Below are 285,961 nucleotides of genomic sequence, written 5' to 3'. Positions count from 1 at the left end.
ATCAGACCTAGCAAAAGTAAATGGACCTGATCTGGAACTTCCAGCTCCAGTGTAGACGCACCCTGTGTCTGTCGGTGCATCAATTCCCCAGGCTAATAGAATAGCACAGTCCTGTGTGGTGCCCAGCCACTGCATTAACAGTGGCTATGGAGGTATTGAGAGAGCTGAAGACTAGAGTATTATTATTATATTTATCATACAGTTGCGGCCAGAGACCGCAGCCAAGATCAGGACCCCACTGAGCACTGCACAGACACAGTGAGAGACAGTCCCTGCCCCAAAAAGCAGACAAGATATACAGGGAGGACAGAGAGATGAAGTAACTTGTCCAGGGTCACACAGAAAGCCTGAGATGGAGCAAGGACTGGAAACCAAATCTCTCCTGTCCCAGGCAACTGCCCCACCCTTCTTTTCTAAGGGAACCAACACTTTCTGAAAATCAGGTCCCTTTAAGGCATCTCGGACTCGACCCCACAATCACCAGTCACTGTGGAAAATCACACCCAAGCAAACTTTCAAGCCTCTAAAACTAGACAGATTTGGCATTTGCTATGAATTTGAGCTTAAAAGCCACGAGATTCTCATTCATTCTGGGCCAGATTCTGCTCTCTTCCACCGGCGCTCAGATGAGACAGGGAGGGACTGTTAGGCTATAGATATTTAGGTCTGTTTGCAAAGGCCTATACTTTAAGAATGTAGGTGTATTTTGATTACTTAGCTACTTATAGAGGTATAAAAAAAAGAATTAACATTACTGTTTGCCAGCGTAAGGGCCTTTTTTAAGCCCCCTACCAGGGACAGCAGTAGAAAACCCCACAATCAGTGTCAATCTGGAGTCACTCCACTGAAGTCAGCGGACTCCAGTTTGGCACCATTGTAACCGGGAGCAAGATCTGTGTATAGGGGGCTATTACAGAGCTGCTGTCAGCTTAACAGTCATGGGCAGAGCGGGGCGGGGGGAATAACCTTACCTGGCCAGAACCTAAGCCATGCTTAAAGAAATGATTAGAGAAATAAGTACTTTATAAGCACAGACGGATAAAGAGAGAGAGGCAGTGAGCTGCGTTCCTTGGACACTTTAGGATGATTCATATGGAAAGAATCTTTAAAAGCTTTTCCCGGCCCGTGCTGTTTTCTTTGACCAGGAACAGGACTCGTCAGTTTCAATTTTCTTCCTAGTCAATTTCATAGCCAGGCTGGGATGCTCTCCCCAGAAGCTGCAGTGTCTGGCTCACAAATTCTATTTATTTGTCGGTTGTTTCCATGGAGATTTTTCTTTTTAATCATCATTGTTCCGATCGGTCTCCGCCTTTGGAAAAGCTGTTTTTTTTTTAAAAAAACCAACTACAACAAATGTGTGTGGTGGTCTTGTTTAAGATGCCGGCACCGCTGTGATTCCCCAGATCAGGTGCATAAGAAGCTGGCCAGGGGAGTCAGGACTCCTAGGTCCTATTTCCTGTTCTGACACCGATTTGCTGTATGACCTTGGGCAAGTCACTCAGGCCAAAATTTTCACCGATGAGTGCCTCCGTCTCGGAGGTGCCCAAGAGGAGACCCCAAATCCCAGCCCCTTTGAAAATGGGGCTGTTACCAACTCAGTCGCCCCCTCTGAGACGCAAGGACAATGTTCCTGCCTCAGCCCCTCGTAAAGTGCGTTGAGATCTAAGGAAGAACAGGACTAGAGGGGAGCGAAGTGTAGGAAGGAGTGAGCAGCGAGGGGCTGATTAAGCTGAACGCCATCACAGCCCCCCTTCTTGGTTCAGGGCTGGCCATGCACCATGCACCATGCACCATGCACCAAGGGGGGAGGGATAGCTTAGTGGTTTGAGCCTCCCAATCTTTAGTGTATTTATCCTCACAATCCCCTGTGAGGCAGGGCGGGGCTATCAGCCCATTGCACAGATAGGGCACTGAGGCACGGAGAAACAAAGCTATTTGCTCTCTCAGTAGCACAGCAGGGAATCGGTAGCAGAGCAGGGATCTAAACCCAGGTCCCCGGCTAGCACCTTAACCACTGGGCCATCCTAAGTATCATCTCTCCCTTTAGTTAAACAAGTGCAGCATCTGTGTGTAGCCAGAGGGAATCATCCCAGAGGAACAGCCACAAGCCCTGTCATTTGGGACCACAGAACCATCCTGGGCAGAACCCTAGATCTTTGCCTTGCAAGGATCAGTCCTGAGCTGGGCAGGGAGAGGGTTAACAGGGTTTCTCCTTCTCTAGTTTCTGTTCTTCTGCCAGCCCCTGGCTTGGTGCTTCAGGCAACTGCAAGCTGCTGCAGAGGAGGCTTCTCACCAGGGCATGTCTGAATTGAGGACACTGAAGCAGGGACCGCAAAACCCCCGAGTCCCACAGTTCCCAAAGGGGTGGAGTTTCCACCCTGCCCCCTCCCACGTGGGCTCAGAGTAGGGATTCTCACCTCTCCCCAGGAGAAAGAGCAACTCCCCTCCTCCAAGAAACCCTGTGGAAGGCAGGATTGTGCCCAGCCTGATGCCTGCAGCACCGGGCCACCCCAACAAAGCCCAGGTCTTGCCAAAAGATACCCGGCCTCAAGTGAAAGACCCCAAGGCCTGGTTCACACACAAAGTGGATTTAAACAGTTGTGGTCATTGGCACTGACTTCTGCTCCCGCCCGTGGGGGGCTCGACTCCCTTCTGCCCCCAGTCCTGCCCCCACTCCACCCCTTCCACAAGACCCCGCCCCTCCCACCCCTGCCCTGCCTTGCCCCAACTCCGCCCCCTCCCTGCCCCTATTCCAACTCCTTCCCCAAATCCCTGCCCCAGCCCTGCCTCCTCCCCTGAGTGCACCATGGTCCCACTCCTCCCCCTCCCTCCCAGCATGCTGCCAAACAGCTGTTCGGTGGCAGCTGGCCGGGAAACACTGGGAGGTAGGCGGAGGAGCGGGGATGTGGTGCCCTGGGGGTGAGGGGAGCTCGGCGGCCAGTGGGTGCAGAGCACCCACTAATTTTTCCCCATGGCTGCTCCAGCCCCGGAGCACCCACGGAGTCAACGCCTATGGTTGTGGTTTGAATCCAGTTTCATCCAACTAGTGCCAAACCTGGGGACACTCTGACCTGTGGGTGTCAGCCTGGTTCATATCAGCTTAGCTCCCATTGGTAAATTTCCAGGCGGTGGCTAAGCCAACCCAATAGGAGGGCCACGGGGTTTAGATTCATGGATCTGAAGACCAGCAGGGACCGGGGTTCAGTGAACTGGTTTTTGAAGCAATATTCATTCAATCAGAGCATCTGGTCCAAGGGATGGAGAATCCAGCACCTCCCTCCTCCATGAGTGCAGCCCTCCCGTCTGTATCTCATTGCCGCTTGGAACCTGCAGCTCCCAGCCCCTGGGATCCCGCCCTGCCTTTGCCTGATGGTTGAAAAGCCCCCGAAGCAGCCGCTTTCTCTGCTCACGCAGGGACTTACAGCCCACGTGCCACCCAACGGCCCCTAGGAGAGACCCTCATCTCCTCCTAATAAGCTCTAGCAAGGGCTTTGGGTGCTGGAGAAATACAGGCAGCATCTTGTCTCACAACCCCAGGGAGGTGCCTGGTGGCAGGAGGCTCTGCCAAGGGTCTAGCGGCATTTAAGGAGACTTCTGGCCTAAGGCTCTGCACTCCCGACGATGGGCCACCAGGTGGCAGTAGGTTGCCCACTTTTGCCTTCCCAGGCCTTGGGTGCTCAGCTGTTCGGCTTCAGGGCTCATGGCAAAGAGCAGCAGGCACCAATCCCCAGGCCTGCGGGCTGGATGTGGGGCTGGGGGGAGCCGTTATTGCTGCTGCCCCTAATGCCCAGGCCGGACCCGGGGAGGGAGGCAGGGAGAGCCAAGGATGGGGGAGGAAGAGGGGCCAGATGGGGGGGTGGGGCGGGGGAGTGCCTGGGCCACGTGGATCTGGCTGGGATGGAGCACAGGGGACCCCAGGGTTGGGACCGGCTCATGGAATTGGGGGCAGAGCCGGGGGCTGCACTGAACGGGGGGTGGATCTAGGGGGCAGCCGTGGAATTGGCAGGGGAGGGGAGCCGTTACCCGCAAACTCTCGGTGCAGTGAATGGCACCAGCCCAGCCTGGAGGCCAGTGGGAAACCATTGGCTCCCCTTTGTAAGGTGCTCTGCGATCCCCGAAGGACGGGCCAAGCACTGATCCCTCAGGCAAGGGACAGCTCCAGAGGGGCCCTTCCCCCCAGGCCCAGGAGAAGGCAGAGCCCGGTGTGGAGAGAGCTTGTGTCTGATTGGGCCAGTTTCAGGCAGGGGCCCAGGGTTTGCTCAAGTGAGCCAGCCCAGCAGATCAGGGTTCTGGTTCTGACCCGGATCTCACCCACCCTGAGAATGTCGAGAACACGATGTCAAGCCCATCAGCCGATACTCTGAGGACCCAGAGCCCAGGAGAGCGCCAGCAGGACTGCAGCCTGCCCAGGGATGGCTTAGTAATTGGGCTCTCAGGCTAGGGCTCCCTCCCCTCCTTGGCATTGTGGGTTTGAATCCCCGCTCTGGTTTTCCTGATCCCAGGCAGGTGGTGTCAGAGATCTCAGAGCCCTCCTCATTCTCCATCCCTGACTCCCCGCAGTGCCCCCGAGGTGGCTGCATTTCAGGCCTCGGCTTCAGAATGCCAGGGGCTCTCGTGCCTTAGAAGTTGTTCAAACCCCACGGCAGACCCTGGGGCCCTCCACGCTGGGTTCAGCTGACATCGCTCATGGAGAGCGCGTGGCTGGCAGGCAGGGTTAGGGGGAGGCCACGGCTGGCTGATAAGCCAGGTTGGAGCAGTGATATATGGCCCGGCTGATAAGAAGCGCTGTCCTTAATTGGCCTCGATTGCCTGTATCATCGCTTCACAAGATGAGTGTTGCCGTGTTTTTACACGGCATTGTAACACGCTGTCTGCTCCAGGCCAGGCGCCCTTAAATCAACTCAGAAATGGCTGCGCAGGCGAGCGGCTGTCACACTCTGGCCAGCGGAGCTGGGGGGGGGGGGGATAAGGCATCACACCCACTGCTACCCCCCAGCCCAGCACAGACAGGAGTGGGACCCTCTCTGGAGCCTCCAAGAGGGGAAGTGAGATCCTAGAGCATATTCGCAGCAGGGCTGGGAGGAGAACCCGGCAGGCCTGATTCACGGCCCCTGTTCTAGCTACACACCCTGTCAGCGCCAGGAATAGAACCCAGGGGTCCTGGTGCCCGTCCCATTCCAGTCATGCTCCTGTCAGCACCGGGAGCCCTGGCTCCCAATCCCCCGTTCTCACCGCGCTCCCGGTCAGCGCCGGGGATAGACCCCGGGAGCCCTGGCTCCCAATCCCCCGTTCTCACCGCGCTCCCGGTCAGCGCCGGGGATAGACCCCGGGAGCCCTGGCTCCCAATCCCCCGTTCTCACCACGCTCCCTATTCCCGCCTCTAAGGCCAGGCATCACAATTACACAGGTGCTAAAAACACCCACCCCAACGTTCAAACCATCAGTCAAAGTTCCCTGAATGACGCAGACTTTGCTTGCTCTGGCCACGATCCAGCCAGCGGCCCACTTTGCCCCGCAAGCTTATGCCCAAATAAATCTGTTAGTCCTTAAGGTGCCACCGGACTCCTTGTCCCTTTACCATAGACTGTCCTGGTGGGTGGGGGATGAGTCCAGGAGTTTCTCAAGTGACAGACAACCAAGGCCTGATTTCAGCTTCTCCCCAGATGCCTCTAACCCTGCTGTTTCTCTTGCAGGGCACCTTTCCAAGAGGTGGGTTTCGGGCAGCTTGTGATGCCAGGCTAGAAACTACTGACTCCTCCTGGCGAAAAGGCAGGAGCGTAGGTGCAAGAGTCAGGTACGACCTGCATAAGCCAGCAGCCCGGCCAGCCTCCCGGGTTGAAAATTGTGCGGCTGGGGTAAAAGATCAGGAGACCGGCATAAGAATCGGGAGACTGGCTTTAACGTGGTGAGCTGGGGGTAAACATGATGCCACTGGCATGAAAAGATCGGCCTGGCAACCGTGAGATCGTTCTAGAATCGTGAGATTTGAAAATATGGTGGGGTTTTCTTGGCCCCCTGGTCTCTGAGCCTTTCAGGGTCCCGTTACTCCCATTTTCTGCCTTTTGGTGACTTCAGTGACGGCCGAGGTTCGCCTGTCACGCCGGGACTCCAGAAGCTGGCGCCTGATGGAACAACCCTGGGGACGCAGCGTGCTGCCGAGGGAGGAGGGGCATTGTGCTTTTCTTTACCCGTCACCTACGCAGCGCTTCGCAAAATCTGGGAGGAGGATCTCACCATCCGCAAGACACAAGGCTCCCCTCTCCCTGGGCTTGGCTGGCTGGGGGTGGGGGGTGGGAGGGGAAAAGGCATTGGGGGTGGAGGCTAAGGTCCCTGTTCAGCCCCATCTCTTGTCTGGATTGAGGACTGGGTCCCCCCAGTCTAATAGTCTCTTGCAGGGGGCTAAATCTGAGCTGTCCGCATGGTCCATGCTGTGCGGGGGGATGACCCCTCCTCCCCAGAAGCAACATGCCAGAGCCCAGGTGCACATGTGTAGCAGAGATGCCTGGCTCCTCTGCTTAATTGACAGCTAATTGGTGGGGGGGCAGGCATCGCTCTTCCTGAAGAGCAGCTTGGGGAGCCAGCAGCTTGCCCTGTACGGATCAGGGCCGGGGGGGAGGATCTGATTCCCCCCACCCCCAGTGCCTAGGGAGATGGGGGCATTGGCTGGAAACGGGGGTCTCGGGAGAGCACTGGGCCCCGTGTGCTGCGTAGCTGACTCAGTGACCCACAGCCCTGGAGTCGGGGGGAAAGGGGGTGTCTGCTTTACAACCAGGGCGGTGAGAGAGTCGCCCTCTCCGATCCGGTCCAGGACTCTGACACAGCCACACGAGAGAGGGCGCCGCCCTGGAGATGGGCCCCAGCCCCAAAGCCTGGATCTGATTCCAAACTGCCCCATCCTTGGGGGCTTCAGGCTCTGGCCTGTTTGAGGGAGGGGCCCTGAGCTGCCGTCTGCGCTATAGGGAGGTGCCGGGTGAGCGGTGCTGGAGGCTGGCGTCTTCTCTCCATCCGCAGAACAGGGCTGGTGCCGGCAGTGCCAGAGCACCCTCCCCCGCGATGCCAGAGGGGACCCCCCCCCACCCGAGGGGACATGAGGGGGACTCAGGCTACATGCCTCAGCCCGTCCTTGGCAGACGCCCATGTTGTGCCTTTTGAGATGTGGGCCCTAGGTGCTGGGCTGAGCCCCCCCGACTCATTACACACAGAGGTGGAAGGGATGGTTAAATGCAAAGGCTGCCAATCCCTGAGGGTCACGTGGATCCCAGTCCGTCCCTCCCACCCCACCCCGGGGCACATGGCGAAGTCGGCCATCCAGTCCATGGCTGCGCAGGCTACGATCTGGGGCGCCCTGTGTGGCAGCACCAGGCAGCACATGGCCATAGCCGGGGAGAACCCCAGGGTCTGTCACCGTCCAGCAGCCTCAGTTATGAACCCCCCTTTCTGCCCATCACAGCCCTGCCCCAGCCATCCTCTGCCATGAGGGTCACCGACCCCTGGCCCCACCATCGCACGCAGGAGGGGTGATGTCTGGGGCACCCCAGGCCACACTTGTGCAGCCTCCCAGCTGGAAGAGGGGAGAGACCGCAGCAGCCACAGTCCTGTCTCCTGCCGCTAGATGGCTCCTCCCCGTGCGGCCCTCGAACCGGCAGGGCTCTGCGTGGAGCCGGGAGCCGCCAGGCTTTGCTGGTGCAGACATGCTCATCACTCAGCATCTCCTCGAACTAACCTTCCCTTGGTGCTGCTAGGCTGGGCCACCCCTGCTGTCTATCACTGCCTCTCTCCTACCATCACTTTGCCTAGGAACCCAAACCACTCCCCTGCTGCGCCACCAGGGGGCAGTGTTGACTCACCTGGGCGGGGCTTGTTTTGTGGGTGGAGCTTAGAGAGCACCTCCCCTTTTCCCCTTCCCTACCCCAAATTCGACCGGTGAGTGCTGCTGTCCTTCCCCTCCAGATCAAGGGGGCAGAGATGTGTTCCCGCAGGTGCCACCCTGCCGCGGAGCCGCAGGATGGGAGATCAAAGAACCCTGATCTGTCCATATGGCCTGTGGGCACCATGCCCACCTCACATGGCGTTGCCCTCCTGGACCGACCTGGTCTCGACTTCCAAACGTCCGCCTGCCCTTGCCCTGCCAACCTGCCCCCCTCCCACCAAGAGACTCCAACCCACAGCCACCCCCATCCCTTTGGATCTCAGCCGAGAGGGTGGGCGGGCAAGGACCGAGATCTATCCACGCCCGCGCAGAAACCCTCCCGAGGCTGGGAACGGGGTGGGGGAGTGATCCGATTGCCAAATACAACCCCCCCCCTCCCTGAGGCGGACCCCTGGTCAATTTCACCCCCCGGAAACGGGGAAGGGAGGCGCTTTTTGCTGAAACTTTGCTTCGCGAGTTTGTTCCCCAGCTCCCCTCCTCCCCTTCCCCCCCCCGCGCCTGCCGGCTCTGTCTTTCTGCGGCCCATAATGCAGCGCTAGCTTTTCAGGTCATGTTTTTAGTAATAACCTTTAATGCAGCTGGCCGGGGTCCAAATTGTTGCTATGGAGCTGTGTATAACTGATCAGATGGACTATGAAGTGTTAAGGCTCCTCCAGGGTCCAATCCCACATAAAGCTATCATTAATTTCTCTGAATTACACCAATTCCGGGACATTCTTTATGGACAGATAGTAAGGGAGACAGTTATATGACAGGACTTGCTGTGCTAAGCAGATGTGCCTGGTTCTCTGCTATTCTATGCATACTAAATGGCTGCTCCGGAGAGTCCCCCCATCGCCGCCTCTTTTAGCGGGAGCCAGGAAAATGGCCACGGGGAGCGGGGGTGGGGGGGGCGTGTTGGGGCCGGGCCCCCAGCTCCGGGCTTGGGGGAGGGCCGGCGGTTTGGACCGTGCAGTGTCGGATTCACCGCCCCGCCGGCTCTGTCTCGTTCCCCCTTTCCCCTCTGCCGGATTTCTCTCCCATCCCCCATTCCCCCTTCCCTTGCCCCTTCACCCCCCTTTCAGCACTGACCCCCCCCCCTCCGCCCTCCCCCATGGTAAAGGCCACTTCCGACTGGGAGCTAGCAGCTTCCAAGGGGAGGGAGAGGCATGCTGGGGTGGGGGCTTAGGGAAGCAATGGTTGGGATCCCCAACAGGGCCCGATCCTGGAGATCGTGGGCACCTCTGAACCCCGGGAGGGGAGGGGGGACCTGACCAGCCGTGGCAGAAGCTTTCAAGGGTTCAGCCGCTGGGGTCAGATCAGCACCCGGAATCTGCTGGGAGGGGGCAGATCCCCCAAACTTCTGGCCCAGCCAGGATGCCATGGGGTTTGGCTGGGCCAAGAGGGACACTTTCTGGGCGTTCCCACTGACTTCTGGAGAGACATTGCCACTGGGCCCTGACCGCTAGGGGCTCCGAGGTGACCGAATGGCAGCCGGGCCAGTGTGGCAGGATAGAGTTAGCCAGTGGGGGCTAGTGGGGCTGCCTGCCCTGACCACCGGCCCCTGAGTCTGGGAGCCACCAGGGTCTCCAGAGCATCATCCCGGTGCTGCCCCAAGTCCAGTATCATAGCAATGGGATCCTGTCACCATGACAACGTGGCTCAGCACCCAATTCTAAAGTAGCCAAGGGGGTCCCTGATGGGATACGGTGCTGGCCGGCCAACCCCCATCCCAGCGCAGGGGGCAGAAGCCAGGGGAGCAAGGGAGATCACGCTGGGCCAATCATGGGGAACTGGGGGTCAGATCCTGGTTCTTCTTCAGACAGGGAATGATCCTGTTTCGAGGTCGAAGGGACCAGACCAATCTCCGGCATTGCCGATGACTTTGAAATCTGAAGCCCAGCCCTGCGGGGCAGAGAGTACGTGGGGCATCCTCTGGGCACCCTATGCAGCTGCCGGGGGAAGGGGGAGAGGGCTTGTGACCCTAGCAGGCGTTTCTCCATTTGGGAAAGGAAGTGTGAGGCTTTGAGCAAAGGTGTGAGAGTCAGGACTCCTGGGTCCCATCCCCAGATCTGGGAGGGCGTGGAGGGCATCTAATGGGATGGAAGGTGGCTGGCTTCCATCACTGGTTCTCTGTGAGCATCGAGTGAATCAACATTCAGTGCCTCAGTTTCCCCAGCCACAAAACAAGGCCATCAAACACCCGCCCTTATTGAAAGCCTGGCTGTGCATCTCCCTCCGCTCCTGTCCACAAAACACCTTGAGCTCCCCCGAGGGGCTGCGGAAAGGTTACTGTGATACCGGCCCCACCCCACCCCCCTCATACCAACGGCTTTAAAATGAGCAGGTGAGGGGGGAATCTTGCATCACCCCCACTCCCCCCGAAAGGCAAAGGGATTTTTTTTTAAGTAATTAAAAGAGTCCAATGGTTCCCCAGGCCCCATTAAAAGTCATCGGGTCTTCTCCGACTCAAAGATGCTATACACAGAGGCTTATATATGACTGGTAATTTACGTAAAACAAGCCAGCAGATGGCTCAGCAATTTAGCAATTACCGGGTGTTAGAACATGTATATCTCGGCTTTATGAAGAATTTTATTATTCCTAATTGTGTCACCTTTTTTTTTCTTTTCGGAACAATTCCTGCCCATTTCGCTTCGCTCTCTCCTGCTGTCAGGCCAATTCTCCTTGGCCTGGATCAAATCCATCCAGGGGGGATTGTCCGTTTGTCCCAGTGGGCGACCGGGACTGTTGGAATTTGGGGGCTGTGGGACTCAGTTATGAGGCTGTGGGGGGGGGGGTTCTCCTTCCCTTTGCAATTTGTCCTTAAGGATAAGTCACGTTAAAGGTGTAATCGTAAAAAATAATTGCCGAGCATAAAGCTTTCTCCAAAATGTTGTGCCCATTACAAATCGGCGGCACTTTCGTGGGGGGGGAGGGGAACGCAAGCCACTAGCTGTCTCAGGAAAAGTGGGTTCAGATCCTCGGGAAGGTCACTCATGGAATGAGTCTGCTGGGTCTCAGCTTAACTCCTGCAGTGGGGGTTGGGGGGGCACAGCACTGTCTGCTGCTTGTATGGAGCCCAGGACCGGCCTAGCAGGGGGCTGCGGGTCGGGATTGAGGGGCACTAGGAGAGCTGTGGGGGTGCCCAGGGCTGGATTTCCAGGGGGGCTGCGGGTGGGGGTTGAGCATTGCAGAGTTTCACTCTCGTTAGACAAGGAACCAGGTTTCCAAGGCACGGCAGAGAGCAAAGCAGCCATTGCTTCTCTCCCGCCCCCACGTCACGGGAGGCAGCCAGAACCACTTGCCTTTTACCAGTTCTTAGGCACTTCTGTCCCGTCCGGGACAGGCCTCGGGGCCAGATTTCCAAGGGCTCAGCTCCCCAAATCAGAGGCTGGATTCTCTGAAGGGATCAGCTCGTGGGCGGATTGGACAATCTGATTATCACTGTCCCCATGGGAGATGCTGGGGGCTGACCACCTGGCAGTCCGGCCTCCGCTTTATTTCAGTCTGTGCCTCACTGGGAGTGGAGCCCCCGTTATCGGTGCCCATCACGCCCCGGCTAGACACCGGCTGGCCCGGCCACCCATAAGGCTTTGTGCTAAGCACAGGTCCAACCAGGAAGGCAGCGCTGCGAACCCTGGAGTCCTGGTGCCCCCACCCTACCTTCCAGCAGGACACATCAGACCTGGCTCATTTTCCAAGTCTCCAGGGGGATGTCTTAGGTGCAAGGTGGGGAAAAAGGCATCAGTTTGGGGGAGATTCCTGAGGGGCTATTCGGGTCAATCCGCCCCTCCTGTTTCTGGTTCCGGATGCTGCAAAGCCTTGTCCAGGAACATGGAGGGGGATGTCCTCAGGCCGGCGGCCTCACAAGAGCCTTGATGCATCGGGAAGAGGTTAAACGTGGGGCACTGGGGGTGTAAAGGAAGACAAAACCCACAGCCGAACTCCAGCTGATGCCGCTAGCCCAGGACATGCCCCATACTCAGGAACGAAAGGCACTAGACAGTGATGGGCCTGTGCAGAAGCAGAGGGGGTGGGGGCTGCTTAGCCCAAGGCCAGGGGTTCTCACAACAAGCATTTTGGTGGCCTCGAAGTGCAGCCACCAACCATTGCTGGTGGCCCCACTGACAATTTTTCCAAAAATACTTAATCAACGTGAGGAAAAACAAATAAATATGCACATGGACACACCCACATCACTGTCATCCATTTATGTGGGGCGGGGGGAGGGGTTCAAACTCAGTCATAAAAATAATGTACAGTTGTCTCTATTCTTTACCGGACCACAAATAAGGCGCTTTGTATGTTCTTGTCTTTTTGCTGTTGTTTCTTTCGCTTTTTTGACTGCGCTTTTCTTTCTCTTTTTTTTTCCCTAAGACTTGCGAGCTGGCACGTCTTCCGCTGCGAAAAGGGATGTTTGTATGTTTGCTCAGATCACTTTTCACAGCAGACTGACTCAAGCCCTGACACAAATGAAGCCCTGGAAGGGGAGGTGGGCAGGGAGGCCGCGGAGCCTGGAACCAGAGCCTGCCCCCAGAGGGACTGAGGCCGAAGCCTGCCTCCCCTACCCCCGGGAAAGTGCAGAGTTCACCCGCTGCCTGCACCTCCAGCGTTTGTGTCTCCGGAGGGGGCTAGGGCCCAACCGCTGCTGTGGGACCTGGGAGAGGGGCTACTGCTTTGAGTCCCCCCCCCCCATCACAGCCCACAAGAAAAGGTGGCCACATTTGAGAAACACTTGCCCTAGGCTATGGGCTTCTGGTAATTTTGCACCCCTCCTCCTATGCCAAACACCTGGGGAGCCCTCAGGCGCTCACAGATCCCCGTTCTCCAGTGAGAAATTACTCCCCCTCTCGGGGCCTGCACTGGGCGTGGCGCAGGCCTGAGAAAGGGCTGATCGTTTTGCTTTTTCAGCAGGCTGCAAAAAAGGCAGCGTGGCCCCACGTCGAGGGCAGCAACCGTCGCACTGGGTTCTCGCCCGGCCTGTGCCGCTGCTTTGCAGTTTGATATGCTTGAAGTCTCTATGAGCGGGATGGTGGTAGAAGGACCAAAAACTTTGCTGGTTCTCCAGGGTGGATTTTTTCTCACCAGCCTCTGCCTCGTGCTGGCCATCCATCAAACCCGGAGGAGGCTTCTCTGTGTCTGTGGGACCTGAGCGTGGTTATCTCCCGTGTGTGGGCAGAGCTCCTCTGGGCGGCGGGCACCAACACCTGGGACTTGCTCAGGCAGCAACGGGCGCTGCCAGGGTGCACTGATCACCAGGCCTCCCAGCAAGTCCTCGATGAGCGGATGGGCCCAGGGTGGAGGAAGCCCAGGGCCTGAAATATGTCTTCCAGCCCTCGTAAAACCCTGCCGACAACAGACCCTCCCTGCCCCATTGCAGCAGCCCCAAGGGGCTGGAAATCCCATGCAGAGCTGGGGAGGTTGAACTGAGTGGTGGGGGCTGTGCAGTGGGCCGGGGGCGGGGGCTGCTTGCTCTCTGTCCAGCCCCAGACACATCTGTCTGTCTGTCACAGCCACTAACACCGGCTCTCCCGTTCTCGGCCCCCCCTGCCCCGCCGCACTGTCCTCCAGGGCTGTCCCTCCAGCCCCTCTGCCCAGGGCTGGTGCTCTCCGCAGCCCAGCACCCTGCCAGCACTTGGAGCCGAGCTGGGCTGGCTCCGCCCAGGTGCCCCCCTTGCCGGTGACGAGCTCTAATTAATTAGTGCGCTCAGTCAGGCGGCGGGCAGAGTCGTTTTCCGCCGTGGGGACTTTGCAATAACACTCCAGACCCCAGCTGCAGCAGCCAGCGCACACGCTCAGCAATTATCCAGCCAGTGGCTCGCCTAATCGCCGGCTGCCGGGGCAGCGCCGGGGACACCACCACCGTCCCCTGCCATCGCAGCGCGGGGCCGCTAGCCATCAGTGTGTCCCCAAGGGAGGCTGGGGTGACAATGGCAGGGGAAGGGTGGGTGAAACTCGCCCCCGTTCATGCTACTTGGGCTAGGGGCACTGGCCAGGGAGCTGGCCCTATAGCTAAGCAGCAAGCATCAGTAACCAGGAGCTCTGCTGTGGGACCTTGGGTGAGTCCCCCTGTGACTCAGTTTCCTCTCCCACCCTTGTTTGGTCAGACTATGGGCTGGGGCTGTGTTTGTGCAGCACCCGGCACGATGACGCCTTGATCTGGATTGGAACCATGCAGCCCCGCTGAGCTACTTCTGACCTGGGGGGGTATATCTCTGGAGCCTTTCCTCCCCCCACCTCCCGGAGAAACAAGGAAAAGCTCTTGCAGGCTGCTGAGCTATGGGTATAATATGGGGGCTAGAGTGGGTGTGTACCACTGCCCTCCTGTGGATGGAATCGGAACTATTCAGCTGGGTGACATAGACCCTATATCGCCAGCTCCGATGGGGATTCCCCACCAGCTCTTGTGGATCTTGGAGAGTGGATGTTTGGCCCTGGAGGAGATGAGTCCTATCCCCACTGTCTCGGTTGCCAGCTGGCCAGCCGAGACTCTACTGGGGTGTTGGGGGGAATGTGGGTCCTGGGGTGTGTGGGGGGCGCTCGTCCCCGAAGGCAGCACAGCTCATGTGCGCAGGGACAGGTTTTCTCCGGCACTAGTGCCTGTTTGGAGCCCTGTAACTCGGGACACAGGTGGTGCCCAGCACACGCGGCACAGAGATGCAGCCTCTGGGACACTCTGCAAGGACACAGAACTGCTACAGCCCTGCCCGCGCCTCCCTCCCTCCTCCAGCCCCTCAACTCTGCACCAGGGGCAGCATTGGTTGGAAGGAGCCGGCTGGGCGCAGGGGCCCCGTGCTAGGGGGATTCCACCTGCTCTGTGCCCGCCTAGGGTGCTGAGAGGCTGGTGCATGGGTCTTAGCGACAGCCCCTCTCAGTGGCCTCGTGCCTAAGGATGTAGGGGGGCCTAGGCTCAGTTCATGGCTCTGGCACTGACTCCCTGCGTGTCCCCGGGCTCCCTTTCCTGAGCGATCGGCACCCGCCAGCTCCCCGTACATACTGCGGGCAAAAGGCGCAGTGGAGGCAGGAGCAGGGATGGCAGAGAAAGCGTGTGGCAGGGAAGAGCAGCAGCGCCAGGCCCACCGCAGCCAGATGGAGCCGGGCTTGGAGCGAGCAGAACGGACCCCCTAATAAGGGGAAGCTGAGAGCCGTGACCCCAGCACCTGCCGTGGTCTGAGGGCCTGGCAGCTCCTGGCAGGGGCTGCGCAAGCCAATCCGAGCCCGTGGCACCGTCCCCATCTGGCAGGGCCTCGGGGCTGGGAAATAGACCCAGGCATGCCGGGATGCGGAGCCGTCTGCTCGGCCCAGCTGCCGCGGGTGGACCCGGCGCCAGCACCAGCCGGGAACGGGCCAGCAAATCGCGCTGCCTAATGAAAGCCTTTGAATTCGCAGCTGCCTCCAGACAGATGGACGTGCATGGAACGGCAGCACCACGGAGTCCGGGCGGGGCGGCGAGGTGGCAGGACTTGCAGGGGGGGATGGCTGGGGTGCACAGGGACCTGGCCTGGGGTCACGGGTGTCAAGCCGTCCTGCAGCGGCTCGAGAGGGCGAGTGCCAACCTCAGGGCAGAGTGTGCGAAACCAGGGCACAAACCCCATATTGGCTGTGAGCGTGATACTTACATTTCACCAGCCAGTTACCCAGTGTGAACTTCTCGGGCACTAGACCAACCTTCACCTGGAGTCACCGACAGCCCCCTTGGGTGCTCGGATCTGTCTTGCCACCTAGGCAATCCGGCCTTTGTGATAGCTGGTCCCTTCCACCAAGGATCACAGCAATATTCAGGTTATTCCCAGCCCCAAAGGACCAGTCACTTACCCCGGTCCATTGTAACTTGGCTCTCGCACCCAAGGCAACGCTTGGAGTCCGTCCTCTACTGAACTAGCTCAAGATTTATTCTCTAGGAAACGGAAGCAAGAGAGTTAGTTACAAGGTTAAAGCCGGTGAACGTACCCACACAAATGAGTTACAGTCTGACGCTTCACAAGGGGATCGACGCTGCTATAATCAGCGAGCTCCATGTGTCCTTGAGGACTAATCCAGCCTCAGCACTGGGGATCTCTTGCTTATCCCGAGCAAACCTGCCCTCGAGCGTCCAAGAGGCACAAAGCTACAGTTTGTCCTTGTCGAGGGTTTTTATTCCCTTTCCTCCTCCTCTGAGCTGCCAGTGAGCTGAGGCAGGCGCTTACGAGCGTTCAGTGAAGTCAACCCACGAAGCACGTGACACGGGTCTAACCCTGAGACCTATTTTAACAACACGAACAGCCAGACTGGCTCCAGCCGGGTATTCGTCAGTACCCAAGTGAGGCCTGAGCAACTTGGCATAAGCTGGCACATCAGGGACGTGGCCAGGGCTCATGAGGACGTGGCCAGGCGGACGTGGACTCACGAGGACATGGCTGGGGGGGGCAGGAGCTCATGAGGAGGTGGCCAGGGACATAGGGGCTCACAAGGACGTGGCCAGGTGGATGTGGACTCACGTGGACATGGCTGGGGGGGCAGGAGCTCATGAGGAGGTGGCCAGGGGCATAGGGGCTCATGGGGATGCGGCCGGGCAGACGTGGACTCACGAGGACATGGCTGGGGGGGGCAGGAGCTCATGAGGAGGTGGCCAGGGACATAGGGGCTCACGAGGACGTGGCCAGGCGGACGTGGACTCACGTGGACATGGCTGGGGTGGGCAGGAGCTCATAAGGAGGTGGTCAGGGGCATAGGGGCTCACGAGGACGTGGCCAGGCGGACGTGGACTCACGTGGACATGGCTGGGGGGGCAGGAGCTCATGAGGAGGTGGTCAGGGGCATAGGGGCTCATGAGGACGTGGCCAGGCGGACGTGGACTCACGTGGACATGGCTGTGGGGGGGGGCAGGAGCTCATGAGGAGGTGGCCAGGGGCATAGGGGCTCACGGGGACGTGGCCAGGCAGACGTGGACTCACGTGGACATGGCTGGGGGGGGCAGGAGCTCATGAGGAGGTGGCCAGGGGCATAGGGGCTCACGGGGATGTGTCCGGGGGCTCGTTGGGATGTGTCTGGGGTAGGAGGCTGGGGCCTCATGGGGACGTGGTTGGGGAGGACTTCGGCTCATGGGGATGTGACCAGGAGGGGGGCAAGAGGGCGGGGGGTCACAGTACTGAAAAATGCAGGGAGCTGGTCCCCATCTCTCTCCGAGACCAGACCTGGGGTCCGGGCAGCTGGTCGTCATCCTTATGGTGGGATGGACACACGCACACAGATCTAGGATCCAGCATGGTCCCTGGGCAGCCGCGTGGTTCTGGTGGGCCTGGCCCCATAACAGCCACTGACAGGAAGCCTGAGCCCCGGTGCAAGATGCTCTGGGTTTGCGGGGGGAGAGGGGGAGGGTTGCCCTGCTGCCCTCAGGAGACCAAGGCAGAGCCCTGGGGAAGGCAGGAGCCCCCCAACCAGCGTCATGAGGGACAGAGGGGGGCCAATCCCTGGGGAGCAGGGGGGAGGGGATGGAGCAGGGGAGGGGCGGCAGGAGGGGCACGGGGAAGGGTGGAATAGGCAGGACAGTGTGGGGGCAGCGGGGAAAGGAGTGGTGGGGAGATGGAGCAGTGGGGGGGGCCAGAGGAGCGAACTGGGGAGGTGGGGAGAGGAAGCAGCGAGACGAGGGGGGAGCACAGAAAGTTAATCCCAGCCCAGGAGCCCAGAGCCCCCCATTGCTGCTGGGAGGTTCCCCTGCTCCTAGCCCTGGGGCTCTCTGGGGGGGGCCGATGAAGCGATCCGGCGCACAGTGGCGCCCCATTGATTTTGCCATTGAGCTGTCAGCACCTGGCCTGCTCGTATTTAACATATTGACCAGCGGGGCAGCGTTAAATTGAATATGCTTCATTACCAGACAGATCCTGGCTTGTAAATTCTGGCTTCTTGTCCCCCGCGCAGAGCTCTCGGGCCTAGCCAGGAGAAGGGCTTTCCGGGTGGAAGGGAAACTGAGGCACAGGCAGCAGGCGATGGAGCCATGGGGCTGCTGTGTAGGGGTCCCAGCCCCAAACTCCCACCCCCACCAGCTGCTCTGAGCTCTGCCCTGTACCCACGCAGGGGGTAGGAGGTGGGTATAAGATGCCCCACCCTGTTGAGCTGGGTTAGATCAACACACCACACCACCATTTTGCCAATGCATCTCTGCTCCGTGCTACCACCCCCCACCCCGGGGGAACCCCAGTCTCTGTGCCCTATCCAGTCCTGGGTCTCCCTGCCCAGGGGGGCAGATAGCGCCAGTCCTGGGGCCACAGGGTGGATGCCTCTCCCAGAAAGAACAGGTCTGGGATTTCTCCTGCCTGGCTGGGAATCGCTGCTGCCCTGGGCTGGATTTGAAAAGATTGGAAATGCTTCTCCGCCCCCTTCCCGAGCCCCGGGGCCACCTGCAGATAAAGGAGGCCTATGGGAAAGCAGAGACCTGCCTGGCACAGGGCCTCGCCAGGAGCTCCGTGGGCCATCCATGGCAAGGTCCAGGGGAGAGAAGGGGGTGCAGCAGGCAGGGAGCAGGTGGGCCCAAGGAGGCATCTGTGGTAGGGGTGCTGTGGAGGCAGCCCCCCTGGAGAGGAAGGGCCCCTCTCCCATGGCTTGTTACCATGCTACAGCACCGCACCCCCACTCTGCTAAAGACTGGGGGGATCCCAATCCACATCCCAGAGCCATCCAAGGAGACCTCCATCTAACTCAGGGGCTTGACACTCCGGATATTTCCAAGATAAAGTTCTATGGGGCACGACTGCCTTTTTGGTCTGTGTCTGTACAGCACCTAGCACCATGGGGTCCAGGTCCATGACCAGCGCTCCTAGGAGCTACCGTAATGCACCTAATAAACAACATACAGCACCTAGCACCATGGGGTCCAGGTCCGTGACCAGGGCACCTAGGAGCTATCGTAATATACCTAATAAATAGCATACAGCACATAGCACCATGGAGTCCTGCTTCATAACCAGGGCTAGTTGGCACTACCATAATACACCTAATAAATAATGTACAGCACCTAGCACCATGAGGTCCTGGTCCACGAATGGGGCTCCTAGGCGCAACCGTAATACACCTAATAAATAATCATAAGGAAAGAAAGAGCATCAAAACCAGATGTTCCCCATTCGGGTGTCCACAGCTGGAACTGAAGGGGCCAGAAAGGCCTGGCTCCCTGTTCTCTCTCCCCTCCAGCGGAGGGCTGCGAAGGACTGCTACCCCCAGTGCAGGGTGCACCCCGATCGGCGAGAGGGGGGCTGAGAGTGGAACAGGGCTGGCACGGCGAGCCAGGCTGGCACACAGTGCCGCGAATGTTGGCCAGCGATTGCTGATACAACAGCTCCTTCTGTTCACTTTAATGCCAGGGCCCGGCATCTGATGTGCTAATGAAAGGCAGACGCGTCGGGCTTAATTAGGTCCCTCTCAAGCGGTGGTCTGTGATTTTTAGCACCCCGTGGCGGATGCGGCATCGCAGCCACCAACCACCCTCCAAACTGCAGCACAAGCCGCCGCGCCTGGCCTGCCAGGGGCCCAGAGACTTTTATGCCGAGCTAACGATGTCCTCCCTCTCCCCTGTTCCCCGCTCTCACGCACACACGCCCCCCCAGGCTAATAAAAATCCTGCTGACGCTAGACAATGCTGGATCTTGAAAGGACGCTCTCAAGGTATTTTATATCACGATTCAAACAAGCCTCACATTGTTCTTTACTATCGAACACCCCTGGTAGCTTTAAAGCCAATGCTGTCATCACAGGCCATTTCCCGTCCCGCGTCCCCTGCAGACGCTGCTTCGTTATTGTTGGGTTCGTCTGGAGCCCTTGGCCTGCCCCGGTGGGTTTGGTTAAAACTCAGGAGCTCTGGTGGCTTACTGCAGCCTCACTCCGCAGCAGGGTCCAAGCCTGCTGGGTTGTTTATTGTAGGGTTACTTGCAAGCTCTGACCTGCGGAGGCTGGTGAGTTGTTGAAGGGTTATGTGTTTTGCAGATGGGTTTGTTATTGTAGGGTTGCTGGGCTGTGCACACGGTTTGTTATTATCGGGTAGCTGGGCTGTGCGCACAGTTTGTTATTGTAGGGTAGCTGGGCTGTGCACACAGTTTGTTATTGTAGGGTTGCTGGGCTGTGCACACAGTTTGTTATTGTAGGGTTGCTGAGCTGTGCACACGGTTTGTTATTGTAGGGTTGCTGGGCTGTGCACACGGTTTGTTATTGTAGGGTTGCTGGGCTGTGCACACGGTTTGTTATTATAGGGTTGCTGGGCTGTGCACACAGTTTGTTATTATTGGGTAGCTGGGCTGTGCACACGGTTTGTTATCGTAGGGTAGCTGGGCTGTGCACACGGTTTGTTATTATAGGGTAGCTGGGCTGTGCACACGGTTTGTTATTGTAGGGTAGCTGGGCTGTGCACACGGTTTGTTATTATAGGGACGCTGGGCTGTGCACACAGTTTGTTATTGTAGGGTTGCTGAGCTGTGCACATGGTTTGTTACTGTAGGGTCGCTGGGCTGTGCACACGGTTTGTTATTGTAGGGTTGCTGGGCTGTGCACACGGTTTGTTATTGTAGGGTTGCTGGGCTGTGCGTTTGGCTGTGAGTATCAGACAGTATTCTTATTGTAGGGTCCTTTGCCAGTGTCTGGCTGCCCATGCTGGTTTGTTATCGTAGGGTCACACTCCCACCCACACACCAACATGCCCTAGGGAACAAACAGGCAGGCTTACAAGAGCCCACCCTCATGAGCACATGCCCCCTCCCTCCCTTTACCAGCCCTCTCCCGGGCACAGCGAGATGAGCTGCCAGGCCCTGGCGGCTCATGACCTGGCATCCCCCTGCCTCCCAGCTCTGCCCTCTGCTCCTGCTTGTCAGACCAGTTATCCCTGCTCAGAGGCGGGTGCTTGGAAGGTCGAAAACCCCCAGGACAGAGAGGAGACCAGCAGGGAAACCTCCCCAGCAGTGAAATCGCGGGCGGTGGACCCAGTTCCCACAGGAAGTGCTGAAAGGTCCTCAGAGCCTGTCACAGAATCATAGAGAAGTAGGGACCTCGAAGGTCATCGCTTTGTCTGGTGTTTGTCCAACCTGTCCCTAAAAACCTCCAGTGACGGGGACTCCAGAGCCACCCCAGGGCACCTGCTCCAGACCTTCGCTTAGAGTCAGAAAGTTCCCCCCGATGTCCCGATTAAACCTAACTAAGCCGAGTCCTTCTTGCCTGACCCTCGGTGGCTACAAAGAACAGCTGATCCCTCTCCTCTTTATAACAACATATTCCATATGTGCAGGCTGCTCTCGTCCCCCTGCAGCCTTCTCTTGATTGAACACGTCCAATCCTTTCAACGTATAGGTCAGGTTTTCCGCCCCGCCAATCGCGGGTGTTGCTCTCCTCTGGACTAGCTCCAGTTTGTCCACATCTCGGCACAAAATGCCTCGTTCAGTCCATCTAAGAGCGCTCACAACCCCCCTGCGAGGCAGAGGAATTACCTCCGTTGGGGAACTGACGCACAGAGAGACGAAGTGACTTGCCCAAAGCAAATCTGTGGTACTCGAACCCAGCTCTGCCCCGTCAGAGGGCCCTCCTGCCTGGAGCTGGCTGAAATTTTTCACTCGAAATTCTTTTTTGCCAAAAAATAAAGATTCGGGGCAACTGAAAGATTTTGCCATTTCACGCCAGTTTCACCGAATTGTTTCTCTGGGGGAAAAAAAACCTATTAAAAAATTCCCCAAAAATCTAAAACGTCTCAATTTTCGTTTCAAAGGCTGCGTGGATTTCACGACTGAAAACAACCACCAAAGGGTTTTAAAAGTTCCAAATCAAAACGAAACGTTTAGTTCGACCCGAGAGTAATTTTTTTTCGTTGACTTTTTGTCAATGTTGTGATGTGGGGAGAGCTTCACTGGGGGTGGTGGGGAGGAGAGGGGATCGTGCATCAGGGAGCCATCACACCCACCTGTTGCCATAGCAGCAATATGCTGCCAGAGGCAGGGCAGGAGGGAGGGAGGAATCAGAGCATCCTAGATCCCACCAGCCCATCTTTCAAGGGCCACATCCGGATGTCGCTGAGTGTGGTGGCCCCAGAGCCAGAGGGGAGCTGCCCTCACCCTGCGGGAGAGGCCTCTTCTCTCTGAGGTCTGTGGCCCCATGGTGGATGGAAAGGGGGAGGGGCACAAAGGAACTGGCAGGTTGGGTATCTGCGGCTCCAAGCTACGGATTCAAAATCATGAAGGAGACTCATTTTCCAACATCAGCTGCTCAGCAATTGCTGCAGAAATGCCCCAAAACGCAGCACAGCCACTCATTCAGCATGACCGCGCTTACCTATCCATCCATCCACACCTGTCCAGCTCCATGCACACCCATCTATCCATCCATCCCCATATACACCCATCTATCCATCCATCCACACCTGTCTGTCCAGCCCCATGCACATCCATCCCCATCTGTCTGTCCAGCCCCATGCACACCTATCCATCCATCCATCCACACCTGTCTGTCCAGCCCCATGCACATCCAGCCCCATCTGTCTGTCCAGCCCCATGCACACCTATCCATCCATCCATCCACACCTGTCTGTCCAGCCCCATGCACATCCAGCCCCATCTGTCTGTCCAGCCCCATGCACACCCATCCACCCCCATGCACACCCATCCACCCCAATGCACACCTGTCTATCCATCCATCCCCATGCACATTTATCTACCTGTCCATCCAGCTCAATGCACGCCTATCTATCCATCCATCCACACCAGTCTGTCCAGCCCCATGCACATCCAGCCCCATCTATCTGTCCAGCCCCATGCACACCCATCCACCCCCATGCACGCCTATCTATCCATCCATCCCCATCTGTCTGTCAATCCCCATGCACACCCATCTATCCATCCATCCACATATACACCCATCTATCCATCCACCCACATGCACACCTATTTATCTATCCATCCATGCATCCCCATGCACATCTATCTATCTATCTATCTATCCCCATACCCACCCATCTACCTAACTATCCATCCATGCATCCCCATGCACATCTATCCACCCATCCTCATGCACACCTATTTATCTGTCCATCCCCATACATACCCATCTATCCATCCATCCCCATCCGTCTGTCTGTCCATCCCCATGCACACTCATCTACCCCCATGCACACCTATTTATCTGTCCAACCCCATACACACCCATCTACCCATCCACCCCCATGCACATCTATCTATCCATCCACCCATCCCCATGCACACCCCTCTATCCAACCTGCTAGGTTCTTAACATTCATCTCTTCAGCTCCTGGGGCCACTGCCCCCGCCCCAACAACTCTCCCCCCGCCCCCATCCCTTTCTGCCTTCCGTAGCCTCATGTGGCTCTGTCAGTCACTCCCAACACTGGGCCAGCCCAGCGAGCCCTGCACTGGGAGCTGCTACCCCGCAATCTAGGCAGCAGGGAGATGAGGATGGAGACAAACGGGCTGGCAGGGCTCCCCCGCCTCCTGCCGGGATCCCTGAGAAATCCCTGGCAAAGAGGGTTAATGATTGATCTGTTTGGTGCTTGTCCCAAGGCGAGGGGAGAGTGACACCATTATGGACAAGTGGGAGTTATTGCTACAGTAACCTGTAATTAACAGCCAATAGTTCATTAGCGAGAGAGATTGCGAGGGGCTCTATAGAAATGCAACGACGGAGCGCTAGATAGTTAGGTTTGCACAGCATAGATTTCTGGCTCTGATCTTGAACCAAACGTTTTACAAAGATGCGCAGGGCTTGGCACTTCGGGCGCACGCCGGGAGCTGAGTGCTTTTGGAAATCTGTGCCCGGTCGTGGGTCCCGAGCCCCTCTGACACCAATGGAGTCACCAGCTACAGATCTGGCCCATGAAGTGACTGCGAAAGGTGCTGGTGGTGCTGAGAGCTAGGTAAATCAGGAGCAGTCGCCTTCATTTAACCTGACCCGACCCCTGTTAGGAGGGAGGTTCGGTAGATAGCAGTGCCAGAGACAGCTGAGGACAAGCAGGTGGCAGCCAGGTTCCCAAGAAGGCCGGCTCTTGAAACCTCTGAAGACTAAATTTGTGAGACAAGAGATCTGGGATCTATTGACCTTGGGAAACGCCCTTCCCTTCGCAGTGTCTCACTTCCCCCCATGGCACTGATTCATTTTACATTGCATTAAACCTCGCTATCATTTTTATTATTGGCCTCGGCCAAGATCAGGGCCCCATCGTGCCGGGTGCTGCACAGACACAGAGCGAGAGCTAATCCCTGCCCTGAAGAGCTCACTCAGAATAGATCAGAAGGGGAAACTGAGGCACGGGAGGGAGCAGGGGACTGACTTGCCCAAGGACAGTAGCAGAGTCTGGAGTAGAACTAGGTGTCCACAGTCCCACTCACTGGCCCTGGATGCCTTTCATGTAACTGCAAAGTACTCGCGAGTTCAGTGACGAATTGCTATCCTGAAATTTGCCTCCAGTATGTTCCTGGTTCTGAAGTTTCTTTGCCTGGGGTTTGCTTAGAGTTAAATAACATCCTTGGAGTTATTCTTGCTGCCAGATTGGCAACCCTCCTTGGGTTATATCTTGGTTCAGGGCCCAATCCTGCATCCGCTGTTCATACCATTAGCCCTGTAGACTAGTCTAACTTCTACATGCAGTTTTTATACGGCTCTATTGGTTTGAAACTGTTTTTTTATATATATATATTAATAATCCCCAGCTCTTATGGAGTGTTTTTCATCCCCAGATCTCAAAGCACTTTACAAAGGGGATAAGTATCATTATCTCTGTTTCACTGATGGGGAACCAGGCACAGAGAGCAAAAGAGATTCGCTTAAGGTCAGCCAGTGAAGCAGGGAATAAAATCCAGATTTTCTATGTATCAGTCACATAGTCTTCCCCAGGGGTCAGCAACCTTTCAGAAGTGCTGTGCCGAGTCTTCATTTATTCACTCTGATTTAAGGTTTCACGTGCCGGTCATACATTTTAACGTTTTTAGACAGTCTCTTTCTCTAAGTCTATAACATATAACTAAACGACTGTTGTATGTAAAGTAAATAAGGTTTTTAAAATGTTTAAGAAGCGTCATTTAAAATTAAATTCAAATGCAGAACCCCCCAGACCGGTGGCCAGGACCCACAGTGTGAGTGCCACTGAAAATCATCTCACGTGCCGCCTTCGGCACGCGTGCCATAGGTTAACTACTCATGGTCTAGCCACTAGGCTATACTGCCTCTGAAATCACTTCGCTCCCGGGGGATAATCTATAATGGCATAAGACACAGTTCTACAGTACAACTGCTATGGGTTGCAGAGATTCCCTCATCACCACCGTTAAACCATTACCAAACTTGTAGATAGATCTGGCCTTTGATGGGGTTAAAAGATCAGACCCGGAGTTGTTTTTTATTTGCATTTAAAGTGGCAGGCACGTTTACAGCACTGTAGAAATAATAAATAATCGGATCCAATCAAACCGGCTTCCTCTTGGCCTGCCTTTTATTAAGAGAGGAGAAAATCCCAGCCAAGCAAACAGGGATTGCTCGGCCCAGCCAGATGTGTTCAGGAAGGATGCTAAAAATAGCAGGCAGTCCCTGGAGGAAGGATGATGGCTCTGATTCACAAGTGGGTAGGTGGGTTAGGGGTGGCGACCATAAACCCAACATTGCGGGGATGATGCAAATGAGCTCATTTGCCTAGCAAACCAGGGGTCAGGCTTTTACAGCATCACCAGCTCTAATGCTTTCATCATGAGTTCTGCGATGCTCATTGCTTTTTTCCGAAGCCCCAGCAGCCTGGAGTCAGGGGAATTCCTGAGAATCTCAGCATTTGCTTAAAAAAGAAAGGCCAGTTCTAAGCCTGATGGCGGCAGAGAAAAGCTCAAAAACGTGGCATGAGGTTCAAAAGGTGAATAAAAAGAGCCCTAAATGGCTTTTTAAAAAAAATCTCATGTGGTTAAAGCCAATCTCGGGGCTTTTTTGAAGGCTGACTCACAGGTTTTGAACACTGCTTAGGCCTGGCAATGCTGCTTTCAGCCCCCATTTTGGGGTCTGGATTCTGATGCCCCGACACCTGGCATAGATAATAATAATAGCACTTCCCATGATGGGAGCACCATGCAGCGATTACCTAATTAAGCCTGACCTGCAAGGTAGCTGGGTGAGTAGCATCGTTCCTGTTTTACAGATGGGGAAACTGAGGCACAGAGCTGGGAAGTGACTCATCCAAGTTCCCACGGTGACTCAGAAGCACACCCAGGACAGGAACTCAAGTTGGGCAACGGCCCAAGCTGCCACTCTTCCCTCAAGGTCAATCAAAGGCCTCTCTTACAGCCCCTCCGTCAGTAGTGACTCCCCTGCATGGTCCCTGAGGCAAGCTCAGCACCCAGCCTCATTTCAAGGCCATTTAAAATGGGGCAAAAGATCATTGCAACGGGAGTGCCAGTGAAGCAACAGCGTGGCCTAGTGGATGGTGCATTAAGCTGGGCCTCAGGAGCTCTAGGCTCTGTTGACATTTCTACCACTGGGTAGCCTTGGGCAAGTCACGTCACTGCTCCGTGCCTCAGTTTCCCCACCTGGGGCTAACAATACTAACCTCCTTTGAAAGGGCGCATTATTAGTACGGTATTCCCACTCGCGTATTGGGAGTGTTCCCTCATGTCATCTCAGCGCTGACTTCCTCTGGGCTGAAACCCTCAGCCATCATCAGTTCTTCCCTCCATGCCTATGCCAGCCTCTCTGCCCTGCCTGGATCCTCACTCTCTGCTTCATTAGCAACAAGGGATGCAGCAGACGGGCAGAACTGTAGGAAAGGGATCTTTACTGCACCGGCAGAGAGACCAGTATTGGTCTGGTAGCAGCCTGGCTCCCGGCTTGCTCCCCAGAGATTCCTGCTGACACACAGAACGAGGCATCTCCTGAAACGGGATCCTCTTTCGCCATTCTCACCCACCCTACTACACTCACCAGCCTTCAGCTCGGGCAGAATTGTGCAGACACAAAATCACATCAGCCCCAGCCATAGCTCCAGCCCCTCCTCTGGGTCCCCTTCATTGCAAGGTCCAGGGACTTTGTGAGCCGTTTGGGCCAGGGAATACATCTTTCCTGCATGTCTGTAAAGCACCATTTACATGCGGGTCGGTACGGCCAAGTGTGTTTGATTTGGTGTTGCACTGTGTACGTGTTGCGGTGTTGCATTGTGTGCTTGGTTTGTGTTACACTGTGCATACAGCTTTTGTTTGGTGTTGCATTGTGTACTCAGGATGGTGTTGCATTGTGTGTTTGTTTGGTGGTGTATGTTCAGTTTGGTGTTGCATTGTCTACTCCATTTGGTGTTGCATTCTGTGTTTGTTTGATGTTGTATTGTGTGCTCAGTTTGGTGTATTGTGTGCTCAGTTTGGTGCTGCGTTGTGTACTGCTGCAGACTAGGGACCGAATGGCTGGGCAGCAGTTCCGCAGAAAAGGACCTAGGGGTTACGGTGGACGAAAAGCTGGATATGAGTCAACAGTGTGCCCTTGTTGCCAAGAAGGCTAATGGTATAAGTAGGAGCACTGCTAGCAGATCAAGGGACGTGATCATTCCCCTCTATTCAGCATTGGTGAGGCCTCATCTGTGTCCAGTTTTGGGCCCCACGCTACAAGAAGGATGTGGAAAAATTGGAAAGAGTCCAACAGTGTTTACGGGTCTGGAGCACATGACTTATGAGGAGAGGCGGAGGGAACTGGGATTGTTTAGTCTGCAGAAGAGAAGAATGAGGGGGGATTTGATAGCTGCTTTCAACTACCTGAAAGGGGGTTCCAAAGAGGATGGATCTAGACTGTGCTCAGTGGTACCAGATGACAGAACAAGGAGTAATTATCTCAAGTTGCAGTGGGGGAGGTTTAGGTTGGATATTAGGAAAAACTTTTTCACTAGGAGGGTGGTGAAGCACTGGAATGGGTTACCTAGGGAGGTGGTGGAATCTCCTTCCTTAGAGGTTTTTAAGGTCAGGCTTGACAAAGCCCTGGCTGGGTGATTTAGTTGGGGATTAGGTCCTGCTTTGAGCAGGGGGGTGGGACTAGATGACCTCCTGAGGTCCCTTCCAACCCTGATATTCTGATTCTTTGGTGTTGTACTGTGTGTTTGGTGTTACATTGCGTGCACTGTTTAGTGTTACATTGTGTGTGCTGTTTGGCATTGCATTGTGTACGCAGGGTGGTGTTGCAATTGCATGTTTGTTGGTGTCGCATCGTGTGTGCTCAGTTTGTGTTGCATTGTGTACAGCCTGAAGCTGCTGTGTGTGTAGTCTGAGGTTGCTGTGCTGTTTGCTGTTTCATTGAGTATGTGGTTTGCAGTATTGCCAGCCCCTCAAAATCATGAGATTGGCTTAAAAATCATGAAACTTAAAAATGACAACTTTGGGATTTTTATTTGCCTTCTGCAGGGACTTGTGCCCCCCCCTTCCCCTTTTTCCCTCCACAGCATGGCAGGGGCTCTATGTGCCCCCACACTTTCTCCCGCCCATGCCATGGCCAATCCATTGGGTGTCCCCCATTTCCCCCTTCCAGTTTTCCTGGTTTTTACCAATCTCACTAGGGTTCTCCCCATTGATACCTAGAACATTCCCTGCAATTGTGGAACGGCTCCGATGTGGCATTCAAAAGTTCCGACAGAGAAACGTTGTCAGCCTGCGTGTTAGACCTCAGTTGGCTCAGACAAGAACAATGGCAGATTCCCCTTCTTATTTGCACAACCCTCTGCGCACGAAGGTCCAGATCTGGTCACGGGCAGGGGCGGCTCTAGAAATTCCGCCGCCCCAAGCAGGGCGGCGCACCGCGCTGCTCGCACCGCTCTTCCCCGGTCCCGCAGCCGGGGCAGAAGTGACTGCGGATGGTCCCGTGGTCCCGCGGCTCCGGTGGACCTCCTGCAGGCATGACTGCGGAAGGTCCGCCGGAGCCAAATGCCGCCCTGCCAGGACAATGCCGCCCCACGCGCCTGCTTGGCGCGCTGGGGTCTGGAGCCGGCCCTGGTCACGGGCCATGTTTGTCTCTAACTCTCCCCTATCTCTCTGCTTGTTGCCACTTGTACAATCTCACCACTGTCTTCTCTGCAACCCGGAACAACCTCCCTCTGCGTCTCAGCCTCTCCACCTCATTGGCAATCGGAAAACACTTCTTGGCTCCCTTGCCTGCGCTGTTTTCATTTCACACTCCCTCTGCTATGATCTCCGTCACAGCTTTGTTTAACTCCGTAGAGCTAGGCATGGACGCCACACCTTATCTGAACTGGTGTGACTCCAGATCTACTCCGGAGTCACCCTTGACCCCCTCTGATTGGCTACCTGACCCGCTTACCTGCCTCTTGGGGCGGAGCAACCAATCAGAGTTGCTGTAGGAAGAGCGCGCTCTCTCTCTCTTACATCAGCAGCCCAAAGTCATCCTCCCAGAAGGGGAGAAACTGGGGGGAGGTGAGAGGGGGAGCAGCTAAAGAGCCCAGCAGCTCAGGGCAGATCCATTGTCTCCTCCCCTCTGAGCAACAAGATGGCTCTCCTGTCCTTCCACTTTGATAGCAGCCTTCAACTACCTGAAGGGGGGTTCCAAAGAGGATGGAGCTCGGCTGTTCTCAGTGGTGGCAGATTTAATTGGGGTTGGTCCTGCTTTGAGCAGGGAGTTGGACTAGATGACCTCCTGAGGTCTCTTCCAACCCTAATCTTCTATGATTCCCTTGCAACACCCAGCCTGGAAAAGGAGACCCTGCTTCCACCATGGCCCCAGCTAGGGAGAGTGGGGGTAAAGACCCATAGGAGGAACAGCCGGGAGGCTGGATGGGGGCTGGGTAGATGTGGGGGTGAGGGACAGGATTGATCTGGAGGTTGGGCCAGAATTAATTGCTGGGCAGGGGAGGGGCAGAGAGCATCTGCAGCAGGGGCCAAAATCTCCTGACCTGATAAATTGGAGAGAGTGAATGACACTAATTGTCACACACACACGCACACACACACACACACACGCACGTCCACGCACATGCGGGGGATGGCCACAGAGAGTTCAACAATCAAAAAAGAGAGACCAGAAAAACACAGTAGGTTTTTTTTTAAATCTCATTATTGTTGGGCCCCACTCATGATTTTTGATCTCTTGAGGTTAGCAATACCGGGGACTGTGGTTTCTCTGGGGCTGTCTAGTTTGTTTCAGGGCCGCCCAGAGGATTCCGGAGGCCCGGGGTCTTTGGCGGCGGGGGGCCCTTCCGTTCCGGGACCCACCGCCGAAGTGCCCCGAAGACCCGCGGCGGGGGCCCCCCCCCCGCCGCCAAATTACCGCCGAAGACCGAGCTGAACTTCGGCGGCGGGTCCTGCTCCGTCTTCGGCGGTAATTCGCCAGCGGGGGTCCTTCCGCCCGCCGGCGAAGACCGGGAGCAGAAGAAGCTCCTGCGCCCGGCCCCGCAAGAGTTTTCCGGGTCCCCCGGAGCGAGTGAAGGACCCCGCTCCAGGGGCCCCGAAAAACTCTGGTGGGGGCCCCTGTGGGGCTCGGAGCCTGGGGAAAATTGCCCCTCTTGCCCCCCCCTCTGGGCGGCCCTGGTTTGTTTGTTGAATCTGGTAGAGAAAATACCCATATTAGCTCTGCGATTCATTGGCGAAATACAGTTACTAAACTGCTAGACAACTGTTGTGCTGCATTGTGATGTTCACATGTGTGCACCTTGTGTACGTAGCTTTTGCTTGCTGTTGCATTGTGGGTCCAACTTTTCTTTGGTGTTGCGTCTGTTCAATTTGCGTCTACAGCTCGTTTGATGTTGCATTGTGTTCAGTTTGTATTGCATTGCATTTTGTGGGTTCAGTTTTTGTTGCATGATGTGTGCAGCTTTTGTTTGGTGTTGCAATGTGTGTGTACATTTCATTTGGTGTTGTGTTGTCTGCACAGCTGTTGTTCAGTGTTGCCTTTTGCATATTGACTGCATTGCCTGGTGCATGCCACTTTGTGTTGCCTCGTGCGGGCAACTTTTTGTTTGGTGTTGGCTGTTGCAATGGGTGTGCATTTTGCTTAGATTTGCAAGGTGTGTGCATTTCGTTTGCGGGTGCACTGTGCGTGCTGAGTTTGTTTTGCACTGTGTGTGTGTGCGCAGCTTTTGTTTGCTCTTGCATCACACTAGGGCAGGGACAGCGTGTCGGGCAATAACCTGCAGGGCCCATCCCAGCTGGACAGGGGCCGCTCGATCTCCCAGCCGAGTATGGCTCTACCCTGAACAACTTGAAACCTTACTCCTCTCTGAATAATACCCAATGCCTCCATGGCCCCTGGGAGCCCGGTGCACCCTGGGAGTTGAAGTCCCCTTGCCCCATACTCTGCCTGGACTTCCCACCTGCGCAAACTACACTCCCCAGACTCCCCGGCCAGGAGGCTCTTTGTCTCCCTCGCCCCAGGGCTCTCTGGGAGCTGCAGTCTCCTCTCCTACTCCACCCTAGCGCCAGGCAGCCAGAGGGAACTACAACTCCCAGCATCCCCCGGGGCTCCCCTTCCCCCCGCCCCCTGCTGGGCTGAGTGGTGTTTTTGTTGTTGGTAAAAGGTTAGTGGAACAGCTGATTGCTCTGTAGGGTAAGAGACCTTCTTTATCTAATGGGGCGCCTCTGCTTTTCTCCTCCCCTCAGGCCCCTGCCCCCTGCCTCCTTCCTCTGCTGCTGCCTGGGGGAGCGGGTGGGTCTGGGCTTTTGGAGAGGGGTTTCTGCACCGTGCAGCCTCGTGCCAGGGGCTCCCTGGGGGCGATCCGTGCTCCCCCTCCCCGCAGTACTCCCCTCTCGAGAGGGCTGTGCCTGTAGCCAGGGTACCCCGGAGTCCAGCAGCCCCCTGATCTCAGGCTTGCCTGGTCTGTGCTTCGAGGCCTTGGGAGGCTGGGCTCCCTGCTGCAGGGGGGGTGCAGTGGGGCCATCCCTCTCCTCTGGCAGGGGACAGCCCAGGAGATGGAACCCCCGCCCCAGCTGTCAGCCTCTTTTCCTCCCCCCCCCTTCCACTGCTTTACCCCCATCTCCCCTGGCTGCTGGGTCAGGCCTGCGACCTGCCCGGCTGTGCTGTTTGCCTGGTTGGAGCTGACCCCCTCCCCGGATACCCCTGGCCCGGGCAACCCAGAGATTAGCCACCCCCGTGGCATTAAAGAGCGAGGAATCTCTCCCATGCTTGTATTTGCACCTGGGGCTGGTGCATCAGGGCAAGCTTCACCACCCCCGCACAAGTCCCCCCCCGCCCCCCGGGCAGCTTCCTTCCCCAGCACGCTTGTGGCTTTGGGTTTCCGAACACGAGTTTCCTTTGTCGCTTTGGTTTGGAGCCGTTTGATTTTTTTAAAGCCTTTTATTCTGGGCGAGAAGGGCAGGGGTCAGGGACGGGGGGAGAGAAGTGGGTAGAGTTTCCCCCGAAACCCGCTGGGGATGTAAGTCTTTTCTTCTCTTGCCAAGCTGGGAGGTGGTTTTTTCCTTGTCTCTTCCTGGAACCGGCCTTGCATAAGGCTGGTGCGCCCTGCTTGCCTAGTGCAAGCTTCAAGGAATCCTCCCCCTGTCCCTGGCAGCCAGGTGAGCGGAGAGGATGGATGGCAGCTGCTGGGATTTGTTTTGCACATGGCTGCACCTTGGCTGGCTCGGCACAACTGGAGCAGCAGACTCCTGGGAGGGGAAAGGAATGTAGCTTCAGGCACTTGGCTGGATGATGGCCAGGAGGTCCCACGCCAGCCGTGCGCTGTCTGGGCTTGTGGGGCCGATCAGGAGGTGTCTCGCCCAGGCCACGAGCGCTTTTTAGCGGTGATTGTGCAGGATTCCCAGGAGAGCAAGGCCGAGAGGCTCCAAGCCAAATCAGAGCCCTGTTGTAGTCACAAAGAGATGGTCCCTGCCCCAAAGAGCTCAGCGTCTCCATAGGCAAAGGGTGGGAGTGGAAACAGAGGCACTGGGTGGGGAAGTGACTTGCCCCAGGTCACACAGCAGAGCTAGGAGTAGAAGCCAGGTGTCCTGCCTTAATTCCATGCTCTAGCCACAGCGCCACCCTACCAACCTCAAGATGCTCAGAGATTCATTTTATGTCAGAGGAAGTTAGTAATAGCAGGACTCTATAGAGGAGCTAATGTTAATACCTAGCTCTTATCATCAGTGGGTCTTACAGTGCTTTACAAAGGAGGTCAGCCTCATTATCCCCATTTTACGGATGCGAAAACTGAGGCACAGCGAGGACGTGACTAACACAAGGTCACCCAGCAGAGCAGGGTGTGAGCTGGCACTAGAGCCCAGATCCCCAGAGTGCTAATCCTGTCCTGTATCCACTAGGCCACGCTGCTTCCCAGCAGATCTTCCGCCCAGGCGTGGCTGCACCGGGGATTATAATTGGTGCAGGCGCACTTTGGGGATCTCATTCAGATGTACTGGGACACTCACCACGTATGATCACTGCACGTGGGCGCCAGTGTGCGGGAGAGTCTAATGATGGCAGGGAAGGCACCAAGTTACAGGGCGCCTCTGTCGCATGGGATCATTGAGCGAGGATTTTGACTCGTCCAGAGAGGAAATGGGGGTGCCTGGTCACCCCCCTGTGCTCTGCCTTTGCCGTGAACCCCTTTGAAGATGTCTACAGCCCCATCAGTGCTGTGTGTGAGTCTCTTGGCTGTTACCACATTGTTAACTTGTAGTGTAGACGCAACCTCACCCTGGCCATGAAGCTTACTAGACAATTTGCGTTCTAGCTGCTGAGTTAATTGCAGCTGCTGTGTAGACAGGACCAGCAGGTCTCTCTCCCTGTGCCTAACTTGCTGCCCTGACGTGGTGTTCTGTCCCTGCTGTGTTTTGCAAGCTAAGCAGTATTGGGCCTGTACAGTGCTTGGAGGGGAGACCCTCCAGAAAAACCCAGGCTTCTGAGGGAAATGATGCCAGTGATAAAGCAAGGGGTGCTGTTCTTATCTCTGTGATGTGGTAGCACTAGGGTGACCAGACAGCAAATGTGAAAAATTGGGACAGGGGGTGGGAGGTAATAGAAGCCTATATAAGAAAAAGACCCCAAAATCGGGACATCTGGTCACCCTAGGAGGCCCAGTCATGGACCAAGAGCCTGTTGCACTAGCATACAAAGACCCCAAAGTACTCTAAGCTGTCCTGAACCGATGCCCCAGCCAGGTGCTGGAGCTTCCAGCTGAGATGTGAAATCAAGGGCCTGGCTCTTTTGCTGTCGCTAAGCATCCTGCGGCCATAGGCACCGACGTCCCCTCTTTCCCTTGGGTGCTTGACACCCCCCCGGCCCCATCCCCACTCCACCCCTTCCCCAAAGCCCCCGCCCCAGCTCTCCCCCGCCGCCCCTATTCCAATTCCTTCCCCAAATCCCCACCTGCGTGCCACATTCCCACTCCTGCCTCCCGCCCCCTCCAGAGCATGCTAACGTTTGGCGGCAGCCAGGCGGGAAGCGTTGGGAGGTAGGCGGAGGAGCGGGGACGCAGCACGCTCGGGGGGAGGAAGAGGGGCAGACGGGGGGGGGGGGAAGGGAGCTTGGCTGCCAGTGGGTGCAGAGCACCCACTAATTTTTGCCCCGGAGCACCCACGGAGTCGTCACCTATGCCTGCAGCCACTTTCACAAGAGCCGGGGCTTTCAACGTGCGTCTGTGCATCCCCCCTCCCTGTGTTCCCCAGCTGGGTACGAGCCTCAGTATCGCCAACCCCAAATGTTCAAACATCATGAGTCAGGCTTACCAAAAATCATGAGATTTATGTACAAATAATAGCTTTGGGGTTCTTTTCATTTGCCTTCTGCTTTTTGAACCTTTAGGGTGCACTGGGGTCACATTTTGAAGCTTTCTCCACTGCCACGAGGGCTGAAAACGTTCTTTTTCTTTAAGAAAGGCTGAAATCAGCATGTATCCCCTTCACTCCAGGAGCTGGGGCTTTAAGGAAAGCAGTCATTATCATGACAAAACCATGAGAGTGGGTAACACTGGAGACTCCACTTCTCTATTGCCATGTGGGGTGGCCGTTGTGGGCTCTGCACCCGGGCAGCAATCAGAGCGATGCTGGTATACGCCGCTTGTAAAGCACTTTGGGATCTGATGCTGGAGAGGCAGGATGAGACCCAGATACTGCTGGTAGGCCAGCTGGTGGGGGAGGTGGGGGGTCGTGTTTGTCCTCTCACTGCACAGCAGCGTTTCTTAAAGCCAGTGCGGTTCCCCTTGTGCCAGAGCATCCGTGCCGAGGGCAGTAGACCCATCTGCTCCCCCAGTGCAGCGGCAAACGTCACCTGGGTCCGTAGGGCCACATTTTCTGGGGCCTAGTGGCTAGAGCCGGACTGGGACTCGGAGACCCGGCCAACTAGATGACCTTGGGCAAGTCCCGTCCCGGCTCTGTGCCTCAGTTTCCCCATCTGTAACATGAAGAGGCTGATGCTGACCTCCTTTGTAAAGAGCTTTGAGATTCATGGGTGAAGAGCTGGCTCCTGTGGTTAAAGTTGAGAACCCCTGTGGTTAAAGGTCGACTGTTCTAAGTCAAATGCTCTCTTGGATTCTCTTGAAATGTGACGTGCAGAAAGACGGTTTCCAGCCATAGTGATTGCGCGGGACTTGGTGGGTCGAGGGGACAGGTTGTGACCCTGAGCGACCCTCCAGGTATTGCAGCTTTGAAAGCTGCCCTTGGCAGATATCTGAGGACGAATTACCGGCCACGTGCAACTGTCTGCCTCTGTCGAAGGGTTTCTGTTACGGCTGGGAACTTAATCCGAGGCCAGCAGAGACCTGAGAAGGGGCCCAAACTCTTTTTGAAAGGAAAAGGAATGACACGTGAATGCTTGCTGCGCCAGGCCAGGGGTTGGGAGAGTGCTGGGGAAGGGGAATCATGGGATATATGGGGATGGAGAGCGGAGAGGGGTTGGGGGCTCCGGGGAGGGGGAGGGGTGGGACATGGGGAGGGGAGACGTGGGGGAGTGGTAGGGTAAATGGAATGACTAGGGATCTGGGAGCATGTGAGCCCCACCTTCTCCCCCCTATGTGTGTACCAGGATCTTGGGAGGGGGATGTCAGCTTGCTCCTCTGAGTGGGTCTGAGTCCCTCTTTCTACCCCTCTGTGTGCTGGGTTCTTGGGGGTCCTGCTCTTCTAAGGGATCTGAGCCCCTCCCGTGCCCCCCATGTGTGGGCCGGGATCCAGTAACCCTGTCACTCTGGGATGAGGGGACCGAGCCCCTTTCCTTGCCCTCCCCCCATGTGTGTGTGCCAGGATCTTGGGGGCCCTGCTGTACTAAGGGGTCTGAGCCCCTCTCCCTGCTCCCCCCCCAAATGTGAGTCAGGTTCTGGAGGGGTCCTGACTACGCCACACATTGAAATCTCTGAAAATCGGACAATTCAAAGTTAAGGTGACAGCACCCTTGTGTGGGGCAGGTCAGGGGGCCAGCGTGGAGGCTGGGCGAGCCAGGAGCCTCGTCAGAGCAGGGGGAGCAGCTGGAGGGGCGGCTGGCAGGGGCCCAGTTTGGTGTCCCGCGCAGCCGCTGTAACTGAGAAATGTGTGGCCCTCCCATAAGCAGCTGCTTGTGACACATGTAGAACAAATGTCTTACATGCTCGTGGCTTCTCACATGCTAAGGAATGATCCTGAATGGCTTCGTGGGGCGGGACGGGGAGGGAAAGCTGGAAATGAGGGTGGGGGCGCTACCTGATGTGAGGAGGAGAATGACTGCACTGCATAAAGCTACTGTAACTAAACCACCACGGAATAAAATGGTCAGTTTTGGGGCCAGGGATGAGATTTCTCTCACTGCCCTGTTAGCAGCTCCCACCTCCAGACATTTCACAATACAACCCATGGTTCTGTGCCAAAGGGGACAGGAGCTCTTAGGATCACATAGCCTCCTTGCTAGCTGGCTGCAAATTTAAGGGACAGCTATAATGACCTGCCTGACCACTGACTCCTACCAAAAATGTTTCTCTTTCTGGTTGGGAAACAAGGAAATTCATGGACAAAAAATTGGTTAACCCAGAGCTGAGGTTGCCTGTTGGGTCTCGTGCCCGTCCAGCAGAACTCAAACCTCGGACAACCAGAAAAGGCAGTGTGAAGGGACGCCCCAACGCGGCCTTAACTCTGCCCCTCCAAAGCTGGCGGTAGCCAGTAGGAATTATCTGTGTGCGCTCCAGCTGTGCTCACTGTTGTTAGGTGGAACTATATGGACTGGTGGAGGAATTAGCCAGAGAAGCTGAGCAGAGCTGTGATTGTGATGGGGGGCGATATGGGGGTGCCCTTTCCCTCAGAGATTCTGAGCCCCTCTGTCCATGCCTCGCCCCACGTGTGTGAGGATGGGAAAACGGTGCACAGGCATCCTGAGAGATACCGTTTGTCTCACTCCAGTGCTGAGCTGGGAAGCATGTGTCAGCAGCAGGGCACGGGGGTCTTCTAGCCATGGGGGGCGACAGCAGCGAGGTGAGGTACGAGGGTGGGGTGGGCATGGCCTGATGGGTGAGTGACAGTGTTGTGTTTGAGGGGGTCCTGTGTGCAATGGTGAAAGGTTGTAAAATACAGCGGGTGTGGGGTTGGTTTTGCGGTGGAGGCTCCGTATCCGGGCATGGAGTGGGCATAGGCAGCACCCGTTCAGTCCAGTTCACCTGGACACAAGTTTCACCTTGGCTAAGAGACGGCATTGGACTCTGTGCTGCAGCTGGTGCATGCTTCTTCCCTGAGCGATGGGCACGAGCTGCAACGGCAGAGTGCAAGTACGTGTCTTGTGGGCACCCTGGGCCATCACTTAGAAAGGGCAGAGTTAAGGTTACATTGGTGTGTACCTTGACTCCGGGTTTCCTGGCTGTCAGAAGTCTGCGTTTTGCTGGATGAGCATGGGGCACCACGGGGCAATCTGAACTGTTTTTGTCAATGGATTTGCGTTAATTCCTAGAGACCCCAGCCAAGATTACTAGTCTAGGTGCAAGCCACCATCCTTGCACCAAAGATTTCGCAGGATGGAAGGAGAAACTGAGGCACAGAGGGAGGGAGTTGCCCACGGTCACACAGCAGATCAGTGGCAGAGCTGGGAACAGAACCCAAGTGCCCTGAGACCAAGTTTAGTGGCACACTAACCAGAGTTAAAAGACTAGACAAAGGTCTCTTTCTGTCTGAAATGTGTGGGGTCTTGGGGGGTCCAGCCCGAAAGATGCCTGAGTGTCCGGACTCCTGGGTTCAATTCCCGGCTCTGAAATGGACTCGCTGTGTGCCCAAGAACCTCTGTAAAATAGAGACAGTGGCACTGCCCTGCCTCCTGCAGGCTGGAAAGCTAAATGCATCCATGCCCATGAGGTGTCCACAGTGCTGAGTTCTGTGGATGTACCCGTGGCATGGAGGGAAGCAGTGACTTTCAGGGCATCCCAGGCTGGTCCAGGGTGGGATTTTCCCATCCTGCCCCTTCCCCATCACTTTTCTCGCTCCCACCTGTGACATTCCCCAGGGTACAATCTGGACTGTTGAGCAGCTGTCCCCCCTCAATTCTCCAATCTGAGGTGCCTTTTACACGGCTTCGCTGTGAGAGCAACCGCTCCTCGTCTGCTCACACACATGTAAATCACTCACAGCTACATTGCAAGGGTACAGCCAACCACCCGTGAACTACACTGCAGAGCAACACCAACAAACTCCCAGTCCCAGACTTTCCCCCAGAAATGTGCGTCCTGTAGTGCCCAGCTCTCTCCTGGACACCACGAACTCATATAAAGTCCATCATTTTATTAATAGAAAACGGTATGCAGAAACCCTGGTATCGCAAATGGAGTTTCCCAAATACTTCAATCCAAGCACCCTGGTCTAGATAAAACAATGAAACAAGTTTATTAACTACAGAAGGATAGATTTTAAGTGATTACAAGTAACGAGGCATAAAAGTCAGAATTGGTTACAAAGAAATTAAAGATAAAACACGACTAACGTCTAACTTAACAAGCTAAGTGATTTCAAAGCAAAAGTCTCTGTCCCTACACGTTCCAGCAGCCTCACTGGCTGAATTCCTTTCTGCCAGGATCCCTTCCTTTGTCCTTCAAGTGTTGTCGATGCTGTGAGTAGAGACGAAAGGAGAAATCTTTTGGGGAGTTTCTTCCCCTTTCTGACAGTTCTCTTTTTCCCTGAGAATCATCTCCAGCTGAGGTTCAGGAGACAGCAGGAGATGGGAACCTCCAGCGCTTTCTTTGCCAAAATGTAGATTTCTCACTCGCACCCTTTTTCCTGCCAAAGAATGGCCACTTAACCAGATGATGATCCATTTGATTTTGTTGACACCTAGCTGAGGCGTCAGTTTGCCTGTTGTCTTTCTGGAACTGGTCTGTGGCTGACTTTCTAAACTTGGAGCATGTCTCTGCAATGTCATACAGTAGAATTGTATAACTTTACATACAGTGTTGTCACACACTTTTTACCAGGACAATAATGGTCAGCAAATTACGAGTTTTTGAGTGATACCGCACAAGGCATACTTTGTACAGAATTTATCATAGTCTTGTAGAAAGGGTGAACATTGGGTTACAGACTATCACACTGTCCTTCTTCCTTCTTCACCTTCCACCCTGATGAAGAGGATGGAGGAGGTGTCTCCTAGCAAGTCGCAGGCACAGCCCCACCCTACCATGGCCTTCCTCAACGTAGCCCGCACCTACGTGCCCAACACCAAGGTCGAGTGCCACTACACCCTGCCTCCCAGCATGAAACCATCAGCCCGTGACTGGATCGGGATATTCAAGGTACTGGGAAGAGAGAGGCGGGTGGGAGCTGGATGCGTTAGCTAGGATCTCCCCTGTAGCTTTGCCCCGGGGGGAGGGGGGCAGCATGGCAAGTGTTCTGATCAGACAGTGAATTAGGCTGAGATGGAGAGGCGCAGGGTGTCTGACTGGCCTCATCACCTGGGATAGAGGCTTCCCCTCCTATTGCATTCACTGCTGTCCCATTGCGCTGAGCCCGCAGCGTGCACATGAGAGGAGGGGCCTACTTCTGCAGGCCACCTTGAAATTCACCCACAAGCCTCCTGCTTTTCCCTGCATGCAAAAGCAAAATGAGGCAGCGTGGCCTAATGGCTAGAGCGCTGGCCTGGACTGGTGAGACCAGGGTTCTATTCCTGATGGCCAGCCTTGGGCAAGTCACTTCCCCACCATGCGCCTCAGTTTCCCCATCTGTAAAACAGAGGCGGGCAGGGGAATGATACTGCCCTCCTGTGCTGTGTAACAGCCAGGCAGTATTATCATCGTGGGGTGAGTTGCGCTGCAGACCCAGGCTCGAGGCTTCAGCAGTTCCAAGCCCACACTTGAGCATCCATGCTGCATGGTAACCCTGGACTTACAATTGCCAGATCTGGGTCTCGCTGTGGACCTTTGACTCGGGTCTGCCGCTTTCTGCTGCCTCCCCACTGCAAAATGGCAAGCCTGGGCTCTGACCCACCCCCACCCCAGCAGGGTCGTAGGAGTCCTGAGTGCTTGCTGCCCCGAGTTGGACAGATCTGTGTGTGGACGGAAGCAGGGCTTTGGCTCAAACCTGGGTCAGAGCCCGGGCTTAGTGGGTAGCTTAGTGTTGCTGATAGCCCCTCCCAACCCCCCTCCCCGAGTGACACTGGCACTTGATGAGCGCTAGAGAAACGCTCAGCTAATGCCAGGGGTTCCTCAGACACCTTCTTGCCTGCGTCTGTCTGTCCAGGTGGAGGCCTCGTCCGTGCGGGATTACTACACCTTCGTGTGGTGCGTGGTGCCCGATGGAGGTGTGGAAGGGGCGCCCGTCCATTCCAGTGTCCAGTTCCATGGTAGGTGGGGAAGCTCCAGGGGTTGGGGGGGGAGCTCCAGGGGGGTAGGGGGGGGCGCGGTGCGTCGATTACGTGCGTGGGGGTTGCAGGAGGGTGAGATCAGAGTGGGGGTGTCCGTCAGTGAGTCGCCGGAGCAACGGTCTGAAGGGATGGCAGCCCTGGGTGAGGGTTTGGGTTACGGAGGCTTTGCCGTGGCTTGTCGGACCAAGGGCCCCTCTAGCCCGGTATCCCGGCCTCCCTGATAGACATGGTCATGCCAGCAGGCCCATCTAGCCCAATATCGCCTTGCATTGCTGGATCAGACCCACTGGCCGATCCAGTCTAGTATCCCCACCCTCTGCACCAGATCAGGCCCCTGGGCCCATCTCGCGTGACGTCCGGCCTCCAGGTAGGGCCATGACCTTATGCCACAGCAGCTGCAGTGCTCCCTGACGCCCCCTGGTGCTGTTACTACAGGGGGCATTGAGGAGGCAGCAGTGGGTGGGGAGGGACTGCTCACGCCGCTTGGCCCTGACATCTCGTGTGGGGCTGAGGACTGGGACAGGGGCTTCCCATGGGACCCCAGGGTCAGCAGCTTGGGACGGGAGGGGGTAAAGCAGAGAGGATCCTAGGAAGGGGTGCAGGAGGCAGCCGGGGGGTAGGAGCGAGGCTGGGACTGGAATGGGATGGCAGGTTTCCGAGCAGCCCGTGATGGAACGGGCATCCAGGCCACCGTCAGCCTTTGGCGCTACCCGCTGGTTGTCAGAGAGGCCAGGCCAGAGCAGGCCACACAGACTAGGCTCAAGGCCAGGGGGCGACACACTGGCTGTGGGGCAGCACCTCTGTGACCAACGTGGTCTGCTGACAAGGCACTTGGTACCATGGCCATGGTACCAACCACACTGGGCCATGGTACCAACCACGCTGGTGCCGGGACTCAGGAGTTCGGGGCGGTAGCTGGGGGCAAGACGGGTCAGGGGAGAGCCAGGGATCAGACCGAGCCCCAGACTATGGGGCATCCGAGCCCCGACCTGGAGGCAGTCAGCTTCCTGGCAAGGCCGTAGCAGTGGTGGGGCAGAGTCATCTGATGCTGGGCCCTGTCTGTCCTGCTGCAGCCAGCTACCTGCCCAAGCCAGGGGCCCAGCAGTACCAGTTCCGCTACGTGGACCGCCGTGGCGAGGTGCGCGGCCAGAGCAGCCCCTTCCAGTTCAGCGAGCCCCGGCCCATGGACGAGCTCGTCACGCTGGAGGAGGATGACGAGGGCAACATGGATATGTTGCTGGTGGTGCCCAAGGCCACCCTGCTGCAGGTAATGAGGGGGCAGCATTGCCTAGTGGGTAGAGCACCAGATTGGGTGCCCGGAGACCTGGCTTCTGGTCCCAGCTCTGCCAGTGGCCTTGGGCAAGTCACGTCACAGATTTGTGCCTCCGTTTCCCCTGGCCCCGGTTAGGCTGTGAGCTCACCCAATGCACAAGATGGAGGGCAACAGGCGGGATCAGCTGTTGCTTTGCCCAAGAGGGCACCTGGCCATGTCCCAGTCAACTCAAACCCCTCCCCTCCTGCCAGGCTTTTCTCCCTGCAGGGCAGGCAGTAACAACTGTCTTGGGAAATGGGGCGGAGCTTAGCCCTGGCCCCGCCCTCCAGCAGCTCTGCCCCTTCAGAACACCTCCCTATTGTGATAAGAGCCCCCACTAACCGTCTCTTGCTCTGCCCAGCTGAGTTAACCCCTTGCCTGCCTGTGCGCCCTGCAATGTCCTGGGGGCCTGGGGTGAGCGCAGTGCCTGCCCCCTCGGTCCGTACTAACGGCGCCGGTCCCTGTGGGTCCCATCCCCCCCCCAGAACCAGCTGGAGGAGAGCCAGCAGGAGCACAGCAGGCTGCTGCGAGAGAAGCTGCGGCTGGAGGAGGAGGTGAAGGAGCTGCAGGCCCGGATCGAGCAGCTGGAGGAGGCTCTGGGCACCATGCGGGATGAGCACACCAAGCTGGCGGAGCAGTACAAGGTGCGTGGGGTGCCTCCTGCAGGCACCGGGCCCTATGGGGCAGCAGCCACTGGGTTGAGTCCCCCACCACCCCGCTTCCTGGGTTGATAAGGATCCAGTGCCATCCCCATGGACTGGGCCGTTGCCCATCACACTGGGGGCAAACTGAGGCACGCGGGCAGGTGAATGAGGCCTCCTAGCTCCTTGCTCAGGCCACTGTGCTGGGCTGCCTCCCTGGAGATGCCCACCTAGGAGGGGACCCCCATATTCCTCCTTGTGTTCCCTGCTACCCACTGTCTTACCCCAGATTCCAAAGGGGCTCTCCGATTTGGGGGGCCCCTGGGCTACCCTGCCCCTTGCCAGAGCACCCAGACTCTGTGCTGATCCCAGGCGGGAGACGGGTCGGGGCTTCCCATGTCCCCGATCCCGGCTCACCCCTCCCCTCCCCGCCTGGCGGTGCCTCTCCCAGGATCTCTCAAGCTCCCATGCAGCCGTGATGGAGGAGCGGGACGCGCTGAGCCGGCAGCAGGCGGGACAGCTGGCCCGCATCCAGGAGCTGGAGGAGGACGTTCAGGCCCTGAGCGAGAAGGTGCTGCAGAAGGAGGTGGAGTTGGACAGGTGAGCAGCAGTGGGCGGGGGGTCAGCAGGCTTGGGGAGGGGGATGGGAGTGAGGGTCAGTGCTGTGACCCGGCTGGACTGGCGGGTGTGGGGGAGGCGGCGGCAGGGCTCTGGCTTGGCCCAGTGGGAAGGACGGTGGCCTCATCCCCCCATGGCTCGTTGGGATGGGTCCGGGCCTGTGATCACATCCAGCCGGCTAAGCAGGGTTGGATCTGGTCAGCGCTCGGATGGGTGACCGCCAAGGCCGAACCCAGGGTCCTGTGGGAAGGGGGTGAGGCCAGCTGTTCGGGGGGCTCTCGCCCTGAGTGAGAATGGGCTAGTGCCATAGGGGGCGCTGTGCTGGGCTCTGGGGAGCAGGGTGGTAGACGCCCTGGGGTGCTGGCCCGGCAGCGTCGCGGAAGGGCTGGCGGGCTGCAGTGGGTCTGCCCGGCCCCCCCGCTGCGCCTCACCCGCTGTAGCTGTGCCCTGAGCCGAGCCGGGGCTCACCTTGCCTGTCTCTCGTCCCCCCGCCCACCCCCAGGATGAAGGACACGGTGAAGTCCCTGGTGCGGGAGCAGGAGCAGATCCACCACCAGCTCAAGGAGGAGAACGCCGAGAAGGAGCATTACCAGGTGAGCCCTGCGGAGCCCCGGGGCGGGGCTTGTAGGGGTGACTTGCTGGTGGTGGAGCTAGCTGGGGTGAGCAGAGGAGCGGGGGTCCCTCCCCTCCCCCTCAGACACACACAGGAGTGGGGGTCCCACCCCGTACATACGGAGAGCGGCAGGATTCCCCCATCCCCAGGGGGCACCCAGAGGGAAGGGAGGTGGGTCCCATCCCCGCCCCCCCAGGAGTCTCTGGGCCGGCACGTGAGGATCATGTCCCCCACCCCCACCCCCCCAGGTCAAGCTGCAGGCCTCGGAGCAGGAGAGCCGGAACCTGGCCTGCGACCTGCTGCTGGCCAAGACCCGGCACAGCGAGAAGGTGTCGCAGGCCCTGGTGCTGCAGGAGGACATCAGCAAGCTGCAGCAGAAGCTGGCGGCCGCGCAGCAGAGGACGGTGAGTGCCCGGGGTGGGGGGCCCCCCCCTCGGTGCCATGGCGCAGCCTCCGCTCCCCCCTCCCCCTGCTTGGGTGTGTGCGTTCACCAGCCCTTTCCCTGGAAAAGAGGGGATTAGGGCGGTGTCGCTGCTAGAGCAGGGGGATGGGAGCCAGGACTCCTGGGTTCTCTTTCCCTGCCGCGGGTGCCTGTGTGTGTTCTAGGGGTGAGGACAGGGAGCCAGGACTCCTGGGTTCTTTTCCCACCGACTCCTGAAAGGCAGCCACTTCTGGGGCATGGAGAGTTAACAGGATAGTATTTTACCAAGAAGCAGCAGCCCAAACCCCACTCTCGTGAAAAACGCCACAGGATCTTTGGCACCCTCCTAGAGCAGGATTTCGAAGATCTCTGCCGGGAGGGAAATCTCCCGGCTCCTCAGAAGGCCTGCATCAGCCCTAATGGGATTTGACCCTGGCTTATTTCCAGCTTGGCTTTGGCGCACAGACCTCAGAGCTACCCTGCACCTCACAGAGCTCACTGAGCAGTCTGCCTTGATAACATCCTGTTGCAGGGAGTTCCACATGCTAATAGCAAAGAATTTTAACAGTCTTTTAAATGCCATCAGCTGCTCCCTTGTCGCTGTGTTTGGGGCTGGGATGCAGGGGCAGAGCCCAGCTGGCCTCTTCCATCCCATTCATTATTTCCGACCTTCCCCCCCTCCCATTGCCTTCCCCCCCAGGCCCAGCTGGAAGCGCTGTGTGAGCAGCTCCGCTCCACCCAGGACCTCCTCGCTGCCAGCCAGCAGAAAGTGGTGCTGCTTGGGGAGGAGCTGGCCAGCGCCTCCTCCATCCGGGACCGGACCATCTCGGACCTGCACAAGAGCCGGCTGGAGTCAGCCGAAACCAACATCAAGCTGGCGGACATGACCCTGAAATGGAAGGAGGGGAAAGGCCAGTGGTGGAAGGAGAAAAGCAACCTGCTGCACAGCATAGAGGTGCCAACCCCCACCCCGCTGAGCCTCTCACTGGAATGGCTGCATCCGCTGCCGGGGTGCAGCCACCTCTGGGGTGGGGTACTGCCAGTGCTCAACAGTTTAGGATAGGAAATGAAGGCGCATCCCCTAGCTGGGTTTGTCTCAGGGACCGGTGGACAGGGAGCTGGGACGAGCATGTCCAGGCCTTGGGAAAAGTCCCCCTGTCGTGACCCACACAAGGCTCAGAACTTGGTTTATGTCTCAGCACAGTGCCCCCTAGAGCTGCACTGGGGTGGGCACTGGCTGAGGGGAGAGCGCCCTCTACTGAGCTCCTTGAAGCACAGCATATGGGGAGAATACCCTGTACTAATCCCCCTGCTCCCAGAACCCCCTAAACCTCTTATCAGAGAGGAGAGCGCCCCCTACTGAGTCCCCTGCCCCATTCCCTGCAGCACAGCGCCCCCTAGCACCACATTGGGGCCAGCACTAGCTGTGAGGTGAGGGCGCCCCCTGTTGGGCCTCTCACCCTGCTCCCTGCCTCGCAGCGCCCCCTAGCACCGCACTAGGTATTTGTAGTCCTGCCATCCCAGCCTAGCTAGGGAGATGTGCTGGGCTCCCCACGGCAGGCGAGGGCCGGCCCCCATGAGCGCCCCTTGTGCCGTTTGCAGGCGGAGAAGGACAAGATCCTGAAGCTGAGTGCCGAGGTGCTGAAGCTGGAGAAGAACCTGCAGGAGGAGCGAGCCCAGAAGCAGGCGCTGAAATCTGAACTGTCCCACGAGAGGGACTCCAGCCTGGTAAGGCCAGTAGGGGGGTGGGCACTGCCCCTGGGACAGAGGGGAGCCCCACTCTCTGCCCTCTAAGGGGGAGGAATCAGAGCTGGGATGGGAGGCCCTGCCCCGAAAGCCGCACATGGGTGCTAGGGGGAGCCCTGCCTCATAGGAGGAGGGATTGGGGCACTCGTGGGTTGTGGGGGATCAGGTGCCTGGGGTATGGAGGTTGGCTCCCGAGGCTGGTGCAGGGGGCAGTTCTCACGCTCCTGTGCCCCCTTCCCCCCCACCCCAGGTGCAGCTGTCAGAGAGCAGGCGGGAGCTCAAGGAGCTGCGCGCGGCCCTGAAGGTGGCTGAGAAGGAGAAGGAGCAGCTCCAGGAGGAGAAACAGGTTGGTGCCAGCTGGGGTCAGAGGTCAAAGGGGGCTGAACCCCGGAGCCAGGCGGGTAACAGCTCTTGACCCAGGCTCCAGCGGGGGCCAAGGAACTGCCAGGAGGGGGCGACATGAGCCACATTCCCTGCCCCCATCAGGGCCTTCCTTGCATAGGGGCTGGGCGGTGCCCTGGGGTCAGGCAGGGGCCCTGCAGCCTGGGCAGTGGGTGGGGGCAGGCAAAGACCCTGCCCCCCCGGATCCCCACCCAGTCTCCCCATGGCCTGGTGCCCGGGGCGCAGGTGGGGTCGATCCTGACCCCGGCGGCTTCCCCTCCCCAGGAGCTGCTGGAGTACGCCCGCAAGCTGGAGGAGCGGCTGGAGAAGGTGGCTGACGAGAAGTGGAGCGAGGTGACGGCGGCCGAGGAGGAGGAGGCAGCGGCAACGGTGCTGAGTGCGTAACACCCCATCCCCTCAGCCCTGTCACCACAACCATTACCTCCCCAACCCCATCCCCCTGTCCTCCCACCCCTGTAACCTCCCCAACCCCATCCCCCCGTCCTCCCACCCCTGTTACCTCCCCAACCCCATCCCCCCGTCCTCCCACCCCTGTTACCTCCTCAACCCCATCCCCCCGTCCTCCCACCCCTGTAACCTCCCCAACCCCATCCCCCCGTCCTCCCACCCCTGTTACCTCCTCAACCCCATCCCCGTCCTCCCACCCCTGTTACCTCCCCACCCCAGCCCTGTTACCTCCACAACTCCATCCCCGTCCTCCCACCCCGTTACCTCCCACCCCACCCCTGTTACCTCCCAACCCCATCCCCCCTGTTACCTTCCCACCCCATCCCTCCATCCTCCCACCCTTGCTACCTCCCCAGCCACTCCTGTTACCCCCGTCCAGAGGTGAAAGTAAGCCGATCCGGTCCGGCATACCAGTAAGAACCAGTACGCCATGCCGGACCGGACCGGCTTCCGCGGCGGTGATTTAAAGGGCCCGGTGCTCCTGCCACTGCAGGGATCCCCAGGCCCTTTAAAGCGCCGATGGAGCTCTGGCAGCCGGGCTCAGGCGGGAATTTAAAGGGCCCAGAGTTTCGCGGCGGCCGGAGCCCCAGGCCCTTTAATTCGCCCCTTTGCCCTGGGGCTCCCAGCCACCTCTGCAGCTGGGAGCTCTGGGATGATTTAAAGGCCCTGGGGCTCCCAGCCACAGCCGGAGCCCCAGGGCCTTTAAATCTTGAAAAGCCCCGCCTCTTCTGGTTGAGGCCCCACCCCTTCTGGTTGAGGCCCCACCCCTTCCGGTTGAGGCCATGCTTACCGGTAAGTCCTTTAAGTTACTTTGACCCCTGTCCCTGCCCCATCCTCCCACCCATTACCCCCGTCCTCCCCACCCCCTCCCCCCCCCCTGTTACACCCCCGCCCCAATTACCCCAGTCCCCACCCCATCACCTCCATCCCCGCATCCCTGTTACCCCATCCTCCCACCTCTGTTACCTCCCACCCCACCCCTGTTTCCCCATCACCTCTCCCCAGCCCCCAGCCCGTTACCTCCATCCCCACCCCTCCTCCCACCTGTTACCTCCCACCCCACCCCTGTTACGCCCGTTGCCTCCACCTCATCTCCCCACCCATGTTACCTCCCCACCCCCATCCCGCCCATCTTCCCACCCCGTTACCTCCCTATCCCTTCACTGCCTCACCCCGTGCCCCGGCACCCCAGATGGTTACCCCTTCACTGTAACCCTTGTTCATCCCCTGCTCTGCCCCCAACTACCTCCTCTCTGCCCAGGGACCCCCACCCCGCTCTGACTCCTATGTGCACTCTCCACTCGCCCCCTCCTTCCCGACACTGCCCTGTGCTCCCCCGCACCCAGAAGAGTAGTGCTGCCCCCCGGAGTTACCAACACTCTGCCAGTGCCAGTTGTCCCTCAGCCCCTCCCCCAAGAACTCCCCCCCACCTCCACCCCCCCTGGGCTGGCTGTTCCCAGGCTCCTCTCCCCAGCAGGGTTCCCCCCCTTTGCCCTTCCCTGCTCAGCGGGGGGCACCGGCTGCCCAAGTGACCCTGTGGCCTCCCCTCCCCCCAGGCTCCCTGGACTCCCCACTCTCGGACTCGGAGGACGAGTCCCCTGAGGACATGAGGATCCACACCCAGCTCAGCCCCTACAGCCTGTGCGACAACCGGGCAGGCACCAAGACCCCGCCGTGCCTGCGGGAGCCCATGCACAAGGTGGTGATCAGCCAGCCCGCCCCCATCACCACCCAGATCAAGCAGCCCACCGAGGACAACAGCTCCGACTCAGTGAGTCCCCGGGGGGCGAGGACCCCCAAGCACCGTGCTGCGTGGAGAGGGAAACTGAGGCACAGGGACTTGCCCTCGGTCACACAGCGAGCAGGGGCGGGGTGGAAATAGAACCCTGGCGTCCTGGCTGCCAGCTGCGTCCTCTACCCCGCTATTCCACACGCCCTCCCGGAGCTAAGGATCGAACCCAGGAGTCCTGACTTTCAGCCCCATCTTGTGACCATTTCTTTCTTGCCAGCAGTGACCCCCTGGCCCACGCAGAACATCCACCCTAGATTGAGGCAGGGAGCCCAGAACGATGCAGCCCTCCCCCCCCCCCCCGCCCCAGTCCACTCAGTTCACCCTCCTGTGAGCAGTAGCCCCCCGCGGCATCTCATGCCGAGCCCCTGAATCGAGCCCAGTTATTGTCCATCCCGTTTCTCGTGGCCGTGCCCAGGGACCCACCACGCGTGGTACTGCACACTACTTCAAGCTGCTGATCCCTGGAACCTTAAAGCCCGGAGGTGGATGGGGTGGGGTTTGGGTTGGCAGGAGGGGCTGGGCCCCCCACCTTCCTGGGGAACAGAAAGCCCAAGTTTGAGGGTGCCTCTGAGCCTGCTTCACCCGGGAGGAGGGGTTATCTGCCAGCCCCCCAAACCCTCCTGCATTCCCCTCTACCACATCCCTGACAGGAGTAGCTGGAAGGTCCCTGGAGCTGCAGGACCGAGGACGGCTACCCCCCACCCCCCATCCATTCTCAGCAGTGTAGGGCCTATGACACATAGTGGAGCTGTTCTTCCGGGGCGCCCGATTGCTTGGGGGAGGCACAATCACTATGCCTATGCGCAGGGGGAACCCCAGTGCTGGGGGATGGGGGCTGGACTCTGGCCCCCAGTGCGCTCTCACCCCCACTTTCGCTGCAGGAGGCGGAGGACGAGAAGGCCGTGCTGATGGCGGCTGTGCGGAGCGGAGGGGAAGAGGCCAGTCTGCTGCTGCCCGAGCTGGGCAGCGTCTTCTATGAGATGGCCAGGTGAGGGGGGCATTGGCCGCGCTGGGGCCGGTCAGCAGAGCAGGGGGCTGTTCCTTCGCCCTGCCCATAAGGAGGAGGATGGAGAAGAGAATGGAGGGGAGCAGAGTGGGGGAGATGGGGAGGAGGATGGAGGGGAGCAGAGTGGGGAGATGGGGAGGAGGATGGAGGGGAGCAGTGGGGGATGGGGAGGAGGATGAAGGGGACCAGGGCTGGGGAGGGGATGGAGGGAGCAGGGAGGGGAGGGGAGGAGGATGCAGGGGAGCAGAGTGGTGGGAGGGGAGCAGAGTTGGGGGCTGGAGAGGAGGATGGAGGGGAGCAGGTGGGGAGGGATGGAGGGGAGCAGGGTAGGGGAGGGCAGCAGAGTAGGGGATGGGGAGGAGGATGCAGGGGAGCAGAGTGGGGAGCTGGGGAGGAGGATGGAGGGAGCAGAGTGGGAGGGGATGGAGGAGCAGGCAGCAGAGTAGGGGATGGGGAGGAGGATGCAGGGGACCAGAGTGGGAGCTGGGAGGAGGATGCAGGGGACCAGAGTGGGGAGATGGGGAGGAGGATGCAGGGGAGCAGAGTGGGGGAGGGGATGGAGGGGAGCAGGGTAGGGGGAGGGGAGCAGAGTTGGGGTCTGGGGAGGAGGATGGAGGGGGGGAGGGGAGGAGGATGCAGGGGAGCAGAGTGCGGGGAGGGGAGCAGAGTTGGGGGCTGGGGAGGAGGATGGAGGGGAGCAGTGGGGAGCTGGGGAGGAGGATGGAGGGGACCAGAGTGGGGGGCTGGGGAGGAGGATGGAGGGGACCAGGGCTGGGGGAGTAGGGGAAGTGGGGGATGGGGGCAGCTTTCCAAGCCTCCTCTTAGTTAGTAAAAATATATAAATTTCCCTGTGGGCGCGGGGAGCCGATGACTTTTACAGCCAGTGGCCATAAAAGTGGCAGGTGCGGAGCCAGGAGATGTACGGCCGTGTCAGGGCATTTCTGAATCAATTTTCAGCATCATTAGATTCCTTTCTCCTGCAGACAGAGGCGGGCGGGGGAGGAGGGGGGCTATTTGCAAGTGAAATAGATAGAATCACCCAGCTGCAAGGCAAGGTGGGGTCTGTGCACCCAGCCCCCCGTGCGGGGGGGACGGGCTGCAATGGGGGTGTCAGGAGTAGGAAAGGCAGGTTGGGTGCAGGGTGCTGAGTGCAGAGAGGTGGAAGGGGGGCGGCAGGGGAGGGCAGAGTGGTTGCAGGTGGGATGGGATGGGGACATTGGGGAAGGGTGGGGTGGGATGGAGACATCGTGGGAAGGGTGGGGTGGGATGGGGTGGTGGCGGAAGGAGGGCAGGGGGCTGGGACGGCGTGTTGGGGAGGGCAGGTGGATACAGAGGATGGGATTGAGGTATGGTGGGAGGGTGGGAGGGAAGCCAGTGTTGGGGATTGGCAGAGTGGGTGCGGGGGAATGGGATGGGGTGTCGGGGAGGGCAGAGGGGTTGGGATGGGGGTGTGGGGCGAGGGTAGGGGAATGGGATGGGGTGTCGGGGGAGGGCAGAGGCATTGGGATGGGGGTGTCGGGAGGGCAGGGGAATGGGATGGGGTGTCAGGGGAGGGCAGAGGGGATGCGATGAGGTGTCAGAGGAGGGCAGGGGGATAAAAAAAAATTATTTTTTGGGGGTGGAATGGGATGGGGGTGTCGGGGGAGGGCAGAGGGGATGCGATGAGGTGTCAGAGGAGGGCAGGGGGATGCAGAAGGGAAGGGATGGCAGCGTCAGGGAAGGGCAGGGTGGGCGCAGGGTGCCGTGTGTAGAGGCGATGAGCCGGGGGTGTCAGGAATAAAAGGAATTCTGGGTTGAGGGGGCCACTGCTCCCCTTTGAGAAGGGAGGGGGGCTGCTGCGCTGTGGGGGTGCGGGGCCGGTCCTGTGCAGGGTCCTCTGCTCTGTTTTCTGCAGAGTCTAACGGGGAAGGAGCAAAAAGAGAGACGGGGGGAATCAGGAGCGGGGAGAACTGGAATAGCGGGAGACGGGGAACCCACAATAACCCTGGCCCCCAGCCCGGCTGCGCCCTCAGTGCAGGGCCGGTGGCGGGGGGCACGGTGCCAGGGCCCCGCTCATGGGGGCGGCGAGCTCTAGGGGTGCCGACCCTCTGTCTCTGTCGCCCCCGTGCAGCGGCATCACAGGCCGCCAGCCGTCAGATCTGGGCCCTTGCGGGATGGGCGCCTCCCCGCTGGACCTGCCCGCGTCCCCCGGCCTGTGGAAGGAGTGCCCCATCTGCAAGGAGCGCTTCCCCCTGGAGTGCGACAAGGAGGCGCTGGAGGAGCACGTCGACAGCCACTTCTTCTTCAGCGCCCAGGACCCCTTCGCCTTCGAGTGACACCCCCGTCGCCCCCACCTCGCCCTGAGCCTCGGGTCACGCCCCCCCTGCCTCTCCCCGGACCCTCCTGTCAGGCACTGCCAGCCCGGCACACCCCCTAGGAGCTCCCCCGATCCTCAGGGGGCGATTTACCCCCCCCCTCCTGCCCTCCATGGCATCCGAGAGCAGGGAGTGAATGGGGGGGCTGGGCGCTAGCGTCCCCTAGTGGCTATTCCCAGGCAGGTCTCCAGCCCTGAGGTCTCCAGCCCCCACCCTGCTGCCTTAGGGTGAAATAGGGCGAGTTGCTCCCACCCCCCAAATATGGGGTTCAGCCAGTGCAGATGCTGAGCGCTTATCAGGTGGGGGGGGCGGCTCACACACCCCTTGGCTAGGGGGCTCTGTGTCAGGGCAGTAGGAATCCCCGGAGGGGGTGCCCCAACTCCCATCTGCCTCCTGGTACCTGGGACTATGGCTTAGAGCTGGGGAAGGCTCACTGGGGTGGGAGGTTGGAGCTGGGGGGCTGCCGTAGGGACACAGTGTCTTCCCGTCTCCCCCCAATGTTTCCCCTTGGGCTCCAGACACATGGTGTTGGGAACTGCTGGGCACCAGATTTTTGGAAGGTCCAGGGGGTGGAGGGGCAGTTCAGAGAAGGTGAGGCCAGGTGGTCCCCTCTCACCTCCCCAGGGGAGGGGAGGCAGATTTCCTGGGTCCCTCAGGGCTCTGGGGAGGGGGCTGAGTGGGGTTAGGCTGCCCCATAGTTCGGGCTAAAAGGGGCCTGGATCTCCCACCCCCCGTGGACTCCCCAAGACCCCCTCCCAGATCCCAAAGGCAGCTGCCCTGTGCTGCTCCCTGCCTATGTGCCGGGGTCCTGGCCCCACCCCCAGCTCCACTCCCCTGGGCCCAGTCAACTAACCTTTGGGCCTCTGGCTGGGCTACTGGTTTCCATGCTGGGTTAGGGAATTTCGCCGCTGTCATAAGGGTCTGTTCCCCCACGGGACTCAGTTTCCCTGACTGCGAGGCAAGGAGACCCAGCCCCCCCATCCACGGGCACCAGGCAGCGCCTGCCGCTGCTCAGCCCTGCAGGACGCCGGCATGCACCAAGAGCCAGCCGGTAATGCTGGGAACGCGCCGCCAACAACCACCGATTTTTTTAGAATGTCAACTGCAGAAGTAATTGGCACAACGGGCCTTCCGTCGGCTCCTGCCGTGCGCCACCACTGCCTCCCCCGCGGGTTAACGGCCCAAGAGGGCCCCCCGGATCCAGAGCCCCATGCACCGAAACCCTTTCCTTCCCGGCGATCTCAGGTAGGGGGTGGAAATGGGGAAGGGTCATGGGGAGGTGGGGCTGAGCCGGGCACTGGGTGGAGGGCACAGGGCAGCGCCCAGGGTATGGGGGTGCGCAGGGCACTGAGCCCAGAGCTCTGTGTGTGGATACCCATGACCTGGGGGGAAAGGTGTGTCCATGGGGGTGAGCGGTGTACACCAGGGTATCAGTCCAGTCCCAGCCCAGGTTGGGGGCTGGGTTTCACTAGCTGCCTTTTCTGCCAAGCGGCCTCCTGGCCCCAGCATCCCCTTAGCCTGGAACTGAGCCGCTCCCAGCCCCAGGCCTGATCCCAATCTCATCTGCCCTGTGGGGCGCCCCAGGGATCCCAGCCACGTGGGTGTCACTCAGGAATGACTGCCATGGCATCCTCCAACCTCTGTGCCAGCATTTCCCGGGGCAGAACCCAGGCCTGGCTCTCTGCTGCAATCTGCCTCCCCCTCCCCGCAACTTCTGGGCACCTGGTGCCGTGTGACGGGATGGGGAGGAGAAGTCCAAAGACCCACCTGGCCAACTTGAGAGCTGACAGGGTCCCTGGAGCATTGGGGGGTGGGGGGGGAGAGATGCACAGACTTCACATGATCCCTAGGAGCAGCAGGGAGGGAACACTAGCCTGACTGGGGAGACAACGCCGGGAGGGTCACCAGCCCTGGCATGACCCCTGGATGGGGCAGCAGGCAGGGCAGAGCCCTGACACTACCCCTGAAATGGTTTTATTTTCACTTTTTTTTTTTAAACTGACTCGTCCATTATTACTGTTCTAATTCTCATGATTCAGGGTGCCCCTCCGCCGGGTCTCTGCGTCTCATAGCCGCTTGCTGTAGCATGCTCAGTAATTAGTGTTGATTTGCGGTTGGTTTGCTTGATTTCGGGGGGAGGGGGACAGTTCAACCCCCTTGTACATAAGCCCCCCCCCTTGGATTATTCTCATGCACTTGCTTTTTGTATTCACGGTTGCAATTCCTTTTAATTTTTTTTTTTTTTTTTGGAAAATATAATACTGTTGTGACTTGTCTATTTGCCCCCTCCTCTTCTTGAGGGGGAGGGAGAAAGAAGCCAGGCTTTCGGCTGGCCCCCGAATTCTCGGTCAGTCGGCTGGGTGGGATGAGAGTTCATGATTGTGCCTTTTGAATGCAGGAGATGAGGCTGCTGCTCTGATCACTGGTTTATAGACGCTCTTCATTTTGTAACTAACCGTGGTTGGTGATTCTGATGTGTCCAGCTGGTCCCTGCTTCTCCCCAACCTCATCCCTGGCCTGTTTTTAATGTCCCCCCCCCCAAAAAAAAGACAGCTAAGGTCCCCCGAACGTCAGAGCAATAAAAACCAGTGCGTGCACACACACACACACTCACACACACATACACACACACACGGCCCATGTATAGTGTGTATATATATTTATATTACATGTCTTGGCTATTCTAATAAAATCCGGTCTCTTCAAAGCTTTGCCTGATTTATGGTTTATTGGGCACTATAAAACCTTGCGCCGCTCCGCCGGGCTCAGGGAGATCGCTGCCCTCCCACGCTCTGCCAGGATAGTCGGGCTGATTTTTACTCATGGGAGTAAAAGCCACCAGAACTGCAGCGGGGTAAGGCTGATGGCTGGGCAGAGATCGAGGCCGGATAGGCAGCCAAAGCACCTGGGTTTGGAAACGTTCCTCTTGCCGCGATGGCGGATGCTGCTGGGTGCTGTGGTGGAGCCGGGCAGGGCGGGATAAACACGACGGCGAGTATTAGAAACAAAGATCTGTCCCCCTCCCTTGGCTGGTGCAGGCTTTGCCTCCGGAGCTCTCCTTCCATATTCCCCCTGGCCCCCATGGGGAGGCCGGTCTGCAGGCAACTGGGCAGAATCGTTGCCTGCAGTAGATTGCCAATCTGCACACTGCAGTGTAAGAATGCAGTTCTGCTGACCACAGGGAGGGAATCAATACTCAGATGGTGCCAACGGCCCAGCGGCTACAGACTCTGTTGTGGAGTGAACTTGGGGCAGAGACTCGGGATGTCTGGGGTCTGCAGCTGCATGACCCCAGGCATTTCTCGTTGGCGCCAGCTCTAACCAGTGACTCCATGCTTGTGTCTCCGTGACCGGCCAAGACCAGATGCATGAGAGGAACTGCAAGGACTGATCCTCAGGAGACGGGTCTGAAGGCCAGGAGTTGTGACTCCCAGCCTCATAGATCCCAGCCTGCCTAGCATGGATTTATTACTATTATGGAAACGTGTAGAGGTCCCAGCTAAGATCAGGGTCCCATTGTGCTAACCCGGTACAGACACAGAGCAAGAGACAGTCCCTGCCCCAGAGAGCTTGCAATCTAAACAGATGTGGGTGAGTGGGGAAACTGAGGCACACAGTGGGGAAGTGACTTGCCCAGTTCATCCAGCCAGTTAGTGGCAGAGCTAGGAGTAGAACCCAAAAGTCCTGAGCGACCTCGCCGCTGGGCCAAGCTGCCTCCTTGTGGGTTTGTGGACAAGGTCAAAATGGACTTTAAAATCTCAGTGGGTGGCTAGATCTTCCTGGTCTACACCGGTGCTGCAGGAAGACACGCTAGTAATTCAGAGGGTGGGCAGAGCCAGCACAGACCTAGGGGGCGCTGTGCTGCCTGGAGGTGTCCTCTCCGGGGTGAAACATAAAGCTGAGGTCTTGACACTTGGTAATGGCGGTCCCAGAAAATCCCCCAGGAGCAGGAAAGTTAATCCTGAGCCCAAGTCCAATGCGGGATTCCTGTCTGCCTCCGAGCCACCTCCCCAGCAAGCTTCTCCACTCCAGGCCCTAAGCTGCTGTTTAAAGCCATTGCATCCCACCCCAGGGGTGGCCGCATCCTAGTGGTGGATGAGTCAATGTCTGCAGGCCAGCCTACCGGCCATAGTATACAGGAGAGCCGCTCACAACGTCCCCTTCTGGCCTGAAATATCACTGGGGCTGCAGGGCTGACAGCTTCTGCCTGGCGTGCCTGGGCCCACTTGGTACCAAGTGCCACCTGTGCCCATCTGGGCAGGCTGGCAGCCTGAGCTGGTGCGGTTTGGGTTTGTTGTCATTGGGTAAGTGTCTGCAATGAGCCGGTACTAAGTGCCCCCCCATCACTGAGAGCAGAATGGGCCATGGAGACAGCTCTAGCCCCTCTCTCCAGCAGCGGGTCTCTCCAGGGCAGGGCTGGTCGGCATCACCCCGGCTCCGTGCAGAATTGCCAGACCCAGGTTCCATCTAGTCGAGCATCCTGCCTCTGACTGCGGCCAGTGCCAGGTGCTGCAGAGGAAGATATAAGCAGGCTACAGTAGCAGATGTGGGATAATCGCCCCCCCCACACACACACGTTACACCTGATCTTGGTCACTGATCGACTTAGGCTTTAACCCCAAAGCCCAAGGTTTAATATCCCTGCCCATGTCAGTGTTCACTCTTCCTAACTCTGTCTAGTCCTGTTATCCCTCTTTGGGAATGCTTGCCCTCAGTGACTTCCTGTGGCAGGGAGTTCCACAGGCCAATTGCCCTTTGTGCCTCATATCCCCTTTGAAATCCCCACTGTTCACTTTCATTGAATGTGCTGTCGTTCTTGGGCGGGTGAAAGGCAGGATGAGGCTCCAGGGGCTGCCAGCTCCTAGTGCGAATTCCCCTTTGTACTGGATGGACAATGAAGGGAATTTGGCTCCCGTGGGAGAAGGGGGGAGTGCCTGGAATAGACCCTTTGCAGCCCAGTCAGTGTGTGGCCTCCAGGCTCCCCATGAACTCATACACTGGGCTAGTGAAGCTGGAGGTAAGACTGGCCCCTTTGAGAGCTGAGCTGAGCTGGCCACGACTGGGAAGCTGCTGTTGCAGGCGCCCCAAGGAGCTGGGGGAGCTCCGTGGGTTGTCCGTGGGTCAGGACGCAGATGGGGACCCTCCAAGGGGACAAACTCCAGGGAGCTGGAGAGGGCGGAGTTTGCAGGAGGCACCGTGCCCAATTCTGCCCGTCCCATGGCACAGGAAAATACCAATGCCTGGAGAGGGGCCATGCTTCAGCACTTGAGCTGGGCCCAGGCTCTGCTTCCCGTCTCATGCTGCTTTCCCCAGGCACCCATGATTACTGAGTCTTCATATTCAGTGTTATTTTATTACGGTAGCTCCTCAGAGCCCCAGGATCCAATTGTGCTAGGCACTGTACATTGTTTATTAGGTGTATTACGGTAGCACCTAGCAGCCCCAATCCTGGCCAAGGACCCCTCTGCGCTAGGCCCTGTACAAACACCCAACAAAAGGGACGGTCCCTGCCCCAAAGAGCTTCCAGTCGAAATGAGCCAAGAAACGCAAGGTGCTGACGGAGGGGGGAGCATGAGCTGATGGGACCGTGCTGGGTGGGGCAATGGGCAGTGGTTTCAGCCCCCCACGCGTCTGCAAGCCTTTCGGAGGCAGAGTTGCAAGGGGAACTCGGGGGGTCGGGGAAAGTTGGCTAGGGTGCTCGTCTGGGGTCTGAGGAGAGCTGGGGCCAAGGCCATGCTCTGCCACGGATTTCCCCTGTGACCTTGAATTCAATGGAACTTAGGAACCCAAAGACCTTGCACCTGGGCTGTAGCCTCTCCAGGCCTCAGTTTCCCATCTGTACAATGGGGCTGCCTCAGGAGACTGAATACACCCAAGATTGTGAGATGCTCTCATCCTAGGGAGACGGCGGCCAAATAAGTACTACAGATAGAGGAGGGATATGATGAGGGGCAGCATGGGAGACAGCCCAAAGCTGCTTCATCCCCAGGGGTGCTTCCTGGATAGGGGGGAGCCCCAATCCTGCCCAGAACCTTCCTCGGGGCTTAGGGGGCAACTTTGGTTTGCTCCTTCTGCCGATTCACCCCCTACGTTTGAACCCAGCTGTTCCTCGGACCCCTCCCCACCCCCACCAATACCAAAAGGGGATGCGGCGGGTGCAGGGCCGGCGAGCGTCTTCCGTAGGGCTCGGCTCTCCCGGCGCTGGTGCGGATAACGACAAAATCCATTTTTATCATCCCTTGGCTTTTATGGTCCCTTTAAAATATAACAGCAAATCATTGAGGAATTCATTAGCCCCACACACACCCCTCCCCCGGCCCCTGCTTTTCTTTTCTTCGCGCTGTGTGTGTGTGTGTGTGTGTGTGTGTGTGTGTGTAATTTTATTTAATTAGAAATGTAAAATACAAAGGCCCGGCTGGCAGGTGAGGCGGGACCCGGGTAGTGGGGAGAGGGCAGCAGCGGCGGGCGGGGGTCAGCAGCGGCCTGGGGGCTGAGTAATAGCCCAACAAGGGCCTGATTTACAGTGGCGCAGATGGAGGGTTTGCCCTTGTATAACCAATAGTAATGGAGTGTTACAATCCGAGTCTTAAGCACAATGGCTGACCTGGGATATATAGATCATTAATACTCCCTGAGCCGCGGCTGCAGAAATTATCCAGCGGGAGGGAGATGGAAAACACGGCAACGACGGCGCCAGCGGGACGGAGGAGACACGGCCAGCTTAAATGGTACCCGGTGCAAAGGCCAAGGGGTAAGAGGACTCAGCCCTGGGGAGATTGGCTGGTGCTAGGATGCCATGGGGGGGGACACAGGAAATGAGGGACAATGGCAGAAGCAAAGGGATTTTTAAAGCCGAGCAATCACTGAATCAGGGAAAGTACCAAGGGCCCCAGATCTCCATGGCCTCAGGCCCCCTGCAGCGACCCATCCAGAGCCCAGGAGACAGAGCTTGGCTCATCTCCAGACCTGGCAGCACCTGGTAGGGAGCATGGCCTGCCCCGCCCCCATGAGAAACAGCTGCTGCCCATTCTTAGCATAGTGTCCCAAACCCTGCTGTACTTGGGTAGGGGTGCGGGGGGTCTCCTGTTTCGGGGAGTCTGCACACGTCTACGGTGTTGCCAACACTCCCGTTTTGCTGTGTGTCTCATGGTATTTGGTGGTTTTTCTTCAGGTACCAGCTCCTGGAGCCAGGTGATGACAGTAGAACTGCAGAAAAGAACCCAACACTTGTGTGTGTGTGTATATATATATATAGATAGATAGATCTCCTGATTTTTCAGCAGGTCTCATGATTTTTGAAGGCCTGAGTCACTCATGCATTTGAAATGCTTGAGGTCACTTAAGCTGCATGTTTCTGGAGATAGATAGATAGATAGATAGATAGATGGGGTCAGGTGTATTCTAGAAAATCGTATTCTGTGACCCTACCCTTCCCCCAACTCCACCCCAGAACTCCCTCCCATAGCCCCCCACACACTTCCCCAATTTCACACAGTGCCCCCTGCCATAACCCAGCCCCCACTGCCACCCCAGGACAGCACCCGGTGCCCTAACCCCACCATCACCTCCCCCAATTCCACCCCAGCACCCCTGCCCTAACCCCGCCCCCACTTCCCCCAACTCCACCCCTAGCACCTCCTGCCCTAACCCCACCCCCACCTCCCCCAACTCCACCCCAGCACCCCTGCTGCTGTAACCCCACCTCCCCAACTCCACCCCTAGCACCTTTGCCATAACCCCACCCCCACCTCCCCAACTCCACCCCAGCACTCCAGACCAATACCATAGCCTTGCCCCCAACTCCACCCCAGCACCCCCTGCCATAACTCAAACTGTGCCCCCCGGCATCACCCCTTCCCCCTGAGGCCTCGCCCCTGCCCCACCCATTTCCCCAAGGCCCCGCCATTGCACCACCCATCCCCCGCAACCTCACCCTTGCATCACCCCTTCCTCCAAGACCCCATCACCCACTCACGCCTCTCTGCCCCCGTCCTCCCCATCACTCGCCCTTACAGCTGGTAAAAAGTGGGGGGTGGAGGCATGGCTTCTGCCTCAGTAGAAGGGCGACCAATCTTCTCCGGGACAGGCTGGCTAGAGTAGCCAGGAGGCATTAAACTGGTAACAAAAGTCAAGGGTAAAAAGAGGGAGAATCCGAGCCCTCAGGACAAAATCGAGATGTTGTGAACAAAACTAATCAAGGACCCAAAGGAGACGACTGGAAGAAATTCTTTCACTGCCTGTACACCAGTGCTAGGAGCCTGACTGACAAACAAGAGGAACTGGAATTGGTAATTGATGAGCATAAATTTGATCTAGTCGGTATTAGTGAACCTGGTGGGATGATTGCCGTGAGTGCAGTGTTCAAATCAATGGTTTATAACCTATTTAAGAAGGCTCGAGTGGACAAAAGAGGTGAGGGGAGTGGCACTCTCTGTCATAAATGGTATTACCTGTTTCCGAGTCATTGATAACTTGGAAGAAAATGATCTTGAATGTGGATGTATCAATGTCCTAACTGATAAAGCACAGAATGGGGTATAGTTGGTGTCTGCTACAGGCTATCAAATCACACTGGGGAACAGGCTGAACACCTCCTTATGCACCTATCTGTAACATGTAGGGGGAAAAGCCGCCTGTTTATGGGGGGACTTCAATCTGAGTGACATATGTTGGAGGTCTCATGCTGCCAGTACTAAAACATCCTTGGAATTTCTAAATATTCTAGATGGCAATTTCCTAACTCAAAAAGGTTTACAGCCAACACAGGGGGATTCTATATTAAACCTTCTTCTAACAGATAAAGAGGAACTGATCACAGAATCAAAAATTATGAGAGCTTAGCTACAGATGATCATGATGTGACCACATCATGATCATCTGTAGCTAAGCTCTCATAATTCATCTATAGCGTGCAAACATAATTCATCTATAGCGTGCAAACAGAATAAAGTCCAGACCAGTGATATAGCTATTTGGTGCTTTAAAGGAACTAGTTTCACAAAGCCAAAAACAATTATGAGCCGAATCAGCTGGGAGGAAGTATGTAATCAGAAAAAATGATAATTGAGAATTGGTTAAGAACACTTTACTAGATGACCAAAAAGCCACAATCCCACAATAAAGGAAGAAGGTCATATTGGTTAAAAAATGACCTAGTTTAGAGGGGAAGTAAAGGCAGCTATTACATTTTATATATATTACAAATGGAAGAAAGGGGAAGTTGATAGTAGTGAATATAAATCAGAAGTTAGGAATTGTAGAAAATTGATAAGAGAAGCAAAGGGACACAAGGAGAAATCTGTGGCCAGCAGAGTTAAGGACAAGAAGGAGTTTTTAAAATATATTAGGAACAAAAAGAATCCTAACAATGGTATTGGTGCATTACTAGATGGAAATGGTTGCATTATCCATAACAACGCAGAAAAAGCTGAAGAGTTCAATACATATTTTTGTTCTGTATTTGGGGGAAAACAGATGATGTCGTCATGTCATATAACATGCTTTACAGTCCACTAGTGTCTCAGGAGGATGTTAAACAGCAGCTAGTAAAGTTACACATTTTTAAATCAGCAGGTCCAGGAAACTTGCATCCAAGAGATTTAAGAGACCTGGCTGAGGAGCTTGCTGGACCGTTAATGTTGCTTTTCAATAAGTCTTGGAACACCAGAAAAGTTCCAGAAAACTGGGAAAAAAGCTAATGGTGTGCCAATATTTAAAAGGGTAAATGGGATGACCCAGGTAATTATAGGTGTATCAGTCTGACATTGATCCTGAGTAAGACAATGGAGTGACTATTACGAGATTCAATTAATTAAAAATTAAAGGAAGGTAATGTAATTAATGCCAATCAGCATGGGCTAAACTTTGTGGGAAATGGATCCTGTCAAACTAACTTGATATCTTTTTTGGATGAGATCGCAAGTTTGGCTGATAAAGGTAATAGCGTTGATTTAATATATTTAGACTTCTGTAAGACATTTGACTAGGTACCCCCATGCCACTTTGTTTAAAAAAACAAAAAGATATAAAATTAACATGGCACACATTAAATGGATTAAAAACTGGCTAACTGATAGATCTCCAAATGTAAAAGTAACTAGGAATCATCATCGAGCGGATATGCTTCCAGTGGAGTCCGGCAGAGATGAGTTCATGGCTCTACACTATATAACATTTTTATTAATGCCCTGGAAGAAAACATAAAATCATTACTGGAGACGACACAAAAACTGGGGGAATGGTAAATAATGAAGAAGACAGGTCACCAATACAGAGCGACCTGACTCGCTTGGTAAGCTGGGTGCATACAAACAATATGCATATTAATGTGGCTAAATAGAAATGTATTTATCTAGAAACACTTACACAATGGGGGACTCTATCCTGGGAAGCAATGAAAAAGATTTGGGGATTGTGGTTTTAATCAGCTAAACATGATCTCCCAGTGCAACATTGTGGCTAAAAGGGCTAATGCGATCCTTGGATGCATAAAGAAGGGACTATGGTGTGGGAGTAGAGAGGTTATTTGACTTCTATATTTGACACTGATGTGCTGGCTACTGGAATATTGTGTCCAGTTCTGGTGCCCACAATTCAAGAAGGATGTTGATAAATTGGAGAGGGTTCAGAGCAGAGCCCGGCAGCAGCACTGGAATCCCATGGGTCCCGCAGGACTGGCTGCCATAAGAGCAGGTGTCAGGGCTTAAATTCAGCCAGAGCCATCTGGAGCAGAGCTCCGGTGACTATTTTCCAACCTGTGGGAGCCCCGGCGCCTCCCGTGGGGCTGAAACCCCGAGCCCTGGCGCATCCCACAGGGCTAAAGTCCTGAGCCCTGGTGGCCCACCAAGACCCCCCTGCCCCACAGCTCAAGCCTGGAGCCCCGAATCGGGGAGCAGGCATGGGGGGCTCTGGGAAATACTCTCTGAGAATTTAAGCCCTGGCGGGAGTGAGTGGAATGTACTTGGTTGCAGGTGGGATTGGGTGAGCAAAAAAATCAGACTGCAGTAATTTGAGGGAAACCACTAAATCTTTTTATTTTAAACAAAGGTTTTAATTCTTAAATGTAAGCGAGGGAGCGAAAGAGATTTGATGTCTATTATAACTGGAGTTAAAATATGTTATGTGCTGTAAGCGAGATTTGTTTTCTTCTTTCAGTGGTGAAAATTGTGTCTGTTCCATTTATATATATAATATATTAACCGACCATTTTTTGTGGGGGGGGGGGTTCGGTAGCACAGGGGAATCTGTCTCTCTTGTGGGATTTGCGGGATCTAAGGTTTTTGCAGCTGGTGGAAGTATAATAATGCACAAAACAATGCCGGAGCGGGTGAGAATGGGAGTGGGTTTTGCGGGGTTAAAAAAACAGTCCCGTGCAGGGCTCTAGTTCAGGGAAGAGCCATGAGAATGATTAAAGGATTAGATGCTTTATAGCGATAGACTCAAGGAGCTCAATCTAGTTTAACAAAGAGAAGATTAAGAGGTGACTTGATTACTGCCTACAGGTACCTACAAGGGGGAACAAATATTTGATAATGGGCTCTTCAATCTGGCAGATAGGGCCGGCCCCAGGTTTTCTGCCACCCCAAGCGGCAAAAAAAAAAAAAAAAGCCGATCGGCGGCACTTCGGCGGCAGCTCAATCACGTTGCTCCATTCTTCGGCGGCAGTTCAGCGGTGGGTCCTTCACTCCCTCTCTTCCTCTTCGGCGGCACTTCGGCAGCAGCTCAAAGAGGAAGAGAGGGACTGAGGGACCCTCCGCCGAATTCCCGCAGAAGACCCAGACGTGCCGCCCCAATAGTGGACAGAGCGCCGTCCCTTTGTATTGGCCGCTCCAAGCACCTGCTTCCTTCGCTGGTGCCTGGAGCCGGCCCTGCTTGCAGAGAAAGGCCTAACACGGTCCAGTGCCTGGAAGTGGAAGCTAGACAGATCCAGACTGGAAATAAGGCGTATATTTTTAACGGTGAGAGTAGCTTTGGAACAGCTACTGAGAGTCGTGGTGGATTCTCCCTCACTGGCTGTCTTTAAATCCAGGGGGATGTTTCTCCAGGAGATCTGCCCTAGGAATTATTTGGGGGCAGTTCTCTGGCCTACGTTGTCCAGAAGGTCAGACTAGATGATTACATTGGGTCCCTTTGGGTCTTGGAACCTATGAATCTCTGACATTCCACCCCCCCAGCCCCCACTGCCATAACCCCATCCCCCACCTCCACCCCTAGCACCCCCTGCCATAACCCCATCCCCACCTCCCCAACTCCACCCCTGCCATGACTCCACCCCACCTCCCCAGCTCCACCTCCTGACATGACTCCACCCCACCTCCCCAACTCCACCCCTAGCATCCCACTGCCATAACCCCAACCCCACCTCCCCAACTCCACCCCTGCCATGACTCCACCCCCACCTCCCCCAGCTCCACCTCCTGACATGACTCCACCCCCACCTCCCCAACTCCACCCCTAGCACCCCTTCCATAACCCCATCCCCACCTCCCCCAACTCCACCCCCTGCCATGATTCCACCCCCACCTCCCTCAGCCCCACCCCCAGCCATGACTCCACCCCCCTAACCCCCCATCGAGGTGCCCACATTCGAATTGCACACAACCGAACACCCATGCCCCGCCCCCCATGCCTTCCCCAAGGCCGTGCCCTTGCTCACGCCATCCCCCCTCCCTCCGTTGCTCACTCTCCCCCACCCACACTTACTTTAACCAAGGGGTTGGGGTGGGGGCGGGGGGGTGAGGGCTCCGGCTGGGGGGTGGGCTCTGGGGTGGGGCTAGGGTTGAGGGGTTTGGGATGTGGGAGAGGGCTCCGGGCTGGGGTAGGGGGTTGGAGTGAGGGGGGGTATGGATGCTGGGCTGGGGGGGCAGGCTCTAAGTGGGGCCAGAAATGAGGGGTTCAGGGTGTGGGGGAGGGCTCCAAACTAGGGAAGGATGTTGGAGTGGTGCTGGGTGCGAGCTGCAGGAGGGAGTTTGGGTGTGGGAGGGGACTCCTGGGGTTGGGGTGCCAGAGGGAGTTCAGGGGGCAGGGTCCCGGTGGTGCTTACCATGGCTCCCACCCCTAGACACATGGGCAGTCAGGGAGGCTCCGCACGCTGCCCTCATGCCTGCAGGCGCCACCCCCACAGTTCCCATTGGTCACGGTTCCCAGCCAATGGGAGCTGCGGAGCCAGCCCGCAGGGTGGGGGCAGCACGCAGAGCCTCCTGGCCGCCCATGCATCTAGGGGTTGCAGGGACCTGGCAGCTGCTTCCAGGAGTCACGCGGAGCTAGGGCAGGCAAGGAGCTACCAGGGTCCCTTTTCGACTAGGCATTCTGGTCGAAAACTGGACACCTGGCAACCCTAGCCCCCAACTTCACCCCCTGCCATAACCCCACCCCTATCTCCCCCGAATTCCACCCCTAGCACCCCCTGCCATGACTCCACCCCACCTCCCCCAACTCTACCCCAGTACCGCTCCTCTAACTTTGCCCAACGCTGCTAGCTCTCTCCCCTTCCTGCACATACATTAACACCCCCTCACCCAGCCCCCACCCCAACGTCCCTCCCCACCCCTCAGGCGCATCTCTGGAAACCCCTCTCCTCTCCCCATCAGGAGAAGAAAAATTGCAGGCACCCCAAGTGCCAGGATTTGAGGATGCAGGGGGCAGGTTCCGTCTCCTCACCCCAGCAGGTCTGGCTCCTTAGCCCTCCAGCCGGTAGACAACCCGTGTGTTCTTTTGTCACATCCCCAATAATTGCATCAGGGCGGGGAGGTGGATCCAGCAGGAAATGGGATCTAAACAGCAAAATATATGATGTCGTCAAGCCCTCGTGACACCCCTGTTTGTCAGGGGAGCCGAGAAATATTTTGCCCAGGCAACGGAAAAGCTTTTCTAATGAGGGCCGATCGATATCGCTTACGCCGAGACATCCATCAGGGGCCTTTTTGTGCCGGTGCGTCCTTAGAAACACCTGCTCGGGGGAGGCGGTGTGGGGGATTCATGCATACTTCCTCCTGGGTGCGTCGGGAGAAAACCCCAATAAGATCATCACCCCGAAGGAGAAGGGGCACGAGATTGATGTGCCCAGAGCCCATGCCGGCGCTGGTTCCATTAGGGACAGAGCCTCTGCTCTTGGCTTAAATAAACAGGCCCGTAAATCAGTGCTCCAAGGAGCTGGGGAAATATGGCAGGAGTCTGCAGTCGTTTAACCTCGGGAGGACGGCACAGCTCCCTTCTCCGAGGACCCCTCTCCTCTCCCTGTCTCTCCTGCGCCAGCGAGGAGCTGCGGGCGGGAGATTGGCAAGGGATGGGCTGCGGGTCCAGTCAGGGATGTCCAGCTCAAGGCTGCTCCTGGCACCAATCAGGCTAGGGCAGAGGTCCCCAAACTGTGGGGTGCACCCCTCTGGGAGGGGAAGTGGGGAGGACCATTCAGAGGGGTGTAGCAGGGCCTGCTCTGCTCTGGCCCCAACCACAGCCCTGGCTCCCGGCCCCGGCTCAATCCCCAAGCCCCAGCCTCAGCCCCCCAGCCACGGCTCTGCTCCTGGCACTGGCCCCACACCCACCTTGGCCCCCAACCATGGCTCTGTTCCCGCCTCCCAGCCACGGTCGCTGGCCGCAGCTCCATTCCTGGCCACAGGCCCACCCCCAGTTGCAGCCCCAGCCTCATCCCCCTGACCCCAGGCCGTGCCCCCCACCCCCAGCCATGGCCCCGCTCCCAGCCCCAGCTCCCGGGGGGGCACGGACAGGGGTAAGCGGGGGCGCAACCATGAAAAGTTTGGTGACGACTGGGCTGGGGAAGACACGCTGCTAGCTTGAGCCCTTCGCTTCGTGCAGGCCTGGTCTCAGGCAGCGATGGAGCCCCAGAACGGGGTAGGGAGTGGGGTCAGGGTCCCACCACCCATGGAATGGGACTCAGCTCCCCGTGTGGTGACCAGGTGCCTCGCCCCTCTGGTCCTGCTGCCAGAGGGGAGAGATTGGGCTCCTAGTGGGACAGTCCCATTGCTGGAGGCGAAGATTGCGCCGGTCCACAAGGACCAGAGCCTGTGGGGGAACCACTAGGCCCGAGGGAAGCTTCCCTCCACCCCCACCCCCAGACACTCCAAACAGCAGCGGTGACAGTCAGGCAGCTCACTGCAGAGGGCTCACTTCTCGGTGGGTGATGGAGGGTGGAAGTCGGAGTCCTAATGGGCATCTGCTAATGCCTTTGTGTGAGTTACTCCGCCGCTCTGTGCCTCAGTTTCCCCTCCCACCCTTTGTCGATTAGCCTGTGAGCTCCTTGGGGCAGGGACTGTCTCTCGCGCTGTGTCTGTGCAGCGCCTGGCCCAAGGGGGCCCTGGCCTCGGTTGGCGTCTGCAGGCCCTACTGGAATATAAATGATAATCAAGCAGAGGAGCTTTGATTAAATTCTGACACTGTCAGGCCCTCCCCCAGGTGAGCCCCCAGCACAACTTCCTGCAGCACCACTGGTCTCCCAGCAAGCCCAGCACTGATTAGCATATGGTCCCTGGTTTCCTGGATTCCACCACTGTGGCAGGCTCCCACCCTAGCCACAGGGCTGTCCCACCAGTGCACTGCTGGCTGAGGGTCGTGCCCTGCCCCTCTGGGTACAGCCCCGTCTCATTTGCTAGGCCCTGCACTCCTGGGGCCCAGCTTTCTTCCTCCCCTTTAACAGCTGGAGTTTGGCATCAGAGTGGTTTCCCCGCATGCAGCTCTCTGTGGCCTCCAAGGCCATCGCATCTGAGTGCCTCACACACATGCCACCAAGAGTAGGGGACTGAATCCCCACTTGGCCAAGAGCCAGACCAGCAATCTAACCGCTCATCCATGCTTGATCCCTGCAGCTTTCCTGTGCAGCAAGGCTACCTACCCACCCAGCGCACACACAAACGTGCGTGAGGATAACCAGGGTTTAAAGGGAACAGTTAAGGAAGATGAGGACACTGTGAGAACCTCAATGGCTTCTTTGCGTCAGTCCTCACCATGGAGAATGTTGGGGGGATTCCTCCCTCAGGCGCGGCGGAAGCACCCTAAAAATGGGGAGGGGGGCCCAGGCGCCCAAACCGTGGCCCTATCCGCCCGGCCCCACCCCTTCTCCATGAGGCCCTGCCCTCACGCCACCCATTCCCCCCGACTCCCACCCTCACACCACCCCTTCCCCAAGACCCTGCCCCTGCACTGCCCATTCCCCTCAGGTACCACCCCTTCACTGCCTCTTCCCCGCATGACCCCGCCCCACACTCGCTCATCTCCGCCCCCTCCCCTGTCACTAGCCCTTATGGCTGGTAAAAATGGGGGGGGGGGGCATGGCCTCCCCTGTTCCGGTGCCACTGTCCATCCCAGGATCTGCTCCTTCGAGCTCATGAAGGTAAGGGGCCCTCAGAGAGGGAGGTGTCAGAAGAGGAGGTGCTGAGGCCATTTAAAACGTGGTACGTCGTCAGACCCAGAGGATCCAGCCCCGGGTCCTGACGGAGCTCGAGTTCGAAGTCGCTGAGCTGCTCCCACGCAAGCGCTCGTTAAAAGCAGTCGCCGTTCGAGAGTCTGCGAGGGTTGCGAATGTCGCGCCTGTATTCAAGAAAACTTCTAGAGCGGATCCGGGTGATTACAGAGCCGTGAGCTGTACATCTGTGCCTGGCAATAGCTTGGAATGATCCTTAAAAATAAAACAACAAAGCAACTGGAAGATGAGCAGCAGGGATTCTGCTAAGGATTCTTGCCGATCTCTTCAAGCCGTCGTATGTGTCAGTAAAGAAGTGGACAAACTTAACGTGATGTCATTTATTTAGACTTCCAAAAGGCTTTCGACCAGGTCCCACATGAGAGGCTGATGATGAGGCTCAGGCATCAATGGGGTGAGAGGCAAAGTGTCCTGGATGGAAGCCCAGCCAGAATTTCACTAAGGAAGGCCCTCGGGTCAAGTGTTTCTCCGGATTCCCTGACACCATGGCGGCCATTCCAGCCCCTCTGTGTCCCATTCTCACCTCCTTGCTCCCCTCCCCAGCTTCCAGGGTGACAGAAACATCGATCGACTCCCGCGATATTTCCTCGGCCCGGCGGCACGCAGAGAGCAGGCCCAGCTATCCAGGGCCGCCCAGAGGATTCCGGGGGCCCGGGGTCTTCGGTGGCGGGGGGCCCTTCCGTTCCGGGACCCGCCGCTGAAGTGCCCCGAAGACCGGCGGGCCCCTCCGCGAATTACGGCGGGATCCGCGCGCAGCCCGGTCTTCGGCGGTAATTCCAAAGACCGGGCTGAACTGGCGGCGGGTCCTTCGCCAGCGGGGTCCTTCCGCCCGAGCGGAAGGACCCCCAGGCGGCAGAGCTCCTGCGCCCCGCCCCACAACAGTTTGCCGGGCACCCAGGAGCAAGTGAGGACCCCGCCCAGGGGCTCTGGTGGGGCCCCTTGGGGCCTGGGGCAAATTGCCCCTCTTGCCCCCCCCTCTGGGCGGCCCTGCAGCTATCGGTGCAGAGCACAGGCCTCCCTCATGGTCCTGAGCCCGGCTCGGGTTGCCACTCATCTGTGTTTTACCTGGACACTCCACTTTTTGGCTTCTGGGTCCGGGTGCCATTTAAGATTGCCGGGTGCCCGGTTTTTGACCGGAAAGTCAGCTCAGAAAGGGGACCTGACAACCCTCAATGGCACCTGGAACCAAAACTCCGGTTACCATTAACCCACACCAGCCCCTGCTCAGCTGGGGCTGCATCAGGATCCTTGAGATGATCCGGTGAACTATGGCAGGGCGGAGGGGAAGAGGAGTGAGTGATGGGGGCAGGACAGGGGCGGGACCTTGCAGGTAAGAGGCAGGGCAGGGGCGGGGTGGGAACCCTAAGCCCAGCAGCAGCCACTCTAGAGCCCAGCAGCCCCCACCCTGCCTGGGCAGCCATAGCCGGAGCTGCCCAGCTCCCAGAACCACAGCTCTGGGGCTTCCTTAGGGTGACCAGGTGTCTGGTTTTCGACTGGCACCCCTGGTCAGAAAGGGACCCTGGTGGCTCTGGTCAGCACTGCCGACCGGGCCATTAAAAGTCCAGTTGGCAGTTCTGCAGAGCTAAGGCAGGCTAGTCCCTATCTATCCTGGATCCTTGCTGCACCCCAGAAGCAGCCAGCAGGTCTGGCTCCTACGTGGGGGGGCCACGGGGCTCTGTGCACTGCCCCCACCCTGAGCTGTGGGAACCGCAGCCAATGGGAGCTGCAGGGGTGGTGCCTGCGGGCGAGAGCAGTGCGCAGAGCTGCCTGTGGTGCTTCAGCCTAGGAACTGGACCTGTTGGCTGCTTCTGGGGCACAGCGCAGAGTCAGGACAGGCAGGAAGCCTGCTTTAGCCCACCCACTGTGCCACTGATCGGGAGTCACTGGAGGAAGCCCACGCCCCATCCCAGAGCCCCAACCCCCTGCCCCAGCCCTGAGCCCCCCCCAAACCCAGAGCCCCCTCCTGAACCCCAAACCCCTCATCCCTTGCCCCACCACAGAGCCTGCATCCCCAGACAGAGCCCTCACCCCTCCTGCACCCCAACCCCCTGCCCCAGTCCAGAGCCCCCTCCCACACCCTGAACCCCTCTGCCCCACCCCACCTTGGAACCCCTCCTGCACCCCAAACCTCTCATCCCAGGCCCTCCCCAGAACCCACACCCCCAGAGCCCTCACCCCAACCCCCTGCCCCAGCCTGGAGCCCCCTCCCGCACCCTGAAACTCTCATTTCTGGCCCCACCCCAGAGCCCGCACCCCCAGTTAGAGCCCTCACTCCCTCCCGCACCCCAGCCCCCTGCCCCAGCCTAGTGAAAGTGAGTGAGGGTGGGGGAGAGCGAGCCACTGAGGGAGGGGGGATGTAGTGAGCAGGGGGTGGGGCCTCAGGGAAGGGGCGGAGCTAGGGTGTTTCGGTCCATTTCCATCACGGCCAAAGGCTAACAGTAGGGGCTCAAGATCCTGTACTAGGTCCCGTGTTCTTTAGCAGATTTATGAATGAGCAGGGAAGGTGGGTGATCAGCGCAATTTACAGATTTGCAGACTCCGGCCAGGGAGGATTTCAGAAAGCCAGAACCCAGCCCAGGGAACCGGCAACACAACCGCAAAGGAAATTCAATGTCACGAAATGCAAAGTAATGCCCATTGGAGGGGAACATTTACACTACCCTTGTGCCTTCCAGGGTGGTAGATTAACTGTATCAACCCAAGATAGGGACCGGGCATCCCCGTGAAGCAGCTCAATTGAGGCTGCAGCTTCGTGTGCAGCTGTGATCCGAAAAGCAAAGGAAATGTGAGCAGGCATCAGGAATGGGATGGTGACTAATAGCGAAAAGAGGATAATGCCTCTATTTATGTGAAGGGGTGTGACACCCCCCCCTCCCCAGGAAACCTGGCAAGTGGAACCAGGCCTAGGGTCTTCCTCCAGCTGTTTGATCGGTGCTGAGTTGGGGAGACGCGGCTTCTCCCTGGGTGACTCTGCTAGAGGGGCCTGGCCAATGGCTCCGGGGTGATCGCTTGACATCCCAGGGTTTAGTCAATGACATGGGAGACATGCTGGGACTCCTGGCCACCAGGCCCAGCTCAAGTCTCAGGGAGAGCTGGGAGGACCGGCTTCCCCACCTCCTGCCACTCTGCCGTGCCCTAGACAGGGAGGGAATGGCTGTCACCCCACTTTGCACTGGTTTGGGTAAATGGCCACAGAGGAAGCAGGCTCCTTTGCGCCCTGTGGAAACTACAAGAGGTACAGGGGATGCAGGGAGGCAGAACAGCTCCCCCCCAGCATGAGAGCAGCTGGGAACCGCCCTGGCTTTAATCACAAATGCCAAGACCCTCCAATTCAGCCTGCAGCTCCACCCCTAGTAACATGCAGAGCCCCAGCCATTGGGCTGGGACTCAGAACACCTGGCTCTCAGTCCCAGCTCGGGGCAACCCTTCCTCTCCCTGTATCTCTGTTTCTCTCCCCACTCCCTGTCTATTTAGTCCGTGCTGGCTTCGAGTCAAAGACCGCCCCGCCACCTCCCCAGGTCTGTGCAGCCCCAAACACAACAGGGCCCTGAGCTCGGCTGGGGCGGTTGCTTTATGACTAGTTTGGGGTGCACTCTGCACTTGCTGCTAAGAAGAGGTTCGTTCTTGGGCAGCTGCTCGGAGACCGATTCTGGAGAAGACGACCGGTGAGTTTTATTCACACCCACACTCAATATAAAGCAAAAATCACAGCACTAGAAAAAGAGGCTTGGGATGACAACAGCATCCGCATCATGGATATGGATCAGCGAGGGCACAGCAGGGCTGTGGGTTCCCCGTAAGGTGAGAGAAGCATTAGGGTTGCCCCCATCCTGCCATCCCAGGATCCCGCTAAGGGTCAGGTTTGATTCTCTTTCATGTACCTATTCCTTAGGCCTGCCTATCTCAGAGACCCTCTTTGATAACGTCCTGGCCTCTTGTCCATCTCTGTCATTCCTGCTGCCCGTTCCGGGGAATCCAGCTGTTGGCTGCATTCGCAACAGATTGCATGTTACCGTGCACTGTGGGTAGAGAAGTCCCAAAATCGGGCTAAATTAAGCCTAAGCTAGTTGCTAACAGTCTATTGCAAGATACGTATTGCCACATCTTCCTACCCAAGGTTACTAATTTATATTGAGCCTAATGTTGCTTTATGCTAATGACTATTACCGCTAAACCTCAGGCTAAATACTTAGTCTCAGACTCCCTGCAAAGCCCACTTTAAAGTAATCTTGAAGTTTCTTCGCTTATTCCTGTTTGCATTGTAGCTTTAGTTTCATTTGCACCCATTTAACAAACGTTGTGACTCTATCTAAGATATAAATGATTCTTTACCCTGCACTCAGGTCATGGGTCAAAGGTTAACCGGGCCTTTCGCTGTCCCTGGACTAGAAATAAGAATCACAATGCTGCTGGCCGCCTGCTCCTTGCGCGGGCAAAGATCAGATGGAGCTTCATCTGCATCTTAAAGGGAAATGGTGCCCTGAGCCTGGCAGATTGGGGACACGGCAGACACCATGCTCCCTCACCTGAATGAGCCATTGACCATCAGAATGTCTTAAAGACAAGTTCCAGGGATTCTGAGCTGAGAGACAGAGACGCCCTTGGATTTCGAAGGCTCCTTCCACACACACACAGGTTCTGAGTTCAAGCCCCCCAGTACAGCCTTAAATCAATAGAGCATCAGGGGGTATATCAGTCCCTCTGGCAGGGCATTATGGATCTCCAACCAGGTGCAGGGTGACAGTCCATTGACCAGGCTGGTGAGTTGCAGCTGAGCGTGTTCTGGCCACAACCTGCTGGGAGGGCTCCCAGCTCGCAAATGTCACCCATAACATGGGAATAGGGCCAGGAGCTGTCTGCCTGCATTTTAGCTGGGGGAGGGGGGGGCGTCCGAGAGCTGCCCCCCATCAGCCCCAGTGCCAGGTGGAGCCTCTTGGGGGGGAGCAAGGGGGGAGCGTCCGAGAGCTGCCTTCCCCATCAGCCCCAGTGCCAGGTGGAGATGGACTGGTTCTGGGCATTTGATTTACCACCCCTTCCATTTTACCTGAACATTTAGATTTGGAAATGATGCTGCGGTGCATCATGGCAAGCACCCTCATGCTCCCATTCTCCTCTATGGGCCTGGCTCCCTGGCCAGATTACATCTCCCATGATGCTCGTGACCTCATTCTCATCTATGGTTACACTCAGGTCACATTTCTGAGATTATGTCAAGCAGCCAGGCTCGTGACTGAGTGGGGCTTTCTTCAAATGCAGCAGGAGAAGGTTCTGTATGAGCTACCAGACTCATTGATACCAATCCTGGTCATGTGGCTGTGTCGTCCTGATCACATGATGGGCTCCCACCAATAAAGCCCAGTCCCCTGGTGCTCCAGACCCTGGTTACCTGGGGCCTGCAGGATCCCACTGGGCCCTTGTGTTTTGTTGCATGAAACCAGTTTAGCCAGATCCCAGGCCCCTCCCCTTGCCTGGTAAAAGGGAGGGAGTATGATCGAGTGGCCACAGAATAGGCCTGGGAGCCAGGACTCCTGGGTTCGACTCTTGGCTCTGCTATTTACTGCTTGAACGATTCACCTCCTCTCTCTGTGCCTCAATTTCACCATCAGTAAAACGGGAGTAATGATATCGGCCCACCAAGCTGGGCATGAGGCTCCATGAATAGTTGTGAAGCACTGTGAGCTCAGTTGTGATCTCGGGCACACACCCGTGAAGGGACGAAAGGAGGCCTCTGTGTGGGGTACTTGCATTTAGATCCTCTGCAGCTGTGAGGATCAGCTACCATGGGGCTGCTATAGCCCCCTGCCCAGCCCCCCATGCACACAGGTGGTCAGGCAGAGTGGGCTGGTGCAGAGGGGGACTCAACCCCGGCTGATATAAAGGGCTGGTGGAGGTGCCTTCCCCCATGGAGGAAGGGGGAAGCGGGGATGGTCAGTGTCTCCTGCCCTGCTCCTGAGGCCGTACAGCACGGCTGGATCCAGCCCTTTAGAGCAGGGGTGGCCAACCTGTGGCTCCGGAGCCACATGCGACTCTTCAGAAGTTAATATGCGGCTCCTTGTACAGGCACCGACTCCGGGGCTGGAGCTACAGGCGCCAACTTTCCAATGTGCCGAGGGTAGGGGGGCTCGCTGCTCAACCCCTGGCTCTGCCCCAGGCCCTGCCCCCACTCCACCCCTTCCCGCCCCCTCCCGAGCCTGCCGTGCTCTCGCTCCCCCCGCCCTGCCAGAGCCTCCTGCACACCACGAAACAGCTGATTAGGAGGTGTGGGGAGGAGGGGGAGGCGCTGATTGGTGGGGCTGCCGGTGGGCGGGAGGCGCTGGGAGCGGGGCGGGGGAGCTGATGGGGGGCTGCTGATGTATTACAGTGGCTCTTTGGCAATGTACATTGGTAAATTCTGGCTCCTTCTCAGGCTCATGTTGGCCACCCCTGCTTTAGAGTCTGAACCCAAAGATGCTAGGAATCGGGAGGGAAACAGAGCTAAACGGCCCGATGCACAACTTCCAAACCCCGGGGCCACCCACTCCTGGCACTTACAGAGAGGCCAGTGGGGGTGCATGGGGCCCATCCTGGCCTGTTGATCCTGGAGGGATGTGAGGAGAATGGGGGGGGGAGGGGGCAGTGCTGCGGCTTTACCCCAAGAGCCAGCAAAATGGCAAGCAAGAGCCCAACGAAAGAACGACACAAACGAGCCCCCCGTTAACGAGGGGAACTTTATTTGCTCCTGAGATGGAGCATCCAAGAGTTACCGACCTGACGTTTACGAGGAGCCGAGCGATAATAAGGCCAGGTTGTTCTCCCGCCCCGCCACCGGTGGTTCTCTATGCCTGCAGAGTGTATTTATTTATTTCCTTCTTAAGGAAAGGTTTTATTTCTCAGCAGGGCTGGATCGAAGCAGAGCTACCTCTTCCCCGGCACAGATTCCCTCCCCCTCCCCCCGCTTTCTTCTCTGCCCCCATATAGCCTGGTCCGGCACACACACCCCACCCCCAGCGTTATCACCTTCCTGCAAAGTGGAGCGCGTGCCCCCTCTCCATAGCGCCGGGTGAACTTTTTGTGCCTTGCCAGCGGCTGCAATCTGAGCACATTTGTCTTGTGTCTTATAGGCTGCCGCTGCCTCCTTTTTATTGCAAGCTTGGTAGAGTCCTCCTTGTTAGATTGAATTACATGATTCACTGTTTGATGGTGCTTTTCTATTGCCTTATAAATTTTGTTTATTCCTTCTCTGACCCTTTATTTACAGCCTGGGATTTCTCACCAGATACAAAATAAATTTATAAACAAATCAATTAAATATTTCTTCACACTTTGTCAGCCCCCTCCACAAAAGACACACAATATTTCCAAGAGTTATGGCTGCGGGAAGCGCGGCGTGCGCTGCAGCCGGCGCCAGCCAGCCCCACGGCGAAGCCCAGTGCCTCCCAGGCGGCGCTTTCCGCTGACTCAGCTCGGGCGGCAAAGAGCCGGAGGTGGGCTCGGAGTCGCGTCGGTTGGCAGTGGGATGGGGGGCAGGCGGAGGGAGGTTTCTTCATTTCAGAGTAAGGGCCGAGGGTTGAGAATTTTGGAAGATTTAAGGACGTGGGTGAATGTGACGGAGGGGGTGGGGGCAGTCGGTTGTGGGGTCAGGAATGAAATTTGGAAGACTTTGCCCAGGGCAGGAGTAGCCAAAGGGCCTTCCTGTCGGATGGTTGCTTGGTAGTCGGCATGCAGTGAGCTTGGGGAAGGTCTCTGTCAGTTGGGCCTGGGCCGCAACTCTTGAGCCCAACTGGATCCAATCTGCATCCCCTCTCTGCACGAAAGGTAGATAGGCAGAGGGCTCAGGATGGGGCTGGATAGATGGATTGAGGGGTCTGTATGGGGACGGGTGGATGGATGGACTGAGAGGTTTGTATGAGGATGTCTGGATGGATTGAGGAGTCTGTATGGGGACGGGTGGATGGATGGATGGATGGATGGATGGATTGAGGGGGTCTGTATGGGGATGGGTGGATGGATGGATTGAGGGGTCTGTATGGGGACGGGTGGATGGATGGATGGATGGATGAATGGATGGATGGATGGATGGATTGAGGGGTCTGTATGGGGACGGGTGGATGGATGGATTGAGGGGGTCTGTATGGGGACAGGTGGATGGATGTGGATGGATGAATTGAAGGGGTCTGTATGGAGATGGATGGAGGGATGGATTGAGGGGGTCTTTAGGATGATGGAGGGAAGGAGGGAGAGATTGGAGGGTCTATATGGGGAGGGATGGACTGAGAGGTCTGTATGGGGTGAGAAAGATGGATGGATGGAATGGATTGAGGGGTCTGTATGGGGACGGGTGGATGGATGGATGGACTGAGAGGTTTGTATGAGGATGTCTGGATGTGGATGGATGGATGGATTGAGGGGGTCTGTATGGGGATGGGTGGATGGATGGATTGAGGGGTCTGTATGGGGACGGGTGGATGGATGGATGGATGGATGAATGGATGGATGGATTGAGGGGTCTGTATGGGGACGGGTGGATGGATGGATTGAGGGGGTCTGTATGGGGACAGGTGGATGGATGTGGATGGATGAATTGAAGGGGTCTGTATGGAGATGGATGGAGGGGATTGAGGGGTCTTCTAGGGATGGAGGGGAGGGAGAGATTGGGAGGTCTATATGGGGAGGGATGGACTGAGAGGTCTGTATGGGGTGAGAAAGATGGATGGATGGAATGGATTGAGGGGTCTGTATGGTGATGGATGGATGGGTGGATAGATGGATGTGTGGATGGATTGAGAGGTCTCTGTGAGGACAGATGGATGGATTGAAGGTGTGAATGAGGATAGATAGATAGATAGATAGATAGATAGATAGATAGATAGATAGATAGATAGATAGATAGATAGATAAGCCTTGGAGGCTCAAAATCTGGATCTCAGTTTCTCCTTCTCAGAGTTTCTGGATTGGGTCTATCAAAGGCTGGGTTTCTAGCTGCAACCACAGATGCAGAGTGTTGCTTTGGGGTAGCCCTCCAACCGGTGGGGGAACACATTTTATCCACTCATTGATTCCAAGGTCAGAGGGGACCAGAGTGATGACCTAGTCTGACCTCCTGTATCGCACAGGCCAGAGACCTTCCCCAAAAGAATTCCTAGGGCAGAAGTTTTAGAAAAAGATCTTGTCTTGATTTAAAAATTGTGAATGATGGAGAATCCCCCAGGACCCTTGATAAGTTAATTACTCTCACTGTTAAAAATGTGCCCCTTATTTCCAGGCTGAATTTGACTAGCTTCAAATTCCAGCCACTGGCTCTTGTTAGACCTGTGCCTGCTAAACTGAAGAGCCAATTATCCAACAGTTGTTTGTATAGGTCAGGGGTCGGCAACCTTTCAGAGGTGATGGGCCGAGTCTTCATTTATTCACTCTGATTTAAGGTTTCGTGTGCCAGTCATACATTTTAACGTTTTCAGAAGGTCTCTTTCTATAAGTCTATAATATGTAACTAAACTATTGTTGTATGTAGTGTAAATAAGGTTTTTAAAATGTTTAAGAAGCTTCATTTAAAATTAAATTAAAATGCAGAGCCCCCCCAGACCGGTGGCCAGGACCCGGGCAGTGTGAGTGCCACTCGTGCCGCCTTTGGCACGCGTTGCCTACTCCTGGTATAGGTACTTACAGACTGTGATCAAGGTGCCCTTTCACCCTTGACCTCCTTGAGTCTATCGCTGTAAGGCAGGTTTACTAATCCTTTCCTTCTTCTCCTGCCTCTTCTCTGAACCCTCTGCAGTCTATCAACATCTGCCTTGAACTGGGAGCCCCAGAACTGGACACAGGATTCCAGCAGCCGCCGCACCGTGCCAACTACAGTTGTAAAATAACCTCTCTGCTCCTATTCGAGATTCCCCGGTTTATGCATCCCAGGATCCCATTAGCCTTTTGGCCACAGCTGAGCTCATATTCAGCTGATTATCCACTATGACCCCTAATTATTTTTTTAGCATTACTGCATCCCAGGGTATAGTCCCCCATCACTATATTCTGTGTTCCTAGATGTACACATTTACATTTAGCCGTATTAAAATGCATGTTGTTTGCATGCAACCAGTTTACCAAGCGATCCTGGGAGAAGAGGCAGGGCAGGGGAGGTTCCAACACTCCTCCTGGAGTGTCCGGTTTTTAAATACACCTCGACCTCAATATAACGCTGTCCTCGAGAGCCAAAAAATCTTACCGCGTTATAGGTGAAACCGCGTTATATCGAACTTGCTTTGATCCACCAGAGGGTGCAGCCCCGCCCCCCCTCCCCCGGAGCACTGCTTTACTGCGTTATAGCTGCATTCGTGTTATATCAGGTCACGTTATATCGAGGTAGAGGTGTATTACCAAGTTGGCAACCCTATCTGTGGGGCTCACACAGCAACATTGCTTCAGCTGCTCCTGCACCCAGCACCCCTTCCGCCAATGCACTCTGGTGCACCTACCCCAGAGTGCTTAGCGCTGCTTGAAGCAGGGGCTTATGGGTAACTTCCTCATATGCTGCCTTTGGGGCTGAAATTAGCTGGGAGGGGATTAGGCAGGCAGCCCTCCATGGCAGCAGCCCACAACCAATTTTCAGCTTTTTAGTTTGCACATTTTTTGAGATTTCAACTTTTTGTCCCAATTTCAATATGTTTACAGGCCAGGGAAATGGTCTCCTGCCCGGCTCTTGTCCTGAGCCTTCAGGGGTCAGGTTTGCAAGCTTTTCTCCACAACTATGAGGGTTAGAAACGCCTTTTGTTTTCTGAAGGAAAGCTGAGCTTCTCCCCTGATCTCAGGATGGCAGTTGCTGGGGCCACAAGGAAAACACGGAGTGTCATGAGATCCATGGTACAATAGTGACCGTTGGTCACTAGACAGGTTGGAAATTTGTCAGTGGAAAAATGTTCCACCGGAAAATGCTGAGTCAATGAAATTGGAACATTTTGCTGGAATATTTCAATTTTGTCCAAATTGTTGATGGAAATTATCTAAATGTTTCATTATTATATTATATTATATTATATTATATTATATTATATTATAAAGTCTGAATGAACTATTTCCACCTTGGTGAAAGGAAAACGAAATATTTCATTTCACAAAATATTCCACGTTCTCAACTTTTCATCCTGATTCGGGATGAAACCAAACTGAGAACTCACAGACCCGCCCATGGAACCGAAATTCCATTCCATTCCATTTTCTCACCCTCTCTATTGGCAACACCAGAGGTTGAAATGCACAAGGCACAGACAGCAAAGGCCACCTCCATTCAGGGCAGCTGCACCCCTCTAGGATCCAGCTATTAGCTCAGAACAAGCACCCCTACATGAATCAGAGAATCGCTCCTTTGTACAGGTTGGGCCTCTGATCAGCAGACAAAGGGCCCCTCCTCAGGGCGTACCCTGAGGGGGTACATTTTTCATCCCCTCCCCTTAGAGATTTCCTGGGGAAACCCCCTTACCTTTGAAAGTTCATTCCTACTTGATTCACAGAGTCCTTTGAAGCTCATGTCCCTTCCCTGGGTTTAGTCATGTGTTCCCCAGCCCCCAGAGATGTTACCTACAGTGCCACAATAATATGTGAACATTTGCATTTGTCATACAATGGACTCCTATTATCCATAAACTTAATTCAGTGAGGCTATTACAGGAAATTGCCAGATCTGTCACAAAGGCAATGCAGGGACCAAATCAAAGCTCCCGCTCCGAAAATCTCTAGACTTCTTTGGAGCTAGACTTTCAGATTGGGCCCGTTCTTCATGATTTGTATTCCAGTAGAGCCCAGAGAAGCCTGACTGAGATCTGGGCTGCAGTGTGCTAGGTGCTGTACCAACGCACCCTGCTCCCCAAAGAGCTCAAAACTAAGGAGACAAAAGGATGGGAGGGGAAACTGAGGCACGGAAAGGGAACATGACTTTCCCAAAGTCATGCAGCAGAGCTAGGGATAGAGCGTAAGTGCCCCTCCAGCACCTTCACACCTCGGCCACGCTCCCTCCACAGCCTGAGTGTGGCTGATTGAAGCAGGACATGGTGACTTCTGCGTGACTTTGTCAAAAATCGCCTTCTGTTTGGTTTATATTTAGCAGGGTTATTTTTTCCTGTGGATCCCCCAGCACAGCCAGTTCGCCCTGGGGCACACACAAATCATTCTTGCGTTGGGTTCTTTCTGAACACGCCATCCCCACCTGCCAGAGAAAGCCAGCGGCTTTCCAGATTCGCTGTTATTCCCACGGCAAGACAAATGAGGCCGCGGAAAGACCAGTTTACACTGTGTATTATTTCCAATGATTTATATGCTGGGCCGAGTTCTGTGCTCAGAACTGCACGGCAGAGCCTGTCTCCCGTTTTCTGACCTCTCTCTGGTGTCACACAATGCAAGGGACTGGCAGTCAGGACTCAGGTCTGCAACTATGTGCTGCCTAGTGGTTACAGCAGAGGACGGGGAGTCAGGATGCCTGGGCTGAAAGGCAATGCCTTCTCTTACCCGTTATTTGTATTATCGTAGCAATTAGAGGCACCAGCCCAGATCAGGCCCCCACCATGCAAGGCCCTGTACAGATACAGAGAGACAGTCCCTGTCCCCATAGAGCTCACAGCCTGAATGGACAAAAGGGGGAGGGGAAACTGAGGCACAGGGAGGGGCTGTGAGTGACTTGACCCAGGCTTAACAACAGATCAGTGGTAGCGTTCAGAAAAGAACCCAGGAGTCCTGAGTCCCCGGCTGGTCTTCTGGCCACTAGGCCGCACTCCCCCATGTGCTAACTCATCTTTAGCCACTAGCCTAGTGGCCAGGGTACTGGGCTAGGAGTCAGGAGATTTGGGCTCTATTCCAAGGTCCCATCTCTGGATTTTGCTTTCCACATCTCTGCATGCAGGGCCGATGCCAACTGACTGGTGTCACATGCACACCACAGCTCCTGGGGCCAGGCCAAGCCCCCCAGGCGAAGGAAGCTGCTGGCTCACTGGGGTTGAAACCCTCACCATGCACCAGTTGAGTCCCACCCCCACCAATCTCCCCACGAGCAGCGGATTATTGTGTGAACGTGAACGGTGAACGGGGGCAGCTCTCCAGCGGCACAGAAAGCTAGCACTTGGTACGTGGGCCCAGAGTGATTTAGGTGCTGGGAGTCAGGCTAAAGCACCTAAATCCCTTGAAATATTGGGCCCTGACTCCCATGAAAAGCCAGTAGGAGGTGAGGGCATAACGCCGCTTGTCCCTCAGAGGCAGGGAGGCTGGGGGGATCACCCATGCCCGGGGGTGGGGGGACCTTTCTTACTGAAGATGTGTGTAATAGTAATAACGATCCCTAGCGCTTTTCATGCACAGATAGCAAAGTGCTTCACCAAGGACCATTTTTACAAATGGGGAAACCGAGGCACAGAGCATTGACGTGACTTGCCCAAGGTCACCCAGCAGCAGAGCCAGGAACAGAACCCAGGTGTCCTGCAGCCCGGCCTGGTGCTCTGCCCATTAGGCTATACTGCAAAAGGGCTGAGAGATCCTCAGAGAAAGGCAATGAGTCACGCAAAGTGCTCTCCCATGGCGCCCAGGAAGTGCACAAAGCTCACCTGGCATAATGTAGGACTGGATTTCAAAGGGCTGGGCCCCCTACCATGCATCAACCCCCAGGCCATGCAGCCAGGGGCCGAGTGACAGCACATGCTAAGGAAACTGCCTGCCTAAGGGGTTTCAGCAGCTGGACAAGCTGCCCACCATCTGAGCAGGGCTCTTAGCCGTTGTTAGATTGGGCCACCGGGGTGGATCCTAGACTGTTATATAGGACACTGGCATTCTATTCCCGGCTCTGCAACTGAGCGACCTTAGGTCAATCACTCCCTGCTCCGTGCCTCAGTTTCCCCAGCTGTCCACCCAGGGTAAGGCTACTTGCTCCCTTTGGAAAGATCTAGGCCTTGTTACGGGATGGGCTTTGAACCCTTGGCAGGGAGATGCAGCACTATTGGCCTGGCAGTAGCCAGTGAGGTTAGCAGGGGAAAGGACAACGCTGGAAGCCTCTGGCTAGGTGAGGCAGTTGAGAGCAGCACAGACACGCTCCGCAGCCAGGGGAAGGAGCCCCTGACACTTTGATGGGGCTCTGGTGAAATACTGTATTTTTTAAAATTTACCTGAGTGCAACCTGGGGCCCTTGGAGTGATTTGCAGCGGCTGTAAAACCGCCTTCCGCCCGCCCCTGCTGCCACAAGAGATCCCCGCTGGCATGCGCTCTGCCAGGGGGTGCATGACACATGTAGCACCTGAGACCGCTTACAATGCCTGAGTCAGGCCGTACCCTCACTGCCTACTGGGCATCTTAAATCTTCGCCACCTGCTGCTCCACTGTCGGGTTTCCTAGCGTGCCGAGGCAAGGCAAGGTGCCGAGTGGGGCACTCGGAAATGCTCCATCATTAACAGATTATCAGAACAGCGTAAAAACGGACAGCTGGGAAACGTCCCAAAGCACTTGACCCTGCTTCACCCGCCCTGGAATGCAGCCACCTCTGGGGTGAAGCACGGTGGCTGGATAACAACATGAAGCGAGGCCACACGACGGTATGAGACAGAAAGGGAAGGCGATTCCCAGCTCTAAGCACCTACCACAATGGGGGCCTGACCCCCTGGCCTGTGCCCCCTTAGCACTGCCACCATATCCACGAATATGATTCACAACTACAGGTTCAAATGGATAATAACAAACAATAGGAATAATTAGCAAAACTATTTGTGATATAATCGTATTGATTCTCATCATTAATGAGACGGGTATTATTGATACACTCGAATAACAGCAGTAACCTGCAGTTCTCTAGCTGCGGAGTCTCAAAGAGAGAGAGACAGCGGGTGAGGTAATATGCTAAATCATAACAGTCAGCAATAAGGCCGGGGTTTTCAAAGGGGCAAAGGTTGGCAGAGGCCCACTGGAATTCAGCGGGAGCTGGAGCTCTATCGCTTTTCGGCTGCTCCGCAGAATCCCAGTCGCCATGACTACCGCCCTCCAGGTTGCTATGGTACCGCTCATCCCTGGGTCGGGAAACGGTTTGCAAACAGCAGAGGCTGGACTCAGGGCCAGCCCTGCAGCCTAGGTCGACTCCCCAGTGAGGCACTTAAACAGCCGAATTTACAAACGGAGCCTCCGGACAACTGGGGCTGACAGGTTTGGAAAATCCAGTCCTTATTCGGGTGCCTGACGGCAGCGCTCCCCAGGCATCAGAATCAGGAGCCAGGCTCCTCAAAAAACAAGAGAGGAGCTTAAAAATCACCAGATTTGCTTTAATATCATGGGTTGGGTATTTTTTACGAAAATAAATAATCAGTGATGGGGGGGGGAGTTATTCGCCTTTTGCTCTGGAGCCATTGGAGTCACATTTCCAAGCTTTTCTCTGGAACCACGAGGGTTGGGAACTTAGGCCCAGATCCTCCAAGGTACCCATGGGAATTAGGCATCTACTCCCTTTGCAGATCTGGCCCTTATTTCCTTTCTTTCAATGGGCGCTAAGGTTCTCATGGAATCACGTGACTCCAGGAGCTGGGACTTGGTGACAACTAAATAGTGCGATCCAATGGAGAGCAATGGGGCTGCTCTTTGGAAAACCCAGCCTCGATTGTCTATTGAGGGCAAGTGACATGTTCCCTTGGCCCTTTGCACAGAGTGTAGGAGACTGCACAATGGTCAGGGTCATGGACAATCAGGCCATGGATCAGCCAGTCCCCGCGCCAAAGATCTTACCATCTAAGAGGAGGCAGGACCAGAGCAGGGAGGTTCGGAGGGAGGTGGGGAATGGTGCGGCAGCAGGAGGGGGCATCATGGGGACCGGAGAGCTCAATGCAGAGGGGAGAGGATGGGGGCATGAGAGAGCTTCCCCTGCAGGGACTCCTTCCCCAGTCTGGCCCTGTCCCCTTAATTAGAGCAGCTGGGCTGGGTAATTACAGCCTCTTCATGGGCCTGGTTCCCATGCACTGCGGGGGAGGGAGGGAGGCAGTTTGAGCCACCTTTGCTCTGTCCATCTTCTGGCTCTGCTTGGCCCAGGGCATAAGTTAGAGCAGCCCCAAGGCTGCTGCAACTTACACTCTGCTCCCTTGGAACACAGAGAATCACCATAGCACAAGACACTCCGGTCATACCCCCCGCCCCCGCCACGCTTAGTGGAGGAGCTGGATGGTGACAGGACCCCTACAGAGCATTACAGGACCCTGCACAGGGATAGGGAGGGATCTTTTCATGGGGAGAGATTCTCCTTGACTCTAGGAACCACAAATCTACACCTCAGGGGTCTCGGCGTCCCCAGGGTGCTACCCCCAAAGCTACAGACTATGAGTCCATCAGTCGTGCCACAGCAACCTTTGCCCATGGGATGAGGGAAGCCTGGAGTGGGACAATGGCCGGCTGGTGCCCCAGACGGGCGGGCTCTTGCAGCTCTGGCATTCTGTCCGGCCTGTGTGCATAGGGCAGAGAAGGGGGCTGTGAAACTGATGTGACAAATGCGTGGGTGCCCTGACAGCAGGGTGAGAGGGGACATGGGGCACTGTGGCAACATAGGCCAGTGACTAGGGCTGAGGACTGGGAGTCAGGAATCCTGGGTTCTCTCACCCTTGCTGGGTGACACTGGGCAAGTCTTTCAGTGCTCTGTGCCTCAGTTTCCCCTCCTACCTTTTGTCTGTTTAGACTGTGAGCTCTTTGGGGCAGGGGCTGTCTGTGCAGCACCTGACCCAAGGAGGCCTTGGAGCTACCGTAATACACTGTGTTCCCAGGTCCGCTCCTCTCTGACCTGAGAGGGGACTCAAGCTCCCCTCGGCCGCTGTCCGGAGAATGCATGAGACGGTGTAGGAGTCTGGCCTGTGGGCCACTGGTGTCAGCATCATAGACTGAGCCCCACGTATGCACAACAACCAACCCTGCCTGGGAACCTGGCAGAGCTAGACGCCTGCTAAAGGGTTAACTCCCCCAGCTGGCAGCTGTTGCAGACTCTTGACCCCCAGCCTTTCCTGGCATGGGATGAAGCTACACACACACTGACACGGGAACACGCATGTTCCTATGCCAGGACGCATGCGTGATTACATATACCCATCCATGATTGCACCCCCATTCACAATCCTACCTTCAATGCCCACGGGCTGGTATACAAACACTGACACCCAGGCGTAAAGGTGCACTCCGACACACACCAACATCCACCACACACAGCCACCCCCCTCCTCAGGGAGACACCTGCCTGCGTCACCAAATACTCCAGCAAAGCTATACAACACATGCCCATGTGATGCAGACCCACATTCACACCTCTCATACACCCAGGTGAGCACACACAAATACACACACACACACGGCCCAATACACAGCCACCCTTTAATGCACACACACACACACACACACACAAATACACACACACACACGGCCACCCTTTAATGCACACACACACACCCTTTAATGCACACACACACACACCCTTTAATGCACGTGCACACACACACACACACATACACACACACGGCCCAATACACAGCCACCCTTTAATGCACACACACACACACACACAGCCTTTAATGCACACACACACACACACACACACACACACATACACACACACGGCCCAATACACAGCCACCCTTTAATGCACACACACACACACACACCCTTTAATGCACACACACACACACACACACACACACACATACACGGCGTGGGGCCTTTAAATCAGGTTGGTCTGACGCGCTGGCGCTCTCGGAACCCTTTCGGGTGCAGTTCCCTTCCCTCCCGGCTCCTCAGCTGTAATATATAGAGAATCCTGACTGCATTCCAGTAAAATCCAAGGTAATGGATGGCCACTATTTCAATCGTGGCTCCTCTTTATTGATTTTCCTTTAATGAAAGTTAATTATAACAATGATTTAATTAATAGAATCTCTCTCTTCCTTTATTGCTTCCCGCATTAGGACTATTAATAAATATGACCCAGACTGACAGCAGAATTAATCATAAACTTGGAATCCCATCCGACGGGCGCGTCTCATCCCAGACTCAATACCAGCACAGCGCCAAGCCCATAAAATTTACAAGGGTGGGAGGGTTAATAATACAGGAATTATTATCAAACTTTTACATTCTTAAGTAGGTTTATGAAATCGTCTGTTGAGTTATGGCTAATGGCATCAGGGCCAGGGAAACGGCAAGGCCAGAGTTGTGTGTGTGTGTGTGTGTGTGTGTGTGTGTGTGTAAGCACTACCTGCCTGAAAAGAACATACACACATAAAGAGATTGGCACTGAGAAAGATGGGAGATTCCAGTGCTAAATAGCTAGAGGGTGTGTGTGTGTGTGTGTGTGTGTGTGTGTGTAGAAGCTTGAATACACACACAGAGACTGACACTGAGAAAATATCGGAGATTCCAATGCTAGATAGCCAGAGGGTGGGAGTGCATGTGTGTATAAAGAGGCTCTACCTGCCTGCAAAGCCCACACACAGAGATATGTGTGTGTGTGTGTGTGTGTGTGTGTGTGTGTGTGTGTGTGTGTGTAGACGCTTGAATACACACACAGAGATTGATACTGAGAAAATATCGGAGATTCCAATGCTAGATAGCCAGAGGGTGGGGGTGCGTGTGGGTGCATGTGTGTGTAAAGAGGCTCTACCTGCCTGCAAAGCCCATACACAGAGATAGGGGTGTGTGTGTGTGTGTGTGTGTGTGTTTTCTGCCTGCAAAGCGCAAAACACACTTAGATTGGCACAGAGCTTTCTGCATCCCACAGAGAAACATGAGATGCCATCCCTAGCTACGTTTCTCCCATCACAGCGGCTGGGCTTCCCCCACCCCACCCCATACATCTCCCCAGGAGGCACACGATGGGAAGCCTGGCTTTTTGCGGTGTTTTTTAAGCAGGGGCGGCTCCAGACCCCAGCACACCAAGCGCGTGCTTGGGGTGGCATGCCGCGGGAGGCGCACTTCCGGTCGCCGCAAGGGCGGCAGGCAGACAGCCTTCGGCGGCATGCCTGCGGAGGGTCCACTGGTCCCGCGGCTCCGGTGGACCGGCGACCGGCAGAGCGCCCCCCGCAGCATGCCTCCGTGCTTGGGACTGCGAAATGTCTAGAGCCGCCCCTGTTTTTAAGAGCCAAAGTGTCCGCACTGGTACCAGCCCACTGCTGAGCTGGTGTGAGCCTTTGGGGATTAGAATTCCAGGCCCAGACTTTTCGCTGTGGCCTCTGATTTTGGGTGCCAGTGTTTTTCGGTGCCCAGCCTGAGGCCTGATCACAACAGCCTAGCCCCTGGACTCCTGTGGGGACAGGGTCCCCCGCAGATCAGCATCTGGGGATCCAGAGTCTCTGAAGAGCTCAGAACCCAGTTTAACCCCCAAAATAAGTGGCCAGCTTTTCCCAAGAGCTCAGCACGTCGAGGCATGAGTTCTTGGGCAAATCTAGTCCCCGATGGGAGGTGCTGGGAGCTGAGGACTACCTGAACGCTTGGCCAGTCGGGTGGGCAATATTCCACACACCCGTTGGAAACCATATCTCGGCTGAAGCACGGTTTGGGATCTTCCCATCGCTGGCAAATAGGATCATCCATTAGTGGGAACCCCCACACTCCGGTGAATTTCAGTCAGAGCTGAGGGCAAATGCAGGAGCGGCACCAGGGTTTCTGGCGCCCTAGGCAGAATTCGGGGGGCGGCATTTTGTGTGCTCCCCATGGGGCGCGCGGGAGCTTCCGGTTCCATTCCCATCGCACCGCCGAAGAAGGACCCTCTGCCGAAATACCGCAGGCGACAGCGGCAATCATTGAGCTGCTCAATTGCCTGCTGCTGTTTTCCACGGCACGTCAGCAGAAGGTCCTTCTTCGGCGGCGAGACGGGAGCAGAACCGGAAGCTCCCATGCGCCCCATGGGGAGCGCACAAAATGCCTCCCCCCGAATCCTGGCGCCCTAGGCGACCGCCTAGTGTCGCCTAATGAAAGCGCCGGCCCTGGGCAAACGCCCTTGGAAATCCCAGCCTGTGTTATCACATGGCACAGTGCAGTGCCTGCTGGGTGCTCTTCAGAGCGTGTTCTGGGTTTGTACTGCAGCGAGTACAATGGAGTCTGGGTCCATGTTTGGGGGTCTTAGGTGATACCGTAAAATACCTAATAAATAATGTATAGAACCTAGCACAAAGGGTTCCTTCCTGGTTCATGCCTGGGATTCCTAGGCACTACCGTAATACACCGAATAAAAGCAAAGCTCCCTGTCCTAAGGCGTGAGTTTGTGATCTGCATTCTTTGTCAGACAGTAGCACCTAGAGACCCCACGGCCCCGTTGGGTGAGGTGCTGCACAGACACAGCATGAGAGACAGTCCCTGAGCCAAAGAGCTTCCAGTTTGAATGGCTGTGGGAGAAGAAACTGAGGCACAGAGAGAGATGCAATGACTTGCCCAAGGTCACCCAGTGGCAAAGTTAGGAAGGGAACCCTGGTCTTCCAAATCCCGGTGCTGGGCTCTAACCACTAGGCAACACCCCCTTCCCCACTTCATGCTTTGGGGGATGAACCCCCCCACCCTGCCAGTTGCCTCCTCTCTGGGCAGGGTGGGTGGTTGCTATGGCAGAGTTTCCATTTGAAGCCCTTGTCTGCCCATTCCCTGCTGCACTGGCCCTCCCCATCCTCTGCCTGCTTTCCAACAGGCCAGACTCTGTTCTCTGGCCCCGCTGCCCTCTGCTGGAGACCAGTGGGGAAGGGGAGATGGGAGTGGGCTGCATCCGTGACCGTAACAGATCTGCACTGCTCCAGTCCCTAAGAGCCAGAATTTTAGCATTAAGACAGGGAGGCAGCATGGTGACTCCCTGTGTGGGGCTTTGGATCACTCCCATCCCCCTCTGTGCCTCAGTTTCCCCTCTGTCAAACTGGAGCAATCATACCGCCACACCTCCCCCTGGGGAGAGATTTGAGAGGAGTGTAGGGTTCGTATTTGACAAGCAAAGGAATCAATTACTCCGAGCACAGGGCACCTTCCAGCTGAAGTGTTTGCAACTTTCATGATGTCCTCGTGGCATTTGTTGATTTTTGAAAATCCCCAGCTCCCGGAGTCATAGGATCAGCCTGAGTCCCAGCCAAAAATAAATGACATTTCTAGCCCTTATGTTGGTGGAGAAAATGTGACCCCCCTCAAGGCTCAAAAAGCAGAAGGCAAATGATGACAGCCCCGCCTGGCTTATTTAAAAAAAAATCATGATTTTTAAGCCAATCTCATTATTCGTGGCAAGGCCCCTGGCTCACGGTTGATGAACTCTTGGGTTTGGCCATGCTACCTCTGCAAATATTCAGCACTTGGAACCAACCTGGCAGAAAATCACTTTGGCCAAGCTGCAGCTCAAGGCGGTGTGTTTCTGCAGGGTTCTGCAGCGTGCTGCACTATCACTGCAATCTGCACCACAATGCAGTCTGTTCCCGCAGTGTCCCGCACCGTGTTCCAAATCAATGCAGCTTGCAAAGTAATGCAGTGTGTTCCTGCAGGGTTCTGCACTGAGCTGTAATGGCAATGCAACCTGTACTGCAATGCAGTGTATTCCTGCAGAGTTCTGCATTGTGCTGCAATGGCAATGCAACCTGTACTGCAATGCAGTGTATTCCTGCAGAGTTCTGCATTATGCTGCAATGGCAATGCAACCTACACTGCAATGCAGTGTGTTCCTGCAGGGTTCTGCACTGTGCTGCAAAGGCAATGCAACCCACACCACAATTCCTGCAGGATTCTCCACCATGCGAACCCCATTGTAATATAATCTGTCTCTCTACATCCTGCTCTTAGTGTTGCTACTGCAGCCCACCCTGCTGTGTGGAAAACGCAGCTGTTGGGGGACAACAGTTTGCTGGCTGTTCAGGGAAGAGCTGAAAGATGAGCCATTCCGTGCAATTACCCTAGCATCCCGGTTGGTTCTGCAGGGAAATTTGTATCCCTTCACACTCCACCAACGATCAATGGTGCAATGAAGTGAGTCAGTGAATAGGGGTAACATGGACCACCCAAGCTGCCTACATTTCAGCTCCAGAGCAGAGACAGGAGCCGAGTCGACCGCGCTGGCCCCACGTCTTCAGGCAGAACCAACTGCACCATCTAAGGGCCAAGGTTCCCAAACTACCGAGGAATTTTGGGGGTCCCAGTTTGAGCCCCCTGATTTTCGGCATGTTCCAAAAAGCCAGGCCCCCCCTGGACAGTGTATTATGTGCACAGGGCGGCACCCGGAAATCATGACCCAAGTCTTTAGCCCAGTTTGGAGATAAGGCTGTGCCCAGACCCTGCTGCGGTGACAGGCACGTTAGAAATGCTTAAAGTAGCTAGATTTATATATTGGAACTGGCCAGGCTCCCTCTGTCTACACTTGAGCTTGGCTAGCCACCCTGGGGTAAAACACCAGTCCCCCCCGCCCGGGCTACCCCAAGCAGCTGTCTGTACGGTCACAGACACGCGGCTAATTTTAGGCACTGGCGCCAACAGAGCTAGAGTGGGTAAGTCTATGCGAGCTGGGAATCACACCTCCGAGCTCAAATGGCGATGTCTCCTAGGACAGAGGTGTGTTGGTGTTCAAGCTACAACGCTCGTGTTAAAGCTTGTGTACACTAGGGAGTCACCATGCGTTAACACCGCCCCTTTGCTCCCACGGCTTGGGATCTAACAGCTCCCCGTGCATATGGTGCTAGTAATAATTGGAGATATACCAATCTCCTAGAACTGGAAGGGACCTTGAAAGGTCATTGAGTCCAGCCCCCTGCCTTCACTAGCAGGACCAATTTTTGCCCCAGATCCTTAAGTGGCCTCCTCAAGGATTGAACTCACAACCCTGGGTTTAGCAGGCCAATGCTCAAACCACTGAGCTATCCCTCCCCCCGAAGGCATGCCCTGGGCATGCCTGCACTTGGACTTGGAGCTTGGGGGGGAGCGCGAGGAGATATTCTCCTACCTAGTTCGCTTATGTTCACGCCTCCCGCTGCCGCGGCTACACTCCACGTTTAGAGCACTAGCTGCACCGAGCTGGTGTAAGGACGTCTCCTCGCACTGGGAATCACCCCCGTTCCCCCAGCTCGAAGCGTAGATGCTGGAGCCGAAGTAACCTGCACCGGGGGACAATACGGCTCATCTGCACGGGCTGCCCGTTCTCTAGACCCGTCCCAGATTGGGAGCACCCAGGCCTGGTGCAGGGCGCTTGCATTGCCATGCGAGCGCCTGCCGTGAAGGCCTGTACGAGAGATAAGTGGCTCATGACTCTTTCCTCCAGGTTTTTTGCCATGTTCCAGCAGCACCCGGAGGCTCCCGTCATGCCAGGCGCAGTCCCTGCCCAAAGAGCCCACAGTCTGAATAGATACCGGGTGGGAGGGGAAACTGAGGCACAGAGCATGGGCGGGGGGAGTGCTTTGCCCACTCCCTTGCCAACACGGAGATCTGTCCCATAGAGCTGTGGGAGGGAGGGGAGCAATCCCCCGCCCAGAGCCCCCATCAGACAGCGGCTGCACCATCTCGGCTGAGCGCTTCCCAGGAAGAGGGGATGCCTCTCAGGGGAGAGGCAAGGGCAGATAGTTTTGCCATGAAGCCCTGGGAGCTGTCCGCCCACCCCCTGCCAGGCTCAGGCCTGCATCTGTTCATTTAGCCCCGCTCGAGAGCTGAGCCTCTATCTCCATAGGAACCTGGGGGTGCCCACCCAGGACTATTCCCTCTGTGCCCTGCAGCCACGGTCTCCAAGCTCCCTGATTTGTCAGGGGCTGTGCCCCCAGGGCTGCATGAGAGACCCCTAATGAGACCGACCCCCTCCCTCCCCACACACACACACACTGCAATGCACCCACGGGACAGACTCAGGACCCAGAGCCCAGAGCGGGTCCAGCAACACCAAGACCGTGAGTGCCGGTGTCCCAGCTGGGCTGGGTCAGATTGCCAATGGAGTGTTCCCCCCAGTGCCCCCTTGGCAGGCTCGGGGGCTTCTGGGCTGGATGCCCCAGGGTCCCTGCTCTGTGGGGCCTGGGAATGTTGGAGCAGCTGAGAAATCTGGCAGGGGCAGATTTCAGAAGGAAACCGGTCCCATCGCCCCACTGAGAACAACTGAGTATTCCCTCCCCCCCCCCCGAGAACAACAAAGAACCCCCACACACTGAGAACAATAGATTATCTCCTCCCCACCAGCTGAGAACAATGGAGCATCCCCTCCCCCTGAGAACAACAGAGAACCCCCCTACATTGAGAACAATAGATGATCTCCTCCCACCAGCTGAGAACAATGGAGTATCCCCTCCCCCCCGATAACAATAGAGAACCCCCCGAGAACAACAGATGATCTCCTCCCCACCAGCCGAGAACAATGGAATATTCCCTCCCCCCAAGAACAACAGAGAACCTGCCACTGAGAACAATAGATGTTCTCCTCCCCCACAGCAAACAATGGCGTATCCCCTCCCCCTGATAACAATAGAGAACCCCGAGAACAATGGATTATCCCCTTCTCCCCCAGAATAATAGCAAAACCCCGCACTGAGAACAGTAGATAATCTCTTCCCCCCACAGTGAGAACAATGGCAACTGCCCTTCCCCTTGGAGAACAACCGGAGCAGGTAGGAGAGGAGCTTTTCTGTGAGCCCGGCGTTTTTATCTCCAAGTGCTTCACAAGCGAGACCCAGACAAAGCTCCCTGTGCCCATCTCTGAACTGCTGCCACCTCAGGTGGGGGGGGAGGATATTTAGCCAAGGACAATGGGGCACGGGGTTCTTCTCTGAAGGCAAGCGTCCCTGCGGGCTCTGTAATGGAGCAGACAGGACCTGAAGGGTTACGGTCTCAGAGCAGGGGTGAGCATGGAGTTTGCTGTATCCCTGGAGGGAGGGCGCATGGGCGTGGCAGGGATTTGAACCCATGGCTAGGAGGAGAACAGAAGCCTGATTCCCCAATAGGGTGACCAGACAGCAAATGTGAAAAACCAGGACAGGGAGTGGGGGGTAATAGGAGCCTATATAAGAAAAAGACCCCAAAATCGGGACTGTCCCTATAAAATCAGGACATCCGGGCACCCTAGTCCCCAAGGCCTGGTTCTTCGTGTGGCCACTTCCACCAGCGGAGTCCCGCGTTTCACACTCGCTTTGCACTAGTGTTAACAGCCGTGCTAGGCCATGGAGAACAGACCCGCCGCGATCTTCCGGAGCTGCCACAGGGACACGGGCACTGATGGCCCCACGGCCCCGCCGGCACTGCCTGCCCTCCCCGGTGGGACCCCCGGGGGGGGGGGGAGCCTCATGGCACCTTTGCATGGGGGGGGCCGTGGAACCCAGTGACTCCATGACAGAGTCCAGGGGGAAAGGGGTAGGGGGCTGCACTAACTCGGGGACAACAGGGGGTTTTGGGGGGCTGTTGGACATAGAAGGGAGGACGCTGTGCTTCTTGCTCAGATGCTAAGTCTGGCAAGGTGGAATGGAGAGGGGGAACCATTCCCCACATGCCTGGAGCGGGGAAATAAGGGGAATTTTGCTGCGGTCTTGCTTGGCCACTCTCCTCGGCAATTCCTGATGTGCTAGAGACCCCTGCTGGCTGCTCATCAGACACCCGGAGCAGGCTGCTTCCTCCGGTCCCCCCCACCCCCACCCCCCGGCCTGCCAGCTTCCCCAAGCCCCTCTCTGCCCATCTCCCCGCAGAGGGAACTGGGCACGGGGGCGGGGGGGGCTTTGCATAGGGCTGGGTTTGGCTGCCCCTAGGGGGCGGGGGGCCACAGGGCTGTAAATAGATCACAGCAGATGGGGAAGGGGTGTGGGGAGATGTCCATGGACAGGAGGCTGCGGGGTAACTGGCAGCTAGCAATGAGGATCGGGGGGGCTCAGGGAGCCCCAAGCTCCAGGAGGGGCATCAGGAGCCTCTGGCCTGGATGGCATCCAGAATGCACCTAGCACCTTCCATCCCAGCTCCCCTGAAAACCCAGCTGGTCGGCTGCCTTGCTGGTGGGAGCCCAAGCCAGCTAAAACCCTCTGTGGGGTCCGACCAATGTCCCAGTTCAGGGGCTTTCAAACTGAGTCTGTAACAGCTGGGACCTCCACAGAAGCTGTGGGGATAGAACCCAGCTCCCCTTCCTCCTGAGGCTAACGGAGGATCTCCCTTGGCTAGTAGCAGTATAGGGACTATGGCTCTTGGGTGAATGGTTCCAGTGCCACCCCATGGAGAGCAGTGGTGCTCTCTCCTGCTCGCTCTGTCTACACACACTACCCAGTTGACTGCATTATTATTGTGTTTTTAGCCAGCCTCTTTCCCAGCCCCCACCAGGACACCGGGGTTCGCTGTATAACATCCTCCAAAGTCTAACGACAAAGCAATAAACCTTCCTAATAAAAACCCTCGGAAAATGTGAAATGAATCAAACAAACAGCAGGGAGCGATTCCAGGAGAAGGGAGCTCATGCCTGGGCCAGCGTAACACTCCGCCTCTCCCTGGGGGCGTGAAGATCGAGCCCTGGGGGAGAAATCTCCCAGCAAGACCAGGCAGTTCTCAGGGACCAGGGTCCAGGAAGCCCCATCCTGCTGTCATTGAAATTGCTGGGAGATTTGCCATCGAGCTTCATGGGAGCAGGAGCAGGTCCTCGGGGAGCTTGACCCCTGGGAAGGGTGGGCCAGGCCTTGCCAGGGCACTGGGGCAGCACCAGTTGGGAAATGGTTTTTAGGGAGGAGGGGGGGTGTCTGTCCGTCTGTCTGTCCTGGTGTACCTGCCTGGGGTGAGTCTCTCTATGTGTGGGTGGTGTATGCGTTGTGTTTTTGTGTGTGTGAGGAACGGGTGCGTGTCTCTGGGGAGTGTATCTGCATGTGGAGGGGGGGTGGAGTGTGGTTTGTGTGTACGTGGTATGTGTGTCTGCATGGTGTGTCTCTCTGGGTGCTTGGGGGGGGGCATTGTGCTCCTCTGCACAATGTGTGGTGTGTGTGTGCACCTGTAGTCTGTGAGTGCCTGGTGTGTGTGTCTGTGTGGTGTATGTCTGTGGGGGGAGGAGTTTGGTGTGTCTGCCTGGTGTGGGGGTGTCTTTGTGGTGTGGAGGAAGAGGGAGGAGGGTTTTTGTGTGTGTCTGTGTGGTGTGTGTCTCAGCAGGCACTGGAGGGCAGTTGTGTTCTCCCCAGCACAGCACCGACAATGCAGGTGCGTTCCCAGCCCCCACCCCATGCACTGGCTCCCAGGTTCCCCTGTAGGAGGCGATCACGCTGCCCTTTGCATCCAGTGCACCTGCTCCCGATTCCCACAGTGACGGGAGCCGAGGGCACATCTGCATGAGCTGAGCTTCCTCCCCCACTCCCCGGGCCTGCTCCCACCAGCTGTCTCTGCCGGGCCCTGGGAAACGTGCCCCATGCAGGCTGCAGCTGTCTGGGCCTGCCCATCCCAACCCCGCCCCATCCTAATCCCCGGAGAGCTGTCTACCCCGGGGCAAGGATGCTGGAAAGACCCCCCCTTGTGTGGCACGGCCTTCGGGGCGGTGCCTGCGCGTGGGAACCAGAGACTGAATCAACCCAGGGATCCCCCAAGGCCTTGTTCCCCCAACGCTGATACGAGAGACCCCCGCTGGTGGCAGAACCAGCCCCCGGGTGATGTCCTGCTTTGGGCAGCTCGGCCCATGGAGGCTCGGCTCTCCTTGCCAGATGCAGGTTAGCACCGGGGTGGGAGCCAGAGCGCAGGTGATGGGGTCAGACACAGTAACCACGGGGGGTAGAGCCCTGCTGTTAGCTGGCGGTGGGGTCCGGCTAAGCAAGCATTGTCCCCTCTCACTGCTTGTCTGGGCCCCCAACACACACACACACACACACACACACACACGTCATTGCCCTGGCATCCTCCCTCCAGGCCAGCTCTGCTTCTCCCTACACCCAGTCCTGGGGGTCCATGACCCATGGCCCCTGTCTTTGGGGGGCCTGGAGGGCGTGGCATCTTTTCAGCCCCCCCAGCAGGGGTGAGTCTGGGTTTCACTTCCCCGTGCGAGGCAGCAGGGAACACATCTGCCTCAGCCCCTGGGGACAGCCACCCACTGGGCTTCCTCCCCCCGCAGACAGAGAAGCAAATTGCTTGGGGACGGCTGCGGGGAGCAGCTGGGTGAGCAGCAGAGGAGGCGAATGTGCCACTTCCCAGCTATTGTAAGGGGTGGGGGCTTCACTGAATGTCCCTGTGAATTAAAATTAACACAGAAATTCCCCCACACCAACCCACTCCAACTCATACACCACACACTAACACACATTCGCAACACAAATCCAGGCAGCCACAACACACACCCACACACTAACACACACTCGCAACACAAACTCACACAGCCACAAAACACACAGTCATCCACCACACACTAACACATATTCACAACACAAATCCACAGCCACAACACACAGTCATACACCACACACGAATACAATGCCCACATGCTCACACAAAGTCAAAACATACACCACACACTAACACACAATACACACCAAGTCAGAACACACACACACACCACACACTAACCCGCCACTCACACAGTCAGAACCCAAACACAACCTCTGACCCAACACACTAACACACAATGCACACACACATCCAGTCGAACACACACACTTTTACCCCACACACTAATACACAATACACACACCCTCACCCAATCAGAACACACACACACCCTCTTACCCCACACACTAACACACAACAAACACACCCTCACCCAGTCAGAACACACACACGCTCCCCCAGGCAGAACACACACACACTCCCCACAGGCTAACACACACTTACAGTCCACTCCTTTACACCTCGCCTCCGATGGCTGGCTCCAGAGACCACCCACCTGCCACACACACACACACACCCTGTACCCACCCGCCACACACACTGCATCTCACCAGACACACAGAGAAAGCCTCCCACCCAGCCTCTTCCTGGGGCATGAGAGCCCCAACCCCTCATGGGGGGAAATGGAAGGGGGGTTGGAGGGACCATCAGCCTGGAGGGTCCAGCCCCCTCCCCAAGCCCAGCGAACTCCTGAAGCCTTTTCCTTTCTCAGAGGCGTTTGCAGCCTGGGCTGCATTAGGCAGGCCTGGGAGCACCTCCCAGCACTATTAACTGTCCCCTCGGCAGCCATTAAACACAGGCCCAGGCTCCTTCCACTATCACCAGGCCCATAAATTATAAAGGACCCTCAGACCCGTCGCCTAATTGTTTAAAGACTTGGAATGAATGTAAAGAATGTCCCGCAGGCCGGGAGCGTGAAAACTAATCCGGGCCTGGAAAATTCGGGAAGGTGGGGGGGAGGGCGGGAACCCCACCCCCAGACAACGGGGCTACAGTGTGCTGGAGTGGAGAGAAGGTTTTTTGGGGAGGTGGGGGGATCCAGGTGGGGTGCACTGGGGAGGAATTGCTCTGCTCCTGGTGGAAGTGGGGGGAGGGACTGGGCACTTGAGGGGGTGGGGAGGTCCTGAGACCCCCCCCCCACACACACACACATCCCCTTGGATATGGGTACAAGCCAAAGAAAAGCCTGTAGAGCAGTGGCAGAAGTGCAAGGAGGCCCACAGGGCAGCAGAACAGCCCTCCCAGGCTCCATCCGCAGGAGAGGGTTCTCTGGGCAAGGATGCTCCCTGCAAGGCAGTGCCTCTTGGAAAGGGCAGATGCCAAGGAGAGGGGCGGCCTGGGGTCCTGGAGCTCAAATGGCCCACATCTGACCCAGGGGGCACCGAGCCCAAAGGCCGGGGTGCTCACAACGTTCTTTTCCCTCGTCCGTGGGTTGTTTTCAGCTCGGAGGAGGAAGCCAGCCACCTTGGTGCGCCTCAGAACTCTGCCTCTACTTCCCCTCCTGGCTCTGCTTCCCGCAGCCTCTCGCCAGCAGCTGCCCCTCGCTCTCTGCCCTGGAGCCGGCTCAGCCCAACCCCGCCGGCTAAGTTCTGCTTCCCGCACCTTGCTGAGCGACGCACGGCGCTGCCAATGCCGGCTGGACCTCGCAGCACCGACCACTCCAGCCTCCCAGCGCAGCCAATATCAGGGCTAGGAGCAAGTTTCTCTGGCCCCCGACGCAGGCAGAACCCCCTCAATACAACACACCAGCCTCAGACCCCGTCACTTTGACAACCTTGGAGGCTCCAAATGAGATGAAGCCCCCACTGTGCCGGGCGCTGCACACACACGCCTGGAGAAATGGCCCCTGCCCCAAAGAGCTCATGGGCCGAATGGACAAAGGGTGTCGGGGGAAAGAGAGGTCCAGGGAGGAGACGTGACTTGCCCCAGGTCACCCAGCAGGTCAGTGGCAGAGCTGAGACCAGAACCCAGGTGTCCTGAGTCCCACGCCAGTGGCTGATCCACTAGGCCATATTGCCTCCTATGAGGGAGCAGCTAAAAATTACACCTCCCTCAAGCCAGCCCATGGAAATTATCTTGCTCCGCTCATCCCCCCACAGCCTCCAGCACCATCCTGTCACACCATCTCACACAGCAGGAACAAGAGCCTTCCTCTCTGCAGCACCTGGCACCCAGAGCAGCTTCTGCCTGAGTCCTTCCTCCTTCTCCTCTGGAGGGCTGCCTGCCCCTCCTAGCTCGGGCAGGGTGATATCTGGCAGCAACTGCTCCCCTCCAGGGCTGTTCTTTCAAACACTTTGGACTCTGTAACAACACACGCTGCATTGCCGCTTGCACAGCACCTGCTCCTGAGCTCCAATTCTACTGAGACAAGGTGCTCCCATACTCCCCCCCCCCCCATCCCCAGCCAGGGGATGGGAGCCCCTCCCACTGGATTTAACCCCAGGCCGCGCTATTATCCCCAATGTACAGCAGGGGAAACTGAGTCTCAGCGCGACTAAGTGACTTGCCCAAGGTCACACAGAAAGCTCAGTGCTAGGTAGGAATTGAACCCAGTCTAGTCCCCTGCAATAAATCCCTGGGAGAGCCTTTAGCACCCACCCATAACCTGGTTCACCAACAGCTGGAAAACCCAGCTGACCTCCGAGCCACCCCACCCAGCTCCGTAGGCCCAGGCTCAGCTCCAGTTCTGATCCAAACCCCCAGAAGGGCTCGGTTCCTACCCAGCTACCTTTCCTTTAAGAGCCTGCTGATGGCACAGCCACCATTCTAGCCAGCAGCAGGGATCGAACCAGCCACCTCCAGAGCTAACAGCACTGAGGAGCCAGCCCTCCAGAGCAGGGACTGTAACAGACTCCTCTCGCGTGCAGATGGGGTATAGTGGGGGGACACCTAAGACACGGGGTCACACCTACTCCCCCAGCCCTGCTTGCTTGCTGTGGGAGATCTGAGCAAGGAATAGGACAGGTCTCCTTTAAACACTTTGTGGGCCCTCACCGTGTTTTTAGAAGCCTCCAGAGCAACACGGGCCTGTCCTGTACATGGATTTGGACTCCATCATGCCAGGGCACTTCCTTCATCTTACATTTGTTGTGCCACGGCCAAACGACACAACGCTTGGCAGTGGGCTGGCGAGCATCCCACTTGCTGGTCCCCTCCCCCCACCAGATGATCAGTAGAGGGGCCAGATATCTGTTGGTGAGGGTGGGAATGGTGAAAACACTGCAGAGGGAGGGGACCTGCAAGGGGGAATAACTTGGGGCGGTGGGGCCAAATTGAGAAGTGGGGACGCCTGGGTGGGATACTGAGCAGCATTTCCTAAGGGCTGGTCTGCACTAGCAAGGGATCATGCATTATTACCCGTTAACTTGCCCCCCGGCCGCATGCTCAGATCGCGCGGGCTGGGGTCACAGATCAGCTGGCGCGACTGGGGGCATAGGGCAGAACTCAAGGGATCGTCCCTCATCAGCTGTTATTACGGTGTAGCCTAGTGGGTAGTGCACGGGCGTGGGAGTCTGGAGACCTGCCATCTGCCACGGGCCCGCCGGGTGACCTTGGGCAAGTCATGCCCCCACCCTGTGCCTCAGTTTCCCCATTTGTAAGACAGGGATCATGATACCGACCTGCTTTGTAAAGCGCTTTGAGGGCTACTGATGAAAGAGCTGGGAATGGTTATTGTTACTAACGCAACCGCACTGTAGTGTGGAGACGAGCTAGCGCCGCGACACAACAGCTAACACAACAGCTGACACAACTCCTGATGCCTTCCCACAATTCCCTTAGGTTTTGCCTTGCCATCTACCTATTGCCTGCTGGGAGGTCACCTACCACTAAAGAGACCTGCTCAGCATTGGTGCTCCACATTCGCATGCTGCCATCAGCAACTGGAGTCGTCCATCCCCAGTAGAGGGCTTGGGGGGGCTTGTTAGGAATGGAATCCCAGGAGATCTGGGTTCAAATCCTGCTGATGACCTGCTGGGTGACCTTGGGCAAGTCACTTCCCTGCTCTGTGCCTCAGTTTCCCCATATGCAAAAGGGAGATAGTGATTCTGACCTCCATCGTGAAGTGCTTTGCGTTTGCCTGGGCTGTGAGAATGGTGGGAGTGAGACCAAAGTCCTGGAAAGTAGAAGACAATCCCACCCTAGGCCTGGACTAGAATATCTGAGACCCCCTGGGTGGGGTCATCCCAGTGGTCATGGTGCTTTTGGGGCCAAGTGTGTCCCACCAGCTAAGGAGGGGATCTTACAAAGACGAATTCCCATCATTACTCCTGCGCCAGCCAATTACCTGCCTGAAGAAGCTCTCTCCCCCGCAACATAAAACCCCTGGCAGCTGCATAATTTTTCTCCCCGTTTTTATGCCTACGTACAGTATGTATATTTTCTTGGTTTGAGCTGATGGCCTTTTTTATGAGGGAGACCATAAAAAAAGCTGGAGACCCTACTGGCAGCCTCCTGCGCCCTCCGTACATCCACCGGAGGGGGAGGAGGAAAGGGGCTGTGGATTGAACAGGATTACCTGGGGACCATACAGTCTCTGACACACACACCCCAAACTAGAAGGTGCTGCCAGGGTCCCAGCGGAGAGGAAGTGCAGTGCAAAGGCTGGGACTCAGCGTAGGGAGCCAGGACTCTGGGGTTCTATTCTCAGTTTCACCCCGACTTCCTTAGGTGACCCATTCTACTGCCACCACCCTTCACCAAGGCTACACAAATGGGTGGCATGATGGCTAAAGGACTCAGGACACCTGGGTTCTATTCCCAGCTCTGCCACTGACTGTGGGCAAGTCCCTTCCCTGCTCCATGCCTCAGTTTCCCCTCCCACCCTTTGTCTATTCAGCCTGTGAGCTCCATGGGGCAGAGGCAATTTCTCACTGTGTGAGACAGGTTCTCCTGATCTCAGCTGACACCTCTAGGCTCTGCTGCCATTCAAACAGCCATAAGGATCTGTAAATAGCTTTAACCAAAAAAAAACCAACCCCAAGGCCAGTGACTCCCTGGACATGTTTCGAGACCAAAGGGAAACAGGGATGGCTGGGGCCCAATCGCAGGGCCGGAGCCTTCCTTGCAATGTTCCTGGAGGTCAGAACGGAGAAGCTGGGATGAACTCCCCACCAGAACCAGAAAGCTCTTGATCCCGTAAAGGGACTGGACTCCCGCTCTGGAGCCAGCGTCACGCCACTGCTGGGGAAACCAATCAGGGCAGCCTGGCAGCGTTTTCACCCCATGGGAGAGAAGATTCCAGCTCATGGGTATTCTGGGCACATCGAGAGACCCATATTCTATCTACATACACCTCTGTCAGTCTGTCCCCATGCACACCCATCTATCCAGCTATCCCCATGCACACCCATCTATCCCCTTACATACCCATCTATCCAGCTATCCCCATGCACACCCATCAATCCCCATGCACACCCATCTACCCATCGGTCCCCATGCACACCCATCTATCCATCGATCCCCTGCACACCCATCGATCCCCTTACATACCCATCCATCTATCCCCATGCACACCCATCTATCCATCTATCCTTATGCACACTCATCTATCCCCTTGCACACCCATCTATCCATCGATCCCCATGCACACCCATCTATCCCCTTGCACACCCATCTATCCATCGATCCCCATGCACACCCATTTATCCCCTTGCACACCCATCTATCCATCGATCCCCATGCACACCCATCTATTGATCCCCATGCACACCCATCTATCCATCGATCCCCATGCACACCCATCTATTGATCCCCATGCACACCCATCTATCCATCTATCCCCATGCACACCCATCTGTATCTATCTAGCCCTCCCTCTCAGCAGGCTCGTGGAGCAGGCTGCTATCTTCTTATTTGTGTCCATTTTAACGACGGGAGACGGGTATGTCAGGAGGGCTGGCACTTGTGCCAGGAACCCCCACCCCAGGCAGGAGGCATCTCTCTGCTCAGCAAACTCCGGTGGCTCTGCAGGGGCAAGGGTGAGGAGGCTGAGGCATGCTCCCACTAATTGCCCTGCGGGTTAGTCCGGCTCAGAGGGCAGCGTGGGGCCTGGAGATCAGATGGCAGCTGGCAGCACCGCTACGCAGTGACGGCAGCTGGACCTGGCAAGTGCCAGGTTTACAAGGGGCACCCAGGCACATGCCTGCCTGATAAGGGTCCCATAACAGGGCAGAGGTTGTGCGGGGGGGGAAGGTGGGGACTAGGATGCAGCAGCACTTTACCCATCAGGGACAAGTGCCAGGAGTCTGCTGGGCATCACAGCCTCCTGCAGGCGTTTCACACAGCGGCCTGGCCCCGGGGGGATCCCACCTCTGTGATCCTGAGACGTGTCCCCAGATTTGCTCCGGGCCCCGGTGGCTCCCCTCCATTTCTCAATGCCCTAATGGCCCTTTACACTCGGCGCATAGGCTCCCCCTCTGCTGGGGCTCTGCCCTTGTACCTTGCCAGGCAAATCCCAAATTGAGTGTGTCCATGGGGGGTGAGGGTGTGTACAGTGGACGGCCTCTCCAGCTGCGAGGGTTACAGTGTCTTTCCCCAGCCGTCGGGAGCGTCCCGCGTCACTGGCTGCCAGGCCTCATCCGTCCCCGGCCCCCGGTGGTTTCAGTGCCAGCAGAGATCTCATTACACAGAAATTAGTGGCTAGAAGAATCATTTCTTGTTATTGCGCCAGGGCCGGGCTCACTGTAAATCCGGGCGAGATTCAGGAAATGTGCAGCTCCCTGCCGGAAAGGAGCCTAGTGCAGCCCCCGTCTCCGGCCCCAGCCCCACCTCCCAGTCTGGGCGGGGGCAGCAAGAGTCCCTGGCACGTCGCGCCCAGACAGTAACTCCTGGCAGAGGGGAGGGAGCGCCAAACAGCCCCACCTGCCACCAGATCCACCCCGCCTGGGTTTTCCCCAGCGCTGGATTCTCCCAGAGAACACCATCTGCAGCCGGTAGCGCCCCAGCCAGCTGGCCTGGCACCCCACACCGCACCCACTGCAGGAAAGGAGCAGCACCCTGAGTGCTGGGCACAGGCCGCTCCTCCCTCCCTGGTTCCTGCCAGCTGGCATAGGTCAGGGTGCACAATGCACTCAGGCCAGGGGTTACTGCTGCACGCACTTCAACACAGCCAATACCCCCCCACCGTCCTCCTCCCATCCCCCACCCACACAGCACCCCACCCTAGCCTCACCCAGCCCCCGCACCTCCCACCCGATCCCGCTACCTCTAGGAGAGGGCTTGATACAGATGTGCAGGGGACATGGCATAGCAGGGGCAGCTACATAGCAAGGGGTGGGCTCCTGGGCTTCCCCCCAGAAGGTGCCCCACCCATGTCACCCCCTCACCCACCCACAGAGAGGCTGCTTTTAACCCCTTCGCTGCCACGCGCCAATGCGCGCCCACACACTGTCCCAAGAGAGGCTGACTCTCGGGGCGATCCGCCCGGGCGTGTGCCGCTGGCTGGCCCTGCATCTGGACGCGTGGCCAGGGGGTTACACAACCCATCACGGGGGCAGCGGAATGGGTGCCGGGGCAGGATTCAGATCCACCCCAAAGTCATCCCAAGCCTGTGTGACCCCGGAGGGGTCCACAAACCGCCACCCCCAGCCCAGAGGGTGCTATTGGGCTCCCCCCTGGGCACACAGGCCCCGGATCAATACCCACCCCCCCAGGCAGCATCACTCTCTCATCCTGCTCCAGGACAGCCAGAGGCCTGTCAATCCAGCCCTGCCAGGCCCCATGACTCCCAGGAGCCTCCACATTCCTCCCAGAAGCCCCCCCCCCCTGCTCCCAGTCCAGCCCCCAGGCTGCCCCACGCCAGGCCCAGGCCCACCCCGGTGGTGTTTACACTCGGTGCTTCCCGTGATATAGTGCAGGGCTCAGCACCCAGCCGCGCCCCAACAGAGATGCAATAAACAAAGCGCTAATTACAGGGGCCTGGAAGGGCTGGGAGGAAATTCCCTTCCCAGGGAGACGGAGCCCCTCGTTCTGGGGGGGGGGGCCCGGCCCGGTGGCTCCGCTAAGCCGTGCAGTAAGGAAAGGCATGACCAGGGGATTAAGGAACAGCGCACGGGGTGGGTGGGGTGGGGAAATCCGGGGCAGTGGGTGGATTCCAAGGGAGTAGAGGTGATAGCTGGGCAGCCAGGGCAGGAGGAGCTGTGATCCATGGAGGAGAGGGGGCTGTGGTTCCAGGGGCGCTGTGGATCCAGGAAGACTGGGGGCTGTGGATCCGGGGGCTATGGTTAGGGAGGGCTGTGGATCCAGGGGGCTATGATTAGGGAGGGGTGGCTGGGGGCTGTGGTTCCAGGGGGCTATGGTTAGGGAGGGCTGTGGATCCAGGGGCTATGATTAGGGAGGGGTGGCTGGGGGCGCTGTGGATCCAGGGAGGCTGGGGGGGCTGTGGTTCCAGGGGGGGCTATGGTTAGGGAGGGGGGGCTGTGGATCCAGGGGGGCTATGATTAGGGAGAGGTGGCTGGGGGGGGGCTGTGGATCCAGGGAGGCTGGGGGGGAGGGGCTGTGGTCCCGAGGGCGCAGTGAATCCAGTGACAATCTTACACAGTCTATGCAACCCTTCCCCCCCCACCCCCCAAGCACACAGCGCCTCTCCCCAAATCTCGCTCAGGCCTCAGGGGCTGGACCTGATGCCAGGCTAACTACAGCCTGCGGGGTGGGGAATATGAGTGGGGGGAGGGGCTCAACTTTTCCCCATTGCAGATGCAGGACTCCTGGGTCCCTCGAGCATCTCCCTCCCCCTCTGTTTCCACGGGCCTTCCCGCCCCCCCCCCCCTCAACATACCCTGACCAGCATCTGGGAGCAAGGGGCTGCACCCGCCCCGCTCTGGGCCTTAGGGGAAATATCAGCTCCGCAATGCCCCCCTTCCTCTGTATAGCGCCTCCCTGTGGCGGATGGGGGTGGAATTGTACCTGATGTGGGATCTGTCCAGGAAGGTGCGGTGGCCACTGGGCGGCTGGGGGATGCCTGAGGCTCACCTGCCCTCTGGAGCTGGGCGTGTGGAGCCTGGCACGTCTCTGCCAGCCTGGCAGTGGCACAGGGCGCTGCACGGACACCTGACCCCCCCTACTTGGCCCCTGCCGCCCAACCCACACCCCCTCCATGGAAGCCTGGCCCCCACCCCCTTGGATTCATGTCCCCTCCTTGGGGCCCGTCCCCGAGCCCTCCTTGCCCTTCATGCAGTCCTGTGGCACGTAATGGGTTCCCAGGCAGGCGCGGGGCTCTCCCCCGTCTCCGGCTCGCCCTTCACGGCGTCCTTGAGGCCAATCACCTGGCCCCCTCGGGTGCATTTTCCTCAGCTCACTAGGCTATAAAGAATCCTTTCAGGTTGTCTCGCCTCCCGCTGCGCTTGGAGCTGGAGGAGCCGCAGCCCCCGATGCTGGTAAAGGGGGAGGGTGCAACGCTGGCCTTGGCACAGCTGTGTTATGGGGGGGCAGGACCGAGCCCACACCCCAGAGTTGGACGCATCGTTCTCTGCAGGAATCCCGGCCTTGCCCCTCCCCAGAGCTGGGGGCATCATCCCCTCCTGGAATCCCTGCCCTGCCCCTCCCCAGAGCTGGGCGCATCATACACTACAGGAATCCCCACCCCAGAGCTGGGCGCATTGTTCCCCCTGGGAATCCAGGCCCTACCGCTCCCCAGAGCTGGGCACACTGTTTGCTCCAGGAATCCCTCCCTTTTCCCTTCCCCACTCCCCACAGGGCAACCCGGATTTATTTCTGATTTGCTTATGCTTTCGCTCTCCAGTTACCCAGCCCCAATCGAGAAACTTTCACGTGGTTTTGGATTGGCCCTGTGGGTCACATGATGTCATTTCTACCCCCTGACTGGACAGTTTCCAAGGGAGAAATACTCGTGATTAGCCATCCCTCTCCTCCACTGTGGGGGCACGGATGGAGTAGTTCTGCTTTAGCCTCCCCTCCACCCTTTATTCTGGGCCTTGCAGGGCCTGGCGCCATGAGCGTAAATTAGAGCAGCCTAAGGGCCTCTCTACCTTACACGCTGCTCTGCATGGGAGGCAGATAATACCCATAGTGCAGTGCACTCCAGCCCTCTCCTCCTCACTCCACCTACATCAGTTCAACATCAGCCAGGAAGCCTCCTGCATGGAGGGGGAGTTTCTCATCTATGCCCCTTTATGGCACCGTTGCACTGCTGGGGTGACACAAACATGCCTGAGTCTCACTCGCAGAAATAGCAGATGTGATCCTTGAAGCTTCTGCCAGTGGATTGACTGGCTAGAGCATGAGATGTGTCAGGTCCGGGGGGACGGGGGGTCCGGAAGCACTAAATGGGGGAGGGGTCTGCATAAGGAGGCAGGTTGTGGTAGGGGAAGGGTCAATATCCTCTGCACTCGTGATAGTGACACCCAGTGTTTCTCATCCGTAGCTCTCAAAGCTCGTTACAAAGGAGGTCGGTATCCGCTGGGAAAACTGAGGCACCGAGCAGGCCGGTCTGAGTCACAGTCCGATGCTCCACCCGCTAGGCTCCACGCAAATAGAGGCCCGAACGCGGCCGCAGCAAATTCCTTCTAAAAGCCCAGCATCCGCTCCGGTGTATTTATGTGGTTTGCAGCACTCACCCAGTGCTGCTCATAAAGCACAGGGGGCCATACCCCAGCCAGAGAGCCGGGGCTCTGGGATAGCTCCCGAGACTGTCCCAGCAGGGGAAAATGTATTGGGAACTCTGCAGAACATCATCCTGTTGACGGTAGCACTTAGGGCTGGTCCACACTGGAACCTTCCATCTCTCGGGGTGTGAGAAATCCGCCTGCTAGCCAGTGTCGACGGGGTAGGCTGATCAAAGAATTATTCCATCGCTTCTCGGGGAGGTGGGGTCCTTACACCGATGGGAGACTCCCTCCTGTCCCTCTCGTGAGTCATAGAATCTCAGGGTTGGACGGGACCTCAGGAGGTATCTAGTCCAACGCCCTGCTCAAAGCAGGACCAACCCCAACTAAATCATCCCAGCCAGGGCTTTGTCAAGCCTGACCTTAAAAACCTCTAAGGAAGAAGATTCCACCACCTCCCTAGGGAACCCATTCCAGTGCTTCACCACTCTACTAGTGAAAAAGTTTTTCCTAATATCCAACCTAAACCTCCCCCTCTGCAACTTGAGACCATTACTCCTTGTTCTGTCATCTTCTACCACTGAGAACAGTCTAGATCCATCCTCTTTGGAACCCCCTTTCAGGTAGTTGAAAGCAGCTATCAAATCCCCCCTCATTCTTCTCTTCTGCAGACTAAACAATCCCAGTTCCCTCAGCCTCTCCTCATAAGTCATATGCTCCAGCCCCCTAATCATTTTTGTTGCCCTCCGCTGGACTCTCTCCAATTTATCCACATCCTTCTTGTAGTGTGGGGCCCAAAACTGGACACAGTACTCCAGATGAGGCCACACCAATGTTGAATAGAGGGGAATGATCACATCCCTCGATCTGCTGGAAATGCCCCTACTTATACAACCCAAAATGCCATTAGCCTTCTTGGCAACAAGGGCACACTGTTGACTCATATTCAGCTTTTCGTCCACCGTAACCCCTAGGTCCTTTTCTGCAGAACTGCTACCCAGCCATTCGGTCCCTAGTCTGTAGCAGTAGTCTAGTGGGTAGAGCAGGTAATAGAGAGCCAGGACTCCTGAGTTCTATTTCCAGCTATGGGGGGGGGGAGTGGGACCTAGTGGTTAGAGCAAGAGACAGGGAGTCAGGACTCCTGGGTTCTATTTCCAGCTCTGGGAGGGGAGTGGGGTCTAGTGGTTAGAGCAGGACATTGTAAGCCAGGGCTCCTGGGTTCGAGTCCTGGCTCTCACAAGGAGTGCGGTGCAAGGTGGGGAGCAGGACTGGAAGTCAAAACTCCTGGGTTTCTGTTTGCAGCTCTGCAGCTAGCGCTTCTGTTCCTGGCTCTGCCACTGACCTTCGGTGACTCCAGTCACTCTCCTCATCTGTCCAAAGGGGGGGCCCTGTCTTGCCTCCCCAGGGCCTGGGAGGATCAGTCTGTCTGAGGAGGATGGAGGCGCCAGCTCGGCCAACCCCCACTGCACAAGTGACCCCGGGGGGGCAATGCATTGGCTGGGGCAGGGCCTCATGCAGCCGAAGCCCAGAGCTCCCTCGCCTAAGGCCCATGGCAGTGAACAGAGACTCCCCGGGGTTTCAATGGGCTTTGGCTCAGGCCACGGGGAGCTGCCAGTGGGGTGTTTGCCCCCCCTCAGGCAGGGGCACCTTCTCTGGCAGGGGTCTGAGCTCAACGCGTGAGGTCCCAGCCGTCTGGTTTCTAAAATAACCTCTGCCCTCCCCTCTGCCTGCCCGGCTACAGCCCGGGCCTGATCCTGAGTGGAGCTGCTCCCACCACAGTCACGGGGAGCCGCAGGCACTCGCTGCTTCCCGAGATCAGCCGATACCTGAGCACTGGGAGGGGTGCAGAGTCGCTGGCGGGGGGGCGGCGGTTGGTTCAGCTCAGCAGCATTACTCGATCCAAGTTACCCCTCTCCCAAGCCAGTCCCCTGACCCACCCCCTCCCCAGATTAGGTGGGCAGATTAATTAGCATTCTGCCTTTTTTTCTATTCCTTTGTGTTCTTCCCACACAGAGTGGAACCATTCTGCCCCCCCCAGACCCTCCCATCTCCAGCCCCCCAGCCCCGGCCCTGGCCCTCCCAACCAGCTCTCCATCCCCACCCCCAAGCCCCATTCCTGCTCCTGGCCCGCCCGTCCAGGCCCCGATCCCGTCCCCTGGCCGACCGGCCTGGCCCCCCATCCCAGCCGGTGCCCCCCGATCCCCCGCCCTGTTGCACAGAGGGAGCCCCTGGCTCGAGTCTCCCAGCCGCCGGCGCTCCTGGGGGAGCAGAAGGGAAAGTCATTAGTCGGATTCCTGCGGTAACGCGCCAGGCGGCCCGTGGCAACCGTGCTGGGAACGTCGGCAGCTCAGAGGCGGGCGGGCTGGAATGGCCCCCTGGCGTGGCAGGCGCCCGGCTGCACTGGGGTTTCCCAGCCACGGCGGGGGAGTGGGAGGGGGCTGTTACAGAAAGCTGTCTGGCTTTCTAGGAGCCTGCCGCAAAATCTGTTCATGCCCTGCCCACCTGGAGCCAGGGGACTCAGCCAGGACTACCCCCATCCTAACAAATTCCTGCCCCCAGCAGGAGCCCCTACCCCCATCCTCCCCTGACTCCCACAACGCCCCTACCGCTCTTCCCCCAATACACCCCCACCCCATCTTACCCTGCCCCCAAACACACTCCCTGCCCCCCCATCCCCTGGCTGCACCCATTTGCGCCGGAAACCACCACCACCCCAACAACGGAGCAGGTCTGGTCCCAATGGAAAGGCTCTCTGCACAGCTCCACGTGGACTGAGGCCTTTCCTGAAGCTCCACCCACAGTCCCCAGGCTCTACCCGCCGTCCAAGGGTGGCTGGATATTTTTGCCAAAATTATGGCCTGTGAGATAGTCAACAACGGTGACGTTTAAACTGCCATCATTAGGCTCCAGAGTCAACACCCCTCTGCGATGAAAGGGACAGTCCAGGCCTGTCCATCTTTAGACTCAGCAGGGCTTAGCTGCCAGTTCATGCTCCGAAGGTCTGGGTAGGGGGATGAGGCAGGGTGATCAGCCATAAAGGCTAGAAAAATGTCAGGCTTAAGTTGTCCAAAGCGGCCCCTGTCTCTGGGTGCCTCCCCACAGCCAGGGGCCTGAATGTTTCCATCGCAGGTACCCATGGGACCGCCAGGATGAATTCCCCCCGGTATGGGACCCCTATGCCTTGCGCTAGTGTCTTTGATAACAGAAGCTTGGAGGACTCCAGAAATGGGGTGCAGATGACCCCTTCCCCCCATAGCGATCACGGAGTGGTGTCGGGGGACCCCTGGCCGGCGTCTAATCCAGCCATCTTCATCCGATCGCCAATCCCAGATGCCCAAACCCCTGAGACGGGCCCCCGGAATCGTGAGATCTTTAAAAACCAGGCGCTTTTTAGCAATAATAAATGTTGGGTTCTTTGTATTCCCCTTCTGGCTCCCTGAGCCTTGAGGGTCACGCTCGGGGTCAACCTGATCAGGAGATTGGGGTCAGGAAGGAATTGTCCCCCAGGCCAGATTGGCTGGGCCCTTGGGGGCTTTTCACCTTCCCCTGCAGTATGGGGCACAGAGCAGCATCTGGGATCACCCAGGTAGATCATTTCCCTGCCATTCCAGTGGCCGCCCTCAGGCACCAGTGGCACCTCGGTCTCTCCTGCCCTTTATCTGTATTGTGGCACACAACAGTTTAGTCTCCCGGAGACTGAAATGCTTTGGTCGAACATTACTGGGCTCAATAGAGGGGTAATTGGGTGAAATGGAATGGCCTATGCCATACAGGAGGTCAGAGCCCCGTTCTGATGCCCCTTCTGAGCTTAGACTCTATCAAGTGAAACACTCGAATGGGATTTTCAAGCTTTTCCCCACAACAGTAAAGGCTACGGGATGTTTGGGGTGGGGGTGGGGCGTTAAGGAAAGCGGAGCTTCTCACGTGACTCCAGGAGCTGGGGATTTGAGCAAAGCCACAAATATCACAAGACTCATGATGAAAATCACACGAGGTGGCACCACTCATTATTTGTGCCAAGGACATGCGCATATCTGTGTGTGTGTGTGTGTGTGTGTGTGTGTGTGTGTGTGTGTGTGTGTGTGTGTGTGTGTGTGTGTGTGTGTGAGCTCCATGACACTGGTAGGAGGAAAATTATAAAAAGCGTGTTAAGTTATACACATCCATCCCTCCCTCCCAAGGCATCCATTCCCTGCCCCCATGCGGCAAATCCATCCCTGATAACAACCAACATCCATGAGTTCAGCAATAGGAGGAGAACCAGTCAGCACAGCTCCAGCAAGACCAGATTCCTGGGTTCCATCGCCAGCCCAGCTCATTGCTTGGCCATCGTTCCCTCTCCCCGCGCCTCAGTTTCCCTCTCTCTTAGGCACTCAGCTAGCTCTCACTACCATCGTATCTGAACATCTCAAATGTATTTGCCCTCACAGCCGCCCCAGGAGGGAGGACAGTGCTGGTATCCCCAATGGGGAACCGAGGCACAGAGATGGGGCCAGGGGCAAGGTGACCAGGACTTCCCCCTGCCTAACGCACCGTGACCCCCAACAGCCGGGGGGAATTAGGTGCCTCCATAGCTTTGAAGTTGTGGGCCTCAGCGACTTGCCCAAGGTCACACGCTGGTAATATCACCCCTAGCTCTGGTCACCGACGGATCTCAAAGCACTTCACAAAGGAGGTCAGTGCCACTACCCCCATTTTACAGATGGGGAAACTGAGGCCCGAGGTCACACAGCAGCACTGGAACTAGAATCCAGGTGGGCTGAGTCCCAGGCCAAGGCTCAAGCCACTGCCTGCTGCACAGCCGGGGCCTCAAACCCAGGTCTCCAGCTGGTCCCCTCACCAGCCACCCTATTCCAGCGGCGCCTGCAGTGCCAGCCTAGCAGAGGGCTTGCTTAACACCCTGCCCCATTTCTGGCTGAGGCCTGTGTGCAGGCACTGGTGGGGGCTAGCTGCCCTGCATGGCCCCCCCTCTCCTCCCCTACCTGTTCGGCCCCTTAAGCCCAGCAACCTGTCCTTTGTGTCCCAGCCACCTGCTTTTCTCTTCCAGCCCCGGCTGCGCATTCCTTCGTGTTTGCGCTTTGCTTCGCCCTTCTGCAGAGATCCCCCCATCCCCCCGGCCCAGCTGCAGCGGGTTTATCTAATGCGGCGGCTAATTTATGTGTAAAACAAATGCCTTCCAACTGCAACTTATCTATTTTAGCACCTAGCATTAAACCTCTCCCAGGGGAGCAATCGTAACCTCCCTCCCCTCTGCCCCCAGGCCCATCTCGGCTTTCCCCTCCACCTGGGGCCCGCCAGCCTGCCATTGCTCCGTCCCGGCTGACAGAAGGCAGACCCCGAGTGCTGGCGGCCGGCGGCGTTATCAGCTGTGTCCGGCTAAAGGACGGCTGGAGGGAAAGCAGCGCAGGGAGACGGGGCGCCATAAATCCGGGGATCGTTCAAAAAGGCAGGAGACAGGGAGAGCGAAAGACATGGGGGAAGGCGTGTACATGCATCCACACACGCAGGCGTGGGCAAAGCACAGATGCACACCAGGGCATGGTACGCAACACACACAGGTATGGGCATAGCGTGCACACACACACACACACACACACACACACACACTTATAGACGCAGATATGATCACAACACACAAACACCTGGGCAAAGCCCGCACAAACACACACGGCCCACACATGGGCATGTTACATATACACATTACCACACACACGGCATAGGCATAGCACACACATACACCAGTATGGGCACAGCTTAGACACACACCAGGACATGGTAAGCACCACACACACACTCAAAGGCATGGCACACACACACACACACACACACACACACACACCCCGGTATGGGCATAGCACACACACACACGGGAGTATGGTAAGCATCACACACACACACACACAGAGGCCTGGCACCCAAACACACACACACACACACACACACACACACACAGGGGCATGGTCAAATGCCAAAGAGCCAGACAATATGCTGCCAGTACCGCCCGTCCTGCCCTGAAGTGGCCGTGGCTGCAGGCGAAGGTGCCAGGCGGCAGAGCCGGCTCCGGGGAGCTGTTTAACATTCAGCATGCGAGCGCCAGCCAGAAAAGTCCGGGCGCTTTCGACTTGCTCTTCGCGTCCCTGAGCCGCTCGCTGGTTTTAAAGCCCTGGAAAGGCTGGAACGAGGCAGGGATGGAACGCACACACTGCACACAACACACAACACACCTACCCACCACACAACACACAGACACATTGCACACAACACACACACCGACACACTGCACACGGCATCCATACATTGTTCACAACACACACATTCTTCACACAGCAAAGACACTGCACACAACACACCCACTGCACAACACACATTGCACACAACACACACACTGCATTCAGCACACATACGTTGCACACAACCCACACTGCACACAACACACCCACTCACCGCACAGCACAGAACACACACACACACTGCATATAACACACAACACACCCACCCACTGCACAACACACACACACTGCATACAACACACACACACACTGCACACAGCACGCACACTGCACACAATATACACTCACCGCACACAACACACCACACAACGTGCGCACGCACACATACCTATAGATACATACTGGTATACACACTACACTCCCACTGCTACACACACACGTATAGCAGTATACATGCCACACACACATACTGGTACACATCCCCCTTCCTTACTGGTATAGACACCACGCAGCTACCAATATACATACGTCACATAAACCACACACACGTATATCACACACACCCCACAACTCCTCTCACACACACACACAGACAAAAACACACACACTCTCCCCACCCCCCCATACACCCCCCAACACACAGGCACACCCCACAGGTGCACACACACTCCACAGACACACACACCTCACCCAGTCACAGGACATTACACACACCTAGACACACACACACACACAGCATTTCATGGGATGGCGTCAAGGGGGTCGCCTTTAAATCACTGCCAGGACCCGTTTGCTCGCTCGGGTAATGAGTCCTCACGCCTGAGACTCTCAAACACCTTGTGAGGTCGACACCATTAAGAGCATCCTGCAGGAGGTGAAACTGAGGCGCAGCGCGTATCTGGCCCAAGGTCACACAGTGAATCAGGGGTCGAACCAGGAGCAGAACCCAGGCGTCCTGCCTCTCTGGCCCCCGGTCCTCACCAGCGGGCGACACTCCCTCTGTGACAAACCCACCCGAAACTATTAACCCTGGAGTGCCCCACAACCTCCCACCAGGGGGATGAGAAGGGTTGGACTTTCCCTCCACCCGCCACAGGGACTTCGAGCCCGAGCTGCCTGCAGTGCTGCTTTCCCTGCTGTGTATTTTCCCCCTGGCTCGGAGGAAGGGCAGAAAAGAAGGTCATTGCATTAAAAAAAAAAAAAACACAAAAAAACTTTTCTCTGTGCAGTGGCAGTAATAATCCAGAGACCCTGAAAAGCCGCAGCGAAGGGCGGGCGATTGGATGGCGGGGGGGTGAACCGGCGAGCTAAGTTTCATTTAGCCGGGTGGGTGAGCAGAGAGGAGGGCAGGGAAGGGGGAGAGGGGGCCGGGAAAGAAATGAAAAATCGGACGGGAGAAAGAATGACTCCTCGCATATGTGCTCCTTCAGCGTCCTGAAAAATGTCTCCGGGAGAGGAGGAGAACCCTGCGTGAAGGGCAGTGACTCTCTGGAATCTCCTTCCCGTTGTAGTTTTGCTTAACTCCATACTCATTGTATCAAAGAGCCAGCAATGGGGACAGGCCGTAAAGATGAGTTATTGGCCCGAGACAGGCAGAAATATAACATCATGGAAATGCTAATGACGCCGCGCTCCCTTTCTTTATGGCGGGTGGAATACAGACTTCAATCATAAAAACAATCTTCCAACATTTTAATGGGCTCCATCATGCTCTCGCTTGTCCGTATATTTGAAAGATAAATCAAGGCCCCCAGTTGGAATGAATTTCCCGTCAAACTCTGCTACTCGTTGGAAATTGATTGGCTTTAAGTCTGGATAGTTTGCGCAGTCGAGCTGGGGCTGCGGAATAAGGCTGGCGGGGGTGGGGAGGAGGAGTGCGGGGCCGGGGGGGGTGGGCGAGGCGGGAGGATGGCAACCCCCGGCGTCGGGAGCTGTTGGATGAGGACAGCGGGGTGGCTGGCAATGGAGGGTTCTGTTTGCCGTCCGCTGGGCCGGCTCGGTCGCTGGTGCGCCCGATGCTTTGCGGGAGTTAATGAATTTGGCTTGCCTGCGATGCAGCCTATGAGCAGGGAAACTGAGGCACAGCGTGACACACACACAAACACACCCACCCACCGCCTCTTTGCCGCAGTCTCTTATTTTGGGGCACAAAACACAAAGCCCCTAAGCAGCCCGCCAAAGGTCGTACAGCAAGTCGGTGGAAGAGCAGGGGAGAGAACCCAGGAGTCCTGACCCTTTCCTCAGCCCCTACAATTGCAACCCGCAGGATGGAAATGTAGGAGGCCGGTTGCTCTGGCAACGCGCTCTCTGACTGCCTGAGCTCGCCAGGGGCTGCAGGGCGGGGGTAGCAATTCACATGGCTTGGGCTTGCGGTTTAAAGCAGCCGTGCAGCAGGCACAGCCTGCAGGAACTAGGGACCCGCAGGGAGGGCTGTACGCCGGAGTCCTGCTGTAGCATCGAGCTGGGTAACACCTGCTTAAATGGGGCAGTTCTGACAGGTAGAAGGCACCTCGGCCAGGCCAGGTCCTGGGACGCACCCATTGCAGACGAAGGTAAAGCAGCCACAGAGGAGTCCACAGGACTCCTCTGTGGCTGCATCCATTTGCCATATTCAGCCCCATATGCATCCATTTGCCATATTCAGCCCCAGTCATCACCACGGACCTTCTTTTCCAGATGCACCAGCCCTATGATTCGCCATCAGTAGGATTTTTTATGCCCTGCAGGCTGCCACCACTAGAGGGTGACATGACCACACACACCCACGTCAACCTGGCGCTTCCTCCAGCAGAGGGCAGCACACGCTCCTCTAGGCCCAGCCCAGGAGGCACACACCTTGCCGAACCACAGGGGGGCTTAGCCAGTACCTTACAGAGGTGTCAAGGGCCGGGGTAGGGGCAACGACAAAGGGTCCTGGAGAATCCTTCTCCCAGAGGGCACATGCAGGCTGCCAGGGAGAAGCGTGGCTGAGGCTCCTGCTGCTCTCAGGGGAATGGCGGGTTCTGCTGGAGCAGGCTGTGAAGCCGGCAATGCCAAGTCTGCCCTATGCAGCCAGCTGCCCCCCCTGCACAACCAGCCCCAATCCACGACTCCTAAGTGTGCCTGGCTCCCCCGCGCAGCGCGGGGCTGGGGGACTTTAAAGGGGATGCTTTATCGAGGCTGCCGGTCCCAGAGCTCCTCCGGTACAGTCCCAGTTGTACAGTTGGCAGGGCTGGGCTGCAGACTGACTAAGCAATTCACCCCGGCAGCCTGTGGCAGAGAAGGAAATCGAACCCAGCTCTCCCAAGTCCCAGGCTAGCGCGGTAACCACTGGGCTACCCTTCCCCCACCCCTCAGTGGTTTGAGTATTGGCCTGCTAAAGCCAGGGTTGTGAGTTCAATCCTTGAGGGGACCATTTGGGGAACTGGGGTAAAAATCTGGGGATTGTTCCTGCTTTGAACAGGGGGTTGGACTAGATGACCTCCTGAGGTCCCTTCCAACCCTGAGATTCTATGATTCTTAGCAGAGACATTCCTGCTATACCAAGATCTGTCTATTACAGGGGCTAGTCAAAAATGTTCCGTCAAAACACTTTTTCTAAGGAAAATTGGGGCTTTTCGATTAAACAAAAATTTTCACAGAGCGCGTCTGCTTTCTCCGCAGATATTTTTGGTGGTTTGTTGTTGTGGTGGTTTTTTTGGTCAGGAAACAATTTTCCAATGAGAAGCTGAAATTGTCCATTAAAAAAAAAAAACTCTTCTTTTCCCCAAAGCCTGACCAACAGGCAGTGTGGTCCAGTGGCTAGAACCCTGGGCTGGGATTCAGAAACCTGGATTCTGTTCCCGGCTCAGGCACTTGGGCAAGTCATTTCCCCATCTCTATGCCTCAGTTTCGCCAGCTATAAAATGGGGATAATGATCTTGAGCGCCTTTCTAAAGTGTTTTGACATCTACAGCTATAAAGCACTAATAAGAGCTGGGTATTATTATGACCTAGGTACTTAAACAGGGTTGCCAACTCACATGAATTTATTGAAAGTCTCCCAGTATTTGGTGTTTCTCTTAAATTCCTAGCTCCTGGAGTCATGTGAGAATCTCAGCTTTCATTTTTAAAGAAGAGGCACATTTCTAGCCTGGGTGGTTGCGGAGAAAAGCTTGGAGATGTGACCCCAAAGGGTAAAAAAGGAGAAGGCAAATAAAACAGACCCCTTCCAACAATCTCATGATTTTCTACCTGGATCTTGTGATTTTCTTAACACTCGGGGGTGACAAACCCATAGGTGTGGCGTGCTGGATTTTTGCCTCCAAACACCAATAGCAGGTAGGAAAGAATCAGTCCCATTTTACAGATGGTGAAACTGAGGCAAAGGGCAGATTAAGTGACTTCCCCCAAAGTCAGTGACTAAGCAGGGACTTGAATCTGCATCTCGTGGGTATTAGTACAGCACCCGATCTACTGGACCGTGCCTTCTGACAGGCCCTGTGTAAACACATAGTAAGAAGACAGCTCCCAGCTAATCCCAGCTACCTCTCCCTAGCTGCCCAATTTTCCAGCTTCCCCCAGCAATGATGAGGCAGCTGAGTCACCGACACACGAGTCTGCGATGGGTCAGGGACACCGGGATCTCGGTGCCACCAGCTCTGGGGTCAGCGTCTAACAAACCAAGATGCAAGAGGGTTCTTCACTTCCAGACAGGATTCAGTGAGAACCTTGGAAGACCAGTGAATCTGTCCCAGGAAATCATCCAGGGGGAACGTGCCAGCCCAGGGGTACGTGGGCTTGATTCACTCTAAGTGTGTCCCGGCTCTCTCTAGCAGCCACATATGAGGGTAATAGCCTCCTGCTGCTACCAGCTCACAGAACCCCTGCTCCCTCCCCAGTGGGAGACACTGATGCAGAAGCTCCTGGGTTTCTAGCCCTACTGATCCCACCTTTGGGGTGGATACCTGGGAGTGATTCGGCTTTGTCGAGTGTAGGTTGTCCGGCCTGCAGCCCAGGCAGCAATCCTAGCGCAGAGGTTCTCCTCCTCTTCTTTCAGGGTCCTCTCTCCAGTTTCTGACACCGCCGCCCACACACCCACCTTGCCCCTGGCACCCCCTCAGTGGAAACTAGAGTCTTCGGTCCCCTAAGGACAAGCTTGCACAGTTTAGATTCTTATCGGTAAATGTCGGTCAATATCGATTTTGCCAGACACACACAAACCGACAAAACCCATTTCCATCAGTAATAATCAAACCGTACAGCTAGGCAAAGTAAGACGGATGCTGCCTGAGAACACAGCCGAGTTTGATTTAAGGGTATTTACTCGGGATATTTTGACGTGTGATGTTAACAATTTGCGTTTTAATGGTTATAAAGCTTTAGCCTTTTGAATCTCAGCGTCTCCTGTCATTCAATAATTATTGTCTGCCTCCCTCCACATTGTCTAACCCCCCCGCCCATAATTTCCTGCAACTGTGAAAATTTAAATGGATAAAAAATGAAAAATGCTTAAAAATAAACATTGATCGTATACGGCGAAACTAGAACAAATTGAAGTCTGCCCAGCCCATCTACGCAGCACCGTTAAGGCGGCGATAACTTGCTGTCACGCCAAGCGCACCACTGATGTTTACACACTGCAAAGTCAGCCTGTGGAACTCACAGCCACAAGATCTCACTGGGGCCAAGAGCCTGCCAGGGTCAGAGGAGGATCAGAGATGTCTATGGGAAATAAGAGCATCCAGGGTCACATCTGTGAGCTTTGAAGGGATTGAAACTCTCCAGCAGGAGGGCAGGAGCCGTCTCTAATGGATGGGGGTTGGGATGAACTTCCCCCGAGGAAGCTTGTTCCATCATTGTCCACTGGGATGAGCCTTCCATCACCCTGTGATGCTGCTGGTGCTCGCCAGAGACAGAGGACAGGTGGCCCCATAGGAAAGACTCTAGCCTAGGTCTCAGGACACCTCAGTTCAATTTGCTGCTATGCCACAGGCTCCCTGTGTGACTGTGGGCAAGTCACATGGTCTCGCTGGGCCTCAGTTGCCCAATCTGTGCAAGGGGGATAACAGCACTGCTCAGCCTTTCAGGGGGGTTGTGAGGGTAAATGCACTGAGGATACTATGGTAATGAGGCCCAGATACATGCCTGTGCTAGACAAGAGGGACTTCTGGTCTGACCCTGTCTGGCACCCCTATACTGGGGTATGGCCCTCCCCCTGCATCTGGGCTGCTTCTCCCAGGGGCTTGTAGGAATATATGTCAACTGGGGTCAAATTCCCTTCTTTGTGCCCCCTTCCCCCCAGATCCTGGGCAGCTGCATCCCATTGGCTGCGGGCTCCTCCCACCACAGCTCTGCCAACGCCTCTCATTCCCTAGCCACAGCACCTCCTGCTATCCCAGCCCTGGGTGCCTTGAGTAATCAAGTCGGATATTGTGGTGGGTTTTTTCATGTGCACGTACATGGTGCCAGCCCATGAATCTTATTCGAATGGTTATTCACTTCCTTTCCCAAAGGGCTGGGTGATGCTGATCCACCCCAGAGACAGCTGCATTTCCCACACAGGGGAGCTCAATGAGCACACAGAGCCTTGGGAGAAAGGTGCAACTGGACATTATATATTAGCACGACCCAGGGTACGGGAAGAAAAGACCCGCCGCAGCGCCAAGTCTCAGAGCCCGGCCCAGTTGACTCAGGCTGTAAGACGTTCAGGCTCGAAAACACAGAAAGGGAGGAGGGTCTCAAAGACCGGGCGCCACCCTGAGCCCCGGTCAGTTGACCCAGGTTTTCTTTGCAGAGCTGCCATGCCCCAGAGACCCCAACTGCTGTCGGGGCCCTGTTGCAGGCAGGTACGGGACGGACACAGGGCGAGAGGCAAACCCTGCCCCAAAGGGCTCATCTTCTAAATAGCCAGTGACTGGGAGAGGCACAGAGAAGGAGAAGATGATGGGCAGAGCCAGGAATGGAACCCACGTCTCCTGAGTCCCAGTCCCACACCCTACCCCCTGAAGCACTCTGCCCACAGCTACTGCACAGACCAGCTGAACTCCAGCATGGCAACCATCTCCCCTCCTCCTATCCCCACTAACACCGTGGCAGCCTCCAAGCCGGAGGGCCAACCAACCTCCTGAGAGCACCTCGAGGCCTGCAGAACGGCCCTCCGCCCGCCACCCACGCCACAGCTGGCTGACAGACCGCCAGGCTCCGCACAGCCTGCGAAGGCTGAGTTATGGGCTCGGCGAGAGCGGGAGCGTATGTCGGTTGCGGGCGCTGTTCACGTGCCGCGCTGGAGCGTTTCAAAACAATATGCAGGCATTTAAATTTTAATGCAAGCGAGCTGCTTATTGTTATGTTAATTTCCCGATGATTTAAAGGAAACATTTCCCAAGGAGGCACCAATCAGTCACCCCTCGGCTCCGGCTTTAATATTTGTAACGGAAGATGATGAGGGGCTAGTTTCTGTTTCCACTGATAAAGGAGGGGGAGGGGGGAGGAATTAAATTACGAGCATTGGAGAAAAACATTATTAATCACAGATTTGAACCGTCGCTGTATTAGGGAAACAGTAAATCTCTCTGGCAAAAGGCATGTTTCGACGCTGGCTCTCGACGGGCTACTAGGGAATAAATCTGGGTGGCTCCTTTGCATCCCGCATTCTCTTTGCGAGTCAATTAATCTAGTAATTGGATTTGAAAAGATGTCAAGAGATTATGGGAGACAGATAGAGAGAGAGGGGGCGGGGGGGCAGTCCCTTCCCTGGCTGCAGGATCCGAGCCGGGATTTAGGGAGGCCTCAAGTGGCGGCTGTGTGAATCAGTCTGGGGGCTAGATAAGGGGAGCACAGTGTTTGGCCATGTCTAGCAGCCTCCAACAGCTGAATTTTGATCACACCTGCGTCCTGTCTTTCCTGGGCTGCGGGTAGGAAAATGGGCCCAGCTCCTGGAGCAGTTTGGACCCAGATGAGAACCTGCCCAACCCAGACCCAGATCCCTTCGGTTTGATTTAGGTTTTTTTTTCCTGGATCTGGACTTTGCAATTTGGTCCCATCTCCGCCAGCTGGCGAGACTGGCGGATGGGAGCAGGAGGCGATGAATCCACACAGGCACGCAAAGCAGTTCTGCCCCTCTCCGGGTCAATGCCCCACGCGCACAGTGCACCAGGTGCCTGACAAAGCCATTGGCTTGTAGGTTTAACAGGCAGAAAAGCAGCTGCCAAGCCATCTACTTCTTCCATGGGGTGGGCACACAGTGGGTGGGGCTGGCACACTGGCATACCAGGCTGGGGAAGCAAGGCTCCTGGAGGAGTCTAGTGCCTGGGTATTACTGCCCTGAGATTGATGGGTCCCATGCAGCCATGGTGGTTCCAACAGACCCACTTTGCCATCATCATGCTCAGTCTGCAGGGCATTCTGGGACTCCTGTCCCAAAGTGCCCCACAAGCAGGGGCTTTTGGGTAGTTTCCAAACGCAAAGCAGTGCATTGTGGGACAAAGTCAGGAGTCGGGCGAACCATGGACGTGTCAAAACCCCCTGCTAGCAGCAGCGATTCAGCCAGATCCCTGGGGCAGGCGCTCCAGCCAATGCTCACCAAGGGCCCCGGAGTGCAGTGTGTTCACAGCAAGGGCTGCACGCTCTGTATAGTTCATCTAGTATAGTTCATCTATACTAGAGGCATCACAATCCCTTTGCCTCTAGTATAGATGGGGCCGTGTGTCTCGACGGAATCTTTAAACAGCTGCTGCTTCTCAGCCCAGCAGCGGGCAAAACCCAGCGCTATCCTTGGGCACAGAGGGCCATTGTAGCAAGTACAGACACCAGGCACTTAGCCGGACCCCCTACCGGCTTCATTCAATTACACTTTTCATGCCTACTTGGATTCAATTCATAAAACAGAGCCCTGGGTTTCGCACAGTGCAGGGAAGTGCTGTAATTAAACCAAAGGAGGAAATATACTGTATTCCTGGGCTCCAGCAGATGCAGATTGAGCTGCTTCTTTGCCCCAGATCCAGAAATCAGAAGTTACTGCTGCTGACGGACGATAAGTCATTCCCTATATTGTCAGCAGCCTGGGAAGTGGCACCTGAAGCTGAGAACGTGCTTGGTTAAAGCCTGGCAAAGTTATAAGCAACAGAAGGTCGCCTGACACTTTCCACTCTAAGCCCCTGTCTTCCACTGCTTATTAGAACCTTGTCAGAATGTTATCCAGTCCGGCTGAAATGTCCCACGCGTGCTCTCAGCCTCGGGCTGAACGTTTGGGGAAAGTTTTGGCCAAAACGGTTCAGCTGTTGTTGCGAACGAGAATATGGAAAAATAGGCAGTTTGGCCAATGTTGGAGCAGAGAGTGGAAATCTGGCCAGGGACTAGCTCTGGGGTCAAGTGCCTTTTGTTGTCCCTGTGAAAATCCATCCAGGTTTGCCCAGGCTATGAGCCTTTGAACGTCACCATTTGTACATGCGCATTAAAAGCCTGCTGCTAAATTCTCTGAACAGGCCAGCTGCACTGAGCATGTTCCGGGGCTCCCCACAAGACCGGGTCATGACAAACAGCACTTATGATTGCACCAAACCTCCCCCCTCACCTCCCGGGAGGCAGGCAAGTATAATTCCCTACATCACAGAGATGGGGTAAAGGAGAGGATGCCCGGCGTCAGAGCTTGGAACAGAAGCCGGGTCGCAGATCTAGCTGCCCTAGCCTTCATCTACGTACCCACAGTGATTTTCAGAGCGGCTGTGGCAAAGCTATGTGCCTGGTCCATACAGCCTGCTCTATTTCAGAGCCACCCTTCCTGATTCCCGGCATGCCTCTGCCACCTGGCAGCAAGGTGCATGGAGGATAACAACCTACTACCGCTATCAGTTACACTCCTTCAGCTCAAGCGGACCGGATGGTTTGGGGCTCCAGCCGGGAGGTCAGGACGGCTCCACGCAGGCCGATGTTTTTAGTTTTCTCTTTCACAAATGTCTAGGAAATTACAGTTACACAGACTGATGCTTAAAAGAACACGAAGGTGGCGAAGACAAGCTGGGGAGGCCAGAATGGAGGCCAGCTGAACCCAGCCCTCCTTGGGCCCATAGATCACAGCAGAGTCCAGGATCACCTGCGGGATCATTCAGGGCTGAGGGATGGGCGGCTGATCCCGGGATAGGGTAAAAGGAAGTGGCAGGAAAGCACAAAAGGAGGTCTCCTGGGCGGGGCCTGTTGTATCCAGCCAACCACCCACTGGCTTTGCTGGGGGAGGAGTCTTTCCCGTTTGCTTATGGGGCGGGGGAGGGAACATGTGGCTGGACCCAGTCTTTCCTTGCCCTCATTGTGTGAGGGTGCATTGCCATACGAGGCCTGTCTGTACGTGGCGCTTGCACAATCCGGCTCCCACCAGACAACCCTCAGCTCCGCCGGGGGGCCCCTCTCCGCTCCTCAGCCTGTCCTGCTCCAAGCCCTTCACTCTGGTTTCAAGCTGGAAATATTGCTGGATACAGCTGGAGCATTTCCTCGTGCCCGGCCTGCGTTCCCTGGCACCCAGGGTGGGGTTGGACCCTGGCTGAGCATTGGTGGTTCCATTCAGCTGAAGTCAGTGGTGGAAGGAATCAGTCAGGTGCTTCTTCAGCCAAGAGACCCTCTCTCACCCCTTTTCTGATCAGAGTGATCGGAGGGCTGGTGGGGGCTGCGCTCTGGCTATTCTGAGCCCCTGCATGGCTCCTCAGGGGTCACGGCAGCAAGGTACAATTTGGAGCAGCCCTGAGAGCTGCTGTAGCTCGCCCTGTGTGCACAAACCCTGCCACTGCACACACATCCATTGCACGTATGTGCATGGCCCACCCTGTGCACGCCTGCAATATATACACGTGTGCACACATGCACCTACATTACACACTCGCAAACGTGCATTGCACACACTGGGTACGCTCATGCTCCCACACGTGCATACACACCCTGAGCGTGCCCGCACAGTGCACACACACATGCATTGTACGCAAGCCTGGCCGACACACTAGGATCATACACTTGTGCATGCACACACACTACGTGGCTAACCCTCTAGGCCCACACCCACACGTGCATGCCGCCCCCACGCATCCCTTTTAGCCCAGAGCCTGGCAAAAGCCGGCAGCCAGGGGGGCCCTAACTTCAGAGCTTAGCACTGAGGAGACACTAATCCAGCTTGTTCGGGAGCCAGCGCTGCCAGGGGAGCCGTGCGTCACCCGCGCTCTGGGCCTGACAGCTCCATTAGGCAGCGCCGGTCCAGGGGCAGAGAAGAAAGGCCGGGAGCCTGGGCAGCTCATATTTCTGCCGGGTGAAGGTGCTGAGCGCACAGCTCAGGCTGCATCATCCCCCCTCCAGCAGCCAGGAAATTCATCAGACACCCCCCCCCAGCCCCGCTGCCGCCCCCTTCCTATCTTTTAACAAGCCCTGGCGGTTCCGCCCCACTTTCCTCCGCGCCGGACGCGCCAGCCAGCAGTTGTCATGCCAACCTGACCTCCGACCCCCTTAATGGCTATTTCAGGTGGTTATTTATGGCAGCGATTAGGCCCTGGCTGGATTTATGGCTCTGTCCCCCCACCACCACCCCGCCCCAGTCCCCAATTCCCAGCCTCCCCGGCGCAGCCAATGGCCGTTGGAGGAGGCCCAGGAATACGGGCCCAGGGAAATGCCAAGACCTCAGGGAACGGGTCCTTGGTGGCACGGCACCGGCTGGGAATGGCGATCACCGGGCACAGGCCAGTCAGGAATCCCAGCGTGCCCCCCACATCCAGCCTGACAGCTGGGGCCCCCCCAGACTTAGGGGTCTAAGCCAATAGCCGGGGCTGGGCTGGGGGTGGTGATAGACTAATGCAGCATGGGGACAGGGGTCCCCGCATCCCACACGGACCAGGTCGCCATGGTGACAGGCTTCTGTACACCTAGGGCCCACCCTGCACCGCTCCCCACACCCGCCCATAAACACCCCCCAAGCTCCACCCCGTTTCCACCTCTGCTGCCCTGCTGCCAGGCCCATCAAGAGAAATCTGCCCCCCTCCCCCGTACATCACGTTCACTGGCTCATCCCCCCATTTCACTTTATTTACACAGCTGTTACAGATGTTCCCCCCCATCACAGGGCCCTGGGACAATTGTCCCCCGGCCTGCTCAGGGTCAGGATTGTGGGGTATCAGCAGAGCTCTGGCGGGGGAGCCCAGGGCTGGGATTGGGGGGGGGCTGTGGGTCAGGATTGTGGGGTATCAGCAGAGCTGGGGGGGGGCGCCTAGGGCTGGGATTGTGCGAGGGCCACGATCAGGATTGTGGGGTATCAGCAGAGCTCTGGCGGGGGAGCCCAGGGCTGGGATTGTGGGGGGGGGGGCTGCAGGTCAGGATTGTGGGGTATCAGCAGAGCTGTGCGGGGGGAGCCCAGGGCTGAGATTGGGGGGGGGGCTGTGGGTCAGGATTGTGGGGTATCAGCTGTGGGGAAGCTCCAGGCAACTCCATCATCTCCCCTCTGCTCACCCCACCACTTTGAGTAGCAGCAGGAGCCTGATTCGGCCAGGCACCAAGTGCCCTCAACTCCCACTGAAGCCATTGGGAGCGGCAGGTGCTCAACACCTCACAGGACAGGGCCCTAACCAAGTGTCTGTTGCCTCCACAAGCCCCAGCCTGGCCTGACCAATCTCCCCCCACCCCATCTCCTAATATCCTTCTTTCTTCCCCCCACCCCAGCCCCAAATCTCTCTTTGATTCTGGCTAATGGGAAATGAAAACAAAAACATCTGTTACTGTAGGTCCTACACACATGAAGCTGGACACATGCCCCCTGTGCGTGGACCTGGAACGTTTGGGCCGGCTGTTCAGAACCGTTGAGCTCATAGCAACTCCCTCCCCTTGAGGGCAATGGAGACCCCCACACACATTAGGAACAATGGAGAATTACCCACCCGCCCACCCCCGCGCCCCCAGCTGGGACCCGCTCTCATTACTGTCTGGCTGAAGCACCGGTCACCAGGTACCAGCTCCGCTCCAGCCCAGGATGGCAGCAACACAAAGGAACAGCTGCTGCAGGGAGCAGCCCACCTGCCCAAGCCGCAGCAGGGCAAACGCCCTGGATTTGTATCATGGGTAGGTCATAGCCAGCAGGGATCAAGGCGGGAACCTCTGGAGCTCCAAGCATGAGCATCTCCTGCATGAGCTAAACACCCACATGCCCTTAGGCCTGTCTGTAGCAGGCTCAGCAACCTGTCACCGCTAAAGGGGGACATGAGCACCATGCCCCAGGGTCCAGCCCCACCACACAGCCTCTGTGCCACTCATTAGCCCAAGTATTGAGGAGGCCACAGGTCGAGCTGCTCCCCAAGCCCACAAGGGTCCCCAGTGCTCCGGGGCAGGGTGGAAGGAGCTTGTACAGCGTGTCCATGCTCTGTGATAAGCAGGATCCCAGCTCTGGCCGGCACCAATTCACCAAAGCTCCCAGAAATGCATTAAATCCTCTCCTAGCTGTCGTGGCAAATCCCCCCAAGGTGACAGCACCTCTGGGTTACTCCCAGCCCACACCGGCCCTGCCAGCATCTTCCCTGCCAACTGGGGGGGAGCTATGTCCCACCCCAATATCTGAGGGTCATTCTGAGCCAGATGCTCTCCCTCTGCCCGTGTGCTTGTTCCTTTCCCATGTGAGCAGTGCCCTGTGTGGCTCCCAGAGCCGGCTCCTCCCATGCCAACACCCTCGTCCGACTGGCAGGTGGCTGCTGGGCCGTGTACACTATTCAGCGATGGGATGTTTGCCTGATGCTCCTTAACTAACTGCACCCAGCCCCACACGAGCACTTTGCCCAGGAGCAACAATCCTCCCTGGGCAGAGGGGGGAAACTGAGGCACAGAGGGGGGGCGTGACTTTGTCCAAAGTTGCACACAGAGCTAGGAACAGGACTTGGAGACCTGCCCCTCCCAATGACCCCTGCTCTAACCACTAGATTCTATTCCCCTCTGGGAGCCAGGGATAGAACCCAGGAGTCCTGATTCCCAGCCTTCCTCCCCTGCTCTAGCCACCCCACAGCACTCCCTCCCCCGCCTCTCAGGCTACAGGTAGCACCTCTCAGTTGGTCGTGCTGGACCTTCCATCCCGCTCCTCGACCTCTGCTGTTCCCTTCTCCTCCTCCTTTGCCAGAGATCCCACCCAGGGCCGGAAGCAGCGATTGTTTATCTACCGAGGCTAATTAGGAGCGATCGTTAGGGCGAACCCCATAACTCGCAAGCAACGAACACACTGTAACTAGCAGCAGAGCTTCTCCTTGATGCGTCGCCAGGGACGGCTGCCCCAGCCTGGGATCCCAGCTGCCCCCTACACTCAGCACCTGGACTGGAGCTAATTGCAATGCCATGGGGGGCTCCAGTCCTCTCATCTGTGCTCATGGGAGGCTGCGAGATGGCGGGGGGGGGAAGGGTCTGCAGTCGAGAGATAGAGATGTGTATATTGACAAGTTGATCAGTCAATAGATTAAATGATTATTTTTCTTGGCTTGATCCCTGGGGGCTCCATTCCCACCTCTAAGCACCAGTGCCCCCAGCCCCTGCTAAAACCCAGCCCCGTCCCTTCCCTTCACCTTCTAGGAACCAATTATCCTGTGGAGTTCGACCCCGCCAGGGCTGACACGTTTTAGCTGCATCTTGGGCCTCCTCCCTCCACATTAAAGATGAGTTAACAGCTTCCTCCTGGCCCAAGGAGCAGGTGTGTCAGTGACATCGCTCAGAAACCTCGGGCTAAGCAAAGACAACTTGATATTGAACCTGGCTTCCAGCCCCAGCCGCTGGAGAGCCACGGGACTGGCAGGGTATGTGTGTGTGTGAGTGTGAGTGTGGAAATGTTGTGTGTGTTAGTGGCGGGCCTCGAACCCACCACCGCCCGCAGCGCTCCTTCCCTCCCAGCCTGTGCCCAGAACCCAGGGAGACTCAGCGATTGGCACAGGGTCACCCGGGGCGTCTGTGGCAGGACGGGGCGGAGAATCCCATTTGCCACATGCCTCTCCTGCTCTTTCGTGGGAAAAGGACTCTGGCCCCCCCAAAGCAGCCTCCAGCCCTCAAAGGCCTGATCCCTGGGCGATACTATAACAACAGGGAGAAGTTGTGGGGAGGGCAGTTGGCAGAGCTGGAGAGCCCCCGGCACAAGAAGGGTTAACAGCTTGCGGGGTGGGGGGGAAAGGCTCATGGGAAAACCCATTGGCGCCCCCTACTGGTCCCATCAGACTTTAAGTACCTGCATGACCCCGCCCCCACCTGCATGCCCTGCCCATATAACCTCGTCCCTGCCTGCTTGACCCCATCCCCGCCTGCGGGACCCCACACAGAGGTCACCATTCGGAAGAGTGCACTGCCCCACTCCTGCTGGCATGGGCTGGCACATGGTGCGTGGTGCCTGGGAAGTCACACCGGCTTCTGTGGAGGCAGTTAGGGTCCCGATCCCAACGTTGAGCCCGATTCATCCCTGCACTGGGGCAGGAGCCAAGGGGAGGCAGCTGGGGGCAATTCAGCCCCCCATGCAGGGTACAGCAGACGGGGGTATCCCCAGCTTGTACCCTTGTTGCAATGACTCCTCTGGGCCACAGAATAGCCAGAGCATAGCTCTGCCCTGGCCATGCCCCCTCCTGTCCTGTCCCACCCCACCCTGCCCCGCCCGAGACCCACTCTGGGACGACCCCTGCACCACGAGGCATCTCCAAGCGGGGCAGGAGCAGACATCCCCCCCCCCACACACACTCCTTCCCTGCAGCGGAGCCGCCTTGCTCCCCCTGGTCTCCTTCCTCCCGATTTGCCACGGTGCAGGAGGGAGGCAGCGACATAAAAATGCAGATTCGGGATTGGTATGAAATAACATTCGATATAAATCCCTCTCCTGCGGGTCGCAAGATGAATCGGCCGCATTGAAATTCCACCGCAGTGATAATTAAACTCAGGATCGGCTCTGTGCTAAATTACATTCCTGCAATGCCGCTGCTTCGGGTCCCGGGAAATTGCTCCCAGGGCCTGGAGGAGAGGTTTTATCGCCCACCTGGGTGTGCCTACTGGAGAGGTTTGTTTCCTCCGAGACCGTAAAGCTGCCCCCTTGATTTATCAGCCCCTTCTCCCAAATCCGATTAAATATAGGATTTCTGCAGGATCCCCAGCCCCGCTCCCCGGACCGGCTCCCGCAGAGCACCGGGGCCGAAGCAGGCAGGACAAACAACCCCAGAGAGGGCTGCCAGTCCCCCTGATTTACAGCCCAGCCCTGCTTTATGGGGGCTTCGCATTTTTGCTCTTGCTTTTTTCTATTCCTGCCTCTTGTTGTCCCGCGGGCCATGTCCCCCTCCTGCTCCCACCTCCCCCGCCTGTAGGAGTCTAGGTACAGGCAGGGCCAGCTGCTGCTGGCGGTGGCCCGTAATTCACCGGCCAAGGCCCGCCAACCTGTCATGGGTTTGTCCTATGTTGGGATGGGATAGGGAGAGTCTGATCTCCCCACCCATGTACCCTATGCTCACGAGCATCAGGGTGGGGGCAGGGAGAGCCCTCTGGAGCGTCTGCTTGAGGAGAGAGGGCTGGGGCAAGTGTTTGGGGGGGCGTGGGCTGGTGTTCTGGGGCACCGTGGGCAGTGAGGGGGAGAGGGGTTTCACCCGCTTCTGATTAGGCCTCCTGCCACCTACTCTGCCCAATAAGGTGCCCATCGGGCCACCCCTGCTGGGTTAATGGCTAGAGCAGGTGCCCTGGCAGCTGATGGGGAGAGATGCAGGGGCGGGGAATCAGCTTTGTGGGCATATGGGTGCGGCTTGGATTGCTGGCTGCCCCACCCCCACCCTGGCTGGGAGGTGGGGGATGGAAATCGCAAATATAAAGAGAGCGAGGGAGGGCTTGTAGTAAAGAGACTGGACTGGGGCACAGGATACCTGGGTTCCATCACCATCTCTGCCCCCAACTCCCCGTGTTAGGGTGACCAGATGTCCCGATTTCATAGGGATGGTCCTGATATTTGGTGGTTTTCTTAATTAGGCACCTTTTACCCCCCACCCCGTCCCGATTTTTCACACTTGCTGTCTGGTCACCCTACCATGTGTCCTCTGGGCTGTCACCGAGGGACAGAGCTTCCCAAGTGCTCAGCGTCCAGCAGCTCCCATGGTCCCCAATGGGGTGCAGGGGGGGGATTCTCCATTGTTCTCAAGGGGATGCAGATACACACATTCCCCCTCCCCACTCAACTGGGGGTAGGGTGACCACACAGCAAGTGTGAAAAATCGGGACAGGGGGTGGGGGGTAATAGGTGCCTATATAAGAAAAAGCTCCAAAAATCAGGACTGTCCCTATAAAATCGGGACATCTGGTCACCCTAACTGGGGGTCTCTGTGTAGCACCCAAGACTGGGAAGATGAAAGGGTGCCCCCTGGTGGAGCTGGTGGGAACTGCTCTCAGCCCGTCTGAGGCAGGAGTTGGCTCCCCCTGGTGGAGCTGGTGGGAGCTCCACTTGCAATGGGCTCCATTACTATAGAATAGGAGGGACCTCCGCTGACCCACCAAGGGACTCAGCTGGGAGCCCTGGAGGTCAGTGCTGGAAGGTGCCAAAGCTGGCTGGGGCTGAGGAACCAGCAGCCATAGTCCAGCCAGGCAGACCCCAAGCAGAGCCTGCCATAGCCACCGCACGAGATGCCCCAGGCAGAGCTGCCCTTGAGGCCTGCAGACAGCTGGGGGCGGGGGGTGGCAGGGAGCCCACCTGGTGGTGGAAAAGGGGGCCAGCTTGGTGGGCCAGGAGACTGGAGTCCTGTATCCCAAGCAGGGGCAGCTTCCCTCCAACACAGTGTGGCTGGGCCGGGGCAGGCAGATCATTCAGCTGCTGGGGCTCTCGGATCTTAGTGCCCCAGGCACATGTGTCCATGTGTGCCAGGGAGGGAGTGTGGGAGGATTGTTCGTGTGTGTGTATGAGAGATTGAGAGAGAGACACACACACACAATGTGCCTCCCTCTGGTGGCCAGAGACCCAGAAGGCATCTAAACCCCTTAACCCTGGAGCTGGGCAAAATGTCCGTAACAACATTTGGTTTTGGTTTGTTTGTTTCATGGTTGCTCAAATGGAAGCTACTTCCCCAAAACCACGGTATCCCTGGGAAATCCCTGCTGATTTAGGGGCTCCCTGGTGATTAGTGAGCCCCAGCTTTAGTTGAAGGGGTGGGACTGGGGGTGTGTGTGAAATTTTAGCAAAGACCCTCTTTCCCCAGAATGCTCTTTAGGCATCAGAGTTAAACAGGCTGCCAATAAAGCTAAAGGCTGTTCCACACTCTCGGCAGCGTCTTCCCTTCCCCAGGGCCCTAATTCCAGCCTCTCACAACATCATAAACTCACAGGCTGTCCTGTTGCCTCAGGGTCTTCCAGAGAGGTTGAGAGCTGAATTGCTGGTTGAAGTCAAGCAGCTGCCTCCACACTCACTTTGGGCGAAACCCGCTCAGGCCTCTTCCTCCATCAGAAAAACAGGCCATCTGTAAAAGCACTGATTTCCACAGGGATTTTCAACTAGCCAGAGTCAGGAACCACTGTGGTTGGCCTTTGGTTACACAAATGTGCCTCTATGCAATATTTAAATGCTAGGGACAAACATGAGGTGCTGGGGAACTTTTATTAGCAGCAATTATCTGTATTGTGGTAGAGCTTGGAGGTCCCAGCTAAGACTGGGCCCCATTGGGCTAAGTGCTGCACAGACACAGTCCCTCTACCAAAGACCTTATGAAGCAGACAAACGGTGGGAGAGGAAACTGAGGCACAGGATAGGGCAGTGACTCAGGGGCAGAGTCAGGAACAAAACCCTGGTGTCTCAACTCCCACCACAGTGCCCTAGCCTCCCAGACCACACTGCCACTAGCAGCTATAGCCTAGAACAGCAGATAGCCACTGTTCTTGCTAATCATAACAGGAGAAAGAAGGTTGGATTTCAAGAGGGATCTAGCCACCATGATACTCAGGAATGCAAACAGGGCCAGGGTCCTTTCCAGGCCTCTCAGATGCAACACCAGTCTCTATCTGCAGTGACACTGACTCTGGGCCCTGAATTTTCACTAATACTTGCAAATGAGTGGCTTGATTTACAGGAATCAGTGAAAGCTGTGGCCACTCTGCATTTGCCAGGACATTTAGGGACCTAAATAGGAATTTAGGGGTCTAACTTTAACAGTACACGCCAGGTTTTGACGTCAGTGACTGGAGTTTGCAGTATGCAGTTCAGAGCACTAGGAGGAGAACTGGAGCACATGCAGGGATGGTCGGTTACAGATAATGGAGGTTTCTGCCATAAAGACTCCATTTATGCAGGGTGTGTAGCTTGAAAGCTTGTATTACTTCACCCACCTTGTCTCTATAAAGATGCCATCTCAACCCAAGCAGCAGGCCTGGAAGGGGGGCACAAGGAGGGGTATCTCTGTTGCCCTGATGTGCTCAGCCCTTTCTGCATGGACATGCATAACTTTGCCCTGCTAGGAGCACTTTATCTTGGACTCAAGTTCTGGAGGGTGATTTTACTTTTTTTTAACTCTGGTTTTTCTTTTCCCTTTGGATGCACCAGGTTTCATCACGAGGCCGGTATTGTATGGAATGCTAGATAATCCCCAGAGGAAAATACCCCCTACCTGGGCACTGCTTCCTAAGCTTTAGATCTGCTGCTGGTGGGCAAATGGCATTAAGCAGAGGGTGCCTGGTCCAGCAGATGGCATTGTACTTCCCCACACAATACCGTCCCTGGACCAGAGCGCCGTGCTGCAGCATCAGCCTTGGCAGGACTGCCCTGGCCCAGCAGTTGTCACCATGCCCTCTGCCCTCCTGCAGTATGAACCCTGGTGAGTAAGTGGTGCTGCAACCACCTGCAGTGTTGCCTCTGGACCAATAGGAGGCACTGCATCCACCTGCAGTACTGCCTTGGGTCTGTAGAAGATGCTGCACTCGCCTGCAGTATCCCTCCAGGTCAGTAGGGGGCGCTGCACCCCGTGCTACTGAGCCTCGGCCAACAGGTGACGCTGCGCTCACCCCTCTGTAGTACCGCTCCATGGCCTGCAGCCGGCGCGTCGCGCTCCTAGAGTACCGCCTCCCGGTCAGCAGGTGGCGCTGTGGCACACAGCACGAGCCGTTCCTGGGACCTTCCTGCCGGGCGGACGCTCTGGGCGCTACCCGCTCCCTCTAATACCTTTCGTTGGCTGCCGAGTTCCGGCCTGCCGCGGACGTCGCTCTCTGGGCCGCGTTGTGGTCCCGCGCATGCGCAGAGACCCTTCTCTCTTTGCCCTTCCTCCTCGAGCACCGGGTAAGGAGGCCCCCGGCGTCCTCGACCCGAGCGGGGCGGCCTGGCCTGGCCTGGCGCGGGGGAGGCCCCTGGTGCTGGGGGCGTGGGGGGAGGGGCTGGAGTTGAAAGTGGCAGGGAGGGGCTGGGGGTGTGGGGGGAGGGGGAGAGTGCTGGGGGCGTGGGGAGGGGCTGGGGTGTGGGGAAAGGAGGGGTGAAGGGGAACGCTGGGGCGTGGGGGGAGGGGCGGGGTTGAAAGTGGCAGAGGAGGAGGGCAAAGGTAGGGGTGTGGGGGGGTTGGTCTGCGGGGGAGGGAGGTGGCTGCCTGGCCTGGAGGAGGAGTACTAGGTGGCTGTGTGTTGGGCTAGGTCTGGGATCCTCAGCCCTCTTCATCCCCAGGGCTCCTGTTCTCCCCTGCCTCCTGGTGGCTTGTTGCCTAATGGGTGGCCTTACATTTAACTGTTGGTTGCTGTCAGTGCCTCGGCCTCCTTACAGACCCAGCTGGAGCCTGCGGTGTCTTTAGCCACGTGGTGCCTGAAAACAAGCCCCCCCCCCCCAATGATAACTAAATCTCAGTCTGCAATTACTCCCCTTCCCCAGCACAGAGCTCCTAGTGGGCTAGGGCAATTGGGACCTGCATGTACCACAGAGGGGAAGCCATAGTTGAGAAGTCAGTGACAAACCCCTGCCAGTTTGTTTTAATTATTCAGCCTTCTATCTGTACACTGGAGGTGATACTGACTTATATTGCCATTTTTATTACAGTAGAGTTCCCAGCCAAGACCAGGGCCCAGTTGTCCTGGGTGCCAAAGACACAGCCCCTGCTCTGAAAAGCTTATAGCCTAAACACACAGGATGGTGACTTGCCCAAATTGCTTATCCGATCAGTAGCAGGGCTGGGAGTAGAACTCGAGTCTCTGGGCTCCCTGTCTAGTGCACTACCCACTAGACCACTCTGCCTCTCCCTAATGTCTATCACAAGCTTGAGGATCCTTGGGTGAAAAGTGCTTGGGGAACGCAGAGTATAAATGCACATTGAAAATGACCGTGGGGATCTGAGTGTCACTGACCATTTGTGCAGGAAGTAATAGGCCATTCCCATCTCTAACTTATTTGACCCTGAGTGTTAGAAGCCTGAGGGAAACTTAATGCAAGTGCTCCTGGAGAATGGTTTGGCTCAACCACACAAGTCCTGGATAAAGGGGGCTCTGCTACTGGGGGCTTGGAAGGAGTCCCAGAACCTGAGGATGGTTCTGGATCAGGGGATGGGGCATGAAGATACTTTGTTGTCTCCTGAGAAACTCCAAAGCTCTTTACAAAAGCAAATGACTTGAGTTTTGCACTCTACACAGAGTAAGTAAATTATATCCCCATATGGGAAAACTGAGACAGAGTGATTTTCCTATGATTGAGTGAGCAGCAGTGGGAAGTAGAACCCAGATGTCCTGAGTCCCAGTCATCTACCAGATCACACAGGACCCTGACGGGTTTTTCCCATCGTATCTGTGACTCTCTCCATTCCAGTATGGTGCCTGTGTTTTAAAGCTCAGTCAAGCTGTGGGTATTGGTCTCTGGTAGCTGAGCTGCCTACCTTATTTGTCAGTCATGAACCAGGACACCATTGTGCTAGGCACTGTACAAACAGAAGAAAGAGCTGATCCCTGTCCAAAGAATTTTACAGTCTAAATACTTGAGGATTTTGTGCTCTGCTTCCATTCCAGGGTCTTCATCAGTGGCCTGCACTGTTCAACCTCTTGTGGGTTCCCATGGGATTAGTTTTGCACTTTTCTGGTGCGTCTGATATTGTGCAATAAATGATCATACCCCCTTCTCCCAGCAGTTGTCACTTCTTTGTGATGATCCCAGTTATCTGTTGTTATCAATATTATCACTTTGGTAATATTGTTTTGAACTTTTGGCACATTCATTGGGAATCCCCCCCACCTACCCTCCTTTGCAGCATGTTTCCATTGCGGTGAATGATAGAAATTGTGGGGTGATATGGATTCCTAATGTGGTGGTGTTTTGGTTTCTCTTCCAGTTTTGTGACCCCCTGCTGTCCCCGAACATGTATGCCTGTGCAAAATTCGTCTCTGCTCCTGCCCTAGTGAGTAGCGGAAAATCCCATTTTTTTTAATCCATTCTAATACTAGGCATTTCTGCAATACTTTTTCAACATACTAGCTAATCTTCACAATCCTCTGCCACGTAGGTAAGTGCTATCTCCATTGTCTAGACAGGGAAGAGAGACACAGGTGCCTGCAGTCCCGGGGGGGCCGCCTGCCCGGGGCGGGGGGCTCCCCGGGGCGGGGGGCAGCCGGCGTTCCGCCCCGCTGCGTGGAAGTGCCCAGGCAGGCCCCCGCCCCCGCTGCGTGCAGCCCAGCGGGCAGGGCGCCGCGGCAGCGCCGGCGGGGGGCGGCAGCGGCAACAAGGCGGGCCTCGGCTGCGCCGCCCGGCCCGGTCCCCCACGAAGCCCCGCCGGCCCCGAGCGGCCCCGTCCTGGCTGCTCGCCGCGGTCCCGCAGCTGCGAAGACCGGAGGAGCCCGCCCGCCGGCGGCCCTCCCGCCCGCCCTCTCTGGCCGGCCCCCCCCCTACCCCCCTCCCCTATCCACCCTCCCACCCCCACCCCCCACCCCCCCCCCCCACCCCCAGCACCCCCCCCCCCCCCCCCTCACCCCCCCTCCTCTGCTGTCCCCCCCAGCTGCCCCAGCCCCGAGCCCCCCCCCCCCCAGCCCCCCCTCCCCCCTCCCTCCCCCCCTGCGCCGCCTCCCAGCGCCTGCAGCTGCTCTCCGCCGCGCCCCGGCCCCGCCCTGCCGGCGCGCCGAGGGGTGGGGGCTGCGAAGCGAGCGGCGAGCGGAGGGAGCTGAGAGCAGCAGAGCCCGCCCGCAGCCCCGCCGCCCTGCCCGCGCGGCGGGGGGCGGGGGGGCCCCGGGGGGGCCCGCCGCCGTGCCGCGTGCTAGGCAGGGGAGAGGGGGGAGGGGCGGAGAGCCTCAGCTCAGTTCTGGGGGGGCCCCTGCGGTCCGGGGGCCCCTGTGCCCCCCTGGCGGCCCTGCTGCAGTCTCCCATGAAGTGAGCAGCAAAGCTAGGAATAGAACTCAGGAGCCCTGACTCCCAGTCTTGTTCTCTTAGGACATTCTGCCTCTAGGGGAGTGTGTTTGGGAAAACAAGTAGATTTCACATCAGTCTGTATCTGCTTAAAGTAAGGGTGGCTAAAGCATGGCCCATATGCTGCATGGCCAGCCTCATTTTCAGTATGGAGGTGAGGACTGTGGGTATTACTGATGCTGTGCATGCTGGGAATTGTAGTCACCACAGACCACACTTCAGTATCAAAGATGAGGGTAGCTGCTGTCTACATCTTATCCAAAATGGATGGGGCTCTTAGCAAGTTACCAATGAATGCCTCGCCACTCTAGTTTAGAGGTAACTTGCCCTCAACAGGTCAGATAATTGTAACCTTTTCCTATTTGCTACTAATTAGCTGGGTGGCGTTTCCTGTCTCTGGAGGTGTAATAAAACTTCCTTCTAAGCTAAGCTGCCTGCTGCAATGTTGGGGATGCCAGCCCATTAGACTTGTAACTGGCTGCTGGCTTTCAGTAACCCTGCCCTGGTGCCAGTCTGCCTGCCCTCAGGGCCCGCACGTCAGGACTTGGTTATTCCCACAACCCACTTCAGAGATTCTGTAGTGTCAAGGGATCCCTAATCATGCCTCGAGCTCTGCTCCACCCAAGGCTGTGGCACATCTCAAATGCTCTTGTCTACATTGACCCACAGAGCTATGTTGTGGAAACCTCCTCCCCTGCCACAGTGCCCTACTGTAGGTGGGCCCTGCTTAGCTATATGCTTCACCCTGGCTTCAGTCGCCTGACACTAAGTGAATCCCTGCTCTGATCATCTGAGATCGGTCCAGATGTCTACAACAAATATGGCCGCCCCAGCCTCCTGTTTCATCAGTTCGTAGGTGGGGAGGGAAACAGTGATTAACTGGAGGTGCTTCCTGCTAACTCTGTGCTAACCTGGCCCGGAGTGGCAAGTGCCAGCAATAAGGTGATCCCATGGTAAATGGGAGGCACTCTCCATTTACCATCTAAGTGTGTGGAGTCTCAGGGCTTGTCTACACTTAACAGGGGATCCACCTGTGGTGATCGATGCATCAGTGGTCAATTTAGCGGGTCTAGTGAAGACCCGCTAAATCGATCGCAGATCACTCTCCCATCAACTCCTGTACTCCACGGGATTGAGAAGAGTAAGAGGAGTCAATGGAGGACATTGCGTAGTGTGGACCCCACGGTAAGTAGATTTAAGCTACGTCGACTTGAGTTACGCTATTCATGTAACTCTAATTGCGTAGCTTAGATCGACTTTTCCCTGTACTTTAGACAAGACCTCAGTAAAAGTGGGTTGGCTATTGGATGGTGCGTGTCTGCCCTGGGGTAAGTTACTGTCCCCTGTGTCTCCCAGTTCAGTTCCTCTCTCCTCCCTTCTGTGTTAGTCTTGTGTTGGGGTTCCAGTAGGGCATAAATTCACATTGACTGAGGCTGGTTTCAAGGTAATGGTTATTCGCTGTCCTAGTTATTCCGCCAGCTCCAGGGGCAAGAGTGATCAGGATTACCGTCCATGATGGACTGTCCTGGGCCATACTGGTCCATGAAGAGGCAGCATTTGGTAACCTTCATCCTTTGTGTTGCCTTCGCATGGACTGTGCTGTGGGAACACAGAGAGGCTTGAGAACAGTGCTTAGTTTGTGCCAGTTCATAGCCCCGGCACCTCTGGGCTTAGCAGTTCATAACCCCAGCACCGCTGGGCTTGCCACATCAGTTATGAAAGTAAAAAAAATTGCTTGAGCCCTGGCAACTCTTTCATTACAAATTAAGCCCCGCTTGGGAATAAGTTTGGTTTGGAACGTATTAAAACAGGAAGTGGCAACACGATGCCAGTGCTGCTACCAAGTGTGTGGATTCCTGCTGCCCTCGGGGAAAGTGCTACCTTTCCTCTGCCCCCACGGCAGAGACATGGAGTGCCACATTCAGCTTTGGACTCAATGGCCGTTGCTTCCACTTATGCCAGAGCTGGATTTAACCCAGAGAACTGCTGCAGGGCATTCATGGCCTGACTTCTGAAGGTACGCAGCCCCTTCCAGGATCAGGCTGTCCACCCAGCCACCGGAGGGACCTTCATGCGGATGAACTGCAGAAGACATCCCGTCTTGACTCTTGGAGCAACAGCTGCTCTGGTGTCCCTGACAATAATTCAGTCACTCCGCATTGGGCCAGCCCCAGCTAACAACTGGGGGAGAGCCTGGCACACTTTGGGCGCTATGTAAATGCTGCCGCCCCATGCAGAGCTGCAAGGTGGGGGAAATACTGCTCCAGTTCCTTTCCAGTCTCAGCATAACTGATCTGACAGATTATTGCAGGAAGCTGGCACTGGGTATCTGGTATGGATTGTATTGCACTGTCTCTCTGGGCAGAGCGGCTCCGTCTGAATGATTACTTTGTCTGTCTGCAGGTGAGGAACAGCTCGAGGCTGCTGTGCAGACCAGTCTCTGCCTCCTTGCTGAGCAGGCCTGAGGCCAGGACAGATGAGGTAAAATGCTGAGCTTGGACCATGAAAGTGGAGAGGATCTTCAGAGCTTGAATTGACTTAAACATTGGGCCCAGCAGGGGGCGTGCAGAGCAAATATTCCACTCCATAGCAGTCTTTGACTAGAGCGAAGCTGGGGGGTGGGAATCCCTGCTGGGTGAGGAGGCTCAGCTGGGCTGGCTTGCTCTCTCAGGCTTCTGAGCTTAATCACTCAGGGGAGAATCATAAAGCAAGAGGAAAATCTGGGCAACAGAAGAAAGCGTGTTAACAGTGCTGCAAACTCTCCCTGTGGAAAGGGATTGGGGATTCAGTAGGAGGTGCTCTTCCTTACAAGTCAACTCTGAACCGATCCCCCAGCATGGGACTAGAGGGCGCTGTGTTGCTGCAATTTGTATTTCAGATTAGGTGCAACAGTGAGCTCGGGATCCTCTGGCACATGCAAGGAGGTTAGCCCTGGAGTCCCAGCCAGCTCTCAACGTGTAATTAGTCTGCTCCCACAAATTCCTCATGTGGGCCCAGCTGAGAAGTCACTTCCTGACCAGAAGTATTCTACACGGCTAAACGGCTGCCAAATTCCACCCCAGCCATGGCTGCAGTTTAGTGATGGGTGAAGAACTTCACAGAAGGATCATGTATTAGAATTAAAATGTGTAAAGCACTTTGGGATCCTTCATGTGAAAGGCGCTATAGAAATGAGGGGGAGGGGCGGTGCAGCAGGAGCATTAGACTGCTGTAAGCTCAATATCTCAGGACTGCTAGGCCAGTGCTTTATAATGCTGGAAATCCAGCTCGACAGTACTTTTAAGGCATTCATTGCCAGGCCTAGCAAGTCACAGGCCTTCTCTTACTAAAACCCCAGGGAGATCAGAATTGCCCGTCCATATGGGGAAACTGAGGCACCAAAGTGAAGCAATTTGTCTGAGGTTACAAGGGGTCTGTGAGAGCTGAATTTAAGTGGCTCCCAGTTCTGTGGCTCACTGCACTGATTATGCCCCTCTCTTTAGCCTAACTCACAACCTCGCCCGATGAAGTGGGTATTCACCCACGAAAGCTCATGCTCCAAAACTTCTGTTAGTCTATAAGGTGCCACAGGACTCTTTGCTGCTTTTACAGATCCAGACTAACACGGCTACCCCTCTGATACTTCACCCCTCTAGAGGCCCATGAAGTCAGTTCTCCAGGCCATGTGGGAAACTTGAGTTCTTGTGGTCCTTAGTCCGCTCAAGGCAGATGTTTCCATGGCCATGCCCTGGTAGAGAGCTGGCAAAAAAACACTTGTAGAGCTCCATCTCCAGCTGAACCTCACTCTCATCCCTTCAACTCATCCTAGCTCGGCTCCACCCCAGCACCCCAGAATGCCCTCTTCCAAGCTGTGTGCCGGGAGGTCCACACCAGCTCCATCTCCCGGGACATTGACACCGCGGCGAAGTTCATCGGTGCTGGTGCTGCCACCGTTGGGGTAGCCGGCTCTGGTGCTGGCATTGGAACTGTATTCGGCAGCCTCATTATTGGCTATGCCAGGTAAGGAATGAGCCAATATCGGTTAGCGCTTCCCCTGCTTTAACCCTGTCCCCTGGTTTGGTTACAGCTGGTGCAGGCAGAGCCTGGGATAAGGGTCTCAAGCAGGAGCTTTGGAGCTGTGCTCCGGCTCCGCTCCTGCTCCAGGCAAAAACCTGCTGCTCCGCGCTCCAGCTCCGCTCAAAAGCCCTGGTATCAAGCAGACCACGGGCCAAATCTGGACCGCCAGATGCTTTTGAACGGACTCCAAAATCTTATTATCATTATTGATTTTTTTTTTTAATTTTCTCTGGAGTCTGGACTTAGTTATACCTTGACCAAGCAATTTGGACTGTGACAAAAAATAATTGACTATGTCTGGCTAGGACTTCCCAGCACGAGCCTCAGAGCAGGGGTGCAAGTGAAAGCAAGACCCATCAGCGCTGTTGTAAGGGAAAGGCTGTTAAGAGTGAACTCAATCTCCCGCTCTTCTTGTGCATCCATGTGGGACTTGGATTCTTTAAGCTGTCCTGTGCAGCCTCCGCCTGTTAAGATGGCAGCTCCTTATGCGATAGCCCTCTTTAAAAGGAGTAGCGATGGATTCCTCTGAACCTGGACACAGTGCCTAGTCTGTTACAGTCCTCTGGCCGGTGCTCTTGGCTCTCAGTGGAAGGGACCGTAAACTGTCCATGAGGAGCATTTGTAAATCGGCCTGACCATTCCATTGTATAAGCAGGAGATTTGGGGTAGGAACAGGACAGCTGAGGACTCTTACTGGGTATCAAGCCCTTCCTGTCCAGGGCACAGATTCAGATCCAGCCTGAAATTCTGCCACCGTCTGTGGGTCAAATGAATCTTGTGGGTTTCAGTTTCATCCTTTGAGTGAGAGTGTCCCCTGCTCCCAGCCAGTTCTAGTGATGCTTTTGAGTGGGCCGTGGAGGCCAAACTTCCACTAGAGAGGTCGTTGTTGGGCAGGGTGGGGCATGCTGTAGGGGACAGTGGGGAAGCTTGCCCTGGCACTGTCCCCTGCTGTGCCTCTACTGCAGAGTCTCCAGAGCTGTCAGCCTGGTGCTGAGTTCACATCCTCTCCTCAGCAACATGGGCTGGCCCAAGGAGCCTGTTGGTGGCTCTGAAACAAAGTGGGATTTTCCCACTTCCTCCTGCTGTGGGGCGCTCTCTAGTGATCAGGGTGGGTTTTGGTTTCTTACCCTAAACCCATAACACTGGGATTTTTGTCAGCTCTACGTGCTAATCCCAATGCTGTTGCCCAGCCCTGAGAAAGCAGGGGACAGGTGTAGGCACCAAGTCAGGCTTCTTTCAGACCATCACACGCCTCTCAGATACATGAATTTGGGACTCTTGAATGTAGAGACCCTCTGGAGTGAATCTAGGGCTCACCCATCTGGGAACTCCTCTGCAGCCAGCAATCACTACAGTGCCCCCTGGTGGGAGAGGCTGGGACTGCACTAGTCTGAACACTCGCAGGCAGTTCTATGGTATGGGAGATCTGGGACTTTCCCCACCTCCCCACGACTCTGCGTTGTAGTGGTTTCTCCCTCTGGCCAGGAGGACTGTGCCTGGCTCCCTTCAGAGACTGTCCTGGGGATCAGCCAGAGGGGTTGATCAAGAGCAAAGAACCTCATGGACCATTAGGAGCTGGCAATGCACATTGGTGTATCTGACTCTTGGGCTGCCGTGCCCAGCCCGGCAGCATGGGGGATGCTCACTATGCTCCTACGTGCTTCACTGACTGGTGCTTTCTTCCTCCCCTCATAGAAACCCTTCCCTGAAACAGCAGCTGTTCTCCTACGCCATCCTGGGCTTTGCACTCTCCGAGGCCATGGGGCTCTTCTGCCTGATGGTGGCTTTCCTCATCCTCTTCGCCATGTGATGGAGCCAGCTTCCTGCTGAGTGTGCCTCCTGTGTCTAGTCTATCGTGAGCGGTTGTGAATGTCCTAATGCAGGTGGGGGTATCCCTGCCTCCTAACCAAATCTGTCTGGCCTGGCCCTGACTGAGGGAAGGTGAATAAATACTGTATTGATATACAGAACGCAGGTTCTTGGTGTGTTCTTGGCATACAGGGAGCCAGTTTGGCCTCTTCCTCTGTGTGTGCACTGGGGTGACCAGACAGCAAGTGTGAAAAATTGGGATGGGGGTGAGGGGTAATAGGAGCCTATATAAGAAAAAGCCCCAAAAATCAGGACTGTCCCTATAAAATCGGGACATCTGGTCACCCTAGTGTGCACCCACCGGCTAGCTGATGATACTTGTACCTGCAGCCATGCTGCCTAGGGCTGTGCTCTGGGTAGAGCTTGGTAAGATAAGGAGAGCAAGGCCTTGCCCCTGGGGGAGCTTTTGGGTGCTGTAGGACTTGGGATGGGTGACTCAATAGGGGGCGTGCTCTCCTCCCAGAGTGGTGGTGGGTGCTGGTGAGCTTCAGGAAGTAACATCTGAGGTTCTGACCATCTGTGGTCAAGTTCCCAGGCTGCTTTCCCACTAGTCTGTGTATCTAATCCTTGTGTTCTGGCCAAATTCCAGCTCTAGTCTTCTTCAGGCTGACTCTCCTATAATGGCACAGCAATCCCTTCAGTCCCAGACACCTCCCCCCACCCCCGCAGTCCAGAACAATCACCATAAACAAAGATTAAAGTTGTTCTTTGTTCTTATTAGGATGTGCCCATTAGGGAAGGAAGGGCATTCCCAGACTCTGGCCTCTCGCAACACTTGGGCTCTGAAAGCCAAGCTGGGTTTTCTCTGTCTCTGACATCACAGTGGATAAGAAAGGGTCCACAGTGCGAATGGTGGGGCGAGGTTGATGCTGCTCTGCATCTATCCATCCTCCTGATGCCAGTAGGTGCCAGTCTGTGGAAACCTAGTGAAATACCTCGGTCTAGGGAAAGGTCTCCATAACTGGTGCAGAGAGGCCTTTGCCTAAAACATCCCTGGCAAGAAACTAATAACAAGCAGTGATGCTAGGAATTGCAGTTGCTCTAGCTCAGTTGCTAGAGGCCTGTGCTCTAGTTCCACCATAAGCAGAACTCCCTGGGCTAAGTTCTGTGACCTCTTATGAGGCTCCCCCTGTCCATAGGCGGCAAGTTATATTCTTTTGTGGTGCCCAGGCTCCAGGAATATTCAGGGCTGGGGGCCCTGCTCCAGCAATATTTGGAGCTGGGTCTCTCCCACGGCCCTGCCTGGAGCAGGCCCCAGCCCCCGCCTGCTACCCATACCCCCCGCATCTCCCCCCCTGCCTGAAAGAAAGCGGCGCATGCCTCTCCCATACCTGCTTGTGCTGCCGGTGTAGCACATTCCTATGCGGAGCGGTATCCTACACTACACTGCACCCCCTCCTATCCCCAAACTCCCTCCCAGAGCATGCACCCCCTTCCCACACACCCCCTCTTGCCCCCAAACTCCCTCTGAGTCTGCACTCCTTCCCTCCACACCCCCTCCCACCCCCAAACTCCCTCCCAGAGTCTGCACCCCTCCCCCCCTCCTGCACACCCACCCCCTGCCCCAGCCTGGAGCCTGCACCCAGCACCCAAACTCCATCCCAAAGCCTGCACCCCAGACCCTCTCCCCCACCCAAACTCCATCCCAGACCCTGCACCCCTTCTGCACTCTAATCCCCAGTCCAAGACCTGTACCCCAGACCTCCTCCCCCCCACCCAAACTCCCTCCCAGAGACTTAGGCAGGTGGGGGGGTGGAGTTGGGGGGGTGGGTTCTGGGCACCACCAAAATTTCTACAAACCTGCCACCCATGCCCCTGTCTCTGGGGTCTTCACAGCACCTAAATGTTGGGGGAAGGCAACTCAGCCTCTTAACCTGCTTCAAGGAAGCAGCCACTCTGAAATGGAATCCATCTGCATGGCCACGGGGACTGTCTGACAGCAGAAGCCCAGTGCTATAGCCTAGCCCCTAGAGGATACTCAAAGCTTAAATCAAGTTAGCCATAGAGAGTGTATTCAAAATGCCTAGCCAGAGGGCACTGGCATGCCTCATTGGCTATGCTGTGATAGTCCACCCTGGGGCACTGGAGTGCTTAAGGCTATGTCTACACTGGCAATTGAATGACAAAACTTTTGTCTTTTTTTTGTTAACACTCCCCCAACCCTCCCTCCCTCTCGAAAGACAAAAGTTTTGCCACAACAAGTGCCAGTGTGAACAGTGCGTTGTTGGCAGGAGAGCGCTGTCAAACGCTGCTCGTTGAGAGTAGAAGTCTTTTGTCAGCGGAAGAGCTGACAAACAGTGGCTACGCTGCGTGACTTTTAGCGGCACAGCCATGGCGCTAAAAGCTGTGTAGTGTAGACATAGCCAAAGACTGGGCATCAGGCAGAGCTCAGCCAGCAGGGATGAACCTGGCCCCAAACCTGGTGCTTTCCAAACATACACACAAGCAAGTTTTCTGTCTCTGAAGAGCTTGTCTTGATACGACACAAAGCAGCCAACAGGAAGAGATCAGTCCAAAATCCACAGCAAAGGAGAATCTATAGGAGGCTGTTCCCACTGTGGGGGCTGCAATGAAGCAGGTAGAAGAGGATCTGGGGTGATGTCAGGCAGTGACACTAGCCTTTCCTGGGCCCAGGGATTTCCCTAGACCCCCCTGAATTTCACCAACACCCCCCCAGTTTCATGCAGTGTTGCCAATTTAGTTGTTTGTTGGAAATTTGAATTGAAATTCAAACATTAATACACACTTTAAAAGCGTACACAGTATGCGAGAAAATACTTGGACCTGAGAAAGCAGAATGGGTTTGAAAAGCATGAACAAAGACTGGCTTCCTCATGCAGCTGTTACTTATGACCATGTCGGCACATTCGTTTCGGCAATGTTGGCCTACCTTATCATTTAAAATTGTGATTTGTAAGCAAAGTCTGACTGAGCTCTCCCCTGACAGCTAGTGATAAGCCAAGGTTGGGGGGGGGAAGGCTTCAGGACCAAACTCTGTTTACATAAACTCACCTACTCTGCCTAGGTATCCGGTAGACAGAGCTGTGCTGCACAAGTGATCAGTTTTGGCCAGTGTTGGGTTACAAATCACTGAAGTATTAAATGTGGGGGTTATGAAATGTTGTTCTCCTTATTGTATGAGCAAAGGGCAGCCGAACTGTGCTTAGCCTGACTGAATGAGGGGGTCTCCCTCCGTGCTTAATTTGTGCTAGGCTGAGCCCGGCACCTCTGGGCCTGGCAGTTCAGAGCCCCGGCACCTCTGGGCCTGGCAGTTCAGAGCCCCGGCACCTCTGGGCTTATCATATCAGTTATGAAAGGAACAAACTTACTTGAGCCCCAGCACCTTTTTCATTACAAATTAAGCACTGGTCACGCTTAACTGAACTGCACTTCCTAAGCAGGATGTTTGGATGCCATATCCTAGTGAAGAGAGGGTGGGTGGGGCACAGGTGTTTTGCTTGGTGGTGTGGACTCTGCCTAAGTCTCAGGCACTATTTGACCTGTCCCTTCCTCTCCTGTTTAGAGAGAGAGATGATTAGGCTTCATAGGGAGTCTTTTGGTTTGTTAAGTGACCACTAGAGCTGAAATCACTGATCATCAGATCTAAGTGCTTAGACCTGCTGCAGGACAGCATTTCTGTGGAAGAGATGGCCCAGCCGGCACTCGCTGTGAGGTTCCCCCACTGAGAGCTGAAATCACTGAGAGCTGGGTGGAACCTCGAGAGACCGACTCTCAGAGGTCACAGTTGCAGGTGGCAGCAGAAGGTAACAGTGCAGGGCCATTGGGGCGGAGTAATAGAGTGAACGGTGGCACGACAAACAGCAGCCAGAGCATTGGACTATGTTTTAGTGACTTCGCTCCAGAATGCTAGATTTGTGACTGGGAAACGCATATAAATCTACGTTTCCTAGTAGGCCAAGATTTTTAAAATGCATTATTTGCCAAGGTCATTATCTCACATAGTCGCTATCTCAAGAGGTCATTATGTTGGGGAGTTTCTGTACTAAACTTTTTGATTATTATAATTATTTTTTATGTAAGAATGGCATATTGGGTCAGACCAATGGTCCATCTATCCCAGTATCCTGTCTTCTGACAGTGACTATTCCAGATGATTCCCTGTTCTGTTCATTCCCTCTGAAGCATCAAGTGATCAGTCCCTGTCATCCACTCCCAGCTTCTGGCGAACAGAGGCTAGGGGCACTCAGAGCATGGTGTTGCATCCCTGCCCATCTGGCTAATAGGCATTGACGGACCTAACCTCCATGAACTCATCTAGTTCTTTTTTGAATCCTGTTATAATTTAAGAAATACTTCCTTTTGTTTGTTTTAAACTTGCTGTCTATTAATTTCATTGGGTGACCCCTGGTTCTTGTGTTAGGTGAAGGGGTAAATAACACTTCCTTATTCATTTTCTCACACCAGTCAGATTTTATAAGCCTCTATCATATCCCCTCTTAGTCGTCTCTTTTCAAAGCTGAAAAGTCCCAATCTTTTTAATCTCTCTTCATATGGAATCTGTTCCATACCCCTAATCATTTTTGTTGCTCTTCTCTGAATCTTTTCCAATTCCAATATATCTTTCTTGAGATGGGGTGACCAGAACTGCACGCAGTATTCAAGATGTGGGCATATCATGGATTTATATAGTAAAAGTGGAAGAGTTTGGTTTGCCAGACTGATCAGTTGAGCCAATACTGACAACCTGTATGAAAAGGCTGCAAAACACCATGCCTCTGAACTGCATCAACATGCAGAAAGCCTTATAAACCAGTCACTGTCAAAGCCAATTTTAGAAGAACTTAATGAGGCTGTTAAGAATGCTGGAGACACAACTCAGTTTGTGAACCAACTTGGCTGTTGCACCATACTTTCTATTTAAGCAAGAGATACCGCGCACTACAAACTGAAGGCCAATGTTAAGTGCATTGTCACTTGTTAATCCTAAAGTTGGACACTGGTTTCCAACAAGACTGGCAAATGCTCACTGTCTTTCTGAAAAAACTCAGCTGACTCTCTAGAAGCATGCCATGCACTCAGCAGTTGAAAAAGTGAAGAACTCTCTCACCATATTCAAAATATGTGCATACATGGCTGATGAATGCACCAATGCAAATAGGCATCAAGTATTAAGTCATTGCGTATGTTATCTTGATGTCCGTGGTAGGCCAGTAGATGCATTCTAGATGTTCAGGTTATAGAAGACACATAAGCTGCATCTGTGACATCTTAGAAGAGTTAAATGCTTGTAAATTGAACCCCAAACAGATGGCTGCTTGTGCATTTGATGGAGCTACAAACTTCTCTGGAAGACATAGTAGAATCAAAGCTTTGCTCAGAGAAAAGTGTAACCCTAATCTCTCCTATACACACACTGCAGAGGCCATCTACTCCAGCTAGCGCTAGTACAAGCTGCAGAATCTTCAAAAGACATTAAAAAGCCATAAATGCAATGGCTTTTTTATACTTTTTTTCAGCAAGAGTCCAAAAGGACTGAACGTCTTGGAAACAAACAGAAGATACACTGGGATTGAAGTTCAAATTAGTCCAACCTGGGAAAACCTGCTGGCTTTCTCATGAGTGATTCTTGGCTGTTGTCTTGAAATTACTGCAGCTGTTATTACTGGCTTTGGAAAGTATCCACCAAGATAGGGCAGATCTATGTAATGAGGCTGGTGGACTACTTTTTGTTACTAAGTTGAGAGAAGTCTATTGCCATTCTCTCACTTGTAAGTCTACTGTTGAAACCACTTGGGTCATTAAACAATGTCATCCAGGCATCTGCTATGACAGTAGTAGATATTTTTCCAGCAATAGAAGCTACCCTTGGATCTATCAGAGATATCCATTGAAAATGTACTGGAAGAAGCAAAGACTTCAGTCCAAAAGTTGACTAATGAAGGTACTTATATTGACTCCTTAAGTGAAGAGGACAAGAAGTGTTTGTTAAGCCAACCGAAAAAGTACACAGAGTTGATTCTTACAAATCTACAATTGCGATTTCTGGATTCTACTCAACCTCCACGTAGCTTTTACAGATATCTGTCTTATAAAACACCTATAGTTGAGTGGAGTGAGGCACTACCAGCAATAGGGCTGCTATGTGATCAGAACAGAATAGAGAATTTTGAACACAAGAGTGGAATAGCATATGATGAACGAATGAAGATTTAACTTCAACTTCTTTATCATCACTAGTGGTTCGACCAATCTTTGTGCTATGTTTCCTAGAAGTAGGAATTCATCTCTTGCTACTCCCAGTCACAACAGCTACAGCTGAGCATTCTTTTTCCTCATGGAATAGCATTTTGTGTTCTGAAAGAAGTCGCCTTCTGCCTGATCATGAGCATATCATGACGGACTGGAAGTACTGGACACACAAGGAGACACCAAAGAATGCAACATTACAACAAGAAACCAAGAAGGATGTAGTTATGGTGCCTCATAGTAGGCTTAAGTAGCCAACTTTAATTTGTGTGATGATTTTAAAACATGAGTTAAATCTAATAAAATGGTCGTGAAGCATTTTTTCAGTTTTTACTCTGGTGCCATACACTCACCCTCACACTCTCAACCCTAGTCGGCCCTTCCCCTGCCCCAAATGTTCCAACACACCCCCCCCATTTCAGTTCCTGGGGGAAACACTGCCTGGCCCTTGCGTGGGGAGCTATGCCTAGCTACTGCCTGCCATCATACAGCTGGAGCTATTGCTCTGCTCAGGGAGAATGAGTCAGGGCAGCTGGCGGTGGAGCTGGGAGAGTCTTGCCTCCCGTTTAGCCCCTGTCCAGGCTTGCTTAGGTTATAAATGGGAAGGGCAGCTTCCCGAGGAGTGTTTGCTGGGCAAATCCAGGCTCTGGGTTCAGCAGTCCAAATAGTTTCAGGGAGGTTGGCAGCTGCTGAGACCATTCCAGCTGGAACCGGCCTAGCTGCACATTCCTTCGTGGCTGCCTTGTGCAGTCTGCGCCGGTCAGTCTTCAACCAGCAGCGTGGGAGGGAGACAAGTTGGAAGCAAGAGGATTTGCCAGCCCTCAAAGGTAGGGGCCTACCTCCCTAGAACCAGAACTGAGTCAGTAGTTGGTGAATTAGTTATGTAGGGCCAATCCTGCGCTAGCTGCTAATGACACCTTGTGCTGAGAACCCTGCCTGGGAAGCATCTCAGCCTCCCCTGTGGCAGAGACTGTGCTACACTTGCACTGTGGTGGGGAAAGTGAGGCAAAGAGCTGAAGAGATGTGCCCTAACGTCTCCAAGGGAGTGGGGTACAGCAGGGAGTAGAAGCCAGCTCTCCTGCCTCGTGGGCCTGTGTCTCAGCCTTCCACCTGGCAGCAGGCCGGTGCCCTCTGTATAATGAGTCTGTGCAGGACGTGGTTTCTGTGAGTACATGCAGCGCCTAATCACCGGCTCCCTTGCTGATGGGATCAGTGTGACTTGAATGGACCACAGAGCCTGTTTGCCCCTCACATAGCCCCCACCCCAGTGCACCCCCAACACAGGCTTGAGGCACATTGACTGGGCTCTGAGAAGCCTGCTACTGCCTCAGACGCACCTAGTGGGGATGGGGAACCCAGGCCCTCGCTGTGCTAAGCAGGCATCTTTCATCATCTCTCTGTCTTGTCTTTGCCAGTGGCTGATGCTTTGAAGGCTGCTCTGGGCATGCCATTTAGGTGTCAGTATTGTGTTCATTTGCACCTGGTCAGTGCTGAGATTGGAGGGGAAGGACAGCTGCAGTTTGACCTCACTCTGCTCGGACCACCAGCAGGTCAAAGGGAAGTGGCCATTGCAACAAAGCTGTGGCCACCTTGGCTTGGCATGGCTCCTCATGGCACATGCAACAGCCACTGGAAACTTCACAGCCAGTGTAGGCAAGGGGCTGTCTGTCTTTTAATTCTGGTTGTACACTGCTTAGCACAGAGGGGTCCTGGTCCAGGATTGGGGATGCTTAGGCACTACAGTAATACAAGTAACTCAGAGGTGGCCTTGACCAGGAACCACTTGTGAATCACTTTTAGTAGTGCAGGGCCTGAGACACAGGCAAGTACATATGATTCCTCTCGAAGGCTGTGGGGCATATACAAATTGGGATTTTAGAACTGGTCATGCCTGCAGCAATCTAAACCCATTTCTCTTCCCTGCTACTGACTCGTGTTACATCACAGCCCTCACTGCTGTGGTATCTGATCAGTGGGTTTATCCTCACCACCTACACTGTGAGGTAGCAAAGAATTAGCTCCATTGTACAGATGGGGAACTGAGGCACAGTGTAGATTGTGACTTACCCAAGATCACACTGGGCATAGGGAACAGAAGCCAGGTGTTCTCGGTCCCAGTCCAATACCCTTTCTATTAGACCATCCTCCCTACTCATCCCTGCCTCAACATAGAATCAGATATGAGGGTTGGAAGAGACCTCAGGAGGTCATCTAGTCCAACCCCCTGCTCAAAGCAGGATCAACCCCAACTAAGTCATCCCAGACAAGGCTTTGTCAAGCCAGGCCTTAAAAACCTCTAAGGATGGAGATTCCACCACTTCCCTAGGTAACTCATTCCAGTCTTCACCACCCTCCTAGTGAAATAGTGTTTCCTAATATCCAACCTAGACCTCCCGCACTGCAACCTGAGACCATTGCTACTTGTTCTGTCATCTGCTACCACTGAGAACAGACGAGCTCCATCCTCTTTGGAACCCCCCTTCAGGTAGTTGAAGGCTGCTGTCAAATCCCCCGTCACTCTTCTCTTCTGCAGACTAAATAATCCCAGTTCCCTCAGCCTCTCCCCCTAAGTCATGTGCCCCAGGCCCTAATCATTTTAATTGCCTGCCGCTGGACTCTCTCCAATTTGTCCACATCCCTTCTGTAGTGGGGGGACCAAAACTGAACACAGTAGTCCAGGTGTGGCCTCACCAGTGCCGAATAGAGGGGAATAATCACTTCCCTCGATCTGCTGGCAATGCTCCTACTAATACAGCCCAATATGCCATTGGCCTTCTTGGCAACAAGGGCACACTGCTGAGTCATATCCAGCTTCTCATCCACTGTAATCCCCAGGTCCTTTTCTGCAGAACTTCTGCTTAGCCAGTCAGTCCCCAGCCTGTAGCAGTGCATGGGATTCTTCCTTCCTAAGTGCAGGACTCTGCACTTGTCCTTGTTGAGCCTCATCAGATTTCTTTTGGCCCAATCCTCCAATTTGTCTAGGTCACTCTGGACCCTATCCCTACCCTACAGCTTTCTGCAGCAGGCGTAAACAGAGCTAAGCTACCTCTGACACACACCCTGGCTGCAATCAGAGCCTTAGGGACCACCTCCTGCTGTTATAAATCCCACAGCTGGTCCTGAAAACCTGGTGTTGATGTTGCTAGGGAACCAGGCTGCCTCGGTGTTTATGACAGCTTGGCCTGTGTTTTGGAAACCCACCCTCGATACTGAAGCAAGCCAGCCCAGCGGTTGATAAAACCCCAGGCAAGGGGTGTTAAATGACTTAGCAAATGCTAAGTAGCTTGTATCTCTGTGCTGCACCCACGTAAAGGCTGAGCAAGTACTTCTTTCATCAACAGGGTCCAGAAGGGCCAAGGCCTGGAAAAAAGACAATTAGTGCTGGTAAGTCCCCGGAGGGCAGCCATCAGCTTGGTATAAATATACTCCATGGATTAGAGAGAGGTGTATCACACAGACAAAATACAAGCTGAGGGCCTGACAGACCCTGCCACTAGCCGTGAGAGTCTTTTACAGCAGGTGGGGGCAGCACACACAAATTAAGATTAAACTTCCATTATCACGTCCTCCCCTGCCCCAGTTACTTTATAACTTTCTGAACCAGATTCCTTTGGGGATAAATTTTTCCAGGCTTGGGCTTAGCCCAGCTGTGATTGTTGTTTTTTTTTAAGTTTGAGCAAGATTGGTTCAGCCCTTTGGAGTTCTTTCTGCATATGAAAAAGAGAACAAGACAGGAAAATCCTCTTCCTCGTGTGTTCTGATCAGAAATGTCCTTGCAAAAGTTCAAAAGGCCTGACTAAATTTTGTTCCACCATGGCTTACTTTGTAGATCTTGGTGAGACCTAAGGAATAAGCCAAGTTTGAAAATAATCACTGGTATTAAGAAAGTATATATATTTTTAACAACAACAAAAATCACGTGTAGAATTCATTGTGACAGGGCCGCCCAGAGCGGGTGGGGGCAAGTGGGGCAATTTGCCCTGGGTCCCACAAGGGCCCCCACAAGATTTTTTCGGGGCCCCTGGAGCAGGGTCCTTCACTTGCTCCAGAGGCCCCAGAAAGCTCTTGCGGGGCCCAGGCCCCCGGAGCTTCTTCCGCTCCAGGTCTTTGGCAGCAATTTGGCGGCAGGGAGTCCTTCCGCCCCGGGACCCACCACCGAAGTGCAGAGTCTTTTTAAGTGTTGTCTATCTAATGGGGCAACATTGCCATAGTATCCAATCACCTCACCTTCAGTACCCTACCTCCCTCCATACATACCCTGTGAAGCAGGGTAGTGCTATTATCCCCATTTTACAGATGAGGGAGCTGAGGCCCAGAGAGACCAAATGACTTGTCCAAGGGCCTAAACTCTCTAATCTGTAGAGTGGATTTATCATAAGGCTTCAGCAGAGCAGAGAACTGAACCCAGGTCTATAAGGTGGTTTTCATCCAGGGATTTGGGGCCCCCTGGGGGTCTGCAAGCAGGTTTCAGGGGGTCCTCCAAGCAGGACCAGCGTTAGACTTCTTGGGGCCCAGGGCAGAAAGCCGAAGCCCCAAGGCATGGGGCTGAAGCCCAGGGCCCTGAGCCCTGTCTCCTGGGGCTGAACCCAAAGCCTGAGCAACTTAGCTTCACAGGAGCCCCTGTGGCCGACCCTGGCTTTTATATGCAGAAAACCAGTTGTTGTGGCACAAGTGGACCATGGAGTTTTTATATCATGTTGTGGGGGCCTCAAAAAGAAAAAAGTTGAGACCCCCCTGGTCTACACTACAGAGTTAGATCAATGTAAGGCAGGTTATGTCGACCTAATTATGTCAGTGTACTGCTCCACGAGAGGAGTAGGGCTTATGCTGGTGTAGTTAGGACGATGCAGTATCCCCGTAGACCCTGCCTTACTTGCATAGGCTCTTGGCTGTAATTTGTGTCAATTTCATGGCTCCGTGCTGAAGCCATTTTCCCCCCTTCCTGACTGTTGTATTGCTAAGTGGGATTTAAATTTCTCTCAGTGCAGGTCTGAGAAGTGACATTTGGGCTCTGTCACTTTGCAGACTTCCCATTTGCTTGAGGGATCATTCTGCCTTCACAGGCCTTGTACAAATAGACTTGTATGGGGTTCCATGTTTATTCCCTCTCAGCCTGTCAGCTCTGTTACCAGTCTCTCCATGACATCCCCTAGGGAATGGAGCTGCGGGGAATCCCTCAGGGAATTCCGACATTTCAGAATTTGTTTTCCTTCCAAATCAGAATGAAAAGTCAAAAACATTTCCATTCGGAATCTAAACATTCCGTTTCAATAATGTAAAAAGATTAGAACACAAAAGATTAAATAGACCATATATTGTAGATAATAAATATAGATATGTTCAAATTAATATTTTAATATACAAATAGAAACAAAATTAATCAAAATTATAAAGTTGAAAGAAAATATTTTAACATTTAATATACTTTAACATGATTGAAACTAAATGAGAAAGTTAAAATTGTTTTGACTTTTTTCCCCAGTGAAAAATTTCACTGAAATTGACACATTCCTGTTAAACTTGTCAAATTTGATGAAACTGCCTATCCATCTGTTGTCTCTTGACTTAAACTCAAATTTGGAAGCTCTTTGGGGCAGGAACCATCTTTTGTTCTGTGTTTGTACTGCACCTAACCCAATGGGGGCCGGGTTCAGGCCAGAGACTCCTAAGCACTAGCACTATACAAATAATTTTCCAACTGAAAACTGTTCAATCTACACAATTTTCAACTAGTTCTACTACAGATTTTGCTATCGCTAAGGATTTTATGTGGAAGGTGCCCAGATATTGTAGCGATGGGCAGCAGGACAGAATTTCCAGATTTGATAGATCCACAAGGCTCTAGCTTGCTGCCCCATAGCTGAGCTGGCTCTGCAGGGCTAAACACTTGGTTTCATCAGTAAAATGAGTGCTGTGGTATTAAAGGCTGTATAAACAAATGGACTGTAATTTAAGCACAGGGAGCAGCGCTGCTGAGTAACAAGGGGCCTTCTTTACACAACAAACTTCTCTGGCTCTACCCTGAGCCTCCAGGCCATCTCCAACTGCAATTAGAGAGGAGCTGGGCGAAACTATTTTGTAGGGAATTCTAGTATTTTGAAATGTGGTTTTGTTTCAAATCAGGACAAAATGACAAAATATTTACCTTTTTGCAGAACGGAAAGTTCTGAACATTTTTTATTTGGAAATGTCAAAATAGCGTTTTTTTGTGGGGGGAAGGAGGGGAAAAGGCAGTCAGTCTGATATTAATCAGTGTCTGCCTCAACTGCCGCAGTGCCTCCTGGGAGCTGTAGTTCAGGTCCCTCTCTATGGCCTGGGCTCTCTGGCTGGACTACATCTCTCATGATGCACCATGGTTTCCCCTCTGGTTGACCTGCCACTCTACATTATGGGAGTCACATGATCACAGTGCTTCATGGGAGATGTAGTCCAGCCATAAGAATAGTGGCGTGAAGCATCCAAACTACAGCACCCGGGAGGTACCAACATCAGCTCAGGCATACACAGATTATGGTTGAACAGACTCAAAATACAACATTTTGATTTGGTTTGACAAACTGAAATATTTTGATTTGTCTTGACCCAAAATGAAATATTTTGTTTAGATTTTCCAGACAGAATATCAAAACATTTGAGGGAAAAAAACACAATTTTCCCACAGAAAATGTTGATATTTGTTGAAAAAGCATATGGAAAATTCCTGACCTCTCATAAATTAGAACAAATCCTCCTTAAGCATTTGCTCAGAGGAATGACATGTCCTAAACAGAGTTCCACTCAGATCCCAGTTATCCATTCATTTGTATAACCCTTAGGAAGAGCTGCCTGGAACAAAGGAAGGGTCTTGAGTAACTCCATGAATCGGAGTTTGTCTTCTCACAAACTTAAATTAATCTGAGAGGCAAAGATGTTGAGGTTTTTTGCCTGGCGCATGGAGCGCTTGCTGGGATTATCTGGGTATATCTCACCAAATCAATTCCCTACCTTTGCAGGGGCCTAGGGCATTGGTACACCTTGCTCCTTCTTATTCTCTGCCTGTCACACACCAGTTCAGTCTGCAGAGGGCTGTAATACAGTCTAATCCAGGTTATTTGGGCTCTACACACGGGTAACTGGGTGCGGTTTAGATGCCTGTGGTGTGCAGCAGTCTAGACGAGGTGATCTGGTGTGGTCACTTCTGACCTTCAGCTCTGCGATTCTATGACAATAGAAAGAATCTTGCGCGTGGTTTTAGGGTTTTGACCTGTAAGATGTGGAGCTCTCTAGCGTGATCCAACAAAGGAAATGAAGTACCATTGCAGGTCATCGTGTCACTACCAGATCGCCACTCTGCAGTGGCCTGTAGCGGTCATGCTCAGACAGATATGTACTGGCCTGTATGGAGCAAGTTTATGATTTTCAGCCTAGTGAACAAGTGGTCACAATACACAAACACCACAACAGCTGACTAATACTTGCACCTTAGCTTTTTCTAAGCACCTTGCCAATGAGTTAATCCCCACAACGAGACAGGTCAGGATTACTGCCCCTACTTTACAGATGGAGAAACTCAGGCACAGAGAGATTGAAATTACTGGCCCACACCTTGTGGCAGATTGTTAGAATCCAGATTAGAACCTGATTCCCTTTCGCTGGACCCATCCACATGTATAGCTTCATATTTAATCAGGGGAGTTCTTGCTCTGATTATTAAAGCAGGTTAGACTGAGGGGAGACAGTATGATCTAGCACATGGCGCATGTGATTGTGAGTCAGTACACTGGGTTCTAATCTCAGCTCTGCTGTGTGACTCTGGACAAGTCATGTCCCTTCTCTGTGCCTCAGTTTCCCTTCCCACCCTTTATTTCTTTAGACTGGGAGCTCAGCACATCAGGGCCCCAATCATAAATAATGGACTCAGATAATTAATTATAATTTATTTGTTTTGCAGTAGAACCTAGGAGCCCCACTCATGGACCTGGACCCCATAGTGCTAAGTGCTGTACACACACAGAACAAAAAGACAGCCCCTGCCCCAAAGACCTTACAGTCTAAATGTACCCCCGGCCATAGGAATGGCACCACATTCCAATAAGATGGGGGGATGTCAGCCAAGAACATGCCCATAGTTAAACCTTAGGGTGCTCAGATAGCAAGTGTGAAAAATCAGGACACTTTTTTTTTCAGGGGAGGGGTATAGTTGCGTATCTAATATCAGAACAGCCCCACTAATATCACCCTAGTTAACCTGAGGCAATTTCCCAATCCATCTGCTCCCTCCCTTGTTACTAGAGCCTGGGGAAGGCTATATTGAGCCCAAAGGGCATGCTGCTGCTTTCCCTCTGGAGCACGCAGAAAGCAGGCACATAATTTGAATAGTGGCATGGCTCATTAATTTAATTAATGGAAAGGATAGCAAGTAGCATTTAGCCCACTTACCTATCATTTGCTTAATCTTCCTCAATGTGGAGCCTATTATTCCTGATGACACTTTCTATTGTTAACAAGGCAATTACTGCTTTATAGTCAGTGCAGCTCATACCCAGGGCTCCTGCTCAGGTTAGGCATCCCTTTGCCCCCCCCACCCCCTTGTAATTACCTGACACCAAATCCCAGTGCCCTCAGGCAGCTCTGGGCTGTGATCAATTGCAGCTTGAAACAGGGGACTGGGAGAGAAAAGAGGAGCAAATCTTTCACATTTCCAATTGGGTAAACAGGCCCCTTTGGCAAAGGATCTGATGTTTGGGAAGCAAAGAAAGGGCCTTTGTTTTTTCTGGGCTGGAGCACAGAGCATGTAGGGTTGTTTGGTTTGGCAAGTCCTCCCCACTTTAAAGGACTCCCCTCTTCTCCTGTATCTCTCTGAGGCGCTTTTGCTTTGCTTTTTTTGTTTCGCTTCCCCCTTCTCTCCTTCATTTTAGCATCTGCTTGACCACATCAGGATATGAACTACCCAGTGTTATTTCAAAACCGCCCTCCCAGAGGCTTGCGATCATTAAAGATCCCATGGCACTTATGCAAACATCAGGGCATCCTGGATAAATTCCAGGCCAGGTTATTCCATTCTGGCTCCCCCAAGGTATCAGTTGAGTAAATCAGACTGTACCTTCCTGCCCTAAACTGTGGTGCTGAATGGCTGGCGCTAAATCATATGGTAACATTTCCCCTCAGGGCCTTTCTGCGTTAGAAAGTTGTAGTGGTAAAAGTTTGGCTGGCATAGTGGTATTAAGCCATGCCTCTGAGGGAGTTTTGGACAGTGGAGATTGAACTTGGGCCCTCGCCTTTTTGAGCTAAAAGGTCCAGCTCTGTTAGCCAAGCCGGTAGCAGGCTAATCAACCTCGGACAACTAACTGAAGTTTCCAGATCACAGGGCCTGGTTCAATCACCCTGACATCCGCGGGGAAAGCAATACAGCACTGCACAGACAATCCAGGAAGTTTTTGGAGAGTGTTGGGGACAACTTCCTGGTACAAGTGCTGGAGGAACCAACTAGGGGGCATGCTTCTCTTGACCTGCTGCTTACAAACAGGGAAGAATTGGTAGGGGAAGTAGAAGTGGGTGGCAACCTAGGCAGTAGCAGTGACCATGAGATGGTCGAGTTCAGGATCCTCACAGAAGGAAGAAAGGAGAGTAGCAAAATATGGACCCTGGACTTCAGAAAAGCAGACTTTGACTCCCTTAGGGAACTGATGGGCAGGATTCCCTGGGAGGCTAATATGAGGGAGAAAGGAGTCCAGAAGAGCTGGCTGTGTTTTAAAGAAGCCTTATTGAGGTCACAGGAACAAACCATCCCGATGTGCAGAAAGAATAGCAAATATGGCAGGAGACCAGCTTGGCTTAACAGTGAAATCTTCAGTGGGCTTAAACTCAAAAAGGAAGCTTACAAGAAGTAGAAATTTGGACAGATGAGGAGTAGGAGTATAAAAATCAGGGAAAGTGTGGGACCGTTACTGAATGGGGGAGGCAACCTAGTGACACATGATGTGGAAAAAGCTGAAGTACTCAATGCTTTTTTTTTGCCTTGGTCTTCACAGACAAGGTCAGCTCCCAGACTGCTGCACTGGGCAGCACAGTATGGGGAGGAGGTGAGCAGCCCTCAGTGGTGAAAGAACAGGTTAAGGACTATTTAGAAAAGCTGGATGTGCACAAGTCCATGGGTCCATATCTAATGCATCCAAGGGTGCTGAGGGAGTTGGCTGATGTGACTGCAGAGCCATTGGCCATTATTTTTGAAAATTCGTGGACGATTGGAAAAAGGCACATATAGTGCCCATATTTTAAAAAGGGAAGAAAGAGAACCTGGGGAACTACAGACCAGTCAGCCTCACTTCAGTCCCCAGCAAAATCATGGAGCAGGTCCTCAAGGAATCCATTCTGAAGCACTCGGAGGAGAGGGAGATGATCAGGAACAGTCAGCATGGATTCATCAAGGGCAAGTCATGCCTGACTAACCTGATTGCCTTCTATAATGAGATAACTGGCTCTGCGGATATGGGAAAAGCAGTGGATGTGCCCTATCTTGACTTTAGCAAAGTTTTTGATATGGTCTCCCACAGTATTCTTGCCAGCAAGTTAAAGAAGTATAGATTGGATGAGTGGACTATAAGGTGAATAGAAAGCTGGCTAGATTGTTGTGCTCAACAGGCAGTGATCAACAGCTCGATGTCTAGTTGGCAGCCGGTATCAAGCGGAGTGCCCCAGGGATCGGTCCTGGGTCCAGTTTTGTTCAACATCTTTATTAATGATCTGGATGATGGGATGGATGGCACCTTCAGGAAGTTCGCAGATGACACAAAGCTGGGGGGAGAAGTAGATACGTTGGAGGGTAGGGATAGGGTCCAGAGTCTGGGCCACCTTTAAACTGATTCACCTGATTCCCCGGAATCGGGCCCCGTGCCTAAGGGGGACCCGCTCTGGGGGTATTTGGTGGCGGGGGTTCTGCTCTGGGGGTCTTCGGTGGCATTTCAGTGGCAGGGGGTCCTTCGGTGCCACGGAAAACCTGGAGTGGACCCCTTGCCGCCGAAGTCCCGGACCGCCGCCGAATATTCCAGTCGGGCCCCGAGAGTCATAAAGCAGGCCCTGTCCAGAGTGACCTAGACAAATTGGAGGATTGGGCCAAAAGAAATCTGATGAGGTTCAACAAGGACAAGTGCAAAGTCTTGTACTTGGGAAGGAAGAATCCCATGCACCACTACAGGCTTGGGACCGACTGGCTAAGCAGCAATTCTGCAGAAAAAGGACCTGGGGATTACAGTGGACGAGAAGCTGGATATGACTCAGCAGTGTGCCCTTGTTGCCAAGAAGGCCAATGACATATTGGGCTGTATTAGTAGGAGCATTGCCAGCAGATCGAGAGAAGTGATCATTCCCCTCTATTCGGCACTGGTGTGGCCATACCTGGAGTATTGCGTCCAGTTTGGTCCCGCCACTACTGAAGGCATGTGGACGAATTGGGGAGAGTCCAGCAGAGGGCAAAGAAAATGTTTAGAGGGCTGGGGCACATGATTTAGGAGGAGAGGCTGAGGGAACTGGGATTATTTCGTCTGCAAAAGAGAAGAGTGAGGGGGGATTTGATAGCAGCCTTCAGCTGGATGGATAGAGCTCGGCTGTTCTCAGTGGTGGCAGACAGAACAAGAAGCAATGGTCTCAGGTTGCAGTGGGGGAGGTCTAGGTTGGATATGAGGAAACACTATTTCACTAGGAGGGTGGTGAAGCACTGGAATGGGTTACCTATGGAGGTAGTGGAATCTCCATCCTTAGAGGTTTTTAAGGTCAGGCTTGACAAAGCCCTAGCTGGGATGATTTAGTTGGGATTGGTCCTGCTTTGAGCAGGGCGTTGGACTAGATGACCTCCTGAGGTCTCTTCCAACCCCAGTATTCTATGATTCTCTGCATGTGGCTCGAGCACCACTAAAGGGGGGACAGAGTGGTGCACTGAGTTGCTGTTGATTACAGTGACCCCACAAAACTATTTAAGTAAAGACCATTTGTATTTGGCTGCTTGTGACAGCATATTCTGTCCACAGGGTGCCAAGTTATAATGGTGAAAGGTGCGGTGCGCTGTGGGTAGGCATCTCATTGTCCTCTGGGAGGCCTTCAGACATGCCCCTTATGGAAACTGTTCCTGTGCATTGGAGGATACCCAGGCGCGTCTCAGAGAATGGTGGGGCTCTGGTACCAAATGCCCACAATTCTCTCTGTTCCATCCCATAATCAGCCACTCTTGTGCACCGTTTTCCAACTTGCAGCTGCAAACATAGATGTGGCAAAGGCACCACTGTGCTCTTCTGCACTCTAAGGTCAGGGCATACAATTTATCTTGTGTTTACAAGCACACAGCGCTCATTGGCCTGCTAAACCCAGGGTTGTGAGTTCAGTCCTTGAGGGGGCCTCTTAAGGATCTGGGGCAAAATCAGTACTTGGTCCTGCTAGTGAAGGCAGGGGGCTGGACGTGATGAACTTTTGGGGTCCCTTCCAGTTATATGAGACAGGAATGGTCAGGGATTGCAGAGGAATTTGTTTAACTTTTAAGGGGTTTTATAGTCAGCATGGATTGTTCCTTCCTGCTGGATTCTCTCCTGCCTTTCATCTGAACAAAATATTCCCTCAGTCGTTAGTTTACTCCGGTGACTGCTGGGTTAAGTCAAATCAGTGTGAACATAGGACTAGTCTGGAGGGGACCTCCTCCTGGGTCACAGAGTCCAGTCCCTTGCTATTGCAAGCAACCCCGTCATATCATCCTATTCAGACATTCATCAAGCTCAATCTTAAAATAGTCAACTGGTTTGCTCTCCCTGCTTCTCCTGGGAAACTATTCCAGAACATCACTCCTCTGATCATTACAAACCTTCTATTTTCCAGCCCTGTGAGAGTAACTCTGCACAATTCTACATTTGCAATTTGCACTGAGGTAGTTATAATGATGCATATTTCTCTAATGCACACAGGATAGGTTCTGGTAAACAAAACATTGGATCTGGGTTAAATTCCCAATTTAGTCACAGGTGTCCTTCATGGCCGTAGGCAAGTAATTTAACCACTCACTGTAAGTTTCAGTTTTCCCATCTGTAGCATGGGAATAATACTTCCTTTCCCTGACAGGGTTCCTGTGAGGATCAAATCCATTAATAGCTGCCCAGATGTTCCAGTGAGAGGGCCACACAATTACCTTGATTCTCCCTTATTGCTCTGTATTTTGTACACTCGTTTACAACAGTGGAAAACATCACTCTGATCTGGTAGCATTTTACCCCCATTTTGTATTAAGTCAGAACAACAGTGAATCAGACCCTAAAAGAATATTAACCATACTTGGGAGCTAACCACTGATCTCTTTTCTCCTGGTGTGGGTGTGTTCTAGGTGGGACAAATCTGTTAGCTCCACCTCTGATGCTTCCTTATATAAATGGAGCTTTAAAATAGACTTGCCTGAGGTTACTTAGGATTCCCAGATTTATTCTGCCCCAAAGACAGGCCTAATTTTCTGGTCCTGCTTAGAACAAGATTTTCCCTTGTCTGAGATAAGCAATTTCCAGTATCTCCAGACATGCAGTAAGATATCCCATCTACGTTCAGGGGTGCCCAATCTACGGCCTGTGGGAGGTATATGGCCCACCAAAGCATTTCATAAGGCCCGTGGCCTGCTTCAACACAATATACAATTCATTAGTGTTTTGTTGTCAGGTTTACATCATTTTAGTTTACACAAGTGTGTAAATAGACAATACTGTACATAGAAACAACCGATCTAAATACATACAAAACAAGCTGAACTTAAAATATAAATCAAAACAGGTGACTTTAAATCTTATTAAAATATAGAATCTGTTCGGCCCACACAAGGTTGTGCTTAGGTTTTTGTGGCCCAACTATGTAATATAGTTCGGTACCATTGAATTAAATGACTGTTTCACAGTATGCAGTGTTGTAGCCGTCTCAGTCCCACAATATTAGAGAAGAAGAGCTCTGTGTAAGGTTGAAAGCTGGTCTCTCTCACCAACAGAAGTTGGTCCAATAAAAGATATTACCTCACCCACCTTGTCTCTCTGAATTTCACTGGTGTGTTTGAAAAATGTATGTTTTAGGGCGGGGGTTCTCAAACTGGGGGTCAGGACCCCTCAGGGGGTCACGAGATTATTACATTGAGGGTCACGAGCTCTCAGCCTCCACCCCAACCCCGCTTTGCCTCCAGCATTTATAATGGTGTTAAATATATTAAAAAGTGTTTTTAATTTATAAGGGGGGGGTCGCATTCAGAGGCTTGCTATGTGAAAGAGGTCACCAATAAAAAGGTTTGAGAACCACCGCTTGTACTGGCAACTGATATTGGGGCCATGTCTACACTATGAGGATTACAGCGGCACAGCTACAGCAGTGTAGCTATGTCACGCTAGTGTAAATACTTCCTACATTGATGGAAGGGGGTTTTCCATCATTGTAGGTAATATTCTACCTGAGTGGCAGTAGCTAGGTTGACAGAACAATTCTTTCATTGATCTAGCTGTGCCTATACTGGTGCTTAGGTTGGTTTAACTATCAGGTGCTCAGGGGAGTTCATAATCTAATTAGACAAAACAAAGGGTGGGAGGGGAAACAGAGACATGGAGGGGAAGTTATTTGACCAAAGTCACCCAGCAGGTCAGAGACAGAACCAAGAATAGAAACCATGTCTCTTGATTCCCAGTCTAGTACCTGATCCACTGGATCATGCTGCTTCTCAAGAGGGCCCAGTGCCCAGATTTCACAATGTATGTTCCTAAAATGCTGAGATTATTATTTATTTGTATATCAGCAGTGCCTAGGAGCCCCAGTCAGGGACCAGGACCCCATTGTGCTCGGCACTGTACAAACACAGACCAATAAAACTGTCCCTGGCCCAAAATGCATATCTGCTATAATCCTTTTTTTTTACCATGTTTTATGCTGAAAGGTGTTAATGGCGGCCATCAAGAAGGTCCTTCATATACAGACAATCACAGACCTGGTCAAAGCCAGTGGGTATGCAAAGCACTCTTCATTCAGTCTAAATGGAAGGAACAACTAAGTCCTTTTTATGTAGTGATATCTAGAACCAATACCAGGCTACTACCCAAGGCACTGGGTCACATGGTGAAGCCTGAGCAGAATTGACCTACTGATTGGGGGTGGGGGGAGTTCCCTGGTTACAAATACAGGAGCAAGTGGCAAGCTGTGTGTGTGAGAAGCAATAAGCCTTGAGGCACAGGACTGTCTGAAGAGTCAAGCTTGGAAATTGCCTGCTGTTATTTATTGCTACTCTGTTCAGCAAAGCAGGACTTAGTTCAAACCTGTTTATTTAGAAAGAATATACACAAATAATAGACCTGACTCAAGTTATTCATTTGTCCTCCTAATGGGAACAACCTGGCAACAGCCCAAATGGCAGTAACTACTCAGGAGCAAACACACATTTATGCATCTTGGGTGGCTTAGTTTTCAAACATCTCTTTTGCAAGGAGGGGTTGCTTTGAATAACCAGCAAGTTACATGGTGCTGTATTGTTATCATTGGTATACAAGAGGAATTACAGTAATTGACAAGCATTGTAACAAACCTAGGACTTCATGGCTGTCAAGTTTGGTGCTTACCATGGACACTGCAGCAAGGGGAACAGAATCCAGATCTTCATGCTCCAAAAACACAAGCCTCTACCCCTTCTGCCAAGAGGGAATTGACAGTAGCAGTATAGGGCTGATGACACACAGGTAAATGGGTCAATTTCCAGCCAGTAGAGAGTGGAGGTAGATAGAAAAAACATGTACGCTAGCTAGTTCTTTATAGTTGGACAAAGGAAACTTAGTCATTGTCTCTAAAACTATCTACAAAGTGGGGTGTGTGAAGAATGCTGGTGTGAAGACAAACACCATGCATATGCTGGGAGCTTGTCTGCTGTCCTCTCTTTGAAATCTGGGGGACAGAGAGCAGTGGGGTCACTATCCCCTCAGTGGTGGGAGGTGAGGGGATCTCTGTCAATGTCCCCTCAGTGGTGGAGGGTGAGGGGGGTCCCTGTCCATGTCTCCTCTGGAGGGTAGGGGTGAGGAGGTCTCTCTCACTGTCCCCTCAGTGGTGGAGGGTGAGGGGGGCTCTGTCCATGTCTCCTCTGGAGGTTGGGGGTGAGGATGTCTCTGTCACTGTCCCCTCAGTGGTGGGGGTGAGGGGGGGCTCGGTCCACGTCCCCGCTGGCGGGGGGGGGTGAGGCGTTCTCTGTCACTGTCCCCTCAGTGGTGGGGGTGAGGGGGGTCTCTGTCCATGTCTCCTCTGGAGGGTGGGGGTGAGGCGGTCTCTGTCACTGTCCCCTCAGTGATGGAGGTGAGGGGGCTCTGTCCCTTTCTCCTCTGGTGGGTCGGGGTGTGGGGGTCTCTTTCACTGTCCCCTCAGTGGGGGAGGGTGTGGGGGGCTCTGTCCATGTCTCCTCTGGAGGGTGGGGGTGAGGAGGTCTCTTTCACTGTCCCCTCAGTGGTGGAGGGTGAGGGGGGCTCTGTCCATGTCTCCTCTGGAGGGTGGGGGTAAGGGGGTCTCTATCCATGTCCCCTCAGTGGTGGGGGTGATGGGGGCTCTGTCACTGTCTCCTCTGGAGGGTGGGGGTGAGGGGGTCTCTCTCACTGTCCCCTCAGGGGTGGGGGTGGGGCTCTGTCACTGTCTCCTCTGGAGGGTGGGGGTGAGGGGGTCTCTATGTCCCCTCAGTGGTGGGGGTGGGGTGGGGCTCTGTCACTGTCTTTTCTGCCACAGCCCGTCCAGTAACGCCCCCCTCTGAGGAAGGCAGAACGGGCGGGCACGTTCCACCCACTGCCTCTTGCGGGCAACGCCCACCCCTCCGCTTTGGCACACATCCCGGCTGATGATTGGTTCTCTCTTTTCCATGCCCCGCCCCGTGGGAAGTCTCGCGAGACTATCGCGCACAGGGAGGGAGGGGGCACCCAGCGCGAGACCCAGGGACAGCTCGGGAGGGACGGAGCCAGCGCGCGATTCCGTAGCCAGCGCTAGGCAGAGGTGCGGACCTGAGGCAACCCAAGCGTGCCCCCCGGTCTCGAGGTGAGCGAGGCCCCCCGCTATCCCCCTGGAGTAGACGATGCCCCCCCCATGTCCCCGAGTTTTCGTGAGAGTACCGGCCCCTTCCGTGAGTGACAAGCGTCTTCGGCCAATCGGTCGGCCGGGCGGCTTGGAGTGATGGGCGCCGCAACCAACAGCGTCCGGGAATGATGTGGAGCACGCCCCCTCCTCAGGGATGGGCGGGGCTCAGGGTTGCTGGAGCCTCCGAGGGGCCCGGGCGGTGGCTGGTTGGGGGGAGGGGGCCCGGCCACGGACAGCTGGGGGGTGTGTGTGAAAATGTCCGCTCGTGAGGGGGCCTGGGCTGCTTGGTGGGGGGCCCCTGAGTGCTTTGGTCTAGGGGGTTGTGAGAGGCCCCCGTGGCGAGGAGGGGTTCTGGGCTGCGTGGATGGGGATTATGGGGGGCCCCTATGCAGCAGGGCCGTGCTGGGTCAGCAGGTGGCTATGGAGAGGGTCCTCGAGCAGTAGGGAGATCCTGGCCTGGGTGAGGGCTTGGGACTCTCTAGTTACAATGGGTGAGTTAAGGAGATTGTAGGCTCTGGAGGAGAGGGGGGCTCATGGGATTGGTAGATTGGGGGTGTCACAAAAACAACTTGATGGGAGTCTAGGAGTAGGGTGGGTAACGCTGACACTAGATGTAGTGGGAGTAACCCTTTAACAGCCCCCTCCTGGGAAGTGTATTGGAAGGGGTTGACTCCCCCCCATCCCCAGGCAAGTTTAAATCAGTTACTCTAAACATCAGTAGGGTAAAAATGTAATGTTTAAATCGCACAATCTTTGTGTGTGCGTGTGTATAACAACAATTATTTAAGAAAAAATATATATTGTGCAATTTAAACATTTAAGTTTTTACCCTGATTTAACTTGCCTGGAGATGGGAGGAGTCATCCCCTTCCAATACACTTCCCAAGAGGGGGCTCTCTCTCTATATATAGCTTCTTAAATAATTATTTCTCACTGTTAGACTTTGGGAGCCCAAACTTTATGAGAACTTGTTGAAGCAGTGAGTGTTTAATCCATTACTGCACAATTACTTCTCTTTCACTTACATACTATGGTAGAATAGGTGACAGTTTCTAGTAAACTAGAACTATTAAACAAACCGCCTCATTTGTCAAAAGGGTTTAATCTTTTATTGCTAAAATTAATTGGGCCCCATTTTCTCTCCTTACCCTGAAAGAAAAAGACCAACAGGTTTGACTTTTCTTACATGAAATGCTACATGAAAATTAAAAATACTTGGTGATGCATATAAAATCAATATTGATTAATCAAATAAACTTAAATTTTTAAGACCAGACTCTGTTGTAATTTACACCTTTCATGAAATCCAGTTGAGTACCACTGCCATCCTTCATAACCTCTTTCGATTCTTTAATCTGTACTTTTTTCCATCCGGCTTTCTATGCATGGAATGCCATCTCTATCCTGGTTCACCAAGTAGCTACTGTCTCCATATATTCAGGTCCCTTCTAAAGACTACATTTTTCTATGAATATATTACAGTGATAAAATGATATGCATACTTTCTCTGGGCACCTCAGCATGTCTTGTTTCATCATTTTGTTCTATGGGGTAGGGACTTTCTTCAGTGTGTCTGGTACAGCATCAGTTACATTGCTAACCATAACCAATAGCACTATCCAAAAGGATTGCATGGTGCTTTACAAACTGTATAAATATAGTTATTGCCTGTGCACTAAAATATAGACACTTTTGTGTGTAGAATGCAGCAGCTATTCTGAACCACCAATTCTATAAAACAGTGATTTGGCACAAATTAAGAATAACTTCATCACTTGAACAAAAGGGATTTTATGAGTGTAGAATATAATTTCCCGAGTTGGAATCTGGTTACTAGTAGGGTTAACATCCTTTCTTTCTTTTTCTTTAAGGCATGTTTGACTGCTATCATATGAATACATATTAAGCATTTATCATTCTGGCCAACCATAATCAGTTTCATGGCTGTAGTTTAACCATCATTGAAGTGCTTGTTTGCTGTTAGTGCCTAAAAAGAAGGTTGAACTGATAGAAGTTACAGGCCAGAAATGTAGATGCAAAGTTTGTTGAAGTATGGTTAACTGTACTTGTGTCTGCAAAAGCCTTTTTTTTTTTTTTAAGAGATGGTTCTTAATTTGGACCAATTATTTCTAATCCCAGAATCTGATTGGGAGTAGAGTGGTGGAAAACCAGTCTTTCTGTTTCAAAACAGTGAGCAAACAGGCATCGGATGAAGTTATCCGGTTCACAGAATCCTAGTTTCCAAAACCTGGAGGGCCACTGAATTATAAAAAAATTGTTCAATTTTCACAGTTGTACTCCAGCAGACATTTGGGGAATGTCAAATGTTCTCTATATTTCAGGTGATACATTTTCTCTCTCTAAATTTATTTATGCTGTTTGTTAGATCAGGAGACTATCTTTCAGGATATCTGGTCCGTCACACTGGCCAGTGCAGGATTATTCCATTCTAGATTTTCTTGAGACAATCCAGTTGTAAATGTCTCAAGCAATAGGGTTTCTTTGAGGAGACTATTACTGCATCCAACGGATTTCTCTTTTGACAACTTTATTTGTACTTAGCCAAGTTTTGCCTTAAATTTGTGCCATTATTCTTATGTTATAAGTTATACCTACTTGTACAATGCTCCTTCACCCTCATTGGCATTCACTCTTCAAATAATTGTAGGCAGTTAACATGCATTTTCCACTGCATGCATCCTATGAAATGGGCTGTAACCCACAAAAGCTTATGCTCAAATAAATTTTAGTCTCTAAGGTGCCACAAGTACTCCTGTTCTTTTTGTGTCCATCTTAGTTGTCATTAGCCAAATTACACATGTAGCTACTTTAATGTTTCTTCATAAATCAATCCTTTCTGTGACTTTATCACTTTTCCCTCCCCGAATGTCCTCCAGTTTGTCAGTAGTGAGTGCTGATGTTGGATTGCTTAGAGCTGCATACAGTTCACATCAGAGTTTTAGAGATGAGGACATAACCTTTTTGCTCTGGGTGTAGCCCTGAATCACATTCTCCCCCCCCCCCCCCCCGCCTTCCTTATCGCATTACAAGCTCCTGTCTAATTTACTGTCCACTATCACCTCAAGTATCATCTTCCCTCCACCTGTGATCTAGTTTACATTCCCCAGAGTATTAAATGCATTTATTTCAAGTTGAATTTCTTTTTTTTACTCATGTCTTATGCTGTTATTTCTAATGTTTCTAGATTTTATTGTTTCTCAGTTCTCCCTGGTGTTTGCAACACATCCCAGTTCCTTGAATCCTGATTTCTTTCTCCTCCTGCCCCACCACCCACATTCTACATAATGTACAAAGATGTCAAATGAAAATGAACTTCATCTTGACTCAGCAGTGCTCGTCCCAGTGCTTCATCCAGCTTGGTACATTGCAATTATCATTAACCTTTTAAAAAATCTGGTTGAAGGACTGCAGTTAGTCTGTGTGACAATGTTCTTATGAAGCTAATTTGGAAGTGCTGTAAAATCCATGTGGCATGGCTCCTACTGTGATTGTGATTACAAAGATATGCAGTGCACAAAGTATTGAATAGTAACATATTGAACTGATTTGTATTGTCAATTTAAATAATTATAGTGGTTTACAGTGAACTTAGTTCTTGTGACACATGGTTTTAAATTCAAAAATGTAAGCATGATGTGGGAGGCAGTGTTTAGCAGTTAGAATAGGGACTAGGAGTTGAGATTCCTGGGTTCTCTTTCCTGGCTTTGTCACTCTAGCCATGTGATACTGGGCAATTCACTTAACCTCCATGTGCCTCAGTTTTCCATAGGTAAATTAGCTCTAATACTCACCTTTTGTAAAAGTGCTTTGCGAGCCTTTTGTTGGGTGAAAGGTGCAGTAAGTGCAGATTGACATTTGGAAATGCTGCTTTAAAAAGTTTAAATGGGAAAAATAAAACCGTCTCATTTAAAAATAAAACTTTTTTGATTGGGTTTCTTTATTTTCAGATCTCTTGTTAATAGGGCTCGTGGCAGTGGTTGGGAAGGCTGAGGAGGATAACTGCAGAATGGTCAGAGTTGACTAGAGTGTGAGGTTCCCAGACTGGTGTATAGGGAAGCTATTAATTCTCCTCCTACTTGTTGCTCTGAAAGGTGAGGAAACTTAAGAGATGAAGTGCTAATGGATATCAGGAGACAGTTGTGTCAAGGAAACTAGATCTCTGTTCCCAACCTCCTTTGGCATGTAGAACGTAGGTTATGAATCTTACCTATTGTGGGTGATGGGGGAGGTGGAGGATATGAGCAATCAACGATAGAAGTCTTATGGAAATATGTAGCAGTGATTGGAGTTTGCTACCATTTGGGACACTTCCTGATTCACATTCTGTAGTTGCCCCTTCATGGTAAAATTTTAAAATTTCTCAGTAAAACTTTTTAGAGAGTATCATTCTACGGGTCTCCTGGTGTGGCAGGTGTGTTCAGCATGTTCATCTGGGGATTGCAGGCTTTGGATTCCAGATGATGTTTTGCTTTACGTGCTACTCGTTTTTTCTTAAGCACTTGAACTTTTTTAGGGCAAGACACTTAATGCCATATTTTCAGAACAGCTCCTATCCCATTTAGGCACTTAAATGAAATGGACATATGTTTAAGGGTGATTCCCAGTGGGAGCTGCTGGCTGGTGAGTTCTTTTGACAGTCTGGCCTCATGGACCTGATTTTTCATAGATGTTGCGTCTCTTCTGCTCTCACTGACTTCTTTTGAAACTTAGAGCAATTCCTTCTCTCTCTCTCTCTCTTTTTTTTTTTTTTTTTTTTGAAGAAGCTCCTAATATGATGAGTAGGCTAATTTTTCGACAGTTTAAACTTAAATTAATAGTCTTCTTTCCTTTTGAATTAATTGCTAACCTCAGTTTCCAGCATTATATATTTGTTGCTAAAACGTTAGATCATAACATCTGTGTTGAACTTTTGTCTTGCTGACGTATTTCCCATGATGTGTCAGTTAAACAACTGCCAGTGACTCAGTGGCCCCTTTATTCTCCTTTTCCCCATTTCCCTTGATAGCGCAAACTAGGTCTGAAATAATTAAGGCTAGTCTATGCATAGAATTGCTCTGGTTTAATAAAGGTGTTCTGTTTTTTTTTTTTTTTTAAACAGATTTAGTTAAACCACTACAAAAGGCTGTGTGGATACAATGTTAGCTTAAATTGCTTAAGAACAGGTTGAACTAAACAGAAATAAGGTTAAGTCTACACTGAGGCAGCACAACTGCTTCTGTGTTGCTGCAGCATTGTCATATAGGTGCTTCTTACATTCATGGAAGAGGTGTTTTTTTTTTTTTTTTCTTTCCCACTGATATAGTTAACCCCCCTCTCCAAGAGGCATTAGCAAAGTTGATGCAAGAATTCTTCCATTGACCTAGCTGTGCCTACAGTGGGGATTAGGTCGACGACACACAGTTTTTCACACCCCATAGCAATGTAGCTAGGTCGACCAAAGTTTTAGGTATAGACCAAGCCTAAATGTCTATGTAGAGGTTTGTGCCAGTTTCACAAAAGAGGTGCAAACTTGTGTGTGGACAACCCCTTAGCAGCAGCACTTTTGCAGAGGGGAAATAATTCACTCTAGAAGACGCTGTGTTTTACTGGTGCTAGCGTCACAACTTATTAGAGCTACGGCCATCGAACTCTCATCTCTAAAGTAGTGGATTAAAGTTCATGCCCTAGGATGACTCCTCATTTTTAAATGCACGGAGATAGGATGGTTCTTAAATGTTAATAGGTAACAATTTGCTTTTGCTGTAGTTAGTCTTTTTAGTTCTTTTGAGAGAGAAATTTAGCTTAATTCTTCCTACAAGTTCATATTTCTCTCTATTCTGTAACTATTTATCAAGGAGTTTCTTGCATTGTTCTCTGAAGCATGTATTCTAGCCATTGTTGGACAGAACACTGGTCTGCACTGCAGCCCCAAATGGGCTGTCTTAAGCTAGAGAACCTAAGAGGAGCAACCCAGAATTGAACCTCCAGTGTGTGTAGTGAAGTTCCCTAAAGAAGGCAACACAGTATGATTACGGATTGCAGATAGCAAGTAGTGCTTCAGCTCATGTTTCATAGAGGGAGATGTAGCTCTGTTAGGAAAGCGCTGCAATAGTCTGGAATGTAACTCTCTTCTGTCCCACCCTTACGTGAAAGAATAAACTGGTGGCAAAGTACTGCTGCCAGCCATTACAAGCTGATTCATGAGAGTGAACAAAGCCTCTCTGCCACATTAGACGCTGGTATTATCTTCTTATTCATGATAAACTTACAGTGCATATCTTCCAGATATTTTTTCTGTGTACTTTTTGTGAGGCAAGAGAGGTATTGTAGTATTGAACTGTGCTGAAGAAAAGTTTTCAGGTTCCTTTTATCTGAAACGCCAGTTATAAATGGAGTGTTGTGGTGAGGCTCACCCTTTCAGTGCATTTTGAGGGTGTGCTCCCACAGACCCAGGATTTGCTATGCCATTGAAAATTAGTTCCTTGGATTTTGCTAGCCTGCCACACTCACAAAGAATATTTTTCAGCTCTGTGTTGGCAAGGGTAAGGAGAGGAAATGATTCTGTTCTGAATACCACTGTTACTTTAAAAAAATAGCTGCCTAAGGCCCAGTCTGCACTTAAAACTTATAACAGCATGGCTTTGTCGATCAGGGATGTGAATAAAAACACAGCCACTAGTGAAAGAGCTAAACCAACAAACCCCCCAGTGTAGGCACAGCTATGCTGACAGTAGAGGACATCTGTTGGCATAGCTAATGTCGTTTAGGGAGATGGTGTTCGTACACTGGCAGAAAAATTCCTTCTGTTGGTGAGTATGCTGGCATAGACACTGTAGTGTAGACATAGCTTAAGGTGGAACATAAGCTTTTGTCTAATGGCAAAAGCTTTCACTTACGGTTGCAAAAATAAAAACCTACTACAGTACAACCTTAATTATCTTACTGTACTGGGGGTATTGATTATCTGAAATCATTCAAGGTATTGAGTATTTGGGGGAATTTGCACTATAGCAGATGAGGCATAATTCTGTTTTGGGTATTTGAGGGTCAGATAATCAGGGTTACACCGTAGAAGTAAGTACTTAATGGTACTATTTTGGGGATTCTCTTCAGGGGTAATGTTTCACTGTCACTTTCCCTCCTCTCAAGTTGAAATATGACACATTTGGGCAGGAAAAACTTGAATAACTAATCTGCTTCTACTAAATCTAAAAGTTTGTCCTTGCCGCATTACTTATTGCACTGGAATCTGAAGTTCAAGTCTACTCAACATCTCCTATTTGGGATGTATAGTCTAGATCAGATATAGAAAGATGGTGGTTTTAAAATTTTCAACATTGTGATAAATTGAATTAGAAGGAGAAGAGAGGCGGGTGAAGTCCAAATATAGTACTAAGTATGTCACTGGTGATATCTTGGTAGATGTAAATTTCACTAATGTAAACTGCTTAATTCTTGACTTGTGAAATCTGACTCCTTTATAGGGAGTGCACAGATAATTTAGGTCCAGGATTTAGTATTTAAATCCAGGAGTGGTGAGTGTCACTTACAAACCAAATAAGAATAAAAGTATTTTACATTTGCATAAACTTCAGTAAAGTTTTTTCCCATGCACAACAGAACTAGACTCACCAGTCTAGTTTTAAACTAAACAATGTTCAAAAAGTAAACAGTGAAGCATAAGCTAAAACTTTAATTCCATCAGTTTTAATAATCGGAGGTAGTTTTAATAACCCAATATGGTATCTAGTATAGGTATGGATATTTTCATCATAATAGCTTGACAATTGATAACTTTATTCACTCATCTTCAACCAGAAGTTTCCTGCACAATGTACTTTGGTGAAGAAATGCATATAATCTTTGTTTTATTTCTTTGTTTTGAATCTCTGCATTTAACACAATTGTGGAATATATGAATTTTGATAATCTATAGGATGCTGTTTTCTCACTTACATAGTGCCTTTCATCTGTAAGGATTCCAAATCCCCTATATGGGTAATCACTTTGCTCTCTGCTAAAAGGTAGCCCTTTCTTAGGTGAGCTGCAGCAGTTGTTTAACATGTGCAGCAACAAACCTGGTCTCTAGATGTTGCCTTGTTTATAAATGGAGCACTTCTTGCACCCATCTGTGAGCACTATAGCATCACTTTAGCCCCCCATGCATCAAATAACCCACACTGTAGAATTTGAATGCTGAATACATATAAATGCCCACGTATGTTATAAATAAAAACGGGCAATATTTTGCTTTGGGTGAGGGAAATATTTTCACATAATGTTCACACAAATACAACTGCCTCATGGCTTCACTTAACTCCAACTCTCACCCTGAGAAGCTCTCCTGCCGACATAGCGCTGTACATACTACCATTTGTGCCGGGGTAACTTTTATGTCATGCAGGGATGTGGTTTGTTTTGTTTTTCACACCCCTGAGCAACGACATCTTTGGCAACAAAAGTGTTAGTGTAGACATGGCCTCAGTCCTGTTTACTTCCATTGAGACTTGGGTTCCTAAGTGCCTGTGGCCATGTCTACACTAGCACTTATGTCAGCAAAACTTTTGTCGCTCAGGAGTGTGACACACCCCTTTCCCCCGAGTGACACAAGTTTTGCCAGCATAAGCTCTCGTGTGCATAGCGCAATGTCTGCAGGAGACGCTTTCCCGCCAACATAGTTACTGCCGCTTGTTGAGTTGTTGTTGTTGTTATGTCTACATGAGCACTCTTCCAGTGGCACAGCTGTAAGTGTAGACATGGCCTAAATGACTTTTGTAAGTGGGATGCAGACTCCTAAGACATTCAGGCGCTTCTCATAGTTATCTCTGTAATAATCAGTAGGGAGCACTGGGTCTCTTACATTTTTCTCCATTGTTCTTGCAATCGTAGTATAACTGCATGTGAATTATTTCTGCCCCAAGTATACTAGGTGTCTTTCAATAGACGAACTTAGTGTACATAAGGACACGCCACAGCTAGTGAATAAATACAGGGGAAGGCTGGATTATGTCAAGATCAAGGTATTGCTTAGGTGGTTATGGTTCATTTTGGAATACCTTTTTTTAAAATGTAGTTGTCTTGTCTGCTGGAAGCGGTGCCAAAGTTTCTAATTCTGTGACCTCTATATGGAGCACCTTCTGCAAAGGGTTACAAGGAGTCAGTGTGTCAGCATGCTCAACAGTTGCAGTCTAGTCTTAATACGTCAAAATCAGTAATATGAGAAGCAGGTAAGCCACGAACTTCAGATTTTTTTTTAATGAAGCCTTGTGCAGTGTCATTTTGGTTTGATGTTAGATGCCGAGATGCCTTGGATCCCCTTGACTTTTGTCAGCCTGGATTCAGACCTGAGTTCAGTACAGTCTGGTTATAATATAGATCTGGGGTCCATGCTGATCGTGTTGGATCTAATTAGCTTCTTTGATACCCTTGATTATGCTGTGGTTCTGACTTGGCTGTGACTTCAATCAGAGTTCATTTGGGCAACTACTTTTCAGACCTGTGTCCTTCACCTGTTACTTGAGTTCATTGTACAATAGAGATTGTACTACTGCAATGCAAGCTACATAGTGCTACACCTTGGATCAATGTGGAAATGAGCTAGTGGTTTGCTTCTTGAGTAGAGGTTTCTCCTATGAGTGCTTGACACCAGTGTACTGTGAATTGTACTTTCTGTAGGTTTCTGGGTAGAGTTTAAAGTGTTGTGTTTGACCTGTAAAGTTCTAAAAAGCTTGGAGCCTACCTATGTGCAAGATTTTCTCTTGACTTCTGCCATCCTGGCTTAGCTGCAAACAGCTGGAGTCCACCTCAGTTAGTGAAGAGAGCTGCTGGCAGGGCATTCTCTGTGAACTGTTTGGCGACTTGGAGTTTCCCCTTTCCCCCAAGCTTCTTGCCTCTTGCTCTGAACTACCATGAATCAGTTGATCTCCAGGCATGCTGCAAAGTCCTTCTCTTTTTTCCAGGCTTTTGGGGAGGGAGGCAGGAGTTTGAGTATTGTGCACTCATCAGTGGTGGTCTTTCTAATTCTTCTGGTTTGGGAAATTGATGACTTGCTGTTGTGTTTTAAGTTAGATTTTTTTTTTTGTTTATCAGAAATGTAAATAAATGACACTAGGCAATTAATAATCCTTACCTAACCCATGTTAGGTTGGTAGGTATTTGGAGAGTAGTAACCGTTTATCTTGCTGGATTTTTGCAGTTGGGATCCATGCTTTCGACATGAAACCAGGTTGGAATGCCTCTGGCTTTCAAACACTGAACCTGTGAGGTACATGTAGGACACCTTGTAAACTGTTTAGCCATGTACCTGCATTGCAGGTCAGTTCCTTATTGACTGTGATTAGTACATATGTCCCCTGGAGATTGTGGTGGTTCCAGATCATCCTAACTTGCAGATATGCTCAATGGCTTTACAGACACTTGTTCCTTTTGTACCTTTTTTTGTGAATTTCTTTCATTACTAAATCTTCGTTTTTTAAAAGAGAAACTTAGATCCTATGTCTTTCAGTGTCCTTACTCTGTGCTGATTTATATACCTGATTCATCATCCTTTCTCTTATGTTGATGCCCAGGTGCACCCATAATGCCTTGCTCTGTCTCTAGCATTGAAGTTTCAACTCAGGCTAAGTCCACATTATAATTTTTTTTTTGTGATTAGTGGTGTAATTTCTTCTTATGACATTTTTATCTTTGGTAAGTCCTAGGATAGAGGCAGCTTTAGTGGCAAAGAAGTGCTTTTGTCAGTATAACTTATTCAGGGAACTGGTAGACGCTCTACTGTCAGAAGCACTCTTGGCAGTTTAAATTGTGTCTACGCTAGGAAGATTTGCTGGTAGAGCTACTGGCAAAGCTTTTCTAGTGTAAACTAGGTCTCGTGTGACTGTTGCATTGGGTCTTGAGGCCATATTATTCCTTTCACTGGAGTTTGTTTTGTTCTTGGCTGAAATATGCTATCGATGCCTCTCTCTTCATCCTGGCATAAATATGTTGAATTTCTTTGCAGCTCATAGTTACCAAAGGTGCATATGGGGATTGATAAACTTTAACATTTCCATTCCCTTCAGCCCTCATTAAATAGGACCCAGTTTGTGCTCTGGATATTTAATTTGTTACGTTATAAGCTTCCTTTAAGCCACTTAAACTGTGAATTCTTTTCCTGACATGGAAGGTCATTCTCCCGATGGCAGTGATTTCAATATAGCGTGAGTGAACTCCAGCCCCTCTTATTCTAAATTTTAGAGGGTCAAGGTTTTCAAGGTCCTCAGGCCGGTATTAGCGCTGTACTCCAGAGCTTCTGGGCACCAATTTCTGTGCATGCACACTGAAAGGCATAATTTAATGGGAAGTAGTTGGACTTTGCTTTCACCCTGCCATTATAGGGTAACTTGGAATAATTTGTTAAATACCATGTGGCTGTCGGAGATTTACCTCAAGTAAGTTTCTTGCCAATATTCCAGTTTATACAGTTGGGTTTGCTTTATCAAGTTTATAAAGTGTCAGAGTGTTGTGCCTCTAAAGCAGATTTTATAGCATTAGCTTTTGGGTTTTCTTTCCCAGATGACAATTTTAAGCTTTCTTGCAGCTTTTTTGTTACAAAGCAAACATTCCCACTCCTTCCCCCTTACCCCAAAATAACTCTAAATTCAAAGCATACTGCTAGCAATAGTCTGTGCATATTTACCTTAGGTTCTGAAGTGGACTCTTTCCCAGAAAAACTTAAGAACTTTATGAGGATGTCTCTTGGTGTGTAACATTTAGTGATGAATGGTCAGACTTACAAAGATACTTCATGAGATTTTCAAAAGCGCCTAAGCAGGTTAGGCACTGTCTTAGATCCAGAGGGTCTGGTCCATGTCCTTTGGGTGGGACCCCGTTAGTATGTTGGACCATTGTGTTCCATTTGTTGTGTTCTGTTCCAGGCCCGAAGCCTAGTGGCTCTAGTTTTAAATACTTAGCCTGACTTCCCATGTATAGGGAGAGAAGACCGACCCCTTTCCCCTCCCCCTTGCCCCCATGTATAGCTATGCCAAAGTGACAGGTATAGAGTCATAAAAATACTTCATGAAATTCCTGTGTTTGTCACAGGCACCTAATTCCACAGAGTACCTAATCTGCATGTTTAGGTGCCTGAAATACCTTTTGTAAATGTGGCCTGAAGAGATCATGGGTGAAATCTTCATAACTTAAGTCTCATTTTAAAAAGTGACTTCAGTCACTGGGATGTTAGATGGGGTGAGATCTGAGTTACTACAGAGAATTCTTTCCTGGGTGCTGGCTGGTGAGTCTTGCCCACATGCTCAGGGTTTATCTGATCGCCATATTTGGGGTCAGGAAGGAATTTTCCTCCAGGGAAGATTGGCAGAGGCCCTGGAGGTTTTTCACTTTCCTCTGCAGCGTGGGGCACGGGTCACTTGCTGGAGGATTCTGTGCACCTTGAGGTCTTTAAACCACTATTTGAGGACTTCAGTAACTCAAACATAGGTTGGGGTTTGTTAAGAGCATGTGGGTGAGATTCTGTGGCCTGCATTGTGCAGGAGGTCAGACTAGATGATCATAATAGTCCCTTCTAACCTTAAAGTCTATGAGTACTTAGGAGCTGAAGTCCTATTGACTTTCAGTGAGAGTTAGGCTCCTAAGTGCCAAAATCACTTTTGAAAATGGGACTTAAGTGCTTTTGAAAATTTTACTCGATATCATGATGAGTTACAGTGTTTTTTAATATTATTGTAGTATAGTACAATAACCCGCGGCAATGTGGTGATGGAGACAGGGCTGAGAACTGAACTATGCGTGAATCCCGAGGAAGAGTTGGCAGTTGCCTATCCTATATTTTGTTTGTGGATCCTTGCCTGTTGCCATTCTTATCTCCCAAACTGCCACCAACATATTTAGTGCATTATGCGCTGAATGTTCATTTTGGTCAGAAAGCTTCAGGCAGAGATCTGCTAATCAGTATATTTAAAAAAACAAAAACAAAAAGCACTTCTGGAACTCTCTCAAAGCAACAGGTTTCCTTCCTTGCGTTGTAGTGGGAAATCTTTTACTATTTTAGACACTTCCCCAAGCTTTCAATTTTATACTTCCTCCTTTTTTGGATAGCGAAGTAGAAATGTGTGTGATTTTTTTTGTCTCACTTTTATTACAGAGTAATTCCTCCTTAATTATAGTAAGTACTACATTTTCCACATTCCAGCTCCTGTTGGTGATCATGGGCTCTGCGTTTGCTACCAGTCTACCTACATTTTTGTATCTTCCATTGTAAGATATATCCCGAAGTAAAGATTCTGTGTAGCCATCTCTAACAATCCAGTTTGTTGTGGTTTTATCTTCCCAGTAGCAGTGTGTTGTCTTTTCTTAAGGGTTGGCCTAAGAAAAACATCATTAGCATTTCTATAGGCTTGTTTTTATCGTGGGTTTGGTAGTTAATGTTATTGGCATGACTCCCAGGTCTCAGTAAAATAACCGGGATGGCCTTGCTACTCAGTGTGAGAATTAATCCCATATAACTTTTTATGAGATTTAGCTAACTCCTATCTCCATTTTTAGGCTTGTGGCATGCAGTAATATAGTAGTGAGCCATAAGCCCAAAGCACTATGTTCTGAGAGCATGATTTATCCGGAAAGCTAAAACAGACTTTTAGACTTGTTATAGTATCCATGTTACATCTTATAAAAATCACATGAAGGTACCTTGGGTGGGCTGTGTTTTATGTAAGTATGCAGTGTTGTAGCCATGTCAGTCCCAGGATTTTAGAGAGACAAGGTGGAGGAAGTTGGTCCAATTAAAAAAACAACACATTACCTCACCCACCTTGTCTCTTTTATGTAGGTAGTATTGTAAGAACACTATTTCCAGCTCAGCTTTCCTGACAGTCAAGTTCTGTTATGCCTTTGCTTTTGCAATAGTTCAAGTCAGGCTCCTGTATTTTTATAAAAGCAATTTTTAAGAAAACCCTTAAACCCTTTATCTGAAAGAGTTGCCTATTTAAAGTGCCTGGGACAGCTGCAAACAGGTTCTCTGCTGAACTGCATATCAATGTAAGGATTTTTTTTTACCTGTAACTTTCTCAATTGCTTGCTATGAAGCTCTTTGTTTGATCTAAGCCTACTCCTTTTCTCTGAACCTGTTCCTGCTTGTCTAAGTCTGATGTCCACAATGGATTTCGGCCTTGACTGCAACTGCTCTGTTACATAGAGTACTTTTTATTTAACATAATCCTTTGTTCATACTAGTACATGTCCTGCAGTAATACAGGAAAGAGTAATCACATTGTACAGTTTGGGCTTCCTCAGGCTAAACTTTCCTCTGTATTTGTTTGCTGCTAGCGCTAATCCTCTGGTTGTTCTCCCAGTATGTATCCGTCTCTCTCTCTTTCTGCCTCCACCTCCCCAGCCATTTCCCTAATTCCTGTTTCTTAAAATTTAATTAAATGTTTAATATCTTTTATGCATGTGGTGCCTTTCGTTATGAAGGCTCCCCAGATGCTGTTTATATACAATGCTAGTGATCCATATATACAGCCTCTGTGGGAGGGAGGCCAGTAGGCAGTTGGTTCATAGCACTCTGGATAAGAGTATGAGGAGGGGAAATTTTGACCAAGGACACTTGGGTAACTCTCTACTTCTAGAAAAAGTGCCTTAGGATCTCTGATGCCCCTGCTGAGCACACAGAACTGGAGTTTCTAGTCTCCTCCTCCAATACAGTTCTTTGGAAGGGTGAAGGGCTAAGCCAGCCCTCCTGAGATTATAAAATTGTAGTTTTAAGCCTGGTCTACATCTAAAAATTAGATCAACCGAGCTATGTCACTCAGGGCTGTAAAAAATTTCACGCTGTGGTTAGGTCAACCTAACCCCTGGTATGGATCATAGAATCATAGAACTTAAGATCAGAAGCGACCATTATGATCATCTAGTCTGACCTCCCGCAAGATGCAGGCCACAAAAGCTGACCCACCCACTCCTGAAATAATTCTCTCCCTTGACTCAGCTGTTGAAGTCCCCAAATCCTGATTTAAAGACTTCAAGTAGCAGATAATCCTCCAGCAAGCGACCCCTGCCCCATGCTGCGGAGGAAGGCGAAAAACCTCCAGGGCCACTGCCAATCTACCCTGGAGGAAAATTCCTTCCCGACCCCAAATATGGCGATCAGCTGAACCCCGAGCATGCTGTCAAGTATCTCCAGCCAGACACTCATGACAAATACTTTCAATATCCCTACATTGAACCTCCGTATTATTTTCCAGTGGTCGCACGTTATTGACCTATTGGCTAAATCACGTTATCCTATCAAACCATTCCCTCCATAAACTTATCAAGCTTAATCTTAAAGCCAGAGAGGTCCTTCGCCCCCACTGTTTCCCTCGGTAGGCTGTTCCAGAATTTCATTTCCCTGATGGTTAGAAACCTTCGTCTAATTTCTAGCCTAAACTTCCCGACTGCCAATTTATATCCATTTGTTCTCGTGGATGCAGGTAGGTTGATGGAAGAAGTCTTTCATTGACCTAGCTACTGCCTCTTGGAGAGACGGATTAACTACACTGATGGAAAAACCACTTCTGTCAATGTAGGCAGTGTCTACCAGTACAGTGTTACCGCAGCATTGCTGCAGCACTTCAGCTGTTCCACTGTAGCGCTTGTAATGTAGACATGGCCTGAATGTCCCTTGTTAGGTGTCTCAAAGCCAGTGCTTAAACCTTCTAAACTGTCCCTTCCATCAATACACGTGTTCTTGTCTCCCCTCAGTTCTCCCTCTTCCTAGAACTGAATGCTGCAATTAGAATAATAAATTCACATTAAAATGCCTGTCTTGCATCATTGATTCTCAAAAATAAAACATCAACTTTTTACTGAGAAAACAATTTGCTAAAACTGCCTCATATAAATGATATACAGGGAAAGAAGTTTATAATTGTACCCGTATTAGTTCAAAACAAACTCTCAACCCATTCATAGCTGCAGTGTGCCCTGGTTTGAAGGGTTTAGTTTAATTTATGGCCAGATTTCACTCTTAGCACATTCTTCCTCCCCACACCCGCATAAGCAAAAGGAAAGATGTTAGAAGCATATCTTTCAGTTCTTCTGTTTCTTTCAGCTTTTTCCAGCTGGTTAAATCCCAGTGGGTCTTAAACGCTAAGCATGTGAGCAAGTGATTCCCATACGTGGGATTGGGTTTCCCACAGGTGAGACTGGCATGACCCTTTGGAATTTTTCACCTTCCTCTGAAGCATGGGGTGCAGATTACGCAAAAGATCCTACCATGTATATCTCACCTAATCAGTTCCCTGCCATTGTGGGGGCCTCTGGCATTGGTACAACTAGGGCTTTCCTGTTCTTTGCCTGTGGCACACTATAGTTCAATCTCCTGAGAGCTGTACTACTTTGGTCTAATTCTGATTGTTGGGCTTGGTGCGGGGGTGGCTGGGTGGTGGCTAGCGGCCTGTGACATACAGGCAGTCAGACTAGATAATCTGGTGATCCCTTCTGGCATTAAACTGTGACTCTTAGCTGATGATAAAGCTTCCCGCAAGCAGGTCTCTAAGGCCTAGTCTGCAGTTTTTATATTGATATAACAATTTCAGTTAGGGGTGTGTGATGTTTGCTTTACTGAGATAGTTAAATTGGTTCAGCATGGACATGTTTGTACTGGTGTAAAGGTGCCTTATTTATCCTCTAAATGTACAGGAATAAGTTATACCAGTGTCTAGAACTGTATCCACACTTGGGAAGGATTGTACTGCTTTTACTAAACTGATCTAGTTAAAACCATATCATTTTTGTGCGTGGAAAAGCACTTATTGAGATCTAGGCTGTTAAGACTGGTGGGCCCCAGGCATTCTTGTAGTAACAGTAGTCACGTGCTGTGTACAGTGCAACCATATAGCGATATTTTTAGAACATTTTTCATGCAAACAGTATCACCCAACACTCTTCAGCGCTAAATCATGACCAGAGAATTTCCATCCTGATACTGAGGCATGAGAGGGAGAAGGATGTTCTTAGTGAAGTTTTGATGAGATGAAGAGATACAAGGAAGCTTTTCTAAGTGGCAGGAGCTGTAGAGAAGTTTTTTACTACCAGAGTGGCCAGACTGTACAAGAAGACAGAGGCCAGTGTTAGGCAGAATGTGAGAGGAGGACAAGGTCTATTTTCTTCTGTGTAGGTTCTTATATTGTGCTCATCACCATAGTATCTGAGGGCCTTCCAGTAGTACATCAAGCAATGTGACTAAAATGTTCTCCCACCTGTGGAAAGGAGAAGAGAAGTATGTGCAGTTGAATGTTCTGTTCTGGAATGTTTTAAACACCCACCCACCCTCCTTAGAGAAGTCAAGGTCAAAGATGTGCCTGGTATTGAGTGGAAGATGGTGAGGTTTATGATGGTCTTTAGTTCCTGTGAGAATTCATTCCACAGTCTAGAGCTGGCTTCCAAGAAAGCTCCGTCTCCTGCAAATTCAAGCTTTTTCTTTAATGCTGAAAGTTTCATTGTGTCAGAGAACAAAGTTGTTGACTAGTCTTCATTGCAGATATAACCAGTTAGTTCATTTTATCATCCACTTATCATTGTGTCAACAGATTTAGGTTGTACTGTAGACATAGCCTATGTCAGCATAATTTATATCGCTTGGGTGTGAATAAACCACCCCTGAGTGACATAAGTTACACTGACATAAGCATTCTCTCCCATCAGCATACAGTGTCTTCACCAGGTGCGACGCAGCTGTATCTGTACAGCTATGGCAATGTACGTTATAGTCATGGCCTTAGTCATTGCATGCATTTTTAAGATTTATGTATGCATAGGTAATTGCAACTTTACTTATTGCTTTAATAAAACTTGTAGTACAGATAAGACATTGTACATGGATAGTGACCACACACATACCTGGACTTCGTGTGTTCCTAGTGTCTCCAAATGTGAGAAGAGCACCAGAGGTAATGTTCTCTCTGAGCTTGAAACTGTAGCAAGAAGAACTGAACCCATGGTAGCGAATAAAAAAAAATTACTAAATTCAACTGAAAATAAAAGAGCTACAATGGAGCTGTTGGCTATCATTTCGCTACCCTGACCTTCACAACCTGAGTACCCTGAAAATAAGGACACAGCATAGACTTTACCTTATTTTGTTGATTTTTTTTTTTTTAGGTGATACTCTATGGGAACTTGATTTGATTCTCAATGGGAAGCCAGTGGAGGACAGGGTTGATGTGTTTGCAGTAGCCAGTATTGCTGAGAATGTGCTTCAGCATTCTGTATCATTGGAGTTCTTAAGCACTGAAGACTTCATGCCCAGGTATATTGTATAGCTGTAGCCCAGCCAAGAGGTGACAAAGGTGTGAATAAATGAAGCTAGGTCAGCATTGGCTAGAAGACTCCATCCCATCTTGGCAAACGAGAGAGAGAGTAGAAAGGAGACAGTATTGTGGCTGCAAACTCTTCAAAATGTTTTAATCTCCCCACCAGCATCACCTCTGTCTTCCTCAGACTCAGTTTCAACCAGCTGTTCTTCATCCATTAGCTGATCTTGTCCAAACTCTGGGCTATCTGGTCTCGGTAATGGAGTGGTCATCTGCCTAGTCTTGGTGTGACAGGTAGTCCATGTCATCTGACCAGTTCATGTAGTGGCTGCATGTAGATGTTGAATAAGACCAGAGAGAGAATTAATTCTTATGGAACTTCACAAGTGAGGGTTCTAGTAGTGGAACTGCTGTTTCCCATCATCACTTGTTGGGTGCTTCCCCCAGGAAGAACTCAAACCATTTTAGTGCATTATCCTGGACCCCTGCCACACCTCGCAGTGCTGTCTTGCCTATCTCATGGTTGACAGTGTTGAGAGCTGCAGAGAGGTCCAGGAGGATGAGAATGAATGTCTGCCCTCAGTCCGTTAACAGGAGACCCCCCATTTGTTAGGCCACTGAGGTGGCTTCAATTCTAGGTCCCAACCTGAATCCAGATTTTTTAGTCTAGGATATTGACTTCATTTAAATGAGCTTGAAGTTGGCCTTTGGGTGGCTTCTCTGAGCTTGCTCAGGAATGGAATGTTTGGAACAGGTCCCATATGAGGAGAGATTAAAGAGGCTAGGACTTTTTAGCTTGGAAAAGAGGAGACTATGCGGGGATATGATAGAGGTCTATAAAATCATGAGTGATGTGGAGAAAGTGAATAAGGAAAAGTTATTTACTTGTTCCCATAATATAAGAGCTAGGGGCCACCAAATGAAATTAATGGACAGCAGGTTTAAAACAAATAAAAGAAAGTTCTTCTTCACACAGTGCACATTCAACTTGTGGAACTCCTTGCCAGAGGAGGTTGTGAAGGCTAGGACTATAACAGGGTTTAAAAGAGAACTGGATAAATTCATGGAGGTTAAGTCCATTAATGGCTATTAGTCAGGATGGCTAATGGTGTCCCTAGTCTCTTGTCAGAAGATGGTGATGGATGGCAGGAGAGAGATCACTTATACTGGGTGGTCGTTGGCCAGAATAAATGCATCCAGGATGGGTTTCTTCTTTGTTGATCATACTATTGGGTGCTTAAAGGAGAGAGAAGATTCCTTCCTTGAATGGGGCATTGGGTATTTTGATCCAGAGTGGCTCTGGTTGATCATGATTCTCCTTTACAAGCCAGGAAGGGCATGGGTCAGATGCACAAGCCTTGAGTTGAGAATCCTACAGGTTAGTGTGTGTCCAGAAGAGAAGTTCTGAGGTCTTGTGATTTCAGCGTAGAACAAGTCAGTAGAGAGTTTACAAACAAGAAAGTTAGACTATAGCTTAGTTCTGAAAGGTTTGGGGAATCAGGAGTGCTTCAGGGTTTTTGGGGGGTGGGATTGTACATGTGAAAAGAAAGCTGTCTTCTGTGCAACTATCCACCAAGATTTAGATCATAGTCCCCCTCACAGCAACCGACTATGATGTTGCCAACAAAAACCATTGACTCACTCTGTGACCTTGGGCAAATTGCTTAAACTCCCTGCCTTGGTTTTCCCATCTGTAAAACTTGTTTGTTTATATATATATATATATATATATATATATATATTGAAAGCACTTTATAGATCCCATATTCAGAGAGGCTCAAAGTTATTTCACACTTGCAATAAAAATAAGAAAAAATACAGATCTCATGATAGATGAGAAACTGTTCCCACATAGAACGGCTTCTTAAATGGTTTCCATGAGATGCCAGCATGTTTTTAGAGGATGAAGTCTCCTTGTGGCAGACCGGCCTTTCATTCCTGTTGTCAATAAGTTCTATACATCTAATTTCCTAGGAAGCCCTGTTTAAATTTTACCCCTAAGGGTCTGTCTAGAGCAAGATAAAATGTTTTGTTTTTGTTTTTTAATGAGTTAGCGAGCACATTTTGGGACTACTTCAGTCTCTGGACTGAAATAAAGTGGGAAACTTAGCACTTGGTTGTGCTAATGTCCAAATTCATGGGCTGATTAGCACTTTGACATAGAATCATACAATTGTAGGACTGGAAGGGAACTCAAAAGGTCGTCTAGTCCAGTCCCCTGCACTCATGGCAGGACTAAGTATTATCTAGACCATCCCTGACAGGTGTTCGTCTAACCTACTCTTAAAAATCTCCAATGATGGAGATTCGACAACCTCCCTAGGCAATTTATTCCAGTGCTTAACCACCCTGCCAGGAAGTTTTTCTTAATCCAACCTAAATCGTCCTTACTGCAATTTTTAAACCCGTTGCTTCTTGTCCTATCCTCGGAGGTTAAGGAGAACAAGTTTTCTCCCTCCTCCTTGTAACAACCTTTTAATGTACTTGAAACCTGTTATGTCCCCTCTTTTCCAGACTAAACAAACCCAGTTTTTTCAATCTTCCCTCATAGGCCATGTTTTCTAGACCTTTAATAATTTTTGTTGCCCTTCTCTGGACTTCCTCCAATTTGTCCATCTTTCCTGAAACGTGGCAGTTAAAACTGGATACACTACTCCAGTTGAGGCCTAATCATTGTGGCATTAAACTTATTTTAAAATAATTGTTTCAACTTTTGATTATCGAAATAAACAAAAATGACTCCGCACATCCATCTCCCAAATATGATTCTCATCACAAGTAAGTAGCGTGATAGTTACACAGCAAACTGAAGTGCTTAAGGCCATGTCTACACTAAAAAGCTTACAGCATCACAGCTATACCAATACAGCCTCACCGCTGTAAGATCGGTCCTGTAGCTGCTCTATGCTGACAGGAAAGTGTTCTCCTGTCAACATAATGAAACCACTTAAATGAGCGGCGATAGCTATGTCTGCCAGATGCGCTCTCCTGCCGACATAGTGTTGTGCATAGGAGCGCTTATGCCAACAAAATGTACGTCACTTTGGTGTCTTCCCCCTCCCCTCCCCTCCCCCCTGAGCAACATAAGTTTTACCAACATAATTGGAAGGTAGACATGGCCTAAACTTGTGTAGTAAGGGGAGATGTCATTTTTATATCACACCTCTCCCTCTGTCTCACCTTTTCCCTTTCATTTGTTATGAGAGACATATAAGGCTGTGTCTACTTGGGCAAAAATACTTATTTTTCTCTTAAATTAGCTGAAATTAACAACCCCCCACCCACGCCAAACAGTTGTGTAGACAAGTTGCTCTCAACCTTTCCAGACTACTGTGCCTCTTTTTCAGAAGCCTGATTTTTGTCTTGTGTACCTCACTTCAACTGCTTGCTTACAAAATCAAAGTGTCACAGCGCACTATTACTGAAGAACTGCTTGCTGTCTCATTTTTACCATATAATTATAAAATAAATCAATTGGAAATAAATATTGTACTTACATTTCAGTGTGTAGTGTACATAGAGCAGTATAAACAAGTAATTGTATGAAATTTAAGTTTTGTATTGACTTCGCTGGTGCTTTTTATTTGCCTAGTTTTACAACAGGCGACATATCTAGATGACTTGATGTACCCACTGGAAGACCCTGGATACACGTACCCCTGGTTGAGAACCACTGGTGTAAACAATGTTTGACATGATCTTTTGGGTTAATTGTGTTCTAGCTTAAGGAGAGTCTAGCAACAACTTTTTAAAGGTGTTAAATTCCATCTGCATAGGTATTGGAAGAGAGTTTAATCCATTAAAGCTAACTTAATTGAAAAACACACATTTTTGGCCAATGTAGACAAGGACAAAAGTACTTTAACTTCACATATGACAGTTTGTGTATAGTTAGCTTCACAGTTCCATACGTTTTTTGTGTGTTTCACAGCAACATAAGGAATTATTATTAATATTAATAATATTTATTATTATTTTTAAGATGAAAACGTGGTTGTAAAACCACTGAAACAGTTACCAAGGAAACGCAGAACCTGGAGTTCTGCCTGAAACAGCTTCTAACTACTTGCAATTGATAGGGATGTGCAGGGTGGCAGGAGAATTCACTGATAGAGTTGGGGGAGGCCAGGGATATACATGGGATTGGGGGAGGGGAAGAGGGTTATGTGCAGGGGGTCCTGTGTGGGGAGACAGGCTGTGGCCTTGATTAGGGAGCACCCAAACCTTTATTCCTCTGGCTCCTTTGCATCCTGACTCAACCCCATTCCTTCTTCACAGAACCTACCATTTCCCCACTTTCCCATTTCTGTCTGCCTTCATTGTGAGGCATACAGACGACATCTCTGAAAACTCATTGCGATCGGGGTAGGTCCTGGATGACTGGAAAAAGGCTAATATAGTGCTCATCTTTCAAAAAGGGAAGGAGGAGGATCCGGGGAACTACAAGTCAGTCAGCCTCACCTCAGTCCCTAGAAAAATCATGGAGCAGGTCCTCAAGGAATCAATTCTGATGCACTTAGAGCAAAGGAAAGCGATCAGGAACAGTCAGCATGGATTCACCAAGGGCAAGTCATGCCTGACTAACCTAATTGCCTTCTATGATGAGATAACTGGGATGGATGAAGGAACGCAGTGGACTTGTTATTCCTGGACTTTAGCAAAGCTTTTGATACAGTTTCCTACAGTATTCTTGCCAGCAAGTTAAAGAAGTATGGCCTGGATGAATGGACTATAAGGTGATTAGAAAGCTGGCTAGATCGTCAGACTCAATGGGTAGTGATCAATGCTCAATCTCTAGTTGGCAGCCAGTATCAGAGTGCCCCAAGGGTCAGTCCTGGGGCTGGTTTTGTTCAATATCTTCATTAATGATCTGGAGGATGGCGTGGATTGCACCCTCAGCAAGTTTGCAGATGACACTAAACTGCGGGGAGGAATGGTAGATATGCTGGAGGGTAGGGATAGGATACAGAGGGACCTAGACAAATTAGAGGATTGGGCCAAAAGAAATCTGATGAAGTTCAACAAGGACAAGTGCGGAGTCCTGCACTTAGGACGGAAGAATCCCATGTACTGCTACAGACTAGGGACTGAGTGGCTAGGCAGCAGTTCTGCAGAAAAGGACCTAGGGGTTACAGTGGACAAGAAGCTGGATATAAGTCAACAGTGTGCCCTTGTTGCCAAGAAGGCTAGCAGCATTTTGGGCTGTATAAGTAGGGGCATTGCCAGCAGATCGAGGGACATGATCATTCCCCTCTATTCAACATTGGTGAGGCCTCATCTGGAGTACTGTGTCCAGTTTTGGGCCCCATACTACAAGAAGGATGTGGAAAAATTGGAAAGAGTCCAGCGGAAGGCAACAAAAATGATTAGGGGGCTGGAGCACATGACTTATGAGGAGAGGCTGAGGGAACTGGGCTTGTTTAGTCTGCAGAAGAGAAGAATGAGGGTGGATTTGATAGCTGCTTTCAACTACCTGAAAGTGGTTCCAAAGAGGATGGATTGACTTTTTCTCAGTGGTAGCAGATGACAGAACAAGGAGTAATGGTCTCAAGTTGCAGAGGGGGAGGTTTAGGTTGGATATCAGGAAAAACTTCTTTACTAGGAGGGTGGTGAAGCACTGGAATGGGTTACCTAGGGAATTGGTGGAATCTTCCTCCTTAGAGGTTTTTAAGGTCAGGCTTGACGAAGCTCTGGCTGGGATGATTTAGTTGGGGATTGGTCCTGCTTTGAGCAGGGGTTTGGACTAGATGACTTTCTGAGGTCCCTTCCAACCCTGATATTCTATGATTTCTTTTCTTTGGAGCAAAAACAATTAACACAACAACCTCTGAAGCAACATAGGAAGCAAAGCAGACATCTGAAAAACCTGTGTAGTTTATGTTCTCGGACCTATGTAACTTTACTTAACCCCCACCTAAAAAATTATATTGATGTAGCAGTCAATGGCTAAATGAGCACTACTGGCTAAATGAGCACTGCTGCAGTCGTTGCAGTGGTGTCGATTTAGTCATAAGTCGACTTAAGTTGCGTCGACTTCCGTTATGTAATTTACATAACTGAACTAGCGTAACTTAGATTGAGTTACAGCATTAGTGTAGACCAGCCCTGAAATATAGAAGAGATGAACAATGAGAAGAGTTGCCTAGAGCCAACTACGGCTAGCTGCATCTGTGTTTAAAAAGACCTACCTCTTCCCTTGTTCATGAGAACTGGCAGATAAAGTGTACATTACAGTATACTGTACTCTGTAAATAGAGGGGACCTGAGCACAGGACTGGGAGTCAGGATCCTTAGAATTCTAATTCCTTGGGCAAAACTCTTAACCTCTCCACCTTTTTCCCCTCCCCCAATAAGGGCTTGTCTACCCTAGGATTTGTCAAAACCAGGTAACGTCTTACCATACGGCTTGCCCTGTCTACACTAGTTTTCAAACACGTTAGATAAAATGTTTTAGCTAGCATTTTTTTAAAATATACCTTTGTATCCTAGTTTATATTCCTTCAAATGGGAGAACACATTCCTCACATGGGTGTTGCTACTTTTAAAGTGCTTTGAAGATATAAACTACTACAAAAGTGCTAAGCATGAGAGATCGTTTAGCTCCTATCAACCTATATCAAAGCCTTTAGAACTGTTAATGTCACTTATGGGAGTGACTTTCCTCCCTCCAAGGCCCTCTCATAGGTTCTTGGGTTGTCTGTTCCACTATACATTTTCAGGTGTGGGATCTCAAATGCTTCAAAAGTGATCCAGTTCCAAAGCAAGTCTGTGTCGTGTTATAGGTATGTCCTGTTGTGATTCCCGATCTGATACTTTGATTTGGTTGAATTTTTCTAGTTCCCAACGCTTTTGGTAAGATGTGTTCTGCAACCACATTTTGGTTGGGCCTCGTGACTGAATTATAGTGTATTAAGTAATAAAGCATGGTAGGCGGTGTGCAGACGGACAAAATAGATGTTCCTGCACCAAAACATTTACACTCCTGACTCTCACTTTTTGGAAAATCTAAATATAGTCGAGTCTTGTTAATTCTCACTCTACTAATCCCCAAGCCTAATAATTCTTCCAAAAACCCCAATGGTCTATCTTGAAATTCCTGAAAATGTAATATGAATGTTTGGGAGGTCTTCATTTGATAAGCTTTCATTATTCACAAAATATATTACTTTATTGCTTGCCATATTAAATTTTCATATTACACCTATCAAATACATCAGCGGAGTGCACTTTGTGATGCAGTATGCTTGGTGTTTATCTTTGCTCTAATGTGTTAACGTGCAAGGAGTCTGAGTCATTAATTTGAATTAGTGAAGGTTTTGCTTTGTTAAACTTCCTTGTGGAGCCAAATCTAACTTTATTATATAATGTGAAAAAGTAGTTAATGCAGTGTTAATACTACTTACGCACAATTCTCAAAGTGCTTACTAAAGTGGGTAAGCATCATTTCCACTTTATAGCTGGAGAAACTGAGACACGTGATGGGAAGTGACTTGCCCAAGGTCACAGAGGAAGTCAGTGGCAGAGCTTGGAATAGGTCTCAAGTGTAAGTTCCTGGGAGTAGGGGTTGTGCCTTATTTCTGATTGGAAAGTGCCTGGCTCATGGTCAACATTATCAGAAACACACATCCTTTGTGTAAGCCTGATATTTAATGGCCTTCTGGCATGTTCAAAAGCCATTTAAAATGATTTTTCCTCACTCATCTCAGTATCAGAAATAACAAACAGTCCCTAAGAATGGAGAGCCATATATTTCACAGAAAAAATGTCCAGCATTCAGCATTGATTTTTGCAAACTTTGAATTTCTTGGATGAACCATGCTAGAGAAGGGTGAGGTGTTATACTATTGTCTACACTCCTCTTGGAAAGACTCGTAAATCTTTTTGTGACACTGTAATGGGCTTGCTCTGGAAATGATGATGGTATTAAGTTGTTGACTTAAGTTGGGGGAATAAGCACCTTTAAGGAACAGAAAAACTCAGAAACAAAGCTCTTGTTTTCATATTCTACTTAAGGGTGAGAGGGGTGGGAATAAGAAAATATACAGGCTCTGGAAGCAGAAGCTTTTTCTCAGGGCATGGCTACACTCGCAAATGTAGAGTGCTTTGAGTTAAACCAGTCTTCGTAGAGCGCAGCAGGGAAAGCACTGCAGTCTGTCCACACTGACAGCTGCAAGCGCACTGGCGTGGCCACATTTGCGGCATTGGGAGCAGTGCATTATGGGCAGCTATCCCACAGAGCACCTCTTCCCATTCTGGTGTTGTGGCTTGTGGGAAGGATGCGGGGGGTGCAGGGCATTCTGGGTCCTGTCCCACTCCCTGTGATGCATCAGTTCGCATCCCAGCAATCCCTCTGCTTCTGTCCACAATTGGCGCCATCTTTCAACGTTTTTTTTGTACTGTGTGCTCTGTCTTCCCTTTTCGTCTGTGGGAATGGAGCCTGAACTGCTGAGGAATATGCTGACGAGTCTCGCCAGCACATCACGTTTGGCAGTCGAGTTATTCCTTAAGATCCGAAGTGACAGTGAGGACTCAGATGATGATATCAACTTGAGTATGCTTGTGGCATTCACAGACATGCTCACCACAGTAGAACGCTGCTTTTGGGCTCGGGGAAACAAGCACCGAGTGGTGGGATCACATTATCATGCAAGTCTGGGATGACGAACAGTGGCCGCAGAACTTTCGGATGAGAAAAGCCACTTTCATGGGACTGTGTGATGAGCTCGCCCCCACCCTGCGGCGCAAGGACATGAGATTGAGAGCTGCCCTGCCGGTGGAGAAGTGGGTGGCTATTGCATCTGGAAGCTGGCAAATCCAGACAGCTACCGATCAGTCGCTAACCAGTTTGGAGTGGGGAAGTTGACCATTGGAATTGTGTTGATGCAAGTTTGCAGGGCCATTAATCGCATCCTGCTCAGAAGAACCGTAACTCTGGACTCTGGGTAACCTGCATGACATTGTGGCTGGCTTTGCACAAATGGGTTTCCCTCACTGTGGAGGGGCGATAGATGGGACGCCTATTCCAATTCCGGCACCAGCCCACCTACCCTCCGAGTACGTTAATTGGAAGGGCCATTTCTCTATGGTTCTCCAGGCGCTTGTGGATCACCGTGGGCGTTTCATTGACATTAACACAGGCTGGCTCGGAAAGGTGCATGCATCTTTCGGAACACTGGCCTATTCGGGAAGCTGCAAGCCGGGACTTTTCCCCAGACCAGAAGACCACCGTAGGGGAAGTCGAAATGCCCATTGTGATCCTTAGAGACCCTGCTTACCCTTTAATGCCATGTCTCATGAAACCCTACACAGGGAGCCTTGACAGCAGCAAGGAGCGGTTCGACAACAGGCTGAGCCGGTGCAGAATGACTGTGGAGTGTGCTTTTGGCCATTTAAAGGGCCGCTGGTGCTCTCTGTATGGGAAGCTGGACCTGGGCGATACAGCATCCCCGCGGTAATAGCTGTGTGCTGTACCCTCCATAACATTTGTGAAGGGAAGGGTGAAAGATTCACTCAGGCATGGAACTTGGAGGTTCAACACCTGGAGGCTGAATTTGAACAGCCAGAGAGCACCAGCACCTATTAGAGGGGCCCAGCACAAGGCTGCAAGGGTTAGGGATGCCTTGAGGGAGCAATTTGAGGATGAAAGCCACTAGTAATGTCTGGTGCCCAGCATGGGAGTGAAGTGCAGTGGTTCCAATGTTAGTCGGAATCTGTGTTTACTACATATGATACACTGACTTGCAGTGCCTGTTTCTTTCTTGGGCTAAGGTATCTTTTATTTTATGCAATAATAAATAATGTTTTCAAAGAAAAAAATCCATTTATTGAACAGAAACACAACTGTTTGGGAAACAGAAAGGGCAAGGGGGTGGGGTGGGGAACGGTACAGTCTCAGATTTGCGTATGTCCTGTTATACTCAACCTTCCTGTTTGGAGAACTGTGCAATGAGTGCTGCACTTCAGGATGGCTGTACTGCCTGGTGATGGGGGTTGAGTGCAGTGGGTAAGGGTCATAGTTTTCAGGGCTGGGTGGTGAAACTACAGATGTTGAAGGCAGCTGGTGGCAATAAGAACCTGGATGTTTGGGAAAGTGGGTTGGAGGTGACATGGGGGTACAAGGGAAAGAGTTTTGGGACAAGGGCTGCAGTGTGTGTGGGGAGGAGGGGGGAGGGCGGTGGCGCGGTAATCAGAACTTTCCATGAGGTGGCACGTGCTCTTCAGAAGTGCACTGACAGGATTTTAAAGAATAATCTAATTATTTGCTTTATGTTGATTTTCAACCATGCTAAAAATAATCAAAACAGCAAAATATGGTCCTGCGGCTGTGGGGAAAAGGAATGAAAATGCTGTTCTCCCAGTATCCAATCATCTGCTTATTCTGCCTTTTCTTAAGAATAGAGTTTATTGAAGCAATTTATCCTGACTAAATGTGGTATAAATCTCTGTACATGTATTTACATGCAGGTTATTGTTCTTAGTGAGTGAGCAGTTAATAGTTTTTGAGGGACAAAATGAATATCGTCCTAATATCTTGCCAGATCAGTTAACTGCAATTCTCATAGTGCACAAGTCTTCAAATTTTTAAACAGAGCCTCTTGTTACACTGTCAGAAGTGTCGGGGAGGGGGGACCTGAAATACGATAGTTTTCCCCCCCCAGTTTTGATTAGTTTTATCAAAGCCACGAGTGTCTGCTGATCCTTTTCTTTTTTTCATGTCTTGAACAGCTTTTATGTGAACTGGAAGTATAAATACCAAATGAAGAGAGACTCAAAATCTTAAATATTGGTGGCGGAAACAAGCTGTTTAAGTGATAGATGTCTGACATTACATGAATTAAGGAAAAGTAAGGATTTTTGCCTTGTAAATTAGAGTAGCCCGTTTTATTATCCTGCAAATTTAATAGACTTTATTAGAAAAAATAAAATCACTTCTCCTCCTAGCTAAGTACACCATGCAGCACCATTTAAAACCCCAAACTGTTAGTTTTAACTTCATAACTGTCTTCACCATTTCACCAGCTTAACCTTTTTTTAAGGTGGATTTTTGCAAAACTTTAAAAGATAACTAATGCCACCTTTCATCCATTCTTTGCCATTCTCCTGTTATCACAACATGATTGCTCTTTCTTCAGGTTCTGGAGCTATTAAATCATTGCTGTTTAAAATTGCTGATGAAATTCACCACTGGACTGAGAGAGGACTTCACTCCCCATGGCTGTCTTGACAATGCAATCTCCCCTCGTACACAGCTTCACCAGTGTACCTAACCCCGGGCTCTCTGAGGGGGGCATAGTCTCCATAGGCATACAGTCCTTGGTACTGAGATTAACAGCTTGAAGACTTGGCAATCATAGCAGTTTACATCTTCAAAGTGATGTTTAAACATTAATTGTTACACTCTGAAGCAAGGGGTGGTTATCTCCTTTTACAAATGGAGAAACTGAGGCATGAAGATGGGAATCAACTTATCAAAGACCACTCCAGTTATTGTCTAACCAGGGATTAGAAATCTGCAATACCTGATGTGCAGTTTTGGGTTGAGTCCATAGACCATTGTAAAATGGTTGCTGACCTAATGTCTGGAGGTACTGTGAGGAGTCTTTGGACTGCATGTTGGACCTCTGACTTTCCTGGTTGGTAAAAACCAGCTGGATATACTGGGACTATGCTTGGTGAATACCATCACGTCCTTTTGGGAGAACAGGCCACCAGCTTCCTTTTGAATAGGCAATTGTTAGGTCTTGTCTTAGTACACCATCTCTTGATACTGATAGTCGTGCCGAATTACCATCCTGTTTCAAACTTTACCTCCTTCTGGGAAAGGTGGTGACAAAGCAATTCTAGCAGGATTTGGAGGGAGTCTTAACTTTTCCTCCACTTCAGTTAGATTTCTGATCTGGTTATGGTACAGAAACAGCATCGGTTGCATTATCCATATAAAGGAAGAAATCAAAGATAAATTCACCATGTTGGCTCTTTTAGATCCATCTGCTTCCTTTGATACAGCCGACCACAAGGTTCTGGGGAGATGGTTCTGGCCCTTAGCTGAGACTAATGGAGTTTGTCTGGTCGCTTTGCTCCTTTCTTTCTAGATTTCAGAGAGTTGTTTTGAGTGAATGAGCATGGTGCAGACATGCACATTACTGTGGCATTTGACCTTGTCATTCCTCCTGTTTGAAGGCTTCGTTTACATGTTAGTTATTGAAGAAGCATGGACTTATCCTGCTTTCAATATGCTGTTGATAACACCACATCTATATCTCCATTTTGTGTTGTCATCTGATGCATATGAGTGATTTTCCCCAATGTCTGAATAAGATTGGGTCTAGAATGAGGGCTAGCTGGCTGAAGATTCTTGGTGTGGTGATGTTGGTAGACTCTGGTTAGAAACTCAAAGAAGTGGTGGAGATCAGCCCCCTTGATTAGAGGGTGTGCACTCACCTTTTGGTTTCTCAAGTTAACAATTTGAGGTCTGAGTTGGAATCTTAGACAGATGTGGCCGAGACTGGTATGTTTCCCTTGTCCCCCCACACCCGCTCTCATCTGTGCTTGTTGAGGCTTTTGACATATTTTAGATACTCCTCTTGCTGTTATGTGCCATGCCTTTGCCATTTTGAGATTAGATCACTGTCAGGAGCTCTCTAGGCCATAATCTTCAGATCCATGAGAACTCCTGCTTCATGCTATGATGGTGCTCAGGGCTAGGAAGGGGCTGCCCGCAAGCGGCGCGCAGCGCCGCGGCGCCGCCGCCCGTCCCGGTCGGTCTTCTCTTCCTCTCTTCTCCGGCTGCTGCCTGCCCTGCGCAGGTGCCGGCAGCGGGACCCCGGGACCGGACCAGCGGTGCTGCGCTGCGCGAGGAGCTCGGAGCAGGGGGAGCGCGGGACCGCGCCGCCCGCCATGCGCGGCGGTCCGGCAGGTCGTCGGGGCTCGGACCCGCATGACAGGCATGCAGCCGGCGAGCTCAACAGGCAAAAAATGCCCCCCCCCGGCGCCCCCGCCGCGCTGCTGGCGGCGCTGGGTCAGAGCCGCCCTGATGGTGCTCCAGGATTTGTATTGATTTACAGGTACAATTTAAGATGATGTTGTTGATGTATAAAGTCTTAAACAGTTTGCATCCCAGCTGAGTCTCCCATGGGGTTGTTCTGATCAGCAGAAGCCTCTGAGCTGACAATCCTGTGGTTTCTGAGGGAGGGACTGCTAGCAGGGCATTTTCTGTGAGGGACCATTGCCACTGGAACTGTTCTCCTTCCCCAACCACAAACAAAATCCCAAGCCAATCTGCTTCCTCTAGGATCTTTTGAGCTTGTTAACTAATCTTCAGTGCACTCTGCAAGACCCATTTAACTTCCTGAGTTTTCTGGAAGGGGTGTGTGGGGGGGATTAATATTTGTGGTTATCCTCGTTTATGTGCAAATTATGAAGCACCCTTGTTGCCAGTCCATTATATTTTTGTTTGGAAGCTATTTACCGATTTGTTTTCTCATGTTTATACAAGGCCTAGAGTTCATTTGCTTAATAAATCTAAACATAGTCCAAATTGTGATAGCAGACTTTGTAGATACCCTTTAGAAAGAACAGAATTGCAATCCATTCACTTCAGACAGGCTGCTAAACAGGGAACAGTTTCTAGCCAGGACCAATTTGGGCCAGATTTGATCAAGCACTCTAGGGCGGGGAAAAGCTCCACATCTCATCAGTCCTTTCAGATATGCCATTACTTTACACCCCTAAGCCATCTTTAGCTCCCCTTAAAATGAAAACTTCTCCCACGTACCCTCCACGTCTTGTTTTTTTGCACCGCTAGAGTACTTTCCATATAGTTCCTAAAAATAACTCTCTCCACCCTCTCAGTGCTACTGAGGTGTTTTTACATGGTTAGAAATTTTAAAATCTAAACAAAAAGGGTGTATTTTTTTTTATGAACTAATTTTGGCTGCATTCTGGTTCCATTTCTGTTCTTGGCTCCAGTGATGCATGTCTACTTTCTACAGCCAAGAGCGTAACTCGGAGAGAGAGGCTGGAAGCAACATGAACAGTCAGCACACGTTCACACAGTAAACCCCCTGAAGAGAGAACATTTTCTTTATTATAGCTTTTTAAAATCCAGCTATAAAAATATCAGTGGGTGGATGGAACCATTATTTCTAGAATTTGAGGTGGTGGGGGTTACTTTATTTACTCTTATTTTTTATTAATAAGAATAGCTTCACTTGTAGCATAATAGGACAGAGTGCTTTGTTATCCTTGGCTATAAGCTGTGATAAACTACCCTTGCCATCAGCCATGTAGTTTACCCACTAGGGAGCCAGATTATTGCCTTGTAAAATGGAGCACCACTCCTATAATCCCTTAATTAATTAAATGACAAATTTTAGTTCTCTCCTATTGAAAATATAACTTGTATGTAGAGCAGGCTCGATTTATCTAACTGCTTCTGGATAGCACGTTTTTCTGTAGAATGTTACTGTGTGTGTGTGTGTACATGCTTTATTTTCTTCATTGATTTTTAATATAGTATACAAACGGTTGGATTAATACTTTGCTTTTCTCTAGTATCTTCCATCTGAGGATACAGGAGTGTTTTTGCAGATGTTTTATTTCTTACAGTCCTACTGTGAGACATGTCGGTACAGTCGCCATTTCCAGATGGGGGTTTGGGGTGGATACTGAGGGTATGTTTACACTGCATTTGGGAGAGTTCTTCCCAGTGCAGGTAGACAGACAGACATGCACTAGCACGGGGAGGCAGCTTGAGATACCCAGGGGGTCCAGGCAGGTTTGTACTCGGGTGGCTAGCCCGAGTGACAGCCTGTGCTACCCCTGGCTACACTGCTATTTTCAGTGCACTTATTTGAGCAGAGCTACCATGTCTGTCTACCTATGCCCCACCTGCAGTGTAGACATACCCTAAGATGGAGAGAGCAGAAAGGCCAGGCCATGAAAGAACCAGGAATGGAACCCTGGAGTGCTGACTACATATCCCTTATCCTGACCATTAGACTTGGCTGTCATGACTCCTCTTTTAACTATTAGACAAAATTTCCTCTTTGCAAATGCAAAAATTACTGGGTCATGTTAATTAAGCATTTAACTCAGACTGAATGAATTCCTTCTTCTGTACATGTAATCTAGGGGCACAGAAACCCCCTTCTTCCTCCTATCAGCAGTCTTATGCTCTTTAAAGGAATATAATTGTCTGCTCCTGATATTTGAATTTTTTAAGTTATTTAACAATTTCCATCCCTCTTTCCTTTCTTCTCAGCTTTGCCCAGCTATATGAAATATGGGAGACGACAGGCCGTTTGTGTGCAATGCCCCTGGCTGTGGACAGGTACTTTTACAGTATACTTTATTGTGAATGTGGTGTTGTGAATCAAAGTGTCTGCTTTTATCACTGAGGCAAAGAGTTTAAAGCCAGCATTTTACATGATCACTGGAGGTAATCAGATCGGAGGCTTTGCAGTGTGTAAATCCAAGTTATGAGCAAGTGCAGGCACTACAAAGTAATGAAATCTGCCTTGCTTTGTGCCATATTGTTGTTCTGCTGGTGTCTTTCATAAGACCCACACAGCCCAGAAAAAAACATGCTGATCTCCAGTTAATGTTTTCTGATAGCGTTACACACGTTCATTCAAGGCTATTTAACCAAAGGACAAATATTCCTTCTCTGTCAGGATGAGTTAGCTGTGATGGCATATTCCCTAAGGCAGCTGAGAATGTGACAATTGATGGTTTGCTGCCATGTGAACCCCAAACTGCTAGATTCTATTTTGGGCTTTCCCAAAAATTACCTGCTAGTGTTAGTTGCAGCCTTGCAAAACACTTTTTTGCTCACTCGCCTGGGTTGAGTGGTTGTGTGTGTGTTTGTGTTTTATGGGTGAGTAAAGTACCTCTTTTCATGTGATAAAGAACAGGTGAGTAGACTGTTGTGCCTGGGCTGGTAAATGTCCATGACAATCCCACCCCCTTGGTGCTTCCCTGAAGTCTAACTTAATGCAAAACAAACCTCTAAGAACAGACAGTGTCGCTTTCCCTTCATTAAAACATTAATGCCTCGTGATCCTTTGTAGCGCCGGTGGCCATACCATCTAGGCAACTTTTTTTTTCCTTTAAAAAACAAAACATTTGAACTATTGAGCCATTCCAGAGGGGACTTGGTAAAATCCTACATAAATTCCTTACCGTAGTTACTGTTGGCTAATGAATTAAAAGCCTATGTGTTATGGTGCAAAAATTTCAGAAGGGGTGAACAGGCATGCCCCTAAATGGTTTGTGGCTTTTAACCAGATCTTCAGTGATTCATATCCACTTTGTTATCTAATGGTCACCGTCAGGGAAATGGGTTGCCAAACTATTATGATTGACACACTTAAGAGCCATAACAAATTCCCTGGATGAATCCCCACAGCATAATTTACGTTTAAAAAAAAAATTAATGCCTGTTCGGGTCTTTCATGATGAACATTAAAAGGGATAATTCTGTACCCTTGAGGCATGTGCTTTAAGACAACATGATGATGATTTGATACAGCTACTTTGTATAGTGGAAAAATCTAATCCACTAACCAAGTACTTTGGCTTTTTAAAAAAATATGCAATTGCTGTGTTTTAGTCTCTTTTGCTTAAGAACATGAATAGTATCAGTCTAATCGGATGCATTTTTAATCCTGCCCTTATGTGGACTTGATTTTGTAGCTTGTTTTATCTCTCCTTTGTTCCTGAAATTGTGCAAGTCGTCATAAATTGTACTTGCTGTATCTGAGCACTAACATGGAGACTTCAGTTATATAACTCTAACATCAGATTCATAAGCAACTGAGGCAACCCAAAGCTTATTTAAATATTTTTTTTAAAAACTCACCCAAATCAGCTATAAGGGTGGCTGCTTTTTTTTTCCCCTCTTTCGTTGTTGAAGGAGAATCCTCCTCCTCCTCCTTGTGTGTAATTCTGTCAGTTCTTGATTTTTAATGTTGAAATGTTAACTTTACACCAATATTATTATTTTATTACAGCAGTGCCTAAGGGCCAATCAAGAATGCAGCCCCATTGCGCTGGCTGCTGTACAGACACAGGAGTAGACAGCCCCTGCTCGACAGAAAGATGCAGACACTATAAGCCTAGAAGGGACCACTGTGATCATGTGTTATACACATGGTCAGACAACAAGCCATAGGACTTCCTTGAATTTAATTCTATTTGAACTAGAGCACATCTTTTAGAAAAATATCCGATCTTGATTGAAACATTTCCAGTAATAAAAAATCCACCATAGCCTTTTGTAAGTTGTTTCCAATGGTTAATTACCCTCGTTATTAAAAATGTGCACCTTATGTCTAGTTAAAACTTGTCCATTTCAACTTCTAGCCATTGGCTCTTGTTTATATATTTCTCAGCTAGATTAAAGAGCCCTTTATTATTCTTGCTGTTCCCAATGTAGATACATCTAGACTCTGACCAAGTCATCTTTGTGTTAAGCTGAATAGATCGAGTTCATGACTCTTTCACTGTATGGAATGTTTTCCAATCCTTTAATCATTTTCAGTTGTGCACTTTACCCTGAAGGTTTTAAAGCCTTTTACAAACTCTAAGCATGGCATTCACCACTAAAATGCAGCCACCTCTGCAGTGGAATGCAGCTATTGAATAACACAGAGAAACCGTAGACAACAGTCTGGGACCGGATGTGGAGGTCAATATCCAACTTTGAATGCATTTACGGAGGCAGAATGTCAACTGAAGTTAATTTCGCCATTGACAACCTTTTTCCAATGCAAACGAGGAAATACAGGGTCAGCAGGCTTCTACTTCCCCAGGTGTATGTAAGCTTGGTTAGTAGCTTTTAAGAACTTGATTTTTATAGTAGAAACTGGGGGACCGTCCCTTTAGGGAAACTGTTTTCACTGGTCAAATTCTGATGGCATGTGCTGCCATTTCTGGCACCAGACCCTGACCTTTGACAAGGGTTTCTTCAGGTAAACATGTGGTCAAAATATAGAGGGTCAATTCAACTGTGGCTTCCATTATAATTGCACCCACTTATTCCATGGGTGAATTTGTCCCCAAGTTGCCTAAGAATTGGGACCACTGTTCCCAAATGTAGTTGGCTAAAGATAGACACCTAAATCTTTGTGTAGGCAGCTAGGTAAATGGCCCAACCTTTCAAAGATCCGGAGCACCTACAACTCCTGATGTAATCAGTGGGAGCTGTGGTGGGAAGCACCTTTTGAAAATCAGGCTACTTTTTATTTTGATGCCCAACTTTAAGTTTGAAAACATGGGTCCAAGATTCTATTAATATGATATTGCTTACAGTGTTGCACTAACTAGACCTTTTATGGGGGGGAGGGATAGCTCAGTGGTTTGAGCATTGGCCTGCTAAACGAGGGTTGAGTTCAATCCCTGAGGGGGCCATTTAGGGATTTGGGGATTGGTCCTGCCTTGAGCAGGGGGTTGGACTAGATCTCCTGAGGTCCCTTCCAACCCTAATAATCTATGCTTCTATGAAATAGAGACAATTCCTGCCCCCAAAGAACTTGCAACTCAAAATATTGAAGCTAATAACTACATTCAATATCCTGTATGAAATAAGTCTCGGTCCAGCTCCCAATAGAAAGGTTATAGAAGTTACCATCACAGTATGACAGTGATTGTCCCTTTATTGCCAGTTTCAGCAGAGGCCAAGGATTGGATGGCTGAATGTAGGAGAGGGATCTTCTCTCCACTCTGGAGGACTGTCCCTTCAGGTCACGGGTGAGGAACATTGGAAGATGAGGCTTTTCTTGCTGCAGTGCATACTTTCTAAACATCAGTCTGCAGGGCTGTCAATCAGGCACCTGTCAGAGACCCTGGTGCACTTACCTGCAGTGTGCCAGGTTACAGCCTCTTTTTCTGGCTCCTCCAGAGCCCTCCCAGCTGCACTTTACCCCCACATCTTTTCCTATGTACACACCCCATCTGTGATCTCCAAAAGCCATGAGTTTGCCTCATCAGTTCCACCTGAACATTGTCCAAAACACTCTCTCTGTCAGACCAGAGGGGGGAAGCTTGAGGGAGCCTGAGTGACTGTGGGGGGGCCCCTATATGTGACTATCTTGCATAGCTGATTGGAGTTCCTTTGGGTAATGAACTCCTTTGCAGGGTGGTAGGTGCTGCCTGGAGTTCTCTGTTCACGTGTCCCATTCTTTTCCCTTGGTTTAAATCTTAGAATCATGCTCCCATTCCTGGGTTGGTTTTTTTGTTTTGTTTTGTTTTGTTTTTTTGTCCCATGGAACGAACACACACCCACCCACCCACCCACCCACCCACCACCAAACAGCTTAAAACTTTAATTATCCATGCATGTGTGCAAATATGACCCTGGGCAGACAGCCACAAGCTGTGTCCCCTGGTTTTATTTGCAATTCAGAATTCATTTATGCTCTTCAGCACGCCACCGTTTGGAAACACTGCATTAAAGAGCATGTGAGCCCAGGAGAAGAGGGAAAAGGAGAAAGCAGAACAATTCAAATAGCTCTGAAAAGCAGACTTGGAACAACTGTTATGAAGCCAGTCACACACACATTTTTGCTAAAGGGAGAAGTCCATGACTTCCTTATATGAGTTGTCAGTTGGCTCCTCTTTTCCTATGTGGTTGTGACCAGCGTCTCGCTTTACTTCCTTTCTTGCTCGTTTTCCCTTCCCCTCCACTGCTTCTGTATAGAAATTAGAAAAATGCTGTGATAAGGGAAGGAGAGGGGGAGTGGATACCTAAAATAGATTAGAAGATCTTACTATGCTCACCATATAATCAAAACTAGTGAGCTTGCAAGTGGGTATGTAAACATGTTTTGGTTGCTAGGTCTTTAATGGCTGCTATTTTTGGATTCTGTACATGATTACTTCCCAACAGTGAGTCTGATGTGACCCAGCTGAGTTCTAAATGTGCTGCATATACGTTTTAAAAAAGATTCTGCTGAAGGTCGTTGTTGTTTTTTGTTTGTTTTTTTTTTAAAAAGAGGACAGATGACACTCTTTCTCCCCCCCCCCACTAACCTCCTCCCTCGTTGTTCAACAGCTCCTCTTTTTGGCAAACAAGAATGTGTCCCTTGGCTGCAACACTCTCTCTGAAGGAAATGAAGAAAATTAAAGAAGCATGTTAGTCTCTGTATTGATTATAGTAGATGCAAAACTGTGCCTTGAGTAAGGCTTTTGTTGTACGTAATGTGAAACGGATCCAAAAGGTCCTGTTGGGGAAGGTGTCATGCACTAGCTAATGATTATTAAAATAGTCTTCTAACCTTGTTTAAAATACACTCTCTGTGATTAACTACACCCTTTGGAACTAAATGTTAGCAATAAACTTTAATGTTGTCGTTACAGTGGAAAGGTATTGACTAAAAATGTATAATGATACAGCACTGACTCATTAATAAAAGGTAGGATTTTACCAGGTTTAAGCATCTTAGGCATCTAGAGCAAAGGTCTGAGAGGAAGGCATGGATTCTGTTCAGAATTCTGCCACTGATTTACTGTGACCTGAGGCAAATCACTTAATTTCTGTGCCTGTATTCCCCTTATGTAAAAATACTTAGCTACCTCTTAAAAGCACTTCCAAGATTCAGAATTGAAAGTGGAATTGAATCATTGACTGACGGTGCAAAATAGAGTGTGTGTGTGTGTGTGTGTGTGTTTGATAATGGAATATACCTCCCTCTACTTCCACCTGCTTTATAATGCTATCTGTGAGGGTTGCACATTTTTTTGGTTTTTTATGAAGTCTTATAATGGAAAGAAGGTCATTATTAATATGCTTCATCCATAACAGTTGCCTAAACTAGAGAGCTGTTTTAATGGAGATGCAATCATGTTGAATATAATCTACAAGGAGGAGGACTTTGGCCAGTTACCACCTCCAAAAAAACAGAACATTTCATTTTTAAGTGACACATCACTTACAGAATCTCATCACATCACTTTTATACAAGCCATTTCCTCAAACAATCATTTGGGTCTTAAACCCACCCTTAATTTAAGAATTTATTCCTTTCTAAGCCCATATCATTGAGGTGATGTCCCTGGAAAGTCCAAGAAACTAGAAGCCCAGAACTTTCACGAGGGCAGGAAAATGATTTTTCTTCTTTGTGGCTTATTGTATCCTCTTATCTTGTCATATAATAGAAATAATGTTTATGGCATTGAAGCTGCAGCATCGCTTGGCATTTAACCATCCTCAAAAGCAGTTTATTGCTTTGTATACTCTGCCGCTATGACCATTATCCTTTAAATCTCTATTGCTTTGTAATATACGAGGCAACAAATGGCGTCTGTGATTGGCTAAATGTGGAACTGAAGCTAAGGTGTGTTTTATCGCCTGTATAATACAAATGAATATAGATTATTCCTGTTGTACAAGCTCTGATATTAAAGAGAAAAAAGTCTCTCTCTCTCTGTGAGGCTTTCCAGTGGCCGACTGTCCTCCTCCATGCTTCAGAATTTCCACTGGCATAGAATATGTAGAGTGCTAAAGCCTTGCCTGCCCTGGAGATGTGCTGTTTCCAGCCACCATGACAGCCACTGGTGTAAGCCATCACTGTAGACAGCGTCAACTACTGTCTGCACCGGCACAGCTTATCCCAGTTTCGAGTAGGGGGCGAACTGCCCCAATGCAAAGAACGGCTTTGCCTGCCTACAGTAGGGTTTGTACTGGTGCGGGTACATCCGTGGCTGGAAATTCCCAGTGTAGGGAAATCTTAAGATGAACTATACAGGAAAAAACTCCATTGTGAAGCAGTTAGGGCTGCTATCCACAACAACATGGAGGAAGAGAGGGTAAATACTAGTAGATGGCTTAATTTTCCAGTTCTGGTTGGGTGTGGGTGTGTGTGAGTGAGTGGCAAGCCTGAACAATGAAGTATTTTGTATATTAATTTCCTCTGTTGTTTTGTTTTTTTTAAAGTGTTTAACTGGGGGGCTGGGGGCAGACCTGTGGTGGTAGAGTGAAGTCAGAGAATATCTTATCCATCAGCAACTGTGGATAGAATAAAATCTGAGAGAAATGCTCCTCATGGTGAAGGTTGTATGTCCCTGGGCTCATCAATATGGCCTCTGTGCAACTGGCCCCAATCAGCTAATCAGGCATGTGTGCACAGCACATAGCAGCATTCAATTACAGCAGCAAAGAGTCCTGTGGCACCTTGTAGACTAACAGATGCACATGCATCTGATGAAGTGGGTATTCACCCATGAAAGCTCATGCTCCAAAACGTCTGTTAGTCTATAAGGTGCCATAGGACTCTTTGCTGCTTTTACAGATCCAGACTAACACAGCTACCCCTCTGATACTATTCAATTACAGGTTGGATCTCTTGTCTGGCACCCTCGGGACCTGACCGGTGCCAAACCAGAGTATTTGTTGAACCATGGGAGGTCAACACAGTATTGTAGTGAGCGCAGGGCCGGCTCCAGGCACCAGCGAAGGAAGCTTCCGGGTCCGGGTCTTCAGCGGCGGGTCTTTTAGTCCCTCTCCTTTTTGAGCTGCTGCCAATTGGCTTTATCTCCCCCCCCAGCCCCCCGCTTCACCACTTGGGGTGGCAAAAAAGCTGGAGCCGGCCCTGAGCAGATCTCTCTTTATTTTTATCTTGCCGAGGTGAATAAACAGAACAACGTACCACTGTGCCCTTTTCCAGTATCTGCAACAATTCCACCTTTTGCTGCATCGATATTGACACATACTTACACTTAGCAGCATTACCAACACTTCCACAGCTTGCTGGTCTCTTAGACATATTTAGGGGTAAAGTAGAGCTAAATAACAGCACAGAACACTGAGAGCCAGGACTGACGACTGTAAACAAACTTTGCCGGACTGTGGGGAAACTTGGCCCCACCCACAATAAGCGGACCTCCAGGTAACTAAAATCATGATGGACCACAGATGTTGCTGGACCAGAGAGCTCTGGACTAGAGAGGTTCAACCTGTATAACATTAATAACTAAAAATATCCCTGAATTTTATTATTATTTTTTTAAGTTTCCCATTATACCAGTTCTCCTCAGGGTCCACCTCTCTACAAGGTTTTGTGTAGGCTGGTAATTTTAAGAGGTCTCTATCAACAATAAACATTTATGAAGATAAAGCAAACAGAAATTACAAAGAAAATTCTAAGGACATAAAACTAACTAACTCTGTGTGACTCTTCACACCAGTTGTCCACCTACTTTTTATTGAAAACAGGAATTTACACCCATTTATAACCCAGCCCTAACTGTGGAATCATTACCATGCATCTGTATAACAGAGCAGGACTGGAGTTAAAATAAAGAGACACTGATCAAGGGCAGTGGCTTATGTGGAGAGGAGACTGAGGCTTTGTCTGCACTACGAGGTTTGTTGACGTAAATTAAGCTGACAGTCAAAAACTGAGATAATTACATGTGCATGTTCACACAACGCTCCTTCTGTCAGCAGAGCATGTCCAGAATTGGTGCTCTAGCATCGACAGAGAGCAGTGCACTGTGGGTAGCTATCCCACTCTGCTACTTGCCACCTTCTGCAGCTAGGAGTGGTGGGAAGGCAGAGTGGATCGCAGTGCATCATGGGTACAGGCTCAGTGTTCCATGGAGTTCTTTCTGTCCCAGCATTCCATGGGTTTCTGACTGCGTTTTGTGGCATTTTTCAATGGTCACTGTTTTTACTGTGTGCCTAACATTTCTGTCTGAAAGGATAGATCCCACACTGCTCTCTACTGTTATCATGGATGGTCAGGCAGTATATCATGAGCACCCAATCTGAACAGGAATCAGAATTGCTTGACCTGCTGTGTGCCATGGAAAGAAACAACACCAGATTACTTTTATCATTCATGGAGCAGCTGAACACAGTGGACCATCACTTCTGGGCTCGGGAAACAAGCACTGAGTATAGGATCACAGTGTTACGCAGGTCTGGGATGATAAGCAGTGGCTGCAGGACTTTCGGATGTGGAAAGCCACGATCCTGGAACAGTGTGCGGAGCTCGTCCCAGCACTGTGGAGCAAGGACACCAAAATGAGAGCTGCCCTATCCGTGGAGAAGCGTGAGGCGATCACTGTTTGGAAGCTGGCGACTCCAGACTGCTACCGGTCGGTCGTGAATCAGTTTAGAGTCAGGAAGTTGACCACTGGGGCTGCGGTAATTCAAATGTGCAGAGCCATTAATTGCATCCTGCTACGAAGGACTATGACTCTTTGCAATTTGTGTGAAATATTGGATGGCTTTGTGGCAATGGGATTCCCTAACTGTGGCAGGGCGATAGATGGTATGCATATTCCATTTTTGGTCCTGGACCATCTTGCAACAGAGTACATCAAGAGAAAAGGGTACTTCTGTATGGTATTGTAGGTGCTTGTGGATCACCCTGCGCATTTAATTGACATCAATTCAGGGTGGTCCAGGAAGGTGCATGCCTCTTCAGAAACAATGGCCTATACAGAAAGCTCCTAGCAGAGACTTTCTTACCTGACCAGAAGATTCCAGTGGCGGGGGGGTTGAAATCCCTATGGTGATCCTGGAAGACCTAGTGTACCACTTGCTTCAGTGGCTCATGGAAGCCTCACACAAGAAATCTTGACAGCAGCAAGGAGCACTTCAATAATAGGCTGAGCAGGAGCAGAATGGCCGTAGAATGTGCCTTTGGCAGATTAAAAGTGCGCTGGCGTTGCTTTTATGGCAGGTTAGCCCTAAAAGAGGAAAATATTTCTGTGGTCATAGCAGCGTGCTGCACACTCCATAATACTTGTGAGGCTAAGGGCTGGTCTACACTTGGGGGAGGTGTCAATGTAAGAGACGTAACTTCAGCTACGGGAATAGCATAGCTGAAGTCGATGTATCTTATTTCGACTTACCTCCTGTCCTCACGGTGCGGGATTGACAGCCGCAGCTCCCCCGTTGACTCCGCTTCCACCTCTCGCTCTGGTGGAGTTCTGGAGTCAACGGGAGTGCGTTTGGGGATGGATTTATCACATCTGGACGAGATGCAATAAATCGATCCCCAATAGATTGATCGCTACCCGCCGATCCGGCGGGTAGTGTGGACGTACCCTAAGGGTGAAAAGTTTCCCCCAGGGTGGAGCATGGAGGTGGATCACCTGGCTGCTGAATTTGATCAGCCAGATGCCAAGGCTATTAAAGGGGCAAAATGGGGGGCTATTCGAATAAGGGAGGCTTTGAGGCACCATTTTGACAATGAGCCCCAGTAATGTGTTTTTTCTATACAGCACTCTGCCATGCTTTGTTAACTTGCTGCCTTGCATAAAAATTGTGGTGATTCCTGACAGGGATTTTCAGTCAGCAAATGATCAAATTGACAATGTGTATTACTACCAGCAGCAACAACCACATGTACGAGACCAGAAAAGATTGCTTATCTTTCAAAGAGTTTGTTTTATTAAATACCAATTAACAACACACCCTGCACAAGTGATTGCTGATTGGCATGGGAAAGTTTCCTAGAATGGGGAAAGGAACAAAGCAGCATTGCCAAGGAATCTTCAGCAGAGGATTGGCAAGTACCTCCAGGAAAGTTTTTTTTTTCCTAGAGATCTGTCTGGAGGAGTCCCATGAAATCTCAGTTTTCATTAACACTGTTCTGCCGCACTGTTGAGCTGCACAGAGGAATGTGAAGCACATGTAAAAGACTAGCTGTGTTTGCATTTCTATCCCTTTACCCTCTTCTAGAATATACAAAGCAAAGGACAGCTCTGTCTCATAACATGAGAATGGCCCTACTGGGTCAGACCAAAGGTCCATCTAGCCCAGTATCCTGTCTTCTGACAGTGGTCAGTGCCAGGTGCCCCAGAGGGAATGAACAGAACTGGTAATCATCAAGTGATCCATCCCCTGTCGCTCATTCCCAGCTTCTGGCAAACAGAGGCTAGGAACACCATTCCTGCGCATCCTGGCTAATAGCCATTGATGGACCTAACTAGGAGACAATGCAGGCAGAAGCCCAGCAGCAGAGTGGGGGCTATCCAGTTTACACTGACTGTCGCATGTATGATTACCTGCCAACTGGAGGAGCTGAGAGAGGCAGAGAGGTATGTTGATGAGGCTAGACAGCTCCTGTGCTGTTGAGGAGGAAGAAGGGCCCAGGAAGTAGAGCAGTCAATGGGAGCAGAGGAAACCTTCCCGTAGTTGGGACCCTCCTTCCAGATGGTGCTGGAAAAGGCAGGTGTTAGTAATGGGAATTCGATTATTAGAAATGTAGATAGCTGGGTCTGTGATGACAGGCATCTAGATAGACTTATGTGTAGTGCTGGGGGTACCAATGACATAGGGAAGGGTAGGAGAGATGTCCTGGAAGCCAAATTTAGGCTGCTAGGGAAGAGACTGAAATCCAGGACGTCTATGGTGGCATTTTCAGAAATGCTCCCGGTTCGGGCCAGGTAGGCAGGCAGAGCTTCAGAGTCTCAATGCGTGGATGAGACGATGGTGTAGAGAGGAGGTTCACATTCATTAGGAACTGGGGAAACTTCTGGGATGGGAGGAGCCTATACAGGAGAGATGGGCTCCACCTAAACCAAAGTGGAACCAGACTGCTGGCACTAAACATTAAAAAGGTTGTAGAGCAGTTTTTAAACTAGGAGATGGGGGGAAAACCGACTGCTGCAGAGGAGCGTGTGGATCGGACACAGACTTCTCTTAGAGAATCTCCAGGTTATAGTCAGGAGCAGAGGAATGAGAAGTATAATGTAAGGGCCGGATCAGATGATAAACAGTCACATAAAAAAGAATCTGGCACATCAGAAAAAGGCAGGCTAATAAAGAGGGACAAGTTTTTAAAGTGCTTGTACACAAATGCCAGAAGTCTAAATAATAAGATGGGTGAACTAGAGTGCCTTGTGATAAAGGAGGATATAGATATAATAGGCATCACAGAAACCTGGTGGACTGAGAGCAATCAATGGGACACAATCATTTACAAAATATATCTGAAGGACAGAACAGGCCGTGCAGGGGAGGAGTGGCACTATATGTTAAAGAAAGTGTAGATTCAAATGAAGTAAACCACAGGTTCCATAGAGTCTCTATGGATAGAAATTTCATGCTCTAGTAAAATAAGGGATCTATTATCGACCACCTAACCAATAACAGTAGGGATCTATTATACGACCACCTAACCAGGACAGTAATAGTGATGATGAAATGCTAAGGGAAATTAGAGAGGCTATCAAAATTAAGAACCCAATAATAGTGGGGATTTCAATTATCCCCATATTGACTGGGAACATTTCACTTCAGGACGAAATGCAGAGATAAAATTTCTCGATACTTTAAATGACTGCTTCATGGAGCAGATTTAATCCTGAGGGAGCGCAGGAGCTGGTCCAAGAGGTAACTATAGCAGGACCGCTTGGAAATAGTGACCATAATACAATAGCATTCAACATCCCTGTGGTGAGAAGAACATCTCAACTGCCCAACACTGTGGCCTTTAATTTCAAAGGGGAACTATACAAAAAGGGGGTTAGTTAGACAAAAGTTAAAAGGTACAGTGACTAAAGTGAAATCAAAGACACCATAATAGAGGCCCAACTTCAATGTATACCCCAAATTAAGAAAAACAGTAAAAGAACTAAAAAGAGCCACTGTGGCTTAACAACCATGTAAAAGAAGCAGTGAGAGATAAAAGACTTCCTTTAAAAGTGGAAGTCAAATCCTAGTGAGGCAAATAGAAAGCAGCACAAACACTGCCAACTTAAGTGCAAGAGTGTAATAAGAAAAGCCAAAGAGGAGTTTGAAGAAAGGTAATAACAAAATGTTTTTTGATGATCAAAATTCAAAGAGTGCTTAAAGACGATAAAGTCATAGAAACTAAATGGATTCTTTGCTTCAGTCTCAGATTCCCAAACCTGAGCTGGCTTTTGTAGGTGACAAATCTGAGGAACTGTCACAGATTGAAGTGTCACTAGAGGAGGTTTTGGAATTAATTGATAAACTCAACATTAACAAGTCAACCAGATGGCATTCACCCAAGAGTTCTGAAAGAACTCAAATGGAACTATTAACTAAGGTTTGTAACCTGTCCTTTAAATCAAATTAGTTGAAACAATAGTAAAGAATAAAATTGTCAGACACATAGAAAAACATAAACTCTTGAGCAATAGTCAACATGATTTCTGTAAAGACTAATCTATTAGAGTTCTCAAACATGTGGACAAGGGGATCTGGTGGACATAGTGTACTTAGATTTCCAGAAAGCCTTTGACAAGGTCCCTCACCAAACGCTCTTACATAAATTAAGCTGTCATGGGATAAAAGGAAAGGTCCTTTCATGGATTGAGAACTGGTTAAAGGACAGGGAACAAAGGGTAGGAATTAATGGTAAATTCTCAGGATGGAGAGGGGTAACTAGTGGTGTTCCCAAGGGTCAGTCCTGGGACCAATCCTATTCAATTTATTCATAAATGATCTGGAGAAAGGGGTAAACAGTGAGGTGGCAAAGTTTGCAGATGATACTAAACTACTCAAGATAGTTAAGACCAAAGCAGACTGTGAAGAACTTCCAAAAGATCTCACAAAACTAAGTGAGTGGGCAACAAAATGGCAAATGAAATTTAATGTGGCTCAAGGTAAAGTAATGCACATTGGAAAAAATAACCCCAACTATACATACAACATGATGGGATCTTGGAGTTATCGTGATAGTTCTCTGAAGATGTCAAAAAGCAAACAGGATGTTAGGAATCATTAAAAAGGGATAGAGAATAAGACTGAGAATATATTATTGAATACTGTGTACAGATGTGGTCTCTCACCTCAAAAAGATATTCTAGCACTAGAAAAGGTTCAGAAAAGAGCAACTAAAATGATTAGGGGTTTAGAGAGGGTCCCATATGAGGAAAGATTAAAGAGGCTAGGACTCTTCAGTTTGGAAAAGAGAAGACTAAGGGGGGACATGATAGAGGTATATAAAATCATGAGTGATGTTGAGAAAGTGGATAAGGAAAAGTTATTTACTTATTACTATAACAATGTTTAAATAAATTCATGGTGGCTAAGTCCATAAATGGCTATTAGCCAGGATGGGTAAGAATGGTGTCCCTAGCCTCTGTTCGTCAGAGGATGGAGATGGATGGCAGGAGAGAGATCACTTGATCATTGCCTGTTAGATTCACTCCCTCAGGGGCACCTGGCATTGGCCACTGTCGGTAGACAGATACTAGGCTAGATGGACCTTTGGTCTGACCTGGTACGGCCTTTCTTATGTTCTTATCCTCCATGAATTTATCTAGTTCTTCTTTTTTGAACCCTGTTATGGTCTTGGCCATCACAACATCCTCTGGCAACGAGTTCTACAGGTTGACTGTGCGTTGTGTGAAGAAATACTTCCTTTTATTTGTTTTAAACCTGCTGCCTATTAATTTCATTTGGTGACCCATAGTTCTTGTGTGTGTTCATATAACTGAACAGCATCAACTCAAAAAAGATCACTTATCAGAGCTCTCCTCTTCCATATCATGCATGCTAGAGACTGACTGCTGGGACTGGCTAGACCAGGGGTGGGCAATAATTTTCGCAGGGGAGCCACTCCATGAATTTTGGTAAGTCGTCATGGGCCACACATTTCTACTATATTGATGGAGGGAGTTTGGGTGCAGGTGAGGGCTGTGGGCTCTGGGAGGGAGTTTGGGTGCAGGAGGAGGTTCTGACCTGGGGCAGGAGGTTGGGGTGCAGGAGGGGGTGTGAGGTGCAGGTTCTGGCTGGGAGGCACTTACCACAGGTGGTTCCTGGCCGGCGGCTCAAGCAGGTTGCCTGCATGCTGTGGCCCCACACCACTCCTGGAAGTGGCTGTGGCCAGCTGCTACTGGCACATCTCTGCGTGCCCCTTGGGAGGAGGGGGGCAGCGAGTCTCTGTGTGATGCCCACACCCACAAGCATTGCCCCCGCAGCTCCCATTGGCTGGTTTCTGGCCAATGGGGAACTGAGAGGGTGGTGCTGGGGGCGGAGGTAGTGTGCAGAGTCATACCGGGAGTGGCGTGGGGCCACAACAGGCTAGCAGCCTGCCTGAGCACCCCGCTGCGCTGTGGGACTTTTAGCGGCCCGGAGATTGCGAGGGGGCAGCCAAAGATCCTGGCGGGCCAGACAGAAATGTTAGATGGGCCGGATTCGGCCCATTGGCTAGACCCTTATGGAGTGGAGAAGAAGTCTTGACTTGCCGTGCCACCGAACAACCCTGCCGTGTCCACCACATCATCCTCCAACTCAACCTGTTCATCCACGACTTGGTCCTCAGGGTTGAGTCCATTGTCTCCAGCCCTGCTGAAGTATCAATGAAGCTCTTGGCAGTGGAGGTGAGGTCACTGCCAGGGATGGCCTCCAGGTCCTTATAGAAGTGGCAGGTCTTCGGCGCAGCACCAGAGCGATGGTTTGTCTCCCTTGCCTTCTGGCATGTCTGCCTCAGCTCCTTTATCTTGGCATGGCTCTGATGTGTGTCCCGTTCGTAGCCCTTATCCAGCAAGTCACGGGAAATCTGACCATAGGTATTAAAGTTCCTATGGCTGGAGTGGAACTGGGACTGCACAGCCTCCTCTTCCCACAGTGCCAGGAGATCCAACAACTCAGGTGTGCGCCAAGTGGGAGAGCGTTTGCTATGTGGAGCTGCCATAGTCAGCTGGGGAGATGAAATGTGAGCTGTCCATGCCAAGAAAACAGGAAGTAGGATTTTAAAAAAATCCCAGGCCTTTAAAGGGGGAGGGACAGATGCCTGTGTACCTGGGTGCAGGGCAGCAGAGTTCAAACAGCTGACCAGAGTGGTCAAGATGAGCATTGTGGGACTCCTCCTGGAGGCCAGTTATAGAGACATAAGCAAGCGCGGTGTCTACACTGACACTTTGTCGATATAACTTTGCCGCAAAAAGCTCTAAGCCTCTCACGGAGGTGGTTTTATTTTGTCAGCAGAAGGAGCATTGCAGTGTGCAGACCTCCCCTGTTTTTTTTGTCAACGAAAGCTAACTTTTGTTGACAAAACTGTGTGATGTAGACAAGGCCTAAGTGTCAATAAGCCTGTTGGAGTGATGTTCACTAACTAAAATCTTTATTTGGCTGACAGTCCCCTTGTCAGATAAATATTGAATAAAATTCTGGATATAAATGGTCAAAGTTGAACAACACCTACGACAATTTAGCATTCCATTTTCAAGCTTTCATTCTTTGCTTGGGTTTTGTTGCCCAGTGCATGTATATGGTATGCTTAATCATGAGCTCTTCTTGTATTGCTGCTGCACCTAAATGACTTAAAGAGCTGAACCATAAATTGTAATTTCATTGCTATTCAAGGAAGCATCTAAGGATACCTTGAAAGATTCCTAGCAGGATAAACTTGGTCTTCCTCCCACCTCATTTATCCTTGTTTGAAACTGCCATAGCTGAATAAAACTAAAGAAATAAAATTCTACAGAGAAACATCTTGGTTAAAATCCTTCTAGTATGTTACTGGAATGCAGGTTTACAGAAGTATTTTCTTTCAGATTAAGGCCTCTTCCAATACCTACATACCAAGCACAAAGTAGTAGATGGTACGTGTTATATTGTTAACGCTTGGAGACTTGAGAAATGTGAGTTCATAGTAAGAGCAGTTGTTGCTTATAGTAGCTTTTTTAGTTTTTCAGTATTGCATTGATTTTATTTTTTTTAAGAATTGGAACTCTTGTATTGTCAGTGCAGTAAAATAACATGTCCTGCCTCTCACTGAAAATCTATTTTTGGAAGTGGGCAGGTGGAAGCTAATTTTGAATAAGCTGAAAAAGGCATCTGAAACCAGTAAACTTTTATTTTTTACACACCTATAACTTAACAGCCAAACCAATTTAAGCCAAATTGGATAATAAAAAAAAAAAAATTGCTTCTAGGCTGAGTCCCTGTATGCCAAGTTCCAACCTAGAATGAATTTTTATGACCACATTATAAACCCCCTAGAAATGAAGGTTTTAAAATGGAAATGTTGACAGACCTTTAACTACAAAAGCACTATAATAGAACTACTTTTTCTAAAATGCCTGTTTTAAAGTATAATTAAAGACTTAAATAATATTTAATAGCAACATTTCCTGTATTTTGTGAAACTTAATCATTCCTATGGCTAGTATTCATTGCAAATTTTAAGAATATCATTCCTACTTTACATTTGAAGCACGCCTGCTGTGCTGTACTGGCAGAGACGCTTGTCTGTCAAATGGAAGTGGGTCTGAAAAGCTTTCTGAATTCCCCTTTTTCTAAATAAGAATATAGATACCAGTGCGTTTAATGGGACTCTGCTGTGAGCATGTGAAGAAAGTTCAATGTCAATCATCTCCAAAAAAGTAAGCTTTTAATAACAAAAACAAACTATAAAAAAATAACCAGGAATAGGATGTTCTGCCAGGAGAACAAGTCTCTTTCCCGTCTCCCTATTGAGGTTTTAATTAGGGATTGCACTTTAATATGGTGGCTGCCATCTTCTCATCAGGACACGCTACTAGGATTTTTGGGCAGTAACTGCACTTTAGGATAATTTGTTTAGATAGCAAGTCTACCAGTATTTAAAAAAAAAAAAATCATGGGTCTGAGCTTGCCGCTCATAACGTGCAGAACTCTCATTGACGTTAGTGGGGAGTTAGGTGCTCCAGACTGTTTGCAGGGTGGTGGTGGTGGGGTTGTATATTGCAAAAACCCAAAAAGGTCTGTGTTACTTCGACACCCCTAGTATTTGCTAACTCTTCCCCTTTTTGCATTCCCGCCTAAAGTTGGCAAAAGCCAGCTCTGATTGACTGTGTAAAATTACTCCCTCTCCCCCTACTCCATATACAAGGGATATTGGCCTCCCCAGCTTTGCAGTGTTTTCTGTAAGGATTTTTGCACCGGTGCGATAAGGGTGCATTAAAGTAGGTGGACCCCTGAGATTTCCGTAATGTAGTACTGACCTTACTGCATGGTTACAGATGGAAAAGTGAATCTCTTAATGTCACCTTCTTACACACCATACTGGATCTACTTTTGAGTCCTTGAGCCCATATCTACTAGGTTGACCAGACAGCAAGTGTGAAAAATGGGGACGGGGGTGGGGGGGTAATAGGAGCCTATATAAGAAAAAGCCCCAAATATCGGGACTGTCCCAATAAAATTGGGACATCTGGTCACCCTTTACTGTCCTGTTGACAAAAACAAGTGAAGATTGAGCTGGATTTCGTTCTGCCTTTGGCATGGTCCACTGCTGCCAAATATGTACTGTGGGAGAAGCTTTTTGTTACTGATGACCATGGAGGTAGAGAGAGCACCGTTTGACCTCTGCCCTACATTTCAGAGTGCATTTGCAGCTCTAGCAGTAAGAGAACTTGTCTATGCGTTAATTTGCTATGGAAACTTAAATATAACAATATAGTAAAATATACAGAACTCAGTGACGCTGAAAAGGGCCCCCCTTTCCTACAGAGACCCAGGGCAGGAATCACTTCCTCCTCAACCCACTTATGAAGGGCTGGATGGAGAGGCCTGACTCTGCCCTATAGAGGCAGCTGCAGCATCAGTGACTAGAGGCCACTTTTGAAAGTACGGGAATAGGCTGATGGGTGTGCCAAGCACACCACAGTCCAGCAAAACTGGCTTGTTTAACACAGTCAAAAGCCATCCTTTTTAAAGAGGTTTTATAGTGAAGAAACATTCTAGTCTGTCAGCTAAGGCAGGATATACCCAAATCCCAGGTGTTCTACTCTTCAGTCATTTGTCACCCATTTTGATGGCTTGTCACATTGGCAGGTTTGAAGGTTGACAGCTGTGATTTTTATAAGAATGGAGTCTTCTTTTCTGAGCATATCTGCACTGTGTGTGCCTGGAAAGCATGTTGATATCCCCTGAAAGGTGCTTCAGTAATGTAATATATTTCTGTCTTTAGCTACTGTGTTAATGAAGACGTCATGTCTGCCCATTCTGCGTGGTCACACGTGGCACCATAAATCTTGGTGTTCCAATCAAAGGGGCTCATGGAGACTGCTGCAGACGTATCACTGATGTGGCTGTAGAGAGAGTGTTAACTTTATAACATTTGAAAATAGCTACATTTTGAACTAGAAGTCAATTCTGTGGCCTCCTCCTTCTGGTGACAGGAAGTAAATATGTATATACACACACAAGGAATTAAGTAGTTTAAAAGAAATCACACTGCATTCCTTTCTAGCTGTTAATTCAAGGAATATTCTCAGAAATGGATAAGTGGGATGTATGTTTGCAGTGCTGTTGTATTGGGATGTGATCTTACTACCAAATTTCACTGCAGAGATGATTGAGGAGGTAACTAAAAGCCTTTATGGTGATGATGATTCTCCTTATAACATGGCTATCCATTCTGGTGAACTGCTGTTCCAAAGTCATCCCTTTATCACGTTTTTTTTTTTTCAGCCATGCTGGTTGCTGTAAGATGCCTTAGCAATTAAAATCAGTAAAATATTGACTTTGGCGTCAAACCATTGCTTGGATTTTCTTCACACACACCAGCAATATTGGAAAGGTTATGCTGAGGCGGTAGACCACCTCTTGAGGCTTTAAAATCTAGAGATCATCTTTAAATCAAGTCCTGCCAACAGAACTGATATAGAAAGATGATGTGTATGTTGGGACATTTTCTACTGCCACATCACGCATTGTCCTGCAATTGAACACCCGGATACTTGGCGTCGAGTACAAGAGCACACGGAAGAAATAAACACGTAGCTGTGGAATAGCTAAGGATCTGAATGGATATAGTTACATTTCTCTTGCTCCTCTTGTACTGTGACTATCTGTGAAGCTCCTCTGAAGTGCAGCTACTTTTGGAGCAAAGGAGCCAGTTGATATGCAGAGTTTTCTGTGACGGCATAGTTGAGAGGGTGTATTTTTGGCTATGTACACCAAGGCAACACCCCACCATTGCTCTTTTCATTGACATCTTTGTTTTTACAGAGCGCAGAAAGATCTTCAGAAGAAGATCATCTTCAAACTTATCCCTTTGTCTCTCCAAAAGGAGTATACAGAATCTAATGCTGTTGGAGTTTGAACCTCTGCTTCCAGGGAAGCATTCATGTGCCCTGTTAAGCCATTCGCTTCTCATTGGGCAGCTCTGAAGGAGAAAGTTGTAGGTTTTGTATATACAGTAATGCTTTGGCATTCATTTTATCTGTTAACTGCTATAGAGTAGGTTCTGGCTAAGAATTGTTCTTTCTCTGAGGGTTCTGATGCCATATCTAACTCAAAGGAGACTGGGGAATGAAAACCTGCTTCAGTAATGTAATTAGTTTGGATACCGGTCAAGTAGATTGTTCCCCTGCTTGGAAACTGGGCTTTCCACAATGCATTGGGATGCAGATTTAGCAGGAGTATTCGTTGATATATGTGCTTTACTAAGGACTTAATTTTTAAAAGAGGGTATTAACATTCTTCCCTCTTATGGGTTACTGAATGTGAGCGGTCCCACTGCACGCATTTCACACCTGCAATGCCAGTTGGTTGTGCTGCAAGCAGAGTTTTGCCAGCCAGCGTAGCTAATAGAACCAGATCTGGAATATCTCATGTGGTGCCAGATTTCGAATTATTTTTAATTTTTTTGTTTTTGTTTTTGCTGAGTGTACCAAGATAGTCATGAGAGCCTGCCTTGTTCTGATTACTGTTTCTGGTTATCCCTGATCCACAACAGTTGAGCATCCCCTCTCTTTGGAACCAGAATCAGTGCTGCAGGGAAAACATGGCGGTTTCACTTTCTAAGCCTTTGTAATGTTTGTCAGTTCTGATTTTGAGTGGGTTGCTGTGAACAAACGCAATGAAAACCCTACAGAGTTTTCTCTGATTCTATATCAGACCTGTAAACTTTATATGCTGTAGTTGTGAAGCCACAAATTGAGCTGGGGTCTCGCTTAACAGTTTGAGTGAATTGCTCTAAAAACATGCTCCTGGGTCTTGTTTGTGACAAAACCAGACAATTTTCACATGATTTCTGGTTTCTTTGTACACATTCTCATAGCTCTACTCAAAATACTGCATTTGGCTAACACAGGGGTTGGCAACCTCTGACACGCGGCTCACCAGGGTAAGCATCCTGGTGGTCCGGGCCCATTTGTTTACGTGCTGCCTTGGCAGGTTCGACTGATCGCGGCTCCCACTGGCCACGGTTCGCCGTCCCAGGCCAATGGGGGCTGTGGGAAGCAGTGCGGGCGAGGGATGTGCTGGTCGCAGCTTCCCGCCACCCCCATTGGCCTGGAATGGCAAACCGTGGCCAGTGGGAGCCGTGATTGGCCGAACCTGCCGATGCGGCAGGTAAACAAACTGGCCCGGCCCGCCAGGGTGCTTACCCTGGCAAGCCGCGTGCCAGAGGTTGCCGACCCCTGGGCTAACACATCAGTATTGATCACTGCTTGCAAGTTCATTAACCTCATGTGATCCCATCTGTGATTGATCTTTCCTATATGGATCTACCTTTGCTATTTTGATCTACTACGACAGGGGTTGGCAACCTTCAGCATGCAGCCCATCAGGGTAATCTGCTGGAGGGCAGCGAGACTTTTTTTTTATGTTGGCCATCCGCAGGCACAGCCCCCCGCAACTCCCAGTGGCCGGGAACAGCGAACCGCGGCCACTGAGAGCTGCAGGGGCCGTGCCTGCAGGCGGTCAACGTAAACAAAACACGCCTAATGGCCTGCCAGTAGATTACCCTGATGGGCCATGTGCCGAAGGTTGCCGACCCTGTACTAGGACCTACAGAAGACATCTCAAATGGCTGGAATGGTTCCAGCAACGCTGCCTCAGGAGGATTCTCAGGATCAGCTGGGAAGACTGACACAGTAACATCAGCATTCTCTCTGCAGCCAACATCAGCATTCGCTCTGCAGCCAACATCAGCATTATGGAAGTGCAGATCATGAAACACCAGCTCCACTGGGCTGGCCGCTGTGTACGTATGCCTGTCACTGTCACTCACCTCCCGAAGCAAGTACCCTTCTCTCAGTTAAGTCAGGGAAGAAGGGCTGGCGGAGGGAAGTGAAAGCGCTTCACATACTTACTGAACATACACCTTAAAAGGGGAGGCATCCACCCAACAAACTGGGAGGACTCGGCACAGAACAGAACACAGCTGTGCCACACCATACACCAAGCCACAGCTCACTTTGAGGAGAACAGACGTGCTCATGAGACAGAGAAGCGACAAAGGAGGAAAGAAAGGGCACATACACTCCAGCCAACAACTATGTCTCCTCCAAGATTACACCTGTCACTTCTGTGGGAAAATCTTCAGGGCAGGAATTGGGCTCCTTAGCCACTTAAAAATCCACCAATGAACCCCCTTGGCAGACGACATCCTCGCATTGAGGGATAGTCGAAGACTATGAGCCAGTCCTAAAATATGTCACCAGTTCCTGAGGTTTAGAAGAGAGAGAGTTTTTGTAGTGGGATCTAATCTGTTTCTAGTCAGCCTTTAATGACTGCTAATATATGGCTTGCATCCGACAAAGTGGGTATTCACCCACGAAAGCTCATGCTGCAAAACGTCTGTTAGTCTATAAGGTGCCACAAGATTCTTTGCTACTTCTACAGAACCAGACTAACACGGCTACCCCTCTGATACTTGCTAATATACTGTTGAGGAAGCTTGGGCCTTATCTTCACATTAGTTAATGTGAGGAAGATTCCTAGTGAAGATAGGGCTGTTTGTAGTTTCCACAGATTAGTAGGTGAGGAAGTCTCAAGCTGCTAACATTTTCGCTACAATTTTACTGTGTTAGCTGATACCTCCTTTTTTCCTAGTGTGGATATACCCTCAGTTTGGTCAGTACCTTCTCAGCCCTCCATGTAGCTGATTGAGATGGCCCTAGGCTTCTCCTAACACAGCTTTTTTTCCCCCTCTACTGTAGACAGTACCAAAGAGTCCAGCATTACTGCCCAGAAAACTTCCATTCTCCTCTGATTCAGAGTCTTGATCATGTTTTCTCTTGGTCTCTCCAGTGACTGCATGCTAATTGTCATTGTCTACCAGAAGACTGTTAATAGCTTTTTAACAGTGATGTTCCTAGAACTGTTCCTAGCAAACAGAAATGCAGTTTGAATCCATCTCTGTTCCCAAAGTGACTACCCACCTCCCTTTGGGAGAATGTGATGAAGTGGGAATATTTTGTAGTATTTTTGAATCCTATTTATGCCTCAGTTTCCCCTATATGCTGCATTGTTACCCAGTGATTGGAAGGAGTCTATTTGCTCTTAAGGCAGGGAAAGAGAGATAAGTGTGGGTGTTGCCTAACTATCTGGGCCTTGGTCTCCATTTGAGAAGACAATGGTGAATCCAGTCGCCAGGATATTGGCACCTAGCAACCAGCAACACAGAGGGATATGTACTTCTCAGCCTCTCATTAGGGAAGCTGAACAACAATCCACCTGCTCGAGATCAAAGGACTGCAGAGAGATGAAGTGCGGGAGATAAGAGTTGGCTGGTGGAAGGAATCAGGGCTCTCACCTGAAGTATGACAAAGGATGTCCGATAGAGACAGAGCTAGAACCAAGGGGTTCACTCTACAGCTTGGCTAGAATCTGAGCAAACCAGAATGGACTATGCTTTAACCTAAGGACTTCCTATGCTGGGTTCCAGTTAACGAATAAACCCCACTGTTTGAGTGTCACTGCAAATGTTTGGTGAGGTGCATTAATCTCTGGAGAAAGTACAAATCTCCATCAGGAGTCCGTCTCCATTGGACTTGGTGAACGGAGCTCAGTGGTGAAGCAGGAGTACTGAAGGCCCTGAGGTTCAGTCCAAGGAGGTGGTGAAGCTGTGAGATTTACCCCGAAGGAAGAGTGAGACCTGTAGGGGGTCTGGCACATTGAAGGGGTTCCTTCTAGACACGGTTCCAAAGCTGGGGCCATAGCATTGATCCTGTAGATCCCTGGCAAGTACTGGGGAAGTATTTAAATTGAACTGTCTGGACTTATGATTTGTAGTATGCAAAGTTGGAGACTCAGGTTTTGACTCCATGTCTGACTTTCTTCTCAGCCCAGCAGCTGCTAGGTATTTCTAAGGTAGCATGTTTAACGATTGATTGATCCATGTTGGCAGATGGTTTAGTGCTGTCAAATGTGACTTTGAGTGAGGTGGAAAAAACAGGTCTTGTGTCCTTTTATGCTTAATCAAAAAAAGGCCTGAAGGACTTTCAATGTGTGTTTTTTTTTTTTTTTTAAAATAGTATTTCAGGATCTGGCAAGACTGGAAGTGTCTATGATGGTGGGAGAGCTCATGTACCTGATAAGATCACAAAATGTGAATATGAAAGAGCAATTCAGACAAGGGATTTAAAGCAGTTCCTATAAACTTTGGGGTGCTTTTGTTAGCACCTATCTAATCAATGACTTAAAAAAACCTTTGTAAAAGATTCAGCAGCTTCATCCCTTCAACTGAAGTGTTAAGAGCTCACAATAAACATCCCTTACTTCCCAGGTGTCTTCTTAAAAACAGTCCTGAGATTTCTAAGGGATTGTCTACGCTTAAAATGCTGCGCTGGTGTAGGTGTGCTGCTGTAGCACTTAGGGCTGGTCTATACTGTGGGGGGGATCGATCTAAGATGCACAACTTCAGCTACGCTATTCTCATAGCTGAAGTCAAAGTATCTTAGTTCAACTTAGCTGGCTATCCTCATGGTGGCGAGTCAACTGCCGTGGCTCCCCCGTCGACGCTGCTTACTCCTCCTGCCGAGGTGGAGTACAGACATCGATTTGCGGATTGATTTATCGCATCTAGACGAGACATGATAAATCGATCCCCTATAGATCAATTACTACCCGCTGATCTGGCGGGTAGTATAGATGTACCCTTAGTGAAAATGCTACTTACTCCCACAGGAGAGTTTCTCCTGTAGGCATAGGTACGCCATCTTCCCAAGAGGCGGTAGCTATGTCAAAGGGAGAAGCCCTCTGGTTGGCATAGCGCTGTCTACACTGGGGGTTACGTTGGTATAACTTTGTCGCTCAGGGATGTGGAAAATCCACAGCCCTGAGTGATGTAGTTATAACAACATACGTTGGTAGTGTAGCCCAAGCTTGTGTACCTCAGGGTGTGTCACACCTGGGCTACCCCTGTGTTACACCCGTGCAGTACATCTGCGTTGGGGAGGTTGCATTGGTATCTAGCTACAAGGATGCAGAAAGTACTGTTGTAGACACACCCAGGAGTTTAAAAAAAACAAAACATTCAGGCCCTCTTCATCATAAAGAAACAGAAGAGGGCACAAGGCCAGTTTTTAGTATTCTTCAGAAGTCACCTTTGAAAACAAAATTCTGCTAGAAGTTGGTGACACATAGGGTGGGATATAAAAATATAGGATAAATGAGGTATTGGAGTTTCAACAGGGATACAAAGGGCCTATGCAGTTGTTTCATTTATGCTGTTAGGAAAAGATTCCCTGAGAACCTCTAGTGAGGGTGAATCTCGTGAGGATCATGGCATCGTCTTTATCTAACACCTGCTTAATGATGCAAGCTGAGAAACTGCACCACCACTTTGCAAGCACTTGTACCAGCTGTTTCTTTTTTAGTGTTTGTTTATATGCTGGATTAAAACATTAAAAACATTAAAGTCCTAAAATTCCCCCTGAGTAAACATCTAGACAATAAAGAATTGTGTGTGTATATTAGGGATGGCAGTGGGAGAATCCTGTAGCAGATCAAAACAAACTGTAAGTTAATCTCAGCAGTAAAGCTTGCTAAATTAGACCAGTTCATAAAGTGAAGCTAGTGCAAGATGTAATAGTCTGTCTTTCAAACGGTTAAAGTTTTTGCCTTTTGAACTTCTTCAAGTTATTTATAAACGGTAAATCTGTCTTGTGTAGTTGTTACTTACTCATCTTGGTCAGATAAGCAAGGTTTATTTTTGGGAGTAGACAGGTGAAGGTTTTATGGTTGCTAGTGTAATTGACTAGGATTCAAACATCACCTGTTGCCTTTTATCCACTTACATGCTGAGAGGATTTAGTTCAGACTTTCTGGGCAGTCAAAGAGCATGCTTTTGAGGCAGTATAACAGAGGCAGGACACTGTATAGCACAAACAGGTTCATAGTTATAAAGTAACAGCAAGGGACAGAGATTTAGCAGTCCAGACTTGACTGTAATCTAAAAACATGGTGGAGGCTAGAGTCTTGGTCTTGTTTTTGTTCATTATGTATGGAGTTTTCTGGACTATTTACTTTCTTTTCACAGAAATATACTATCTTGGGTCAGATCTCATTTGCTAACCCACATTCTGATACAGCTGGACATGTAATCTTATTTCTAAAGGAATTTCAATGAACTGTCTAAATAGGACTCTATTAACATTGCAAGTGCAAGGTTTATTTAGACTCACGCCTTTCCCTTTGCCTCTGGTGTCCTAGAAATCTGCTAAGTGACAGTTCAGTCTGGATATGTCCACACTGCAGGGTAGGCCAGGGTTAGCAGAACTCAGGTTTGTAGACCCTGGCTTTAACCCAAAGCATGAGCATCTACACTCATTTGCAACCCCATGTTGGGAATTGTTGAACCCTGGAGCTTTAGCATCTACACTGCATTATGCAGGCCCAAGTCCAACCACCCATATCTAGACTTCCCAGTGTCCTCCCAAAACGTGGCCATGATAGCCCTTTGTTTATGGTGCAGTGTGGGGAAACGCAACTATCCACAAAACTTAAATGTTCAGAGGACAAAGAAAATCAGCCCAGGGATTGTGGGATACTTTCAGTGGACTCTCAGAGCATGAATTCAGTGGGCTGTGTCTATACTACAGAGCAATAGGGCTTGAACCCTGGATCCTGGCTTGACTCAGGCTTGGTCCCTCCACCCCTGCAAGGTCCTGGGAACCTGGGTCTGAGCCTTGGGTTAGTGTGATTTGTGTGTAGACAAAAAGGGGGGGGGGTGTTAGGTTTGAGTCTGCATTTGAATCCTTTGCTTACATTGCAGTGTAGATGTACTGTGACTGGATACTCTGAGTCGCAAAGATACAGGTGCAGTCTCTTCATTATGAAATCTCTTCTGTTGACATCTTACTTCTTTGCTTCAGCATTTTTGTTAGCAATTTTTACATTAGGAGATTAATATGATCTTTCAGTTTGGCAGTTAGGAGAAAACCTTTTTTACTGTATGTTTCGGTATTAGTTAAAAATAGAGTGCTGTGTTATATTGGCTCCATCTTTTAAGAGAGTATCTTTGTACAAATGTTTAAGATTTATAATAATCTAAAATAAAATTGAGGCACTCCCCTTTTTACAACAAGGGCGTTTTTATCATAATTTGCATCTGATAAAGCAGAAAAGCAGCTGTTCAAGGTACTCTTAGAACACCAGCAAAATAACGTTTGGTGACCTGTAGTTTTCTACATCACAAAATCAGCACACAGTTGGCGCCTCAGCTGGGTAATCTCTGCTCAAGAGGGGTTCAGAATGGTAAGCGTGGAAGGGAAGGAAAGCTGTAGATCAGAACCAAAGTGCAATTGGCAAAGCCATGTGGAGAAAAGCTTCTGCACAGCCTTCTTGCATTGCGCTTGGCTCTATCAATTCTAATTTCTCTAGCACTTACAGTTTATCCACTTAATTTTTATTCAGGGGTTGCAGCTGGAAAGTAAAATGTTAAAAGGCTTTACCATTAGCCAGGGGTAGCTAAGAAGGCAATTATAACTGCACATTAGTAAAGCACCAGACCCAGATGAATTGCATCTGGGGATTCTGGAACAACAGACAGAGGCTTTTTGTGGGATTTCACCGGCCCTCTAAGTACACAGATAATACGTAGGCTTGGGAGCTCGCTAATATACTTCCTAAACTTAATCCTTTTGTGCAGACAGTTGAAATCTCCCAGTTGTCAGCTTATGAAAGCTGAAAACATTCTAAGGAGTTAAGAAAAGAACATTAGAAGAGCAAAGAAACACTATTTTACACATGTAAACCTGACTTGACTTGTAGTGAAGAAATTGGCAGCTTTTGAAAGACCAGATTGCATAACAATTACAGATGACTAATGCAAGACTAGATCAGGATATGGAAAATTGACTCGCACATTCTAATTTTCTGGGTATTTCACTGAATCCATTTATAAGGTGGAGTGGATGAGGCTTTGAGGGGGACCAGAGTACAATGCAGAATGTTTTGCGCAGTCATAAAGCTGAAGATGCAGTATGGAAACTGGTGAGAGATCAGGGATTCTCAGACCTCTTCAGGGTCTGAGAATTTGTCTTTAGTGAACCTTTTAATGAAAAGATTGTCCAATGTCCAGTCATTCATGATCTCCAGGACAACCTCCCCTTCCATGTGTGATCAGATAATGCCCCTGTAGCAACTATAAAAAGAACAGGAGTACTTGTGGCACCTTAAAGACTAACAAATTTATTTTAGCATGAGCTTTCGTGAGCAACAGCTCACTTCTTCGGATGCATAGAATGGAACACACAGACAGGAGATATTTATACATACAGAGAACATGACAAGGTGGAAGTATGCATAACAACAGGAAAAGTCTAATCAATTGAGATGAGCTATCATCAGCAGGAGGAAAAAAAACTTTTTGAAGTGATAATTAAGATGGCCCATAGAAGGTGTGAGGAGAACTTAACATAGGGAAATAGATTCAATTAGTGTAATGACCCAACCATTCCCAGTCTCTGTTTAGGCCAGAGTTAATTGTATCTAATTTGCATATTAATTTGAGTTCAGCAGTTTCTCTTTGGAGTCTGTTTTTGAAGTTTTTTTTGTTGCAAAACTGCCACCTTCAAGTCTGTCACTGAGTGGTTAGAGAGGTTGAAGTGTTCTCCCACTGGTTTTTGAATGTTATGATTCCTGATGTCAGATTTGTGTCCATTTATTCTTTTTCGTAGAGACTGTCCGGTTTGGCCAATGTACATGCAGGGGCGGCTCTACAAATTTGGCCGCCCCAAGCAGTCATGCCCGGGAGGCGCCCCTGAGCCGCGGGAGCACCGGACCTCCCGTGGGCATGACTGCGGAGGGTCCGCTGGTCGCGCCGCTCGGCTGGACCTCCCGCAGCTGCGGGCGGTTCGCTGGTCCGGCGGCTCCGGTTGAGCTGCCGCAGGCATGTCTGCGGGAGGTCCAGCCGAGCCGCGGGACCAGCGAACCGTCCGCAGTCATGCCTGCGGCAGGTCCACTGCTCCCGGGGCTCCGGTGGACCTCCTGCAGGCATGACTGCGGGAGGTCTGCCGGACCCGCCTGCCGCCCCCCCGGAAAAGGGCCGCCCCAGGCGGTTGCTTGCCCCGCTGGGCTCTGGAGCCGGCCCTGTGTACATGGCAGAGGGGCATTGCTGGCACATGATGGCATATATCACGTTGGTGGATGTGCAGGTGTACGAGCCCCTGATGGCATGTCTGATGTGATTAGGTCCTATGATGGTGTCACTTGAATGGATATGTGGACAGAGCTGGCATCGGGCTTTGTTGCAAGGATAGGTTCCTGGGTTAGTGTTTATGGTGTATGGTGTGCGGTTGCTGGTGAGTATTTGCTTCAGGTTGGGAGGCTGTCTATAAGCGAGGACTGGCCTGTCTGCCAAGATCTGTGAGAGTGAGGGATCATCTTTAAGGATAGGTTGTAGATCTTTGATGATGCGCTGGAGAGGTTTTAGTTGGGGGCTGTAGGTGATGGCTAGTGGCGTTCTGTTGTTTTCTTTTTTAGGCCTGTCCTGTAGTAGGTGGCTTCTGGGTACTCTTCTGGCTCTGTCAATCTGTTTTTTCACTTCAGCAGGTGTGTACTGTAGTTTTAAGAATGCTTGATAGAGATCTTGTAGGTGTTTATCTCTGTCTGAGGGATTGGAGCAAATACGGTTGTATCTTAGAGCTTGGCTGTAGACAATGGATCGTGTGGTGTGTCCGGGATGGAAACTGGAGGCATGTAAGTAAGTATAGCGGTCAGTGGGTTTATTTATAGGGTGGTATTTATGTGACCATCGCTTATTAGCACAGTAGTGTCTAGGAAATGGGCATATGCAAATTAGATACAATTAACTCTGGCCTAAACAGAGACTGGGAATGGTTGGGTCATTACACTAATTGAATCTATTTCCCTATGTTAAGTTCTCCTCACACCTTCTATGGGCCATCTTAATTATCACTTCAAAAAGTTTTTTTTCCTCCTGCTGATGATAGCTCATCTCAATTGATTAGACTTTTCCTGTTGTTATGCATACTTCCACCTTGTCATGTTCTCTGTATGTATAAATATCTCCTGTCTGTGTGTTCCATTCTATGCATCCGAAGAAGTGAGCTGTAGCTCACGAAAGCTCATGCTAAAATAAATTTGTTAGTCTTTAAGGTGCCACAAGTACTCCTGTTCTTTTTGCGGATACAGACTAACACGGCTGCTACTCTGAAACCTGTAGCAACTATAGTAATTTCTTACATGGAAAAATATTAGGAAAGTATCTAACATTTGTAGCTGGCCCACAGTATAATTTAGTAGCTGGAAATCGAGTAGCACCATTTTACCAAGTCTGTTCTTTATACACTATCAGTGGTCCACAGGTCACTGTTGATCTAGATTAAGAATTAATTTGGAGTCAGTGAATGGAAATATCTCAAGATGTACTTGATATTCTATTGGATGATTAAAAAACAGGGGAATCTCAAGTAGGAGTAAAGAGGTTATTTTGCCTCTGTATTTGGCACTGGTGCGAATACTGTGTTCCAGTTCTGGTGTCAACAATTTAAGAGGAATGTTGATAAATTGGAGAGTTAAGAGAAGAATGATAAAAGGATTAAAAAGCAGGCCTTATAGTGATAGACTCAGGGACATCAACCTATTTAGTTAAACAATGAAAAAGTTTAAGGGGTGACTTGATTAGTCTATAAGTACCTACATGGGGAAGAAATATGTAATAGTCTCTTCAGTCTAGCAGAGAAAGGTATAACACAATCCAATGGCTGAAAGTTGAAGCTAGACAAATTCAGTGTGTAAATAAGGCATACCTTTTTAAGAGTAATTAACCATTGGAATAACTTATCAAGGGTTGTGGTGGATTCTCCATCACTGATCATTTTTAAATCAAGAGTGGATGGTTTTTTCTGAACGGTCTGTTCTAGGAATTCTTTTGGGGAAGTTCTATGGCCTGTGTGATATAGGTCAGACTAGGTCAGTGTTGCCTTCTGGCCTTGGAATCTGTGAAGATGGGAAATGATTAGTGAATGGGAAGATGACACACAAGGGACAGCATTAGGGCCTCTCATTTACCTTGTATATGTTGCTACTTAAAGAGTAGCACAACCTGCTGGTAACGGAGAAAGAGGAGACAGAAAATAGATATCCTGAAGAATCCCCACTCTAACACACCTTTAGTAGGAGAGATGGTCACAGCTACCAAGGTGCACCAACCAAGCCAACAACTTCCAACAGCCAGATGCAAGTTTGTTCATTTAGGAGCATACGATATAGGCCAGCAGTGTCCAAACTTACTGATCTTTCAAGCCACATATGACAGTCTCCACAGGTTCAAGAGCTGGAGTATACCTGTCAGGGCTCCAGGCTTCAGTCGCGTGGGAGGCACTTGCTGGGGCTCGGGGCTTCAGCCCTGCTCCTGTTGAAGCCCTGTGCACCGGCAGATGCCACCTGCTGGGCAGAAGCCCTGGGACATCCCCCCCCCCCCACCCTTGCTGGGCAGAAGCCTCTACCCCACCACCCTGCTGCAAGGCAGAGTCCTGAGCTCCCTCCCTCCCCCAGTCCGGTAGGTGGGGAATGGGAGGGACATGGAGGGCTCCCCAAGCCACACTTTAACCGTAAAAGAGCCGCATGTGGCTTGCGAGCCACAGTTTGGTCATCCCTGATGTAGGCTATACTTACAACCCAATCTGCGGTCTGTATCCTGGAAAGCAGTGACTCTGATAAGGGCTTGAGGACTATTGTGGATAATACAATGGGAGCGGAGGGTCAATTTATCTCAGGATATATAAACAGGAATATTGAGTAAGAGTAGGGAGGTCATAATACTTGTGTATGTGGCATTGGTGAGACCACTGCTGGAATGCTGTGTCTAGTTCTGCTGCCCATGTTTTAAAAAGGATGCACAACTAGGAGAAGGTTCAGAGAAGATCTACAGACTGATTCAAGGTCTGAAAAACATGCTTACCATGAGACTTGGGAGCTCACTATTTAGTTTATCAGAAAGAATGTAAGCAGGTGATTTGACCATGGTCTAAAAGTACCTGCATAGGGAGAAAATAGCTGACGTTTTGAGTGGTGCCTTCAATTTGATAGACATAACAGGATCCAATGGCTGGAAGTTGAAATTAGAAAAGTTTTAAATTGGAATGCAGTTGTAACTCCTTAACCGGGTAAGTAATTAACCATTGGAACAGCTTGCCATGGGATGTGGTAAATTCATCATCACTTGCACTCTTTAAATGATGTTGGATGCCTTTCTAATGGATATGCTCTATTTCAGCCATAATTTATTTGGCTTGTGTCTATAGTAGAAAAGAATTCCTTCCACTGCTTGGATTACAGAGTGAGATTCTTTACCCGTTACTATGTAAGAGGTCAGGCTTGCCAATCATATTGGTTTCTTTTGGCCATAGTCTATTAAATCAGTGAAAACGGAGAACTAGTTTCATCCCTTGGATGGATGGAAAGGGTGGCCGGCTGGGGAATCCAAAGACGGAAGTTGTCCTATGTTATGAATGGATTAATTATATGGGCTGTTAAATCACTTTTGGTCTCTAATTTCACTAGGACAACTGTGGAAATTCAAGAGAGCTTAATAGCTTTTTCCTAAGACAAAGGTCTCTTCCATTTCTTAATTTCTGTGAAAAGCGATGAGTCCTGTGGCACCTTATAACAGACTTATTGGAGCATAAGCTTTCGTGGGTGAATACCCACTTCATCAGATACATCTGTATTCACCCACGAAAGCTTATGCTCCAATACGTCTGTTAGTCTGTAAGGTGCCACAGGACTCTTGTCGCTTTTTACAGATCCAAACTAACACTGCTACCCCTCTGATACTTAATTATTAAGCCATCGAGCCCTTCATGCTCCCTCCTAGAGCCAGTGCAGGACTTCTCTACGATACATTAGGTACTGTTTTGTACATTGTAGTTTTAAATGTCCCAAACAATGGGGCTTCTAGCCCGTCACTTGGTAGACTGGATTCAGGAGTGCTACTAACCTAAATTTTTCCTTTATCTCACCCTATAGCTCCAAGTTGTACCCGTGTGTACCGTACTGCCTTTAATAATTACTTTCCCTCCTTGACATTTATACCCTTCAATAATTATGGGCTCTCATATTCTGTCCACATATCCCTGGCCCACTACCAGTTACTTCCATAGTTCTGTATTTCTATGCAACTAATTCCCTTCTGCCCTCTAATTGGAGACATATAACAACAAACTCTCTCCACTTTGATACCTTATTGGTAACACTTTATGCAATAGCATCTTAACAGACCATTAGAAAGGGCAGATCTACACTAGAAACTTATTTTTCTCCCGTCAGCATACCTACTGCCTCTCATAGAGGTGGACTAGCATCTTCACTGAAGCGCTACAGAGGCTCAGCAAGTGTAGATCTGCCCAAAGTGCCAGGGGGGACCAGTGCATTAAAAGCATCTATACAATATTTGGCTGTAAGGAGAGACTGACAGATACGTAGACTATAGGTACAAGATGTCGTGAATGTGTCCAAGGAAGTTAACCTTTCAATGCATAACAACTTTGGAAGATTGCATCCACTTCTAATCAAGGGTGTGGAAAGGATACTGTTGAGCAATGTGTGAAGCTCTCAAGCTGTGACACAAGAAACAAACTGGAAAAATACTCATTTTCCATTGCCCCATTAGAGTTTTTTGTCAAGGAAAACTAACTTAACTTCAGGGCAATTTTTTGAAACAGTAGCCCATCCAACTAAACCTTGGTAAGGTGGTGCAGGGTATATTTGGATAGGGAGAGAACTAAAGCCTTTCTGGGTGAAGAGAGCCAAGTCATAATTAGCCTGTACAGCAGTAATCTGGGAGATATATAAAACTGTTTCAGGTGGTAATTAATGTGACAGAATTCTGGGTATAGTAGCCCTTGACTATTAGCAATGAGAGAAGATGAAGACTTTACGCTGCCGTTAATTTTCATCCACTCCTCAAGGATCCCATGATTGTCTTTTGCCCAGGCATGCTGAGTGTGTGCAGTTGATATCTCTAGGCACTAAGGAAAAGATCTTAAAGCCCAAGTTCTTGCTCAACTCCCTGAATCAAAACAGTATTTTTGCTTTTTAATCACATCTATTTTTTACTTCACCCTCCCATCAGAACTCAATTCATTGCCTTCCCGGCATTGATGAAGGACTTCTGGCTAGGTACTGCAGAGTAGACTTTCTGCTAAGCGTTGCAGCATCTCCACCAGGTGTGGAAGCATGGTTGGTACAAACCCTCCATTGTTACCAGCGATTTAAGGTTTGCATATTGAACGAGCGTGAGCACTTAACTTAAATGTACTGTTTGGCAGGGAATCTGAAAGTCATTCTGACTTGCACCAGTGAGCAGTCGTAACTGCATGTGCTAGCACCTGCTGCCAAAATCCTTTCTTGCCTGTACATTATTGATGGACTGGGCCATATGCCAGAGACTTTTTAAGATCCCAGTACAGCCTCCCAAAGCACAAATCCTCAACCCTGTAGACAAATTAATCAGCTCCAGTTCTGATTTAATTACTTTTACACACACACATTCTTGTTTCTTTGGGTATTTTGGGAAGGAGTTTCCTGTTCTTTTCTTTTCACTCTATAAATTCTCTCTCACATGCGCACACCGTGCAGGGCTTGCTGCTGATGCTGTTTGTTTGCTGAGAGAGATTCTTCAATTCCAGCTTATTCATTCAGGAGCTGTCGAGTTCAAAGCAGGAAGTGTGACTCACTTAGTAAACAGAGTCTTGCAGTGGAAGGCAGAAACCCAGTATTGGATTTCTGTGGTAGATCTGAAGTCTGTTTTTGGTTGTTCACCACCACCACCACCGGGTCTGATGATTTTTTTTCCTGATTGGATGTGGGCAAGGCCCCATAAATAATGATTGTATGGCTGTGAGATGGCTGCGTTATTTACCTCTTTTTCCTCCTAGATGCCCCAACTTCCTAAACTGCACTAGAGAAAAATGCTGCTGTAGGGCAGCTTAGGAACTCCACTCTAACAGTGTCTCCCTGTTCCCCACCCAAGACATTGATTCTGCCCCATTTATTTACTCCCTACTCCCCAGCTTCCAAGCTATGCAGGAACTGCTAAGCTCTTAAACTAACTCTGCAAATGGCCCCTTAATGGGCCAAATGGATATTTCCATTTCATTTTTAATTTGTATTGTTTTTCTGTAGTGTTCCTGACGGGTATCTTAGCACTCTCTCATGCCATTGGATTTATCCTCACAGCACCCTAGTGAAGATGGGAACATTATCTTCATTTTATGGTGTGTACTAGGGATGAAAAGAGTCAGTAATTTACCCAAGGTTACCCAGGAAGACCTTGGTACTGCTGGGATTAGAATGCAGAATGTAATCATCCTTATTTACTTCCTCATTGTAGTGCATTTTTAGATTTATTTCAATAAAATTGATGGTTATTGAATAAATTTTTAATTAGCTACCACTGTCACATAATGTAATGCTGTTCTGTTCCCCCAAGCAGCAGCAGCATGGTGCTACGGATGGGGCACCACACTACGAGTCAGGAAACCTGATTCTGTTTTCAGCTGTTCCAATGAATGCTCTTTGACCTGGCCAAGTTACCATAACTTCAGTCTTCCCAGCTGCGAAAGGGGGTTAATAATCAGACTCGCCTTTTGCAGAGGGCTTTGCATTCTACAGATCAAAAGTATGAAGTATTATTGGCCAAGGTTTATTTTAAATGCTTGCCTGAAGTTAGATACCCAAATGCATAATCAGGCCTCCGAACAAAAGTCGCCTGACTTAAGTGCTCATCACCCACAAATTATATTGGAATCCATGAGAGAAACCGATCTGTACTGTTGAAAATCTGGCTGCTTTTATGTAGGAGCCCAACTTCAGTCAACCGTGGTTGAAAACGTTTGCCCATTTTTTGGTTTGAATTGGGCAGCCTTGGTGCCCAAGGTCTGTCAGAATACCCATGCCATTCTAGGGGTGGGGGGTATGCAAGTCGCTGGATGCTTTCCTTCCTTACCATCCATGCAGCATCACAAATTTCATCTGTTGCCCCCCTCGCCTAGGGTAGCAGATGGATCCTCAGCACTCCAGGAAATTCCTTTTTAGCAGGAGGGTTGGCTTAGTGACCTAAGCCTCATGTATTAATCTGGTTCAAATTGTGACAGTGTGGCACTCCTTCCAGTTAGACAAACTGAGTTCCGGGCACTTTAAGATACTAGGGCTTGTCTACACAGGAAGTTAGTGCAGAATAAGTTCAGGTGTGAATTGAAAGCACAATAGCTGTTCTGCACTGTCCCGTCCCCCCCGCCCCCAGTGGGATGTTCTTATTCTGCACTAAAAGCGCCATTGTGCAGTTTAACATAGTCTACTTTAAAGCCACTTTTAGGGCAATATATGCTTGTTCCTAGGTGGAGTTAGCACAGAATAAGCGAATGTGTGAATTTAAATTGCAACAGCTGTTCTGTGCTAACTTAATGTATACAAGCCTGTAAAAACTGCAGTCCTTTCTGCTGTGATGGACATTCAAGGGGCCTTTCGGACAAAGTAGATACCTTTTTTACTATGTAGCATTTTAAATAAGATTTGAGGTTTGTATCATATGGCCTTGGACAACAATGTTCTTTCCTCACTACTGTTATGTAGTGTACTGCAGTGGTTCTAACTTATTTGATTGTTCCCCTCCCCTTATTTGTGTCTGTAGTAGTTTACGGCCTGCTCTCTCTCTGCCCCCCTTCTCCCCCGCCACACAAGTACATATATGGCAGCCCAGGTTTGAAGGCAGAGCGGAGAGCGGTGACTGCTCTCTGGTCACCCAGCTCTGAAGGCAGAGCAGGTTCTTATGCCTCCCCAGAATACATTCTATGCCCCTCAGTTTGAGAACCTCTGGTGAACTGTGCACCAGATGGTTGCCACCTGCATTTCAATGGAGTTGCACATGTACCTGAAGCCCTTTGGGATAAGAAGCTATAGAAATGTAAATTATTTACCCACTCACATTCAAAGGTACTACCCTTCTGGCTAAGGAGGTGCTAGATGCAACTTTCTCCAGTACTTGTTAACTCCGTTGCTTAACAGGCAAGAAAGTCAGCCCTTGAGTAATCTAAGCTACTCTGTCCCCCTGTGGACTAAGGGTACGTCTTCACTACCCGCCGGATCGGCGGGTAGCAATCGATTTCTCGGAGTTCGATATATCGCGTCTCATCTAGACGCGATATATCGAACCCCGAACGCGCTCCCGTCGACTCCGGAACTCCACCGGAGCGAGTGGCGGTAGCGGAGTCGACGGGGGAGCCGCGGACGTCGATCCCGCGCCGTGAGGACGGGTAAGTAATTCGAGCTAAGGTACTTCGACTTCAGCTACGCTATTCACATAGCTGAAGTTGCATACCTTAGATCGACCCCCGCCCCCAGTGTAGACCAGGCCTAAGTGTGCCATCTCTGCAGTGCTTCCAACCTCTGCCAACTGCCAGAAGAAGAAACTGCTTCTGGGAACAAACCTGGGTCTAGTAAGTGGTAGTAGCCACTAGACTGATTATCTCTCTTTTCATGTCTAAGTTTTACTGCATAGAATCGTTTGAGTGCAGATTGTAGCTGCCATGTTGTCTGATGTAAATCTGTGACAGTTTATGGGCATAGTGAGATGCACAGCTGCTTAAGAAAATGGCAGATTTTGTAGGTTGGTCATATCAGGAGTGGCAAACTTCCCGATTTTTTGTATGTTAACCCTAACTAAAGAGATTGAACATCAAAAGAGCCAGTTAGCAGTCTTGGTTTCCTAATAACAGAAATAAATGTGCCTGTGAACAGAGCCTGAAGTTTCTGATTATTTTTTTTTAAACAAGGAAAGAAATGTGAATTAATCATAGTCCAGGATGTAAGCACATTTTTAAAGTAAAAGACATATCCACATGGGTCTCTGGAGCTGCCTGAGCCAAAAATAACATTTCAAGACTTAATCTGGATGCGGTTTGAGTGAGCGAGCGTGTGAGTGTGTGTTGCCCAGAAATGCATCAAACATGCTGTTTTCAGGTTGGACTATACTAGCCATGGATTTTCTGATTTTCATGAGACACTAATAAACAGGGAGGAAAATACCTTGTTCTGTGGTGCTGATTTTAAATTGGGAAAGGCACTAGATACTTTAATGTCTGCATCACAAAATGTTTAGGCGTAAAGACAGAAGTGTCCATGCTCAAAGACTAACAAAGAAAATGATTTAAAAATATACTCTGACTAGATCAGTTTAGACTGTCAATGTATAATTCTGCTAGAAAAGTGTCATAGCATGATCACCATCTAAGTGATACATCATGAGAAAATGTCCTTTCAGTTATGGATTCTTACCCTCATTCTCATTATTTACTGATTTAATCCTTTGTCTGTCAAGTATATCGAAGGGCTTTACAGGAATTAATTATGGCTCTCAGTACTACTGCGTAAGTCATAATTGTCCCCATTACGTAGAAGGGGAAACTAAGTCACTCAGTGAAATGAACTTGGGTCCGGGTGACACAGCAGGTCAGTGGAAATGCTGAGAATAGAACCCAAGTGCCCAAATTCCCCTTCCCTGCTCTAACACATACACTGCACCCTGGTTTTGCTTTTTGGTTAGGATTAGGTCCCCCTCAGCTCTCTTCAGAACAATCCATTTATCCCCACGGTAGGAACATTAAGGTGTATGTGCTGTGTACTTCAGAGAGGAAAATCTGTCCTTAGGAACGCTTCAGTAACTAGCACAGTAACTTGTGAGCATCCATTCCTTCCTTTTTTCACTCTGTTTTCTCTGACTTAATTCACACACGTGGTGTCACCTACTCCATCGGAAGGACACAAGTAGAACCATCGTGGCCAGTTGCTCAAAAGAGCCCAGCTCCTGTTTAGCCATCAAACCAACTTGCCGCATGTTCAAAATAGCGCAGTACATTGGGTGCTTTTGAAAATGTGGCCATACGTGTCACAATGAGAGCTGATGGCCGCTTCTGAAGATCACTCTTCGTGTGATGGTCTGCCTGCATGTGAGCCTTTATGTTGTAATAACACAGTGGGAACAAGCTAGTGGGCAGGGGCACAGGCAGACTCTGAGAAAATTCTCCTTGAACTCACAACTTTGTGCACCTCACAAATAAATGTAAAAATATACAAATCAGCTCTACTATTGGTCTAATAGAATGCAACAAGTCATTCCAACACCAGCTATGGTATTGCCCCAACACCTGCTCTACAGTGAAACCAGATCTGTCTGGGTGCTAATAGAGTCCCCAGTAGATAATTATAATGATCCAGTCTGGCCTTAAAATCTATGAATCACTCTAGTGTGTGAACATCTTACAAACATTAGTGAATTTATTCTCATAACCCCTCAGTCAGACAGAGAATCATCATCCTTTTACAGAAAGGAAACCGAGATGAAGTACTTGCCCAAGGTCACGTGGGTTCCCGGATCTGCCATAGACTCCCTATCTCCAGAACCTTAATCACAAGCTCATTCTTCCTTTTTATTAGTAACTTAAAGGCCATTCCATTCTGAGAATTAAAGCGGGGGTGGGAGGAGGGGCAGGTGACCTTCCTGAATAGAGCTTGGCTTCAGGGCCAGCTCCAGGCACCAGCTAAAGAAGCAGGTGCTTGGGGTGGCCAGTACCAAGGGGTGGCACTCCGGCCGCTATTGGGGCAGCACGTCCAAGTCTTCGGCAGCGGGTCCCTCGGTCCCTCTCGGAGCGAAGGTCTTGCTGCCGAATTGCCACCGAAGAGTGGAGTGGCGCCATCGCACTGCTGGGTTGTTTTTTTGGTTTTTGTTTTGTTTTGTTTGGCCGCCTGGGGCGGCAGAAAACCTGGAGCCGGCCCTGCTTGGCTTTCTTTGAAAGTTAGCTACTTGTGACTCATTGCATCCACCCTGTGCTGCCTGATGCATCTAGTGTAAGCATGTGCCTGTAAATTTACTACTGCAATAAAGGGCATGTTTTAATTCACTGCTAACGGTGTCCATCAAGATATTTGTACCCTGCTATGCCATTAGCATGGTATCTGAGTGCTGCAAAATCATTTTTGACACTGTAGTCAGTTAGGTTGGGTCAACATTTCATTTTCCCGCTATTAACAAGGGTTTATTAATTTAGCTGTAAAAACTCATCGTGGGCCGCAGCTTGGTGCAAAAGATCTTGGCTCCTAGTCTTTCTTCATTCCAATGAAAATGTGCCGTCTGCTCCCACTTTCACTTAAAATTTCCTTTTACAAGTGTATTCTGTGGCACAGTTTGCAGCCTTGTAATTTAGACCCATTATGCTTTTTTTTTCCCAAGGAGCTAATGTATTTCATAGTTGGAGTTACTTTCTTCTTAAATTACTTGAAAAATATGTCTTTATGGCCTAGAGATTTCTGAGTGTGTATGTTAAGCTGTTGGGCTTGACACAACAGATTTAAAGGCACTTTGAGCACTACCTTCATGCCAAGTGCAGTCCGCTACCATTTTCCTCTTTATTTCAGAGCTTGCCCCACAAAAACGATTGGTCCCAGCATGCTCCACCTTGATGTTTGTGCCCTGGCTGCATTGTACCCTGAGATCTGCAAGTTGTCCTAACAAGCAGCCAGTGTAGCTCTCCCATCGCCTGTATCAGTTTTTGTGGGCTTTGTAAGTGCAGGCTAAGGGCAAAATCCTTGCTTTTCTTTTCTTCCTCATTGAGTTTAGAGGAGTTTTGCCTGTGTAAAAACCTAAAGTTTGTCCCAGTGTACTTATTCTCTAGCTCCTTATCACATTACTGAAATGTATCAGCCCATCTGGAGTTATTGTAGCTTTTTAAATAAACATTTTAAAATTAGTGCATTTAAAATTACCAAGATGTTTATTCCGTGGGGCTGTCACAGCCTGTTGGATAAAGAATGCAAACTTTCCAACCTAATAAGCCCCAAATCTGTCTTCTCTGGAAAACTTTTACTGTCTCTTGGGTAAATAAATGCAGATACTTGTTTACCCACACGCTAAATAACCATGCACACACTAAATACATTGTACCAGAGGAACTATGGGTCTCTTGTAGGAGCATGCAGGGCCAAATGCAGCCTGGGGACTCCTAAAAACAAGCCTGGAATTGCATGAGGAGAATGAAGCTCCTCCACTGAGGTTGTGTAATCTAGTGAATTCAGCCACCATCTTTCAAGGAAGAGAAAAATGCAAATACTTATGTCTGTGTGCATTTATTTTTAAAATGTAAATTTATACACCAGTCAGGTAGCGGTGCTGCAGCTTGGCCCGTAAGGGCCACATTTGAAATAGTGGGGTACCCCTAGTCTCTTGGGTTTTCTGTCGGAAGCTGGTTTTTCCCTCTTCTCCTTGATGCATATTTAATGTTTATTTTGCACTAACAACCCAGAAACTCCTAACGAGGCCTTGATCTTGATGTTGTAGCCTCTGTACAAACACATGATACTTGCCCCAAGAGCTGACAATCTACATCATCTTCATTTGGGGACAGGAGGGAACCAGCCAACTTCAGGCTGAAATAACACGGAGGATGTGACAGATGCTGATGGAAAGAAATTAAATATTAAAGCTGATGCTGTGGCTGTAACTCACTCTGTTTGTTTTTTTGTTATACTCCACTCACTTTCCCCTCTGTGTTAAATGACATGATTTAGGACTGAAGTGCCAGCTTTCAGCCTCTAGGTTTTGGTGTTTGGAAATATACGTAGAGAGATATACTGTGTCTCTGAGCATTTATGTGTAGAGGAAGAGAGCACTCGACAGCCTGTAAGACCACATAAAGATGTTACATAGAGCTGTAATGTGGAACAGAAACATGAAAAGTGCCCTAAAAATTCCCAAGATGGAACAAGACACAATAACTGGCAATTAAAATAAATTCTAGAGTACCAAAGCTGCAGAACCCAAATCACAGTTGACTAAAAGACCTGGCTCTTCCAGAGCGAGGCTTAGTTTTTTAGGTGGCTACTGAGATCTCATTATTGAAGCACACTGAGCTATAATGTGACGTTACCACGCTTTCTTTAAAACTCGTTGCCACATAACCATCCTTTATGGAAAATAAATAACCTTGATTCCCATTCCCAATGGCTTCTAGTTGTCTTGCTGCTGCTTGCAGTCTTGTCAAACTAAAAAAAAAAAAAATAAATAAAAAAATCTTTCCACTTTTTTTTTTTTTTTTTTTTTTACCTAGCACCAGATTGTAGGGTCAAAGAAACAGGACTTGGACCTGTGGGGTTTCATGTTTGGTGTAACTGCATATTTACCATTTAATGCTACTGCTGATGCTTCTAGATAGGTATTTGAAACTCCCTTTCCCCTGCCCACATGTATTATTTCTTTCTCTCCTTGCCTTAACCTACTTATTTTCCTCATACAACTGCTTGTCATTGTCTCTCAAGGAAAGAGCAGGACTGGCAGCTGAGGATGTTAAAAGCAGACCAGTAAATGCACCCCTGCTTTATGGCATGATGTAAAAAAATGCTGGAAAAAATCCTTTCCCTCTTAAAACACACACACACAGTCCTGAACAGTAACGACTTTTCAGCCTTTTAATATTTCTCCCCCGTCCAGTATTTTCTCAGCATAAATTAATTGGGCAGATGTAGCTTCAACTGAACATTGAAACAAACAGGATCTGCTTAGACATCATCATCAGCATTACGTTTCAAGTGGCTTCTCAGACTTTGAAGAGAGGGTACCCCAGCAAGAGGACAAATATTATTGCAAAATATTACAGGGGGAATACGGAGAGTAAATAAAGTGGCATTCATACTTCAATCCAGTATTTCACAAACTTCTAGAGGTAGAACCCCTTTTGCTAGAACTACTAAAAATGCTTTCAGGACCAACGAGTTTTTTTTAAAGCTCTGGCCGTGGTCCGCCGTTCACAGACACTTTTGAGATGCCATTTCTTTGAGGGATGAGGCATATTCTACAAAATATCTTCTATGATAATAAAGGGAAAATAAACTTTTTTGTTTTGTGTAAACATTAATACCTATTATTTCTCTTCCCCCACTATTATAAACCTCCTCTCAGTAATGCTCATTCAGGAAAGCTACAAAGTCAACATGTAGCTTCCAGGGACACGTATCTACTTGGAAAAGAATCTAGACCCAAGTGAGCGTATAGAGATCAAACTGCCAGTTTGCACTTCAGCTAGTTCACAGGTACAGGTGTTCCCTTTTTTCCTTTTCCCTTTTCTTATAAAATTCTCTGCGATGCAGCAGCTATTTCTAGAAGCAAGAGGATGTCAGAACAATACTGCACAACTACTGGATGAATAAAAAATCCTGCAGTATGGCCTCATGAAATGCTCTGAAGCTAACGGTTTGTCGCAGTCTATTAGGAGAGGCGCAATCCATCCTCTGGTCTTTTATTATTATTTAGCTTAACTCTTTCCCTCCTTTTGTACCTTTTTTATTTAAAAAATGCAGAAATTGAGACAATTTAAAAAACGAGTCAGCACGTAACACTCCTCCAGGAACAAGAAGGGGGTGAATCCTTTTGTTTGGGTTTTAAATGTGACTGCCGTATCCCCAGTACTCCCTTATCCTCTTGAACTATTGAAGCGAAGCCAAGTTCAGCAGCAGCACCCAAAAGCCCTTGCATGCACTTTTATTCTGTAATTATGCTGCAGGTGGAATTTAGATGGCATCTTTATTGTGCTTGAAATGTGTCCTCCTGGTTCTGTGGGAGCAGCATTTGTGCAACTGTGCTCTTCCATGCCGTTACAAATAGCCATTGGGCATCGATCTCAGGCAGTCTCACTCTGTCCTGCTCCATAAAACCTGGGCCCGAATTGCCTTGCGGATGCCAGTTCCATTACACACGATCCAAGAAGTTAACTGATCCCCCTAATAGTGAATAATTTATCTCTCCATTAGGCAGTAATAAAGTGGTACGCTTCACAGAGCACTGCGGTGAGGATAATTTGCATTTCCTCTTTTGGTTATGAGCAACTGCGTGGCCCCCGCCACTTTTTTTTTATATTTAAAATTTGATTATTAAAAGTATTTTTCCCTGTCCACCAGAAGCCAACATAATGGCCTTTTCATTTAGAGTGATGTGCTCACACCCCGCTTCTCAAACAATCTGTCCTGTTCTGTTTTTGCTTAACGCAATGTAGCGATTATGTTACAGCCTCTCTCAGGTGGCTTTCTCCCCTCCCTTTCCCGACCCCACCTCCGCTGCAGGAAGTACCATAAAATGCATTTATTCACTCTTTTAAATTGTTTCATTTCAGAGGTTTACAAACGAGGACCACCTGGCGGTTCATAAACACAAGCATGAGATGACATTGAAATTTGGTCCTTCTAGAACCGATTCAGTCATCATAGCAGGTATGTGCTGCTCAGTCCTGGTCAGCTCTGAAAATGGTGCACATTAATATAGCCTGACTGTAAGATTAATACTAGGGACCAGATGTACTGAAAAACGTCTCTACCTCCCATAAAAAGCTCTTGTGATCTGCATTTAATCAGGGGGAAAGGAAAGCCAGAGGCTGCTTCCAAGTTTCTACTTTTTTCATTTTTTATGGTAGTATCAGGTTTTGTAGGATTTTTTTTTTCTTATACTCACCCTTTTTATCAAGACTCTGGAAGATTTACAGACAAAAGGTCTTTCACGTTTCTTCATGCACTTTGAGGATGATGAACAAAAGCTGACAAACTCCGTTTCCTCTCCTCAGCCCAGGTGTCAATTTTCTTGAGCTTTTAGGCTGGCAGTTAATAAATTAAAACTCCATCTAGTGCATTGGCTACTGCCGAGAGTGCATTTGTGAAGCCCAAATGAGTTGATCTGGAATTACTCTACACAGTCAATGCAGCCTTTATAAGATTTGAGAAGAATGTACATGGTTGTCTGGCAGCAGATCATTGCCAGTTATGGATATTCTCCCACCCTGTCAATCCTCCTGCATTTTGGTTTCTTAAAAGGGGGCAGGGATTGTGTCACCCATTGAATGAAACTGCTGTTATATAGAAAACGTGAAGGGAAGAGGAAATCTTTTAATTTTATTTCAAAAACTTCATGCGAGAGCCCAGTTTGATCTCTCCTGGGGGCAGAGGGGAGCTCACTAAATGGACAAACACCGTGTCACCAGATTTGGTGCTGATGAAAGCAGTTGCAATTCAGCCCACTTCTTAGGGCCTCGAGATTAATCACTACATAGGGTGGATCTTTACTGAGTTTATCTAGTTTGGGAAAATTTGGGGTAAAGGCAGAAAATACTTCCTAGTGGGGACATACTGGTTATGGAATAGTATCCATAGAGAAGTGTTGGAATAGTTGTAAATCAGATTGTACAAAACCCTGGCCAGGAAATGCTGGGATGAATATTGAAAACCTTGGATAGTATTCCTTTCATTCTGTGAAGCTGGAGTTGGAGGCTAAGGGAGACTGCATGGTGCGCAAAGAATGTTCTTTCTCTATTGCTCTACCTCCCAAAAAGAGAGATGGAGGACGGGTTGCAGTTTTCATTTGATAACTCTGAAGTATAAACTGGCCAACCAGTGATTTGGGGCTCGCGGATTAATAATGATCAGTTAATTATATTTTAAATTTTCTCAGTTCTGATTAAGGTCCTATCTACACAATAGAAAGAAACGTGTAAGTACAGGATTCTGTTGCTGTTAGCGGTGTTCATGATATAACATATATCTTGTTTCCTGGGTGAGCAGAAAGTCTGTGTTACAATCATCCATGTTGTACCATAAGTCTTGACTCATTTTTCTAATGCAATTATAATAGGGTTTTCTATCCATTCAAGAATGCAAGAAAAATAGCATTACACAGCTACATCACACCTGACTTTGACTGAGATTCATAGTGGCACATGGTTCTTTTCTGTTTTGCAATCTGAAAAGATTAGGGCTGTAGAACTGCTTGTTTACACAAGTAAGTCTTCTCTTCACTGCCAAACAAGGTGTATCCATTGGGTTTTTGGTATCCCAACATAAAACCACAGTGAAGACAGGGCACTTCCGTTTTTACTTTGAGGTAAAATAGGTGAGAAAAGCAATATACCCAGCCCTTGCGTTGACCTTTTTACTTTGCCATAAAAATGAAGTGCTGGTCTTCACTGTGTTTACTGCAGCCCCGTGCTTATTAGTTACCCCAAGGTAAAAAAAACCAAAACCAAAACAAAAAAACCCACCTTTTTTTAGCAGTGAAAACTGGGCCTAAAACATGCAGAAAAGACTGAGTCATGTCTTAACACTGTGAATAGTACTACATGGCAACCAGGTCTAAAAGCCTTTTCTGTTTGATATTTATGTGGTCAGTAAAGGACTACCAATGTAGGGCCCTAGCAAATTCTTGGCCCTGAAAAACACGTCACAGACCGTGAAATCTGGTCTTTTGTATACTTTTACCCTATACAAAATGGATTTCACGGGAGAGACAAGCGTTTCTCGAACTGGGGGTCCCGACCCAAAAGGGGGCTGTGGGGGGGTGTGTGTCACAGGGTTATTGTAGGGGGATTGCGGTATTGCCACCCTTACTTCTGCATTCCCTTCGGTACTGGGTGGCCAAAGAGCGGCGACTGCTAGCCGAGGGCCCAGATCTGAAGGCAGAAGCACAAAAGTAAGGGTGGCAATACTGTGACCCCCCCCAACAATAACCTTGCAACCCCCTCACAGCCCCCTTTTGGGTCAGGACCCCTACAGTTACAGCACCATGTTTTGAAATTTTAGATTTAAATATCTGAAATCATGACGTTTACAATTTTAAAAATCCTATGACTGTGAAATTGACCAAAATGGACCATGAATTTGGTAGGGCCCTAACTATTGGCTGAAGGGCACATTAGTTCTAAGCAGCTGGATCTAGGACAAAGCGTAATTTCCTGTGTTCATAAATCCTTTGTCGGACAAACACCATTGTCAACATTTCTGTAATTTCCTTTTCTTATTGATAGCCCCTGTTTTTGTGCTTGGTTGTTGATACAAGGTGGCCTCCATTGAAAGACAGGAGGTTCAAGTTATTCCTCTTGTAGCAACTTTGAAGTAAAGCACAAAAGGGCTGTTTTCCTTAAGCTTCCATCATCAACAAGCAAACAACTTTCTGCTTGATCGATTCAAACAGAATAATATGCTAGTGATGGGCTCCTGTTAACTGGACTACTGACTAACATCACAAGCAAAAATGAAACTGGCTGGGTGAGCCGATCTGGATAATCAGGAGACTTTCTGCTGTGTAGACTGAGCTTCAATCACAAGCTGAATTGTGGTTCCATGGCCCGTGATCAGCTATATTAATATTGTACCAAACTGGCCATTTCAGTCTTGCAGAGAGATTATTATAGTGAAGTAAGGTGCTGGTGATGGTAATTTGCACTTCTATATGGCCTTCCATTCCAAGGATTTCAGAGTAACTTTTGTGCATGCTAATTAATCCTCAGCAATTCCTGTGAGCTGGGTATCATCCCTATTTTACAGATGGAGAAACTAACACACAGAGAGGGTTTGTGACTTGTTCACACAGCAAGTCAGTGCCAGGGCAGTTACTTTAAAAATCACAATACCACAAGGAATTTCTGCTTCTTCAGACTATTATTTTTTTTTAATATACTATCTTGAAGGACATGCACAAAACATTCTGCTTCCCTGCAGCACCAATTCAGCAACACATACCATTCTCAGAGTTGCACTGATGCCAGAGTAGGCCCTGATTTTAAATAAGGAAGGTGCTACAATACATTGTTTTCAGTTGTAGTGATCTTAGTGCAATTTGAAATATGTTATTTTTGTTAATGCCACAGTGTTTGCCAAAAGCACAAAATTAACAGGAAAGTATTGTCGCTTGCTTTGTGAACACAAAGAAAAATCCTAGAGGAAAAACATCCAAGCTTCCTAAAATAACACAACTGAATCTAAATGTTAGGTGTGTATTGGGAGGAAATATTCCTGGTTTGTCTTGTCCTGTGAGATGAATAGAGAAGTTAAAATTAATCCTGTGACCTCACTTTGATTCTTTTGTTTTTTGTGTTGCAATCTGAACAGATCAGACTCCAACTCCAACCCGTTTTTTGAAGAACTGTGAGGAGGTGGGGCTCTTCAATGAATTGGCCAGTTCCTTTGAGCACGAGTTTAAGAAAGCCACAGAGGATGATGAGAAAAAGGCAAGAGGCAGAAACTACCATTCCAATAAAACTGAAACATTCACAGATTGTAGGGGCTGAAGGGGGAATTATGCTGTTCTGATGAAAGGCATATGTTGTAGGGTAACTAAGTGTTGTCTCATAGATTTAAAATGCTCAATCACATACTTTATTTAGTAACTTGTGTGACTTTGGCTGTGCTACAGTCAGAGTCCCAGTTAGATCTGATTTTAATAACCTTTTGTTACTACAGCTTTTTGTCGTCCCGTTCCCTCCCACCCCCCCTCTTTTTTTTTAATGTCAGTACCCACAATATCTGATCGCACATGTCCTGGCAAAGGAATGCCTGAGAAGTACCAATACCTTGTTAACCACGTAGGCTCTGATCCAAAGCTCGCTGGGCATCTCTTCATTGATTTCAAGATCATTAAAGAGCAATTCCCAGAGCCATGTCTTAAAAGCATGGTTGTGGAAATAACCTTTTTGACCATGTTCTGCCTTTCCTGTCTCCAAAGGATAGGAAAGAAGCCAAGCTTTTCTTGTGTACTTCTTGAATTCTGAACAGTTGCATGCTGCATACAAATAGAGAGGAGGTTCCATGGCAGAGTAAGAGTTTATAGGTCTAGAAGACAGCAAGATCTCAAGCAACTTAAGAGAGTCTTTCCAACCCTTCCACCGCTGAATAGCAGCAGATGCATATTGTACAACTCTACTGGTATTTTTTAGACTGGTTTTTAAATGTATGAAATTGGTATATGTATGTACATTTGTACATACATGCGCAATTGGCAGCTCTGTTCAGAAACACGGCTGCATAAATCTGTTCAAATATAACGAATTCAGAGTTAAATTCACATGCATCCTATGAAGTGGGTATTCACCCACGAAAGCTCATGCTCCCAAACGTCTGTTAGTCTATAAGGTGCCACAAGACTCTGCTGCTTTTACAGATCCAGACTAACACGGCTACCCCTCTGAGAGTTAAAGTAGAAAATTTTGTCGTTCACTCACTCATTGAGTACCAGGTGTCTTTCAAACATTCGTTGATCTTACATCCTGGATGTGCTGCAGGTCCTAGGCACATTGAGGTGGCATGTCATGCTTAACTCTGAATTCCCTGCCTTTCATTAGCTACAGCCCAGAACTTTAATATTCTTTGAGGGTAGCTAGAATTTGTGGTTTTCTGTATAAATGATTGAGCAACCCACAGTCTAGCCAGTCATTTTATATGTACGACCACCCATATCCTGTGCTGCCTAATAACTATAGTTAGGATTCTTAGACTTATGGGTGTTTTTTAATACGACTGCAGTCAAGATATTTCCAGCATCAGCCAGGAGAATGCAGCAACTCAAAGCATGGGCTGGCTTCAGACGTAGGGAAAGAATTATCCCTCCTAGAAGGGCCCTGCACACGCTAGAGCTCAGACCCAGATGGTTTGTCACTCAGTGAGCCTGGCTAGAGATGCATTTGTGAGATGCTTTGAACACTTGGCTAAGTTGAGCCCAGTTACTGCTGTTTTGTTTTGTCCTGCTGTTCCAAGGGTGGCCTGGACACCAGCGTGTGCGTGTTAATTAAAAACATTGGCATAGTGAGGGCTCCCCCGGAGGCGTTTTTAAGTGGTTTGAAACTTTCCTGAATTTTAATCCCTTCTCTTCTGTGATTTAACAGTGAAATGTCCCTGCTTAAGCGGGCAAGTAAATGGTTACTTCATGTACTGAAGGCAAGGCTGCTGCATAACTCGGCTAGAACAGGGGCACTCTAGAGCAGTGCCATTCAACTAGTGAGATTGCTCAGCAGGGAGAAGAACCATAGATGCCTATTTTGACTCTGTTTCAACTCGCCATCCCACAATGGTACAGTGTCCCACAATGTTAGTGTCCCCCGGGTGACGTGGCTTTTTGCCACTCAGACACATCATCTCTCTCTTCTTCTTCTCTTCCTTGGCTGCTCAGCTGTCCCCTGCAACCTCACATAAGAGCTCCTTCTGATGTCCCTGGCTTTTATGGGATCCATGAACTCCATAAGAGCTGGGGTACTGACGGAGCCACATCCAACTCTGGAGCCGAAGGCTGAGTGTCTCTTGCCTTTAGAACAGGGGTGGGCAAACTTTTTTGGCCCAAGGGCCACATCTGTGTATGGAAATTGTATGGCGGGCCATGAATGCTCATGAAATTGGGGGAAGGGGTGAGGGCTCTGCTTGGGGGTGTGGGCTCTGGGTTGGGGCTAGGGATGAGGGGTTTGGGGTGCAGGAGGGTGCTCTGGGCTGGGACCGAGGGGTTCGGAGGGCAGAAAAGGGATCGGGGATGGGGCAGAGGTTTGGGGCATGGGAGGGGTCAGAGGTGCAGGCTCCAGGCAGCGCTTACCTCAAGCAGCTCCCGGAAGCAGTGGCATGTTCCCTCTCCAGCTCCTATACGGAGGTGCGGCCAGGCGGTTCTGCGCACTGCCCCGTCCACTGGTGCTGCCACTCCAGCTCCCATTGGCCGTGGTTCCTGGCCAATGGGAGCTGTGGGGGTGGGGGCAGCATGTGGAGCCCCCTGGCTTCCCCTATGTGTAGGAGCTGGAGCGGGGACATGCCACTGCTTCCGGGAGCCCTGCAGAGCCATGGCACGCGCAGAGCGGGGCAAGCCCCAGACCCTGCCCCCCAGCGGGAGCTCGAGGGCCGGATTAAAACATCTGAAGGGCTGGATGCGGTCCCCGGGCTGTAGTTTGCCCACCCCTGCTTTAGAAATCTGCACTGTACACAAAAAGGCCCCTGTCCCTTGACAGGTCTGTTTCTGTTGTTTGCCTGTATGTGCCACCAGCCAGGCAGTTCCCGCATGGTGTCATGAGTGCGTTTGCCTCATCCTTCTCCTGGGCAGAGTCTGGGGGAGCTAAGAAGTCATTGCTAACTAGTTAAAATGGGGCATATAGTGCCCTTGAAAACTGTGTGGTGGCGGGTTGCCAGATTCAGGCATATGGTTAGGTTTTATTTTAATGGGGTGCTCATAGGTATTTAATAACTTGCATGACTCTGTGTTTGCTTTTGATGATCGGGTAATAAAATAATTGAGGCTGATTTATACAATGCTTTAGAGCTCTTCCGTGAATGAAAGTGCCTTCTGTAACTTGCAGGCATTTGCTTTGTTACCTGTTCTACTTAGCGGAGCCTTTTTACCAATAGAAAGAATTCCACGTGGATGTGTTACTGAGGCACCACAAAGCACATCCCTTCTGGCCCAGGGAATGTCTGGTTTTTGTACAGCACCTACCACCATGAGGCCCTGGTCCAGGACTATGGTTTCTATGTGCCACTGTAATGCAAATAATAAAAAAAAGCCTTTGGTAAATGCTCCTCGGTGCAACTAAGCAGTGACCCTGGAAACTAGTTGTGTGTTTCGCTAGTGGTATGAAATTACCTTCATTTTAATGCATTAATATTTTCCCATTAGAATGCTGGACCTCTGGACATGTCTCTGCCCTCAACCCCAGACATCAAAATAAAAGAGGAGGAGCCAGTTGAGGTGGATTCTTCCCCTCCAGACAGTCCTGTATCCAGTCCACAATCCCCACAGATCCAAGAGAAGGTAGGTGTCCTGGGCCATTCCCACTTGCTGTCATTTACCTTTCTCACCAGGAGAACTGATTCTAACTACAATAGAATAAGTTCGTTCTTCACTTAACTGCCAAGGCTTGAGTTGAGGCTGGCATCACACTGACCGGGGTAAATCTGAGGAGTTTTTACAGTCACTGGGGTGTGGGCGATCAAGCCTTGTGGTTGGAGCAGGAGTTATGCCTACTGGTTGGAGCTGAGGGTCAAAACCAAAGACAGCATCAGCTATCAAGCCGAAGGTCAGAGCTGGAGACAGTCAGGTGCCAGGCCAGGGGTTAGGGTTAGGGTTAGGGTTAGGGAGCAGGGGCCTGGAATAGGACAGGACTGCAGGAACTGGGAGCAGACAGGGGTCTGGGATGGGAAGACAGGAACCAGGAGGAAGCAGGGAACAGGAACTGGGAGCAGGCAGAAATGCAGGGCTCAGAAGTCAGGTAAGCTGGAGAGGTCCACAGTGGCACCAGCCAAGGATTCCTCTAGTTGCTCGGACAACTTCCTGGTTCATATAGTACTCCTTAGCCAATAGGGGAGCTTTGGGGGCGGGCTTTCCCTTCTCTGGATCCTTCACTAGTTACTCAAGTGAGCTGGTGGGTGGCAATTGTGGCCTGAATGCTGCCTGGGGACCTGTGGGCCTAGGTTCAAGGACTGGGATCCCTCACAGGTTTCTTCAGATGAGAAACATCTCTGAATAAATAAAGCGTTTTTTATAGGGACGGGGCCACTGTGCCCTGAGGATTGTTGTAGTGACCCAGAACATGCACCTATAGAATAATATAGGTGGCAAAACTGTTGGTTGCATAATTATGCTTTGTACCTATTCCAACTTGGGCTGGAGCCGCTGGTTTTTAGAGGAGGAGTGTCTAACCGTTTCTGCAGGACTCCGGGGTTGGGACTTAGGGGTTCTATTCCCGGCTCTGCCACTGAATCACTGTGACCTTGGGTAAGTCCCTTCGCCACTCTGTGTCCGTTTCCTTATTGGGGTGTTGTGAAAGTTGGTTTAAGGTTTCTAAATCACTCAGATTCTCAGAAGAAAGATGTGAGAGAAGGGTATATTATTACGATGAGGCTGATAAAGTATCTGTCCTTATTTTTGTTTGTTGATTCTCTTTAGGAGATCACTTCAAAGCCGGTTATAATTTCTACTCCTACTCCAACCATCATGCGTCCAGGGTCACTGCCACTACATTTGGGATATGACCCGCTACATCCCACTCTCCCCTCCCCAACCTCTGTCATCACCCAGGCTCCACCTTCCAACAGACAGCTTGGGTAAGAAAGATGCTAAGACTTGGACCGAGATTTTAAAAATTTGGTGTCTAAAGTCAGGCTTTTTAAGTCTGTATTTAAGTGCATAAATGTTACCTGATTGTCAAAAGCACTGAGCTATGTGCAGCTTCCACTATAGTTCCATGTATTTTGGGGTCTAACTGTAAATGCTGTCATGAGAACTAGTTTTAACATAAATTAAACTAGGACAACCCCAGGGAAAGAGAAACAGTCCAGTCCTGATATCCTTCCACTGGCAATGCCTTCACTGCATATACACCTCTACCCCAATATAATGCTGTCCTCGGGAGCCAAACAATCTTACCGCTTTATAGGTGAAACCACGTTATATTGAACTTGCTTTGATCCGCCAGAGCGCACAGCCCCGCCCTGGGGCGCTGCTTCACCGCGTTATATCTGAATTCATGTTATATCGGGTCGCGTTATAGCGGGGTAGAGGTGTAATATAGGAGGTTTGCCCAGCTAAGGACTTCAGAACTGTACTTTCACAGATTCGTTTTGCCAGAGGATCATGAGTTGCCTTTGCTACCCGATTAAACGGACAAGACTTAGATAAAACTGCAAAGTGGTTGAATCTTTAATGTTTTGGGGATTTTCCAAGACAGCTGTTGCTTCTGAAGTGAAACCTCTACAACCTGTTGGCCTCCTTCAAAGTCAGGTTTTGCTTCTGTAGCTATTTGTTTTCAGATAACCTAATGACCTGCTCTTCTGGCCCCCGGAATAATCTAGACTCGAGGCTCAAGAGCATTCAGTGAAGTGGTTACGAGCGCATTGCATTGTGGGGTAGTTTCAACCCTATATATAAAAGGAAGGCGCCTAAATGATCCAGGAAATACATTACAATGGGCCTTCAGGAGAGGTATATTTAGCCCTGTCTCTGTTCTTTGGTGTCAGGATGCTTCTGTTGTGCCATGGTTGTTACTTCTTTCTAATTACCCTCTTTGGATCTGGGTCTTTGCATTAACAAGGCCATTTTTTTGGCTGACAATTCATATTTTTGTGTGTGTTTGTTTTGACCCCATGGCACCATCAGTCCAGACTTCCTGACGGAAAGGTCTAAATCCTGTCTCCTTGCACCTTAAGGGTTAAGTGATTGTCTTTGTGTTTTGAGAGTGTATTGTGTGCGTTTTCCATAAACGAGACTCAGGCTCAGGTGTAATGCCGTCTTCTGGAATTGAGGCACCAGAGCATTGCCCTGCTTGGAGAAACAGAGAAATGAAATCAGGACAGTCCATGTATTGAAGCTACAAAGTTAGGCCTGTAGTGGAACTTGCAGGGATGTCAGTGGGACTGAGAATGAGGGCAGGGTATGAACTTCCTGTAGCTAAACTTTTGGACTGGGATTTTCAAAGTAGCCTGAAGGATCTGGATACCCAGTTTCTATGAGAATTGAATGTCCAGATTCCCTACGTGGCTTTGAAAATCCCACCCCTAGTCGGTAAAGGTATGAACTTGAATCTGGCCCAATTTTACCCCCCGTGACTTTCACTCCTACCCCATCTCACCATTACCTCAGCACAGACCCCACAGTGTAATGGTCTTAGCTTAGCCAGCAGCGACTCATCATCCCTCTCATCAGGGCTAGGAAGAAGGGATGATAGCAGCGGATTTTCTCCCCACTGCCCAGATGCCTGCTCAGCACCAGCCCTGCTCTTCCTCTCCTACCTTTCTCTCTGCCTCCATCTTATGCTGTCATGAGCAGGGGAGAAATAGGAGAATCTCCCTTAATAAAAAATAGGAGAGAATGCAAGGAGACCACTGTCCTGACCATGTAAGTTCAGATGCAGCTCTTTCTTCCCTCTCCCACACTCTTTGGACAGCAACTTTTCATATGATGGGCCCTGACATGGTGGAGTCAGGGGGAGAGAGTATATCACTGCAAGTCATCACTCTTAAATAGTAGTGCACTCTACGATCGAGGCAGGCTGCCCCCATCCCTTATTTGTCACTGCATTCAAAAGCTGGATAAGCACTTTAGCTGGGTGTTTCTGCAAAATGATCAGCAGGGGGAAAGGTTGTTGGCATTTTTAACAGTCGTAATTAGGCTTCAGTGTAAACACCCCTTGGCAATGAAGGAAGCTCTTCGTGTTTCTCGGACCTGTTGTTTCAGGCGTTCTGCAGACACAGCCGTCTGTTTAGAATGTTGTCTCTGAGGGTTAGCAGTGCTTTTAAATGGAAGTCAAATTAATGCACAATCTCATTCTGCCATGAGGGCTGTATTAATGCATCTCTCTAGCCAGAAATTGACCAGTATGTAGGAACAGTTGATCTAGTACTCCATCCTGCCTCGTGCACCTGTTCATAGGCCAGTAGAGGGCACCAAAGCAGCAGCAGGACTCCACTGAATAGCCCAGCAGCTACAGCAGAGCATCAAGGGCACATTTACGTGTCCTGGTGAGTGTTACATTGCTCCCCTGAAAACTATGGCTGAAACCCAGCATTGGTTCTATTTACTTTGCTGTGTGTTTTGGAGCAGAGCTTCTGTTTGCACTGGCACAGGGAGAACTCAGGTGGACTACTTCCTCCTCCTCCTGAAACAGAGAGCTCAATGTGTAATATTTGGTTATCCTCACCATCTGTTCAGATGAGTCCAGCTTATTAAAATCCAACATCCCTTCTTAGGGGCATCTGGTCTTTGTGCTTTAGCAGCCTTGTGCTTTTTTGCAAGCAGGCCAGCAAGCTTACATAGAGGAGTTAAATAAGGAGAGCCGTAATGCTTCCATCAGCATGTCTTGCCAGCACCAACCAACAAATGGTTGTCAGACAACTTTGCCTGGATACCCAAAATGTGATGTTATCACATGTCAGTTAATACATGTTAAGAATCTCATGTAGACAAGGCAATGTGTACTTTAACACACGGTAAACTGGGCTTTAATTTGACCAATTTAGCACATGCTAAAGGTGTGGTGCTTGGTTTATGCTCAACTTTTAAAACATGTAAGTTATCCTGTGTTAGCTAACATAATGCTTTAAATCCTAGTCTAGACAAGGCTAGAAATCGTGGTGGGGTTGGGTGGGGGCTGCTTAGTCTTGTCTGTACAGTATAAACTTGAATTAACACATGTGAGCTTGAATTGTGTTTCTCCAGGTCTCCCACGGGCTCCCTCCCACTTGTCATGCACCTTGCGAACGGACAGACTATGCCTGTCCTCCCTGGCCCTCCTGTACAGATGCCTTCTGTTATATCGGTAAGAGAAACTTCCAGCACATTCTGTGGTAAAGAAGAGGACAGCTTTTTCTCCTGCCCAACATATGCAGACGCTTTCATTTGCAAAATTAAAATACATCTACCCCTCTGTGTGAGATAAGCCTGAAGTGGAAGTGGGCAAGGGCTGATGCTAGGAAGGTAATAACAACACGCCAGTCACACTAGAGGCCCATAAGGCTGAAAAATAAAGCCTGGTCTGGGCAGATGGCTCACACCATTGATCCAGGACTGGGAACTGCAGGATCCCTGATTAGTTGGTTGCGTTTGGAATGGAATGCCTCAATTGAAACCATTCGAGCTTACAGAGAACGTGTTAGTCTTTGCAGGCCAGGAAAGCCGCCCCAGCCTGGGCAGTGGGCGAAATGGTAATTTATATTTAACGCTGCAGGTTTTACTTCAGCCTAAGGAGAATTTTTCAGGATACAAAATTCACAAATAAATATACCTTCTGGTGGGCTTGTGTGTGTTGAGTGAGTCAGCCTGTGCAAATCCCGTGTCTCCTGCTGGGTGGGTATTTTGTGTTCTGAGTGGGTGATTCCAGTAAACTAGTGCCTCAGGTAGAAGGACTGTTGAAGTTGCAATCCACCAGTGGGGATGGGGGGATGCACGTCTGAATAGCCAGTATGCTAAGAGTTTGGCATTTAGGACATCTCTGTATTTTCTTGAAGTATAACTCATGCTGCTAGCACCTTTCATCAGAGTATTTCAGTGTGTCTTATAATAAAACAGAACTAAAGCTCCATTTCCCCCTTTTAGGTAAGCCAGGCAAATATGCCTGTTTTACAGATGGGGAAGCTAAAACTTAACCAGGATGTTGCTGGAAGTCCATGGTAGAACTGGGCTTAGAACCCAGATGTCCCAGTTTTCACGTTCCTCTAACAGCCACCTGGCAACGCTGCACCCTGTGGTGTACAGGTTTTCTGGGTGTGAGGGAAATGAAGGAGACCTTTCACGCTATTTTGCCACCAAGCACAGTATATTTCGCTTTCTGTCCTCAGCTGTTGGTTGCCGTTGCTATGTTCTCTTAAATAGCAGCTGTGGCCACCTCAGAGGGGACTGCCCACCTTTGAGTGATTTGACGAAACAATCCCTGTGGCCATAGTTATAAAGTTTGTCAAACGCTCTAGGCATTCTGCATTAAAGGTGCTTTGTCAAATGGTTATTATGATGCCATTTCATGCGGGACGCTTCCAGTAGCAATGACGTAACTTCTCAAAATGCGTGTGCTCTTTTCTCTACATGTAGCTGGCTAGGCCAGTGTCCATGGTGCCCAACATTCCTGGTATTCCTGGTCCACCCATCAACAGCAGTGGTTCCATTTCACCATCAGGCCTTCCAATGCACTCTGAGGCTAAAATGGTGAGTTCCAGAACATAGAGAGAAGCTTATTGACCTGTGCCAGGGATGATGGCTTTGGGGGATATATTCATAGAATTGTCGTAAAAGCCTTCGCTTATCTTGCTTAGACCCTCCAGAAAAGAGTGTGTTTAGAATCTCTATCCTCATGGCCCCTCTCATCCTTCTAAAGAGACACCAAAAGCTCTTGAATAGATAAGCTCAAATTAGTGAGTTTAGACCGCTCCTCCCTGAAATCCTTTGCAGCAGTAAGAGTATCTTAAAGCACTGTAGGAACACTGAGAGCAGGTGTTATAAATATATAAAAAAGTGTGAGGCTGTTTTTCATTAAATCACCCAGCACTGCCAGTCTGCCATATGGACCTTACATATCATTGTCAAGGCAAAGATTCCTGATCCGATCTTAAATATGGGCCATGTTGTAAAGCGGTGGATTCCTGTTCCAGTATGACAGATGGTGTGGAGATGGGGGGAGGGAGGAGAGAGCCAAGAGGGGAGCGGCTGTGCTGTAGTGATCTGGCAAAGGACTCTAATAAGGGTTTTCAGTAGGATGCTCTTCCAGCGGTAGATTTATGAAGGAATTTCTTTCTCCGCTTCCCGGGCTCTTACAGCACAAGTGCTAGGTGCACACAGGAGGAAGACGGAAAGTAGGGATGAGGCGGAGGGAAAAGTAAGTTTGGATACAAAGATGGTGAAAGCACGTTTGTCTTGCTGAAATAATATCAGCGTGGATTTGTTTGCAGTCAGGGCTTCCGCATTATTATGCGCTCCATTGCTGCAGTGACCTTGGTGCTTACAGGAACCGCTACTACAATTCCACACTAGCTAGGCGTTTGCAAAGATTCATTCTGCATTCGTGCACTGAGCTGAAACTAGAGCAGGGGTGGGCAAACTTTTTGGGCCAAAGGGCCAGATCTGGGTGGGGAGAGTGTATGCAGGGCCGGGGCAGGGGGTTGGGGTGTGGGAGGGGGTGCAGTGTGCAGGCAAGGGATTGGGGCAGAGGAGGGGTGCGAGGTGCGTGAGGGGGCTCAAGGCAGGGAGTTGGGGTGCAGGAGGGGTGCAAGGTGCAGGGAGTTGGGGCGCGGGGTGCAGGGGTTCGGGCTCCGGCCTGGCACCGCTTACCTAAAGCAGCTCCAGGGTGGCAGCGGTGCGCACCAGGGCCCGGGCAGGCTCCCTGCACGCCTGCCTTGTCCCTGGCCCCGAACCGCTCCAGGAAGCGCTGTGGCCCCTGGTGGGGGCGCTGAGCTCCGCATGCGTTGCCCTCGCCGCGCCTCCAGGTACCTCCCCTAAAGCTCGCGTTGGCCGCGGCTCCCCATTCCTGGCTAACGAGGGCTGCGGGGGGGGGAGGGTGCCTGGGGGCAAGGGTGCCACAGAAGGCCATCCCTGAGGGGCTGGATCCGGCCCATGGGCCGTAGTTTGCCCACCCTTGAACTTAGAGCCATTGTGGGGGATCGGAGGGTAAGAAGTCTTAAACTCTGTTACACGTGTGTGACAATATGCCCATGCTTCGGTCTCCTTTCACCTGGGTTAGTGATGGTGTTAGCGAAGACCTCTCTTAACAAAGCTGCGCAAACTTGTTCCCTGCTGTGTTCCTCCCCATGTGTCAGATCCACCTCTTAGCATCTGAAGGCGGTTCAGTCTCCACAGTCCATTTGGTCCATTGTCCTTCTGCAGAGACTGCCCACTGGGGAGCTGATGAGTGCCAGTTGCTGTAGTGATTTTGTGATGTGGACACCTGTCTGTTCTGAACTGGATTGAGAACCATCATCTGTCTTCACATGGGCCACCCAACACCTGCCAGATGATAACAGCTTTTGGCTGGATTTGAATCATCCTTTGAAAAGAGCGAAGAATAAGTTCTGTTAGGGCCTGTGTCTCCGAGGCGAATGGAGAACCCCGTTGACAGTTCTGTTCTCTCATTTTACAGAGACTGAAGGCCAGCCTGACGCACCAGGTTTCTTCCTCCCTGAATGGCAGCAGCATGGTTGTGGGGTCAGCAAGCACGATGGTGACCTCACGTCCAGAGCAGGGTCAGATACTTCTCCAGCACCCAGATGCACCTTCTCCAGCTCAGCCACAGGTCTGCTCCTTCTTAATCTTCGAAGATATGATGGCTTAAAGCAGTGGTTCTCAAACTTTTGTACTGGTGACCCCTTTCACCTAGCAAGCCTCTGAGTGCGACCCCCTCCCTATAAATTAAAACACATTTTTGTATATTTAACACCATTATAAATGCTGGAGGCAAAGCAGGATTTGGGGTGGAGACTGACAGCTCATGACCCCCCATGTAATAACCTCATGACCCCCGGAGGGGTCCCAGCCCCCCGTTTGAGAGCCCCTGGCTTAAAGTGATGATGGAGGAAACAAAGATACTGGGAGTTCTAGTCTGTTAGGAAAAGGGGTGGGGAATAACCTCATGAATCTGTCACTCTCTGCTCAGACCTATATGCTTTCCAGTGTGCAGAGCTGTGGGGTTTTGAGGTGGGTTTTTGGGGGGTTGGGGTTTAATGTGTGTGAAACAGAAACTACAAAAAGGAGTGTTACCATCACTGTCAAACAGTCCAAGTTAGGCTTAGGCAACAGGCACAGTTACTTGATGTGTTCTGGAGTTTAGAAAGAGTGTTTAGTCTGAATAGTCCTCTTTCCTTTTTAATTACTAGGGTTAAACACTCCCCACTTGCTCCTGCCAGCTAACCAAATGCCAGCCTTCCATCAGAATTGCCACCTGCTCCATCAGTTAGACAGGCTTCCAAAAGTTTAATATCCATATGCTGTCTGACAGTGAGTAGTGAAGTGTAACTGCTCTCTCACATTGTAGCTGTGTGATTATAGAGCCGATGCAATAGTGCTGGGAGGACTGAGTCTGGGGTGATTTGTCCTTGTTGGTTTTTCCTTTGTTCCCTCAGAATACAGCAGGAGAGTGCAGTGTTACAGAATCCACTCTTAAATGCCTGTAAGACTTTGTACAATGATGTTCGAGCACAGCTGAAGATTGGCTGTGTTACACAAAAGCCCGTATTCCCTTGCAGTAGTGTCGTGTATATCTGTAAAGATGGCTCTGTTGAGTTGTTTCCCTCTCACGTTGTAACCTGTGGTAAATTCCAACAATATGAAGCTGAATAGTCCTTTTTAAAAAAAAAAAACAAAAAACTTTTTTTTGACTGAGGCAGATGCTAGGGGCTGAATTCTAGTGCTGGTGGAAGTAAGGATTAAACCAGACGTGCTCCGCAGGCTTCTCCCTCACAGCTCCTCCCTGACCCCAGTTCCAGCCAGCATTGCCTCCTGCTCATCCATGATACTAACTCCTCTCTTCACCCTCTCACCCTCCCTGCTGTTCTACTCTTGAGGCAAATTGCGGTAGTGACTTTGTGATGTGGTCAAATATCTACTGAAAATCAGACTGAGGCCAATCAACTTCTTTCCACTTAATCACGTGAGGTGGGATTTAAACTGTAGTCTTGCTAGAAAAGTGAGCATATTTAATCCACTGCAAGAAATACCGTCTGGTTCCTTTCCAAAACCCATAATATTCTAATATCTACCACTTGACTGGAGAGCTCCACTGTATGTTAAAAATATTCAAATTATCCTGACATTGACATAGTAGCTCAGAACTGAAACTTCATTGTGCATCTAGTACATATTGTCCATCCATCAACACATGTCACACGATTCGGTGCTTGGGAGGAAGGATAAGGTGCAGGACTGAGAATCAGGGAAGCTGGGTCTCCATCACAGACTCCCAGTGTGACCCTAAGCAAGTCATTTAATCTCTCTCCCTCACTTTCCCTGTCTGTAGAATAAGTCTCAAGAAATCTGTTTGGACCTAATTCATTAATGTCCGTAAAGTACCTTGAGAACACTGGAAGCTGCTCTGGAAAAACAGTGTTTTTTAGTTTCAGAATCAGCAGCTGACAGATCCTACATCCTGACTCTCCAAGCCAATTGGAATTTGCTCTGGACTCAGTACAATCAGTGTGGATAACTGTCTGGTTTAATCAAGTGTGTGTTTGTTTCATTAGTTCTCTTCTTTTTGCCCTAACTCCAGGTTTCCCCTGCTCAGCCCACACCTAGCACTGGTGGCCGGCGAAGACGCACGATGGATGAAGACCCGGATGAGCGCAGGCAGCGTTTCCTGGAGCGGAACCGTGCTGCAGCCTCTCGTTGCCGTCAGAAACGCAAACTGTGGGTGTCTTCCCTGGAAAAGAAAGCAGAGGAGCTCACGACGCAGAACATCCAGCTGAGTGTGAGTATGTAACCACGGAGGCCGAGCCCATCTGCTTGGCTGCATTGCGGCCTCCACTCCAAGGAGGACGTTTTTACCGTGGTACAGAGGCACTGTGTGCTCTAGTGGTAGTCTTTAGTCTGTGAGAAACCAGAATCAAGTGGCTAGGAATGTTGCAGGGTTTTTTTGTAACATGTTTATTTTTTCTGTGCTTGATCCGCAAAGACTTGTGTATGTGCTTCTGGCAATGGAAACCAGTATTTGTAAAGGACCATCAAATCCTGGATAAGCCAAAGGTGTAAGAAAAGGAGCAGGTGGAATTTCATATCACCATTTCCAACCCCCTCTGCTGCATACAATACATAAGAGCTGCACACCCGGTCTTGCCCTGAAAAGGTTGAAGGGGGTAAGGGAGAATCCAGCATTGTGCCCAGCCGCTCATCCTCTCAAGACTGCACCCTGGGACATTCAGCTGCTCCAGCCACAGAAGATAGGTGCCGGAACAGTGCAAAGGCACCAGGAAGCTGCTGTATCCTAGCTGAAACTCCCCCGCCCCAGCTTGGGAAGAGCTGTCAACTGGCACAAAGTCAGTGTAACTGGCTTCTGCTCTGTTCTCTGCCGCTTGGGACTGGAACCCTAGGCAAGCAAAGAGGGAGCTGCAGCTGAGGCCCAGGGCAGTTCCGATTCTCCTTGAAAATCGGGGAGCTCTAACTAGCTCCCTAACAGCCTCTCTCCTGCTGTGCCAAGCAGAACTATGCATAATTCCCTTCCCGTCGCAATTAGTCCCCTTGTTAATGCTCTCAGCAGACAGACCAAGGACGGAAAGGATTCTGAAGACTGAACTCACGTCCGGTGTGGGCTGTTTTCCCCCACTGGCTTTCAGTGACTCATGCAGTGTGCTTCAGTAGCACTAATTATGATATCTTCATTCTCTTTGTCACGCTGTCTGGAGTGGCTCAAAACTGTGAGTGCCTGCCACAAAGCAGACTGTCAGAAATAGGGCAGATACCACCAGCTTGGGGTATGTTCTATAATTAGATTTCACCAAACCAGTAACCAGGGGGGCTAAGGGCCCAATTCGAACCAGTTTTTTTTTCATGACAGGGGTAATGATATATATAAAAAAAAAAAAAAAAAAAAACAAAAACACATGGGCACTCACGGGCGGTGCCGGAGTCTTTGGCGGGTCAGGTCCTCCTCTTCCAGGTAGCACTGTCACACTGAAGGACGCGCCGCCCGCGAAAGACCAGAGAGAGAGAGACAGCGACCCACTGCGTCGCTGAAGACCCGCGGCGCTGCCAGGAAAAAAAAAAAAAAAAGGTCTAGCCAGGAAGGGAAGGGGGGAGGGGCGGGGGGCCCTCTTAGGGCGAGGCCCCCCTGGGGAATTGGTGGAATTGGCCTAAAGCTGGCCCTGACAGTAACTAACGTGAACTCCTTGATCACTCTACCAGTCTTACCATGGAGTCACAGACCAACTTAGAGTGTCCGGACTATTTTGCCACCCAGACAAATGGAACATTGTGATAATGGTCGCTTAAACCAAAAATCACACCACATCAGGTTGCTCCAGTCCCAAGAGACCAGCCACTTACCCCAGATCTTACGCCAAAGACAACCCTGGCACTGGCAACCAGTAGTAAATTAACTAAAGGTTTATTAGCTAAGCAAAAAGAAAGAGTTATTGAGAGATTAAAGCAGGTAAAATATCTGTCCAGGGGAATCACAGTTTGTAACTCCGAAGGGTGGCAGCGATACAGTGAACTGCCAGGTTCCCAAAAGTCTTTCCAGGGTACCTCGATTGTCTCTGGGGGTTTCTGCTTTATATCTGGTACACTTCCCTGCCAGAGTCCAAAGATGCAGGAACTTACTTTGAATCCCTTCTTATAGCTTCTCACAGAAAACAAGCGGTCAGTCTCTCTTCCCACGTGGGCTTTTCCTTTGATGACAGCGAGTGAGGAATGCACTTTTGAGTCTCAGACCTCCAGTCTTCGCACACAGTGGCCATGTGCTTTGTAATTAGCACTTTTTCTGATAAAGTCCTTCATTAGCATTCCACAAGGCTTCTTTGATGTCTGATGAGTTATTTAGTTACAACAGTATTTACAATGTAAATGTTTGATGTTGCATCATAAGAGGATACAGATGAGAGAAAACAATGCACTTAACATCCCATTAGTTTTATGAAGTTTAAACACCCCAAACACGTATACATTTAACAATCGCTTTGATCTATACTAATACATAAGTGAATTGGCCTGAATACACTCTGACATGACCTGGTTTGCCAGCATCATGCTTGTCACAAGGTAATTGTAGAAACTGTTTTCCTAGCCAAGTTCAAAGTGCAGTTGACTGGGTTTTTCAGATACAGGGGGACAAATGTTAAGCACATCTCAAATTTCAATTACAAACATGCGCTCTGAAGTTTTCAGGGGGAAAATTTTCAACTAATGGCTGAGAGTTAACCTGAAGTTTTTGAAAGCATGAACGTTTTTTGTTTCGCTGTTGAAAGGGATGGAATTGGCTTCAGAATGGATCACTGCTTGCACCTTAATCGTGGGGAGGTGACAGAAAGGAAGGATGGCCTATTGGTTACTGTGCAAACCTGGGACCTGGATTCAATTTCCTCCTCTGCTACAGACTTTTTGTTGTGACCTTGGGCACATCACTTAGTCTCTCGGTGTCTCAGTTCACCACCTATTAAATGGGAGCCATAGTAAGTACTTTAGATGGCTAGATGTAGGTCTGAGCAACCTTCACCCGAGTATATAACAGGCTGACACCTACAGACTCCTCCTTATTAAAGGTAAGAGTAGCTGTCGTGTTCTGAACAACTTGAGGTGGGCCTTGGGGTCCTGTTTTGTTGCCGGTATTGCCCTTGATATACCAAAGAAGAGACGTCCCTGGTATGGTTTTACTCTGTATAGCTGCTCACGGTCAGTTCCCATTAATGGTCATCTTAGAAAGATTGTTTGGCCTTCAGAGAGAGATGCCACTTCAATTTTTAGCTTTCCATCAGGGTCAACAAAATATTGCATTGACTCTTATTGTTAGCATTTCTTCCATTGGTGGTGGTGGTGGCAGGCACATACAGACTAATTTACATCTGGAACTTGGGATTTCTCGGTAAAGTACAGGTCTGTAAGAGGACAACCTTGCAAAGCGCGTTTTGTATGCACACTCACTCAAACACACACAACTTTTTATTAAGGTGTTAATTTGTGATGACCAGAGACTGTAGACCTCAAATGACGCAAGAGTTTGGTGGTAAACTTTGACGCATCTACATGTTAGTATTCTGCCATTGCTAAGAGATATTATTCCAAACACTTATGATCCCTATAAATGTTGTTTTCTTTACCTCAGAATGAAGTTACACTACTGAGGAATGAAGTTGCTCAACTTAAACAGCTACTGTTGGCTCACAAGGACTGCCCAGTCACTGCACTACAGAAAAAAACACAGGGGTATCTTGGTGAGTTGTGACTTTTCCAGTCGGCACTGTACCTTAGGGTACATCTGAGTAGAATTATGTGAACTTAGGGTTCCTGAAGGATGCTAGATTGACAGCCCTGTGGGCTGGTGTCCTCTCTGCAGAACCAGGTAAAGCACAAGCAGTGGCAGTGCAGGCTTCTCCCATGCTGTACCTGGCCAAATGTGCCTTATCCCTGCACTGAAGCAAGCCACGTATAGGTGGTGACAGGGGAGTTCCGCCCTGGGTTTCTCTGATGTTCCCAACAAGATCTCCAATTAGTGTCAGTTGTTGTGGTGGTTCTTATGATGTGGGCCCTTGTCCATTAGAAGCTGGACTTAGAACAGACAACTCACTTTGTGTAGGAACAATAATACTGGTAACATTCTGTCACTACCAATTTTGCTCCAAGACATTGTATAGCAGGCGATTAGCATCATGCTGATGACGGCAGTGTAAACGCTTTGATAATATAACGTATTTTTCCTTTTGTCAGTATGTGTCCCTGTAGCATGAAATATTCTACATGCATCCATCACTCAAACTCCCGTTTCTCCCATGAATCTGGTCCAGTGTTGCCCCGAACACTAGGTGTCCTCCTTTATACTGCTCAGTGTTGGAAATGAACGCTGCTGTTTTAAGTGCAGGTGCAGTCGAAAAGTCCAGACTATATAAACGATCTCACGGGGTTCCATATTCATGTTCTCTGCAATTCACATCAAACTGGTTCAGTTTACAAGTAAGAAGACGTCTTTGTTTTAAACTGCCTGCCAGTAGAGAGACATGGTGGGTGAGGTAGCATCTTGTAATGGACCAGCTTCTGTTAATGAGAGAGACAAGCTTTCAAGCGTACACAGAGCTCTTCTTCACGTCTGGAAAACATACTCAGTGTTACAGCTAAATACAAGGTGGAACAGATTGTTTAGCATAAGGAGTTAGCACATATTTCAAGGGGACCGTTCAAGGTGAAGTGGCCCGTTACCAGCCCTCCAGTCATAGGGAGTCTTAGTTCTCGCGATGACTGGAAGGGTGTTAGCAAGCCTCTTCTCCTTGAATGGATCATCTGTTCCATCTTGAGGGCATGTCTACACTACAAAATTAAATTGACCAAAATTACGTTGACGTACAGCCACCGCAAATCGCTTTTGCATGTCCACACTATGCTCCTTGTGTCAGGGTGTGTGTGTCCTCACTAGCGGCGCTTGCACTGATGCTGAGAGCAGTGCATCATGGGTCGCTATCCCACTATGCAACTCGCCACCATGTGGAACAGGGTGTTTTGGGAAGGGCTTGCAAAGCCTCATGGGGCAATCGAGTTGCGCTGGGATGACTGGTAACATGGTTTCAACATCCCATGATAAGAGTTTCCTCCATCCCATGATATCTGCATCCCACAATGTTTCACGCCTCTTTTCAAAAGCCCCACAAACCTGCACATCCGCTATCTCTGTGAGAAGCATGGATCCTGCACTGCTTTTCAGCATTGTGCTGACCATTATGAACACAATGCACCTGATCCTTCAGTATTTTCAGAGCCGCCAGAGGAGCTGCGAGGGATATGACGATGCCTTGCAGGCTGCCTTGCTGACGGACAAAGAAAGAAACAATTCAAGGTTGTTGGCATTCACCAAGCCGTTGCCAGATGGTGGAGCGCTGGTTCTGGGCCCAAGAAACAAGCACCGGTTTGGGATGATGAGCAGTGACTGCAAAGCTTTCAGGTGCTCAAGGCCACATTCATGGAATTGTGTCCCCAGCCCTCCAGCGCAGCTACATTAAATGAGAGCCACGTTCACAGTGGAGAAGAAAGTAGCGATTGCTGTATGGAAGCTGGTCACACCCGATTCAGTCGGGAATCAATTTGGAGTTGGAAAATTTTAGCTAGCTCACTCTTGAGCGTAACAGAGGCTGTCAGGGAAGAGGTTCTGCAAGCGTCCGGCTGCAGACCGGGTCCGTAGGCTACTAGCCTGTGTGCTGCAATGGTGCCTGCTGAAGTATTTGCTTACTGGTGTGGGAAAGCGTCCTGCCGGGATAGAAGAAATAAGGCAGCCTTCCCCAGAAGCCTTCGGCTGAGGATTTCAGACTCCCTCCAGGAAAGTTTCCTCGAGTTCTCTGTGCAGGATTCACAGGACATCCCAGTGCATGTAAACAAACTGTTCCGCAGGGCCCCCTCTGCCTAGCTGTCCAGGGGAATGAGAAGCAGAGAGGAACTCTGCCTCTATTGGTTGTTTCACTACCTCTTCTAGCCTGCTTAAAAAATAGTAAATGAACAGATGGGTCTCTGCAATATCAAAGCAAACGGCTTACTTACCAGAGGTTCCTTCCCTGCTTCAGGCTCACCAGTGCTGGAGAGTAGAGACCGGCTCGACTGCTCTGGTGTCAGAAAGAGGTCCTGGCTTTCCATGCCACCGAATCCCCAGTCGTCTGTCCCCTATATTCCTCCTCCTCGTCCAACACCTCACTGTGCACTGCGGGGGGCCTTTGATTCCAGCTTCCTGAAAGTATCCACGGGGATCTGGGGGATGGTGGGGTCTTCTACAAGGATAGCAGGCAACTCCTTGTAGAAGCGGTGTGTCTGCGGCTCCACTCCAGAGTGACTCTTTGCCTTCCGGTAGGCCTGTTGCAGCTCCTTGATTTTCACGCAGCATTGCTGCATGTCCCTGTTTGTAGCCCTTCTCCCCCATGCCCTCAGTGATCTGCTCATAGATATCGATGTTTCCATGGCTGGATTGGCGCTGTGTTTCCACAGACTCAGGAGATCCATCACTTCCTGTGTACTCCAGGCAGGAGCGCGTTTGCTGTGCAGAGCCGGCATGGTCCGTTGGGCAGTTGCTAGGTGAGCACTCCATGCCAAGCAAACAGAAAATGGAATTTAAAATTTGTGGAGCTTTAAAAGAGGAGGAGCATGTACCTGCCTGCCTGGCCGCTGCACAGCGGAGTTCAAAATAGTGACAGAAGCTGTCACAATGGGGCATTGTGGGACACCTCTTGGAGGCCACTAACGTTGACGTAAGTAATGCAGCGTGTGTTTTCACTGCTTCGACCTAAGCACTCCGCCTCTCGGTGGAGGTGCGGTTATTAGGTCAACGTAGCAGGCGAGTTGCATCGTCTGGAGCAACGGTTTAGTGTTGAGACTCGCAGAGTTAGGCACGCCCAGCCCAGACTCATGTGCTCCATGCTTCTGTGGCCCCAACCCCTCAGGAGCCAGCAGATTGGCTGCCCTGGCCCATGGAGGTGGGGCTGGAAGATTCCTCCCAGAGCCAACACCTGGGGCAGCCTTCCCACCTTCACAGTGTGCCTCCCTCCCTCCCCCCTCCCCCCCCCCCGTGTCAGCTAGTCCCAGTTGTCTCTGAGAATAGACCAGGCCTGAGTAAGTTTTCCAGACCAGAAGAAGAGCTCTGCGGAAGCTCAAAAGCTTGTGACTCTTACCAACAGAAATGGGTCCAATAAAAAAACCTGACTTCACCTGTCTTGTCTCTCTAATGTCCTGGGACCGACATGGCTACAACCATATGGCTTGCTCCACAGTAATCAGCCTGGGATCTAAAAAGCTAACTGGGTTTTCTGCCTCTTACATTTTCCCCACTAACAAAGATTTTGTACTCCTGGAATTTGTCTGACGGCTCATTGATGATGCTGAAGGCAGAGGGGCTCTGGCTGGCTATCCCCTAGCTACATCGGCTTGTGTCAGCCTTGTGAGAGTTGGAACCTTGTTTGGGTCGGTAAAATAAGATGGAGGGTGCACAGATCAAATAGGAGAAGTAAGAAGATGCCGTGCCTCCATAGTCACACTTCTGACTCCCATCCCATTCTGAATCTCCAAAGCATTCCCCTCTGACGAAATGGAACACTCATATCTCCCTTGCAGGTCCCTGGCATAGCCAGTTTATTTTCAGTCATTATAGTGACTCACAGCTTGAGTAATGTGGTCATGAAATTCATCCCTATCCCCCAGCCTTTGCAGACAGGTGTTCTCTGTGTATAATGCAACATGATTTTTCCTGTTAACTTCCAGAGTTTACAGTTCCTATTTTTATTCCTCAGTCTGTCTACTCCAGTAATAGGAATTCATCACACATCTGAATAATAAAAATGAAATTCACATCTCCCTACCCTATCGCCCTCCTCCCTGGCTGCCTCTTTTATTATAAAGATTTATGACTAAGCATGTCCTTAAACAAAAATGCCAGAGTCCCTTGATGGAATTACAGCTGCCTTATGTACAGTTGGGTTGTTTTATTTGTAATACCTTGTAAATCTCCTTTTTGGGATGCCAAACTCTTCTGTTGCTCTGCTTGACCCTCCCTCCTCACCCCCAAATCACTTTTGAAATCTGCGGTGCTAGCTGTATCTTTTGATATGGTAGCTGTGTCCTAGCCAGCACCTCACTTATGAGGGTGAGATGAAATGAGTTTGGGGAAGGGATACAGAGCAACGTGAAAGGACCTAGTGGCAATCTGGATCTTAAAACACTCCCAGCTGTGCACAATGAGGCTGTAATTTCTTCGCTGGTTTCTGGTGACATGGGCTTTACGCGCTTGGTGTGTTACAGGAATCCCGTGTATCCAGCCATAGGTCAATACTTGCTGCTTCAGAGGATGAGAACCACATCCTCTCCATAATTCATCTAACTAGCTGTGCAGGAGGGAATTTCCTCTGGACTTAGGCAGATAATGAATGAGCTTATACCCTCTCAAAGCATGAAGTTTGATCACCCTTACTGTAGCATGAAAGCAGTCACAAATCATCCTTTTTGTCTAGCACCCCTGCCCAGGTTAAGGTCAGGCTTGACAAAGCCCTGGCTGGGATGATTTAGTTGGGAATTGGTCCTGCTTTGAGCAGGGGGTTGGACTAGATGACCTCCTGAGGTCCCTTCCAACCCTGAGATTCTATGATTCTATGACACAGTGGGAGAGAATACAAAGTTTGGACAAACTAATCTCTGTTGACCATTATACGACTGCAGAAGAAGCTTGCTGGCTTTGTCTTGTCCTCGCTTCATTGTTCACAGCTTCAAGTTACAGAAAAGTTTAGTGAGCAAGTGGTTTGCAATGAGGTCTAACTGATTTTAATGTTCTAGAGATCCATAAAGAGTAAACCAGAGAATTTATATAAAATTCCGAAAAACTGCTGTAACGGGTATGCTGTCAGCTTGTGGAAGGGTTTCTGTTACATACCTCTCTGTGTGTTCACCCAACAGATGGTAAGGACTCCGAAGGAACTGTTCAGTCTCTGGGCTAAATGGCCTCGAACCAAGTCCTATACCAGGAAACAACATGTAGGAAAGTACATTTATTATAATGAGGACATAGCTGTATTATAGGAAAGTTAAGCTAGATCTATTGTCTGTGCTTTGATCTTGGCACCTTTTTGCTAAAGTTCTCTTTCTGACTTGAGGTTCTTTAAAATTCCCCCTACTGCTTTTTGTATTTAAATGGGGTGGCCTAGCCAGATCCTAGTTTCGATCATTGTTTTCTGAAGCCTTAGATTGTCCCTGCTTTTTTCAAGCGGCTTTTATTCTTTTTTACGTCCTGTCCTAGGTAGTTGTGTTAGAATTGGTGCATGCTGTTAACAGCTGCTGCACCCCTTCTAGGTGGATGCATATCAATGCTGGGTTAAGTGGTTCCTGCGTATGGATCGGTGTATCCATTCCCAAAGTGCTTTGGGATCAGGCAGGTTGAAAGGCCTCCATGTAAAAGTAAAGCATAGTGTCTGATTAACTCTCTCATCATCCAGGGATGCTTGGTAGAGTTGGTCTCACTTTCCACAGCCCAGTCTTGATGTCAGTAGCATCATGATGGGTTCCATTTCAATTACTATTTCTTTTTCTTTTTGAAAACAGAAAGCCCAAAGGAGAGCTCTGAGCCTACCGGTTCCCCTGCTCCTGTCATCCAGCACAGCTCCGTGACAGCATCCCCCAACGAGCTCAACGTCCGCTCTGCAGCTGAAGCTGTTGCCACTTCGGTCCTCACTCAGATGGCAAGCCAAAGGACAGAACTGAGCATGCCCGTACAGTGGCACGTCATTATGGCTCCACAGTCTCAGTCTGCTGGCAGATGATGTCACAAACCACGTGACAAAGAACTAACCCATAAGAACTTGCAGACCGAGAGACTGATCATAGCTAAGTCCCTGCTTAATGGGGGCAGATATGGATTTTTTTTTTAAGTGAGTTAAGGGCAGCTATGGAAGCTTCTTTATACTGCATATCTTATACAGATCCTGGCCCAAAACCATTGTCATGTGATCACCTGTCCATACAGGATGGCTTCAGATTGAGGGATTTCTTGATCCCTTAGTGATGATCAATCAACTTGCAAAATCATCAGAACACAAAGAGCCTCATTTGAATGCATCTTGAAAGGCTCATTTTCAGGTATCAGTTACGTTAACACTAAAGCTCCCCTGGCTTGTGGTTTCTCTTGGCATTATTGCTATTTTAAGTTTCACCTGTTAGCAGAGGAAAGTAGCTGTTGGGAGGCTGTGACATTTACTGGTGCTGTCACTTTATTTTTAACAGCTTGCTGCTTCCAATCATCTGTTTCCCCATCACTGCTCTAGCTGACCTGAAATGTTGCACCTTGGCACAAGAATACTGGCCGAGTTTTCCACTCGGGCTAGTGAGATTCAAAAGGCTGAGGATAATGGGCTTCCTAACTCCATGGGTTTAACTTCCCTGACACCAAAGCTTTCTGGTTCTGAAGCAAGCCTGGCACCTCTAATTCACATGCAATTAACCATCATTGACTGCTGTAACTTGTGGGGTTTTTAAGTATGTGTTCGCAGTCACTGGTGCAGCAGTAGGAACTGTGACCATTTCATGTGCTTCTCTCTTAATTGACACCATAGCTGCTAATGATGCAAGTACCTTCTTCAGAAAAGGGCCTGCTTATAAATCTTCCATACAACAGTAAAGCAGCACCAAGCTGCGGTCTGCCAGGAAAAGCTGCTCTGTGTGATGCATGAAAGGATGAGCTGGGGCAGATGGATATAATGCGAGTCCTGGAATTAACCGGCTACAAAATCCACTACCCATCTCAACAAGTCACGAATTTAACAAACAAACCCCGCACGTGTCAAAGGATTGTCTCCCGTACATTTAACCTGATGACATTATAAAGTGGTGGCCTTAAACGAAGGGAGGTGGACGCATATCCCGCTTGCCCGGCCTTTTACCTCTTTTAATGGTTTTCTTCTGCTCCTGGTAGTGGTATATCTATTGCTTTTCCTCAAGAGCAAATGTAGTCCTTTTAGAGCTTCCAGGTTCATGGGGTAGATTTAAAACCAGCCGTGACATTTTAAAGGCACTTGGAATTGTCTGCTTATTGCCAAAGTGAGTGTGTGTGTGTGCGTGTGTGTGTGTGTACTTTCTTTAGGTTGTCATTGACCTTTTGCTTGCTGGGTAGTAGTTGTAGATTTGAATTTGTATTTTGGGAGCCGGAAAGGGGTGCTGTGTGAATTTGTGCTACAGCAAACCCATCAGTCGATGAAACTCTCAGCACTTCATCTTTCTTGCCTTCTTTAAAGACACTTTTCCTTCAGTTGAGCTCGTCGATGTCTTCACCCTGAGCTTCCAGACCACCTCAAATCGCACTTGCCACTTTTGACCCGAGTTAGTTTGGCTGAGTCAGTAGTTTGGCTCATCTAGACTTGGAATATTTGCCAGGGACAGCAATACCCAAAGCAAAATCTGAGCATGTAGAATTTGACCCACCCACCCCTAGATACAGGAAAATTCCATTTATTTCTTTTTTAATTAGGGGTCTCCTCTCCCCCTTTTCTCCCTCAGGTTTCTCCAGGCCTCTCTGCCATATTCTCTAATGTATTTCATGGTCCTAGTTGTCTCTTAATACACTGCCACCATGTGTTTGTCTCACTCTGTCGCACACACTCTCACACACAATCATTCCTGAGATTTTGTGTTTCTTTGCCCTCTCAAGACTCTGGAGCTAGCAGCTCTTGCATCTCTGTTTAGAACCTGTGTGTAGTTACTGCAAGAGGCATTCCAGATCAGGCACTTCATTTTTTTCCATTAAAGTTGTTTATATAGAGAATTTTCATATAGGAAAGTGCTTTGAGTATAACTGTCCCAACAGGGTCTCTGTTTCCTTGATGACAAAGAGCTATACCATCAGCAGGGTTTTCAGGATCTTGTGAGGATAATGCAACCAAGGAAATGGTTTATAAAGTCGAACGGCCTGATTGGACAAGACACGGGGCCTTTATTTGGCTAAGAATCCAAGACAGAAAGGGCTCATGGCCATGTTGTCAGAGGTCTAATACGACAGCAGGGAATCTGTTTGTCACTATGACTAGTTTAGTCTCTTGCAGACACTTCACTGTCTTGTAAGGAATAGGGTGCTTAGCTCTGACAGATTCATTAGAATAGCTGGATTCATATGTGTGGTTCAAGAGGCCCAAACAGCATTGACATGATAACTGAACATACTCCACTTCCAGCCTTCAGGCAAACATTAGTGTCTCAAAGCTAGTGGATGTTTAACAAGAGGTAAGAGAAGCCCATTTTAACACCAGCACCAGTGCATGTTGAGACAGCACCACTGGGTAAATACTGCCTATCGATAGCCTTAGCACATGCATAAAGCAGCCTTCAAATACCTTCAGTTGTTAAGAGGCTGGCAGCTCAAGGATACAGCTGCACAATAGACTGTACAAGGGGATGGGGTGGTAAGTACAGCTTGAGTTGGACAAGTGTGAAAGGCTTTAACTGAAAGTGAATTTGCTTTGGTGCTCCCAAACCGTATTAATTTCCATGGAGACTTGTACAAGGGACCATTTTTTTGGTCTGTGGCAAGCAACACGCATGTGCACGTATGTGTGTTTGCACAGCTATCTTGGAATCGTTTCTTTCCTTCTTCCTGCTCCTCGAACTTAGTCGGGACTGAAACAATACCATGTGACTTAGGTGACCAGTCACGTTTCAAACAGGGAGTAGTCAAAGGCATAGTAGAACGGAATAGCTTCCCAGCACCGCATAAGCTGGAGTGGATTTGTGTGACGAGTTTGAAAGCTTCAGATTGCAAACAGACTTGTAAAAATCAGTCCATTGAGCAAAAACGGACAATTTTTTTTTTTGAACGGATTCTGTTCTAAATAGGACACTCTGCTACAGTCACGACTAAGGGTCTGTCTAAAGCTAGCTCAGGTAGACTAGCCCATGCACGGCTTTTGCTGTGTAGACAGACCCTAAATTGCTGATTCTTTTCTTCCCAGCACCCGTCTTTGTAATGGGAGGGGCTTAAGAGGTTCAGAAAACAGGGAGATGCTTGAAGTGGAAAAACACAAGTGTCAGTGTAATGGACTCTGGTCCCTGCTCGCTGCTGGCCCCTTGTGGTCAGTTGTGGTGGTGTAAGATCCTCCATCTTAATTCGTCCTTCCTAGGACTTCTTCCCGTAAGTTCAAAACAGGCTTTGTATTGCAAAACAGCCCTTTTTTCAACAGAAAATCCCCCAAATAAGGAAAAAACCTCAGGCCTCTGGTCCCATTCTTGTTCCTTCTTAAAAGGACCAGTCATCCAGACACACAGCAACCCAGTCAAGGGTATTTCCCACATGCCTCCATTTCTGACAGTCTGAACTGTGGGGTTGCTTCTCCCTGGGGTCTGGAGGCAGACTAAGGGATTTGGCCACATTCAGGTAGCTATGGGTAATGGGTGATTTTGCTGTAGATTCTGACTCAAGGGGTTTGAGTGAGCAGGAGAAAGCAGAAGAATTATAGGTACTATAGTCTTTAGTCACTACAGCTGTAAGTACAGCAACCATCGTATTCGTTACCAAAATGGTGTTTAACTGATTGAGAGGTGTGTGAACTTGCTCCCTGGGACAGTACAGCATTAGTGTAAAATCTGGCTGCTTTTTGCTCTCCTTACTTAACCACTGGGGATCAAAAATTGCACAAGTCTGCGATCTGTTTGTTGCTACCAGGTCCTGCCAGAAAACTACAGCTGGCCAGACAGAGCAGTGACTATCAGGGGCTGAGACTTCATGCCCTACTGGGTGCTAGAAACATACAGTGTACCCAGGGAATATTTCCTGCCCTGACAAATCACCAGATACCAGACCTTAAAATCTTGTCCTTCTGATTACCATCTTGTGCCCCACCCACTTCAGTTCTGACATGGTTTGTGTGTATGCTCTGCTGAACGTACAGAGCTATAAACTAATGCTTTCTACCATCTGGAAGCAGCCGGGAATTCCATCTTTCAGATAGTGTGTAAAGCATTAATCTTTATGGGGGTTCATGGGCAGCTACTAAACATCCAGCCAGAACTGGAAGTTTAGAGGCGGGGAAAGCAAGATGATGATTTGTGTGACATGATTTTAAATGTACACTGTCAAGTTAAATCACATTTCAGTCTGACAATTTTTACCTCCTCTTTATAGGCGTTGCCTAAGATTGCTAGCAGTTGGAGATAAAAAATAATTTTGTAAATTTTTCCCCCTTGTTTATTTACTCTGCATATTTAGCAATATCTTAGTCGGGTTTCAGTATTTCTCCTCTGTCACTTAGTCAGTTCCCCTGTATGTTTGAGTCATTAGTGTGTTAAAGGGAGAAACATCTTGGAAAAATAGGAAAATGTGCCTGTAAAACTGCAAAAGTTGGCAGGAGTGCTCAGGAGACATGTAGACCAGAAACTGCTTTTAATGGTAATTGTCTGGATTTCAAGCTGACTGTTTCCCCTTGAAGTGTATTTCACTGAACGTGCAAAAACAATGTTCAGTGTTTAAAATACCTGTATGTATTTAAATAGAAAACTCAGTAGTTTCACAGAAGAGGTGGAAGTGAGTTTAATCTCCGGCTGTTTTTCTGTCTCCCAGCAGAGTCTGAGCATGTCTGAGTCCCAGGTTGCTGAAGACAAACAGTTTATCTTTCTGTGTTCAAAATAGGCACATGGGCATGAAATGTTCTCCAACTTCCTTCATGGGGCCTAGGGAGCTCCTTGGTAATGACCTTAGCACTCAGATGTCCTCTCTGACTTCCCTGGACGAAGGAAATGCAGCGAGGAGACAAAAGTCTAATTTTGACACCTTTGAGATGTTCTGCAGAACAAACTCAAGATAGCAAACGTATTGAAAATAACTTCAGTACTTTAGGTAACACCTGTATTTCTAGGTCCAATATCTTAGAACTTGCTACTTCTGGAAATACTGGCAGGAGCAGTACAAATGCTGTCAGGACCAGTAACTCCATCCTCCATCTCCCTCAGCACGGTTCCTGGATCAGTGATCAGAATAAAACATATTCTGTTCCTACTCAGTGTCCATTTCAACTAAGGCCTGCCACTGAATGAATGTATTGCTAGAGCAGCTCCAGATTTGGTGGTTCCCCACAATTACGTAGCTAGCTTAATAGTCTACAAAATAGCTTAGCTTTCACTGACAAGCTGATCTTTGCCTGGCCTTATTAAAAAGGACAGATTTAGAAGAAGTAAACAGGAGTTTCAGACGTGTAAATGTCAGAGATCCCCTTCATTATCGGGCACACACCTGCCTGGTACTACCTTGTGAAAAGCAATCATGGCTGTGCAAAATGTTTTAAATAGGTTAAAGGTTTTTTTGAAAGTATTTCATTTTAATCTCCCCAATCCTGGTTTTAATATCAGCCCTTCCCTTCTCTCCCAAGTCCCTTGCTGTGAGCTAGCCTGAAATGTAAATAGGCTGGGAGCTGCTTCCCATCCATTTTGAAGCAGAGGAGAACATTCTACATAGATGTGTCTATCCCACTTCACGTAGAGAGCCTGATCCTCGGAGATGCCAAGAGCACTCCTCTCCCATTGAAACCAGGAAGAGCTATGGCTGCTAAATATCTTGCAGGAAGCATCACTGGATTGAGGCCCATAAGGAAGAGATGCTACCAAAGAGCCCTACTAGCTCCAGTAACTTGTGGCAAAATCCTTCGCTGTTTTCTTACCAAAATGAAGCGGTGCGGTGCATTGCATGCAGACAGCACTTCCTGAGCCGCTCTTGCCTCATAGGAAGGATGTCCATCTGCGAGTCGTCTGTCAAGCAAACGAGTAATTGTGCTTTTAATTAGATTAGTCACCTGTATGGGAGTTATCAGGGCGGTAACCTAGGGAGAGGATGGGCTCTGGAGAGTTGCAACAGATGCAAAAAAACCCAGAAGATAACATTATCGGATTTCAGATTTGTTGGTTTCAATGGACAACCACTTCAGTGCTAAGATTTGAATTTTAGGGGCCCTGTTTTTCCACTGGGGCCTCATTTAATTGCCACTGCATGGGTTTGCTCATGCAAATAGACTGGCCGTGCTCGAGTAAATAAATACTGCAGACCTAGAGGTGGCCCGTGTGAAGTTCTGTCCTGTAGCCAAGCAGCGATTCCAGCCCCTGAGGAGCATTTATATCATGAGGAATATAATTCACTGACTGAGTGTGTGTTTAGAACAATTATGAAACCAGTTGCTAGGTTATTCCTTTAAATCACCAGCTTTTCCGTAATTGCATCTTTTCCTAGAGATGATTTCCTGTTAATCTGTGTGTAAAATTACTGATCGCTGTGCAGGCAGTCCTGCCTTCTTGGTCATTGGTTGTGGCTTTGTGATCATCCTTGAGGGTTGTACATGTTGGGAATTTCCTTCCAGATCTATACATGGCGGGGGCTCTTATTTTATCCCATTTTCCTGTGCTGGTGCAGCCACCCACATAAAGGCTGCGTATCCTCATGGACTTGTTCGGTGACAGCTGCTTTTTCAACCTAGAGTGAAGAACTTTTTTTAGAAAGCAAAACCTTAGGTTCCTGAATAGGTGGCAGTATCCACAGAGGGCTCGAAATCCATGTAGTCCGCAGACTTGCTGCGCATAGGAATCCGTGTGTCCTCCTAATCCCTGGGCTTTTCAGGCAGCCTTCTCAATATCATCGTACGGCTCGGAGTTAGCTAAAGTGAGTTTCCCTGGCCATCCCTGTTGCTTTAGAAGATCTTTAGCGATTAGTTGTCTTAGGCCAAAGGGGGCCATGACTAATGGCATTTTCAATTAATTGACTGCCCACACCTACTTTTCATGAAAATGGCTCCTCCTGGGAACAACACAGAATGGGTGGGAGGGATAGCTCAGTGGTTTGAGCATTGGCCTGCTAAACTCAGGGTTGTGAGTTCAATCCTTGAATCCCCACTTAGGGATCTGGGGCAAAAATCAGTACTTGGTCCTGCTAGTGAAGGCAGGGGGCTGGACTCAATGACCTTTCAAGGTCCCTTCCAGTTCTAGGAGATTGGTATATCTCCTATTATTATTATCTTAATGTTTTGTGATCTTTGGCTCTTATGTGTGGCCTACTTCACAGTGGGAAAATGATCCCCTTCTGGCTTATTTCTCGAGGCCAGGAAAAATATTAGAGTGTTCAAAAGTACATTTAAGTTCTTACTGAGCAAGGACTAAGCACTAGTGATAGGATCATACTCATTCAGAGCGGTGTTTTTTAATCAGTTAGTGTTTACCACGGTTATAATAGAAAAAAGTAATTTATTATTTAATTAGAGGCAATTATGATAGACGTGCATTTCTTTCCCTACAACATCAGAATGTCGAACCCCATGACATTCTCAGCAAGAATCTAGCCTGGACCCTCAGGGGCTCATAGCAGAGAGAAACTAATTTTCTCCTTTTGTTTTCCCATCCAATTAAGACTAAAAAGATCGGATCCCTCTGTATATCTCTTGAATTCCACTGTTGCTTTTTGATAAAATTAGGTGTGGAGGAGGATCTCAACCAAAGCATTAGTGTTGCCTCTTCCTTGTCGCTGTGGCTTGACAACACCCTGATTGGTACAAAATAAAAATTTAAAAAAATCTAAAGTAAACAACAAAACAAAACGGGGCTTCTGACAGTCAGCTCTTGGATGTGAGAGCAGCTGGCACTAATTCCTTCCCTTCGTTGTAACTTTTCTCTCACCTTTGTCATGGCCTGCTATATTTTTACAGTACACACACCTGGGGTAGTTAGCATGACCAGATGCCCTGATTTTATAGGGACAGTCCAGATTTTTGGATCTCTTTCTTATCTAGGCTCCTATTACCCCCCACCCCCTGTCCCGATTTTTCACATTTGCTGTCTGGTCACCCAAGGGGTAGTAATCTTGTACTCAAAAGCTCTTGTTACTATTAGGGTTGAGCATTAATGGTCGTGAAACGACTAGCACCTTTAAGAGCTCATCTGACAGAATTGTGGTGCCTTTGCTTTAAGATTTCTTCTGGTTGCCAGCCAAAAGAGATGCGAGTTCGCTGGGAAGAGGGGTGGGTTGGAGGACCAGGCAGGGCTGGGTTATGAAATTTAGTAAGTTCTGTGCTCTGTGGGTCTGCAGCCAAGTACAAAGAAAAATCCCCACTTTTCAGCTCAGCTCCGGTCCTTTGGCTCCTGTATTAGCAAGTTCAGGGCAATAACTGGGAGGTCTTGACTCATCAACACTATGCTGGTGAAGGAGCTAATTTCCTAGTATTTTTGACTTAAATGTATCTTCCAGATTGTGCTGCAGTTCCCTGGGAGCAGGAGCACTTTGCTGGCCTCATTCCAAGAGGCAATTTAGTGTAGGTTCTCGGTGGACTAGGGAACTGCATGGTGAGAAAGCTGTGGGTTTTGTGGGTTAACCTCTGTGATTGTGGAACTCTGGCCGCGTGGAGTAGCCTATTTTGTAACTGATTTTTTTTTTCTCAAAGATCCGCCGTCTCCGTGGGAGAGGAGGGGAGAATGGAGTTCGCTTTTGTGTTATAAAACCAGGTGGGCCTCTTACCCAGTTTTACAGTCGGTGGATACAGTACACAGGACTCCTGTGACTTGATTAGAGGACACAGTGAGCCCAGGATGCTCCTGAATCCTCTAGTCCCGTGCTGTAACCACTAGTCAGTGGGATTTTCCACTTTGCTGGGGGTGCTGTTAACCGCCCCATTAAGCAGGTGCTTGATTCCTGCCCTGAGCTGACTGCTGTCATCCACCTCCAATCCAGAGTTCTTAAATTCCTGCCACCCCCACTCCATGACCTGAACCACTTTCTTTTAAGCTTTTCTCCAGCAGGAGATCTAGGATAATGTTTCTGCATTAAACATACATTTTCTATTTACGAGAAGCGGTACCAGGAGAACTCAGGATAGGAGAGTCCTGAGGCAGGATGGGTAGTTATGTGAAGCGTTTCCTTTTTCCACCCATAACCCATTGTTTACCCAAATGAGATGTAAGGAACTCTCTAAGCCAACCCACCCGCTCATGTGCGTTTCTTAGGCATTAGACACAAGCCTTAGACTCCTGTTGACAGTCTGGCCTAGCTTCAGACAAGAAACATTTGAAAACATACGTGTCCTTAACATCAAACGTTCTGAGCTCTGTTCTGAATCTCGAAGCTGCGGCTTTAGAGCAGGTTTTGCATTTGTCAGAACAAGTTCTCCTTTGCGCCGCTCGAATCCTTGTCCATTCATACAGCCCGTGTATCCATATCCCCTCAATTCCAGGCATCTGGATAAAAGGATAGCCTGAGGGATGTAGGGTGGGGGTGTTCCTTTTACAGCCCATATTGACAAAGGGGAGTGAGGTCATAGTTTTTTATTCGACCAATATCTGTCGGTGAGGAAGACAAGCTTTCCAGCTACACCAAGCTCTTCTTCAGGTCTGCGGTATCGCTCACCGACAGAAGTTGGTCCAGTAAAAGATATTCCCTCACCCACCTTACCTCTCATGGCCTGGGACCGACCCGGCGACAACGACAAAGGTTCGATTAAGCAGGCCTGGCATTGGACTCACCTGTGAGATTTGCTTATTGGCAGGCTTACAGGCTAGACATCAGTCCCCTTGAAACGTAATCATATAGCGTTACCTAGTGCACCTTGGTTGCAGCCCCAGTTATGCGCGACACAAATGAAGGGGTCCTTTATTTTGTATTGTGTCTGATTGGTTAAATTCCAGCCCCAGCAGTAGAGGTATAAGGTGCTTCTGGGTCAGAGACAGACGAATGTGCAGCAAGGTGTCAGCAGTGTTAGAGGTTTCATTGAGGTTTGGAGCTCTGGTGGCTCTAAATCCACATTTCCAGTTGGGACCTTGGTGCCTTGGCTGTTTCTGGCTGCTGCTTTGGTGCCCTCTACTGTAATCTGTCGCACTGTACAGGCTGAGGCCTTGGATTGTCGACCCTGCGTGTGGAAGGGCTACTTTGTTCAATGTAACAGCTGGCACCGATGCATAGAATTTCACTTTGATTCTAGTCTCCTTAGTCAGGGCTGTGCCCTGGGCACTTCCGGTTTGGCACCTTCGTTCAGGTGTCTTGATTTCCAGTTTTGGTGCTATTTCTGAAACACAGGAGGGCTTCGCATACCAGAAACCTTGATTTCTCTCCTCCCACCCCCTTGCCTCAAGCACCCAGGTGGGATGTTATAAAGCAACAAGGAGAGAAGGGTTGTTGCCCTGTTTGAACAAAATCCCCTCTTCCTCCTAAAGCCAGTCTCCATCTGGGCATTTTATACCATGCTCCTCACCTGTTTTTCAATCTGATCTTTGAGACGCTTCTCTGCTGACTTTAAAGGTGCTAATGACTTGGAAGGGTCTAGAGACGCTGCTGTCTGTACCCTGTGGAATCTAGCACAAACACACCCACGGCGCTGTAACGAGAAGCTGCCTTTGTTCAGCTGGGTTTGTCCCCCGTGAGCCCTTTTCTCCTATTAAGCATTGTGTGCTGTATACTGCAGGACTGAATCATTATCGTTGTGTTAAAAGTCCCGTCCCGGGAGTGCTGTAGAGTTCTGGCTCGCCATACGTTATGCATTTGTTGTGCTGTATTGCTTTTATTTTGGGAGGGGGTGGGGGACACAGGAGAAGGCGCTGCGGATGCTTTTGGGGTGGGGCAGATTCCCGGCGCACCCTGGATCTGTTAGCGGCCGCGGCTGCACAAAGCCAGCACCTTCTGTCTCGAAGGAGACTGTTATAATTGCAGAAAAGAGTTAAGGGAAGGGTATGTTGTAGGTAGCCATAGGTTCCACCTAAGGCACGGGGAGGGGAGGATGGCGTGCTAGAAATGGGAACTCATCTCCCACCCGGCATGGTCTGTTACAGATGGTACCTGACCAAGATAGGGGCTAGATGCTTGTTAGCTTTTTCTCCGGAACTCCAGGCTGATGCCAATAGTGGAGCCGGTTTCCGTTGCGCTGAGGTTTCTTAGGCAGTCAGGCAGGGAGCCACACTCTGACCCCAAACTTGGCCCTGGTCTACACTACAGACTTGGGTTGACGCAAGGCAGCTTACATTGACCTAACCCTGTAAGCATCTACCCTAAAATGCAGGTCCCGCCGATGTAACTCGCCCACTACGCCGACTTAATATCTCCACTTCCATGAGTGGCGTAGCGCTTAGACCGATGCAGTGTCCATGGAGACATTGTGTTGCTTCCATCGGCGGTTGCCGCCTTGCAGAAGCCACCCCACAACGCCCCACACTGACAGTTAAATCGGTGCGAGCGCTCCTGGTGAGGATGCGCACTGCTGACACAAGCAGCGTAGTGTGGATGTGCAAAAGCAGTGTAATTACTGCGGTGGCTGTAAGGCGAAGTACCTTAGGACAAATTAATTTTGTAGTGTAGACTTGCCCTTGGCATCTTTCAATCCTAATGGATTGGGAAAGGAATCACTTAATGAGTAATGGGAAGTAACGGTCCACCTGCCCCCTCAGGCTCCAGGACCTGTTAATCACTCCCTTCCTGTGAGCCTTTACGAGACCACCACTTGCTGCTTTTGCCATTTGCCACACAGCACTGAGCTGCCGAAGCAACTCCATGATACTTGACAGTCACAAGAAGCCTTTGTTGTTTGTTTGTTTTTTAAAGGGCTGAGCCAGTTGACAGAGGTTGGCTGCAGTGGGGAAAATCCACTTGTGGGTTAAAATGGGGATGTTAATTTTTAACTTGTTGAGAGATGGAGGCCGCAAGTTTTTATGGATCTGGAAAACTGGGGGATATGGATTTGGCCCACTGGAGATCAGGGTAACCCAGATCCCTCCAAGTTCTACACTGCCCAGAGACAGAGTTTTCGTTTGAGCCCAACTCACTGAGGGACCTTCAGCCTCTGAAATAACATGGTAGCGATTTCACCTTTAAATCTGCTCCACTAGCTCTGCTCTAAAATTCAGTCAATCTTAAAACGTTTCACATAAATGAGGCAGGCCCCGCCCTGGCCTCTGCTCCCCTCTCTCTTCTGCTGCAGATGGACGGAGTGTTTTAGCCCAGGCCAAAGCTGCTCCGTTGCCTTGGAAGAGAGAGCAGGTTATTTCTGATTCCTCCAGTAGCCTTGATTCTCATTAGCAACCCCCGGGCCTTCAAGCGGACGGGTGTCGTGTGCAAGGCCTGCAAGACAGGTGACCTCTCCCTTCCGTCTCTGGGCTAGAGGCATCACGAAAGGAACAACCTTTGTCCACGGGCTCCTGCCAGTTGTCCTGGGTGCTCTGTGGGAGCAGGACGGCAGCTCTTTGACACACGGCCTTCCAGGTCGAACAAAGTCTTGCTCTCTCCCCCACACCTCACAGCAGCCGCCCAAGGAACCAGGTCCTGGGGTTTGCCTTCCCCCAGCACAAAGAACCAGTCTTCATTTGCATGGGACTGCAGTGGTGGAAGAATCCACCTGACACCTGCCCTTCAACCAATAGCTGGCTGTTTTATATGGAGAGCTTTTACGATCAATAATGGAAGAAAATAAAAAAAAAAACCCACAAAAATAAATCCCTGAAAAGCTTAACCACAAGGGTGTAGTATCTCTATAAAAGAAAATACCTATCTATGAATATATATAGAAATATATCGACATATATCAACTTTCCTGAATGGACGCGCAATTCCTTATGCAATGAAATTGTTTTTAGATGTATCCAAACCTGGACTCCCCGACCCTCCCTCCCTGCTACAGGTTTGTTGTACAATTCTTGACTTGCTCTGCCTTTCGCAACAAAACTCGCGGAGGTGCAGGCAGGTCGCACTAGCAAATAAAAAAATGTTCTTCACCGAAGTGCTCCTGTGAGCAGGTCCTCACAATTTAGCATTAGCCTGTGCCATGGATTCCCATGGACCTGTGTGTCCGCAGGGGCGGAGGAGAGTCGTGGCACGGCCCTGTGTTGTATTTTGCTGTTTAAAAACAAAATCCTGGCACTTATCAATTTGTTCCTTCAGCCACTGTTCTTACCAAACATATAATGTGCCTTTTATTTATGCTGCAAATATAACATTAAAATATTAACAAGGATAAGCTCTCTGCCGTGTGAGTCCGTTACAAGAAAATCCCAACAGGCATACACAGTGGGGGGATCTTCGCTGTGTAGACATTTCACTCTCTCTCTCCCCTGGTAGTCTATCTGTTGCGTTTTTCCCATGTGTTTCATCACAGGCCTGGTGTTTGTGAGCAGGCAGAAGGTTGAGCAGATAACCCCTTTCCACACCAGAGGCAGCTGCTCCCAGAATAGCAGGCCACCTGGAGTAGGGTCACAGCATCTATTCCACCCTGCCTTGTCCAGAAGTGTCTGACCCGGACGGAGAGACCTGTGATCCCTGCACATTCCACTAGCTCAATAGTATCAGCCTGGGTCAGTACTCGGATGGGAGGCCGTCTGAAAGCACCCAGGTGCTGTCCAAAATGGTGTTGCTGCCCCTACAAGGGGGCATTCCTTCCTGTGAATTGACACCCAGTACTCTGTGGCATGCTCAGCAGCTGGAAGCGGCTAACGGGGAAGTCAGAGGAACCGGACTGAACTCCGTTTTGGTGCTCCACGGGCTAATGCCCTAAGGGAAGACGCTTGGTTGGTTGATTTTTTTGCTGAGAGGTCAGTTTTAGCCCTGACCTCTTAACGGCAGAAGGGCCGGGCTGACCAACTTCACAGCTGTGTTTGTAAGACAAGGTGAAATACTGCGTGATTGTTACACGCTCCGGGCGGCCTGTACCGCTCCGGGCAAGCCCTAGGTTAGATTGCTGCTGCGGGCGGCTCCATTTCCTCTGCGGTTGTGGCATTCGGTAGATGGCCTTCCTGAAGACCATCATACGGGTATGTCTACACTGCCCTTAGACACCCAGGCCTGGTCCGTGCCAGCCGGCTCGGGCTAAGTGGCTCTTCAGTTGCAGTGCAAATGTTGATACCCTCCCACCTTTCAGTGGCCTAAAACCTGGACTCCAGCCCGAGCCCCAGCATCTACACTGCAATTAAACAGCCCCTTTGCCTGAGCCCAAGTCAGCCGGCACGGGCCAGCCGCCGGTGCGTCTGATGGCAGTGGAGCCATACTCCGAGTGTGGTGTTCAGCAAGGCCTGCTGGTTCCTGTAGAAAGCAGAGCGCTATGGGACTAACAGGCCACTTCAAGCAGGAACTTGCCCCTGTAGCCAATCGTCCCGAATCTCTGCAACATTAGCAGCACAGTTCTGTCCTCCAGTGGGTTGCTACTAGAAGTAAGGCACAAATTTGTAACAGGGTGATTGACTACTGGAACAAACTACCCATGGAAGAGGTGCATTCTCCATCTCTTGATGGCTTCAGGCCCAGACCAGACGAGATGCTTTAATCACACACAAGTTCTTAGGCTCAGTATAGGAATAACTGGGTGAAATTCTCTGGCTGGTGTCATACAGGAGGTCAGACCAGATGGTCTGATGGTCCCTTGTGGTGGGAAAATGTAGGCTTCAAAAAAGTTCCCTCATAAAGAAGTTCAGTGGTAAGGCAAAGTGGTGCAGAAACCGGCTAAGAGACAGGAAACGAAGAATAGGAATAAATGTTCGGTTTTCATTCCCAGCCAAAAGTTCAGTCAGTGCTTCGAGGTTCTGTGCTTGGACAGGGGAGCTGAGAGGTTCTGGGGAAGGCAGGGGAGAAGGAAGGTCCAGAGAAGATGGCGAGGAACTTCAGAGAAACCTGACCAAGGTAAGTGAGTGGGGAACATGGGCGCAGATTGAATTTAATGAGTAAAGTAATGCATGTCGGGAGGGGGGTGGGGATGGAACTCCTAAATCTTACTGGGTTTTGAATCAGGAAAGGGGCAGGTTCGAAATAGTAAATAGCTCCATGAAGTCCTCTGCTCAGTGTGCTGTTGCAGTTGAGACTAGCTAACTGGGTTAGAACACGGAAGGATTGGATGGTGAATAATCCTGAGACGATAACGCCATTAGAGGAATCAGTGGTGCGGACTCATCTGGCTACAGTGCGCAGCACTGGCAAGCCCATGAAAAGAAAGGCAAGTGCAGACCAAGGGTGGTTCCGAGAAGGGTGGTGAGAAGCCCAGGGGCCTGGAAAAACTCTTGTAGGGAGAGTGGGATTGTTTACCATCGAGAGGAGGTGAACGGGAGCAGACGGATCGATGTGCACAATGCAGGGAATGGGATGGAGAAGGTGAGTTGGGAGCTTCTGTTCTCCTTGTCTCATGAGACAAGAGCGAGGGGACATTCCAGGAAAGATGACAAACAGTGGTCAAG

At 50.7% G+C, this 285,961-nt stretch overlaps 3 protein-coding genes across 14 annotated transcripts; all 3 read left to right on the top strand.

The window, feature by feature from the left end:
- Positions 1 to 31,338: 31,338 nt before the first annotated feature.
- Positions 31,339 to 54,661, top strand: CALCOCO1 (calcium binding and coiled-coil domain 1). Of its 4 annotated transcripts, none has more exons than XM_039514794.1 (15): positions 31,339 to 31,425; positions 39,371 to 39,535; positions 40,479 to 40,581; positions 41,676 to 41,869; positions 42,400 to 42,558; positions 43,007 to 43,155; positions 43,676 to 43,766; positions 44,035 to 44,190; positions 44,908 to 45,162; positions 45,810 to 45,935; positions 46,204 to 46,299; positions 46,620 to 46,731; positions 48,359 to 48,573; positions 49,476 to 49,582; positions 51,711 to 54,661. In XM_039514794.1, the coding sequence occupies exons 2-15, from the start codon at positions 39,374 to 39,376 to the stop codon at positions 51,913 to 51,915; spliced, it is 2,130 nt and encodes a 709-aa protein (XP_039370728.1). In that variant the 5' UTR covers positions 31,339 to 31,425; positions 39,371 to 39,373; the 3' UTR covers positions 51,916 to 54,661. The 4 variants fall into 4 exon arrangements, with proteins under 4 accessions (XP_039370728.1, XP_039370729.1, XP_039370727.1 ...); XM_039514795.1 differs by having other exon boundaries at positions 31,358 to 31,396; XM_039514793.1 differs by lacking the exon at positions 31,339 to 31,425 and having other exon boundaries at positions 39,365 to 39,535.
- A 78,116-nt stretch (positions 54,662 to 132,777) lies between these two features.
- ATP5MC2 (ATP synthase membrane subunit c locus 2) lies at positions 132,778 to 142,742 on the top strand. 4 transcript variants are annotated; one of them, XM_039513641.1, is made up of 5 exons: positions 132,778 to 132,853; positions 135,653 to 135,718; positions 139,120 to 139,197; positions 140,525 to 140,715; positions 142,468 to 142,742. In XM_039513641.1, the coding sequence occupies exons 1-5, from the start codon at positions 132,794 to 132,796 to the stop codon at positions 142,580 to 142,582; spliced, it is 510 nt and encodes a 169-aa protein (XP_039369575.1). In that variant the 5' UTR covers positions 132,778 to 132,793; the 3' UTR covers positions 142,583 to 142,742. The 4 variants fall into 4 exon arrangements, with proteins under 4 accessions (XP_039369575.1, XP_039369576.1, XP_039369577.1 ...); XM_039513642.1 differs by lacking the exon at positions 132,778 to 132,853 and adding an exon at positions 133,493 to 133,635; XM_039513643.1 differs by lacking the exon at positions 132,778 to 132,853 and adding an exon at positions 134,746 to 134,964.
- Positions 142,743 to 164,290: 21,548 nt separating this feature from the next.
- LOC120391009 (cyclic AMP-dependent transcription factor ATF-7) lies at positions 164,291 to 283,753 on the top strand. Of its 6 annotated transcripts, none has more exons than XR_005591196.1 (13): positions 165,721 to 165,873; positions 199,465 to 199,533; positions 243,534 to 243,630; positions 247,291 to 247,409; positions 250,820 to 250,954; positions 252,089 to 252,246; positions 255,356 to 255,455; positions 256,721 to 256,834; positions 258,759 to 258,911; positions 260,880 to 261,077; positions 264,423 to 264,531; positions 270,368 to 270,901; positions 282,730 to 283,753. XR_005591196.1 is itself a non-coding variant. In XM_039514179.1 (13 exons), exons 3-13 carry the CDS (start codon positions 199,486 to 199,488, stop codon positions 270,583 to 270,585), a joined length of 1,449 nt encoding a protein of 482 aa, XP_039370113.1. In that variant the 5' UTR covers positions 165,721 to 165,873; positions 194,928 to 195,046; positions 199,465 to 199,485; the 3' UTR covers positions 270,586 to 276,229. The 6 variants fall into 6 exon arrangements, 5 of the variants coding, with proteins under 5 accessions (XP_039370114.1, XP_039370113.1, XP_039370112.1 ...); XM_039514179.1 differs by lacking the exon at positions 282,730 to 283,753 and adding an exon at positions 194,928 to 195,046 and having other exon boundaries at positions 270,368 to 276,229; XM_039514178.1 differs by lacking the exon at positions 282,730 to 283,753 and adding an exon at positions 184,051 to 184,198 and having other exon boundaries at positions 270,368 to 276,229.
- The last annotated feature ends 2,208 nt before the right edge of the window (positions 283,754 to 285,961 follow it).

This window comes from Mauremys reevesii, linkage group 25, assembly GCF_016161935.1.
Source record: "Mauremys reevesii isolate NIE-2019 linkage group 25, ASM1616193v1, whole genome shotgun sequence".
NCBI lineage: Eukaryota > Metazoa > Chordata > Testudines > Geoemydidae > Mauremys > Mauremys reevesii.
Note: the sequence above shows the minus strand (reverse complement) of the source record. Positions and strands in the feature narration are given on the sequence as shown.

What these genes read in the sequence shown, in the direction of transcription:
- ATP5MC2 (XM_039513641.1), top strand. Translation starts at nt 132,794, where the DNA reads ATGGACATGCATAACTTTGCCCTGCTAGGAGCACTTTATCTTGGACTC. An exon ending in CTGAGGCCAGGACAGATGAG is followed by an intron (nt 139,198 to 140,524) that starts GTAAAATGCTGA and finishes AACTCATCCTAG; the next exon opens with CTCGGCTCCACCCCAGCACC. An exon ending in CTCATTATTGGCTATGCCAG is followed by an intron (nt 140,716 to 142,467) that starts GTAAGGAATGAG and finishes CTCCCCTCATAG; the next exon opens with AAACCCTTCCCTGAAACAGC.
- LOC120391009 (XM_039514180.1), top strand. Translation starts at nt 199,486, where the DNA reads ATGGGAGACGACAGGCCGTTTGTGTGCAATGCCCCTGGCTGTGGACAG. An exon ending in CCTTCCAACAGACAGCTTGG is followed by an intron (nt 252,247 to 255,355) that starts GTAAGAAAGATG and finishes GTGTTTCTCCAG; the next exon opens with GTCTCCCACGGGCTCCCTCC. An exon ending in CGCAGAACATCCAGCTGAGT is followed by an intron (nt 261,078 to 264,422) that starts GTGAGTATGTAA and finishes TCTTTACCTCAG; the next exon opens with AATGAAGTTACACTACTGAG.
- CALCOCO1 (XM_039514793.1), top strand. Translation starts at nt 39,365, where the DNA reads ATGAAGAGGATGGAGGAGGTGTCTCCTAGCAAGTCGCAGGCACAGCCC. An exon ending in TTCCAGTGTCCAGTTCCATG is followed by an intron (nt 40,582 to 41,675) that starts GTAGGTGGGGAA and finishes GTCCTGCTGCAG; the next exon opens with CCAGCTACCTGCCCAAGCCA. An exon ending in AAGGAGGTGGAGTTGGACAG is followed by an intron (nt 43,156 to 43,675) that starts GTGAGCAGCAGT and finishes GCCCACCCCCAG; the next exon opens with GATGAAGGACACGGTGAAGT.